Source organism: Eretmochelys imbricata, chromosome 3, assembly GCF_965152235.1.
Source record: "Eretmochelys imbricata isolate rEreImb1 chromosome 3, rEreImb1.hap1, whole genome shotgun sequence".
NCBI lineage: Eukaryota > Metazoa > Chordata > Testudines > Cheloniidae > Eretmochelys > Eretmochelys imbricata.
In genome coordinates, this window is record NC_135574.1 from 195,196,352 (window position 1) to 195,484,709 (window position 288,358).

The window sequence follows — 288,358 nt, forward strand, 5'->3', positions numbered from 1 at the left end:
AGTAATCCTCTCTCAGATTGACTAGACTCATGCTGACATGCAGAGAACTGGGGTTTGTGCCAGATAGTTGGCTAGGTGGGACTGCAAAGGGGATGTGTGGGGACGACCAGCCATATAAACTCTGGGGCCTGAATTTCCAAGATAGGTGCACCTCTGCACCCAGATGACTTAGCCCAGAGGTGTGGGCAGATCAGCTGGGGATACTACGTATCTCTAGGCACTTGGGACAAAATATGGAATTGGCAATTTACAGGCGAAATCAGACATGCGCAGACATGAGAGGCTTTCTTAGATCTCTGAAAAACTGAGCCTGAAGTTAGGAGGCAAGCAGACCCACAGCTCTTTGTCATTTTTGTTCCAATACGTACTTGGATGGATTCGCTCACTCCTTTATATATAAAAATAATTTTTTTTTAACTGCAAACAGCCCTGGTTGCTGAAAGACTCGCCCCACAGTGGAGGAGCTCCATTCAGCTGAGCAGAGAAAGCATGCATTGTAACCTTAGTTAGCCGATCTGGAAAGCGTTTCTTCTTGCCGAACGAACAGTTCAATGCATCTGAAGACATCTGGTCTGCCTTTTAAAGTAGTACGTGATCCATATTCTCTTTTTAGTTGGCCTTGTAATTTATGCCTTGTCTGCCGTTCTCTATTCATGGCTGTTCCTTATGTTGACAGCTAAGTAGCTGTCTGTGAAAATAAGTAATGCTATCATCTGCTCTTCGGTATGCAATTCTACAGGCCTGCTTTGTATGCATGTATTCCCCAACCCCCTTTTTCCTTAGCTGCCTTTCTACCCCTTTACCGTGCGGCCTGTGTTTGGGTTTCTCTGTGTTTGGAGGGGGAGGGGCAGTGATGTGTCTGTGGTTTAGATATTTGAAACTTAACAAACTTTTATGCAAGGAAAGAGGAGGAGTTTTACTCCTGTTCCCTTGGGAAATTTTATCAAGCTTAAATAGACACTCCACGTTGGACTAAAGTCTGACCTTCACGTGTTTCAAATTTGTTATTTTACATAAGAACGGCCATATTGGGTCAGATCAGTGGTACATCTCACCCAGTATCTTGTCTTCCAACAGGGGATGGTGCCATATGTTCAGAGGGGATGGACAGAACAGGGCAATTGTCAAATGATCCATCCCCTCTTGTCTAGTCCCAATTTCAGACAGTCCAAGGCTAAGAGACACACACAGCATGGGGTTGGATCTCTGACCTCTTGGCTAATAGTCATTGATGGACCTATCCTCCATGATCTTATCTAATTATTTTTGAACCCAGTTTTTACTCTTGGCCTTTACAACTTCCCCTGGCAATGAGTTCCACAGGCTGACTGTGTGTGTGAAGACATACTTTCTTGTGTTTGCTTTAAGCCTGCTGCCTATTAATTTCATTATTTTGCCACTGCTGACTCTGTTCTGCCTTTTTTCTGACTCTGACAAAGCCTCACAATATTTTTGAACAATGACACCTAGTTTATAGCTAGATAACCTGAGGCACAAATAAATGAAGCAACATGCCCAGTTGAAGGCATACCCGTCAGCCCTGCCTTCCATTTTCCTGCTCTAATGACTAGCCACTCTACTCTGTTTTCCCTACTCTTGCAGATGTCGTCAGTCCCAGCACACACTTCACAAATGGTCATCCCACGAAGTAATTTGTACCTTTTGCTAGTTCTCTGTAGAAATATTCCCAGACTGGTTGTACTCTGGGCCTCTTTTACATGCTGCGGTGCCAGCTGGAATATATCTTGTATGGTTTGGGCATAATTTGATTAATTATATACTGCTCAGGGAAAATAAAACCCCTGCCGAGTGCAAAAGAAGTGTCTTACGTTATTAAGGGCAAACTCAGCATTTTCCCCTAAGGTCTTGTACACTTAAAAGCAAAATGTGACTGCACCCTATACAAAGACCTGTGGGGGGGAAATCCTGGCCCCAGAGAAGTTGATGGCAAAACTCCCATTAGCTCTAGTAAGGCCAGGTTTTAGTAAGGCCCCTGCCTCTTGCCCTGTGCAATGCAAGCTGTGACTTATAGGAAGAAGACTGTGCTGCATAGAGCTCTAATTGACTGCAAGGCCCATTCACACCCATCAGGCCCATTCACACCCAGCAATACCAAGGTCTTGTATATGTAACCGGCCTTGTCTACACTACAGAGTTTTGTTGACAAAAGTTTTATGTCGACACTCAAAAAGCACTATAATAAAAAAGGGTATTGCATGTTCACACTCACTCCCTCTATCAGCAGAGCGCATCCTCAGTGGGGGCACTAACATTGACAGTGTGAGCAGTGCACTGTGGGTACCTATCCCACAGTCCAGCTTGACACCTTCTGCTGCTAAGTCTTGTGGGAAGGCAGAGCAGATCATGGCGCATTTTGAGATTGGGCTCAATGTCCCATGATGCATTTCTTTCTGTCCCAGCATTCCATGGGCTTCTGGCTTTCTTTTGCGGCATTTTTCAACAGCCCTTCTTTGCTGTGCACCCCGGCATCTTTGTGAGAAGGGATGGATCCCGCACTGCTCTCCTGTGCTCTGATAACTGTCATGAAGACATCACAGATGGCAGTGCAGTTAATTGTGAAGTTCCTAACTGAAGATGACTCCTGCTTGCCTGACATGCTGTAGGATATGGATAGGAGCAACTTTATAGTGCTTTTGGCATTCACAGAGCAGCTGCAGAGGGTGGACCATTGCTTTTGGGCTCAGGAAACAAGCACCGAACGGAGGGATCACATCGTCATGCAGGTCTGGGATGACGAACAGCGGCTATAGAACTTTCGGATGCAGAAAGCCACCTTCCTGGAACTGTGCGCGGAGCTCGCCCCAGCCCTGCGGCGCAAGGACACCGGAATGAGAGTTGTCCCAGGGGTAGAGAAGCGTGTGGCAATTGCTGTGTGGAAGCTGGCAACTCCACCCTGCTACCAGTCGGTCGCAAATCAGTTTGGAGTCGGGAAGTCAACCGTTGGGGCTACATTAATGCAAGTGTGCAGGGCAATTAATCGCATCCTGCTATGAAGGATCATGATTCTGGGAAATGTGCATGAAATAGTGGATGGCTTTGTAGAAATGGGTTTCCTGAACTGTGGAGGGGCGATAGATGGCACACATTTTTTCCAATTTTGACACCAGACCACCTTGCAATGGAGTACGTCAATAGGAAGTGGTACTTCTCTATGGTGTTGTAGGCACTTGTGGATCACCATGGGCATTTCACTGACGACAACACAGGGCGGTCTGGGAAGGTACATGACGCACATATCTTCAGGATCACCAGCCTGTATAGAAAGCTACAAGCGGGGATTTTCTTTCCAGACCAGAAGATTACAGTGGGGGATGTTGAACTGCCTATAGTGATCTTGGGAGACCCAGTATACCCCTTACAGCCGTGGCTCATGAAACCTTACGCGAGAAACCTGGACAGCAGTAAGGAGCAGTTCAAAAACAGGCTGAGTAGGTGGTGGATGACAGTGGAATGTGCCTTTGGCAGATGCGCTGGTGATGCCTTTATGGCAGGCTAGACCTCAATGAGGATAATATTCCCATGGTCATAGCTGCTTGTTGTACATTGCATAATCTTTGTGAAGCTAAGGGTAAAAAGCTTGCTCAGGGGTGGAATGTTGAGGCAGACTGCTTGGCTGCTGATTTTGAGCAGCCAGATACCAGGGCTGTCAGAGGGGCCCAGAGTGGGGCAAGTCGAATCTGGGAGGCTTTGAAGCAACACTTGGAAAATGAAAACCAGCAATGTATATCCCTGTGATTGGTGCTGCAATGTTACATTACATGTCACCATTGCTTCCTAGGACAACTACATTTTGGAGCCTTACATTCCAGCAAGCACAGGATTAAACCGCCTGTGTCTGTATTGGCAGTGCCTGCTATCTCCATTCGCAGGAAACAAATAAAGATGTTACCCTTCAAAAACTTTGCTTTTATTGCACGAGAACAGCTGCCACCCCCCCTTCCCCCCACACACACACGGAAAGGAGGTGCCAGGGAAGGGCAGACTTTTAGAGCTCTGTGTAGGTCCAGCTATCATTCTGAAAGTTGTCCCAGGGGGTGGAGTGAAGGAGAAGCTAAGACGTCCCAGAAAGTGGACAGGACTGTGGGGGCGGAGTTTCAGGGGAGGGGGGGCATGGAGAAGGGTTCTGAATGTGCTGCAGGGGCGGGCAGGCACGCCCGTACCTGCTCAGTCTGCAGAATTATTAAGGACTTCAGCATCTGCGTTTGCTCCTCCGTGACTTTAATCACCTGCTCAGTAGTGTCCTTAACAAACTCCTGATCTTCTTTTCTGTCCTGCCTTTCAGCTTCCCTCTATGCCTTACGTTCCCTTTTCTCTGCATTGGAGCAGTGCAGTATGGCCCAGAACATGTCCTCTTTGCTGGGTCTTGGGCACTTTCTTATCTGGTGGAGACACTCGGCTGGTGTATATGTGGGGGTGTCCCTGAAGGCCACATCTGCCAAAGCACAAGGAACAATGCACAGAAGCATGACTGTTAAATTCACTCACAGCATTGAAACATTTCAGTTAAATACACCTTTTGCAACATAACAGTCACTTTCTCACTCACCCTTGGCAAGCACACATGTCTACAAACACCAAAGCATGGTGAGTGTTGGCTGGGGGGGGAGTGTGCTCTACATGGGGGGGAAAAGAGCATTCTGCAAGCCGCCTAGGGAAAAAATAAAATTCTCCCACTCTTGTCCATAGGCGGGGTTCATTGTAGCAGACCTCTCACTGCTGAGGGTAAGCAGGGAGGCGAGGGTACATCTACCACACTTGTGGCTTCCGCCCTGCTCCCTATGCTGGTCACCTGTGTGCCACTTTGGTCCCTGCACAAGTGATTGCCGAATGGCACAGGAAAGTTTCCTACAATGGGGAAGGAACAAAGCAGCTCTGCCAAGGAACCTTCAGCAGAGGATTACTGAGTATCTCCAGGAAAGTTTCCTGGAGATCTCTCTGGAGGAGTCCTGGGAGATCTCAGCATGCATCAACACCCTGTTCTGCTATACTGATTAGCTACCCAGGGAAATGTCCAGCTCACAGAAACACAGCCAGCCTTATACATTTCTATACCCTGAACCCACCTCTGCACTACACAAACCACAGCCACTTACCAGGTGTCTCCTCTCCTGCTTCTTGCTCACTGGAGAGCAACTGCTGAGAGTTGCTAGACAGCTCCGGAGTGGTGAACAGTTCCTGGCTGCCTGCCCCACCAGGCGACCTCACCAGGAGCTCCATATGGTTGTCTAACTCCACCTCTTCGTCAATGACTACTTTCTCCAGGTTGGGTCCTCTTTCCACTGCCTCCAGACCTGCCAAAATATCTACAGTGCTCTTGGTGGTGGAGGTGGGGTCACTACCAAAGATCGCATCCAGCTCCTTATAGAACTGGCAGGTCTTAGGTGAAGCACCAGAGCAATGGTTTGCCTCATGGTACGCCTGCCTCAGCTCCTTTATCTTTGCTCTGCACTGCACTGTGTCCTGATCATAGCCCTTTTCACACAAGCCTCGAGAAATGTGCCCATAGGTATCAAAATTCCTATGGCTCAAGTACAGCTGGGACTGCACAGCGTCTTCTCCCCATATACTGAGCAGATCCAGCAGCCCCGCAGTGGTCCAAGTGGGAGAGCGTTTGCTGTGACTTTTATAGTAGATGTATATATTTTACAGAACATATATGGAAAAGAAAGCAAGGGCTCTGGTCACAAAAGAGCCTTTCTGCCTTTTCAAGTTGAGCTCTGTCATTATGCCCTTTGGGGCCTGATCCTGCATCATGTCAGTCAATGGGTGTTTTAACACTCATTTGAGTGGGAATATGATCGATCCCTCTCTGTGCATGGTCATGCAGTTTGTGTCAATTTGCAAATACGATGTTACTGGACAAATCTCTCGCCCACCCCCACAAATGCTGGTGCAGTTGTCATTTCTTTCTAAAGCCAGGTTTGTAACACAGTGCTCATGTTTGCAAAAGGATCAAATTGTCACGTGGTACACAGTAAATCCACAGTAACTTTGACTTCAGTGCAGTTATTTCTGCTGTACTCTGGTGACACTGAGAACAGAATTTGCCCCTAAAGAGGGATTTTCCTTGTTTGTTTTTTATGTAAACGCTACTGTCTGTGTAGCAAGCGAGTGGTTTTACAGGCAATTAAATCTTTCAGTTATCGGAACTGCACAGTAATAGAAAACTGTAACATCATAGCCTGGGAATCAAACACAATAAAACAAATGTGATCCATTTTTACAGTTGTAATTCAGCATGTGCAATAATGTTGCTTTCAAATCTGTGCTTAATTGCCAATAAACTGAAAATCATTGAACACACTTTTAGCTTGGATAGCCGCTTTCTTTTGTTTTTGTTTTTTAAACATTGAGTTACATTTGACAGATCTCCCTGGAGCTAATTTAAGGAGGCCCCAGATTGTCTACCCAACCTCTTTTGTTTACATGTATGAAACCTGCAACAAATTTAGACACAACACTAGCCAGTCCCCTATCCCCCTGACAAGAACAGCTGCATAAAGACGACTTAAAACTGCAACGTACCCTTTTGATTATTAGCTCTTGGCAAACTTGATGGTGGGATAACTTGATGATGGTGTAATATTTGTCCTGTAAATGTCTTCTCCCTTGAAAATTACATGTTGGGGTTTTTGGAGGGCAAATTTGCATTTGAACCAGCACCTTTTCCTTGGTGATAGAGGGAGCATATGGTGAATTGTTTCAGTACAGGGGTGAGTAGTTCCGGATTTGTGTCCTCCCCTGTAAAATAAAAGCAGAGGAATAGCTATAGAATGAGTCTGTCTGATTTCCAGTCCCACTTTTCCATTCATAGGTCCTTTTTAATCCAGTTATCATTGTAATTAGAGACCATGTGGTCTAGTAACAAGGCCACTGCACTGGCAGTCGGTAAACCTGAGTTATACTTTTGGATCTGCCACTGCATGACCTTTGGGCAAGTCCTGTCACCTCTGTTTCCTCTCCGCCCTTTGTATCTCTCATCTGTGTAGACTGTTGGTATATCTACACTGGAGCTATAAATTCCAGCTTGAGCAGACATACTTGTGTCAGCTCCAATTGAGCGAGCACGCTAAAAATAAGAACAATGGGAGCAGACAAGTACACCCCTAGGGTCTCTGAAGGGAATGTACTTGGGGCAGCTAGCCTCTCATGCTGCTGTGGACACACACTGTTTTTAGTGCGCTGACTTGATGCGAGTGAGCCCGGCTATGTCTCCTTGGGCTGGAATTTACACCTCCAGACTGAAGTGTAGATGTTCCTTTCAGAGGACGGGACTATCTCCTCTGTATCTTTATATAGTACCTACCACAGCAGGGTCCTGAGCTCAGCGGGGGCCTGTAAGTGCCACCATCAACCAAATAATTAATATTAATCATTCAACTCAAATTACAAGTGGTTTGTATTGTCACTTCTTGTTTGTTCGTTTAATTCAAATTCAGCCCTGGGAAATTAAAGTCAAATGGACACATGTGCTCTCAAACTTGCTATTTATATTTAAAACTATTAATATGTTGGCTTAGAACATAACTAAATATACAGAAACATGAACCTGCTATGTTATTAATTCAGTTTTAGCTCAAGCCTCATCTACTTAAGCTTTTTATTCCTTTTTAAAAAGGTTTAAATATTAGCTAGGACTCAAATAAGTCCCTTGAGCATTTGACTTTTTACAAAGTCTTGCCCATCTCAAATGCTTTCCTGAGGCTCTTTTTTGTTTATCCAACACAATTTCCTTCCTTCCTTCACGTCCAGTCCTCTTTGCTCCCCTGGGGCTTCTTATGATAGGCTAGCCACTAATCATGTACTTCTGCCCCAGAAGCATAGATAAAGGCTTCCTCCCAAGGCTTCCAGTCCAAGGAGGATGTAAGCCGTAATGGTAATCTTAAACAACACTGCTATTCATTGTTTTAGAGATCTGGGAAATATCTTTAAATTCAGCTTGCTGAATTAGCTGCTCCTCGAGTAACCCACAGCTGCTGCCTATCTGTCCCATTACGTTTTACAAAAAATGCAGCAATTCTCATTACATACAATATTTTTTCAACAGATGGGCCTTCCATTAGGTTATGTCTCTGTGTGGCTCTGTTGCCATGAATGCATACACAGAAACATTTTCGTTTGTACTTCATTTACCACCACCCGCCTCCCCCACTGCCCCAAATAAATAACCCAACAACTCTGGAAAAAGCATTAGAAGACAGGGATTTTCAGTTGTTCAGATGGAGCAAAGATGCTGGAGTGCTCCAGAAGGCAGCCTCGGGCAGGAGCGGACACTTTTTAGGTTAAAATAGCATGACTGATCCCTGAAAAATGGAACTGTGAGCTGCTTTAGGACCTGAGCCTGCAACCAGTTAACATATGTGAGCATCTCCATTGGCTTTGGGGGGACACCTCTCATGAGTAACTTTACTCGCCTGTATAACTGCGGGCAGGATGCCCCTCACCCTTTGGTTTCCCATCCTTCCAGTTTTAGGGGCATACTTTGAAAGTAAGTAATAAATGCCATGGACAAAACCCTGTTCCCCTCCCACTTTGAGTGGTGGCAGAAAGTACTGGGTGTACTGGGAGAGGGAAGGTAACTCAAGCTCCTGCAAGTACTCAGCACCCTGTGATGAAGCCTTGTGAACAGGATCTCAAAGAAGGAGGTTGCTTTTTGGGGCACAGCTCATACATCTACACTATCTTTTTGGGGCAGAGCTGTAGATCCTCTGACCAACCTCACCAGCAAGTCTGGAGGCTCTTGAGGCTGAATTAGTGTCTGCGCAGCTGGAAGAAGAGATTCTCTCTTCGCAGCCTCCTGAACACAGACACCATTTATCCAGGCTTTGCACAGGGGAGAGGGCTTACCCCTTGGTATGGAGACATTGCCTTAAAGGATGCCCAGAATCTATGCATTTGCCCTGAAGATCCTATCGTGTAGCCACACTCATTGCATTAAACTGGCCTTAGGGGATGACTTTTATCTATAACGTATGTTTAAAAAAAAAAACCCACCACCACCAGCAAAAAAAACCCACCCCAAACTGACAGTTTTATACTGCTAGCTCCATGCACCCAACCATCCATAAGGGTCTGTCCAGCTCTCATTGATTCCAAGAGTTGGATCAGACCCAAGCAATTAGTTAATTCTCACAACTATTTGGTGGGGCAGAGAAGGACCACTATCTCCCTTTTAAACTGAGTGCAGATGCATTAAGTGACATGGCCATGGGCACACAATGAGTCAGCAGCAGAACTGCCAGTGGGACTCAGGCATCCTGAATCCTGGGTCTCTGTTCTAATCATCAGACCACAGTGGCAGCATCTTGTTTTTCCCTGTCACGAGCTGTGTACATCTTATCCCACCCTCTCAGCTCAGGCTGATACCAACTTCTGCTGGAGAGAGAGACAAGCTTTCCAGCTCCACAGAGCTCTTTTTCAGGTCTGAGAAAGGTAATCAGACCTGAAGAGCTCGGTGAAACTCAAAAGCTTCTCTTTTTCACCAACAGAAGCTGGTCCAATAAACAATATTACCTCGCCCACCTTGTCTCTGTCATATTCTGGAACCAACATGGCAACAATGCTGCAAATAAAAAAATACTCAACTAACTGCCCATGAACAAGCTACGGACCAACGATTCTCAGAAGTTATTTAGCAAATAGTTTTGGATTAACACATTTGGAAAAAAAACCCAACAACCCTGCTCTGATTGCAGACAATACATAAATAGAGACAAAATTAGTGAAATGATGTGATCCAAAGTGCATGCCAAGTCTTCCATTGCCTTAAATTAGTCAAGGCTTATTTGCCTTGCTTGTTTTTAATCACAAGATCAAGTAACAATGGTAATGTCATCAAGGTAGAATAAGTGTTTCTACCTTCAGCTATTGCTCAGTTCTTAAAGCTGCTTTGCAAATGCACTTTTGTCATGTACTCCATAGTGTGTGTGTGTGTGTGTGTATATATATATATATATATATATCGGAGGAGAGGAGGAAGGAACATGGCTTGAAAACCTTCTTTTGGCCTAAGTGGGAATAGTCTCTGAGAGAGTTTGTCACTGGTCCAAGCTAGCTGGGGTTTAAATGCTTTCCTCAGCTTTTCTCCCTAAATCAATGTGAATATTCTTGGCAAGCTCTATTACTATGCATGGGGGGCAGCTGTGATTCAAGTAGGGATTTTTCCCCCCCTTTCTACTGTCCCAGTCTTCCTGTCTGATGCAGATGTGATCCTTTCCCTCTGCCTGTCTAACAGCTAATCATTTTATCAGACAAGCCAAGAGGCTGAAGAAAACAGACCATGCATATTCTTGACAAGCAACAACTGTACTAAAATGGGGGGAGGGTCACTCCCTTCTGACTTCACCACCTAACAAAAACTTCCAAGAATAGAATGAATTCTGTTCCCTAAGTTAGCAGCCCGCCTTCAAAAATGCAAATTTTGCAGCAAATCTCTACCTGCACATGGGAAAGCCATTTAGATACAACATAAAGGAGACGTCGCTGAAGCGCATAGCAGGATCTTTGAGGAGTCCAACTTTTTGTTCTTAATGTTTCTGCTGGAGATTGGTGGAGGTGCTTGCAGGGCTCTTGTCTCAAATCCAAAGGTGCCCGTTTGCTGTTTCCATTTGTACGATTGTTCTTATGTGACACCCGCAGAACAGCGTGGGAGGAGCGTAAAGAATGCACACTGGTGGGGAAAGGCACTGTATTTACACCTTCCATTTTCATGTCGTACAGCATTGTAATATCAGAGGAACATGAGCCCTAAAATTATTCCTTTCAAAATTAAATTCCCTCTGAGTAAACAGATGAATGGGTGAGGAATAATCCCAGTCGCTCATTTAACAATCTAACCTGTCCAGTGAACAGATTCTAAGGTAAACAGAACCATTATGATCAGCTAGTTTGACCTCCCCAACAACACAGACTATAGATTTCCCCAACGATTCCTGCATCTGTCACCATAGATTGTTCTTTCTAATTGCTGCCTTTCAAACACAAACAGAAGAAGAGACTCAAACTCATGGTTAGGTGGTGCCCCACTCTGGGCACTTCCTCTGTGCGGTTAGTCACAGTATTTTCAGTTTGCTTTATATCTTGTCACAAGGGAGACCCAAGCTTACTCACAGGCTAGGTCATCCTTATTCTAGTGTAAGCAAACAGGAATCATCTTTTACAAATCATGCTAGTGATCATGTGAATAATCAAACTAATACATCCTCAGTACTGAGACATAGAAAAATACCTGATGGGTCACCCACACCACATCCTGCCAAAGTCTAGGTATTATACCTTCCAAGTGCAGCTCAATGATGCTACACCAGATCTTAGCCAAGAATGAATAGTATGAATAGAATGTTCACTTGGTCACCCACCTGTGTTTTAAGCACTTGTGTAATTAGGTAATTATCTATTAAATTACACAATAGTTTGGTCTCGCATGCTACTTGGATTCATTTGCCATTTAGCCTCTAAGGCTGACCATGTTTTAGAAATTCTAGTTACAGTGATAACATTTAAAGTTCTAACATCCTATTTACAGCTAGTCTTTCCTACTGGGAGAAACCTACAGCATTATGAGAATTAGCAAATCCATCCAGCTTTTACTTGAGTTGCCATGTTGTTTATTGAAGATGCATGTTAAAAGACGGCTCAATGATCCAAACCAGAAGAAAACCCTAAGCTGTTACAAAGGGACACTGACTAGTGCCGAGGTGGTGCACAGCTCCCAAACAGGGGACAACTCTTTCCTTTAGCATTTTGTGGCTGGAGGTAGGTGTGACAGACACCACGAGGAGGCTGGACAGTTCTCCAGATCCTGCCTTTCAAGTCTTTAGAACCCTCCCACCTCAACTTTTCTGCTGGGGCCAAGAAAGGTGGCAGCAGGGGTGCAAGGGATGGGTGGTATGGGAAAGGGAAGTGCAGCAAAGGTGCAAATTTGGACTGGACACCCCCGCATGAGTGTCACTGCTTTTAGAAAGTCAGCGTGTGCCTGGCGCACATGAAACATGTGCTGTAAGCTCTGCTTTGATGTCAGCAAGTACCAATTAAAAAATGCCTGAAGAGATTTAAAATGCTTTGTTTCTCTCTAGGTTGGGCAGATTAGAGAAAATTGGTGCAGAAGGATCCCTGAAACATCTAAGTTTCAGGGCAAATAAAGAGATCGGCTGGGGGAAAGGGTGCATTGGGGACAGCTTTACAGGGGGGTGGACCCACCTCTCCCTGGGGGTTGGGTTCAACTCTCCTTGCTGCTGGCAATTGATAAGTTTTCAAACATTCCTGCATTTGGGGGCACAGGTAGCCTGGGCAAAAGGCCAGGGCTCCATTTCCCTTCCCAGTTTTGTAGCTGGGATGCACCAGTGGGGTTGGCAAGATGAGTCAGAGCCAAGTTCCATTAAAAGGTTCCTAGCTCTGTCTCCTCCTAAGGAAGCTTAGTTCCTATTCTAGCTTAACCTTCTCATGTTTATATCTAATTTCTCTGAAGGGAGGAAAAAATAGACCGGCTGAGCCAAAAGTTTCCTCTTTCCCTAAAATTCCCTTCCTGCCCAACCTAGTCAAAGGCTCAGGATAGAGACAGCTAAGTTCAGGGAGCATTTCTACAACTGTCAAAGACCCGTTTTAAAACATGTATCCTTTGCCTACGATTAGTAGTCTTGGCAGTCCTGCTTTGGAGAAGAGATGTAAACACAGGTATTGGGAAGGTGGGTTATGCCCGCGGATGGTATTTTGGTAGAAATGTTTTGAGAATGTAACTCATAACATGCAGAGCTACCTACTACTGTCTGCATCACAGTTTTGTCCTGCCTTCTTTGCTTGTGCATGGTCTTCTGAAGACCAGCAAAATTCCTGGCATAAGGGAGAAGTACAAGTTGGGAGTCGCATCTGTTTTCCTCAGGCCTGCTGGGCCTCGAATGCTGACATTTCCCCACTACAGGATGACTTTGCTCCAGAAACCAGCACAAGGTGAGCTGCCAGTGAAAACATTCTTAGTCACCTATTTCACTCTCAATAGGTGGACTTGGACAAAACAATTCCTCAGTATACATTTTTTAACGGTGGCTACAGAGTAACATCAAAGACAATTTGAAAAATTTTCATGCAATTTTCATGTTTGCCAGAACTCAGGCAAATGAGCGTAATTTAAGGTTGATTCTCTGTAGTGTTCAAACTGCTTGGCATACGTTGCCACAACAGAGCAGTATGGAAAGGGCTGTAAACACAAGGAAGACGTGCTTTTATCACAATCCAGTGTCATGGGCAGAAACAGTCACGTTAAAGAAAAGAAACCTGGAAAATGGTTACTGAGAGCATTCTGTATGGTGATGGGAGATTAGAATTTTTTTCCCTTCCTCCATTAAGGTCCTAGCTACAAGCATTTGCACACAGCACAAAACTCACCTGACCCAACTACAAAGACAGTTGTAAGAAGAAAAGGAGGACTTGTGGCACCTTAGAGACTAACAAATTTATTTGAGCATAAGCTTTCGTGAGCTACAGCTGAAAGCTTATGCTCAAATAAATTTGTTAGTCTCTAAGGTGCCACAAGTCCTCCTTTTCTTTTTGCGGATACAGACTAACACGGCTGCTACTCTGAAAAAAGACAGTTGTGTTCACAGCAGCATTTGTCACAATACAACCACATGTATCTACATCTACCATGGTGCCTAATGGTGTTTCAGTTCATCCCTAGGTAAACCTGGGCAATTACCCCAAGTTGCTCAGCAGGGGGCAGAGTGCCCAGCAGATATACAGACATGGCAGTGCCCTGCGAAACTGGCCAAACTTGGTTCAATCAGGGGTAGTATTCTATATGCCAAAAGGGGTACAAGAAAAAAATTGTGTGCTCCACCCAATGCTGATGGCCAGTGTGAAACAATTAGCTGACACACTTTATCTAGTATTTGTTTTAGTGTGCGTGGACCAAGCCATGGTTAAAACCAATCGTGTCACTAACCAGTTACCAAACCCACTGAAATTTGTGGGGTAGACAGGGCCCAATGCTAAAAAGACACGAACACTGTGCTATACAAAGCTGCTTCATATTAAGTGCAGCTTTTAAAACATATCTACCTATCCCCTTACAACTAGGGCAATTCTTCACTTTATCGATTAAGACAGGAAGAGTATTTAGCACCCTGCCACTTAATGCCAAGTGTTGTTTTCATATTGAAAAAAGTACTACTTTTGAAGGCTTTTCTCGGTCACTGGGCCAGTACTGTCCAGTGTATTCTAAAGTCAATGGAGCTGAGAGCTCTTAGCACTTCACAGGATCGGAGACCCAATCATAGTACCTAGCCCGGAAAATCATAGCACTTGCCAGCCTGAATTCTGAACTGAGATTAAGAGTCTTGACAAGATTTTCTCTCATTGATGTATTTCTCCTCTACATAGGTATTTAATCCTAGATCCAGCAAGGGGTGCTGGTGCATTTCTAAACGCGCCAGTGATCAATAGGGAGCTTGTTATGTTGATTTCTCAGATTCTCTAGTTAGCCGTCCATAACATTCCAATTTAAGTGGCTGATTAAAGGAGAAAATATAATAAACAACAGAATTGTGACTTCCCAAAGGAGACACAGCAAACATGAGCTACTTTGAAAAATCTGATTTTATTTTTTAAATTGAAAAGACCTGTCAATTTGTTTCAGTGGATGTTTCTCTTTCCAGTCATAGTCTCAAACGTCACCGTGTTTTAACATTGCTCAGAACAGTATAAAAAAAGCCATTCATGTTAATAGCTACACAGATTAACATCCTAAAACACATTGTGTTTTCAAAGCAGGTACGTTTAAAAATAGGTTGTTCACGAGAACTCTTACAATTGCTGAGGCATCCTGTGTTTATGCTTAGACTCCCGTTAACGTTAAATTGTAAATTTAACTTGGTATTTGGTTTTTAAAAAGTTAAAACCAGATTGCTTTCACAGCAACACAAGTTCTGAAGTGGGAAATCACACACACGAGAGGGAACCGCACTGAGCACAAGAACACCCATTCAACACACAAACATGCCATTTTGATCATGTCTAAATGCGCTCTCTCTAACCCAGGATAGCAATAATTTTAAATGCTCGGGTTTAATATAAATACAGAGTCTCCATAGAAACTCCAGTTACTGCAAAACTGAGCGACATCTGTTGCTCATGGTGCTGTGAAGTACTCAAGCCTAAGGGTCTGATCTTGCAATCCTTACTTACACAGACACACCTACCTGAGGCCAGTATGAGAACTTGAGCAAAGGGTTGTGCAGGGTCAGTCCCTAAATTTGAATGTTCAAATGGCACACTGTTATTCTAAAAATGTCATTCTTTGGTTTACTTCCATGGCTTTTGGACACACTGAGAACGAAGAGACATGCACCATGTGAGAAGCCACAATGGCTATTTGTTCTAAAAGCAAGTCTTCTACTGTTGACGGCTGAACGGCATTTCTAAAGCATATCCGGTATTAAACTTACAGAAAACTACAGGAGTTCAGAGTACCCCTTACAACCATATCCCCAAAATCTAGTAACCATTGTAAGTGCATGCATTGAGGCATGACCGGCATGCCTATAAATTCATATTGTTCAAGTTAAGGGTAATCACAGCTGCAAAAAACTACTCTTCTGTAATTAAATGGTCACTATTAACAGTCCTTCAGTGACTGTTTTAGTATTAAAGACACGTAGACATGGTTATGCTTTCAGCCAAAAGGAAGGTCTCTCTCTATCAATTTAGGAACGAAAAAAAGTTTCTGGAATCAAAGCAAGTTTTACATATTGCAGTGTTCGATGAGGACTAAATGTTCAAAGAGAGATGTGTGTAATTGTCAGGTCTTAGCATATACACGAATGAATGCAATGTCATGCACACCAAACTTGGAAAGTCTGTCCCTACTCCCACAACAGATCCTGGCTCTGTTGTTGTTAAATGTAGTAGTAAGGTTTTGGAAAAATTAGGTCAGACATGATATAATTGGATATTTTCAATGAATGGTGAAGTGACACCATGAACAGTTGGATGGAAATGCATACGTGAGCAATTTTTGCTACACTTTGCAGCCAGGCAGCAGATTTTACTCAGAGGATAGTACCTGTATTTCCTGTCAACAAGAAAATCATGCTGGCAACTAGATTAAAAAAAATTATCAGACATCTTATTACCAGTAACATCTATTTTTCAATGAATCTCAGCTTTTAATGTGGTTTTTGGAAACAACATTCCCAACGCTGGTTTTACTTCCTTCCCCATAAGTATCAAAAATCAAGACTAGACAGAGTGAATTGTGGATATTTACCAACTAGCAACAAGTCTCACATGTCAATGTTATATTTAACTGCAACAAATATAGGTCATTCTTCATAACCTACTGCCAGTGGTTGTTATAAATATCTGCTTGCTTTATTTAAACAAACACTGGTCAGTTAAGATGAAAGATTCATTTACAATAACTACTTGGCACAGGATTCAGTACTTGCAAATTTTAATAGAAGCGCTTCTGATGTACACAAAAGCGCTTACAACAAGCTTTTACAACTCAGTTTGTTGGGGTATTTTACTGTATCTAATTAGAATTATTACAAGTATTTTTAAAAATGTTATTTTTCAATAGATTAAGATTTAGACTCCAGACCCAGCTGCTCTAAAACTTCTTAGCCAAAGCCTCAAACCCAATGAAATGGAATTGATAATATACCAGCTCTTGCTCTCTATTACATAGACACATCATGGTACCAAAATTTAACTATAAAAAGAAGAGTATTTCTAAATAGAATTTAACCCCATTGCCCCTTAGCAGTGAAGCTATATAACACCAAGAAAGTATAAGGCTAAGAATTTAAATTTGTCAGCATACTGGAGGTTTCTGATATGTATTGGTTTGTGGCAATAACTGCTTAAATAGCCATTCTGAAGAAACGCACCATGAAAAGCCCCACTGACTGTGTCATTTTGTTTAGGAATTCTGTCAAATAGTTGCAGATAAACTGTGTTAGAAGGCAGTTTAAGTGTCCAGTACATTTGGAGTCAACCTATGTTGGAACCGTGTGGAAAGCCATTTGGGCTGGTTAAACCAGTTCCTAACTGTGGTTTTAATCAGAATTCCTAACTGTGGTAAAAAATGCCAATGGAGATGGCGGCCAAAGATGCAAAGGTAAACACCACAATAACGTGAGGGTAAAAGCTGCTGCCGACAGGTTTTCTTATGCTAAGAAAGGCACACCACCCGCAGTGAGCTAGAGAAAAAAAAGCCAGCAGAACTACAGTAATAAACCCAGGAGAAAAAAGCCTACCAGAATTGCCTTCCTGAGAAGGAACAATGCAGTAGACAGGCTGCTCTTGCTCTGTTTTGTTTGCAGGGAAGTGGTCAAATTTAGCCATATTAACAAACATTTAACAAAAGCTACCCCAAGAAGCCAGAACAAAACCTGACCTTTGGGTCAAAGGGCACAGACAGGCCTTTCCATGTCATGTAGCTGAATGAGTTCAAAGATTGGCAATGAAGGAATAAAAGCTTTAGACATGTGATGGGAACAAGGTCGGGAGTTTATCGAACAGTCACACCAAGCTTCTCCAGCACACGCACTCCCTTTTCTTGGTATTCTTGTCGGGTCATCCAGAAGTTGTCTTTGTCTTTCATGATGTCTGCTAGAACTGCACCACCCAGAAACACCATGTGCTTTCGACGAGGTGGATCTTCAATACGGATCTTAAATTTCTAAGAAGAAAAAGGGACACGGTATTGTTTGGATTCCTGGGACCCAAAAAAAAAAAAAATCACCCTTTTCTACCATAACAGTGAAACTGAAATTGTGTTTAGTGGGAAAAAAGTGAATGAAATGCTAGGAGAGGGCACGCTGCATGCGAGCTTTCTGTTTGTGCAATCTAAAATAAAATTAATTCATCAATAAAATAGCTACTTTGCATTGGAAATCAGAAACAATTAACTTGTTCTCCAAAACTGCATCTTGAGTGTACTTATCGAGAAGTCCAGGGGTCAGAATCACATTCTAAATTATATGTTCAGCTTTGATAGCTAAGATTATCAGGGAAGTTACCAGTTCATCAATTCACAAAATATTGTACAGTTTATATGACTAGAGTTATACTAAGTCTCAGGTGGGTGGAGGAATGGAAAGGATTCCACACCTGGGTTTCTACTTTAACTATTCCATATTCCCTTACAGAGCAGACAATTGAACCCCACAGACTGCACTATTTTGCATTTTAAATGTGTGATTATTAAATATATAAGCCACCAAACTAGGAATATTTAAAAATGATAAAAGAATGTTGTGCTTTCGTGACTAATTAGTATAGTTTAAATATTCTGGCTACCTATATGATTAGCTCAGTCCAATTATGATCCAGAAAACATTCTTCAAATAAGTCCTCTTTGGGGATTTAGAGAGCAAATGTTTTATTAAAATGTATTTTGTTAAAAGGTATTTTGAAAAAAATTTGGATGTAATTCAAGACTTAAAAAAAAAAAAAACACCTCAAACCCCCTTCATTCCAAAAAGCATTTCCTCTCTAAAGACAGACCTTCCTTCTACAAGGCAGACAGCAACACAATGCAATCTTAGTTCTGCAATTCTCGTGAGTGGTACGTCTGCCTACTACAATTACCTATGAATTAAAGGGAAGGAAAAGACTGAGCCACACAGAGTAATTGTGGAATGTGGTATTAAATATAAAAATTCAAGGATAAAGAGGCAGGTAAGCATCCAAACTCTAAGAGCTGAAATTCAAAACTGACATGAAGCAGGCACTGCTGCTGTTTAGAAAAGGCAACTAATGTTCTTGCTAATAGTAGCTGGATTTCTTAAGGTGCCAAGTTAGGTCTGAGTGCAGGACTGCTCACCAAAGTTTAACAGCACATATTTACATTGAAACTCTGCTTAACCTTCTGAAGTAACCTAGTACTGTGGCCTCGTTTCAAGTGTATCGAAACAGGTCACCAGGATGGCTATACAAAGTCTGTATTGGTCATTCTGAAACACTGATGTTTCAGTTAGAGAGGATGGGATGTGAATACTTCACATACTGCTTTTTCCATCCTATTGCTGACCATCTCACTCCCTCTAGTGGTAGTTCAGGATATCTGATCTATCTACAAATTAAGCAATTAATCAATCACTACTTACAGAGAGTTTTTCTACATCTCCTTTCAGGACCCCTTCCAGATACAGCTGTTTAAGTTCACGTTCCAGTCGTGAGGGCAGCCCAGGGTACATAGTGGAACCTCCAGACAATACAATGTGCTTATAGAATTCAGACCTAATAGAGGAGAAAAAGAACATTCTTTCTAGTGGCAACAGTTTCTCCTCTGTACAACGAATACAGAAACCCCAATGTGCAGGTAAGTGAAAGTCCAAGAAATGCAGACAGCTGTCACTGAACAGACATGACACCTTTACAACGAACTCTGAAATAGCTACATATTCTCTTGTTCAGGATAAACTCTCCATGCAATATGCCTTGGAGAGCAGAGATTTTTAGGAGTGGAATAACACTGCATGTCCTACATGTATGTTTGTTATTGTTTAGTTCTAAGCACTACAAACTCCATTTCAAAGAGAGGTTATGTTAACTCATGAATACTAACCTCACAAGGAAACACCTTGCTCACATTCATCATTACACCTGTATTTAGAAAATTTCTTTTGCCATAAAAAAGAAAAGGTTTTGTGGATGAATTGATTTTTCCTTGTCCACACTTGTGCCCTGATAGAAGTTTTAGGGAAGAAGATCCAAAGCCTTCTAGATGTCCTGCTCTTACCTGGTGTCAATGTCAGCAGCCTGGATGGTATTAAACAGCAGTTCAGCAACACCAACCCCCTCCACGTTGATTAAGTGAGGCTGAAACAGAGCTTCTGGTGCCTCAAACCGCTCTCCACCAACTTTGATAATCCTGCCATCAGGGAGCTACAGAATAGAAAGCACAAATTAAAGCTTATTCTGATATTACTTAGATACTAATACATAGTAGACCAAAAAAGCAGGATCTTTCACTGTGAAACAGTACATAATAGGAAAAAAATATTTTTCCAAAAACTTACTACAGTTTCAAGCCATTACAAAAAACATTGTTTAGTATTGTTGAAAGAAAGTTCCAAGTCTTGCAGTCATTTTATAACGTAATTTGCAGCTATTTACAAAGGCAAGGAATCTGTTACTTGAAATGGTGTTAACTTATACTGGAAGGGAGTCTTCATCATACAGGTTTTCAACTTCAAAATTGATATACATCTCTCGTATACACTCACCGTATAGGACTCAACTAGTACTGTGGTCTCTAAGGCCAGTTTCTGCTCCTGTACAATGTTGTATCCCACATAACATAACTTCTCCTTGATCATACGAACAGTTTCAAAGTCAGCAGAATGGTTGAAGGCATATCCTCGCAGCAAGAGCAGCTGATGGGAAAAGAATGTTGGGTTAGCAATAAACTTGGAGTGGCTCAGTTCTCATGATCTGTGATTACGTGTATAATGTACATTTAATTGATTGCTACCCTTCTTTTGTATTTCTCAGGAGAAACAGAGACTTCTCCAAAGACAAATTAAATGAAAAATGTGACAAGAATCAAGTTTAAGAAAATAAGGGGAGGAGTCAAATTGCATTTATTTCGATCAGCGTGAAAATGACAGTATAACTCTGAAAAGCGGAAGATACGTTCCACACTACAGTTTTCACTATGATCTTTACAAAGGAAATAGTGAAAGAAAGATCTAACAAATTGTTCTTTTTCTTGGGATTTCATTTCAAAATTTGGAGATTCATTGTGATTTCTCAATCCGGCTGATTTCGTTTAGGTCTTTATAGGTTGTAGCAACAATACAATTGATTTTAATTTGACCACTCTATTGACTGGAACAGAGTCACTTTTACTGAAGAAAATGCATACGTTCCTCATTGCCATATGAATATTGGGAAAGATTTTCCCACATACTTGAAAATCTTTAAAAGAATTACTCTAGCTCTGAAAAAACAACGAGGAGTCCGTGTGGCACCTTAGAGACTAAAATTTATTTGGGCATATGCCAAAATAAATGAGTTAGTCTCTAAGGTGCCAAATGTGCCCAAATAAATTTGTTAGTCTCTAAGATGCCACGTTGTTTTTGCTGATACAGACTAACATGGCTACCACTCTGAAATCTAGCTCTGAAGATTCACAAGCCCAGAACGTATTCTCCATCAATTTGAGTGGCTAAATCCCAGGCTACGTTAGTTTTTGATTGCCAGTCAAAGAGGTCATGAACTTGAGTAACAGTTTTACCAAACAGAATATGTGAAATCCTTTCAGGTATGCAGTCAATGGAACCATTAACTGAAACTCACTATGGGAACCTCTCCAAATGGAATTCCCCCACATCAGGTGGGACCAAATTCAGAAATAATGTATTAGGGAGTGTAAGTTACTTACCAACTTAGACTCTCGTGCAGGTATCTACTTATACCTTCTGGTTCATCGCTACGCAAGTCACACTTACTGATAGCTCCCTTTTGAAGTCTGACTCTTAGAGTATAACTCAGTCTAGTATGAATGTTTTTGGAGGGAGATGAGGCAGAATTTGGTGCAGCACATCTCAAGCCCAGTATTTTGGAAATGGAAGCAATGACCAGGAGGACCTTGTCAGAGGGGGTCCTCCAAATCTTTGGTTTCTCATTGATCCTTCCCTGCCTGACCAATGCCAGAGGACAGGAAGCACCATCCACTATCCACACAGCGAAGCAAGGTCCAAGAATGCAAAATATCTGAACTGCTGAGGCCCCTCCATCCACTCTTTCCAGAACACCATTGGGCAAAGTTCTGGGCTCAGTTTTAAAGGGAAATTCCCTGCATGCTGCAAGCAGCTGAATTTAAATTTTAAAAAGGGAGATTTAACAAATGAAATATGAACATTTATGTAAGAGTACAGTAGCTCTGGTGGTGTATGTTGATATTAAATTCAACTCATCCCCACATTTGCCATTTTTAATATATACCAGATAATCACAGGAGCTTGTGTTTAGGGGTGGGCTGGTGGCTGGGGCTTTTGGAATGCGGTTTGTAATTGTGAAATAACCACTTCAGCTGGAAATTTCAGCCTAAATAATGAGCAGTGAAATAGTCAGACAATTTAAATATTACTGCTCTTAGGTTTCATAGGTAACACGGCACTGAGATAAATGGGCCACTTCACACACTGCAGAGCAGCTGTTTAAGGCTGTTTGGAAAGACTAGTACCATCAGTGACCTGATGTACACTGTTTGTAGTTGGAAGGTTCTTCTTGCAACCCATAAGGACTAGAAATGTGTTTTTACAATGGATTCTGAAGCACCATTCTGCAGTAAGGAAATGATCCCACAGCAAATTCCATACCACGTACAGAACCCTGCTTTAAAGCATCCCGAAAAAAGCATACAAGAACAATTTCCCCCCGCAACTGAGAGGAAAGAGGACAGATTTCTCCACTAATAGCAAGCTTTCAACTTTCTAAGCTTCAACTGATTTGAACTTGGATAGTGGCCACATAGCGGCCTGATAGGGACTGTAGCTCCAAGAAATTTTTTTTCAGCTTACCTTGATGAGGTATCTGGTAATATCCCTCCCAGCAATGTCTAGTCGTCTGGTAAGATGAGGAAGAGAGAAACCTTCATAGACTGGGCAAATGTGAGTTACACCATCTCCAGAGTCCACAACAACACCAGTTAATAAGCCTAAGTAAGAACAGTAATATTACATCTGAAAGCAGATACGTAGAACGATACATCACAGTACATTAGGACCCTCCTAACTGGACCAACCGGGTGGCCAGCCTACTGTCCTGATGAAGTAACTGTCCTAATTAAGAGAAACCTTTCCCCTTGTGAGAGAAGTCTGATCACATTTGAAAATAAAATATTGTACTAAAATTAAGATCTCCACTTCATTTCAACTATTTGTTTTAAGCTTTACTTGGAAAATTCTGTATGAACAGAGACGAACTCCTCCACCCCAATCTTTTAAAAAAAAATGCTAGTAACCCTTCTTAAGTGACTGCAGCCCCAGCATATAGAATTTTTTCTCATGTCCTGACATCCCCATAAATCATGTTCCAATTAAATGGACAATATTTAAACTGGTTAAATGCTGGTTGGGGGCATAAACTCCAGTTTTCTGCATTAATGTGCAAATAGATTAGCCTCATTTTCAAAGATGCTGGACACCTGGAGATCTCATTCATGCCACACATACTTTACCTTATTTGAATAACGGAGCAGAATTGTGTGATTTTGGGTGGGGTGGCGCTGGAGTGCATGATTTGAGGCTTCTGTAATTTCATATTTTGTAGGACGTAAACAAAAGCCACTTAAAATTACAGCAGAGCCGACAAACTGGCCATTCTAAATTTGTTTTTCAAAGGACAGTCTCAGCTTAATTTGGGTTTTGTAAAGGGATTTTCCAAACACTTCGGAAGTCTGATTCCAATGAGAAGTTGGGGTTTTTTTTGGTTTAGTCAAGTTACAAGAAACACATCCAGAAAGTGAAACGGCCTCGAATTGGTCATATAAGCAAAATGCAGAAAGCAACTAGTTAGAGTTGATGATGAAAAGTAAGGCTCGGTCTACACTTAAAACCTATATCGACATAGCTAAGTAGGTCAGGGGTGTGAAAAAACCTACACCCTGACTGATATAGTATGCTGACAAACTCCCCAGTGTAGACACTGCTAACTCAACAGAGGAGCGCTTCTGTCAACCCAGCTAATGTCATTTGGGGAGATGGTGTTCCTACACTGTCAGAAAAACACTGTCAGTGTAGACTGCACCTACACTAGGGGGATATGCTAGCATAGGCTATGTCTGTGCTACAGAGCTCAAACAGAATCTTTAGTTTTAGTTTCTGATGTGTTATCACAAGCAGACAAACACCTTTAAATATAAGATTCTTAATCTGACAATATCCAATTTACATAGGAATTGTCTCAAAATCACATGCCATGAAATGCAGGCACATACAGAATTATAGGCTAAATTTCCAAACCCTTTGACATCAGTGAGCATTGCAACTGCTCAGCACCATTGACATGGGAGTGTGACTTTAGGCAGTGTTAATAGAGAATCTCAGGCAGTCCCTGAAGTTGAGAGTGGGAAGGAAGTCTGCAGTCCATCCTGCCCTCTGGAGTCCTGTCTCAGAGCCTGAAGTTAGGACAACAGTTTGGGATGCAGGCCCTTGCTTGGGAATAGATATGTTTATCACCTAGCCTGCAGTGGGAATGATGACACTTCCCTCATGCCTAGAAGGAATATAAATTACCAGAAGAAAAATCCCTCCCAGTGAGAATATGTGTGCGCCAAATTTCAGCCTGGAAAGAATATTTATTGTTCAGCTATGAACCCAATAAACGAGGGGATTGAAGAGAAAAGTTTGGGCATTATCTTAACTGAAGGGTCATAAATGTGTCAGCTGAATTTTAGTGTCATCTTTTACAATCCTTCTATAAGTTCTGAATTGTTGCAGATGTTTTTCCCTTTTTTTAAGGGGAAAAAAAACCCCACAGCTGGTACTGAATAACATTGTTTCAACTGTTTTTCGGCTAGCACTTAAATTTGTAAATATAACCATGTTCAGTTGTTAATATCTTGCTCTTAACATGTAGTGTGGCAGAGCAAATTTATACCATTCTTGACATAAAAGCTGTGATAACAAATGTTATTGCCAAAAGGCTGTGCACATTCTACCATTTAAAGGTAATTTCACCATGCTACTAATAAAAGGTGTAAGGAGTCATGTTATCATACACATATGCTTGGAATTAACTCTCTTTCAAGTCCAAGGGTGAAATCCAAGCCCCACTGAAGCCAATAGCAAACACCCAGGGGTTTCAACAGGGGCAGGATTTCACCTCCAGTCTCTTAACTCTCAAACTCAAATTATGATTTATTCCAACTTGTCCATAGCAGAGAAGTCTACTTCCTTCTCTTGCCCCAGAAATAAAACACAGTCATCTTAATGGTTTCACAACTTTTAGGCATCGACTTAAGGCAATGTAATTTTGCTTTCATAAAATGAAATCAAATTTAAAGGACTTGTTGAAACCTTTTCTTGAAAACTGAAAATATGCTAAAGACTTTCTGAAAATGACACTTTAAACATCTGAGATACAAGGACAGTCACTTTATATATTACCAGGTTTTAGCATTTACAAACAAGAATCCAGTGTTATTTTTATGGGGAAAAGAGGAATAAGCTACGGACCATGAGAAGAACTACTCATGCGGATGCTCATCAACCCAAAACTCTTGATGAAGATCCAGTCAGCTAGCCTCAGTTATGCTAGTGGTGAATTGGGACCAAGATCTTTTCTTTATTAATAGCTAGGGCTGTCAATTTTTTTGAGTTTATTGCGCGAGTTAACTGTGATTAATGGGCAGCCCTATTAACACCATATTAAGACTTCAGCGAAGTAATGCATTTAGATATTAAACGTGCTAAGTTATAACCTTCACCTACCTTGGGCATACAAAGTAAGAACAGCTTGAATGGCTACATATACCCCAGAAAACTGGTATGTCTCAAACATTACCTGAAAAACAAAAAACAACAAAAATAAAACAAAAAACAACAAAAATTAGTGTCCAAATAAGGAGGAAATTCTTTAAAGTTTTATAGCAGCTTAAAAGAAAAGTTTACATCTACTGTAATTATTAGGTGATCGAAATAATACATGTTTGCTACCTTTATTGGACAAATATTTTGTAGCATTATGTTGCATGTTGGGGCAACAACTACATGCTTTGATTCTTTGTACCCATCAGTAGCTTCTTGTAATTGCATTTTACACAACCATTCCGTTTTTTAATAAACTTCAGAAAGTGATTTATTTCACTCCAATAAGCAACACCTAAATTCTTACATAGCACTTGCGCATTCATACAATGAGAAGAAATATCAGTACGCAGAGTTGCTGTAGCCGTATCAGTCCCAGGACATTAGAGAGAAAAGGTGGGTGAGATAATATCTTTTATTGGACCAACTTCTGTTGGGGAGAGAATTTTTCGAGCTAAGACAGAGCTCTTCTTCAGGTCTGGGAAACGTACTCAACTGTCACAGCTAAATACAAGATGGAAGAGATTATTTAGCATAAGTAATTAACATATTTCAAGGGACCAATCAAGGTAAGGCGGCCTGTTAACACATCTCCAGTCAGAGGGGAAAAGGGAAGGGGAGAGAGGCTGCTGGGCAGGGAGTTGTTAGTGGGTTATGGATTGTAATAAGCCAGAAATCCAGTGTCTCTGCTCAGTCCATGATTTTTAGTGTCTAGCAAAGTTATGAATTTAAGCTCCCAGGCTGATCTCTTGACAGTGTTGTGCAGGTTTCCTTTGAGGATGAGCACTGATGGGTCAGACAGAGTGATCGCTTTGTGAAAAGTGTTTCATTCACAGGTGACAGGATATTTTTGTCTTTTATCATTTTTCTGTGAGAGATCATTCAAGAGAGTAGTGATTGTCTGGTTTCACCCACATACACCTCTACCCCAATATAACACAGTCCTCTGGAGAAAAAATCTTACCGCGTTATAGGTGGAACCGCGTTATATTGAACATGCTATGGAGGGCCGGGTAGGGAAGGCTGTGCCTTCCCAAACAGCCAGCCCCACCCCCTATCCGACCCCCACCTACTTCCTGCCCCGACTGACCCCTCAGAACCCCTGACCCATCCAACCCCCCAGCTCCTCGTCCCCTAACTGCCCCCCCCGGACCCTCTGCCCCTTATCCAACCCCCCAGCCCGGCCCCCTCAACACACCACTCGGAGCAGCATAATATCGTTATATTTGCGTTCTATCGGATCGCATTATGTCGGGGTAGAGGTGTAGTTGCTATTGTGGTGTGTAGTGCACTGGATGAGGTATACCTCACGTAGTGATAGGCATGTGTCGGTCCCACAGATCTTGAAAAAATGGTTACTAATCTTTCTGTAACTGTTGTTTGAGATGTGTTGCTCATGTCCATTCAACAGGTGCGCGCGCACTGCATGTGCTGTTGCCGGAGATTTTTCCCCCTCGGTGGTATCCATCTGGCCAGCTCTAGCGCCTTCTGGTGTCGTGCACTTATGCGCTAGCGTAAAGGTGCTGCCGGCCCCACACCATCTCAGTTCTTTCTTGCCAACCAACCAGGAGAGAGTGTTGTGGAATGGACATGAGCAACACATTTTGAAGAACAACAGTTATGGAAAGGTTAGTAAACATTTTTTCTTCTTCGAGTGCTTGCTTGTGTCCATTCCACGTTAGATGACTCTCAAGCAGTACCCAAGGAGGTGGGCTCAGAATTCATGGACATGCAGACTACAACACAGCTCTCCTGAACCTGGCATTGTCTTGAACCTGTTGAGTGATGGCATAGTGGGATGAGAAGCTATGCACCAATGACCAGGTTGCAGCAGATGCCTTGGATTGGAACCTGCACAGGAATGCTGCTGAAGAGGCCTGAGCTCTCACGGAGTGAGCGATCATGATGGCCGGAGGTGGGACATCTACCTGCTCATAGCATGCCAAAATAGAGGAGGTTGTCCAGGATGAGAATTCCTAGGCTGAGGCTAGTAGGCCTTTCATCCTTTTTTCTACTGCCACAAAAAATTGCATGGATCTGTGAAAGGGTTTAGTCCTCTTGATGTAGAAGGCCAGGGCATGCCTAACATCCAATGAGTGATGCTGCTGCTCTTCTGAATTCTTGAGAGGCTTCAGAAAGACAAATGGCAGGAAAATGGCCTCATTGCTTTGGAACTGCAAAACAACCTTTGGCAGGAAGACCGGGTGGGGGCACAGTTGGACCTTATCCTTGAGAAACACAGTGTATGGTAGCTCTGATGTAAGGGCTTTGATTTTAGAGGGCACGATGCCAGCGGTTCAAAGGGAGGACCTGTGAGCCTCAACGGAACCAGGATTAAATCCCACGGGGGTGGGATTGGCTTGCGGACCGGAGGATAAAGGAAAGGCCTTTAAGAAAGTGGACTGTCATTTCATGAGAGAACACTAACCTGCAGTTCACCTCTGTGTGGGAAGGCCAAAATGCACCTTGATAGACACAAGGGCTAGACCCTATTGCTTAAGATGGAACAAATAATCCAGGATAGACTGAAGGGAAGACTGAGTCAGAAAGTGGTCTCGTTGAGACACCCATATTGAGAAACACTTCAATTTGGCGAGGCAGGTAGCCCTAGTGGATGGCTTCCTACTACCCAGCAAGACCTATCAAACTTGTTCCAAACAGGCCTGCTCCTCTGGGTTCAGCCATGTAACATCCATGCAGTTAGGTGAAGGGAGCTGAGGTTCAGGTGGTGTAACTGACTTATCTTGAGAGATCAGGTCCGGGCAGAATGGGAGCAGAAGTGAGGTTGCTACTGATAGATCTAGCAGTATGCTGAATCAGTGTTGGCGTAGCCACACAGAGCCTATAAGAATAACTCTTGCCTTGTCCAGTTTGATTTTCAGAAGGATTTAGTGAACCAGATGAACCAGGGGGAATGCATAGAATAGGAGTTCTGTTCAAGGAAGCAGGATGGCATCTGAGAGGGAGCCTGGGCTGTGCCTGCTCAGTGAGCAAAACTGCTGGCATTTCCTGTTCTGCTTGTTCGCGAAGGAGGTCCACCTGGGGAGACATCCACCTTTGGAAGATAAACCTGGTGACCTCTGGGTGAAGGGACCACTCGTGGTGAGAGGAGAAGGATCTGCTGAGGAGATCCGCCAGTGCATTCCAGGGTTCCGGAAGATGGGAAGCCTCAAGGTGGATGGAGTGCTTCGTGCAGAAGTCCCATAGACAGATGGCCTCCTGACACAGGGCAGAGGAATGAGCTCCTCCCTGCTTGTTGATATAGAACATGGCCACAGTGTTGTCCGTCAGAACTTGCACGACCTTGCCTGTGATCCAGGAAAAGAACACTTAGAAGCTAAGTGGGTCGCTCTGAGCTCCCTGATGTTTATGTGCAGGGAGAGTTCTTTCTGGAACCACAGGCCTTGAGTCCTGAGGCTATCAAGGTGGGCTCCCCAACCTAGGTCTGATGTGTTCAAGACTAGGGACGCTGATGGCTGGGGTACAACAAAAGGGACTCCCATCATCACAAACCGTGAGTCCTTCCACATGTTGATGGAGATGAGGACCAGGGATTGAACAGTAAGCACCTAGTAGCCCAAGTAGTATCTGTTTGGGGAATAAACTAAAGCTTGCCATGTCTGCAGGGGCCTGCAGCGTAGCGTTGCATTGCGGACCATGTATTTGCACACAGCCATGTGTCCCAGTAGCTTGTGGCAAACCCAGCCTATCCTGATTGGGTGGACCATGACCTTGCATATCAGGTCCAACATAGTCTGGAACTGGGCCTCTGGAAGGCTCTGCCTTGGGTCGAGTCGAGCACTGCCTCAACAAACTCTATTCTCTGAACTGGAATAAGAGTTCATTTTCACTCGTTTACAAACAGGCCCAGCACTCAAAAGGTGGCTTGGACTGGGCTGACGCTGTTCTTTACTTGAGCCTCTGTATGACCTTGGATTACTCCGTCTTCGAGGTACAGGTAGACCTGAATGCCTTGCTGTCTGAGGAAGGCAGCTACCACCGCCATGCACTTCATGAAAACCTGAGGGACAGTGAACAGGCAGAAGGGAAGAGAGGTGAATTGATAATGAGTCTGGTTTACAATAAACCTGAGAATTCTTCTGTGGCCACGGAAAACAGAAATGAGAAAGTAAGTGTTCTTCAAGTCGAGGGCGGTGTACAATTCCCTGGATCCAGAGAGGGAATGATGGAGGCCAGAGAGAGACCATGCATAACCTCAGTTTCTTGAGACATCTGTTGAGACAACGCAGGTCCAGGATCAGACAAAGGCCCCCTTTGGGATTAGGAAATAACAGGAGTAAAACCCCTTCCCTCTCAAGTTTCAAGGTATCTCCTCCATGGCCCCCATCCGTAGGAGGGTCTGCATCTTCTGGCCAAGGAGTTGCTAGTGAGAAGGCCTGCTTGGGCCCACCAAAGTACGTATCAGACCTCAGCAGGAAGGTTGAGGTGAATGGAATCAGTTGACAGTGCTTGTAACCTTTCCTTTTTCTCTTATAGGGGTCCTGTCTCGGAGGCGGAGCCAAGAAGCATAGCAGCTGTTGAGGCCTTAAGTGCTTTCTTGAAGCAGACAAAGCATAGAGGCCTAGGATCCTGAGGGTAGACCTTGAATCCTTCAGACTACATAGTCTTGTGTCCCTCTGCTCTGAAAATAATGAGGTGCCTTTGAAATGGAGGTCCATTGGATAGACTGGAGCTCCTGAGGGATTCCTGAGGACTGAAGCCAAGAGCATCATCTCACGGTGACAGAGGAGGCCTTTGTCCTAGCCACTGCATCTGCTGCGTCCAGTGCCGCTTGAAGAGAGGCTCTGGCAACATTCTCTCTTTTTTAAGAGGCCTGAGAATTCCTGCCTTCAGTCTTGGGGCCTGGAGTCCTTAAATTTGGACAGGGAATCCCACAAATTGTAGTTGTATTTCCCCAGTAAGACTTGCTGGTTTGAGATATGTAGTTGTAGACCACCTATTGAATAATTTTCCTCCCAAACAGATCAAGTTTCTTTGTGTCCTTCTGTTTCGGGGTAGCACTCAACTGCCCTGTCCGTCCCTTTCGTTAGCCGTCCATACAACAAGGCGCCTAGAGTGGGGTCAGAGTACAGATACTCATACCCGCTGGCTAGCACATAATATTTCTTCTCTGCCCTCTTCGAAGTGAGGGAGAGGGGAAAGAGAAGATGAAGTCTGCCAGAGGTTTGATCGGATCCATTACTGCTACATCTTGTAAATTGGTACTTGGGTTGGTACTGGAGTTGGGGTCCGATGCTGGTTGTGGAGGAGTGGGAGTCCGCCTCTCAGAAGTAACTGAGTAGAAACGTTGGGAAGGTGGATCTGGTATGGGGGGAAAAACACCAAGAGTTCCAGAAGGGCCAATGCATAGGCCACTGTTCTTCTCGCCAGGTACCAGCAGGAGGACCCGTACTGAGGTGTGGCGGCATGTATCACGGGGGGGCCTTAGGTTGAACACAGGGCTCCGCATCAGACTCAGATTAAGAATCCTCTTTAGGTGTCCACAGGAAACGGTACCTCTCGCTGCCTCCAATCAGTACCGAGGGTCTGGTGACTGGTGGTGGGCTTGGGATGACATCTCAGAGGACAGAAGAGTGGGCTTGCCTCTAGAAGGAGATGGTGGGCCTGGAGCCAGGGAAGAAGCTTGGAGCACCATACTCTCTCCTGCTAGAGGACAACGAAGCTAGCGGCTGACCTAATGGTGTCAGCAGGACTGGGAGCATCTAACGTGGAATGGACATGAGCAAGCACTCAAAGAAGAAAGGTGTATTGTAGGAGGGTGTTGATCACTGTAACAGTGGAGATATGTCTGCAGGTTTTGTATCTATTGTTCTAGCTGGGTCTAGTGCCGCTTTGAGCTGGTGTGTCCTGGTCTGTGGGGAGCTTGCAGCTGATGAGCTTTGAGAGGTTGAGAATTCAGGAAAGATTTCTGACACTCCACCATAAAAAGAAATGGAGTACTTGTGGCACCTTAGAGACTAACCAATTTATTTGAGCATGAGCTTTCGTGAGCTATAGCTCACTTCATCAGATGCATACTGTGGAAACTGCAGCAGACTTTATATATACACAGAGAATATGAAACAATACCTCCTCCCACCCCACTGTCCTGCTGGTAATAGCTTATCTAAAGTAATCGTCAGGTTAGGCCATTTCCAGCACAAATCCAGGTTTTCTCACCCTCCACCCCCCCACACAAATTCACTCTCCTGCTGGTGATAGCCCATCCAAAGTGACAACTCTTTACACAATGTGCATGATAATCAAGTTAGGCCATTTCCTGCACAAATCCAGGTTCTCTCACTCCCTCACCCCCCTCCAAAAACCCACCCCCATACACACACAGACTCACTCTCCTGCTGGTAATAGCTCGTCCAAACTGACCACTCTCCAAGTTTAAATCCAAGTTAAACCAGAACATCTGGGGGGGGGGGGGTAGGAAAAAACAAGAGGAAATAGGCTACCTTGCATAATGACTTAGCCACTCCCAGTCTCTATTTAAGCCTAAATTAATAGTATCCAATTTGCAAATGAATTCCAATTCAGCAGTTTCTCGCTGGAGTCTGGATTTGAAGTTTTTTTGTTTTAAGATAGCGACCTTCATGTCTGTGATTGCATGACCAGAGAGATTGAAGTGTTCTCCGACTGGTTTATGAATGTTATAATTCTTGACATCTGATTTGTGTCCATTTATTCTTTTACGTAGAGACTGTCCAGTTTGACCAATGTACATGGCAGAGGGGCATTGCTGGCACATGATGGCATAAATCACATTGGTGGATGTGCAGGTGAACGAGCCTCTGATAGTGTGGCTGATGTTATTAGGCCCTGTGATGGTGTCCCCTGAATAGATATGTGGGCACAATTGGCAACGGGCTTTGTTGCAAGGATAAGTTCCTGGGTTAGTGGTTCTGTTGTGTGGTATGTGGTTGTTGGTGAGTATTTGCTTCAGGTTGCGGGGCTGTCTGTAGGCAAGGACTGGCCTGTCTCCCAAGATTTGTGAGAGTGTTGGGTCATCCTTTAGGATAGGTTGTAGATCCTTAATAATGCGTTGGAGGGGTTTTAGTTGGGGGCTGAAGGTGACGGCTAGTGGCGTTCTGTTATTTTCTTTGTTAGGCCTGTCCTGTAGTAGGTAACTTCTGGGAACTCTTCTGGCTCTATCAATCTGTTTCTTTACTTCCGCAGGTGGGTACTGTAGTTGTAAGAAAGCTTGACAGAGATCTTGTAGGTGTTTGTCTCTGTCTGAGGGGTTGGAGCAAATGCGGTTGTATCGCAGAGCTTGGCTGTAGACGATGGATCGTGTGGTGTGGTCAGGGTGAAAGCTGGAGGCATGCAGGTAGGAATAGCGGTCAGTAGGTTTCCGGTATAGGGTGGTGTTTATGTGACCATTGTTTATTAGCACTGTAGCGTCCAGGAAGTGGATCTCTTGTGTGGACTGGACCAGGCTGAGGTTGATGGTGGGATGGAAATTGTTGAAATCATGGTGGAATTCCTCAAGGGCTTCTTTTCCATGGGTCCAGATGATGAAGATGTCATCAATATAGCGCAAGTAGAGTAGGGGCTTTAGGGGACGAGAGCTGAGGAAGCGTTGTTCTAAATCAGCCATAAAGATGTTGGCATACTGTGGGGCCATGCGGGTACCCATAGCAGTGCCGCTGATCTGAAGGTATACATTGTCCCCAAATGTGAAATAGTTATGGGTAAGGACAAAGTCACAAAGTTCAGCCACCAGGTTAGCCGTGACATTATCGGGGATAGTGTTCCTGACGGCTTGTAGTCCATCTTTGTGTGGAATGTTGGTGTAGAGGGCTTCTACATCCATAGTGGCCAGGATGGTGTTATCAGGAAGATCACCGATGGATTGAAGTTTCCTCAGGAAGTCAGTGGTGTCTCGAAGGTAGCTGGGAGTGCTGGTAGCGTAGGGCCTGAGGAGGGAGTCTACATAGCCAGACAATCCTGCTGTCAGGGTGCCAATGCCTGAAATGATGGGGTGCCCAGGAGTTCCAGGTTTATGGTTTTTTGTGGAAAAGCAGCATCACTTGCCCCATAACCTCAGCCATGCGGAACGCAATGCCATCCACAGCCTCAGAAACAACTCTGACATCATAATCAAAAAGGCTGACAAAGGAGGTGCTGTTGTCATCATGAATAGGTCGGAATATGAACAAGAGGCTGCTCGGCAGCTCTCCAACACGAGTTTCTACAAGCCATTACCCTATGATCCCACTGAGAGTTACCAAAAGCAACTACAGCATATGCTCAAGAAACTTCCTGAAAAAGCACAAGATCAAATCCGCACAGACACACCCCTAGAACCCCGACCTGGGATATTCTATCTACTACCCAAGATCCATAAACCTGGAACTCCTGGGCGCCCCATCATTTCAGGCATTGGCACCCTGACAGCAGGATTGTCTGGCTATGTAGACTCCCTCCTCAGGCCCTACGCTACCAGCACTCCCAGCTACCTTCGAGACACCACTGACTTCCTGAGGAAACTTCATTCCATCGGTGATCTTCCTGATAACACCATCCTGGCCACTATGGATGTAGAAGCCCTCTACACCAACATTCCACACAAAGATGGACTACAAGCCGTCAGGAACACTATCCCCGATAATGTCACGGCTAACCTGGTGGCTGAACTTTGTGACTTTGTCCTTACCCATAACTATTTCACATTTGGGGACAATGTATACCTTCAGATCAGCGGCACTGCTATGGGTACCCGCATGGCCCCACAGTATGCCAACATCTTTATGGCTGATTTAGAACAACGCTTCCTCAGCTCTCGTCCCCTAAAGCCCCTACTCTACTTGCGCTATATTGATGACATCTTCATCATCTGGACCCATGGAAAAGAAGCCCTTGAGGAATTCCACCATGATTTCAACAATTTCCATCCCACCATCAACCTCAGCCTGGTCCAGTCCACACAAGAGATCCACTTCCTGGACACTACAGTGCTAATAAACAATGGTCACATAAACACCACCCTATACCGGAAACCTACTGACCGCTATTCCTACCTGCATGCCTCCAGCTTTCACCCTGACCACACCACACGATCCATCGTCTACAGCCAAGCTCTGCGATACAACCGCATTTGCTCCAACCCCTCAGACAGAGACAAACACCTACAAGATCTCTGTCAAGCTTTCTTACAACTACAGTACCCACCTGCGGAAGTAAAGAAACAGATTGATAGAGCCAGAAGAGTTCCCAGAAGTTACCTACTACAGGACAGGCCTAACAAAGAAAATAACAGAACGCCACTAGCCGTCACCTTCAGCCCCCAACTAAAACCCCTCCAACGCATTATTAAGGATCTACAACCTATCCTAAAGGATGACCCAACACTCTCACAAATCTTGGGAGACAGGCCAGTCCTTGCCTACAGACAGCCCCGCAACCTGAAGCAAATACTCACCAACAACCACATACCACACAACAGAACCACTAACCCAGGAACTTATCCTTGCAACAAAGCCCGTTGCCAATTGTGCCCACATATCTATTCAGGGGACACCATCACAGGGCCTAATAACATCAGCCACACTATCAGAGGCTCGTTCACCTGCACATCCACCAATGTGATTTATGCCATCATGTGCCAGCAATGCCCCTCTGCCATGTACATTGGTCAAACTGGACAGTCTCTACGTAAAAGAATAAATGGACACAAATCAGATGTCAAGAATTATAACATTCATAAACCAGTCGGAGAACACTTCAATCTCTCTGGTCATGCAATCACAGACATGAAGGTCGCTATCTTAAAACAAAAAAACTTCAAATCCAGACTCCAGCGAGAAACTGCTGAATTGGAATTCATTTGCAAATTGGATACTATTAATTTAGGCTTAAATAGAGACTGGGAGTGGCTAAGTCATTATGCAAGGTAGCCTATTTCCTCTTGTTTTTTCCTACCCCCCCCCCCCCCGATGTTCTGGTTTAACTTGGATTTAAACTTGGAGAGTGGTCAGTTTGGACGAGCTATTACCAGCAGGAGAGTGAGTCTGTGTGTGTATGGGGGTGGGTTTTTGGAGGGGGGTGAGGGAGTGAGAGAACCTGGATTTGTGCAGGAAATGGCCTAACTTGATTATCATGCACATTGTGTAAAGAGTTGTCACTTTGGATGGGCTATCACCAGCAGGAGAGTGAATTTGTGTGGGGGGGTGGAGGGTGAGAAAACCTGGATTTGTGCTGGAAATGGCCTAACCTGACGATTACTTTAGATAAGCTATTACCAGCAGGACAGTGGGGTGGGAGGAGGTATTGTTTCATATTCTCTGTGTATATATAAAGTCTGCTGCAGTTTCCACAGTATGCATCTGATGAAGTGAGCTATAGCTCACGAAAGCTCATGCTCAAATAAATTGGTTAGTCTCTAAGGTGCCACAAGTACTCCATTTCTTTTTGCGAATACAGACTAACACGGCTGTTACTCTGAAATCCACCATAAAAGTAGATCACATCATGGAACAGGCCACCCAAAAACCTCAAGAGAACCTGCTTTAATACGCAAATAAAATCCCCTCTACTTGTCAACTACCACACTGGAATCCATACAGGGTATCATCAAACAATTACATGGCTTATTACAACCATCTATAATCAACTAACGACCCCCTTCAACTGCCCTCTCCCCTCCCTACTTGAGGGGTGTTAATGGGTCACTTCACCTTGAATGGTTCCTTGTGTTTGCTAAACAATCTGTTCAACCTTGTACTTATCACACTTTGAGTAGTTTCCCAAACCTGAAGAAGAGCTGTGTGTAAACTCAAAAGCTTGTCTTTCTTACCAACAGAAGTTGGTCCAACAAAAGGTATTACCTCACCCACCTTGTTTCTCTAGGACCTATCCGTGTAAGTTAATAAACATATTCCACATTAATTTAAGCGGGGGAGGGGGGAAGGGGAGGGTTTAATGCTTGTAAATAAAACCCACACACCACTTTTTTCATAGCTTTAGTGAACTGAACTGTTTTTCAAAAAACAAAGAAAAAAACAAGCACAACTAATTGACGAGTGGGAGGCAGCCATGTACTTCATTACTGCAATTTGACTTTGGAATGAAGTTAGACAAGGTGGGTGAGGTAATTTCTTTAATTAGACCCACTTCTGTTGGTGAAAGAGAGGGGCTTTTGCGCTTCCACAGGGCATGGAACCTACTGTTTGTTAAAGGTGTGCATTCCTGTCACTTTCTGAAGATCATCTAACTTTTCTTCCTGTTGCCAACGTCTATTTGACTCATTCCTTCAACTGTCTTTTGTGCGATATACAGAAGACAGACCCTATAGCTGCAATGTAAGAAATAGGGCCAGCCCCTTACAATAAATCTATTCACAGCACTAATCGTGGGCATCGGAGCCTGTACCACAAGCTATTTTATACAGCTCTGCCTTCCTGTTCCCTGTTCTTGGTGAAGATAGAATGGACTGCAGTGTGGCCAACTCATGATTTTATCATCAGTCTCTCAATATTTGGTGTTTTTCTTAAAGCACCAGCTGCTGGAATGAAGAGATTGCATGAGATTCTCAGGTTTCATTATTAAAAAAAAAAAAGCAAAGTGCATGGTTGTGAAGAAAATTTTGAAAATGTAAGCAAATGTATCCTAAAGCCTGAGAAACCAGATAGCAAATAAAAAGAACCCAAAAATTACCATTTAAAAATAATAATGTAAATTTCTGAGGCCTTGCTAAGGATTCTTAAATTATATAACATTTTAAGAAAAACGTTTACTGCATATAATACGAAGTAAAGGTAACTTGTCTTTCAAACACATTAACATCCTGCTGCTATAGGCAAGTATAAATGACACAGACTTCCTGGATTTAAAAAAGCAATATGTTAAAGTCAGGCACAGTTGAAATCGTACAGCTAAATAACCACAATATTTAATAATACCTTGCAAATGTGTATCGTTCTAAGAAAAGCACTCATCAAAACTTACACAAGTTAAATATCAAAGAGTTCTTATCCTGTGCTCTAGCTCTCCTTAACCATTAATTTGCCTTTAGCTTATAATTTTAAATACAGTTTGACTATTTAAAGAAACAGACTCCACAGACTTAGGACAGTGCTTCACGGAGTAGTTCTTTTATCCAGTTTACAGCGAAGGCAAGAAAGACTGAGTGAACAAAACACTCCGTTTATTACAGCCATGAGTCACAAGTGATTGACCACTTCCCCTTGTCTCAGTATGCTATTACCAGAGCAGAAAAAACTGATAAGAATTCAGTAGCTTTTAGCATTCAAGACTGGTTAAACCAGAAATGCTCTGACAGCTGACTATTTAAAACAAACAGCTCTAGGAAAAGATGACATTTCACTTCTCTTAAAATATCTAAATGAATCAAGCACTGACTTTTCCCAACTTCTCCTTGGCACTGTTTCAAAAAGTCTGCTGTTAACAGGGCTCGATTTAAAAGATTGCCCAGTTTCACAAATTTGTTCCTTGGCTGGTTAAGATCTACAGTCATATTTCATAGCTTTTTTGCTCAAGTTTTAGTGATCTGCAAAGTATGTCTCAATATTTTAAAACAAGCTTGAAATTAAGGGGGCATTCTTTTTTAAAGTATTTTCTTTCCCCTGCCCCCCATCACTCTCTGGCGTACAGTAGAACCTCAGAGTTATGAATGGCAGAGTTACGAACTGACCAATCAACCGCACATCTTGTCGGTAACCGGAACTGCACGATCAGGCAGCAGCAGAGACAAAGGGGGGAAAAAAGCAGGTACGGTACAGTACTGTATTAAACATAAACTACTAAAAAAATAAAGAGAAAGCAGCATTTTTCTTCTGAATAGTAGAATGTTTCAAAGCTGTATTAAGTCAATGTTCAGTTGCAAACTTTTGAAAGAACAACTGTAACATTTTGTTCAGAGTTACGAACAACTTCCACTCCCAAGGTTGTTTGTAACTCTGAGGTTCTACTGTATAAGCCTTCAGATTTCTCCCATATAAAGTATTGTACCATGTCTTCTCCTCCTTCTATTAAGTCTCTAACATTAAGGACCCCTCTACAGACTCTACTGAACTCCCACTTGACCTCTCCTCCCAGATTTTACTTTCTCGATTTTCAAAAGGCACAAATGACAGCTAGATGCTTAACTGCCATTTGTGCTTTTAAAAATCTCCCCCCAGACCATACTACAGCTGTTCTATTGTATATGAGAGCAAAACACTCCATGAGTTACAGACCCCATTTAACCAAAAAAAAAAAAAAAACCCCAAACAACTCAACACATATCCCTCACAGGGTCAACACTACGAAGAAAGGAAATGAGCAAAATTTACTTTTACTGACCTCATTTTTTAACAGTAACTAGGCTAATTCTGCAATGAGATAATGCTGTGACACTTAGTTGGAGTTTAAAAATAAAGTAATGCCAGCATATTTAGGAATTGCTGCAGAGATCTTGACAGAAAAAGTGCGATCTTGTATGGTTAAAAATTGACTATCCAAAGCCTGCTAACCCAAGTACACTGTAAACAAAACTGGAAAGACCAGCATACATTTTTCCAAAACGTTTGCGTGAGCGTGATACTTAGGAAGACGGAAGTCAAGGAGTACGAAATGTACAAAGATCAGGCTGTGGAGCACCTTGCTGTAGGGTTCTTAAAAAACTGACTCCGTGATGTGGAAGACAGTTTGGTAGAATACCTACTCACCTTGCGGCACATTCAGGTATGTGCAAGATACCACAAGTTAGGGATAGGGTTCTGCAGTGGCCATGATCTAATGTGCACAAACACAGCAGTTCAGTAAGTTACAAGGCAGAAATAGTATTCTACCTCAAAAGGGAGCGTGGGAAAGAACAGCAAGCAAAACAAGAAACTGTCTGAGCTTCTAGACCTCAACTGACACAGAATTACTGCTGTTCCCAATCTGTATGAATTCTACTGCTCATAAAATGAACCAAAATTGTAATGGGAGAAAGGTATGTAACAATTTCTATCTGCCCATAACCAGAATATGCATACAGGATTAGTTACTGCGTTCGCATGTTCCACTATATTCCTGGAAAGATATACTTTTTGCAGTAAACACATAAGACTTCTGTTTTTAGCTATGCTTATTTCAGACATTTTAGACTTATTTTGTTTGACATCTATAATTGCAGTCTCGCCACATGCATGGCACACACCACATTTGACAAATCTGATATCCAAATAGCGTCAAGAATATTCTCCTCAAAATAAATCTTTGCTTCTATTAAAGTTATTGTTTTGTTGCCAGTCCAATGCCTTTCTCCAAAAATGGCAGGAGCCCAACAATAAAGCACTGGAAGCTAGAAAAAGAGAATGCTCTAGAATACTAAACAATGGAGTTGTAAGGGGTGACAATGCCAAAGAATGCGTCCACCACACCACAGAATACACCACAGAAAGGTACACAACTGGGCTGTTCCTCAGAGGGGATGTTACAGGTGTGAGAATTTAACGGCTATGCAGAGGTTGAGACAAAAGTTACACAAAGACACTTATAAAGCTAATTACACTGAAGAGCAAAGCGGAAATTGTCTCTCTTTAAGTATGTTCTGAAACAAACCACAGCAGTGCTTTAGCATTGTTAGTGCAGACTAGCCCTAACAAAAGCCAGGCAGACTAAAATAACGGTTAGGATTTCTCAGGATATGTTAAGTGCACACAGTCAAAATGACTTTTCATAAAAACTCATTTCAATTAATCATTTCTTTAAGAAGCAATTGTGTTGCATTGCACCAAGGATTTCATGATAAATATACCAGAATTATTATAGCTTCATTACATATTATGAAACTCTTAACTCAGTCTTTCATCTGATCTCGGATTGGCCTCTCATTCTAGCTTCAAAAATAGAAAAAAATTGGATAAAGTTTTGATTCTTTTCCTACAACATTACCTTTTAAAACTAGGAAGATTTGATTTCATCATGCTGTGATCAATACAAAAGGTGAGGCATTAAAAGAACTAAAGTTTTTACTTCACTCAAAAAACTATAAAAGTGTTTATATAAAAAGGCTAAATGCTCCACACACACAAAAAAAATTCTTAATTCCCTTGCTCATATTTCAGGTTTACATTCTCTGAATTGGTGTAATAAAGTACGGTAATTTCCCCCCAGTGAAGATTATGAAACAACAGAATATAGAAAACACATTTCAGAAGTTATAGTGAGCTCAAACAAGATCATTTTGTACTAGAATAATCATAACAGAGTCTTTGGATAAGCCATGTTAGGATATAGATATTCAGGCCTTTCTGTAAAGGCCTATACTCTAAGAATTTAGGTGTATTCTCATCACTTAGCTAGTTATAGAGGTAGAAAAGAAAGGATCAAAATCACTGTCTGCTGGTGTAAGGGCCTTCTCTTACTGTGACAGTCACATCCTCACATTCTGAACTAGTCACATTGAAAGAAGGTGCTATTGGGCTGTTAGGAATACAATCCTGTCCTGATAATGCCGATCAGCCCCAGAGAAAGGGAAGAGCCTGGAAGATGTAAAAGGAAACTTAGTTTGATAACATCCTGTCTGGCAAGAACTCACCTATCAATAGCTGGGATGTGAAATCCTCATTTCTTTGTTATTCTATCACTGTAGCACCTTCTTTCAATGTGACTAGTTTGGAATGTGAGGATGTGACCATTCACTTCCCAGCTTATGGCTGCCTCTGCTGTTTAGCCAGAGATCTTAGCCTAAGAACAGGGCCTCAGACTGTCACAGTAAGAGAAGGCCCTTACACCAGCAGACAGTGATTCTGATTCTTTCTTTTCTACCTCTATAACTAGCTAAGTGATAAGAATACACCTAAATTCTTAGAGTATAGGCCTTTACAGAAAGGCCTGAATATCTATATCCTAACAAGCCAGAAAAACAAAAAACAACCACATCCTGATAGATTTCTGAATGGCCGAGAAACCTGATAAGGAAATTCAATCATTCATGCCACGAAGGCAGCCATACATTTGTTAGAACTGTTCAGTCTGTCTATTGCACCACATTAGTCAGTCAGTCATGAATGTACCTGATAAAGCAGACATGACTAGTTAACGTTGCTTTACATAGCATTATGAGATGACATCATCTAACGTTCATGAGCTCACTCCCCCCAAAACCTCAAGTTTCATATCCGTTAACACTAATGTTCTACAGAGTCTTTGAAAGTTTTCAGTTAAAATATCACCTTTTTAATAATCAATTTATTCCTGCAGCAAAGTCTCTGAAAGAAGAGGTTATTACCGAGGTATTCTCTGCCACATTTGAAACTATACTGAATATTTACATTAACAGAGGTCTATTTGCTAGAGTAATAACGTGACAGAAAGTCAACAAATTTTATGCTATTCTCACATTACTACCTTTCCAAAACTGTGAGACTTTGTGACAGATAATTATTAAAAATAGGAATTGTATAAGGAGCTTTTTCTTTTATATGAGGCACTTGACCATCTAAGTCAATGCTGGATTGGGGATGCAGCCTAAGGGTATGTCTAAACTGAAATTAAAAACCCACAGCTGGCCTGTGCCAGCTGACTTCGGCTGAGGGGCTGTTTAAACTGTAGTGCAGACATCTGGCTTCAGGCTGGAGGCCAGGCTCTAGGACCCTGCGAGGTGGGAGAGTCCCAGACCTCAGGCTGCAGCCAGAGCTGGAACGTCTACACCATCTACACCACAATTAAATGGCCGCCCACCTCAAGCCCGAGACAGCTGGCACAGACCAACTATGGTGTTTAATTGCAGTGTAGACATACCCTCTACGACCTCACCCACTCCAGACTGCACTGTGGCACCCGACAACTAGTTGCAGGACCTCCTTTCTAGAAAGGCTGTTATTAGATAGTCCCCAGAACCTATTACAGATTTGGAGGGCGGGGGAGGGGGGAAGAAGATGTGCTGGCAAAAATTGACTCTTTCTTAACATGTCCCAGGTGCCTACAGCAACACTATACACTCTGCCTGGTAAACCACTCCTTACTTCCAAGCCACCACCTTAATTTCCCTTGTAAACTCTGCTAATCTCCCAGCTGGAGTCAAATTCATTTAGGGCCTGATCCTGAGAAATGCTGAGAACTCTGGCACTAATCCAATGTACAGTAGTCAATGGGACTGCTCACATGCTTAAAGATAAGCATGAACTTTAGTGCTTTGCTTGATTTGGTCTACTCAGAATACTGCAGGATTAAGTCATTGAGAAAGGGAGGTGAAGGAAGATTAACTGGGTTTTGGAAGACCTTTCCTATGTATTAGGCATCAGCTCACCTTATTGGGTCAATGGGGATGGGATGTGCAGGCATACCTGAACTTCAGTGCCTGAATCAGTGATTTCCTGGTCCAGAAGCTTGCACAGGACTGCTAGTCTGTTTAGACTTTAGGACTAAGTAGGATTGTTTGCCCTTGGATAAACTAGGAAGGTGACTATTCTGGGCTGTAACCAATTCTCCCATTTTCTGCAAGGAAGAATGTTGCCTTGAGGGGTTATCTTACATTTTAAAAAAGCAGTGACCTCTTAGACAAAATTTAGTGCCTGCCATCATCAATTCCTGCTCTCCACAAATAGGTTTTCCTTATTCAAGTCAAGAAACATACCTCTACAATCTTCTCCCTGTTTTTCGTTGGGTTCATGGGAGGCTCCGTGAGTAGTATTTTACAGTTTTTCGTATCGATGTTAAGTTTTTCTGGTCCAAATGTGTAGTCCCAGAGGTGCTTCATATCATCCCAGTTCCGGACTATGCCATTCTCCATTGGGTAGTTCACTTCCAGCATTGAGCGTAATTCACTTGCTTCATCACCAACCATAAGATCCTATAAAGTCACAGTATTGAAGTTTTTATGTCAGTTTGCAAGAATTTTCATTATTCTTTAGCAGTTTTTGATTATTAAGAATAAAAGATATTCCAACTTGCATCTGATTATATGTACTGAATGGCCCATGACCTGAAATTAGTTTTTATGTATAAAAAGTAGGCTTTACTGCACAAAATATTTAATGTGGCTGAGACCCATACTAGATCTTTTCAGAGAACCCGTATTTGGAAGACTTCAAAACCTTAAATCAAACTTACCGTAGTAAGAAGCTACCCTGCATTTTGTAACCATGGAACAGTAAAGAAACCTTAATATGTACAGACGTTTACTCATTGAGATCTCCAAAATTACTTCATCAAATACTCACTTGAATAGGTTGAGATGTGAAAAAGCACATAAAAGATAGTAGGGGGGGCTAGCAGAAAATTTTTCCACGCATGCTGCAAGTTTCTGTGCACATTCCCAAAACAGGGATAATGAGAGCTGCATAAGCATACAGAACAAGTAGCAAAAGCAAATAAGGGACTGGAAGTACCACACTAAACATTAAAATAAAAAGTGGTTTAACTAAGCCTTTGCCAGTAAAGTTTTAACAGGGTAGACCGATAACTGATATGTATCCCTTTTATTCCGCATCAAAAAACAAAACAAAAAACCCCCAACCCCAGTATGATATTTTATACAAAATACACATATTACCCAGTTGTGATTCATATAGGCAATTTCTAAATTGATTATATAAGAAAACCCTTTCCTTTTCCACAGGTATTTCCTGAGGCAAGTGGGTACAACGAAATGTTACCTTTGCTTCCCACTATAGACCATCTTCTTCCAGAGGAGCCTTAATGCCTGACTTACCACCATATTTAAAGAAATGAATTAAAATATATCTTCTTTTTAAGGATCACATTTCTACAATCTAGCAAAATAATAAGTGTTTCCTTTATTAAAGTACAACGAAATGGTTGCTTTTGACCAAATTGTCTACTGCAGAGTTTACAACCCAATCACTGTGCCACTGAGAGGTAAAGGTGACTCAGATTCTCTGTTTAAGCTAAGAAAGAAAAAGACATAATGAAAAGCAAACTGGAACTTTTAAATTATTTTTAGTTTTAATAATCTAAGAAGTTACTAGTAACTGGTAAAGAAATAATTTTATTACATGATTTTTAATTTGAGTCCCCTAATCAGTTTTCTTAATTTTATAAAACAGTTTTCATAGAATGGACTATTAATGTAAAAATTAGAAACCTAAACCCCTAAACTTTAAGAAGATCATAATTTGCTAAACTTACTCCAACAAACATACCACTAAGTAACCATGTGACTACATCAGTTCTATCGGAACAAATTCATAAAATTCTGACTTTATTTAACAATCGCTAGTTAAAGAACAACCATTTGAAATCTGTTCTGTGCATGACGTATACCTCAGACCAGGACAAGGTCAAGGAAAAGCCATGATCTTTTCCTATCTTCATTATTTTGTTATGTTAGATAAAGCATTTTCTAACGTTAACATTAAATTCATGTTGCTCTTATAGAAAAATGAATTATTCTTGCATCTGCACATAACTCAGGTCATGTCACAATCAGAAGCAATATACAAGATTCTTATAGTATTAGTTGCTACTAAATCAAAACAATGAACAAAGTTTAAAATAAGTAATCAAATGTAAAATGTGGGACAAGACAAGACATTAAAAAGCATCAAAATAATGCAACGGCTACTGCATCCCATAAAGCAAAAAATGGGAAACAAACAATACAGGGGCACCTCACTTACCATCTTTTTGTTATTCTACTTCAACAGGTCAAGAAAGGTGAAGAAAGAAGATAGAAGCAAGAGAGTCAGAAAAGGCCTAAAGGAAATCCTCAAATTATTTTAAGTACACAGTAGATATACAGCAGAAAAGAGATGCACGTATTGCTGCAAGTGTTCTGAGTTAGCGTAGTTAGGGCCAAGCTACCACTGTCAACGACATTGCTGTTCTTCTCAGAAGCCATTTCTGTCTGTGATTAATTTGTTTCCATTAGTTTAGTGGTGGGCTTCTCATTTTTATTCACAATATGCTATTGACAATAACTAGTGTCTTTGCATCTTTTCTAAGAAGCAAGATCTTTTATATGCCGATATCCCATTAAAAATCGAATTTTATCCAACGTGAGTGGTAGATCTGGAGTAGACTAATTGCGTGGTGGATTTGGAAGCAACTAACGCCAGCACATTGCCACCAGGATCCCTGCTTTCCTCCACCTCTTTTTTTCCATAAAAATATTCATCCTTCCAGCTCTTCGAGTTGAATTTTTACTATAACAGTTATAAAAATATTAAGCTAAAATACAAACTTGTGAGTACATGAAGTTCATAAACTTAAATGCTGTTTATGTATTCATTCTAACTGAATTAAGCGCTCATGAAGTGACACAGCAACAGCAATGACCTGAAAAGGGTACAGTGCAGGCAGATTTGTGCACATTTCCCTACACAGCTCCGCATCTCAGTTCTGCCATGCAGTACCCTGCTGTGCTAGAGGGGGGCTAGGAGAATTAACAGCCATTGTACTACACAGCAAGATACGTACTTTTGTGGACAAGCAGGGACTAGGATGCCATTTTCACTTATGACCCAATCCAAGATCAAAACCTAGGCCTCCTCAGTCACCAACCCTTCCAATAGCATTTTAATAAGAAAAATATCAGCTCCAGTAGGCATGTTTACTTGCTCTACTTACACATGACAATAACATCAGGGCAAGTACTCTGCAAAGGCAGCTGCCAGAAAATCCACATCCAGTCGCAGGAGGAACACAGGGTGAATGCTGACTATATTCTCCACTCACTCAAAGCCTACAGACACCCCAGTCTATGGATTTCTGAGATAGGAACTGAGGAAGATAATTGTGGGGCATGGACTAGGAATAAAAATGAGGTAAAGTGCATACTCGGGTCTGTTCTACTACAAGGAAGTATCCCTAAAGATTCTAATTAGTTTTAAAATTGATCCATCAAAATCTATTTTAAAACCAGTTGGAAGTGCAGCATAGTTTAGGCTCCCTAAGCCAACCATTTTTACCAAACCAGTTTCAAAAACTGCTGAAGGTAGTTTAGAAGCTGGTTCAGTAAAACTAGTTCAAGCTGCCAGGAGCCTGATCTGCACTACAACTTCAAGCAGTTTTAAAATCAATTTAGCTCAACAGGTTTTAAAACTGGTTGGAATTTTGGGGGAAACTGTTCCAGTGAAAACCACACCTTTGATGTAGCGGTGTCTCCTTATGTCCTCATTTGCTCTCCTGACAGGAATAATAGGCAAGGGAGGGTTAGGCTGCTTTTATAAAACCCTATTTTAGGGCTCATTTCACTCAGTTCCTGAATTTGGCTAGTTTTTCTGAATATTTTTAAAGAGCTAAACTGACGATGTTCTTGTCAATTTCCTTTGCTCAAGAGTCTTCTGAATGAGCCACAATGCTCTTTAATGTGTAGCTAGAATTAATCCATTCAAATTTTAGTATAATTTATCTGCCAAAAATATCTTTTTAGGAAAGCAGCAAAAATGGAATGACATCCAGAGGGGAAAAAAATGATCCTCAGACAGTTTCACTGTGCTGTCTTTCTGAATTTATCCTACATATGCACCAGGAAGGAAGATCTGAGACAGATCTGTAGGATGGTTGTTTGCTTCTCCTGACCTGGTTTATTTTGGCCTTGTCTTACAGCAACTACAATAAAGTAGACAGGTCCTGTAAAGTAGTTACAAAATAAATCAGGAGTCCAAGTCCCATTCTTCATTAAAATATCCTTGAGTGATTCTATCTTTAGAATGGGAGACATGATACAAGAAGTTAGATGCAAAAAAGCATCAATACATCATATATGACACTCCCCTCAACCCCATTCCAGAGCCTCAACTCAGACTAAATCAAATACTCAGGTGATCAAAGGCCATCCTAAACTGGGCTAGCAGCATTGACCATGTCAGGGCTTGAAAAATGTATCAGACCCATTACCCATAACACTAAAGCTTCTAGCCTAAGGTAGAAACAAAGCAGAAAGAAGATGGGTCCACATCAGTAATCTCCAGGAGAAATTCCTTGGTGAGACATTTCTAACCACTGTGTAGGGTGAGGGGATTTCTGCCAGGATTGTACTTTGACTCTGCTTGCGGAATCTAGCTTTCACTTCAGCTACTGGCAAGTAGATGTCTGAAAAACGTGGACCTTCAATTGCCCCCACCAAGCTTCTAGAAACGAGGAGAAGCACTCTCTCTTTCTCCCTCCATGTCCTCCCAGCTACTGTGAAGGTGAAAAGTCCTCTACTACCCAACCTCCTGGCTGCTGAGGGATGCAGGGAAGGAAATGAAAGATCTCCGCTACTTTACCCCTTTCCGGTCTAGACCTTTACTTTGCATTTTTTGTCATTCTTCCTCTCAAATAATTCTAATGCCACCTTCTACTAATGCTCATACTTTCCCCTAACCACCAGCAAGAAACTGTTTCAGTGCTACCTCTAGGATTCCAAATATCAGGAGTGAAACTGACCAGAGTTCTGTTGATTTCACTCTGCCACTCATAGCTTTGTGAAGCAGGAGCAGCAAAGACACAAACTTTATCTGCACAGTCAGGAAGTCAGCCCTGCATGTACTTAAATCTGAAATAGTATCTCTGCAATCAGAAGGGTTAGAAACATAAGCCCCCACATGCCTCAAGGAAGGTTTTCAACTCAATGCTAGTGATTAGAATTTTTTTCAAACCTGCAATATTACAATATTTTTAGACTGTAAGTTCCTCAGAGCAGGGATTGTTTCTCTATTCAGTGGAAAGCATTATGTCTACCATCACTACTTAAAACATAATGAAAAATAAATACAAGCAAAGTTAGGCAACTAATACTAGTTCACAGATGGTTTTGCTTACAACTAATTGTATACTGAACAGTAAAAATTACAGGTTATAGCCAACACTCACCATTGTCTCAGAATCTTGCACTAAGACTGAACAGCAAGGATCAGTCATCTGATCAATTTCTGCCTCATTTCCCCAAATCCCTTATCAAGATCTAAGAGCCCCAGCCCCCCTATGCACACTGGCCCCCTGACGGTCAGCTTCCGGTAACGTTAATCTACCCTTCTGCTCACCACATGCCCTGAAGGGGTGCAGCTGCTAAAGCTCATTACTTAAGCAGTGAATCACAGGACAGACTGCTGGGGGGCATGATAAAAGAAGGAGAAAGTACTTTCATGTGTTACAGTAGAACCTCAGAGTTACGAACACCTTGTTAATGGAGGTTGTTCATAACTCTGAAATGTTCATAACTCTGAACAAAACGTTACGGTTGTTCTTTCAAAAGTTTACAACTGAACATTGACATAATACAGCTTTGAAAGTCTAATATGCACACAAAAAAATGCTGCTTTTACCCATCTTAATTTAAATGAAACAAGCACAGAAACTGTTTCCTTACCCCCACCCCCCTTTTTTTTTTTTTAGTAGTTTACATTTGCAGGGGTTCTCAAACTTCATTGCACCGTGACCCCCTTCTGACAATAAAAATTACTACATGACCCCAGGAGAGGGGACCAAAGCCTGAGCCCTGCCACCCTGGGTGGGGGAGGGCCAAAGCCCAAACCCCACTGCCCCAGGTGGGGGGGACCAAAGCTGAAGCCCAAGGGCTTCAGTCCCACGCAGGAGACCTGTAACCTGAGCACCACTGCCCAGGGCTGAAGTCCTCAGGCTGCAGCTTTGGCTTGAGGAGGTGGGGCTTGGGCTTCTGCCTCAGACCCCAGCAAATCTAGGCCAGCCCCGACAACACCATTAAAATGGGGTTGCGACCTACTTTGGGGTCCCAGCCCCGGCAACACCATTAAAATGGGGTTGCGATCTACTTTGGGGTCCCACCCCACAGTTTGAGAACTGCTGGTGTACCGTGTTTGCTTTTTCTTTCTTTCTTTCTTTTTGTCTCTGCTGCCTGATTGCATCCTTCCAGTTCCAAATGAGGTGTGAGGCTGACTGATCAGTTTGTAACTCCGAGGTTCTACTGTATACAACTGAAAGACTACCGTGAATGCTTTAAACTGTTATAGAAAAAAACATTACCTTGATTTCAATGTTTCCCACTTTGGCAGTTGATCTTATAATTGGTCTTCCAACCAAAGCTGGAAAGATGTGTTCCGGAAAATTTGAGCCTGCATACCCACATTTCACAAACTGAAAAGAAAAAAGTTAAATAATTTGATTAGTTAATATATGCATCACATTTGTTTATTACTATTAAAAATATTTTAGTCTTTATGGGGAAATTTTCAAATGCAGATAAGGAATTTTAGAAAATAAGTCATGTTGTGTTAATTTAGATGTAATAAAGGGGCCCAAAGGTGTTAACGTGATCCTGACTGTCCAACATTAAACAGTTTTAAACGAAGTTCGGGGTTTGGAAGACAGTGACCTCAGCCTGCTTTGTTCCATGGCAAACACATCATTACAAATCCTTTTATTAAAGATACAGAGAAGAAGGAAAAACAGTAAAAGCATTTGAAACGTAAAGTATTAAATAGGGCTCTCATTTTAACAACATCACTTGTTCCCTTTCCCTGTATCTGGAGAGCTTTTAGAAGGAAAAAAAACTAGCCTCTTCGGTAGTATTAAAGAAGGTAATGACTGTCCTTTTGGGGAAAAACAAAGAAATTAGTTGAGATGGTCTGGAGCTATTATTGCTGGTGTTGTTAAAGCCCGATCCCATTTCCTAAGATGAAGGTAATGACTGTCCTTTTGGGGAAAAACAAAGAAATTAGTTGAGATGGTCTGGAGCTATTATTGCTGGTGTTGTTAAAGCCCGATCCCATTTCCTAAGATGACAAGACAAAACAAAACAAACACACACAAGGGGGGAAAGAAAAGAATAGCAAAGACAGAAAATGCAGCTTCTGTCTCTGGTGTTGACTCTCCCATGCACTTTCACTGCTGAAAAAAACAGACACAGCACATAGACTTATTACCCATTCCAAGACCTGGCAAACTTATACCTGAAGAGGCCTATTTAGGGCATTGTGTTTAGCTACCTCTTTCTGGGCACAGGCTCACAGCAATGCTGAAAAATATGCAGTCTTGGCCAGCTAAGCCAGACTCTCTTTAGACAGAAGGGAAAAGGAGTGAGAGATATGAAAGAGAAGAAATAAGGTAAGGAAGGAAAAAGACATATTGGAGGAGGTGGGAGAAAAGAGTCTCACATCCCAGGTGGTGTTTGGGATGCGAGACTAGTGGGGGTAGTGATGTCATCTGGCCCAGTTTGGTCAGGACATCTTTCATGATAAAAAAGATCTGAGCTCCGAGGAGACAGTGGGGATGGTAGCCATGATGGTGAAGCTCACTCCCACTGGCCAATTGTTCTCCCCAAAGTCTCTTTAAGGACCCCAAAAGGCAATGATGGCTGGAATAGACCACCCTCTCATTATTCTGTCCAACAATTAGACCTAGTTTCCAATACACCAATTGTAGTTTACTGATTTCTGCTTCCACACTTTTCTTGTTTACCAAGAATGATCTTAACGTAGTCCTTGAGTAATATCAGTAGACATTTTTGCTTGAACTATTTCAGTCTGTCCCACTTTTGCACCTTTTCCCACCAATATTTGTTGTTGTAAGTTATTGCAACATCTAATGAACATATACTCAATGTTTACAGTTGAGCTCACAATTAGGGTAAATTTGTAGGCCCAAATGTACATTTACAAGTCTCTGCCTAGAACGTCAATACTCATTTTAAATAGTTTTAGAAACTTTTTTTAAGCACATATCTGAAATTTTTAAGAGATACTAATACTGCCTGTTTCATTTGGTAAAGATATGCGCGAAACCTCTGAGCTTAACTATACTGTATTTGGCTCACCTCCCCCACCATTTTTCAACTCTACATTGATCATCTTTCAGGGTGGTCCTCTGGCAGCAAGCAGCTTACTTCTCAAACCCTTAGGGCCTGTCTCTACTACCCCATAGTTTGGGCTAATGGGGTGTGAATAGCAGTGCACAAATGCTGTGCTGTAACTCCCCAGTAAGGATACTGCAGGCACGAACTGAAAAGTTGGGCTGCAAACTTGGGGCTCTTCAGTTTGCGCCCATAGTGTCCACATCAGGGACAGCACAGCACTTTAGCGTGCATTGCTATTCACATCTTCTTAGTCCAAACTGCAGGGTAATAAGGCATTATTAAAATTATACTTAAAAAGCCATGTAACACTTGAAAGAACTTAATGTAAGTCTACATTTTCTAAAATGTGGGACATGCTACCCTGGGATAACGTGTTTTTTGTTTCATTTTGGGAGCGGGGAGTGGCTTGCTGTGGGAGCGGCTTGCTGTGAGAGCAGACAGATTTCAAATTTTGTCTAGCATTTCTGCTGTGTCTATAAAAACAAAAAGTCTCTAGCTGTTACAGTTGTGGAAAAACACTCGGATCACTTTTTGAAGGCTAACTGATGCAGTAATTTCTGCCTGAATTCTAAAGTGTGAACTGTCCTATTAATTTCAACTGATATTAACTCAAATGCCAGTTAGAATACTTTAAATATCAACACTGCTCAAAGTATGTAAGAAAGGATGGGAAGTTATACACCAGTACTTCCCTGAGAGAAGAGGAGAAGTGGTGGTGCATGAAGATATGTACATTAAAAGGAACAGTAGGCCTTTAACATTCTTTGGGGCGTTTTGGGGCGGGAGGCACATTTGGGGTTTTTTTCCCCAAAGGGAGGCTCAACTTTCAAAAGTTTGGGAAATGTGGATATAAGTTAAGAACCTTAAATACAATGGCAAGAATTACGAATCATTTAATATGGCTCCTTACCTAGTAGCTGCTATACTTTTAATTAGCAAAATCAATTTGCATTCAGCATCAATGGAAAAACATGATGCAGGGCAAAACTTTTGTCGCCCTCACTTTTCTTCTTGTACACCACCTCCGTTTTTAAATGTGTTCTGTCTGCCGTTGGAGCCAACTTGACATGTTTGAGGGTTAGGAAGCGTGTTCTTGAGCTTATCAACTCCCTTCCACAAGTCCCGACTCCTTTCCAAAGATGAAAGGTCTTCTTCAGCAATATGGTATGAAATGGCAAGGCAAGGGCTTGTCAGCCCTTCTGCTTATTCTGAGGCTATCAATATCTAGGATTTATTCAGATCTTGTCTACACATGCAAGAGAGTGCTGCTCCTATTTATGACAGCAATTAATGGCCAACCATATTTGGAACATCGGAACACGCTGAACAGGCTGGAGCCCAAAATCTTTTTGCCAGTGCACTTATTTCCACACCTGAGTATCAGAGAGTCTGCAAAGCTATGAAGCCACTCTGATTAATGGGAGATAGAGCCTCACAAGCCTATTACCCCAATTTGATCAAACATGCTCTTTAATACAAAAGTGCATGTGACTTCATATGCTTTTATATCAATTACATGAACAGATGAGTACAACTGTCATATTTAAAGCATTGGTGAAGTTAATTTGCCTTAACACAGCTGAGGTCACTCAAGTTTGATCAAGTAGGGGTATATATTACTTTGGGAATCTGTTGGAGATGGAAACCTTATGGAGCAATGAAGCACATTATCAAAAGTGCTGTCTGCAATGTGCAGGTAGAAAGAAGTGCTTTCCCCATAACTTATTTCCATGCTTCTAAGGTTTTGGGTGGCTGGGATGTGCCCTGTTGCAATGTTAAATGCCACTAAATGTAATTTTTGTTCACTAATTTCTTAGTTTTTTTTAATACAGGTGAAGCTGCTTCTGAAGACTGTGCAAGGCTGATATGCCTTAGCAAACTGTGTGCCTGCAACCCCTTATTCTACGAAGAAGTCCACGTAAATACTCCCCAAAACACTCCATCAGAGCCTCTCATGGACTCCAGAAACTACATACAGCCACAAGCAGCTGCAGCAGCACTATACCAGTAAATCTGCCTATTGCTCCTCCCACGCCCTTTCACGCAAGTATTAAGTGTACTTCTCAACCTTCAAACACACCAACACGAGAGACCTGCAAGTGTCATGGACGCCATGTTGGCCAACACTATGAATTGAAACAATGATCTCCAAAATCGAAAGCATGAGTCTTTACAGCTTGTGCGGGGTACAGGGCCAAGTTCTCAAGCTGAGAGCTGTCACAAATACTCATTCTCTTCAGACTGGGCAAAGGATGACATACAACACAGATACACCTACCAGGAGGGTGACAAAAGTGAAATGTGCAATAAACGAGTGAAAGGTGAAGTGTGTGTTTTGGTGATTCACACATTTACAATCTACAAATCATCATAGTTTAAGTTCTACAATACTGTTTTAAAGCGGTCTTTTCACAGAGCAAATCATACACAACCCTACCTCCACATAGATCAGCAGCAGGGTTTGAACTGCTTCACCTTGAGAGCTCCAGCTTAGGCTCTTACTATTTGAACTACAGGAGTAACTGCCAGTCCCTTTCTATACCAGCCTGGAGAAGGACTAACATACACTATCCCAGGGATTATACACAACTATTTACTAGTCAGCAGCAGAATACTGGTGATCAGGCATCCTGGGTTCTATCCCTGGCTCTGGAGAAAGAATGGGGTTTATAGTGGCAGGAAACAGTACAGCTAAACTGGCTTAGTCACTCTGAAAGGCAGTGTAGTATAGTGGATAAGAGCAGGGTCTGTTACATAAGAAATTTGGGTTCACAGTGCCTTTGTATGAGCTTTCTGCTAACCTATTTAAAAACGGGGGAGTGGGAGGATTTTCAGCAGCTTGTCCCCCATCTTCTGGTTTGGGGTTCATGGCCCCTTGGTCAATAATAAGTTTAGCAAGTCTGATAGGAATTTAAATAGCATTTAGAAGATGAGACCTGAACTCCTGGTCTCCTTTCCCAGCTCAGGGAACCTTTCCCCAGGCTACAGGAGGATCCGGTGAATGAGGGAGGTCAGCCTTTTTTTTTTAAAAAGGATTCCTAGAAGTTAATGATGAGATTCATATTGCAGCAGTTTTCATCGTCAACTTAAAATTCAGTGGCTTCAGATGGCTGAACGTATTTGACACTATGGCTACAAAGTTATAACACTTTATGTACGCTACTGATCTATAACGGATATTCTAAGAGTCAGCACAAAGAGTAACAACGCTGCCGAAGAAAAGGCCCCAGAGTGTTTTTGATTTCTTGCTAAAGGAGTAAAAACGAAAAGTGACACTTGCCAACTAAAAAATAAAATCAAATCACAAATGCCTATTTTTCAGCAGCTTATTAAAAAAACTTTCCAGAACTTCAAACTATACAATCAATACACTCAAAAATCTGTAATTAGTCAAGGATAATCCATTTTTCATTTTACTAAAAATCTCCTTTTACTAAAAAGACCGCAGATATTCCCCATTCTTTCCACTGGCAAACAAATTCCCTAATGCAACCAAAATTGAAGTGTTCCTTGGGGCAGTTATCGAATTCCAAGTTCAGCACAACTAAGCATATTGTAAATGTTTAACAGCAGCAACATTTAAATGCAACATTGCATCTTACAAAGTAGTGAAGAACTACTCATTGAAAAACATCCTTGCAAGATGTACATGTCGTACATTATAATGCACAGAACAAATGTCTATTGTACATATACTTACAAGTGTGTTTTAAGAATAGTTACTTAGTTTGCCTGGTGCGTGCAAGAATCCGGTGTATAAGAAATTATTTTACCATATATAGTTTCCTCTTCTTAGCATTGTGGTTTAAATTGGTGCTCTGACTTCCCACTGAGTCATCAAGTGGTAAGAACATGCAGTGTATAAATATTCTTTCAAATAAAAATAAATACACAAGCTACATCTGCTCACAAACCTGTCTTGAGACCAATTTTATACTGAATAATCTTATATCTCATCAAGTCTCAATGTTAACGTAGTTTAAAGTAGTATAAATCTCTCGAACAAAAGAATTTTAAATATAATTAGGACAACACTCCAGGCCTAAAGTAACTTACTATTTGTTCTAAAAAAAAAAAAAAATCATAAAATCTAGAATGTTTGAGGTGGACATTAAGATCCTGCTGCTGACCTTATTAAAGGTTGTCCTACATTACACGTGTTGTGAAAACTCATTTTTAAAATTACTTTTTCTTAAAGACAGATTGGAATAAGATCCACAATAATCACATACTACAGTAAGCATTACAGGAACTGCAGGTTTCCAATCAATTTATTCAAGATTTTTAAAGAAGAAAATTAAAGCATTTTGGCTACAACCGCTAAGGTAGTTCATATTTAACATTTTCTGTTATATTTCTGAGTAACTGAAGGGTTTTTTAATGCTAATCATGGTGTATTCATTCACTTTATCATGAAAATATTTTATTAAAAAATAATTCTAAAATAAGACAGCTTTGTCTATCATAGTATAACATTTTCTATTACAATATTGACTTGATAATGAAAATGTATGGCTTTAACTCAATTTATGGATCAATTTATTCTTCTCAAAAACTGGGTTTTGCCTATGTTGAAAAATCATTTTTCTGACATAACTGTGGCTACAGACCTAAATGACATCAAGTATTATGCCCCAACCCAATAAAATTAAGCACGTTTCTAGGACTATTTATGTGTTAAAATTAAGCATTTGTCCAAGGGACTGTCTACACACAAAAATTATACCAGTATAATCAGTACAAAGCTGTTTTCCACTGGTACATCTGTTCCCATACAGAAAGGGGAATAAGCAGCACTTGTATAACTGTGTCCACACTAGGGATCTACAGGTAGTTAGTTGAGTTTACCAAAATCAATCAATCACACCCTAACCAAAATAGTTACACTGGTACAAAAAGTGTGTGTAGATTAGGCCTAAGTGACTGAAGTTTGGACCAAAGACAAAAGCAGTTCTTATACTGCATACTTGAGATGAACTATAGTAAAAGTAAGTCATGGTCTTGGTCTCCATAATTAACATATTTGCAAATAAACATACTTACACCACAATAAAGAGACAGATCCTGAGAGCACTTAAAACTACCACTGAGATCAACCTCTCGGGATCAGGCCCTCAAGAGCTTTAAGGTCTTATAAAGATAACCTGCAAAGAATTCTTTTGCCATTTTTATATGATGTATAGAGATGACCTAAAGGTTTCAGGCCCTGCCAGTCCAAAAAACAATGGAGTTTTTAACCTTTGAAATATTAGAATTGTCAAATCTAAATCTAGGTAGGCTATAATATCATTAGGGCCCTACCAATTTCATGATCATGGGATTTTAAAAAAACAAGTTTCAAGATTTCAGCTATTTAAATTTGAAATTTCACAGTGTTGTAACTTTAGGGGTCCTGACCCATAAAAGAGTTGTGGGGGGGGGAGGGGATCAAAAGGTCATTGTAGGGGAGGCTGTGATACTGTTACCCTTACTCTGTGCTCCTGTTGGCAGCAGCACTGCCTTCAGAGCTGGGAAGCTGGAGAGCGGCGGCTGCTGGCCAGGAGCTCAGCTCTGAAGGCAGAACCGTCACCAGCAGCAGCGCAAAAGTAAGGATAGTATTTGCCCTACTATCCTTACTTCTGCGCTGCTGCTGGCAGGACACTGCCTTCAGAGCTGGGTGCCCAGCTAACAGCTGCTGCTCTGCAGCCATCCAGATCTGAAGGCAGCTCAGAAGGGTGGCAACACTGCGACCCCCCCCCCCCCAAATAACTCTGTAACCCTCCTGCAACTCCCTTTTGAGTCAGGACCCCCAATTTGAGAACCGTCTCCCCTGTGAAACCTGTGTAGTATAGAGTAAAAGCACACAAAAGATTTCACAGGGGGAAGACCAGATTTCACGGTCTGTGATGCGTTTTTCATGGCCGTGAATTTGGTAGGGCCCTAAATATCAACAAACGTAGCAGTAAAGGTGCTAAACAGTATTTACATGAGGTGTTAAAGACAGTTTCAAGTTATGTTAGCTCACTTGAGTTACCTTATCTGTTTTTAAAGAGCACCTCGTTTCCTAGGGCTTGTCTACACTTACAGCGCTGCAGTGGGACAGCTGCACTGCTCTAGTGCTTAGTGACGACACTACCTACACCAATGGGACAGCTTCTCTTGTCAGCACAGGTACTCCACTTCCCTGAGAGGCGGTAGCTCTGTCGAAAGGAGAAGCCCTCCAGTCAACACAGTGCCGTCTACACTGGGAGTTGGGTCAATATAACTGTGTTGCTCAGGGGTGTGAGTTTTCCATATGTTTGTAGTGCAGACCAGGGCCTCATCTTGACAGGTTCATAAAGTCTTCCCAGGTAGACAAAAACTGAATTTCTAATAAGAGGGGAAAAACCAAAGCCCCCGCAACCTTTCAGGCCTTCTTTACCAAAAGAGGGAAAAGAGGAGAGACAAAAACAATTTTTGGCATTCTGTAGGTCACAGCGCTAAGTCTGTAACTAAAAGTTTTAAAGAGTTACTCTCTGTTTTAGTGATCTAGAGAGACAAGGTGCATTAGGTAATATCTTTGATTGGACCAACTTCTGCTGCTGACAGACAAGTTTTCAAGCTCCACATAGCTCTTCTGGTCTGCAAAACTTACTAAGGGTTGCCTACACTTAGAGTGCTGCAGCTTCACCGTTGCCGCTGTAGCACTTAGCAAAGACGCTATCAACGCCAAGGGGAGAGGTTCTCCGTGGGCGTAGCAGGTACTTCACTTCCTACAAAGGCGGTAGCTATGTTCAGGGGAGAAGCCCTAGGATTGACCTAGCACTGTCTACACCGGGAGTTAAGTCAGTACAACTACGTTGCTCCACACCCCTGAGTGACAATTATATCGACATAACTTTGCAGTGTAGACCAAGGCTCAGAGAATCACAGCTAAATACAAGATGGAACAGACTGTTTAGCGTACATAGTTGATACATATTTCAAGGGACCATTCGAGGTGAAATGGCCCATTTCCTCTCTATGACTAGAGGGGTGTTAAGGAAGGGGAGGCGTTATTAGTGGGTTATAGATTGTTATAAGCAGCCATAAATCCAGTGGTCTGATCTACACTATAGAATCAGGTTGCCGTAAGGCAGCTTATGGCAACCTAAGTATGTATCTACATTAAAATTTTGTTCCTACTAACATAACTCACCAGCTACATCAACGTAGGGCTTGCCTACACATAAAGCCACTGCGGTGCATCTGGTGAAGACGCTCTATGTCAAGAGAAGAGAGCTCTCCTATCAGCATAATAAAACCACCTCCATAAAAGGTGGTAGCTATGTTGGCTGGAGAAGATCTCCTGCCAACATAGTGGGGTCTACACTAGCACTTACGTAGGTGTAATTTATGTCGCTCGGAGGGATTATTCACACACCTGTGCGACATAAATTATACTGACAAAAGTAGTCATGTAGGCATAGCGCCTTGTCTAAACCATACAGTTTTGTCGTCAAAAGTCAGGTTTCATCGACAAAGCGGTGAAAGTGTACACACAACAATGCTCCTCCCACCGATTTAACTCTCCTGCTTCACTGACGTAATAAAATCACCTTGACAAGTGGCATAGAACTTTTTGAGACAAAGTTGGAGGGATGACATGGAGTGATAGACAGTGCACTTGCTCCTGTCGCCCTAAGTGGCCTCCAGGTGTTGTCCCACAATGCCCATCATGACGGCTCTGGTAAGCAGTTTCTCCTCTGCTGCCCTGCAGCCAGGTACACAGGCATGCACCCCCCTCCCCGCTTTAAAGCCCCAGGAATTTTTGAAATTCCGCTTCCTGTTTGCTCTGCGGGGACAACTCACATCATATCTTCCCAGCTGACCATGCTGGCTTTCACGCTCCCGCCTGGAGTACAGAGTTGCTGGATTTGTTGGGTGTATGGGGAGAGGAGGCTTTGCGGCTGCAGCGCCGATCCTGCCATACTAACTTTGATTGCTCGTCGTATAGGTGAGATGGGGCACAAAAGGGACATACAGCAGTGCCGTGACACACACATACAATCGATGTAATTACTGCAGCAGCTGTATGCCAATGTAAATTAGGTTGACTTAATTTTGTAGCATAGACATGACCAGTATCTCTATTCAGTCCATGACTTTTAGTGTCTAGCAAAGTTATGAACTTAAACTCCCAGGTTCATCTTTTGAAAGTGTTGTGCAGGTTTCCTTTGAGGATAAGGACCGATAGAGTGATCACTTTGTGAAAAGTGTTTAGTCATAATGATATGCTGTTTCTGTCTGTTATTTTCTTGTAAGAGTTCATTAGAGAGCGTAGTGATTGTCTGGTTCTACCCATACCTATAGTTTAGTGAGCTAGAGTCATTTAATATAAACCAACGTCTGTTTTCTGCACTCATCACTGAACAGAATTTTTTGAAGACACTCCAAGAAGATATTTTAACATGCAGGCTAGCCTAAACAATGCAGGATTATTAGCAGAATTATCAAAATTAGAGGCTACTTTAGTATAAAGCCAAAAAAAAATTTGTATTAGTTTAGTTTCCAATACCTCATTCTGCCTGTAAAAGCACAACTCGCAGTAAGAAAATCTTTCAACTATAAATATTCTCATTCTCTTTATCCTCTTTTTATACACAGTATATTTAATATTATACACACATAGACACACCAAGAAATGCCAACAATAGTCAATTTTAGCCTATGAGAGATATGAGCTACTGGGCTTAGTGGACAAGCATCCACTTTATCCCAAAGCAGCACAATGAGCACTGATGTGCCCCCAAGGGTGGAAAGGCCCAGAGCACTGAGTTACCCTGTTGTTCTTAGGCTGCATCTATATTGTAAAAAATAATCAGACAGGTAGTTTGCCCCCAGCAAAACCCTGCTTATGGTGGCAGCAGAAGAAGCTACAGCACAGACAGGGGCAGAAGCCTTTTCACCATCTAACCACTCATCCTGCTGAGAACTGCCAAACTCCGGCTGAGCTGGTGGTGTCCTTGGGAGCTGCTCCAGCTCCACGTTACAGGCCTCTTTGTGCTTTGGTATGGGATGCCAGGGAGGGTGGTGGGTTCATGCTGGGAGGGGAAAGGGATCCCATCTAGGGGAGCTCTCAGGCAGTGGGGAGAGGTCCATGGGGGTGAGACGCTGTGGAGCTCTGGGGCAGTGGGGGATTTCCATGGGGATGGGTTGTGGTCTTTTAGGGCAGTGGAATGGGAGGAAATCCACATGGGCAGGATGCAGAACTCTAGGGGCAGTATGAAGGTTTATTTATGGGGCGGGTTGTGGGGTTCAGAAGGAAGCAGGTTAGTGCCGGGGAGGGGGGAGGAGATCCTGTCCGGTGGAGCGGGGGCAGGCCGGTGCCGGGAGGGGGGGGAGGAGATCCTGCCCATGGGGGAGGGGGGCTAGGCCGGTGCCGGGAAGGGGGGAGGAGATCCTGCCCATGGGGGAGGGGGGGAAGGCCGGTGCCGGGAAGGGGGGAGGAGATACTGCCCTTGGGGGAGGGGGGCGGGGGGAAGAGGTGGGCAGGCCGGCGCCGGGATGAAGATGCCGTAGGGCGAAGCAGGCAGGAGCAGGCCGGGAGGGGAGAGGGATCCCAGCAGGGGGAGGAGGGGCGGGCGGCAGGCCAGGAGGGAAGGAAATCCCAGTGGGGGGGGGGGGGCGGGCTGGGAGGAAGATGGGGGGCCTGGGAGGGAGAAGGGGATCCTGCCCCGAGATCCTATGGAAAATCCCAGGGGAAGTGGGAGGGCGGCAGGCCGGGAGGAGAGGAAGATCCCAGCGGCTAGACAGTGCTGGGAAGAGGGGAAGGAGATCCCGGCCAGGTGAGGCGGGCAGCGAGCCTGTGCCAGGAAGGGGAGCGGATCTCGCCCGGCGGGGCGGCGGATCTCTCGAGCGGCCCCTTTCCCCGCTCCGCCCGCAGCGAGCTGTGCCGAGTGACAGACGCTGTGGGCGGCCGGGCCCCGCGAGCGGCCCCGCTGCCGGCGCCCCGCGGGGCTGGCTGGCTGGCCGGTCGCTGCCCCGGGAGCCCGCGGGGGGCCGCAGCCCCAGTCCCCTGCCCGCTGCCCGGCCGCTCACCCCGGTGCCGTTGTCGCACACCACCACCTTCCTGCCCAGCGCGTCCATGCTCCGCACCGCCCGAGCCCCCGCCGCCTGCGCTCCGCGCTGCCTGACGCGCCGCCGCCGCCTCCAATCAGCGGCCGGCTCGGCGCTGCCGCCTGCCGTTCCCGCTGCGGTCCGACCCCTCGCGGCGCCCAGTCTTCTGTCGGGTCCGCTCCGGCCTGGCCTTTGGGGTTGTCATAGCGGCGGCTCCTCCGGCAGGGCGCGGCGCCAGTGACTACGGCCAGGGGGCCGTGACAGGTGAACGGGGCCGGGCACGGCGGGATTGCTCCGGGGAGTCAGCGCGCCCCCCCGACAGACAGACAGACAGAGAGCCGCACCCCCCGCCCCAAGCCCCCCGAGACAGCGCCACCCCTACCCCAGGGGCACCTACCCCGCCCCCAGGCACTCCTCTGCCCCAACCCTCGCAAACACCCAGCCCCACCACGCCCCTCACCCACACCTCCCACCCCCAATAGGTGCACACACAGCTCCAATACTGCCCCACCCCCGCCACCCCTCTACCCCCATAGATACCCCCACGGCCCCAGCCTGACACAACCCCCATCCCTATGGACATCCCCTCCTTGGCCCACCGCTCCATAATTCCCCCACATACACTGGCCCGCCGCCCACAGCTCCACAACCTCTCCCCGCAACTGCCCCCCGTAGATACATCCTCCTACTGCCCTGGAGTTTGGCATCCCGCCCTCGTGGGTTTCCTCCCATCCCACGGCCCTAGAGGGCCACAACCCATCCCCATGGAAATCCCCCACCGCCCCAGAGCTCCACAATGTTTCACCTTTGTGGACCTCCCCCTCACCCCCTGCCTGAGAGCTCCTCAGCCCCATGGACACCCCTGCTCCAGAGATCCATAACACACCCATGTCCAAATATTCCCTCTACAACACCCCTCCCTCATCAACCAAATACCTAGGAGAAATTACTAGGCCCTCTGAGTTATTTAGGTGTCTGCAAACCTAAAAGATTGACTTCCTCTACTCATTTGAAAAATATGGAATGAAGTCATCAGGCATGTTCTAACAAGGAACTACCTGAGGCAAGGCACCTTATGTATAATCAGAAATAGTTGGTGTTATCAGTGTATTAAATCCAGTCATTAGTTGAGCTCAATACAGGCAAGGGGAGGGATAAATGATCATTTTACAGTACATGTTTGCATCTAGTTTCATTTTCTGATGCTTTACATATAATGAACTTATTAGATTATTCATTTTTGTTGTTTATAAATATAAAATGACACAGTGGCCAGTTTTAAACTACCTTTATATAGTTAAAAGGACTTTAGTACTCTTACCCTTTTGGTACAATTTTTACCATCTCATATTTACAATATCCTCTTCGAAATCTCTAAATAGAATGTCCTTCCCTAACAGTTTTGGGCTTTTCTGCTTGGCAAACATTTTGCATTTCTCAGTGGGTTCCAAATAAAGAATGAAATAAACATGTTTTCTTACTTTGCTTCTTAACAGCTGCTTTTCTTGCACACCCCAAATTCCCCTTGACTTCAATGACATTATTAAGATGGACAAGAAATGTGGTATCAGATTCTCATTTTTTCTCTTGTATCACTGGAGATGTCAGGCCAATGTTGGAAGTAGTGTTTTCTAATTAAACATAGTGAAAGGCACATAAGCACAATGTTGGGGGGTCCTAAATAAATAGTGGCCATTGTGTTGTTCTTTGATGCCTTTAAAATATTAAATTTTTAAGTGCAATCTTGGGGAACATTCAGATTTTTAAAAAAATCAGAATTTGGGTCTAATAGCCAAACAGGTTTTTAAACTAATTATGTCCAGTTTTTGAGAATGATGAAAAAGACAGGGTGCTATGTAGTAGGACAAGGAGGCTACCCAAGCAAAGATGGAATAATTCAATGTGATACAGCTATAATGGAAGGGCTGCATCCTGGTCATTTTGGAGTGGCAGCAGCTTTGACTGGGCATGACTGTACATTTATATGTAAAATTATATACATACATACATACACACACACACTTTTTAAAAATGTGTGAAGTTTTGGGATAAAAGTGAGGGCCTTAAAATTAGAACTCTGCAAATAACTAATTTTTTGCTTTGCTAGCTAGCTGAACCGAAATTTGTTTAAAAAAAAAAAGTTTCAGGTTGACTTGAAATGAAAGCTTTAGTACTTTTTGGTGAACTGACAGTTAAAAAAATTGTTTTTGATCCGAAATGAAATGTTTGATTTATTAACCTTTTTAAAATGTAATTGAGGTAAACTTAGTTTTCAAACAAACTTGAAACACTTCTTTTACAAAATGTCAAAAAGTGCAATTTTGGAGGATTTTTTTTTGAGGGTTTGGCGGAGAAGGATCGACCAAAACAGTTGGGGGAATTAGACATGAAGTTGCAAATTGTTTTGGCTGACCCAAATGTGCGTTTTATGGTGAAAAAGGTTTTGTCTGAAAAATTTCACCCAGCTCTACTGGCGGAACTGGTTTAGAGCAGTTTTTTATGGAAACCTAATGCCCATCAATCCTGAAATATTAACTAATGACTGAGGCTGACACCACTCAACTCATTTACCCATAAGGTTGTATGGTTCAAAATACAACACCAAAACCAAACTCATGATTTATCAGAGCTGTGTATTTTCAACATTACTTTATAGTGTAGAATATTGTTTTTGAAGTCAAAGGGTCTAGGGCAGAAAAATCTTGCAGGAGAAAACCTAGCAATATATAAACTTAGCACAAAATATTAAGAGTGCAGTGTAAATGTGTTCTGTATCTAGTCTGTGTTTGTTATGTTTAGGCCAAGATAGAAGCTCTAGTTGAAAGTCATAAAAAAAAAAAACAATCAAGATTTTTAATAAAAAAAAATCTTTCCTATTCTTTGCATAATGACAGGTTTCAGAGTAACAGCCGTGTTAGTCTGTATTCGCAAAAAGAAAAGGAGTACTTGTGGCACCTTAGAGACTAACCAGTTTATTTGAGCATGAGCTTTCGTGAGCTACAGCTCACTTCATCAGATACATACCGTGGAAACTGCAGCAGACTTTATATATACACAGAGAATATGAAACAATACCTCCTCCCACCCCACTGTCCTGCTGGTAATAGCTTATCTAAAGTAATCGTCAGGTTAGGCCATTTCCAGCACAAATCCAGGTTTTCTCACCCTCCACCCCCTCACACAAATTCACTCTCCTGCTGGTGATAGCCCATCCAAAGTGACAACTCTTTACACAATGTGCATGATAATGAAGTTAGGCCATTTCCTGCACAAATCCAGGTTCTCTCACTCCCTCACTCCCCTCCAAAAACCCACCCCCATACACACACAGACTCACTCTCCTGCTGGTAATAGCTCATCCAAACTGACCACTCTCCAAGTTTAAATCCAAGTTAAACCCCCCAGATGTTCTGGTTTAACTTGGATTTAAACTTGGAGAGTGGTCAGTTTGGACGAGCTATTACTAGCAGGAGAGTGAGTCTGTGTGTGTATGGGGGTGGGTTTTTGGAGGGGAGTGAGGGAGTGAGAGAACCTGGATTTGTGCAGGAAATGGCCTAACTTCATTATCATGCACATTGTGTAAAGAGTTGTCACTTTGGATGGGCTATCACCAGCAGGAGAGTGAATTTGTGTGAGGGGGTGGAGGGTGAGAAAACCTGGATTTGTGCTGGAAATGGCCTAACCTGACGATTACTTTAGATAAGCTATTACCAGCAGGACAGTGGGGTGGGAGGAGGTATTGTTTCATATTCTCTGTGTATATATAAAGTCTGCTGCAGTTTCCACGGTATGTATCTGATGAAGTGAGCTGTAGCTCACGAAAGCTCATGCTCAAATAAACTGGTTAGTCTCTAAGGTGCCACAAGTACTCCTTTTCTTTTTCCTATTCTTGGAACCTAATATTTGTATATGTCTTGGTTTTAGTTTTAGGTATTTTTAGCCCTTGTTTTTGTTGTTGTACTGATTTAGAAAAAATAACCATTGCATAAAAATTGTGTAAAAATGTAATTTTCATTCTGAAAAAGAATTGGAACACCACTTGCTGTAACTCAAAGTCATGGAGAAAACTACTCACTGTATGCTGGTTAGAAAGGGTGCTGTGGCATTTGCAAGAAAGCAGGACTTCACAATAGAAGAGCATAAAAATCTGATGACTAAGCAGAGTGCTGAAGCGTATCAGGTAATGTACTGTACCTGTCCTGTATTGATATGAACGGATTTTCATGGGCTTTCATATTAAGAGGTCTCTCTGAGCTATCTTGATGTGCATACACACAGAAACCACACTAATGTGAATGGAAGTTACCCGCACACATAAAGAGAAAAATAAACTCTAAAGGCCAGATTCTGTCCCAGAGTTCTTTGCTGTACTAAATGAAAAGGGGGTGCAGTCAGCTCCCTTAATATTTTGGTCAGCCCCAACCTAGTTCAGAGCAGTGTGAGTTGTTCTAAATGCTGCCATTTGGTAATGGTTACAAAGAGACTGTTTGCAAGCTGGGAATTAATGGCACACAGTGTCCTGCAGCTGCACCACTACCATACCTGTTCCAACCCTTGCTCCCACTCCTCACCATGTCCTTTACACGTGAGGGTGCGGGGGTGCACTTACTCTTTGCCTGCTGTGGAGCTGAGGCCAGTTTCTACCCACATTGAGCAGAGTCAGGGGAGAGAAATTGCACCTGAAGTGTTACCAGGAAGTGTTTCCTTATTATCAAACTAGTCTTCATTGTTTTGATCTATTTTTTTTTTTTACTGTGCTGTATTATTCTGCTGCCAAGATTATCATATTAATACAAAAGAACCTCATTAATCTAAACTTCACTAAACAATACATTTTGTAGTCCACACAAAACTAGCCCTAAAATTGACTAAACATTACATAGGATTTGGTGGACTGTAAAATAGTATATAAAACAAGTCAGAAATGTTTAGCAAGTGCAACTACTTACAATTTTTATAAGCCATTTGACAGATGGGCTGGCTCCTCCTGCTGTGGCAGATTATGACCACCTCATTACAATAAAGTATCTCTGAGTTTCCCAAATGTCAAAAATCCAAATCACCACATTAACAACCACTTTTTCGTGGCCCAAAAATTGTATTGAAACCAAAAGTTATGAAATCCTGATTTTGCTAAAGTTCTGAATATCTTGTGAGACTATTGTAAAATTGGGGTATATCTCTATTGTATTTTGCCAATTTGGTTTCATGTTTGATTGCAGAATGCCATTTTTATTGTAGATGAATGTGTTTTCTTTGTAAAGAAATTACTTATGACTATTATGAGAAAAATAAAGGGAAGGACTTTGATCAGAATTCTAAAGCTAACTCGTTTTTCTTTCTCAGTTACACTAATTCTGGTTGGATGATGCTGGAAGGAGCTTAACTACACAAAACCTTTCTGTGGAAATTGCAATGTTCTTTTGTAGATCCAGCCCTATGATTCTAGAGATAGAGACTTTGACATCTAATAAAATATATATTTTTATGTGGAGGGGGGAACATCTTTAACATTTATTTGTGGGGTGGTGTAACAGGGTGCTGGACACGAACTGCTGAGTCCAGCTCAGCCCTCTGTCAGGCCAGCTCCCATTAAGGGAGAGAAATTGGAGCTGGCTAGAGAAACTTGTGCCTGATTGGCAAAGGGGAAATAGCTGCCAGGTGGTTAGCCTGGGGCTGCATAAAAGCCTCAAAGGAAGGAAAGGTGGAAGCCAGAGAGTGGAAGCTTGTCTCTCATAGCTGTAGAGGCTGGGAAGTCCTTCAGATGGAACCCCCCCCTGTTGTATATGGTGAGAGGGTGGTGGGATTTTATGCTGTAAATAAACTGCACCAGTGATTGCAGAGCCAGAAGGTCTCTTAGTGGTTTTTGGAGTAGAGGCAGGAGCAAAGGGGGTCCTGCTATGCCCTGTTACAGGTGGGGAAAACTTTCTTTTCTAGCCCTCAGGCATTCTGGAGTGGACTCTCCACTGCCTTGAACACTGTGTAGTTATTTAGACCTGTGCAAAGTGGGTGGGAAATGCTACAAAATTAGATTTCTCCATTCACTTTTGCCATTGGTAGCATTTTACACTCACATTTTACAGGGGTAAACTACATGAGTTCGCAGGAGTGGAGAATGAAGCATCCTAAGGTCTGATTTGAAGGGGGATTGAGCACCCATAACGCCAGCTGAAGTCAGTGGGACATCTGGGTATTCATAACCTCTGAAAATGAGGTCCTAGATGTCTAAAGTTTGGCAATGAAAAATTGAGGTACCCAAAATAAGATACCACTTTTGAAAATGTAGTCCTAAGTGACTACAGTCATAGGGGAAGTCTGCAGCAGAGCCAGGAATAGAATCTGAATAATCTGACTCCCAGTTCTGTGGCTTAACCATAAGACCAACCTTCATCTCCAGATAACAGCAGCAGATTCTTTCAAATATGAATGGAGGTTTCAAATTCATCCACACCATATAAAGAACAACACTTTAACATGATTCACTGATAATTGAGTCCTCGTAAGAGAACTACATTCTCTCCTCAAATCAAAAAGAGGGGTTTTGGTTTTTGAAATCAATTTACACTTTGCTACTGTGAAGTCCACTGAGAGGAGTAAACATTGCATTTAACATCTTCATTCCTTCTGCTTCCCTGCTTCACTTTTCAGCATGTAAGAATGACTTTAAAATTAATTTTTTTGTAAACACTTTACCTCACTAAAAATATAACTGTGAAATACTCTGATTCAGGAGAAAACACATTGTTATAAGATCTCTGATTTTGAGAATATCCCTTATTTTCTTCAAAAAAAATTTGTTGGAACATTTAGAAAAAATTTCAGAGGACACAATACCTTAAATAATAATTTTAATGATTTGATTATTCTGTATGAAAAATGTGGTAAGTACTGGAGTTAGAGGTCATTAAGAATTGAACTGGCTTGCATACATACATAAATGGATGTGATGTTAGAGGATAAAAGTTTCTATCAGCAGCAGCAAGGATATTGTGGTGAAGTGATAATTGTATGCTGACTAGCATCCCAAAACGCTTCACAGAGAGAAGTGATATAAGAACTGGTATAAATTTTAGTGAAGACAATCAAGGAAAAATTCTGCCATTGTAGGTGCAGAGGGCCCCTGACAGTAGAATTGGTATGGTTCTACTGGTTGAGGACATGCTGCATGTACCACATGGAGTCCACACCATGCACAGAGAAGGGTTGGGGATAGTGGAACTATTGGAAGGTTTTAAGGCTGAGATAAGTTATGTATTTGTGTACATGGGAGAAGACAGACGTGCATATTGGAGTTTGGAAAGTGGGAGTGACAAGAATCAGAACAAGAGAAGATGAAGATATGGACAGGGAGTTCAGAACAGGTTGATTCAAGAAAGTAGAGCTGATAGGCTGTGTGGAGGAGTTTGGGAAGGATAGAATCCTGTCTCCTCCCTCAACCTGGGAGTAGGTTGCAGAAGGGTTATAAGCACCTACACATGAGTTTTTGCTGGTGGATCCCTCTATATGTGGGGTCTGCCTCCTTTTTGAGGGGCTACACGGCAGGCTGTCCTGCAGGTCCCTAATTTCTTTGCACAGTAGAACTCTTTTGGTTCTGTTGTCTTTGGGAGGCTTCATGTGACCTTTCCAAGCCTGGGCAGGTTGTGCCCCTTGTAACTAAAATGAGAACTGTTATATAATGAAACATGAAATCTTATCAATCATAGTTCATCTTTTATTGACGATTAAACTATCTTTTCCAGAAAACTGCAGTAAGATATTTTTATTTATTTATTTTGTTCAGACTGCCAAGGCACAACAGAAATAATGCATTCACTCTTCAAGAGAGAATTAGCGTATGCTGCTCTTGGAGTTCCCCCTACTAACCTTTGGATGATACTATGACTCAGTAAAGCCGAAAGCATACCGAAGTTGAGAGTTATAAGAGGGAAATGGTGGCCCACCAAAAAGGGATGTGTCACTTACTTGAAGTAACGAGAGCCTCTTGGCATGTGTTCTTATCTTGGAAAGAGTGTTAAACAATTCCAGGAACCTCACATTACAAGCTGATATAGATATGTGTTTGTATTTCCAAGGAAATATAAGACGACAAAAATTTTACAGGGAATCTTGTTTAAGGAGAATTACTGTCTATAGACACACATTAGACCTTTCATAGGCTGCATATTGTATGCCACAAATTAAACACCAGCATTTTGATGACACTTGAAGTGCTTAAAAACAGATTCCTGAACATGTTATGCTTGCTATTGACATGGAATATAGGAACCACTTATTTTAAGAGATTGTTGGTTTGAGTTTGGAGTAATATACGCCAAAAATAAAATGAACTGGTACCAGTTGTAGTAGTTTCAAACAGAGCTTACATGTGTTTAAACATAAGTATTACCTAGAAGGCAAAATGAGCATGGAAGTTATGTGTATATCCTGAAGGGAAAGCATTCTTTCCACCCAGCCCTTTTCTATCCGCTAACAGTTATGCCAGGTATAAAGTAAAAGAATTTTATTATTTAAAAATTATAAATGTCTACATTAGTAGAAAATTCAGACACTTTGCATGTTTGAATTTGATTTGAATTAATGTGTAATGTCTTTGCCAGCTAGCAGATGTATTCCTCTAAACACACTTTTCTCTAATATTTAGAATATTCACTTTTTAGGTGGTTAATGATTCACTTATTCATAAATGTTTTAAATACAAAATTCTGTTAAGCAGAAATTCCAGCAATTACTTTCTGCCCATTAGGGTAACAACTGATTAATAATGTCTGTTCTAGAAGGCCTTTCTCAGGCAAATCTCCTGTTGAAATTGGGAACCATTAGATATTACCATATTGAATCAGACTCCTCATCCACCTAGTCCAGTGGGAGTTTTGTTTAAGCATTTGTCTACGTGCAGTTTTTACACTGATTTAATTATATTAAAACCCAATGTAATTAAATTGGTGCAATCCTCTAGGGTGAACACAGTTATACCAGCATAGTTTATTTCTGACCAGTACTGTAAAAACAAATACACACACTGTGTGTAGGCCAGCCCTAAGTAAGGTCTGTAGGATTTTGTCCAAAAGTTTTAACCAAGACCGATTTGTCTCTTGAATCTTGCCTAGCTCTAGTAAATATTGTCATAAAAATAAAGGGAAGGGTTACCACCTTTCTGTATACAGTGCTATAAAATCCCTCCTGATCAGAGGTAAAACCCTTTCACCTGTAAAGGGTTAAGAAGCTAAGATAACCTCGCTGGCACCTGACCAAAATGACCAATGAGGAGACAAGATACTTTCAAAGCTGGAGCGGGGGAAAGAAAGGGTTTGTCTGTCTGTGTGATGCTTCTGCTGGGAACAGATCAGGAATGCAGTCTCAGAACTTCTGTTAACAAGTAATTGAGCTAGAAATGCGTTAGATTTCCTTTTGTTTAATGGCTGGTAAAATAAGCTGCGCTGGGTGGAATGTGTATTCCTGTTTTTGTGTCTTTTTGTAACTTAAGGTTTTTTCCTAGAGGGATTCTCTATGTTTTGAATCTGATTACCCTATAAGGTATTTACCATCCTGAGTTTACAGAGGTGATTCGTTTACCTTTTCTTTAATTAAAATTCTTCTTTTAAGAAACGATTGATTTTTCATTGTTCTTAAGATCCAAGGGTTTATGTCTGTGTTCACCTGTACAAATTGGTGAGGATTTTTATCAAGCCTTAACCAGGAAAGGGGGTGTAGGGCTTGGGGGGATATTTTGGGGGAAGACATCTCCAAGGGGGCTCTTTCCCTGTTCTTTGTTTAACACGTTTGGTGGTGGCAGCATACAGTTCAAGGACAAGGCAAAGTTTGTACCTTGTGGAAGTTTTTAACCTAAGCTGGTAAGAATAAGCTTAGGGGGGTTTTTCATGCAGGTCCCCACATCTGTACCCTAGAGTTCAGAGAAATGAAATACTAATTACATTAGGACTTTATCCTACTTCTTTTGAAGTCAATGACAAAATTTCCATTGACTTCATTGGAGCGAGATCAAGCCCTTAGTGACAGAAGTCTTCTGCTTACAAATCATGTATACATGCTACCCTGTATTTTGGCTTCCATGGTTTAATCTAAAGGGATTGATCTTCTTTAATTAAAATGGTAATTCACTGTGGCAGTTTAATGTTTGAACTTTATGAATCAGTATACTGACTATTTGTGCTACCATCTGCCGAGTAATCATGGAACACCAAATTAATGTCTTTGGGTCTCTTGGTGAAATTCTAACCATTTAGCTACTTGTTATTTACAGTGCAAATCCAGATGTGGCTAAAATGTATTTTTCTGCAAAAGACATTTGTTTACATATGTGAAGTCTTTTGAGAAGTTCCTATAAAATGATCATATCTAAAAGGACATTGACAGCTTGCATTTTTTTTATTTGAATATATTTTTTTTTTTTTACAAAATCCAGTTTAGAGTAGATCATCCTTTACATTATGTCCTGATTTTTTAAAAACATTTTTATAAGGGTTTTTCAGTTTCCTCCTTGCAAGGAGGAAATTAAGGCTCTTATTCTGCAAACACACACACATGCATAACTTCACTCTGACTTGAGTAGGACTACTCATGAGAGTAAATTTACACACATGAACAAATGTATATAGCATCTTGGTCTAACTGACTATATGCAGGGGAATGGCTGTGCACAAGGGGCTGTGAAAAGCAGAGGGTGGTCAAATACACAAAGTGGAAAAAATAGCAAAAGCCATTTCTCTAACTTTTCAGTTATAGTAATATTAGGTGCTACTTATAACAAAAGTTGGTAAAAATCTCCAGAGAAATTTTTCTTCAGGTTTTCCTTTTAATTAATATTTTATAAATTCTGCACTGTGCTTCGATATCTGAAATGTATAATTATTTTGGGACTAACTAATCTGCATAATAAAAATGATCTTTCTTTTGACACAAAATCCACAGTGTTTCTTGAGAAGTAAATCTGCTCTTTCTGTATATTAATTGGATCTAATTTCCTGGGATATTCATGGAAATATAACTGTTGGTAAGAGAAATATATTGTAAACTGTTTAACTTCACATCTTTCTTATTTCATCCTTATTGTTGCCATCTGAATATTTGTGTCTGATTATTTTTGTGGGAATATGCTTCCTGTGTGCAGTTAATTCTGGAGATGGAGCGGGACAGGGAACATTTTGGCTGGTGCTGACTAGAAATTGGCCAGGATATGTGAGTAGGGAATATGGACAGGAGGTGGCAGTTCTGAGCAACAGCTTATTGTTTCCTTTAGTTTTTGTATTATGGCATTTAAACACCAGAGTGACAGGCATCTTAGATACTAGAGATGGGCCCACCTTGCTGTAACTTTTTTCACTGTTAGATAACACTCTGATTTGAAAAATCCATGAATACAGCAAAATTAACAGTGAAGATGAAGTGGTCTGTTAATTTTCTTATTTTGTATGTGATGTGGGGGGTGAAATGGCTACAATTACACTGTATGCTATGTCAGTCCCAGGATATTAGACAGACAAGTTGGGTGAAGTAATCTCTTTTATTGGGCCAACTTCTGTTGGTGTTAGCACATATTGTAAGGGACCATTCAAGGTAGAATGGCCTGCTAACTACTTATGCTAAACAATCTGTTCCACCTTGTGTTTCAATGTGACACTGGGGGAGTAACTTTCCCAGACCTGAAGAAGAGCTCTGTGTGGCTCAAAAGCTTGTCTCTATCACCAATAGAAGTTGATCCAATAAAAGATATTACCTCACCCACCTTGTCTCTCTTAGGAAAAAAAATTGTAACTCAGATAACAAGCAGAACTATACCAGTTACAGCATCTGTTCTCTTTCCATTGTTAGAGAGTCTATATTTTTTTTCCTCAGAAGAAAACAAATAGGGAAAAGGAACAACTTCTAATAAAATTATGTTTGTTACTACTATTAATAGGTGTATATATCTCTGGAGTTCCCTTTAAATATCCTGGAAGGGTGGGTGACTCTGCATACAGATAATCAGGTACTTAAAAATTCTCCACAAACTATATCATAAAAAAATAATCGTAAATACACCAAGTTTTACTAAAAATGTCACTCACTGAAATTGTCTAACCAACATCACAATGCAAAACATGTGATACTACTGCACTGACAGAGAGGTGGGCTAGAATCTGGTTCTTAACCTTCCCAGACTACTGTACCCTTTTCAGGAGTCTGATTTGTCTTGTGTACCCCAAGTTTCACCTCACTTAAAAATACTTGCTTACAAAATCAGACATAAAAATACAAAAGTGTCACAGCACACTATTACTGAAAAATTGCTTACTTTTTCATTTTTACCATAGAATTATAAATCAATTAGATATAAATATTGTACTTAGTGTGATACTTGAGCCTGTTTTTCACTTGTGAGCCTTGTCTGAAGCCCAAGCTCTGCTCCCTGGAGCTGAAGTACATAATTTAGCTTTACAGGGCCCCTTGTAGCATGGGGCCCATGGAGAATTGCCCTGCTTCCCACCCCCTAACACTGGCCCTGCACAACCCCCCTAAACCTATCCTGTGACCCCCCTGGGAGGGGTCACATCCCCGAGGTTGAGAAACACCAATCTAGATGAGTTGAGTACCCCCTGGAAGACCTCTGCGTACCCCCAGGGTACACATACCCCAGGTTGAGAACCACTGGGCTACATGATAACATTGTCGTGTCCCCCCCATCTCCGATTTCTATCATAAAGCCTAACTGGGGGGGCGGGAATGAAAAAATAGGACATTGCAATTAGGTCCATGCAAAAATCTTGCTCTTAATCCTTCTGAAGAATTTTGGCATTACTATTCATTGGGGTAACCAAAGTGTAGCTGACTCATTTCTATAGTGTGTCTTATTTCCATCTCATCTTTATAGCGTTGCCCTCCCTCATGATTTTTTTATCCTGAATATTGTGATATTTGTTGTTTGTGTTAAAGCCCCAGGTCTTGAATACATGTGATTAGGAGAGAATCTCTGCTTTAAAAAAAAAGTTTCTAGTCCTCGTGGTTGTGGAGAAAAGCTTGAAAATGTAATACAAGCGGGTATGTCTATACAGCTCATGGCAGCTATTCTTACACAGCTATTTTAGTGCGCTAGCCCCACTGATGCAAGTCTGTTGACACAGGCTGTGTAGACATACCCAATGTGACCGAAAGGTGCAAAACAAAAACCCCAAAATTTAACTTTTTAAAAAAAAAACTCATTAATTTTTAAGTCATTTGTAGTTTTGGGTGGGCTTCACTCATGATATTTGGAGTTGACAATTACTGTCTTAATACAAATTTGTGCCCTGCAGAAACTACAGATCCCAGCATACTTTGTTCCATCTTATCTGATCAGGCAGGCCAGTTGAAAAGGATTACTTTTTCAGGCAAAGTGTAAGCAGTATTGATCCACTGTAAAAGAACTCCTCTACTTCTGGAGGCTGATCAGAGTACATTAACAGGCCTCACCACTATTAGTTGTGTAAGTTAGTTGTGACTGAAGTTGTGTAAGCCCTTTTGGGTCCATACATTTAACCTTCAACAATGCAACTTCAACTCTGATGAAGCTTGGAAAGCCAAATGGCGTTTACCAGTCTCAAATAAGCATCCTGTGAAAGACCCAACGCAGAAGATCCCTGGCTTTGATCTCCCATGAAGCTATGGGCAACCCTAAACTGCATCCGCGCAAATCATGGCAGATGCGGATTCTTGCTGCACAAATGGAAAATTAAAGACTCTCCATGTGCGACTGTGGTCACCCAGAACAGACCCTGGAACAACTCAATGCTTGATTCACAAATACGAAGGAGGCATCACAGCAACACACTCTACTACTCCAGACGGTATTGGCTCAACTATCTAAACGTAAAATTATAGTTGTTGCTCTACAGTCTAAGTAGAGAAATTTGACAGAGCCTTGATATGAGAGGGATGTTGTTAAGGTCCTGATGGATGGGAAGATGTTCATTTTCCACGATCTTCTGGAATTCCCAAAGGGTTGCAACATCGTGGTGAATGGATGGGGGAGCAACGTGCCACAGCACTGGCAAGCAAGGTGTTATAGTCGACTTGAGGGTTGCAGCAATGCATTGCAGCTTTTAGTTGGACATCAACCAGTCCAGTATGGCTACTTTTGGTCCATACTGATGCACAGTACTCAGCTACAGAGTACAGAAGGGCCACCACTGATGTCTGTAACACTGGTGCTCCCCAGCTTGTGCTTGTCAATTTCTGGACCAGGTTAACCCTTGTCTTCATCTTGGCAGCTACTTTCTTCAGATGGTCACGGAAGGTTAACGTGTGATCCAGCTTCACTCCGAGATGTGTCATAGTGGGGTCATGTTGTACACTGTTGCCGCAGAAGGTTACTTTCAAGATGCGCTTAGCATTCCTGTTATCAAGATGGAATGCAGTGACTTGTTTTGTGAGGATTTGGCTTAAGCCTCCATTTCTGGAAATATTGCTCCATGGTGTTTAGGTCCCTGTTCAAGTTGGACTCAGTGTCGCTAATGGTGGCTGCTTGTTGCAAGGGCAAGGTCAGCTGCATATGCAAATTCCTGTGACTTCGTTGGAGGCATGTCATTTGAGTAAACATTGAAAAGCATCAGCACAAGTACCGAGCCTTGTGGCAGTCCATTGTTGAGGAACCAGAGAGAACTGTCTTTGCTGTCAAAGTGGACATGTAGCCGCCTATTGCTCAGCATCATCCATAGCAGGCATAGTGTTTTGCAGCAGGGGATAATCCTTGCAAGTTTCAGCATCAGGCCTGTCATAAACATACAGCTAAGGGTAGCATAAAATCCCTCCTTTACCTGTAAAGGGTTAAGCAGCTCAGATAACCTGGTTGGCACCTGACCAAAAGGACCAATAACGGGAGAAGATACTTTCAAATCTGTGGAGAGAGGTTTTAGTTTTGGGGTTTTTGTGTCCTCTCCGAGTCAGTGAGGAACCAGGGCAGGGAAAATACATTTCCTAAAGCCATACCTGAACTAAGCATCTAAGATTACAAATTGTAAGTAATAGGAAGGAAAGGCGTTAGATTAGCTTTTGTTTTAGCTTGTGAATTTTCCCTGTGCTAAGAGGGAGGTTTATCCCTGTTTTTTGTAACTTTGAAGTTTTGCCTAGAGCAGAATCCTCTATGTTTTAAATCTTATTACCCTGTAAAATTACCTTCCATCCTGATTTTACAGAGGTGTTTCTTTTACTTTTTTTCCTCTTTATTATAAAGTTCTGTTTAAGAATCTGATTCGGTTTTTAGAGTCCTAAAAACCCAAGGGTCTTGTCTGTGCTCACTTTGTTTACCTATCTGGTTGGTAGATTATTCTCAAGCCTCCCCAGGGAAGGGGATGAAGGGACTTGGGGGAATATTTTGGGGAAAACAGGAATTCCAAGTTGTCCTTTTCCTGCATCTTTGTCTAACTCACTTGGTGGTGACAGCAGTACTCATCCAAGAACAGGGAAGGATTTGTGCCTTGGGGAAGTGTTTAACCTAAGCTGCTAGAAATAAGCTTAGGGGGTCTTTCATGCGGGTCCCCACATCTGTACCCCAGAGTTCAGAGTGGGGAGGGAATCCTGATAAGGCCTTTAATCCAGATTGTATTGTAGGTCAATGACAAGTCTACAGAGGCTGCGCCGGTCTTAAATTTCCTCTGCACTTGATCCACTGCTGGCATCTGGCTGAGTCTAGAGACTCTAACAGGGCCTTCACCTGTGGGCTGCCCAACTGGTTGTACTGCTAGTGCAGGTCCTGGGTCTCTTTTGTCCAGCAGTGTATTCTTCCCATAACCCCCAAGGGATACTGTTCTTGGTGGCAGCTGTAAGGAGGCCAACAACTGGTGATGACATTCTGGTGTGGGAATTCGGATCACTTTTTCTACAGCTTCCCTTTAGCAATCCCAATCAGCTCTGGTCAGGTTCCACCAGGGGATTTGTTTAAACAGAATCATGGGGATTTCTGTAACGATGTGGGTGGTGATAGACTTGTGTTAATCATAGAATCCTAGACTTTAAAGTCAGAAGGGACCATTATGATAGTCTAGTCTGACTTCCTGCACAACGCAGGCCACAGAATCTCACCCACCCACTCCTGTAACAAACCCCTGACCTATGTCTAAGTTATTGAAGTCCTCAAATCATTGTTTAAAGACTTCAAGGTGCAGAGAATCCTCCAGCAAGTGACCCGTGCCCCATGCTGCAGAGGAAGGCGAAAACTCCCCAGGGCCTCTGCCAATCTGCCCTGGAGGAAAATTCCTTCCCGACCCCAAATATGGCGATCGGCTAAACCCTGAGCATGTGGGCAAGACTCACCAACCAGACACCCAGGAAAGAATTCTCTATAGTAACTCGGATCCCACCCTATCTAGTGTCCCATCACAGGCCATTGGGCATATTTACTGCTAATAGTCAAAGATCAATTAATTGCTAAAATTAGGCTATCCCATCATACCATCCCCTCCATAAACTTATCAAGCTTAGTCTTGAAGCCAGATATGTCTTTTGCCTCCACTGCTCGCCTTGGAAGGCTATTCCAGAACTTCACTCCTCTGATGGTTAGAAACCTTCATCAAATTTCAAGTCTAAACTTCCTGATGGCCAGTTAAAAACAAATGGATATAATGTCCACATTGGTACTGAGCTTAGAAGTTGGGAAGTAATTTGCAGGATGTAAATGCAAGTTGTAACTGAATTGCGTTGCCAGCAAGAAGTATGGAAAGTTGATTGCCGTTTGGGATCAAAGACCAGTTGCAGATCTTCCGCAGACATCCAGTTTGTGAGGTCTTCACAGTCTGCTTCATTAACTTCATAGCCCCACATAGTGTGGTACTGTTAAAGTCACCAACATATCGGGCTGGGATTGGTGCTCTTGGGAGTGCTGGCTTCAGCCATTTTGAATTACAGGCTTTATACACATTGGTGATGTGCACTTCCCCTATTCTGATGGCAGGAGTGTAGGTGGCTTCCTTTTCAGTGTGGGGAGGGGACATCAAAATCTGTGATGGTGGTGTTCTTCACATATATGGCCAGGCCATATTTTGGATGGTAGCATCTGTTCCAGTTTCATCCCACAGGATCTCTTCTTGGATCATGTCCTGGATCTGGGCATGTTATGACTTAGCAAAGATACCTACCCCCGCGCTGATGGCACACTCCACAAGGGCACAGGTATCCTCAGCGGCGTTCCTGGCACAAATCCTTATTGAAGAAATCTGCAGGGCAGCGACCTGGTCGTTGATCCACACCTTTACATCGCACTACGCCATTACACAGCAGGCCAGAGATGATGCCGCATTTGGTAGAGCGGTGCTGCAGTCGGCGACCCGCTGAGCTCTGACCCCTCCTCCTAGGAGGTGTTTGGGAGTCACTGTGATGCTCTGTACCTTGGGGGAACACCCAGCATCCCCATGTTCATCCTTGTAAAATGATTGGGTGGTATCCTACGCAAAGTTTGTCCTGTTCGGTGTCTCCTGAAGGCTCATGATGCACTGAGCATTGTTATAGTGATGTTATAGTAATCGTTACAGTAGTGTTATAGGTTATAATTTCATGTATATAGTTATGAGGCTGAAAATGTATCCTCATGGCTTAAAATAAGCCCAGGCAAAAACTCTCCAAGAGCAGAGAGGCAGTTCACACCTCATCAGGGCAAGTATGAGACAAACCCAGCCCAGCTTCACAGCAACAAAAGGATCTGCTCGAGTGAGTCATCCCCCTTCCTTTGGTCAGTATGGGACTGCGATGAGGTAATACTCATCTGACTCTGAAGGGGGTGGGGGCAAAGCCAAGAGAGAAGAAAGGACATGATAAAAGGGAGAGACGTTTACCATGCTCTTCCTCTGTCTTCCACCTACTCCTACGGACACCACACCAAGCAACTGAAGCGCTGATCAAAGGGGAGAGCCTGGCTGGAGGACAACCAGTCAGCCTGTGGTGAGAAGCATCTAAGTTTGTAAGGGCATTGAAAGTGTTAAGATCAGCTTAGAATACAATTTGATTTTATTTCATTTGACCAAATCTGACTTGTTATGGGTGGACTTACAATCACTTAAAATCTGTCTGTTTGTTCTACCTGAAGCAGTGTGTTTGGTTTGAAGTGTGTTAGAGGCTCCCCTTGAGCTAACAAGCCTTGTACATATCAGTTTCTTTGTTAAATTGGTGAATTCATATTAGCTTGCAGCGTCCAGCGGGCTTAACTTGGCACTGGAAGACAGAGGCTGCTAGGGTTGTGTCTGGGACTGGAGATATTGGCTAGTGTCATTTGGTTGCACAATCCAAGGAGCAGCTTACATGCCAGAGGCTGTGCATGAACAGCCCAGGAGTGGGGGGTTCTTATAGCAGAGCAGGGTAAGGCTGGCTCCCAGAGTCAAGGATTGGAGTGACCTAGCAGATCACCAGTCCAGATAACACCAGAGGGGAACATCACAGTCACCTACTTGGAATCAACATGAGCAAGCACTCTAAGAAGAAAAAACGGTTACCTACCTTCTCGTAATTGTTGTTCTTAGAGATGTGTTGCTCATGTCCATTCCGAGACCCACCCTCCTTCCCCTCTGTCAGGGTATTCGGCAAGAAGGAACTGAAGAGGCAGCAGTCGCCAGGGACCTATATAGACAACCATGAAGGTGCGACTCCAGGCGTCTCCACAGCCCATCCAACGGGTACTGCTTAGATGCTAGGGGGAAAACCTTCCAACGACTGTGCATGTGGCGTGCACACACACCTACTTGCAATGGACATGAACACATCTCGAAGAACAACAATTACGAGAAGGTAGGTAACAGTTTTTTCCCTCACACACTGCCACTTTCATATGAGTCCTGAAGGGGGTGGTACTAGAAGTTCTTTGTTCTTTATTGTAGTAAAAAAGAGGAAAAACCTTGATTGTGATACTGAGAGAAAAATAAGAGACCGGTCATTTCCTGTGTCTCTTGTAGCAGACGTGCACACATGTATGCTAGGCTGAAGGGGGAGAAAGCATTTGTGGAATGTGGTTGCAATAGTCATTTTGTGCAGGTCTAATGTGTTGAAATAGACCTCAGATGCCCTACTGCTGTGAGGGAAGGGAATGCACAAGAGATTTTAATCATAGCAATAGGAATAAAGTCTGCAGAAAAATCAATTTATTATTCCAAAAATATTAAAGGACAATGTGATCTTAATAATCACATTTTCTCTAAAAGGTTTTTCCTACTGTTTTACATACAGTGACAAAGCTCTGTCCTTGCCTCCATGGGTCCTACGTTTCCTTGCCAATTTTGCTAGCCTCAGAGGCTCACTGTGACCCTCCATGTAACCGTTCTCTCTCTAGAGACAAGGGTCACAGTCTACTGAGCCATTTTCATCATAAGCCAGCAAGGGAGGTGAGGAGAAGTTATCCTTCCTTGCACAGTCTCTGTTGTCTCCCAGTCTCAGTGATTAATCAGGGGGCAAAGGGGAAGGGGAAGCCCTGGCCCACCCTCTACTGCGGGCTTCAGCCCAGGGACCCTAATAGTATCAGCTATGATAGCTGACCTTTTAGAAACATGACAGGTACAATTCCCTGGGCTACTTCCCCCATAGCAGCCCTCACTTCCTCATGCTCCACTTCATCCTTACCTCAGGGCCTCCTTCCTTGTGCCTGATATGGTGTGTACTACTCAGTCTCTCCAACAGCACAACTTCCTCCCACAGCTCTTGACATGCACACCCACCTGACTAATTGGGAGGCTTTTGACTAGTTTCAGCCAGCCCCTGATTGGCTTCAGGTGTCCCAATCAGCCTAGCATTCTCCCTGCCTTCTGGAAAGTCCTTAATTGCCCGCAGGTGTCTTAATTGACCTGGAGCAGCTGCCATTTCACTTATCCTGGTACCAGGGATTTGTTTAGCCTGGAGCTAATATATCTATCTCCCACTACTTTTCTATAGCCATCTGGCCTTGCCCCATCACAACACACATATCTAAGATGAATAAAACTGAAAGATTATTGGAGGATGATTTTTCTTTTTCTCCCCACCCTGTTTGTTAGTTTTCTGTTTTTGTATTTGATAGTACTCTGTGTATAGTGAGTTTATTTCCTTGTCTCATGCCTGAGCATGATGTCCTGACTGTTGTAGAAGGCCACTGTGCATGTCCTTCCCCAGCCACTCCAGCAGGGGGTTCGTAGAGCACAGTAGAAAAGCACATACCTTGACTTTCAGAACATAGAATGAAAATAAGGGCTGATAGATAGAAAGCCCGTATATTTATTTTTAAAACGAATAAATTGGGTATGAAAATGATTGGGACAATAATCATGGAACTGCATGATGCCATTTTACAGAGCTGCTTTCCTCATCAAAGAGATTTCAGAAATAGCTGACAAGCATGTCTAAAGTATTGTCTTTATGGAAGCTCTTAAAATAATTTCAACACTTGCAAACAAAATTCTGCAGAGAAAGAAGTAATTCTGCCACTCTTCATCTGGGGATAGAGATTATTTAAGGGAGGGGCAGAGAAAACAAATTTAATTTGATCTTAACTCTTCTTTTTTTAATCCACCCTCACATAGAGAAGCCCTAGCTGGACTCTCCTGTTGTACCTGCCACTCCTAGAAATGTTTCAGAGTAACAGCTGTGTTAGTCTGTATTCTCAAAAAGAAAAGGAGTACTTGTGGCACCTTAGAGACTAACCAATTTATTTGAGCATAAGCTTTCGTGAGCTACAGCTCACTTCATCGGATGCATACTGTGGAAAGTGTAGAAGATCTTTTTATACACACAAAGCATAAAAAATACCTCCTCTCACCCCACTCTCCTGCTGGTAATAGCTTATCTAAAGTGATCACTCTCCCTACAATGTGTATGATAATCAAGGTGTGCCATTTCCAGCACAAATCCAGGGTTTAACAAGAACGTCTGGGGGGGGAGGGGTAGGAAAAAACAAGGGGAAATAGGTTACCTTGCATAATGACTTAGCCACTCCCAGTCTCTATTCAAGCCTAAGTTAATTGTATCCAATTTGCAAATGAATTCCAATTCAGCAGTCTCTCGCTGGAGTCTGGATTTGAAGGTTTTTTTGTTGTAATATCGCAACTTTCATGTCTGTAATCACGTGACCAGAGAGATTGAAGTGTTCTCTGACTGGTTTATGAATGTTATAATTCTTGACATCTGATTTGGGTCCATTTATTCTTTTACGTAGAGACTGTCCAGTTTGACCAGTGTACATAGCAGAGGGGCATTGCTGGCACATGATGGCATCTATCACATTGGTGGATGTGCAGGTGAACGAGCCTCTGATAGTGTGGCTGATGTGATTAGGCCCTATGATGGTGTCCCCTGAACAGATATGTGGGCACAGTTGGCAACGGGCTTTGTCGCAAGGACAGGTTCCTGGGTTAGTGGTTCTGTTGTGTGGTGTGTGGCTGTAGGGGAAACAGGCACTTTTATCTGGAAGCCCTGACCGTATAAAAAGATTGTTTTCAAATAGATCAATGTATCTCACCATTTTTGAATTCTCCTGATACTTCACCATATGCCATATACTTGTACATATATACATGTATACTGTACTGCATGTCTGATATATGTGTGTGTGTATGTCATATATGTATATATGACACCTCACCTAAATGAAGAGACATTGTTCAAAACATTGTGGATGCCAAAGTGGAATTAAATCCTTCCATGATCTGTATATGAGCTGGCAGGACCTGAGGGGTTCTTTAAAAACACTATACTTTCTATATTGTGACCTTTGGTGAACTGATACTGCTCAGTCCCTCCTGTTCTCTGTCTGTGGCGTGCAGTAGTCTCCTGACAACTGTAATACTGTGGTTTAATTCTGGTCCTTAGACTTGGTGTGAAGGTGGCTGGGTAGAGTTTAGTGGCCTTTGAGATACAGGAGGTCAGACTAAATTATCTGTAGACCCTTCCAGCCTTAAGCTGTATGACTTTCTGACCTTGGCAGGGCAGTCATTGAAAAATGTGTTCTGATACCATCTGCCCTGATAGTTAGGCCATTCTGCAATAGATCAATTCTTTTCCATTCTGATACCAGTGGTGGAATGACAAATACCACCCTGGCCACTATGGATGTAGAAGCCCTCTATACCAACATTCCACTCAAAGATGGACTACAGGCCGTCAGGAACACTATCCCCGATAATGTCACGGCTAACCTGGTGGCTGAACTTTGTGACTTTATCCTCACCCATAACTATTTCACATTTGGGAACAATGTATAACTTCAAGTCAGCAGCACTCCTATGGGTACCCGCATGGCCCCACAGTATGCCAACATTTTTATGGCTGACTTAGAACAACGCTTCCTCAGCTCTCGCCCCCTAACGCCCTACTCTACTTGCGCTACATTGATGACATCTTCATCATCTGGACCCATGGAAAAGAAGCCCTTGAGGAATTCCACCATTATGTCAACAATTTCCATCCCACCATCAACCTCAGCCTGGACCAGTCCACACAAGAGATCCACTTCCTGGACACTACAGTGCTAATAAGCAATGGTCACATAAACACCACCCTATACTGGAAACCTACTGACTGCTATACTTACCTACATGCCTCCAGCTTTCATCCAGACCACATCACAGGATCCATTGTCTACAGCCAAGCTCTGATACAACCGTATTTGCTCCATCCCCTCAGACAGAGACAAACACCTACAAGATCTCTATCAAGTATTCTTACAACTACACTACCCACCTGCTGAAGTGAAGAAACAGATTGACAGAGCCAGAAGAGTTCCCAGAAATTACCTACTACAGGACAGGCCCAACAAAGAAAATAACAGAACGCCACTAGCTATCACCTTCAGCCCCCAACTAAAACCTCTCCAGCGCATCATCAAGGATCTACAACCTATCCTGAAGGACAATCCCTCACTCTCACAGATCTTTGGAGACAGGCCAGTCCTTACCTACAGATTAGCCCCCCAACCTGAAGCAAATACTCACCTACAACCACACAGCAAAAAAAAAACTTAGGAGCCTATCCTTGCAACAAAGCCTGTTGCCAATTCTGTCCACATATCTATTCGGGGACACTATCATAGGACCTAATCACATCAACCACACTATCAGAGGCTTGTTCACCTGCACGTCTACCAATGTGATATATGCCATCATGTACATTGGCCAAACCAGACAGTCTCTACTTAAAAGAATAAATGGACACAAATCAGACATCAAGAATTATAACATTCAAAAACCAGTCGGAGAACATTTCAATCTCCCTGGTCACTTGATTACAGACCTAAAAGTCGCAATATTACAACAGAAAAACTTCAGAAACAGACTCCAACGAGAGACTGTTGAATTGGAATTAATTTGCAAACTGGACACCATTAACCCATTAACTTAGGCTTGAATAGAGACTGGGAGTGGATGTGTCATTACACAAAGTAAAACTATTTCCCCATGTTTATTCCTCCCCTTCCCCAACTCCCTTCTCCCCCCTCCCCCCGCTCTCCTTAGATGTTCTTGTCAACTGCTGGAAATGGCCCACCTTGATTATCACTACAAAAGGTCCCCCCACCCCCACTCTCCTGCTGGTAATAGCTCGCCTTACCTGAGCACTCTCATTACAGTGTGTATGGTAACACCCATTGTTTCATGTTCTCTGTGTATAGAAATCTCCCCACTATATTTTCCACTGAATGCATCCGATGAAGTGAGCTATAGCTCATGAAAGCTTATGCTCAAATAAATTTGTTAGTCTCTAAGGTGCCACAAGTCTTCCTTTTCTTTTTGGGGATAGAGACTAACACGGCTGCTACTCTGAAATCTGTCCATTACTGAATTTTATAGAAAAGTTGCTCAAATAAAATAATGCAAAGAAGGGAAAAAAGCAAGACTCCGGGCTACTCCCTGAGCAAGTGTAAGTGTGGTGTGTGAGGTGGTGGGTGCCCACATGCAGAGCCAGCCAGTTCCTACTCCTCATTAGCATTCTGTGGGAGCTAATTGCCTGCGCAGTGCTGGAGTGAAGATGGGGCCATATCACTTCTCCCACCACAAGCCAACAGAACAAAAACCACTTGGCACGCTTTTCAAGCCAACGGGGGTGAAGCTACAGCTCTGGAGTGTGCACACAAACTCCCAGTCAGCCAGAATTCCTACAGGGGCTCCAGTCCCATGTTACCACTCTACTCATGCCCACAAGCATTACAAGACAGGATTTCACCCTATATAAATAAATGCAGACCAGCTCCAGTTAAAGTTTGAGATAAGCAGCTGACTAATAAAGAGCTATTGTATAGATCATTCTTCTTTGCTGAAAGGCGGGGGACTTTGACATTGTAGTTTAGTTGGATACAGTGGGTGCCAAAAGTTGTCTAGGGAATGTTGATCTGAGATGAATCAGCCTGGTTGTTAGTTACTATACGTGAGGAGATTTTTGGTTTATATCAGCAAGATGTGCCAATGTTATGCCATGTGTGTGGAGTAATATACACAAGTTCATGTTACTTATTTTTACACAGTATATTATTACCCAACTACAGACAGAGCTAAGCCTGTTTACACCAACTGAGAGTCTGGCCCACAGTGTTTTGATTTATATTATCTTGCAGTCTCTGCCAAAATTAGTTTTATGCGTCAAGAAATAATATTAAAATTGACAACTGCTGATTATTGTTTGTGCACTAGAATGTTCAGATACCATGGTGATGAGCATGTTGTAGGCACCTGAATAGATGGACAAACAGACAGAACACAGGAAATATTCACCTTGTTTTCAAGACTAATGAGATTACCCGTTTCTTTAGCAGAACTACATGAAAGCATAGACAGAATCACATGATCTTATCTTCATCTCCTGTAGCTGGGAGTGAGGGGGGCGGATGATATACATCTGTGAATGACACACTTTGTATCCAGCTGAACAATATACACATGCACTGTTTTCGGGTGGATGACTTCCATCCTTGAATTGCATATAAAGTCAGCATAATGGAGGTTTTTTGTAGTTGTGCTGTGGACAGTGGGTACAAAATCCCCAACCCAGGGCCAGGTAGCTCAGACAATAAGAGAAGGACCTATCTTCACTATAGATTAGATAAGCTTCATTTAGAATTAAGTCCAACGGACTAGAAAAAATATTTCAGGGTAAAGAAAGCAAAACCCTCTGCCATGTACATTGGCCAAACTGGACAGTCTCTACGTAAAAGAATAAATGGACACAAATCAGACGTCAAGAATTATAACATTCAAAAACCAGTCGCAGAACACTTCAGTCTCTTTGGTCACTCGATTACAGACCTAGAAGTGGCAATTCCTCAACAAAAAAACTTCAAAAACAGACTCCAATGAGAGACTGCTGAATTGAAGTTAATTTGCAAACTGGATACAATTAATTTAGGCTTGAATAAAGACTGGGAGTGGATGGGTCATTACACAAAGTAAAACTGTTTCCCCATGTTTGTTCCCCTCCTTCCCCACCCCCACCCCCCACTTGTCAACTGCTGGAAATGGCCCACCTTGATTATCACTACAAAAGTTCCGCCCCCCCCCCCCCCTTGCTGGTAATAGCTCACCTTACCTGATCACTCTGGTTACAGTGTGTATGGTAACACCCATTGTTTCATGTTCTCTGTGTATATAAATCTCCCCACTGTATTTTCCACTGAATGCATCCGATGAGGTGAGCTGTAGCTCAAAAAAGCTTATGCTCAAATAAATTGGTTAGTCTCTAAGGTGCCACAAGTACTCCTTTTCTTTTTGAGTAATGGACAGAGTTTGTTTTGAAACCAGACCTCCATAGTTCAGAGATAATCTCTGCTGAATTAAAATGGTTATGTTAATTCTCATGGTTGGGGATAGACCCTAATATTTATGCAACTCTAGTTAAAACAGACTCATGCTGTGTACTGGGAGAAAACACCCCTCCCTTTGGAATCCATGTTATTTTCGTTAGAGACTTGGGTCCCTAGCCTGCAAGTCCATCTGCTCCACTGGCACATGTGCATAAAGAGCTCTTGGCAGGATTGAGCCTGTCTAAACTGCAATGTCTAGGCGTCAGTATTAATTACTCTTCCTATGTGATAAAAGTGAAATGGAACCATTATAATTCCTAGTTTTGATACATGACAATTTCTGCTTTGTTTTACACTGGAAATTCCTCATGTGCTAACATTCCTCCAAGCTGTTACGCTGTCAGTACAGGTGCTGTTATAATGTAAAGGAAAGTCGAGCAGGCTGTCACTGTGTCAGCAGAAGTGCCCATTGCCACTTCCAGTGTACATGGTGGTGCAATGGCTGTTCCGTTATCAATCGGAGAATTCAGTTTCATACTTTTACGAATTAAAAAAGTTAACATTATTTTAACACCTTAGTTCTAGCTATCTAATAAACTGGTTAAAAACAAAGACATTCAGAGCGAAACACCTGACCCTTCAATGAACTCTGGGTGGGCAGAACCCCACTGAAACCAGTGAGGGTAGGCCTGGGCCCAGAGGCTGTCTGCATGGAACTCCTGGCAGGCTCAGATCCTAAGGCTGCATTCTATCTGCATATTCAGAATTATGCCCAGTTGTAAGAGGGAGTCTAAAGTACTGGGTGACTTTTCATGTGTGCCTAGTTACAATAAAGGCCAAAGTGCAACTATTCTTATTCTCCAGTGGTGTGTCTTCTAAGTTATTATCTCTGTAACATTTTTTTTGTGGGGGTGGGAGATAATTAAAATCTTTTTTTTTTTTAATTTTAATAGAAATTTGTTAGACAAACTGCCTAAATCCAATGTCGTGTGTGTGTCGTTCCCTCCCCCCTCCGCCCCCTGTCCCCCGGGTTTGTCTCCTATGGAAAATATGTTTGAGGTTGGCATAATGGCAATGAATAATGAAGGTACAGACAAGTATATTCTCACATTTCCTGGAACTCTTCCCTTTAGTGAGCTACCCACAACAATGCCGTGACTTACTGCTTGCCACATCCTCTGGAATATGGGTCATATAGCAGACAAAATGGGTCAGTTCTGCCCTGACTTACTTTATTGGGGTTGCAAAGGCTGAAAGGTAGGACTGGATTAGGCACAATATGTTTGCAGTTGAAATAGTGTTTTTAATCATGCGTAGTTGTCATTACCATACAAATATCACCTGCCAAGAGAAAGAAAAGGAAGTAAAGAAGCATCGCTTATGGTTTTTACAATACAAGTCTACAGTGTTTTCCTGTTCACAAGTGTGAAAAATATTATAATAGTTTTCAAGATGCAGTGAATTAGAAGAAAACATGTTTCCCTGTAAAATGTACTTTAAGAAAGCTTATTTGTTTTAAGACATGTAATGCAATAAACAGGTGTAATGATAATATATGAGGTTAGTCAGACAAGGGAGGTTTGGGAGAAGGCTCAAAGATCTGGTTCGCCATTGCCTTGCACCTTGTGTACTCATTTAGACCTGTGCAGAGTGAATGTAAAACATTATCATTCTGATCAGGTAGTGTATTACACCCACTTTGCACAGGCATAAATGTTGACATTAGGTGCAAGGCAGTGGAGAAACAAGGCCTCACATTTTGTAAAGTTAGGGGTTGGTTTTTTTTTTGTTTTTTTTTTAAAAGCTTGATCCATTTAGAAAGTCTAAATGTGATTTATTCAATAGTGCTCAAAGGGAACTAGTGCACAATGATAAGACTAGGTGGAATATTTTGAGTTATTGAAGTGATCTGCTGATAATGCTGGTTAGCTCTTGATGGATGGCACAGTTCTTCACTAGTCTTGCAGAACTTACAAGCTCGTCTGTCACAGTCGTCAGAGCTTCTAATCTGTGCAAGATCTAGCTTGTCTTCAAGGAACATAGGAACTCTGCAGACCCACTTGTGGGGTATTTGTAAGCCAAATAGCTCTGGTTTAGGGGGCTTTCAATAGCTCATGAATTTTAAAAGCAAACTGACTCCACATCAGAAAGCCTTTCCATGAGCCTTTCTTAGCAGAAATGGTGACCATCAAGAACAAAAGGTAAGGATAGTAATGCATAAAAACTTTCCACTGCAGCTTCCTATATTCAGATACATTCATGGATTCCATGAGATTTTCATCAGGTATATGCAAAAAAAAAAAGGAGTACTTGTGGCACCTTAGAGACTAACAAATTTATTTGAGCATAAGCTTTCGTGAGCTACAGCTCACTTCATCGGATGCAACCGTAGGCATATGGTTTCTAATTGAGAAGGCATTTCAATTAGAAAATTTGAAATGAGAAGGCATTTCTGGGTCAGAGTTTGAAAAGGTGACAAGTCAGCTCCTCAGATTTGCCAAGTTTCTCAGGCGTTATCTATTCCAGAAAATCTAGGATAAAGGGGAATGGGGTGGATGAGGGCTCTTCCAGTCATCATGTCCTCCCAAAAAACAGTCTACAAGCTTTAGTGATCAGCGGTTAGCCAACTACAAGTAGTAAGTGACTTTTTTCAAAGGCAAAGCACGTAGCAGACGAGGCAGGAGACAAGATTCTACTCCTCAGTCCCCTGTTGCTGGCTCCAGAACACCCTTGAGTCTGTAGTCTTTCAGATCTTCCAATTTTCTCAAGCACAAAGTCATACATGAGAAGATCACACACCTTTCTGTGAATGGAGTGAAGGAACCAGTGCCTCCTGAAGAGAATATTGTTTTATTGAAGAGAAGCAACCAGTGGAGGGCAGTCTTGATCTGAAATTGGTCAACAGATGTATGAGAGTTCAAATTCTGGATTAAGGGCCAAATTCAGAACTGGGTGTAAAAAGATGCAACTTTATTGATTTTGATGGAATTCCATCAGTTTACACTAGGGTTAATTTGGCCTGGACTCTCTAGCATCTATGGTGAGATCAGTCCTGTAAGAAAACCACAGGAAGACCTAGTCCTTGTTCCCAAGGAGCGTATTATCTAAGTAATAGTTTCAAATTACATCTCTTCCCTAAAGTACTCCTGGGGGAATTCTGTGCCAAAAAAAATTCTGTGCACAATATTTTAAAATTCTGCATATTTTGTCAAAATAACATAATATAGTCACGCCAGTTTTAATTATTTTTGTAATTAATTTCAAAATTCCTTTCAACAAGTATGTCTGTAACAATACAGACAACTAAAAAGATTCAGGAAATGTTTTTTGACAAATAGATTCCTTATTAGGCATACAGAACTTTGAGGAATAATTAATTTAAACTACAATACAGAAATGTATTTCCCGCGCCCCTCAGAAGCTGTTCAAAGGCTTGGGGGAGTCAGGGGTAATGGTGGAGCTGAAGGAGAGGGAAGTAGTTGCTGGGAAGGAGCCTGGGAGTGAACCTGGAGGGTTGTTGGGTGTGGGTGGAGAAGTATGGAACTTTTTTGGGCGGGGGAGGGGGAGTGAAGTGAAGAGGGATTGTTGGGAAGTTGGGGAGCCTTCCCCGTGCAGACTCTGGCCGACCCCTAGCCCCTTCCAATCAGTCAGGTACATCTACCTACCCCGTCCCCATGTGTCCCTGCACCCCCACTCAGCCACCCTTCCTCTTGTCCCCATGTGTCCCTGCACACGCCTCACCTGTCCCCCATGTACCCTTCTTCCCCTGTCCTCATATGTCCCTGCACCCCCACTCAGCCACCCCCTGCTCCCTGTCCCCATCTGTCCCTGCACCTGCCTTGCCCATCTCCATGCACGCCCTCCCCCATCCCATGTGTCCCTGCTCCCCTGCCCCTGTTCCCATGTGTCCATGCACCCCCACTCAGCAACCCCTCCCGCATCCCTATGTGTCCCTAAAACCCCTGTCCCCATGTGTCCCTGCCCCTCCTAGCCCCCGGAGTTTCTACACTCCCACTCAGCTCTCCCCATCCTCCTCTGGCCCTGCACTCCAACTGAGCCACCCTGCACCCCCACTCCCATTCAGCTCCAGTCCTGTCTGTTCCCCCAACTAGTCCTTCTGAACCAGCCTATGTGATCCCCCCCAGTAGCCCTGTGTACCCCGCTCTGTCTGTTCTCCCCCATATCTCATGCTTCCTCACCTGGCCCCACAGGCAGGGAGCTGTGAGGAATGCAGCCTCTGCTCTCTCCCTATCAGCTGCTGACTGCTATGGCAGGTGAGCAGTGAGCCAGCTGTCTCTGTTCTGATGCCACAGCAGCCCCTGGTGGGCAAAAGGTGTAACTGCAGAGCCTCTCCAGCAGAATATATTTTCTGCAGAGAAAAGGACACATGAATTCTGCATGTGTGAAGTGGCACAGAATTCCCCTAGGAGTAATAAAGGCATATAGATGACCAAATAAATCTTGTCATGCTGTCCTCATTATGTTCCCTCTCAAGTGAAATCTCATGTAACCAGTATCAAGTTTAAGTGTTTTTTGTCCCATTGCCATTTAGCTGTTTTAGACTTATATTAGTATATGTTTTAAATTTTAATTTAAAAAGTACTTAAAATGTGGCATAACACAATTCCTGGAACAAATTTTACATTGTGGAATGTACTACTACCAAATGGCTGGATTATATTTTAAACTAATCTCATGTTTTCAAAATATGACCTTTTTGTGTGGTATAAAAATAATCTCATTAGTTAATGAACATAGGCAATGCGTAAATTATATAGTGATGGTGTCCTATTAAACTGAATTGTGTATTACTTGATCTTTAAATAGATTTTTTTTAAAGCTAAGAGGATAAATAAATTTAGTAAATTATCTACCTAATTTTTCACCACAATAGCCAGTGAAAACTGCATAGTTAGTCTTTAATTAGTGATGAATTTATAACTGCTGAAATTAGGTATCTATTTTTATTCCTTTTGTTTTCTGCCCTAGGGAGAAGCCGGAGCTGCTTCATCAGTTCCATTTCGATACTGCATGTGGTCTCAGAGAAAGGACTCCATAGAAGAATTAGTGCAACAACCCTACTAGAGATGAAGAAATACAGTAAAAGATAATTCTTCTGTCATACAGGCCAAATTATGAACTCCTTACTCACAATGGTGAGCAGTACAATTAGTCCCTTTGACTTTTTGATTTAACCGAGATGCATACTAAATACTGTATAACCCTTTCTCTGAATTAATTGCTCAAGGATTTAAAATATAGTTACCAACGACAGGTCTATAGGTTATAACTGACTAGTATCAACAAATCAAGGGTAGAATAAAGATGATAGCATTTCACTCTTCTAACAGATTATCCAAAGACTGAGTTGTTTTGGTTTTTTTCTGTAGATACAACAAATCTCATGCTTAACAAAAAATCATAATTTAAAAACAAACGCATCTAGTTTTCTGTTGTTAGTTTAATGTAGTATATGACTTTGGCCAAGGTTTAGTCTATCAGCTAAGGAAACTATCCAATTATAATTATTGATAAGATAAACCAGTTATACAACCTTCTTTCCAGATCTCACCAAATCTTACAAAAGTTCCAAATCCTACAATACTCAAGCAAAACTTTTGAGATGAAGGTCATCCATGTGCAAAGGTCCAGTAGAAAGCCTATGCACCGCTTAGGCCCTACATTTAGGGCTTAAGTGGGTCATGATAAACAGGCCTTGTGCTGGTTTTCAACACAGGGTTAATTTCATCCCTGAGTCAGAAACTGGCCTGGGGAGCTCAGGGAGAGAGAGTGAGCAAGAAACACAGGGTTGAGAGAGAAATTTTAGGGGCAGAGATCTGGGGAGGATCAAGGAGTAACAATATAATATAGGGAGAAGCATAAAGGAGACTGAAAGATCAGAATGGGGGAAGTAAAGGAGATAGGAACTAGCTGTATCTTTGAACTAGAGCAGTGTTTCTCATTCTAGAGGTGGGTGCCTTGCCAGGGGCTCAGACTAATCCGGTGTAGGGCCAGGAAGGCAATAACGAGGTGGTAAAAGTTACATGACCTCAAATGTGTCCTTTCTCAATACAGATGCACTTCAGTAACTGAGTAAAGCAATAAGTGACTCCTTGAAAGCCACCCACCTTCCACCTCACTCCTATAGAACTGAATGTACACCTGTTACAGAAGAAGGTGATATATACAGAATTTCAGGCACAGGTGTATCCCCAAGATGCAAGATTCTCTCATTTACTCACCTGACACTAACTTAGCTGTATGGGGATGTGAGAGCTTCATGAAGTGATCAGTGGATGCTTCATGAAGTAATCAGTGGATGCTCCACTCCAAGCAGGTTCTAGCCTTCTGCTTCATGGGGCTGACTGACAGGGGGAGCCATGAAACAAAGTAGATGGGGGAGGAGGGGGAGAAGGCAACCATTTTGCCAGGCTATAGCAGAAAGGGATGCCCATCTGCCATTCCATCACATGGTGGAGCTTCACCAGAACAAGAATTAGGTCCAAGGAGCTAGGCATATCACTCCTGGCAAAGAAGACAGATATTAGCAGAGAAAAGAAACCAAGGGGACAGGAGACTGGCAAAGAGGAGGAAAACAAAGAATGTGAATATAAAAGGGAGAAAATGAGAGGAAAGGGTACTGCTTTTAAAAGTAAAAAAGCAGGAGGTAAGAAAATGTCAAAAAGGGAAAAGTGGCATGGAGATGGAAAACGAAAAATAAAGGGATGAAGAAATAGAAGGGACAACACAAGAAAACAACTACATGTTAGTTTGGTGAATTTCATTTGTGCTCCTCCTGGCAGGAGTCCTGTGTTTTGTTTATTTATAAATGTATTTTGGTGCCCTTTGGCAAATACTTTACATTTATAAAAACCATTAGAAAATACCAGCCTCTGATCTTAAGGACTAACCATGCAAACCCCCATTCCAGAGCAACAACATAAAAAAACCCAATTCATAGTATTATGTGAAAGCAAACTAATTTCAGTGGGTTGACCAAACTAAGTAAAACCCTGTGCCCTGTAGAGAGAAGCAGTCCTCTGGGATAACTATGCTAGAGCATTTAGGGCTTTGTAGGTGACAACCAACCTAATAAAATTGCACTCTGATGCAAATAGATAGCTGGAGAGTAGTGTGTTGGGACCAAATTCTGCCCTCACTCACGTTTTCTGCAACCCCACTAAAGTGCACAGGGTTGCACACGGTATGAGTCAGGGCAGAATTTGGCCTTGGTGTTATGCATCAATATGGTACCTTGACCCCCACCTAAGAGACATTTTTCAAAGGTAGCTCCAAGTGCACTGTGTTACAGTAATCCACGTTACAGTTTACAAAGGACTGAGTCACTATGCCAGGGTCCGCATCATAAAGAAAGAGGCACAACCTCTAGACCTATGTTAGATAGAAACAGGCACTGTGTCCAGGACCCTGTATTCACCATGATTCTGCATCCATATAATCCAATCTTTGCTGCAAGATCATGCTTCAGAATTTAAGCTTTCGTTTTAAAAAACAAAGAAGCTAGATCCTCAGCTGACATGAATTGGCATAGGTGCACTGAAACTCGGGCACTATGACAACGTATGCCAGCTGAGCATCCAGCTCAATATCCTCTTTGTCCTCATGGCTGTGAAAATAACATTGAAAACGTGACCCAAGTGTAACCAATGCAGTGATATCTGCCTGGATCTGCAGATGATCGTCCGAAAGAAAAGCTCATAGAAGTGTGAACTCATCTGTAGGGGGTGGTATCTCTGAAAACCTAAAGATAGTTTAAAAATCAGCATTGTTAACTGAATTGAATATTAAACCAAATAACACACTAAGTACTGTACTGGTTGTATTGTTTGCTTTCATACTTATTTCAAGAAAATCCTCCATTTTCAAATTTAAACTGAAGCTGCCACAGAATTTCCAGTCTGCTGTTCTACAAAGCCATAGAATCCAAGGACCTTGCTCCAGAATTAGGGTTCAAGTTGCTACAGAATACATGGAGCCTTGTCTGTGTCCTAGAGCTGCTACCTCAGAATTTAAGAACTGAGATGGCCCCAATCTCTTGGCAAAAATGAGACCTACAGTCCCAAAGGAAAATGCACTGAGCACCCTTGCTCGTTCCCCAAGATGATTCATACCACCTATCATCATTAGTTCTGCTTAAAATCAGGATTGAGTCAAAGCCAGTTCGGAGTCTGTCCACTTCCCCTTCCCATACACCCCAGCGTGCACTCGGAAAGCCCAGAATTTGCTGTATCAGGACTGGACAAAAAGGAAATGTAGATCTGAGTGTCATCCACACATTGGTGGCACTGCAGGTCAGAATGTTTCACTATCTTTCAGTGGCCACAAGTGCATATTGAACAGGAGGGGTGACATGATAGAACCCTACAAGTCCAGGTCCTTGGAAAGGAATATATATTTGTTATGAATGCATGACCACAGTTCTCCAGAGATTAAAAACAGCCGATCACCCTCCCATATAGAATTACCTATAGTTCCTGGCCCACAATGATACATAAAGTTAATATAAAGAAAAGGAGTACTTGTGGCACCTTAGAGACTAACAAATTTATCTGAGCATAAGCTGTAGCTCACGAAAGCTTATGCTCAAATAAATTTGTTAGTCTCTAAGATGCCACAAGTCCTCCTTTTCTTTTTGCAAATACAGACTAACACGGCTGCTACTCTGAAACCTGTCATAAAGTTAATATAGTAAGGTTTCCCAAACATATTGCAAGAAACTGCAATTACTATCTCAAAGCCCTTGAAAGATTAAAAGCCCTATATTTGTACTAAGTAGCATGGGAGAATTGTGAGTACTTCAATAGTGGCACCATATTAGTAATATGCAAAAATCAACATTTTTTTTCTGTTATCAATCAAATTTATTGCAGTATTTCAACTAGTTTTTATGTATCCAGAAGTAAATCTGTGACCTTCCCCATGGGTGGATTATATGCAGAAAAAAAATAACTATTTTCAGCTACTCTGTTTTTATCTAAAGTGCAGGGAGGAGAGAACATGTTGACATTTTGGGGTATAATCACATCTTCCCATTGCAGCATTAATGTGGGCTGTTTATAATTATGCACTGCTTTTGTCATATGCATGCTGGTTTGGTTACTGTTTTGTTTTGAGGAACAATTGTGATTCTTCTTCCTTTTTAGTCAAAAAACGCTACTCAGCATAGAAAAAAATACTTCAAGTAATAATTTGGAATGTGTTAACAGAGAAGAACATTAAGAGAGCATCGGTGCGTGCAAGCCTTCCAGTCACTACATCCATGACAGCACGAGTCCTTTTGTATTGCGAAGAAAATATCTATGCTGATTTAAGAAAAGAGGAGGGTAACTCCAGTGCAGATTACTGTTTTTGTCAGGCTAAATTCTGCTCTGATTTATTCCCTGGCAACCACACTGAGTGCAATGGGGTTGCATGGAGTGTAAGCACTGGAGTCTATACCCCTCATATCAATGGGAACTTTACAATATGGGTAGACTCAAACCCAAAGTCAGAGCAGAATTCAGCCTTCAAAAGTTTACAAATAATATTTGCTAAATAGCATAACTGAATCCAAAATAATGAATGGCTCCTTCTTTTGTGACAGAGTCATATGAATAAGAGATAGACACGGCCTCTCAAACCATCCAGTGCTGCTTAGTGTCAGACACAAGCTATGAACTGACAGCTCCAGGGGTCATAGCAGGGTATACTGCACATCAATCACCTCTCAGTTCCAGTTTAGGACACAGACAGGTGTCATGAGTTGGTTCACCTGGTTGAATTTATACACAGCTAGGGGACACACTAGCAATAAGCTGACTGTTGAATTTATTAGTTTCACCAGCCAGGAGAGAGATATTACTATTCAAATTATTATTATTATTTATTAATAAATTATTGTTATTAATTTTTATCATTTTTGTTTGGTCAGACAGTTCAAATACAAACTTCTCAAATTCTAAAGACGTAATTAGTCTGAGATGAAACACCCTCCCTCTTTCCCCCAGCCTATCTCCTACTTCAGATGTAAATTTAATTTGTGTCTTGCGTTTAGTAACTTCTATATAATCACTCTCTGTTATTGTTGGTTTGTCTGTGTGCCTACTCTAAGCTATCAGGGGCAGAATGTATTATATGTTTGTACCACACCTAGCACAATAGGGCCCAAGATGATTGTGGTCTGTAGCCCATAGAGCTAGCTTACGTTCGAAAATAGGCTTTTCCTACCACTAATAGGTCTTTAAGCACTACTGCAATATAAACATTAAAAGATAATAATTATAACAACAACAATCAGGATACGAGATGGAGCCTTTAATTTCAGTGGAGCAATGCAAAAAATGGGAGCACAACCTTGTGTTCTAAATGTTAAAAAGTCCACCTCCAAAATCGCTCTCAGTCCAGCAAAGATGAATTTAGCATAAAAACACTACATCTTTTTCTGACTGACAACACAACACTGTCTGCTAAACAAGAATTGCGCTATGGGACACTCCTGCACATCTCATCACCTACTATACAGTGTATGTCTCAAACGCAATATATGTACATAATATATCGACATTTGTTCCAAGAGGTTATGTGGCTATTACAGGAGTGGGTGGGTGAGGTTCTGTGGCCTGCAATGTGCATGAGGTCAGACTAAATTATTGTGATGGTCCTTTCTCTCCTTAAAGTCTATGAGTCTATGAGAATTCAAGGATTTACAGGGTTTTATAATAACCATTAAACAAAAGGACTCTACTTCCCTTTTATTATTTCATATATATAGATAAAATTCCCTGACCAGTAATACAGGGGGGGAAATCTTGTAAAAAATGTAAACAAATCCAAACCCTTTTAAACTAATGTTCAATATTTTTAATTATTAGTAGTACTTTTTACACTTCTTTTTTTATTGATTTTCTAAAAACCCACCCCAAAATGGCATATAAAAACAAAAGTAAACAGAGAGGTGTCAGATATATGACCTTCACTAACTTACTGAAATAAAAAGCTACAGAGCAGGGCGCAATTGCAGTTCTCACTTGAGACTCAGTCCAGTTTTTATTGCTGTCAATAGAAAAACTTCCTTTGACATCAACAGTAGGCCTTGGGTAGTCTCACAGAAGTCAGTGTGTCTACTTACATAAATAATAGCTTGCAGGGTTGTGAAATTGACTGTATCACTTGTTAACAGCTATGTTATAACTGTTGTGGTCACACAGTTAGTTTGTGGTCTGAAGATGGAAACATTACTGCTTATGTTTTTCCACATGGCAAGTTTCAGTGATCTTGCAATCAACCTGTGAATTATTCTCCCCCTTTTTAGGGCAAGTAGGAAGATAAACTTTGGTCAGCGCATTATACTGTGCCCTTTCTAATGAAATAACATAAGATAATATGTGTTTGGTGGGGATTTAAATTCCTGAGCTGATTAAAAGGAGCTGTTAAGACTTGTAAAGCTTAAAAATGTCCTAGTAACGATACTTATGGCACTTTTTAAATGGTTTGTTCCGATGGACAATTTTATACAAACTAATGCCTCATTAAAAAAAAAAAAAAGGATAAATATCTACAGGGTCAGACATGTAATTTGATATTGACTTGGGATTTGTTTTAAGGGTGAGAGTAGGGGACTGGGATTCAGGAATCCTGAGTTCTTCCAGTTGTACCACTGACTTACTCTGCAACCTGAACCATATTACTTAACTTCTCCAGGTCTCCATTTTCCCAAATGTAAAATGAGTGTAATGAAATATTCCCTACCACAAAGGAGATTGTGAGGCTTAACTAACTAATACTTTTAAAGTGTTTTGAGGTCCTTTGATAAAAGGTGCTATGACAGTGCAAATTATTATTAATATTATAAAAAAGAGGTCCCGACTTCTACAACTATGCTGTGCTATCAAACATACTTTAGAAACTGTAACATAGCCAACCATCCACATCATCTCTATTTTGTAGCAAAATATTTTTCCATTTTGAGTTCCAGTACATTTCAATCAGTGGAGTTAAATGGGATGTCTTATTTTTTCCCCCAAATGCTACTTATTAACAACTTTTAAATGTTTGCAGGCATGTCTTTGCTTTTAAAGATGAAATGTAACAACTCTCAGTGCACCATAGCCTGAGCATGGGCACTCATCAAACATTTATGGCCAATTTTTTAATAAGTGACTGATTTGGGGTGCTTCAACTTTTTTGGTGCTCAGTTGAGTCATCTTAAAGGTGGATGTTCAGCACTGTTTGAAAACAGGATCCCCTTAAAGCAGTGGTCCCAAACATTGGTGCGTCCCCCTAGGGGGTGCAGAGGAACTTCAGGGTGGGGGTGTGTGGTGGGGTCTGGGCCAGCCCCCATGGAAGCGGGGATGGAGCACCATCCAACCCCTCTCTGCCCCCAGGCCAGCTCTGCCTATAGCCCCAGCTCTTCCCCCCTCCTCAGTTCTGCCCCTGCTCCACCTGCAGCCCAAGCTCCTCTGCTGAGCCAACTGTGCAGGAATGGGGGGGGGAGGGGGTGCAGACAGATTCCATTACTGGTAATAGGGGGTGCAACAGAAAAAGTTTGGGCACCACTGCTTTAAAATGTCTCAAGTTGGGCATCCACAAAACAGAACTGCCAGAAAAGCACTGATATTAGAACCAGCAATGCAGTGTATTCACACTTGCCATGTACTTTTGGGTGGAGTTTTGCCCCTCATCCACATTTGTACTATACCATCACACTGTTCACTGCTTCCTGGATACCTACTTCCCATTTCCCAGCACAGCTTCCTGAAGCAGTGATTTGTGGGAGACTTTCAAAGGCCCTTCTGAGAGCCCAGAGGAAGTGTCAGAGTAGTGGTCAAACTCTCATCAATCTCTGGGAATCTCCCATAAATTCCCAGGAACTGGTGATATTTTCAAGTCCTGTTCTCAAAATGGAGGCCAGGCTGAGCACTGAGGCCTTGCTTCTTGCTCAGAAAGAAAGGGTTCAACTGGAACTTTTGAAAAGCAGTTGTGAGGCAGCTGAGATGGCTGTAGTGTTGCATGTTCTAGTCTGAGTACCTGTGGAGAGTCAGAAACCAAGGGCCACAATTCACAGAGTTATTTTTGAAACGGTCTCATAATTCACATCGCTTTGGGAATACGTAGATCTGTGTGGAACTTGAGCAGGATGTTCCCTGTGGGTAGAGCACTGAGTCTGAATCAGACTGAAAAGACCGTTGTTCTCAAGATCTAGGAAAAACACCAGTGGCTGCATATCATCAGAAGGAATAAAATTAAGAGACTTCCCTGTACATTGAGTTAGACTCAACATTGATGAGGAGGAGAGCTCTATTCTCCACAGAAAAGAGAACGGAGATTGATTCTTGGGAGCTAGCTACTCCAGAGAGTTCATGGATAGTTGAGTACCAGTTTCGGGTTGGGAAGACCATGGTGAGTGCTGTTGTCATGGAGATCTTAATGGTGCTACATTGACAGGTTGCCAATGTGGTAGCAATCACTGAGGGATTTAAACAATTGCAGTTCCAAAACTTTGCTACAGATATTGATGTCACTCTTCTGTGCCGCCGACAGGCTCAGGAGTACGTAGACGGGAAGGGGGACTACTCAGTGGTGATGCAAGCCTCAGTGGATCATCACAATAGCCTCCTCACTGTCAACAAAGCGAAGCACATCACACTAGAATTTTCAAAAATTCTAAATTTTTCTAGAGTGTTCAAAGAACTGTTTTCCCGCAGATCAACACTGGTCTTAATGGTGTGGTCTTAAAGCCTCTCACAGATTCCACAAACCCAAAAAGATGCTGCTTTTGGGAGATTGAAAACAAGGTGGAGATGAAAGTTTAGTGACTAATGTAGCAGTTACAATACCTGTATGTTGCATTTTTTTATAATAAATCTGAAAGTAAAGGTGATGTCTTCAATATACAGTGGAACGAGGAAGCAGTGGGGTGTGTGGCAACTTATGCACAGACACACAGAAAACGTTTTCCTCATTACACTAATTACTATAATTATCTCCATTCTACTGTACTGGATCGCAAGTCTCTTTACTATTTCATGGCACTTCTTGTCAGTCTGAGTGTTGCTTATCTCAGCTAAACACATGGACCCCCATTCATAGGCCAATATTTTCAAAATGGTTCAGTTCCACTTGTTTTGGATTTCGTCACTACCCTAGGCAGTGAGCAAGTGCTCCCACACGGCTTCTGACCACCTCGCAGCATGCTCATTGATAGCATCGTCTGAGACAAGCTAGCAATCGGAATAGAACCAAGGAGACCCATGTTGAAGATGCTGATGCTGGTAAAATAAGTACCATGGTGTGTTCAATATTATGCGTACAGGTAAGTGGCTCTGGCATCTCGACGTTTGTGAGAACCCAAAGCAGACAGGGTGACCTAATCAGTGACCAGTGCATTATGGGACACTAGTGGGCAGACTATTTCCACAGTAGGGACTATTGCCCCAGTGGTTCCTATCCCACATAACCATGTGCTGGTGGAGTTTGGCACAGAGAAGGACCGTGTGGTAGTTGGCCTTGCTCACAACCACAGCAGTCCAAATGGGTGTGTAATTGCCTGGGCACTGCTGGGTGCATTGCTGCATGCAGGTGTGTTCCAGGCTGCCGCTTGCCCGCTCTGTTCCCAACTGCTAACCCTATTCCTACCCTTCCCTTGCTGCCCCAATCCCACACTCCCTCCCCTGCTCCTCTCTCCTCCCCTCCTCCTGCTGCCCCCTCACTCAGCCACTCCATTCCAATAGTGCCCACTGCAGGCCCTCCTGCCCCTGCTTCCCTCACCCTCCCTCTGATGCCCTGCTCCCTCCTGCCCCTGCCCCCTCTACCCACTGCTGCCCTGCCCTCCTACCCCAGCTCCATCCATCCTACTGCAGCCCTGCCCTCCTGCCCCTCCCCACCCCAACCCGCGGCCACGCCCTCTTCTTTCCCTCCGGTTAGTGAGTCGCCCGAGCTGCCACGTCTCACGGCTGACGTTACCCGGCCGGCTCGCTCTCAGCCAATCCACTGCCTGGACAGCAAAGCAGAGTCAACCGAGGAGAGAAAAGAAAGGCTCGAGACTGCGCATGCGCCGGATAGACGCGGGGGGTGCCGGGAAGGCGAGTTCCTACTCGTCAAAGGCTCCAGCAGGATGCAGGGGTAGCTCCCGTGGCTGAGAACTCGCTTTCCCAGCGTCCCCCGCCGCTGCCCTCCCACCATGTAAACCCTCCTTGGGGAGAGGTTTCCCTGTTTCCTGGTTCGGGGCTGGCAGCCATTTTGGGTTGAGGAGCTCAGAGCGGAGGCCGCCGCCTGCGAGGGGACGGGGGAGAAGCTGCTGCCTCCGCTGCCCCGTCGGACGCCTGCATCTGCGGAGCTCCCGCTGGGGGGGTCTGGCCGGCGCTGCTCCTCAGAGCGAGCTCGTTCTCCAGAGGCCGCGGGGTCCCCACTGACATGTCCAGCATGAATCCCGAATAGTGAGTCCGGGGGGGTGGCACTGCGCGGGGGCGCCCGCCCGGTATGAGGGGGGGGAGGAGGACCCGCTGTGAGGGAGGCGGGGGGGCTCATTGCCTCCACCTCCTGACGGGGGGTGGTGCTTGCCGGGGCAGGGATGTGGTGGGGCTGGGAGAGGTGGGGGGCTGGGCGGCGGGTGGGGTGGGCTGTCTGAGGGCGACGGGGGACTGTGGGGAGGAGAGGAGGGTGTAGGAGCTGCCGTGGGAAGCGCAGGGTAAGAGCCAGGTGGCGGCATCCTCCAGCCAGGATGGGTGGCCGCGAGCACCTCATTGGCCCGCGGGCTTGGCTACAGCGCTTTGCTTTTTTTTTTTTTTTTGGGTGTGGGGGGGTAGTAAACATGACCTGTCTGCCTGCGAGGGGCAGGGCAGCGTCTCCTGGGCCTTAACAGAGAGTGTAGGTCACTGGGGTTTAGGGAAGGGGGATGGAAGGGGGACCTGAGGTCACCGGCTAGGCTCTGGGTCCCCCCCAAGTTGCCAGATACCAGGAGCGATTTGTGTACAGCCCTGGCAAACTTGGGTCCGTTTTCATTGGTTATTAACAGGCTGTAAAGCAAGTGATCCCCTCTTCCCGTCAAGCTTTCAAATAGCTTTTGCTCCGTACAAAATGTCACGGAAAAACACACAATTAAGATGAATGAAAAGAGAAACCAATATGGCCTTTTATGCTCTCTGGAGAGTTTGGGTTACACCTGGCAATCCTCACAGATGGGGAGTGAGGAGGTTTCATGATTTGTCATGAAAACTTAATGGTATTTTCTCCTCTAACATGAGAAACGGGAGACCAGACGTTCATAGTAAACTTTGTTTTTAACTTTCATCCAGGTAACCATTGCAGGAGAAGGAAGAACTTAATTTGATTTTTCAAGTAAATCTCACTGCCATTGTATGCTTAAGACTCTACTAAGGCTTGTTCGGTCCCTAAAATATTCAGTTTCTCCTTGGAGAGGAAGGGGACCAAGGATTTAAAAACCTGGAAAAATTAGTTCTTGTGAAAGTGGATCTTTCTGACCACTTGCTGTTGGCAGCTTAACATTCAGAAGTCCACCCTTCATTTTAGCTGCAAGTCATGTGTGTGTCACATGGCACTTGCAAAACACATTCTTGCTTATGTAGATTTTGCAATACTGTGGCTTGATAGTGAAATATTCCTATAGGTTAGTGGTTCTCAACCTTTTCTTGCTGAGGGCGCCCCACTCTCCCCCCCCGCCCCCAATATGCTGTAAAAATTTCACAGCCCACCTGTGCCACAATAACTGGTTTTCGGCATATAAAAGCCAGGATGAACATCAGGCCCCCACAAAGCTACACTGCTCAAGCTTCGGCTTCAGCCCGGACTCAGGCCCCTGGGCTTCAGCCTCATGTGGTGGGGCTTCAACTTCCTACTCTGGGCCTCAGTGAGTCTAATGCTGGCCCTGCTTAGTGGCCCCCTTGAAACCTGCTCGCAGCCCCCCAAGGGGCCTGGACCTCTGGTTGAGAACCACTGCTAGAGGTGATGCTTTGAACTGGAGATAGAGGCATTTATGGATGAAAAATAGTAGTGCTATTATTAATAAGTATATACAACTTAAGTGACAGTTTTTGATCAACTTAAGTGTTTTGGTTTTTTATTTATTTTAACAGTCACTACTTTGGGAGTAGAGCTGACTGAGGTCCCTAGTTACTGTTGCCAGGAGGCTGCTAAGAGTCGTGTGACTTTGCCACCTCTAAAAAGTTGGACAATCTTTTTTTGCTCTCTCAATTTGCCAGCGTACAAGAGAACAGAATCCGTGCTTATAATTAAAGAAAATGTGAAAACAAGCTCTATTTGTATCTAATACTGTAGATACTGAAGTGAATTTTAAAAATCCTTTATTTTCTTCTGGCATTCTTTGCATTTCAGCTTGGGATAATGAAGCTAGATTTACCTTTCTGTCCACTATCACAAAATTACAGTGTTTTGAATATTGGAAAGCAAGGGTGATTCAGTTGTGGACTTAGTTTATTGGCTATGTCTAGATATTTCTTGATAAAATTAAATATCTGTAAATCCAGAAACAAATCTTTTATGATTCTAAAGGTTTGCTTTTACATAGTGGGACTACTTCTCTGTGACAGTGGCTTTTGAATTCCTTAGTTGACATATGATCACAGCCTTGTGTGTTTTTTGTGCTGGCTAATTAGAAGCAGCCTTGAAATGAGAAGCACTTCAGAAGTCTCTTGATAAATGGTAAAAATCCTTTGAAGGGTAAATCATTGTTGAAAGAATTAATTTAACCCCCGAATTCAAGATTAGAATGGTTCTGGGTCAAGTTTAATCTTGGACTTCAAGACAAACCAGGATGTTTGGTTTGTTTCTGTAAAGCTGGCTAGCTTTGCTTCTTGATAGGATTATGTAACAAGTTTGTGTGATTTCAGCAAAAACACTTCTCAGACAAGGTACTGGTTACATATGATCAGTGAATGTAAAGACTTGCAGATTATCAAAGCATTTTCACAATCATTTGACTTTTTGAAATATTCAGTAATCTGGACAACTCCCTACAAGATCTAATAATAAATAGGCTAGAGCAAATGCTATAATGAAAGCTTCTTAGTGATTCCAACTATTGGAGAAGTTCAGAAACACTTTACTAAAATGTTGTAACATTTAACGGGAGGGGGGGAGGGGAGAAGAGACAAGGTGTGGTTTTTTTTTACTATGTTCATGATATGTCTGGAAGGATGGGAAGTACAATTGGCTTTCAAATAAAACAATTTACATACAAATATTTCATTTTAATAGAACTAGTTTTCCAGTGACTAAGGGACTCACTGAAAATTACTAAATTTTACAAGTTGGCAAGTAAAACAGAACAAGGAGAAAAATACATAAGGTAACGTTACAACTTTAGTCCTAATTTTAATTATAAGGTGAGACCAGTGGGCAGAAACTCTACATCATGCAAAATCTCTGACTGTTGTTAAATGTTTGAGTAGTGTTTTTTTTTTTTTCAGGGAATTATGAGGTGTGTAGGTGTACTAATTTTCTTTCTGGTTTTGTTCCGCTTGTGGGAGCAGTTGTTGACATACCTGTATGTATCAGTGTGAATGTACACACCCTTTCAGAAGAATAGCATCTCTAAAGAAGAGACCCAAAATGAGCTGTTGCATACTCGGTTTGAAAAACTGGCATTTAATGTTAGAAAAGCTAGCTTCAATATGGAAAAAACTTGTACAAATGCACACTTTAGATTGGATAATTCTGGCTTTTTTTGTACTATTCAAAGCTTGAAATCTAAAATGAAGAGGGATGCAAGAGTTCATTAATATCAATCCTTAGTTTTATTTTTATCACAGAAATTAGTTAACCAGATATAGCACTCTTCACCCTGCCATAGGGTTGGAGGCTGCTGTACACTATTCTTTGGAGAATAAAGGATTTCCATTGACTTCCAAAGTGACCAAACCATGCCACTCTTAAATTATAAAGTAACTAGTCTGAGTGGAAAAGATTAAAGGGGAAGATTAAAGCACATCCCTTACAGAAAATACAACTTACATCATGAGGGTTAAATTCCTTTCAGGACTTCTAGAAAGTGTATATTCTGGAGACTTCACTAATCCATGGCTTAGAAATTCCTTACTCATTACTTTTCTCCTATGAAACTTTTGATACTTTTCAAACTTGGAGAGTGGTCAGTTTGGATGAGCTATTACCAGCAGGAGAGTGAGTTTGTGTGTGTATGGGGGTGGGTTTTTGGAGGGGGGTGAGGGAGTGAGAGAACCTGGATTTGTGCAGGAAATGGCCTAACTTGATTATCATGCACATTGTGTAAAGAGTTGTCACTTTGGATGGGCTATCACCAGCAGGAGAGTGAATTTGTGTGGGGGGGTGGAGGGTGAGAAAACCTGGATTTGTGCTGGAAATGGCCTAACCTGACGATTACTTTAGATAAGCTATTACCAGCAGGACAGTGGGGTGGGAGGAGGTATTGTTTCATATTCTCTGTGTATATATAAAGTCTGCTGCAGTTTCCACGGTATGCATCTGATGAAGTGAGCTGTGGCTCACGAAAGCTCATGCTCAAATAAATTGGTTAGTCTCTAAGGTGCCACAAGTACTCCTTTTCTTTTTTCAAACTTAGACTGTCTTTACTTTCTTTTATACTCTTATTGGAATGGTCCATTCTAATTCTTAGAACTTGCTTAAGGACTTTCTATTACTGAATTGCAGATATTCTTGCAAATAAGAAAAATGCTGCTTTCTCCAGTGTGGGGCAAGTTCGCGTTTAAAGTGTAAATATTGTGGGTTTTTCCACTTACTGTTGGAGTGCAATAAATAACTTTAATCAATCATAAGTTGACTTAACTCTGCTTTTTATCTTCCTTTAAATGAGATTTTCTTCTTTTCACCTTTATTGCACTTCTAAACAGTGCAACTCTTCTCTTGCTGCCATGGTAGAACTAATGGTACCTCATCTTTCAGAGTAACTATCACATTGTTTAAGTAAAATCTGAGCTTAATGAGACTATAAAAGAGAACCAACCAATCTCCCCTCCTAGTCAGTTTTTGGTAGCAGACATCTACTGCAATCCCAAAAACTCTTAAATTCTTTATTCTATCACCAAGAACACATCTATTCTTTTTATAACACTGGGTACAAAATCCTAAAGAACACTTCAAATCAGGACACAAATTTCCACTACATTATCAATTTTGGCCTTACATAAGGGATCACCTAGTCCCATGTTCTTTCTGCATTAGGATTAAAACCATGCTAGTAACTGTTATATAACCAGTGTGGACAGGAACACTCCTGTTGTGTTGCAAAACTGATCTAGACAAACCATGTAACCCCAAGCCCTCCTTCCCAACTGCCTTGGTCTGTCAGTTTAAGCCTGGAAGGACCAAAGCACCCTACTTCCACACATTTTTGATGTGCATGTGCTGGGTGAAAACAGATGTTGGCTGATCAGAAGTCCATGGTCCACTCTTTGTTGTAGCGCATAAAACTCTTGAATAAGCTCCTGAAGGGCATCTGAGTGGGGTGCTGTGTTCCTCCATGTCACCACTTTGGTTTCCCAAGCTCCCTGTCAGCCAATCCCCAAGAATTCCTTATGGCTGGCTAGACCCTCTGATTTCTACAACACTGTGGCAAATGAGAAATCTGGAGGCAGGCTTTTAATGAATCAAATGAAAAAGTATAACCTCAACATAGTAGTATATTTTAGATGCAGTTATGTACCCAAACTTTGTGTGTTGGTTTTTTTGTAATGTAAATGTATAATGGCATTGAAAGTACTGTCAGAAGTTGGATAGGGACACTTTTTTTAAGAGGCAGCCTTGATACCTTAACTGAGGGTTTTGGACACTGGGAGGGTAAGCATCTCCTTCCCCTCACCTTTTTGGCGAGGAGAGATTGGCCATAAACTTACCTTAAAGTAAAGAGGATTCAAAAGCCTTTGTTCCCTTCAGCCTAGTAATTCTTTATTGCAGTGATTCTCAACAGGGGTACATGTACTGTTGCGGGTATGCAGAGGTCTTCCAGGGGTATATCAACTCAGGAAAATGTTTGCTTAGTTTTACAACAGGCTACATAGAAAGCACAAGCAAAGTAAGTACAAACCAAAATTTCATATAGCCAGTGACTTGTTTATACTGCTATGTATTTTTCAGTGTATAGTATATTTATATTCCAACTGATTAATTGTATAATTACATGGTAAAAATGAGGAGAATGCAATTTTTCAATAATAGTGTGTTGTGACACTCTTTTTTTTTTTTTTTAAATGTTTAATTCCTGATTTTGTGAGCGTGTAGTTTTTAAGTCTGGTGTAACCTGGGGGTATACAAAACAAATCAAACTCCTCAAAGGAGTACAGTAGTCTGGAAAGGTTAAGAACCACTGCTTTATGGCTTGGAGCTGCCCTGCTACACCTCCCCCTAGAACTTGCTATATCCCACAATGGACCGTTACACTAGCTTGTTTATCTAAGGTCCAGCATTGAAATAGTTGATGCTGAATCAAAGTTCACTGTTAAATCCCCATCATAATGCTGGGAAGTGTGAACTTCTCCCAGTCTGCTTGAGAATGTCTGCTGACATAATTTCATCCACTTACATTCAGTACACTTCATGAAGGTTCTTTTCAACCATAAGGGCTAGACTTAACTTTTGAAAAAGCTTAAATTACAGGACACAATTATGCAGCAATTACATATGGGGCAATCATATGGCTATCTGCAGCTACATGAATGCATTATGCACAGGTTAAGCTACAGAGTCCCACATAACCTGTCTAAATAAAGAGATTCACCTGTAGTGATGTTAAACGAAGATACTCCAGCCAGATGCTTTAGCCAAAAATCAAACAAGATCTGGCAACCAAACATTTTATTCTAGCTTGCTAGGATTTAGTTGCTGATCTTTTTGTGAATTCTGGAGAAAGTGGATTGAAAATGATAAACTGCAGCTGTTCTCCCATGGCTGTATTTTTCCACCCAGGTGCTCTAAGTGTTAATGGAAACTCTCCCTTGTTAGGATTGTTATGACAAATGTGGCTATTAGGTCCTTACTATAATCCATACTCATTCATATAGAGAAACAGTCTTCAATTATTCTGTTTATGGCTTTGGGTCCACCATAGCTATGGATACTGAAGTCACTTGAGGATATCTGTGCACTTCCTTGCATGCATAAAGTGCTACTTTAGAGCACAGGGGCAGACCTCATGTTTACATCACACATCAAATTCCTTCCATATGGGTCGCATCATGATATATCCACCAATGCCATCTTTCTTTTGACAAAGTTTGATATAAGTTTTCCAGGTTTGGAAACTTATTCATAAGGAAACTCTTGGTGCTAGTAACATTGTCACTCTTTCACAGTGACGCTAATTCCTTCAAAGTATAGTGGGGGGACACCCTTTTTTTTTTTAAATAATTGAAGTAATGCTTTGAGGCCTCAATCTGCATCCCTTAGGACTTCTTCTCTACTAGGCAAAAACCAACACCAGCCCTGACTCAAAGTTAATATAAACTAAAGAGAGCAAACACATTATAAAATAGAAGCTAGCCTGACAAAAGAGAGGTCAGATTCCCGGCACTATAAAACAAGGAAATGCACAGCAGAAGTTGCCCAAAGAACCTTAGATCTTTCCCATTCCTGATGACTACAGCCCCATGTTTTTCCCAAATACAAAATAAAACACAACTTATAAAACAAGATAAACTCACCCTGCAGCTGCAGTCCTGTCCCACAGGGCTGGGCCTGGCTCCCTACCCTGGAAGTTGAGATGTCACATGCAGGGTCACAGCACCACTCGGGTTTGGCCTGGCCCACTCCATTATGGGGGAGGGATTGTTGCCATGCCAAATATGAGTCGCATTGTGACCTGCAAAAAGCTATTACAAATAAATTATAGGGCTCTGTGGCTGATCATGAATGCCAGCATATAAGATGGAGGCACTTTTAAAGGAGTTTTTGATACTGTGTGCAGCCTGTCTTGGCCATCTTAGTGTGTGGTGACTGACATGAGGAAAGATCCTAGTGATGACCAGGCAGGTTGAGGTATACACTAGTGCAGGGGTTCTCAAACTGGGGGTTGGGACCCCTCAGGGGGTCATGAGGTTATTACATGGGGGGGTCACGAGCTGTCAACCTCCACTCTAAATCCTGCTTTGCCTCCAGCATTTATAATGGTGTTAAATATATAAAAAGTGGTTTTTAATTTATAAGGGGGGTTGCACTCGGAGGCTTGTTATGTGAAAGGGGTCACCAGTAAAAAAGTTTGAGCCACTGCACTAGAGCTTAGTTTACCTATGCCTGCTAACACATTAATTTTACAGCTGCCTTGTCTTTTGGCTTTTAACTTAGCTAACAAGTGCTAAGAACATACGTGTGTCTTCCCAGTGAAGACAAGACCGTAGTGGATCTTTCAGAATCTTCACTAAGCTATTCTGTGCTCTAAAATGAGGAATAAGTGTCCCTTCTAAATCTTAGAATTGTTCACAACAGTAATATCAAAGCACTAGCTTGTCTTGCTAGAAGCATCTTGGCTTTGTAGATGAGAGAACTACTGCATGGCTCACTTTACTCTACTGTTCAGTCTAAATTAGAAATGAGCAGAACTACTCCAAAGTTTCTCAATTGAGCTGTTGAGTCAGTCTCAAATTTCACTTATAGTTGCTGTGTCTCTTCTTGGCTTACAGCAAGGCTCTTTGCCCTTAGGGGCCTGAAGGCCTGGCCCTTATGGCCAGAGGACAAATAGTGGGCCACTTGTCATGTACTATGTACTTTGTCCTCCACTCCTTACTAAAACTGCCTGCCTTTCTGCTGCTCCAAACCTATTGCTAGTAGCAGCACTTCTCTCAGAACAGCTGCCTTCAGGTGGCTGCCTGCCTAATCTTTCTGCATGCTCCTTTTGTTTTGGTAGAGCATGAGGCAGAATTATCGAGAAGGCTGGAGGGAAAGGCAGAGGCTCAGAACAACAGGATTGATATAAGTAAACACTGAAACTCATGGGACCAGTATGGTTTTCTCTTTAAAATATCTAAGTCTGTAGTTCTCAAACTTTTGTACTGGTGATGCCTTTCACATACCAAGCCTCTGATTGCGGACTCCCCCTTAAATGTATTAAAGCGTTTTTAATTTATAACACCATTTATAAATGCTAGATGCAAAGCAGGATTTGGGGTGGAGGCTGACCGCTTGTGACAACCTCCTGAGGAGTCCCAACTCCCAGTTTGAGAACCCCTGATCTAAGTCCTTGTCTAGAACAGAATTTAAAGCTGTCGTGACCATTTTGTTTTCTGCGTGCTAGCCCTAAGTAGGATATTGTTGCTAATAGTCACACTTCCAGTAATCCAATCTTTAGAGAAGTCAGATTTAGAAGTTGTAACAAGTTTCAGTCTGTAAAACCTTAATTATGGAGTATGCTTGGCTTACTTGTCTCCACTTCCAAATTGCTAGGGATTTTTATTAAAAAATTTTGGGGCAACACTTCTGTAAGCAGGTAAACTTTATTTCTAGCTCTTATGAACACATGACTTGGTGGATGACATACAAAATGCTGAGAACCCTTGAACTGTAATCTCCTGCTTCTCTTTCCTGATCTAGAAACTTTTTTATTAAAAATCTTAAACTTACATATTTGTACTTCTGGTTAAAAACAAATCCTAGATTCTCCCAAATCTATATATGTGCTTGGTAAATGTGATAGGTTATAGAAGCTAAACCTTAAAAGGGAAAACACCACCTTGTACTTCTAACTTGGCTTTAGAATGAGTAGCCTTTTTATATTTAATAATAAAAAAGAGAGAGAAAGCTGGGTGAAGGCTTCACCCAGGTATCATACACTTGCTAATCCCAGGCTAGTGCCAAAGTGCTGTCCCTTAGGACAACAAAAGTGGTGGGGATCTTAGTATTTGGATTTTGCCTACAGCTCTTTCCAGTGTTACGGAGATGGAGGAAATGTTTAAACTTCCTCCAGCTAGTTGGTGTCCAGCTGATGGGCAGTGCTAGGGGAATTCATATAGGTAGTACCAGTCAAGCTAATGGAAAGTTAAGACTATCCTTGACTTGTCCACTTGAGAAGATTCCAGATATCATTTCTATATTGTGAAACTCCTGTGGCTAAGTAATGAGTGGTCAGCTTCAAATCTGTCTTCCTGTCTCTGGCAGCTTACCTTAAACTTAGCATAGCCTCTTGTACATAGCTAGAGTAATACGTTTCTCCTCAAGTTGATGGCTCTAAAGGTAAGAAAGCTCTTGTCTACCCTTACTAGGGTATAGGGAGCATAACTCAATACTCACCCTGTTTTTTGTCTAGAACAGACTAACTCTATGCTGCAGGACCATTCTAGAGTAGTTGCAGTCTTCAGTCATTTGTAGGTAATCATCTAATAGGCAGTTTTAGTTAAAGGGCTGTTTATTCTCTTGTAAATACTGAAGGACTCCATATCATGTGATTCTTTGCTTGTTGCTCAGCCCTGAGATTAGGGTCCTATTGTTTTAGAGGCGTTACAGAAATGTAAGCTTTTGGGGAAGAGAGATGATTACTATCTAATCCAACAAGACAGTCGGTGTGAGGTCAAGTGTCTGATCCTGAAATAGAACCCAGGCCTTCTGAGTATCTGTCCCTATCCACTAAACCGTGGTGGAGGTGGTAAGAGAATACCATTGTTTCACAACGGGGTCTGATAATTTTTTTGGTCTCCCATTGCTCAGGCTGGAATACTAACTTCAAAGCATAATGACATTTAAAATGTCAAGAACTTTCTTACTGCTTATCCATTCAGCAGATGAAATGGAGGTGGGATGGCAATACAACCCATAAAGGTGGGGGATCTGGGGATACTGCAAGGAAAGATGCAGAGGGAAGGTAGACAGAGGAGGAGAGTGGGCAGAAATAGTGGTGCATCTGTTTAAACATGATGTTTGGAAGACTGTAATCTTTAAATGAATGCTTGGGTTCTACTGAAGTTGATGGCATTTTCCCCTCAGTGGTCCAGAATATCTTCTGGGCAAGTGCATTGTTCAAACAGTGGTGTGAAGAGTATGACTCAGCTAAATGTCCATTCAACTTAAAATATTGCAGTATAAATACTGTCTGGTTCTTTGCAAGTTATTAACTGTAGTTTAGGCCAGTGGTTCTCAATCAGGTTACCTCTGGCAGCACAGAGAGGTCTTCCATGGGGTACATCAACTCAGGAAGACTTGCCTACTTTTACAACAGGCTACATAAAAACCACTAGTGACGTCAGTACAAACTAAAATTTCATACACAAATGACCTGTTAATACTGCTCTATATACTGTACACTGAAATGTAAGTACAATATTTATATTCTAAACGATTAATTTTATAATTACATGGTAAAAAATGAGAGAGTAAGCAATTTTCAGTAATAGTATGCTGTTGTACTTCTGCATTTTTTGTCTGACTTTGTAAAGCAAGTAGTTCTTAAGTGAGTCATAACTTGGGGGTCCACAAGAGAAATCAATTTCCTGAAAGGGGTACAGTAGTCTGGAAAGGTTGAGAGCCACTGGTTTAGGCTGCTATAATACATCATGGGAATATGAAGCAAACTGTATGGGATCACTTAAGTTTGGTTTGATGATGAACAATTTTCTCATAAGTAGGTGTTCCAGATTTTAACTTCAAGTTATGCTGTTTGCTGTAGTGATCAACTTTAGTACAACTTTCCTTACACCAGCATCAGATCTGTATAGCTGAGAAATGTTAATGTTTTAAACAGTTGATAAAGATGTTTGTTAATGAGTATAATTGTCATAAGGTCTCTCAGTTCTATTTCCCTACACTGTTACATAGTCTCATGAAAAGTAGTCAAATGACTTACAAAAACAGTCTCAAATGGCACCTCCATGTGTCTGGAAAAGAGTATTTTAATGTATCTCCCTGCCAGAGTATAGGAATGACCAATGTACAGCTCCAGATGTACCAGAGATGAGCAGGATGTCTTTCCATGTCTTTCTATGCTATCAAACATTTAATCACATAAATAGATATTTGAAAATCCCTGACAAATGTGGCCCAAACTATAGTTCAGGGGTGGCTTAATGCCACTGCCCTATAACCTTCATGATTGTAGGTTTTAAAATAGGGAGTTGTCAATGTAGACTGATTTTTCAGGAGAACAAAATGCTACTCTTCAGTACAGTGCATGTCTCCTACAGAAGCTTTGATCTCTCCTAGTGTTATACTGCCCTATTTGTCTTGAATTATGACTGACTTATGTTTGGATCAATAGACTTAGGCTGCTGGTATTAATGAAATAGAATCTTCATTTCTCTTGAAGTTGAAGCTTGTTTAAACCAATAGAATGGTATCTTAGATTTTTTGCCAAAGGGAGGAATCTCAGAACTCAAGGCTTTAACTTTCTTGGTTGGTTGTAAGTGGTAGCTGTCTGGTCTTCAAACTTCAGTATAGTAATATTGGCATTATCAATACTGAAGTATTAAATCATACCTTTTTTTAAAATGTACAAGGTGTAGTTAACGTAGTTTCTCAGGTTTGAATCCTTAATATTGCTGGTTTCAAAAGTACAAATCCTTAGCAGTATTGGTTCCACATTCCATATTTGTCATTCTGGTGGCTGGGATCTTTAGCTAATAAATGGTCAGTTCTGACCTGATACACTTAGCTAACAAGAGTCAGAGTAAAGAGTTAATTGATTAGTTCTAGGTAGCTCCACAGAGAAATGTCACATTGGACACCTTTTGGAGTATGAAAATCTCTGTTCTGGTTTGCCAGTAGCAAACTTTCTTTGCCTAAACTAAAGGCAATGTGAGTGGAATGGAATAGATAACGATTTGCTGTCATCTTTAGCTCTTACTCAGCCAAGACTATCAAATACTCTTGTCTTCATTAAGACACTGATAATACAATCACTTACATTTCAGTGATGGCTGTTAGCAAATCCATTGAGTTGCACTCTACACTGTTAGCCTTCCTTCTGAGGCTTAAAGACAAATTAAAAGCCAGTTTAAAAAAAAAAATCCATTAAGATTTGACTGACAATGTTCAATTTTTTAGCAACAAGGGTATAATTGAGCAAACTTTAGAAGGCACAAATTCTGTTTTGGTACTGAGCAGACATATTGTACTGATCCAAAAAAGGAGGTGGAATCAAACTTTTTACTCTTTTTAATTTAGAGAAGACAGTCAGTCCCCAGCTTTTCATTCTTCTGCTGTGACCAGGTATTTTGGTATACATGCTTGCTTGAGTTGGCTCTCAGATCTTAGCGGCAACTGTTAATAATAATCTTTACTGACTTTTTGCTAGTTGACTCAGCCTTAGTACAGTTGGTACTAGGATAATAAATCCTTACTCGTGAGAATTTATGCTATTTAGAAACATGAATATACTGACTGACAATTGTGGCAGTAACGTATTTGACTTGAGTGCACAAAGGAGAATAAGGTCTAGTTAAAACCAATCCTGTTTGTTACATGACAAAACATGAGTACTGCAAATGTAAAGAACATACTTCAAACACTGAATCTTCCATTCCAACATGTGAGTGTTTACTATTCAGTCTTTACTGTTTTGTAAAGTATACTTTTATTTAAATAAAGTAATCTTATTTCCTGACAGTAACAGTAGCAAATTGCTATTTCTTGTAAATGTATTACACCAAAGTATATGGACTGAGTAACTCAAGTTCTTCAAATATCCAATTTAAATTTGTGGTATATAAATACTAACATAATATCTTTTGTCTTTGCAGTGACTATTTATTCAAGCTACTTCTGATTGGAGACTCTGGTGTTGGGAAGTCTTGCCTTCTACTTAGGTTTGCAGTAAGTTCAGTTATGCTTTCGAAGCTATTTTGTCAATGATATAAAGTTTTATTCAAGCAGTTGTAAGTAAGGTGTTTCCATTTGAGGGGACTGATACTTGACTTTCCGGGAGTTGGTATGCCAAGGGAAGATGGGTGGGTACAAAAGGGTACTTTGCTTATTCTCTTCCCATATTTTACTGATACAGCTAATTGGATTGTTCTGTCACAGTGACTTATGAATGGGTAAGAACTGGTGATTCCCCATTTCTTAATTAATGAGACCAGGAAAAACTTTCAAAAGTGACTTGGGTACCTAAGTCCCATTGACTTTTAATGAAATCTAGGCTCCCAAATCTGTCAGTGGGACTTAGTTCCATTTTTGAAAGTGACTTGAGTACCTGTGAGGAAAATTTTCAAAAGCTCCTATTTATATGCTGGTAGTGTTGAAGGGGCCTTGTTCAAGGCCCCATTGTGTTAGGCACTGTTCAAACAGACCCCACCCCAATTAACATAATGTAGAAGTAGAATGTAGGCATTTTATGAATGTTTCTTCACCATAGGTATCTGATATTCCTACAGAGATTTAAGATTTCATTGGTTTGTAATCACTAATTTATTCTTTTCTCTGGTTCTAGGATGACACATACACAGAAAGCTATATCAGCACAATTGGTGTGGATTTTAAAATCAGGACTATAGAGTTAGATGGGAAAACAATCAAACTTCAAATAGTAAGTGTCTTAACTCAGATAATATTCAGAGGCTATTAATAGTAATCTTGTAAATTCTGACTAATCCATAACTTTGTAGATCTGGCACAGGGCACATTTTTCTGTATGCCCAGTAAAATATTGGACAGATTTGCTTGTCAAATGTTTCAATAAGCAAGTACAAACTATTGTTTTTGAAAACCAAGTTGCATAGTTATTAACATGTTGTAAGCAAGCATTTGTCAAAAGTAGTACCTCAATCTTAAGATTTCTCATGTGAATATCTCACTTAGCTCTTGACAGGATTGTCTACCTGCACTTATTACAATGCTTGTAGATGGTTTTATAGGCTGCACAGAGGTGTCTTCGTCTAAGCTGAAAGGTTAAACAGCATCTGAGTTGCAAGTTGCTTAGATTATGAACAAAAATGAAGCATAAGGAAAACACTTGGGCTAAATCCAATATCAAGATGGTTAAAGAATAGTGGAGGACACCTGTCATTTAACAAATGCAGGTTCAGATAACCTGAAAATCTACCTTGCGTTGTAAGGAACTGCTTTATAGTAACTCTCTTTTTGCTCTTTGTGCAAATGGCTGTAACTTTAAACTACTGAATATAAATTGCCCAATACATACACATTCTTTGCTGGTACTCTTAAATGCAGGAACCTCAACTTGGTTAGTGTTTGGGTAACTGATCCTTAGTCTTTAGTGTACAGCTAGGCCTCATAGTGAAAGATGTGAACTGGAAAGGTCAACCTGAACACTTGAGGAAGGTAAACACTCTTAACCTGCATTGCTAAAATTCTTAATACTAAATTATTTCTGCAAGCAAGAATGTTCAGATTAACCTTACACCTTGAGTTAGCTGAAACACCAACTTGGGGATGTAGTATTAACACTTAGCCTTTACAGGATTTATCTTTAGATGTCAAAGCCCTTTAAAACTGGGAAACTAACAGTTACCCACATCTGTATAGTGGAGTTAATGTTTAATTTACCAAAGTCAAGTAGTAAGTAGGTAGACCTCAGTACCTTCTATTGCCAATGGATGTCTACCAAAATAGAACTATCACAAGTTGCTATATAGTAGTAGCAGACTAAATATGCTTTTGTGTAAAAAGCATTCTTTACTTGGCACTAAGAGCAGAAATGGCCTCTTTGAAGTGTTAGGTCTTTTTAGGGGGGAAAAAAAAGCTTGCCTAGGAAGAGTGGAAACTGCAGAGTAGATTGAGGGAACTGCTATCCACCCCTTCTTGGTGGGAAAGACAAGGAGAATGGCTCAGATATTATTGATTGTTCAGGAGAAGAGGGGAAGGAAAGCAGTGGCCCATGAACTGTATCTCTGTAGAGAGACAGGTGCAGAGGGAGGAGTTGGGAGCTCAAGAATCAGTATTTGCTGGGTGCCTGAGGGTGTCCTTTATGCAGCTCACATACTGAGAAGGGGTGGGAATTTTTGGCAGGGTGTAGAAGTGAAGGTGTAACAGTGAATTAACTATACCCCTGGTATATACATCTTTCACATGGCCTAATAGGCTTGGTCTTTGTGTGAGGCAGTATTAAACACTCTTAGACCCTGCCTTATATCAAGCAATGTGTGTAAATTACACTTCTTGATTCTGCCAAACTGCAGCTTCTCCACTCTGACTTAGACTTTGCCATAGTTACTTAATCTAGCTCAGGTGAAACCGTATTACGCTCTGCTTAGAACTGAAGGTTCTGGATGTTCTTCAAGGACAGTTGGGGGCAGATGTAGCAGCCTGTCTCAATTGCATTTTGCCCCATTGGCATATAGAACATGCTTTGTACTAGCCACTTATTTGAGTAAAATGTGAAGAATTTTATCTTTAAATCCCTGAATGATCTTTAGCTGCCTACCAGGAAACATGACTTTTTCTCCTGTGTTTTTGCAACACTTACAAGCTGCTTTGGTTTTTGGTTCCTAGAATAGACCCAGTTTTCAATAGAAAGCTTTTGCCTACAAAACTTGTCCAGTTTAGGACAGGTCAAGGATGACCTGTCTAGCAAGGTATTTAATGGCTACCATAACATGGAGTGCATGGGTAGGGCTAATAAATGGTGGTAACTAATTATTTTGGGTGACTTAAGTATTCCATGTAATGGAAAGTGCCCAGATTCTATAGGGATAGGAGCCAAAAATACCTAAACTAATATAGTTGGGTTTGGAATAAGCCTAAAGCAAGCATTAGCAATAGTCCAGGGTTTGAAATGCATGGAATACCTACAGCATACTTTCCTTGCACTACACTCTTGGCTCTCAAGAATGCCAATAGATAGGGGACAGTGACTTCACAATCTGAATTAATGTAATTGCACTGAGCTATAGTACTCTGCAATAAAGGAGATATTATACTATGACATGGGCACTCTTAATATTGTTGATCTTAAACTTTGAACCAAGTATTGCTTTAGTACTGAAAATATTATGGGGAAAAAGCTTAAATCTAGAAGCAGCTCTTCTAGTGAGTAGGAGCATGCTGGAAACTCATTCTAGCCACTTAAGGTCAGAAGTTGTCTGTAACACTTCACGCATTCTTTAAAATAAAACTACTATTGTAGGTGGTGGTTTCATAATTTAACTTTTCCCATGCTAAATATACAAAGTTATTGTAGATGGCTTGCTAAAATTAGTGACTAATACACTTAGACAAATAGATTTGCTTCTATGAAAACCCTTCTGAGAAAACCAAAAGCTACAATTGTTAAGCTCATCTATATTAGTAAAACTGTTGCTGGAAAGGGACCAATCTTATCCCTGCACTGAGGGGTGCAAGGGCTTACACTTCCCTTTCTTGGGGGCTGGTGCATCCTTCTGTGCAGTTTAGGTCCAGTCTTGCTTTATTGGGGTGCAGGATTGTCTTGGTCCTGTCCCCTCCTTCTCCTGGCCTGAGTCTCTTCTCTCCTGCCCCTTCCCAGCAGCAGTTGTGGAGCTGGGGCTGCCCTAGGTGGGTGTGCCTCCTAAATCAAGGCTGTTACCAGGGGGGTTATGGTTGTCTATGGGGGGCTGCTCTTCACCAGCCTAGGTGACACTTAAGCATTGTAGCAGAACAATAAATCTAGCCCAAGGGATGTCAGTAATAGCTGATACAGTTGAATCAGATATTTTTGACAATGGTTTCTGAAATGATGCTAAACATAGCTTATTTTTTGGGTACACCTGCAGTTCAGCTGCACTTCTGATGAAACAGTTGGCAATGGTTGTCTCTGCTAATGTCGACAAGGATTTAGTGAAGTAGTTTAACATGACTTCAGCTGCCTTCAGTAGCATGCCCTTGACCTATTATGATAGAAATTGGCTTTAAACTAGTTTCCACCTGCTTTCCAGCCTTGCCTATGCCTCAAAGGCAATCAGTTTTAACGCTTGCATATCTTACATCTGGGAAACAAAAGGCTTGACAAGCCATTTTTGAGTGGGCTGGGATAGGTGTGAGGTACTGCTGCAACTTGATCTGTGGCCCTAAAGTTGGATTCCAGTTGAAGGTGATTGCCTTAATATTCTTCACAGCATTGTGTTGGCTTTGGGTGGTGAGGTTTCTTTTGGCTAGCCTACTTTCATTCAGTTTCTTAAGAGGAAAGAGGATGCCCATTAGTATTATCAAACTGTAGGAAGATGAAAGTTTTTTCCATCTACTTGTTATGGACTTGCGAGGATTATTTTAGAGGCTTGTTCTGCTGCAGTAATCTTTCTCATATGGGGGAGGCTGCTTCATTGCACTGAAGTTCTAAAATGTGTGACAAGACTGGTGCTCAGTGAACAGTTATTGTGTAGGCTGTCTTGTAAAGCAGTGATAAGATGACTGACTTGTCTTCTCTGAGGGTGTTCATTGTTAAGGGATGTTTCTACTCCAACTTGATTGTATATAATCAGGGAACTTCAGATGTCCAGCCATTAGATAGTCTTTTAACTGGATTGTAAAAATAAAACTTTAGTCTCTCTGGTACAGTTACACCTTTTTTGTTTAGACCTCTAACAGTCTTAATTACCACACTTTGCAGTGGGACACAGCAGGCCAAGAGAGATTTCGAACGATCACCTCCAGTTACTACAGAGGAGCCCATGGCATCATAGTTGTGTATGATGTTACAGACCAGGTAAGGTCTAAATTAGACACTCATGTAGTGCTTTACACCTTGAGAAACAACTTAGGCCAACTTATACAAAGTCAGTTCTTTCAGATGTAGATTTATTTGGCTCTTGAATTATGCTCAGACACCTTTATAGGCTATGAATTGGTATTTCTGAATGCTAAAAATCTGGTCACACTTGCTGAATATTTTTAACTGATCGGTTTTCTCCAGACTTGCACCAATATTACACAAACTTAAGTTAGACACAGCTTCAAACTTCTTAGTTCTGCCAGACTTAGTTTTATGGTTGATTCCTCTGGGCTTCAAGTTGGGGGAGTGGTGTCAGGTGGGGATGAGAAACTTTCAACAAAACTTGACAGGCAGCTGGGACATGGACATGTTAAAATGTACTGGCATTGGCAGCAGGAACAACACTAGCATGAAAGGGTTAAAACGACTTCTGCTTTAAGTTAACTGAAGGAAAACTCCTACTTTCCATGGGCAAATGCTCCTGCTTTATTCCATATGTACTTAAGCTTTGTGTGGCCTAGAGTCAGAATTGCTGTAGCAGGATTTACTATCAGATACTCCCAGGGTGAGAGCTGTCATACTGTTTTATATTCCTTCTGAAATGAAAGCTAGTTGAGAATCTTCAGTGACATGGGATTTATTTCCTTCTCCTAAATGAATAGGAAACATCTTAACATAAGCAAATTTACTTCCATCACACATACATGCATTATCTTGGCAAACTATTAAAATAGGCTTTCCTGAAGGCTTCTTTTCTTGTAGATTTGATGAGGGCATCTAACACTATGAAAACAAACTTCTGTAATATGCTTGTTGCCCTCCTAGTTACTTAACTCATGAATTCAAGTTACTGCTCACTGATGCATTTTGCAGAATGAGTGGTTCCAGTGGCATGGCTTGTAGGGATTTTTGTTGGGAAGACAGCTGAAGATGGATTAGGGCGCCTGGAGCCCAGTTAACTGAACAGGATACAATTGGTTGACCACTCCTCAGTACAGAGTACAAAACTGCTTTCTCTGAAGCTTGCCCTAAAAGAACAACTCAAAACTCACTTGTCGATGTGTTTGACTTTTTAGTAGTCCAGTGTCTGCCTTTGTTTTACAAAGGTGAAAAAGGATCCTTTCCTTTAGCTTACATTTGTATGAGATGGTACTTGGCATATGGCCAGTTTCACTTATGTACTGCTTTGACAGCTCAAACATGTGATGAGATTACTGGTTCTGTGGATGAAGGGAAAGCAGTGGATGTATTGTTTCTTGACTTTAGCAAAGCTTTTGACACGGTCTCCCACAGTATTCTTGTCAGCAAGTTAAAGAAGTATGGGCTGGATGAATGCACTATAAGGTGGGTAGAAAGCTGGCTAGATTGTCGGGCTCAACGGGTAGTGATCAATGGCTCCATGTCTAGTTGGCAGCCGGTATCAAGTGGAGTGCCCCAAGGGTCGGTCCTGGGGCCGGTTTTGTTCAATATCTTCATAAATGATCTGGAGGATGGTGTGGATTGCACTCTCAGCAAATTTGCAGATGATACTAAACTGGGAGGAGTGGTAGATACGCTGGAGGGGAGGGATAGGATACAGAAGGACCTAGACAAATTGGAGGATTGGGCCAAAAGAAATCTGAGGTTCAATAAGGATAAGTGCAGGGTCCTGCACTTAGGATGGAAGAATCCAATGCACCGCTACAGACTAGGGACCGAATGGCTAGGCAGCAGTTCTGCGGAAAAGGACCTAGGGGTGACAGTGGACGAGAAGCTGGATATGAGTCAGCAGTGTGCCCTTGTTGCCAAGAAGGCCAATGGCATTTTGGGATGTATAAGTAGGGGCATAGCGAGCAGATTGAGGGACGTGATCGTTCCCCTCTATTCGACATTGGTGAGGCCTCATCTGGAGTACTGTGTCCAGTTTTGGGCCCCACACTACAAGAAGGATGTGGATAAATTGGAGAGAGTCCAGCGAAGGGCAACAAAAATGATTAGGGGTCTAGAACACATGACTTATGAGGAGAGGCTGAGGGAGCTGGGATTGTTTAGCCTGCAGAAGAGAAGAATGAGGGGGGATTTGATAGCTGCTTTCAACTACCTGAAAGGGGGTTCCAAAGAGGATGGCTCTAGACTGTTCTCAATGGTAGCAGATGACAGAACGAGGAGTAATGGTCTCAAGTTGCAGTGGGGGAGGTTTAGATTGGATATTAGGAAAAACTTTTTCACTAAGAGGGTGGTGAAACACTGGAATGCGTTACCTAGGGAGGTGGTTGAATCTCCTTCCTTAGAGGTTTTTAAGGTCAGGCTTGACAAAGCCCTGGCTGGGATGATTTAACTGGGAATTGGTCCTGCTTCGAGCAGGGGGTTGGACTAGATGACCTTCAGGGGTCCCTTCCAACCCTGATATTCTATGATTCTATGTTTCCCAGTTATTTGGAGTCCAGGCTCCTCTGCAGAGCCAGTGGAGGACCTGGGTCAGGAAGCTCTCATTGGTCCAGTACATGCCCTGGAGGAAACATTTGTGGATGGGTGTACTAGAGACTTCCATAATGCTAGGGATAGAAGATGGGAAGCCCTGGGTCTTTTTAGAGCTGAGGGAAGCAGTAGGGCCAGGTCAGAGGAACCAGCATACACTAGTGCAGGATTGGGAGAACATAGGATACTCCTGAGGAAATTTTGCACCAAATTTTATTTTTCAATAAATGAATGTGGAGGTTCCAGTGGGGAACACAGGCCACTGGTCACACAGAGGTGGGAGATCACCCTGCAGCCTCCCCCCACCCCAGGGGCACTGATTCAGCAGTGAGGCTGCACCCAGCCCTGACAGTGCAAAGGCTAGACCTGCCCCAGAAAATCCCCCCCCTCCCTGTGCTAGGCACACCAGATGTGGGTGGGCAGACTCAGCCTGGCAGGATCTGTGTGTGAGAGATCTGTGTGGGGCCGTCTAGGTGCGGGGTGGGGTGGTCCAGGTGCATTGGGGCTGGGTGCCGGGGGTGAGGCTTGGGGGAGGGCCTCAGCAAGGATCTGGATGCAGGAGGGTTGGGGCTTGACAGGGAAGACAGGTGCAAGGGGCTTGGTGGGGGTGTCTGGGTGTGGAGAGTCCAGATGCATGGGGGTTGGGCTGATGGGGGAGCAGCTCCCTGCTGTGACCCCACCCCATGGCTGGGGAGCAATGGCAGCTGGAAGTAGGGGGCAGGTGTGGAACTGGGGGTGGGTCTGACCCAGTCACTCCATGCAGAGGAAGTGTGCTCCTCACCCAGGTGGGACTTGCAGCTGAGCCTGGTGTAGGATAGGAGCCACTGGGTGAGGCTGAGGAGAGCCAGGTGCAGGGGACTCCAGATGCAATGAGTGAGGCTTCGTGGTGGGGGGGTGAGACTTGGCAGGAACATCTGGGTATAGATGCATGGGGTTGGGCAGACAAGGTGCGTCTGGCCCAGCACGAGCTGGGGTGTCCACAGTCCCATTGCTGTCTCTTCCCCCAGCAGTGATTTTCCTCTCTGGGTGATTGAAATGACATGCCATGCTGCTGGGGAGGGGCATGTGGCTGCTCTTGTGGCTTCCTGTTCCTTCCCCGTCAGGCATTTTTCTGCAGTGGATACAAGTTCTGTGCATGTGGAGTGGCACAGAATGCCCACAGGAGGAACAGCCACACTGGCTCAGACCAGTGGTCCTTCTAGATCCTATACCGTCTTCTGACCGTGGCCAGATGTTTCAGAGGGATTGGACAGAATAGGGCAACTTTGAGTGGTCCAGTCCCAGCTTCTGGCAGTTGGAGGCTCAAGGAAACTCAAAGCATGGGGTTGCATTCCCTGACCATCTTGACTAATAGCCATTGGTGGACCTGTCCTCCATGAGATTATCAAATCCTTTTTTGAACCCAGTTTTACTTTTGGCCATCACAACCTCCTATGGCAGTGAATTCCAAAAGCTGACTGTTGTGTGAAGTTCTTTTAGTTAGGTGCTAGGGGTCATCGGATGACCACTAATTGTTATGTGTAGGGATAAATAACTTCCTCCATAGCACTTATGATTTTATAAACCTGTCACAGTCCCCCTTACTTAATTATCTCTTTTCTAAGCTGAAGAGTCCCAGTCTTTAATCTCGACTCGTATGGAAGCTGTTCCATACCCCTAATAACTTCTGTTGCCTTTCTCTGCAGCTTTTCCAAGTCTAGTATCCTTGGCACAGGGTGACCAGAACTGCACACAGTATTCAAAGTGTGGGCGTACTGTGGATTTATGGCAGCATTATATTTTCTGTCTTATTTTCTATCCATTCCCTAATTGTTCCTAATATTCTGTTCACTCTTGACGTTGAGTGGATGTTTTCAGGGAATTATCCATGCTGACTGCCCAGTCCGAGTGGTAACAGCTAAATTAGACCCCTTCATTTTGTATGTGTAGTCAGCAATATTTTTTCCAATGTGCATTACTTTGCACTTATTAACATTGAATTTCATCTGTCATTTCGTCACCCCATGCAGGCTGCTTTGGACTTTACTATCAAGTAATTTTGTATTGCTTGCAAATTTTGCACCCTCACTGGTCACCCCTTTTCCAAATCACTTAAGAATATGCTGAGCAGCCTAGGTGTCAGTTCAGACCTCTGGTGGGAGGGGACTGTGCTGCTATTACCTCTGTCCCTTGTGAAAACTGACCACTTGTTCTTATCCCTTTCCTATCTTTTAACCAATTACTGATCCTTTTTAAGCAAACTTAAGTAGTCATGGATAAGACTTGCCTTTGCTGAGGGACCTCATCATAGACTTTCTGAAAGTCTAAGTACACTATATATTGGTTCCTACCATTTGGAGAGACGTGTTTCTATGCTAGCATTTTTGCTTAACATCAAGGAGATAAATACATGCAAAGCATTTGAAATACAAACTATCACTGGATATGCAGATGATGCAATTTATAATAGTGCACTTGTGAAGGCTGTCTCCAATTTCTGAATAATGAATGGTACTGTAATGGCACTGGTTTCTTGGAGAGGAATACTTAAAGTAATCTCTTATCTTCTAGGAGTCCTTCAATAATGTAAAACAGTGGCTGCAAGAAATAGACCGTTATGCCAGTGAAAATGTTAACAAGTTGTTGGTAGGGAACAAATGTGACCTGACCACAAAGAAAGTAGTAGACTATACAACAGCAAAGGTATGTCAACTGGCTTATTAATGATCCAGTCAAATAAATATTACCAAAACTGAACCTACTTGAATGCATCCTAACTAAGTAAATAACTCACTTCTGTTAGTCCTCAAATGTGCTGGTGCTAGAAAATGCAAATCCTGGTGTGTCCCTCAAGTGTTATGAAGTGCACATGATCTAATTTAGGAGTTGTGCTGGTGAGGGAGGAAGGGATGATGGTTTGAATCAATAGTCGTTCTCCTGAACATTCATAAATCCATTTTTAATTTAAAGTAACTCGGGTGAATCCTGAGCTTTCTAGTAGCAAGTATTAAGACTTACTCTTTGCTATTTCTCAATTCACAGGAATTTGCAGATTCCCTTGGAATTCCATTTTTGGAAACCAGTGCAAAGAATGCAACAAATGTAGAACAGTCTTTCATGACCATGGCTGCAGAGATTAAAAAACGAATGGGTCCTGGAGCTACAGCTGGTGGTGCAGAAAAGTCCAATGTTAAAATTCAGAGCACTCCAGTCAAGCAGTCTAGTGGAGGTTGCTGCTAAAATTTGCCTCCCCCTTTTGTCTCACAACAATGAATTTTGCAATCTGAACCCAAGTGAAAAAAATTGCCTGAATTGTACTGTATGTAGCTGCACTACAACAGATTCTTACCGTCTCCACAAAGGTCAGAGATTGTAAATGGTCAATGCTGACTTTTTTTTATTCCCTTGACTCAAGACAGCTGACTTCATTTTCAGAACTGTTTTAAACCTTTGTGTGCTGGTTTATAAATGTGTGTAATCCTTGTTGCTTTTCCTGATACCAGACTGTTTCCCGTGGTTGGTTAGAATATATTTTTTGTTTTGATGTTTATATTGGCATGTTTTGATGTTGGGTTTAGTCTTCTGAAGATGAAGTTCAGCCATTTTGTATCAAACAGCACAACAGTGTCTGTCACTTTCCATGCATAAAGTTTAGTAAGATGTTATATGTAAGATCTGATTTGCTAGTTCTTTCTTGTAGAGTTATAAATGGAAAGATTACACTATCTGATAGTTTCTTCATACTCTGCATATAATTTGTGGCTGCAGAATATTGTAATTTGTTGCACAATATGTAACTAACAACCGAAGAAATGTTTAATAAATATTGTACTTATTGGAAGTAATATCAAACTGTATGGTGATAAATATTGTCTTAATTCTTATGGCTAAGGGGGAGATTAGGCTTGCATTGTGCCCAAAATGTATCATGTGCAGTAATGGCACTTTAGACCCTCTAGTAGACCAAACACCCTTCCCAAAAAAATGTAACTAGGAAGTATGGCCTAAAAGACTAAGTTGTCCTAGTCCTTCAGGCATATATACTGTACTTGAAAGACAATTTAAGAGACTAATGTTCATGGAAGCATAATGCATTCTGAATGTACAGTATTTTTTCCCCATCTTAGTCTATGAACTTTAATTTATTTCTGAAGGACTTCCTTTAGAAATTCTTGTCTACTTTGCTCTGTAGTAGAGGTGGAAAACATTTTTCCTAACATGTGAATGACTTAAAACTAACAACTCAAGGTGATGTAACTCTGCCAGTATGTCATGTCTTTCTATATACTGTTACTTCCATATTCTTTTAATCAAATACTGTTTTGACTTTATTTAATAAACATAGTGCAACAACTTAGTAGTTATTCAGTTCTGCACAAGGCATCAGTAGGATGAAACTGAAGTGATACTAAAACAGTTGAAAGGTCAGTAAGAAGTCACCAAGAAATTGTACCTTAAAATAAAGGAACTAATTAAAAAGACTTCAAAATTAAGTAGCAGCAAAGTAGCTGAGTCAATTAAAACCAAATGCACATGTGATCTGATCTTTGTACAGAAGAACTAATCAAATCATTAGCTTCCTGTGTCAGGCACTAGCCTGGAACACTTCCTATAAAGGTAAAATTGTTCAGCTTTATCTAGAACTGCAATTTTCAATTTACTTTGTAAATATCTCATGTTTAAAATGACCATGTGGACATTCATTCCCTCCTGGGTAAAAATACACTCGTGATTGCAAAATATAACTTGGGTATGTTGTGAGATGCAAATGATAAAACAAATTGGTGCAAATCTGCTTTTGAATATGGGAAACAAATTCTGGGACAGCAGCTCTTTACAAAAATTATTATAAACTTTTTTGTGTCCATTTAACAGGAAATCCTAATACATGGTACCAAAATAAGTGAGTATTGTCATATGACTGAAATGAATTGAACTTCTTTCCACCTGAGAAACTGTCAAGGTGGTATACTTTTGTATTATAGATACATGCTTGTTGGATCAATTCAGACTAATGTAAGGTGACATGCTCTTTTATAAGCAGGAGTGGTGGTATTTGGATGTTGCTCATTGCTAATCAGGAAATGGGCAGTATATTCTGAAAGAGGGTGTTTGCTGAAGGGGGAAAACACTTTCAAATGAGACTGCCACACAAGTGAATTCCTTTATTTCTAAATGTCAAGCTGCCTGCTAAATGCAATCCGAAACCCTACTGTTCATATATAGTAATAAAAATCTTGCAAAACCAACTTGGGCTACACCATTAAGTCTTATTTGGTGTTTTGCTAAATCATGCTGCAGTGAACTTTGTCTTCATGTGGTGGTGCATCTGTGCATGCTACAGTTTTAAGGAAAGGGCTGACTATGGAGCTATCTGGGGCAGAGAGAATAGTGAGGAGTGAAGAACAGGAGAATCTCAGTTCAAATGGTAGGAGTCAGCCATTGCTTAGCAGCAGAGGTAGGAAGCAAGCTTCCTCAAAACCAAAGCTACAACTATCCCCTACATCACAGGCCCACCGTACTGATTTGTTTTCTAAAATGTGTGGTTAAACTGATTTTAACACCATATAAACTTTACATTCTCATACTGCTTACTACTCCCCTCTTGAAATGCTGGAAGGGATGGAATTCTAATCCCACCACTACCAGATGCAGCTGAATTAGTTTCCTAACTAGACAAATAGCCTTTTAAATAATACAAGAAATCTGAAAGTATTATGGGATACACTTTTGGTGGGAGAAACTGCCTAATGATAAACAGACATGCCTAGATGTTGGACTGTTGAATTTGACTATTTATTTTTGTAGGCTTTTGGCAGGAGGTACATCACATTAACAGATATTTGCTGTCTTCTGACCACCTAACTCAACTGAGAAGGTTCTGGAGGCAGGTAGCATCACTGCAATGATCCACAAGCAAGAGGGCAACTCTTGTACCATGGAGGACTGACAAGAAATGAGGGACATGGGCTAAGGCCCTCCTCACAAAAGCAGTGCAAATATGAGGTCAGTGGGATGGAGGGAGATGGAATGTTCCAAATGAGTCTAACCTCCCTCCACATTGTGGGAGGAAATGGTTAGGTCTCAAGTCTTATCAAACATTGCAATAACTGCTCCACTGACTTCCTGGAAAATGATTTTGAGATAGGAATGTAAGAGCTGAGGTTGCAGAGATGAAATTCCTTCTCATTTCCCCACCCTTAAAGTATGTGTCATAGGCAGCCCTCTCTTCTGCTTCTGTAGCAGAGATCTGAAACAGGTTCTTCCTTAAACCTTGAAGAGTTGAGTTGTCCCATAAAATGGGACTCTGTTCAAGCCTGAAGCTACTGTCTCAGCAAATCTGAGAAGGAAATAATTGATTGGCCTTGTCAGTAACCAACTGTTTTTCAAAGGGCAGGCAGTAGATTTTTAGGCTGTGGATAACTTTGTTAAGCAGGAAGTAATTCAAAGTCTTCCAAAATCATATATAGGAGGTCAGTGTAGAGACTTCTTGGTGGTCTCTACGTTTGTAGGTAGAGAGGATTTGCCGCCTTGTACTTGTCTCTTTTGCAGAGAAGTTTCCCACTTCCTACTAGAAGTGAGTCTGCCTCTTGGTGCCACACTTTCTGCACCTATTTGTAGAAATCTAGGGCCGCAAGTGACTTACAAGTTTAAATGTTCAGCAGTTGTATCTTGTTTCATTTCCGTTCTGAGCTTTGGAGCTACTTAGGTATAGCTTGTTTCTCTGGCCTTCTCTACTAGTGTTTACCCCTACACCTCAACAGCCACACTCTGTCCTCCGCATACATTAGGGTTGCTTTTTCTTCAAGTGATAAAACTGCTATTCTAGTTGTGTGGTAGCCACCTCCTTAGGCGGTCCCAGAGACCATAAGCAGTAGTGCTCTCCTTTCAGCATCCAGCTGCTCAAACAATAGCTGTGTTGGTCAACACAGTCCTCTTGCCCACTGCACTACCTCCATTTCATCTTTCTAATTATGAAATGCTTAATCTCTAGATGTTTGCTTGATGAGGAAAATCTTCATGGCTTAACTGAAGATTAAACTGAACAGAACTTGACTTTTCTTCTTCCTTCAAAGCCAAGGCAGTTAGCAGCTAACTTTATTAAAAATAAGTTCCTTTTCCTCAGGGTGCTCCAAGCAGGAGCTCTGCCCCTGTTCTGAGTTTGGAAGAACTTAGTGTAACCTCTGGAGCATAAATTTAATATACTAGCCCACTTTAATATTCACTAAATGCTGTATTTACCTGGCCCAGGGTAAGCATAGATAGTGAAAAGGTTAAGGCAGAGGATGTTTGTACAATCTATTATGTAACTTATTTAAACACAGTGCTACTGTTTAGGAAACAAATTCTTCAATGTTTTCAAGTATACACTACTTTCCCCTACTGCTAATGTATGAGCCACAAAAATGAATTTCCATTTTGCACAGTATCTTCACAAGAACAAGATGGGGAACTGATGCAGATTAGTTCTGAAGATGGTTATATAACAGCAGTCAGTTTGTTTTAAAGGCAGTTTAACATCAGTGGTTAATTTGGTGGCAGCTTGGCTAGAATCACTGACAGAAAAATTCTGTTTTTGGAATGGTATCAGTAGTTGAAATACCGTCTGGACACCGTGCTGCACCTGTTAACCAAAGGTTTGTGCAAAAGGAAAAATGGCCTTGTCACTGCTTTATGCATAAAGCAGAGTTGCTTTTTTTTTAAGCATGTTCCCATGCTCTCAATTCAGGTTGTCTGGCTTTCCTCAGAGATTATCAATAGACTAGGTTCAAAACATCTATAGTAGGAAAACATACACCTTTTTGAGAAGGGTTTTTAGTGGACTTGAAAATCTTACCCAAGCACCTGGACAGTTAGTAGAAAAGACCCTTGTGGTCCTTCTGTTACGGGCTGAGCATGTCTCCTGTTTAGCTTTCGAAGGTTTTCTCCCACAAGAAGAAAAATAAGACTTCATATTTCCAAGACTAAAATGAGGAGAAAAGCCCCCTACTTTGTGGGGGAAGAAGGGAGTACCTTTCAGGACTAATTTACTTGTTTTACACCCTCTTTCACAACATTTTGTTCTTGTGCTGGTCACCTTCGACATCTCAAAATAGGGCTCATCAATGTACTTGATCAAGCTAAGGCGATTTGTGTGCTCTTCACAAATGGTCAAGGATGCTTTGTGATACAGCTCTTTGGGTACCTTTGCTAATTTTTCAGGTCTTAAAGGCACTGAAGATGTCTCTTTTTGGGCTTCAGGGCTATAAAAGCCTTTTCTTTCTGAGCTGGAGTTACAGATCTTCAGCTTGTGTGACTAACTTTACCCTTGCCTTTACCATTCACAGCACAAAGTTTTTCCAACTGAGATGATGAAACCTTTACAAAATCATTGCATTCTTGTGGGGTGCTTCTGGGCCTACCTCTACATACTGCACTAGCTGTTTCTCCAGGGTTGTAAGGGGCCAGAGGAAAATTCTCCCAGTACAGGAGCAGTAGAGGGCAGTCAAAGGCTTTATACCATCTTCCCTTGCAGGTGGTGGCAGCAGCCATGGTCATAGAGTTCAGCATGTAGGCAGCTACAGGGAGATGGCTATAGTTTGAACAGGCCCTGAGGATGCTTTAACTTGTGCTGAAGCACCCTCACCCAGAATCCAGGCAACCCAAAAGCAACTTAAATCCACCACTATCTACCCTCCTCGCTGCTTGGGCTGTGCCTAAGGGGTACAGCTCAAATTCTACCCATCAATGTTTAGTGATCTCTGCATTACATTTCATTACTTTAAAAAGATGAAAGAAAACCCTCCTCTTTTAGGGAAACGGAGAAGATGTGTATTTCACCACATGCCATCCTCTTTACTTCATGCCACTGTCAAGAGTGGCATAAGGATTACTCAGTCTTGGTGTCTGCACCTGCTTCTTGTCAATTCCATGTTAGCTCAGTAAAGCTGCTAAAAGGGACTACTCTCTGGTACAGTGAACCTAAGCAGCCTCAGAGAAACATTGTTTTTGAATATACCTCAGCGGGTAGCTCGGTTCTCAGCAGCCAGTTACGGTGGAAGGAGCAGAAAAACATCTCTGATAGCGGAGCACTAGAAAAATGTCAGGAAGTGTCCTGCAGGGCCTGGCTTCTCCTCCTTACTAGATGAAATGCAATGAGTCAACTTCTTCTGTTTACTGCAGTTACCTACCATCACCCATTTATGCTGCTTTTCTCTCCTTTTCTGTGAAAGCTGCATAAATTACTAAAGAGAAGTAAAGGGAGATCAGCGCAATGGTTAATTAAACAGCTGTGACACTAGCCCTCTCTGTCATGGTGTTTTACAAACATCAATTTGCATTAAGAAGATTAGCAGATTTGGAAGAACTACTCAAAGCTTTTGGCATATTTAACTGTCATTTAGCTAAGGGCTTTCGACCTTTTCGCATCAGACAAACTACTTGTGAATGTGCACATAATCTGCTTCAGGGGTTGATGAGAGAAATAACTAGAGTGTTTTAGTATGATCCTGAGAAACAGAAGAGCTGAAGAGGGTCCTCCTATCGGTAAACCCCAGTGCCAAATTTTAGAGTAAAAGTAAAAAATAAATGCAACAATGCAATAAAACCACACAGCTTTACTTGAAACAAAGTTGTGTATCAGGGCGATAGAGCACAAACGCTGTGGGTACTGTGTTTAGCCTACTCGCCCGTTTTAAAAGGTGGTAATTCCTGACAATTACACACTGTTAAATGGAACAAGCAACTTCTAAAGGGAAATGCTAATGAAAATTTCAGTGAGCGCTTGCTTGAAGAGCACCTCTGTACCTGCTACAACAACAACTTAAACTGCAGGACTTTTTTAAATAAAAAACACCGTAACCACCAGCTCTTACTTCACAAACTGATGAAAAGCATCCCAGTATTGCCAAGTAGCACTGTACTTCATGATCGATTTCACTTTGACATTTCTATAAAAGTTGAAAATGTTATTGCTTAGAGTGTCTTGCTGCATCTCGCCCTTCATGCCTCCAAAGATCGGCTGACAAATTCCATCTCTGCTAGAGGTATTACCTGAAATATAAAGAGAGAGCTAGTTACCACAAGCTGGCTGCAGTCCAGGTAAAGAAAAGCCATGTTTGCATTGCTTAATAATCTCTGGGTATATCTCTGAAGAGTAAAATATTATACTTTTATTGCTTGTTCCTTGCTAAGTCACAGGTGTGGTTCTTATTCCCTAACAGCTTTCAAGGAAGCAAGTTCCTGTTTGCAACTAAACAAGTTGAAAAAGAAACAGCAAAAGTAGGTTAGGTATCTTCTTAGAGATTAAAAGCTGCGTTGTCACTAGCTAAAGAAATGCATCTCTTTGCATGACTGGCACCATACTGTGCTGCAAAGAAAACAGCTTGAAGTATGTCACTGAAGGCAAATGATTCAGAGCCATGCGTGTGAAATTCAGATATCAACTGAATACTATAGTAGTATTACGTGCATCACAGCAGCACCAAGGGTATGTCTAAAATGCATTGTAAACCAAGATCCGGGACCTTGCTTGTGGTTCCCAAGCCCGTACTTGAGTATCCATCCACACTGCATTGTAAACCTGGGTTTACAATTGCTGGACCCAGATCTTACAGTTGTGCTGCTGCCTATTACTTTATATATTCTATTAGGGGGGAAAAAATCCTCCCCACCAACAGGGGAGAAAGGCCATTTCATTTTGGGTACCTGGCCCATATCGCTCAGGGTGGGCCTCTGATGGATGGAGACAGCTGGGGGACGGGAGGAGATTCTAATCTACCTAAAGAAATCCCTGTAGCCTGCTGCAGGGCCCTTGTGCTGTGGAGTTTGGAGGGGAGGAAGGAGGAGGCCTGGTTACTCCTCACACTCATTGTTGATATCAGCTACCAGAGCGGGGTTACATGGGAATCAAGTGAGAAGTAAGGACGCTCTGTTGCCCCTCTCTCCTCTCCAATACTCACTCTTACTCAGGTATCTGGATTGCCTGGGCCCTGGTGCCTCCCACATGGAACAGGCCTCCTACCTGGGCAGAGAGGAGCCTATTGTCTGGGTGCGCAAGGTAGCAGAAGACTGGAGTTGAGCGAAGGCGGCTTGGAAGGATAGCTCTGGTGGATGCCAGAAGCCTAGCCCAGCCCAGCCAGCTGTAGGGCCAGAGCTGTATGCACCAGTGTGAATAACAGGATTCTGGTTTGGGATGTACCCTGACTTTCTGGAAACTCTCTAGCTCATGGAAAACTTGGTTCTTTAGATGGTTCCTGTAGCCAGACAGCTGATATTGCTTAGGCCAGGGGTCGGCAACCTTTCAGAAGTGGTGTGCCGAGTCTTCATTTATTCACTTTAATTTAAGGTTTCGCATGCCCATAATACATTTTAATGTTTTTTAGAAAGTCTCTCTCTATAAGTCTGTATATTATATAACTAAACTATTGTCATATGTAAACAAGGTTTTCAAAATGTTTAAGAAGCTTCATTTAAAATTAAATTAAAATGCTGATCTTACGCCGCCGGCCCGCTCAGCCCATTGCCGGCCTGGGGTTCCGTTCACCTAGGCCGGCAGCAGGCTGAGCAGGGCCTGTGGCCGGGACCCCGGCTGGCAAGGGGCAGGCAGCCAGAACCCCTGACCGTCGGTGGGCTGAGCGGGGCTGGCGGCTGGGACCCCAGACTGGCAGTGGGCTGAGAGGCTCAGCCTGCTGTCGATCTGGGGTTCCATCTGCCAGCCCTGCTCAGCCTGCTGCCAGTCTGGGATCCTGGCCTGCCCCCATACAGTGGGTACCTACCTTCTCCCTGGTTCTAGCCATTCTCTTCCTCTCTCTGCACTGAGATGAGGGTGGGAGTGTGCTGAGCACAGGGCTGGGGGTGAAGGAGCAGGCTGGGGGTTGGGGTGTAGGGTCTGGCCAGGAGCTAGAATGAGGGAGGGGGCTCAGGGTTGGGGCAGGAGGTTTGGGTGTGGAGCACTTACTTGGGCAGCTCCCATTTGGTGCAAGGGGTGCAGGTGGGAATGGGGGGGGGAGGGTGCAGGAGCTCCTGTTTGGTGCTCAGGGTGGGAGTGGGGGGTGCAAGAGTCAGGGCAGGGGGCTGGGGAGTGTGTGAGGAGGGTGCAGGAGTCAGGGCTGGGGGTGCTGGAGTCAGGGCTGGGGTTGTAAGGGGGTGCAGGGGTGAAGGCAGAGAGCTGGGTGTGTGTGGGGGGTGTAGGGGTGAGGGCAGAGGGCTGGGGGTGTGGGCTGGGGTCGTGGGGGTGCTCCCAGCCCCCTGCCCTGAGCAGCTCACGGGCATTCTTGTCATGCTATATTACAGTAACACAGAGGTGCAGCTTGTAAAAGTCAAGATCAGGGCACGTTGCGCTCGACAACGTACGAACACCTAGTAGAGCCAGTCCTTATTCCAAAGAACTAACTAAAGCGCAGTGATTTGCCCAAGGTCACACAGCAAGTTGTTGTCAGAGCTGGGAATGGAACCAAGCTTTCCTGAGTCCTGGGCCAGCCGTCTATAACCTGACCCATCCTGCCTGACTCATGAAACCAATGCATCTTCCAGAAGGAAAAACATACTTCCCAGGACAAGGAGCCACTGACCAGCATCTTTCGCAAGTTGCTAAGACCTCAACTTCCCTGCACCCTTGACAGGGTTAATTCTATAAAGATAACGATCTGTTGGACTCTATCTTGGAAGAGGCAAAGCATTTCATAACTACCAGGGAGATGACTGACAGAAGATACCATGTTCTCTAGCTGCTCCAGAGCGTTTCTGAACGCTAAAGCCTTTGCAGAGGCTCCAAGGTCACTGCCTAGGTGTCGTCTCATGCATTTTTAATGTTTTTGAGGCAAAAGTCTCATGAGTTTAAATTTCAGTGCTTTACCCGCAACTATCACGGGTAGTCCTTGTTTAAACATCAAGCCCTACAGAACAAGGCTAGTGCACAAAACCCATGGTGAAGTCAGGCTTTAAGCCTGTGGAAGTTGGGTAATTCTCAAAGACAACAAAGCTCAGAGGCCCCACTGCGCTTTCCCCACAAGGAACACAGCTTTCTACGGGCTGTGCCCCCACCACCTACCCCTATCATGCCTGAGCCTTCCCACCCCAAACTCCAAGGGGTGTCCACGTTGGGAAGGGAGAGCTAATGATCCTCTGAATAGCCTTAACTTCTGCTGCCTTTCCCAGCAGATTTTTGGGCAGGTTTGGGAAGGAGCACGTGGAACCTAGCAGCTGCTTTCCCTCACCTCCCAAAACTAAACACACCATAGCCCCCCGGAGGATGCCAGGTGGCCCCCACTCATGAAGGCCACATGTAGAAACATAGGAATTGCCCTTCCTGCTCAGACCAGCGATCTATTCTGGCAATGACCACTGTCTGGTGCTTTAGAGAAAGGTGCAAGAAACCTTGTAGCAGACAATAACAGAGCAACCTGCCCACAGGTTCCTAGCTCCAATCTGTTAGTTTTTGAATTATGCCTTAAAATGTTGGGTATCTGATCTAATGTAACTGTGGTTGTTCGCTTTACCCACACAAATGTCTAATGATTTTCTGAAGCCTATCATTAGCCTCTATGATATTCTTGTGGCAACGAGTTCCACAGGTTGGTTATGTGGAATGCTATTTGTTTTTATCACTTTGAAACCTGTCGCTTTTCAAGTTAAGAACAAGAGAACATTTAATTGTCATATGAGGAAGGGCACACAAGAGCGTCTGATTTATTTCTCTAAGCCAGTCATTATTTTTGTACATCTCTAACACGTCCACTTTTACTGGTCCCTTCTCTAAACAAAAACAATCTCTTCTCGCATAGAAGTCTCTCCATGCTTGTAATCAATATTGTCATTTGTCTCTGCTGCCAGTATGTTGTTTGAGAAACACAGTATTCTGGTTTAGGGTGGACCACTAATGTATAGAATGGCAAGACAATATTTTCTAGCCCATATGTTACACATACTGCCACTGTTTGATGTTTTGACCATCATTACACATCGAACAGAGGTTTCATTGAGATGATCTTTTTCCTAAGTTGTTACATTAGCTTAGCTGACATTACTCCTTCCAGCATGAATCACCTTTCATTTGTCAGCAGCGAACTTCATCTGCAGCATTCTGCTGCCCACTCACCTACTTGTTAAATCTTGATCTTGTGTCATTGGCAAGTTTTGCCACCTTTCCCCTCTCATTTACTACATTCCCTTCAGCAAAAGGGTACAGGACCCTTTGTGATTTCGCACTTCGGAATCCCCTTTGGGGCTGGGTCTAAGGTTTTGGAATTTCCAAAAACATGTGGTCTTTAATCACACAGATAGTTGAATTAGCCCATTCTGGAAATCAGACTGTTTATCCTGAATATCACCATGTCACAAGAACCAATGCAGGAAGGGATTCACGTTTTAGTCCTTTGCTTACCCACTTGGCTTCTTTTGCCTGGGCAACCGTTTGTTGTGTGTCACTGTCCTTTATCAGGCTGTCACCGCCAATGGTATCCGTAGCTGCCAAAACCGATTCATACAAACGTTCTGCATGGCTTTCAAGTTCTTCTGATTGTTTTGCAATCAATCCAAGGGTGTCCTTTAAAACTAACGAGTATAGGGAGATTTTTATTACCATGGAACTTCTACATAGTGAAGCCAACACAGAAAGCAGACAGGAGTGTTCCATCTACATTTTATCAGATTTATTTGTAACACAAATCTAGGCATGTGCTTCTAGAAATGATGCCTCTAGTGCAGTGGTTCACCGCCTTTTCAATACCACAATGCAATGTTATAATAGAAAAACGTTTGGGGACCCCCAAGTTGAGACCAGGTCTCAAGATACACATGCAGTGACTGTGCATGCAGTCAGATCATTTTAAAAACTTAAATCTCTTTGAACAAAGTTCCAGCTAGATTTCATTCCCCCAGGCAGTGGAGGATTTTTCAAAGATCTATTCACACACATGTCTGTGGGCACAGCTGTTAGCTCTCTACTCAATTCACTCCCCAAACATTAAATTAAGGTTTTAGAAGTGCAAAGTTTTACAAAAACAAATCAATAGAAAATAGAATCCCAAACCAAAGCTCCTGAAGGTTTACAGACCCTGACTTCCTTTGCACAGGAAAGCGGATGATGCAGCTACTACTGGTTGTAATCTAAGTAGCCCCCCCACCCCTCCCAAGCCTTTGTCTGAAGCCAAGATAGCTCCAACACAAGCTGACTTTAAAAACCAACTAGTCTCTCTCTCTGCATATCTAAGCAACATGCTATCAAAAAAACAGGGTCCTGATCTGGCCCCTGACAGCTCCAGCAGCTTAAAGAATGTGACCTCAGGTGTGTCTCCCCACCAGGGAAATCCACCTGACACAGAGGTGTTCTCTTGCCACCCCAAGCACTAGGCTGCCCTCGTGTGCAGCCCCTAGGGGTGCGCTCCAGCTATTCTGAGCTGGTGGAGTGGCCCACAGCTGTCTATTCAAACAAGTCCTTACTGAGCACAGAACGGTGCAATGGAAGCTTAAAGCCATCTCATAGAATATCAGGGGTTGGAAGGGACCTCAGGAGGTCATCTAGTCCAACCCCCTGGCTCAAAGCAGGACCAATCCCCAATTTTTGCCCCATATCCCTAAGTGGCCCCCTCAAGGATTGAACTCACAACCCTGGGTTTAGCAGGCCAAAGCTCAAACCACTAAGCTATCTCTGTCTCCTCCTGCTTATGTTAAATGGTCCCTTCCCAGCACAAGATTTACACCCCAATCTACAGGGAGTTTATCACATCAGGGTTCTCAAACCCTTAATACAAAACCCGAAGCATTGAAATGGAAACGGTGGCAGAACCAAAACGATGACGTCCCCTACTGCTGCTACCATGCATTAGGGGAAGGGCAAAGAGCGCTCCATGCCTGGAGCAGCTTGGCTGCCCTACCTGCCAATGCTATTAGAGGAGAGGAAGGCGCAGAAGCAGTCTAGAGAAGGGAAAAGAGAGCACCAACCCTGTGACCTTATTACAGAAGAAATCAAGATCTGCTACTGTCTGTTACCAGCAAACTTCACGACCATAACATCTCCAGCTGAGTGATGGCTGGAGATGAAGTTGGCAAGTAGCGTGTTCGAGAGACAACTATACAAGGTACAGGAAAGAAGCATAAATACGTGGCTCTCCCGTTAAATTTCCAAGAAGTATCTTTGACAAATGCCTTCTTATTTGAGGTGGAGTAGAGGTGGCATGGGGAGGTTATGACACTATTTTAAAAAACTGTAAGCGCTAAACTAGCCTGTGAGTGATGGCTTAAATGGAGACAAATAACTAGACTAGTCTTCCATGAATTGGGAGTCTGAACTGCAGTTGAGGGGCCAAATGCAGCTCTTGAATTGACTTGCCATGGTTTTCACCAGGACTCTCACCTTCACCTTAGACCTGCATCTTCAAGGGTAGACTTTAGTCCCCAGACTATAAGTAAAAAGCTCTCATTAACCTCCCCCTAGAGCTCACTGATAAACAGCCCAGTTTCAAGTTATCAGCCACTTCTCTTTAAAGCTCCCACTAATTTTGACACGGTTGCTGAATCTCTCCCCCACACAAAGCATAGCTCAGGACATGAATCTCAGAGTCTGGCTGCAGCTGGATGTTGACCTCTTGCAGGTTTTGTTGTCACACGCAAAGAGACACTCTCCACATCCCGTCCAAAAGAAAGTCCCCTTACCCGGTGAATTTGACGCCATACATTTCAGGAGGGTTTCACCCCTTTGTAACACACTCTCTGTCAGCGTCTGGTGATCAGCTACATCTTTCTTGAATTGCTGCGAAGATAACAAGTTTTGTTTTTACAAGCGTTTTGCGGCCCGTATACCAGGATAGAAATGTACTACTAGCTGCTTGCATCATGCTGCCTGGAGGAAGACCTATCATCAAAAGGACCTCAACATTCCTGATCTCCTGGCCTATGGGAAGCAGCCATTTTGGAGGTGTGATGTGCTTGATGTTTTGGGTAGAGATGGGCCCAAAGGTGGCCCCTGGATATGAATTTTCCCTTAGTTTTTGGGGGTGCTTGGATCCTGTGGTTTGACTCTGGATCAGATAGAGAAGCCTAAGACAGAAGGCTCTGACTTGGACCTACTCATCCCAGGAAATCTACTCACACAATTTCCATTACAGTGTACATGCAGCCTTATAGATGAGCCCTGCGCATCACTCTTGCTGAGCTATAGGGTTCCAAGCACTTTAGGCCATGCTGTAATCTTCACAGTCACCCCTGGGAGGCAAATGGGTAAGTATTATCCTCCCCATTTTACAGAGGGAAGAACAGACGGAGCTCAGGTGATGTGCCCCAAGGCCACGCAGCGACTCCTTGGCAAAGCAGAACTAGACTCGAGTTCTGCCACCACCCTGAGAGCTATGCGCTAAACCTGGGAGCACATGGCCTCCCAGAGTCCTGGGCACCTCCCCTGGGGAGGAGAAAATGAACAAGTCCCTCCATAGGTAACCAAAGGTAACTAAAAAGGATTACAACTAGTAATGGTCCATTCATTCTACCACTCTGATTTCTCATCACATGCCAACACAAGTGGAATATTGTGTGTAGCATGTGCTCACTGCCCTAAAAAGACACACACAAAAGTTATACTAACTTCTAACTTGTAGAATACCTTGAACACCTGTGCCCTACACAGGTAAGGAAAGAGACACCTGGAGACAGAGAGCATTTAGTGGGCCAGGCCAAGTGGAAGATGAAGCCCAGCTGGGGGAGGAGCTGAGCAGGGAGCACAAAGGGAGGAAGCCCCTGCTGAGAAGGCGGCTGCAGGGAGAGAATGCTGCAGTTCCTCTCTGGTTGCTGGAGAGTGGAGGGAAAGCCTTGCGAAGCAGAGGTACAATAAGCCCTGGGTGGGGCTGTGGGAAGGCCAAGGAAGGCAGTGAGCAGCCTGAGGCAGCAGCGGAACCCAGAGGAGCCTGGTTCCCTGACCAGCCACAGGGATGGGTGGTGTGGAAACACCCTGACACAAGGGGGAGGACGACTACTGAGTGTGGAACTGGGCCAACTGGGAGAAAGCCCTGGGAGGCATCACTCTGCATGTTAGGAGGGTGACAGCCCTGCAGAGCCCAGAAAGGGGTGAAGAGCCTGCAGCGGAATACGGAGAGTTATGTTTATTTGAGTTTAGTTTATTTATTTAAGGGGTGGGGAGGGAACTAAATGTGACCTGGCTGGAGGGGCATGTCCTGAGGAGAGGCAGAGCACTGCAGGGCTGGAGGGGCTCAGCTGTCATCAGGAGGCGCTAAAGAAGAAGAGCCTGAGATGCCACACCCAGCCATGGGGGAGCACGCTAGTGGCGAGTCTAATCTAACGCTTGGCTTATTTGGAACAGGTAAAATGGCCTATGCACCACTTAACACCCTCAAACGGACTCTAGGTGAGCTGTGGGGTTGGCCCCACGCCCGGGGTGGATATTCTAGGGCTCTGAGTACAGCACATCTCTGGAAGGAGAACAGAATGGTAGTGCAGATACCGTCCCCAAATGGCCAGGGCCCACCCCTTTGTTCAGTAAGATACAGCAGGTAACCAAAGAACGTATCAAGGAGAAGTAACAGAGGATGTTAATAAAATACAACAATGGAAAATAAGGTTCCTTCCCCCAATCACATAGAGAAAAATCTAAATAAAAAGCGTTAGAGCTACGTGACGCTCTCACACTGACCAAGATAACCCCCCGCCTTTGTTTCAAAACATACTCTACCGAAATATGCTGAGTGGGATTTTCAAAAAGGCTCCCAGCACTGGCCTAACTCTTCTCCCACTGAAATCAATAGAAGCAGCCATCTATCTTAGGTACTTACATGGCCTCCATTGCTTTGTACCTGAGCACCTCATAATCTTTAATATATTTATCTTCAGAACAGCCCTGTGAGGTAGGGCAGTGGTATTATCCTTATCTGAGAGATGAGGAACTGAGGTACAAAAAGGCTGAGTGACTTTCCCAAGGTCACCTAGGAAGTCTGACAGAGCAAAAATTGAACACAGGTCTCCCAGACTAACATCCAATAACTGACCCAAGGCCTACACGGAGTCTTTCTGAAGAAAAAAAAAAAAATCACAACCCTGAAGTATTTAGAAGAAAAAAAAAAAGAGTTTTATGCAACATTTCCTACTAAAATACATGTCTGGGGAGAAAATATAATTACCAGGTAACGATGTAGGGAAGTCTTCACACTTTCAACGTCTGGTTCGGGTGGAATCCAGTTGTCTGTAACGTCTGCTACTTTATACAGCCAATGAATTAGCTCTTCTAGCTGACAGCAAAATATCTACTTAGATGAATCACAATAAAAGGCATTACATCTCTCTTTTTCCGTAATAATGACATTAATACGTGGCCAAAGGATGCTTCACAGAATGTTTATTCCATGCTGGCTTAGAATCACTGCTCTTGAAGGTCCTTGTTTGAGTGCTGACTTCTTCCTTCTCCTCTTTCCCCTCCGCCCCACAAAAAACCCAAGAAAGCTATTCATTTATTTGGGTTTAACACTCTTGAAACGAAAATTAATGTCTAAAAGCACACTGAACAAAATTAATATTGCAAGTTACATCCTATGCTCTTGCAAGCCATTTTAGGGCACAGATGAGGAGGGAAGGCAGAGACAGATGAAAAATTACCAGCATACTCCAAAACGTATCCAACGTGGCTAACGAGTCACTAGTGTTATTGACTTGACTTTCAAATGGCTGCTACGAAAGGCCTTTTAGTCAACGGAATTCTGCACAGGCATGAGGGTTTGCTCGCTTGTCTCTCTCTGCAGGAGCGGGGCCCCACTTTGTAGAGCACCAGAGTTACTGAATGTTTTTGCCATGAATCTTCCTAAAGGTCTATTTTTAAATTATGTGTGTGTTTGGGGGGAGGCCGGGTGTATTCTGCAGGGTGCTGAGGACCCTCTGTACGAGCTAAGCACCCTCCGCTGCCTTGAAGATAAGAATCAGGCCCTAATTCACCTAACCCTTGTCTACACTAGAAAATTATAGCACTTTAACCACACGAATAATGTTAAAGCACAACCAACTCCTCCTCCCTACCAAAAGGATGCAGTTATATTGGTATAAAGGTGCTTTATACTGGTATAGCTAGCCTTGTACAGGAAGGGGAATAAGCTATCCTGGTAAAAGGCACCTTTGTACCAATATCTGCATCCACGCTATGGCTTGTACTGATATAACTATGTCAATTAAAAAAACAAAACAAAACCACTCCCCTGCCTGAAACAGTTATACAGTTACAACTTGCAAGTTTAGAACAGGCCTAATAAGAACTTATGTGGTGCAAAGTACAACCAAACAAACACAGAGATGAAACTGCTTGTTCGAAATGCTAAGGCTGGGATCGGTGGACCTAATTCTGATCTCACATACTGTAGTGAGTTAGTCCTGTGCCTACGTACAGCAATCCCTCCGTATCTGTCTCTATAACTGGCATTAGCAATTAGCAGCATGGTCGCTTACTCAGAATACTGACAACCATATGACCAAATAAACGCAGTGTGATACTGGGGACAAAGCCACTACTTAGGAAGCTGAAACTAAAGGGAGCAAAAGTCCAGCAGGAGGAAAATCAACCCCTGCCCCCCTTTTTGAAATGTCATCAAAATGCAGAACAATTCAACCAGCTCAACAGCGAGTCAAAAAAGTGTGTGTGGGGGGGGGGGGGGGAAAGAAATCACCAAAAATGTTTTTCCTTTCCCCTTCCCACCACCAAATTTCAAAGCTGGATAAAAATTTTGATCAGTCCTAGGAGTTACACTGAAAATTCTGATTTACAGCATATTAAGAAAAAGAGACTTAATAAACTTTCCTGACAAAAATCTACCTGGTTTCAATATGCACTTAAACAGGAGCCAACTCACGGATAGGCTCACAAACTTTCCAGCAATCTGGGGTTGAGCTTCAAGCCACGCTGTAGTTTGGGGCAGAAAAGCAGACAATTTCACAGTGTCATTCTTGCTGTGTCTACCCTAGATCGCTTCCCCAAAGATTTGCCACCAGGGCAGCTTCACGTCAACGGCAGCAAAGGCAAGAGTGCTTGTGTAGACAAGTCACCAGAATCACCAGTGTTTTCACCATCAATATCATCTAACCCTGCTCAGAGAAAGCCAAGGAAAAATGCTGTTAATAATGCCAGTGCCTTGGCTATACTAGAGCTCTTATTGGTGGAGCCGCACTAGTGGGAAATGTTGTCGGCGAAAGTCCAGCACAGACACAGCTTCTGAGCTTTTCAGTACGTTCGAACCTGAAATTTCAATGTGAAACTCAGCAGACACGAAACCACAGCGCCTCACGAAGCTGCAGGAAAAATCTCCTGTTGCCTGCTGGGATCTGCACTTTAGCCTGGGTGCCACCGGCAGCAAGAGTTGTGTGGCGTTCTGGAACCCCAAGCTGGCAAAGGCGCCCTCCCGCAATCAGAACCAGTCTGCTCCAGTGAAACTTAATGTATAAATTAGTAGCAGCTGCAGGAAATTTAAACGTCATGCAAAAGGAACTGGGAGGAAAACAAAAATACACAGACAGCTTCCATTAATTCTGGTTTCAACCCACCTTAATACATTGTGCAAGTGACTCTTTCTGTTGGTCCTTCCCTTTTGTTAGATGCTGCCCTTCACTCTCCAGTGCACACAGGTATCTCCCATCTAGCATGTCCCTGATGGAGGGCATTCCCAATCTTCTTACAGATTCCCTGTGGTCCTGGTACATGGTTTTTGTAGAGGGCTTTTGAGGGTTGCATGCGTGACACAGAACACAATCCTCACTGCCCTGAATTCCATATTTGCTCTTTACACTGCCTTGATCTTCAACAGAGTCAGAGGAAAGCTGCCCTCTGCTGCCACTGTAGCATGGAAGGTCTTGTTGCACCTGGTCATGCCCCGGTCTCCCTTTAGTCAGCGAAAGATGAGACAAATATTGAGCCAAACCTTCTAACTCCTTGATTCTGGGAGGCAGGGAAAGAAATTCTTCATCATTCTCCCATGCTTTTTTCAGTGTCAGTATTTGTGTAGTGGATACAAAATGACTGGCACCCTTTTCCTTTACTTGATACTTTGAAAAGTCTTCATCTCCTCTGTTACCCCAGCCTCTCCCAGCTATGTGAGTCGGATCACATGGACTTAGTCCAGCACACTTAGAAGTAAGCAAACTGTTTGCAAACCCTCTAACGGGATCGGCTTTGGTGAGAGTACCAACACATTCTGCAAAGGACACTTTTGTGACAGGTGAAGGCCCATAGTAAGGTACTGCTCCTAAATACCCTGGCTTCTTAGACAAGGGAGTTGAAAATCTCTCTGCTGAGATCCCACACTCCTTACTCTGGCTTACGTTGCTCCCTGAAGCATGTTGATTTTGACCGGGTGCACTGATACACTTCAAAGTGCTCTCAGGTGAAACGGAAAAGCTGTCAAGATCTATACCAGAGTCATGGAAGAAGGGATCAGGCATCACAGACTTGGGGTTCTTTGCAAGCTTGTATTTTGGCTTCAAGGGGTAAGTGTAATCAAGCAAGTCCTCATACTCTTTATTAGGGTTCCAGTGTGGAGACTGCCGGTCCGGAGACGGGGGTAAAGCATCAGGTATTGCACATGCCCAGTAATCAGCCTGAAAGGACGACCTATTTTTTTCCTGTTCCACGGCTACGCAGTCATCAAAGAGAGGATTTAACCGCCTGCGTGTGCTGAGCATGGGATCTTCTACTGGAGTACAGCCACTGTGCAGATACCGAGAGGGGAAGACTTCAGATGAAGGAAAAACCCTTCGAGCTGGTAAGCTTCTTGACCTTATCTCCTGCTGTTCAAAGTCGTCGTCTTCTGAAGGTGGCGTGGAAAGGCTCGATCTGGAAAACGTTGGGATTACTGTCTCAAAACTGGGGAGTGTTCTGTTAGGCAAAGACTTCAAAGTGGCTGAAGAAAGGGAAAGTGAGGCCTGGCTCCCATGGTCAGCATTTAGGGCAGGAAGGGGCTCAGAACTGGAGAGGTAAACTTTGGCGTCCATTGCTGAGCTCTGAAGTGTTGGCTGATGCTCAGGAGCATTCGGAAGGTGCTCCTTGCAGCCCAGACATTCCACCATTTTCATCTGCTTGAAACATTGGAGGGAGGGGGGAAAAACATATAGAATGAAGCAATGATAGTTCACACATTAAAGGCCTGTACTTCGCGTACGGCTTTGACTAGGTTATAAATGCATTTCACCAATGGGGAGAACTCCAGCAAACAGAAATGAGAAAACAAATTTCTAACTCAAAGGGAATTCTTTGAACAATACAAGTAGCAGAACTGCAGATAAAAGCCCTATTGTGTTGTCAGCAGGGCAAGAATATAGAGATTCAGAGCCTAACCCAGGCCTGGTGTAAGCAAGCACTCACATGTCAACTCCATTGCCTTCAGGGCAGTTGTACCCATTTACACCAGCTCTGAAATGGGCTGGTACTGTCGCCATATTTGCGGTGAGGCAAACCAGGTACTTGGAGGCTGTATGACACATCTGTCAGCATGAGACATCATTCACGATAAAGCATGTGTTGTGGGGAAAAGGGATGTGAAGTGTCATCACGCTACATTTATTTATTTATTCATTCAGAGTGTTTAAATACAACACACACCAATCCAGTGATCTGAGCCTCTATCCCATAAACTAACCATCACAACAAAAACAAAGGCCCGCACAGAAGCGTAGCCAATCCTCACTCGCTTTAACAAGGAGGAGAAAGGATGGGCTTTGCAGCATGCCCACAATGTTAACAAGCCTGGGTTTTCATGTACAAAAGGAGTCCACAACTGAAGGCCCCTCAGAACGCACCACCAGCTGTTCCCTCTCGTTTCTATTGAGGGAGCTCAAGCATCTCTGCCGATCTGAACGGCGGCAGTGTGTCGCAGGGAGAGATAATCTCGCAGGTAACCAGGTCTCACACTGTTTGTGGCTTTCACAGGTTAAAACCAACACTACGAATTCCACCCAGAAGCTTATTGGAAGCCAACACAGACCACCAAGCACTGGTCTGATGTGCTCCCAATGTGCAGCACACTAGGCTGCATCTGCTCGTGATAGAGTATGTGCCCCACACAGTTGACAAAGGAGTTAACTGGAAACAGAAAGCAACTAGTACACAGGGTTGCACCTGGAGGCTGGGCCAGGCCTAACTGATGATGAAGCCCAGCTGGAGGAGGTGCTGGGTGGAGAGCATAGAGGGAGGAAGCCCTTGATGAGATGATGGCTGCAGGGAGAGAAGGGAAGGACTCTGCAGTCCCTCCCCGGCTGCTAGAAAGTGGAGGAAAAGACTTGAGAGAAGCAAATGTACAGTAAGTCCCAAAAGGGGCTGTGGGAAAGGACCTGAAGGAAGGAAAACGAGTCCAGGCAGGCAGAGAGAAGTCTGAGGGAGCAGACCCTAGCTGCTTGCCACAGGGTGCCTGGACTGGAACCCAAGGAGAGGGAGGACCTGGGTTTCCTAACCAGCCACTGGAAAAGATGGTGCAGACACACTGTGACACAAGGGGGGAAAAAGGACAATGGAGTTTGGAACTGGGGAGAAAGCCCTGGGCAGGCATCCACCTGTCCAAGAGCGAGAGACCAACCTCACAAAACCTGGGAAGGGATGAAGAATCCGTGGAGGAGTGAACCTGAGTAGAGGCAATGAGTTACGTTTATCTGAGTTTAATTTATTGGACTCTGTTTACTCCACAAGAGCTGGGACTAAATGTGATCTGGCTGCAGGGCTAATTCACGAGAAGAGGCAAACCATCACAGGGCCGGAGGAGCTACCGACAGGGGGTGCTAGAGGTGGAGAACCTGATACCTCCTGCCCAGCCCCGAGAGGGCAAGTCAGTGGTGAGTCCATTCTAACATTGATCTAATTTAGTGTTTAGATGCACATCGCTGGCCAGGTCAAGCAAAAGAGACTACTTGCAATGATCTGGAGGAAGGCTCCAGATAAATGCTCCGAGTGGCTTACCAGGCACAGAAAGATTTACCAAAAAATGAATTAATCTGAAATGCTTTGGTAAAATCTTTCCAATAGCCAGGCTGAGGGAGGGGGATGTCTGCACTGAACCTCATTCCCAACATGTCTACCTCAAAGGCGAAAATTTACAAACTTGGGGAGTCCAAAGTCAGGCTCCTAAATAAGCGATATGGGGGCTTGGCACAAGTGAAAAAATCAAGCCTGGTATAACAGATCTCCAACCTCATCTGGGGGTCTTTTGCTGAAAATGTAATAGATAAAATAGTAAGTGAAATCTTCTCACCTGCCGCCCTCCAGGGTGGACAAGAGTGCTGCTAAAGCGATGGGGCAAATAGAACCATTCACGGTAGCAATCAGTTAATGGCTGCCTCTCCACATATGTTGCTTTTGCTCTGGAAAACCTGGAAGAAGGTGTTAAAGATACTTCACAAAGCCTGGGCTTTCTCTGGGAGACTCCAGTTACTCTGTGGCCTGTTCCATCCATTGCCAGATCCTCAGTTCCTTTTGGGGATGGCTTCACCTCCGCGGCTTCTGAAAGCGGACACTCACTGCTAACTAGCTCAGGGCAGTCGGTCTCTAGTTCTGGGTAGTTCCACCTCCCACAGACCTTGGCCTTCACATTCAGGGAGGCTTCAGAACCTAATTTTCCCACATCCAAGGCCATTCATGCAGAACTCCTTCCCCTCACAGACCATGCACTCGCAGCCTTGGGCTCTCTGAAAGAAACAACAAAGTGACCCTCTTTCCCCACTTCCACACAACTAAAACAATATGGATTTGCTTTACCCTGTGTCTAAGTAAGGAAAAACACTTTAGCCTGTCCTGAGCAAAAATCATAAGATCACATCATCTCTGTGCATCTTTAATCACACAAAACAGCAAGTTTGCTTTCATTCTTTTCCAGCACTTTTCTGACTTCACATTACAACTTATTATGCTAAAAACCACAGTTTCGCTCTTTGGAGAGTCACTTGTACTCTAGTGGTACATTCAGAACAAATGCAGGTTTTGTACCCTGCTCTGACAGCTCTATGGTTGCTAACTAAGGACCATGATCCTGAGAGCACTTTTGCACATGAATAAAGTTACTGTGTCCAAATGAACAGCCATTCTTTTCACTAGCAGTTGTGTATCTAGGGCTGCTAGAGAATCAAGCCCTAAAGAACTTCTGGGACAGGTAATTTCCTTACAGGGATACATGGGGATTTCTCGACAGGTCAACTTCTCTGAAACGGAGACATTAAAGAAAGGGAAATAAAGCAATCATCTCAGGACCTGATTGTGCAACTTCTACCTGGATGAGTGATTGATTACTCATGACTAATTGCTCATTGATGGGGGATCAGGGAGTGGGTGTGCCAGTCATCACAGCTTTGCTGGTATCGAAACAAAGATCAGTTGCACTGACAGGGTGGCATAGGTTACTTCCACGCTGGAGCAAGGAGCGAATGGCGATTGAAGACTGAGCTAACTTAACATTTTAGGTCAACCTAGGTACACCGCTCATGAACGTCCAAAATCCACCATCCCTGAACAATTTAGTTAAGCCAACCCAACCTCCAGTGCAGATGCCACTAGATTGATGGAAGAGTTCTTCAACTGACCCAGTTACCCCACCTTTGAGAAGTCTATTCATTACAGTGATGGAAAAAACCCTTTTGTCGCTCCGGGAAGCATCTACACTATAGCGCTACAGCGCCATGCCTGTGCCATGGTACTGCCTGGAGCGTAGACATAGCCCGAGTCGCAATTCACTCCCTGATTTGCTCCTGGGGCATTGCAGGTGCGTGCTGCCTGTTACTCAGGGCTTGTGGAAACACCATGATCGAGCCCTAAGGGAATAAGTTCCCGCAGTCCCTTAATTAGATTTCACTCACTCTGGAGGAGATGCTCCTCCTTTACACCAGTGTGATGCAGCTCAGAATCTGCCCTGCTCTACCCAAATTGCCTTTTATACATCTATAGGGTCTTGTCACAAAACCCTATGCACACACCATTAAATTCAATCAATCATTCTTAGAAAGTAAAGACTGTACCAATACAACCTGACAGTACAATTCGCAATGCCAGTTATTTTTACACTATCCCACTCAAGGGTTCAGACCCAAAAGCAGCTACGTGATTTGGGTAAGTTTCAGAAAGTTACTGAAAATGTCACTTCTTGGGATATCATAAAATCTTGTAAACAAATTACAGATCCCTGTTAGCAAGAATGTTCATATAGAGCTTTAAACCTAACTTCTGATCTCTCAGAAAAACACTGTTCAATGACCACAAGGAACCTTTTTTATTATGCACTTTGAACCATAGTCAGTACAGGTGCACCCCAACTGTGCAAACACGAATCCAGTAACGACCAGCGTGGTAAAATAATGTCAGCCCTTACTGTTGTTCAGTTTCTTTTAATATGTCGAAGAACACACCTGACAAACATTTTAGTTCAAGATCCTGTGTACTTTAAAATCCAAAAAAAAAATCACGTTATCTACCTTGTCCACAAGTATGTTACTAAATAGATCCTTGGGCATCCATGGCAGCAATTCTCTATAATCCCCCAGGTAGAAAGTCATAACAAAGGCTTGCGGATGATAAAGCTAATTTAAATTAACAAGTATGTGGAAGGCTTTAAACAGCTACTAATTAGTTTAGCTGGATCTGAGGTGATCCAGGAAGACCACCACTGTGGAGAACAAACACTCTGTAGAATTTTTCAACCAACTGAAGGATTTTATGGTTTTTTAAAAGAACACAGGGAAATTATTTTAATATACATGAGCTCAGACAATCAACAATGCTGTGCTCAGGTTATTGCACTTGATTTCTGAGAGAAGCCCATTATAATTAAAACGGGTCAAATAATATTAATCAAATACAAAATCTGGCTAATCTTGGCTTCACCAAGCATTCACAAACCAGTGCTGTTATTTGCTAAATTTATTAGGTAGCCAAAAGTATTTATAGAGTATTACAAATGGCATTTTTTTGGAGTTTTTGAAATACCGAATGTTGGTATTTGAGCTACCAAATTGATGTTGCCAATAATCTGGTGAATAGAGCACACCTTGCTGTGACAAATACATGTACTCACCAGTCTCAAAGCTTCATGAATACGAAAACACTTCAGCTAGGTCAAATTGATCTGATGCCGCAGCATTACCTAAATATTAGTGGAATAGGCTTTTTTGCTAATCAATAAGCTCAAGCTAAAATAGTAATGCATGAAAGGAGGCCATCCGAGACAAATCAATTGCAAATTCAAAAGGTGGGACACAATTAACAGCCTTTTAAAATTTTTTAAATTAACAACATCCTAGCTCAGTGGTTCTCAAACTGTGGGTTGGAACCCTGTTTTAATGGAGTCGCCAGGGCTGGCGTTCGACTTGCTGGGGTCCAGGGCTAAAGCCAAAGTCAGAGCCCCACCGCCCAGGGCTGAAGCCGAAACCCGAGGGCTTCAGCCCTGGGCGGCAGGGTTCAGGTTACAGCCACCCAGTCCAGGGCTTAAGCCCTCAAGCTTTGGCTTTGGGCCCCCCTGACCCGGGCGGTGGGGCTCAGACTTGGGATTTGGCCCCCCTGCCCTGGGCAGCGGGGCTCAGGCTTCAGTCCCCCTGCCCGGGGTTGTGTAGTAATATTTGTTGTCAGAAGGAGTCACGAGGCAATGAAGTTTGAGAAACCCTATCCTAGCTGGTTCTGCCTGCAGCAACCACAATCATGACCTGTCCCTGTGGGACAAATCGGGCATGACAGAATCAACATTCAGCCATGGAACATTGGTCAGATGAGAGAAATTCTTCGCAACATTTCATAAATTTAACAAACATCCTTAAAGAAGCAAACTGGTGTCAGACCGCTTTGCTCTGCAAGTTCCTTTTAGCTACATAAGGAGTTGCAGGGATGGAGGGAGACATTTCTGCTGATATCTCACAGACTGGGGGGAAACCTGGTTCCCCATTCTGCAAGAGGTTTTTGAGAGTTTTAAATTTGTTCCTCTCCTAAAACGGGATGAATGGTCAATCTTGAAATTTTTTACAAACTGATGATAATATTTTTTTTTTAAAGTAAGATCTGGTAAATCAAAACATTTTAATTTTGACTTTTTAAAGTTTTGTAGTATAAACTAACAAATTTCAAACCCCTGCAAAAAAAAAAAAAAATTGCGGGAGATTTGTTGAAACTGACCCTTTCCCCAGGAACAATTTTTCATTCGAAAACTCCTTACCAGCTGTGGTCACCTCTCCTGTGCCGAACATCCCAGTTTTAACTATTTGTCTTCTGACTATGCTCCTCCTGCTCAGCCTCTGTATACTTTTTTTAAAAAGGCAGATGGTGGGTCTGCCCCTGTACTAATGGCAAGTGTGTAGTGGAGGGCAAAAGTGCAGAGTTCTTCCCCAAACACACACTCCACAGTGCCGCACAGACATTCTAAGGCAGGGGTTCTCAAACTCGGGGTCGGGACCCCGCAGGGGGTTGCGAGCGGTCAGCCTCCACCCCAAATCCCGCTTTGCCACCAGCATTTACAACGGTGTTAAATAAATTTGAAAGTGTTTTTAATTTATAAGGGGGGGTCGCACTCGGAGGCTTCCTGCGTGAAAGGGGTCACCAGTACCAAAGTTTGAGAACCACTGTTCTAAGGCCTTGGCCATACTATTGTTGCAGTGACGTCACAGCAGCAATTCTCAGCCTTTTCCAGACAAAAATCCCATGTTAGTGAATACTTGTAAGTGAGATCTGGCTGTTCATGGGCAAAGCAATCCTACATTCCACATATTCTCTTCACCTGACTCAATTGTGATGTTTTTGCTTAACGGCAGACCTGATTTATTTATTTTTCCCTTTAATTCATAACTTTAACTCTGACCAAAATAAATACTATTATTGCATCAGGAGGATCACCCCAAACAAGAGAAGAGCCAACAGAGACGTCTCCTGCCACTCTTCTTCCCAGCTACTGACTATCAAAAGAAAAGAGGTGAAGCCACAGGCAGAATGACTGGGATGTCCCTATTTCATGCCATTTGCTGGTTGGCACCATTGTAAGTTACAGCAGCCTTAGGGCTGCTCTAACTCAGTACAAGGAGGAGCAGTCCTGCATGCAGATGCAGCCGGATTGGGGTGTCAAATGTGGGCTTTAAGCCATCTCTGCGCACACACCTCTCCCTGAATTGTGCAGTTCATCCATAGCAGAGTAGATGGTCTTACATAACAGATATAATTAATCCTCAAATGCAAGTTTATCTACATATTTTTACCATAAATGTATTAGACACTTTTCCTAATAAATTACATGTACCGAACTATTCTCTGGAAACAGCAGTTGGAACTACTTTAGAAAAAAAAAATCCACTGTCAATTAAACATAGCAACTATGAAAACCCATTTATCTGTAAAAATATTTAGACACCAAAATTGAATAAGCAAAAATAATACAAAAACCACCCCAAAAATCTATGGGTCAGAGTCCAGATTGTTGTGTTGCAAGGAAATCTGTCTCTTCCCACCCCCCCATACTTGATAAGAAGAATGTATTTGTTTAGCTTGTAGGCAACTTAAGATTTACGATCTCTTCAACTATTCACTTTCTTGCTTTTAATTGCAGAGGTTTTATAAATTATGTGCTAGGTAGTTGAACTTTAGTCACAAAGGATATGTCTATGTTGAAAAAAAAACGCAAACAAAACCCCAAACTCATGACAGCAAGTCTCGAAGCTCAAGTCAGCTTACTTGGACTTGTGCTGTGGGGCTAAAAATAGCAGTGTAGATCTTCCCACTCAGGCTCTGAGATCCACACCCATCGCCAGGTTTCACAGCCTGAGCAGGAAGATCTACACTGCTATTTTTAGTCCTCTAGTGTAAGCCTGAGTCAGTTGACCCCATGCTCTGAGGTGGCTGTTGGGTCTGATGTTTGTTTGTTTTGCAGTGTAGATGTACTCTCAGTGACCTTACCTGACTTCTTTAAATAGTGTTTTGGGTTTTGAATTAACTATAATATTGAACATTTACACAACTGAACATTAGTAAGCTAAATACCAGTAGTTTAAACCTTAGCTGTAGGTGATTAAACACAATCTTCAAAGAGATAGACTTGTCTGACTGGAATGCCTGAGAAATGACTTTGCCACTATGGCACCTCTAGCTAGAGTCCTTCAGTTCCAACTGGAACCATCTATTGTGCAAAACCAGCCCATGATCATAAACCTTTAAAAGATATTCCAGGCAAATCTAAGGGTACTACATATTAAATTCCAATACTGATTCTAGAGCTTACAGGTCAGCACTTCGTCTGTTACATTACATAGTCCCCTGCTCATATATTTTGTTCACTCCTTCAGCAATAAAATCCTTCAGGATTTAACTGTGGATCCCAAAATATATCAAAGATACTACACAGGCATCTACTAGACAGTTCCATTCTCCCCTTGTTGTTTTCACCCTTCCAGTACTATAGCCCGCTCCCTTCGTTGTCACTAATGCAACGGTGTATACAGAAGGTCAGATTCAGACCTGGTGTAAACAATGCAACTCCACTAGCTGCACCTGCTAATATCTGTCTAGCTCCTTAATAATTTTTATTGTGCTTTCTTGAATTCCTTCTGATTTGTCGACATCTTTCTGATACTAAGGTGTCCTCACACTGAATGTGCATTATTCTAGGTGTGTGTTATATCCCTGATCCATAACATGATCCCTCTGCGTAGGCAGCCCCGTGTCAAAGCTAAAAGGAAAAGGGGGGCTGTTAATAGCATAAGAAGTAAAGGGAAGGTATCCATTTAGCTGTAATCTACGCAAGGAACAGCTTGAATCTCCAATGTTTGAAATTTAAGCCAGCTCCTTCCTTGTGTCTTAACACATCTGAAATACACACACACACACACACACACACACACACAGAGTGTTCTTGCATTTCTTTAACCACAGGCTTTGAACTCTTCAATTTAAAATACTATCACCACTAACTTCAATATAAGCTTTTTTCGGGGGGCGGGGAGGCTGTGCAAAACCAGTCTGTGCAAGTCCTAAGAGATAATGATCCCCTCCACAGCTCCCATTGAACTCAACGGGCCTGATCCTGGTCCCATCAGGATGAAGAAAAATCAAAGATTTTAAAACAAATTTAAAATCAGAACCTTTAAATTCACTTTTCTTTTTAAAAATCAACCTGTTTATAATTAACTTTAAAATTATGATGACCTCTATAATAAAGGCCCAAACTGACTGTAATATTTTAAAAATCAATAAATAAAAATTTGGTGCATTAGTGAGCCCTCCCCAAATTGGCAAGTTAAAGGGTTCTGCTTTTTAATTATATACTGTATTGCGGGGAAAACATCTTTAACTTCTGAGGTCGCCTCATACTTATAAACATGTCACAATCAAGTATTGCACTGGGTAAATATATTATTTTCAGTCTTTACAATGGCGTGAATGCTGGTATTTGCACTTCTAATGTAAGTACTTCTCAGTTTCTGCTGTTCAGAGAAGATTTGGTCTTAATGTACATAGTTTCAGTTTAGCTAGTAGGCGAAGAGAGAAATGAAGAGAATATTCTTTGGACCACTTCATTCAAAACTGAGAAAACAACTGGAAGCTGAAAAAACAGGAAAGCTGATGAGATCAGTTTCTGAAAATGTGGAAGGTCACAGGGCCTGATTTTCAAAGGTATTTAGGCACCTAAAGATGTAGGTGCCCAGTGAGACTTTCAGAAGTCTAAATACCACTTTTGGAAGTCTAAATACCAGTCTGTCAGTTCACTACCTACATTTAATACTGCCTTTGTTTAATAAATCAGTTAGTTGTAAATTAAAAAAGTTTATGAAACATATTCTTTTGTATCCAACACATTGTAAGGTCATGTTAGTTAATGGGTAAACAATTTTCAAATGCTGTTTTGACATATTTTTTATTGAATTGCAATTTCCATCCAAATGCAGCTTGACAGAAGTCACAAGTAAAAATAATCTAGTAAGCAGAAAATGGTGAGTGATGCATTTCTTAACACAAAAAACAGAAAATGAAGAATCTGATTAAATGTATGTTTAGCTGTATAATTGTGTAAATAAGTGTGTATAAATATAGTGTATTCTCCTGGTAACAAAAAGTTACCACCAAATATAGTCTTGACATTTTGACAATCAGCATGTTTTAATGCTTCTACCAGCCAGAGAGAATGTTTCTTTAGGGAAACAACTCAAGTACAAATGCAAAACAAGATTTCTATTCCATAAAAAGTCAGTGGGCTCAGGGCCTTGTCTAAACTAGTGTTATTAAAGTTGCTCGTGACACCTGAGTTTCGTAGGGGAGGTCTACTCATCCTAGCCCCAGACGGAGCTCTTAACTGCAACAGCTTGAGTGTGATATGTGATGAGTTCGGAAGCTGGGAGCAGCACAGCCTTCGCAGCAGGGAGTTTGTTTATAAACTGCGGCAGGGTGATTAAGATAACAAAAGGCTTAACATTAAAGTAAATTAAGGGTTGTTAGATGATCCTGAAAGCACTGCCAGGAACTTCAGTTAAAAGACAGGTTTCAGAGTAGCAGTCCTGTTAGTCTATATCCGCAAAAAGAACAGGAGTACTTGTGGCACCTTAGAGACTAACAAATTTATTAGAGCATAAGCTTTCGTGAGCTACAGCTCACTTCATCGGATGCATGCAGCGGATGTATCCAATGAAGTGAGCTGTAGCTCACGAAAGATTATGCTCTAATAAATTTGTTAGTCTCCAAGGTGCCACAAGTACTCCTGTTCTTTTTGTAGTTAAAAGATAGGAAACAAAGGGTAGGAATAAGAGGTGAGAATGGGAAGAGGTAAATAGTGATGACCATCAGGGGTCTGTACTGGGACCAGTCCTATTCCACATATTCATAAATGATCTGGAAAAAAGGGGTAGGCAGTGAGGTGGTAAAATTTGCAGATGATACAAAATTACTCAAGATAGTTAAGTCCAAAACAGACTGCGAGGAGTTACAAAATGATCTCACAAAACTGGGTGACTGGGGGCAACACAATGGCGGAAGAAATTCATTGTCGATAAATGCAAAGTAATGCACTTGGCAAAATATAATCCCAACTATACATACAAAATGATGGGGTCTAAATTAGCTGAACCCGAAGAGATCTTGGAGTCATTTGTGGATAGTTCTCTGAAAACATCTGCTCAATATGCAGAGGCAATTAAAAAAGCTAACAGAATATTGGGAATCATTAGGAAAGGGATAGTAGATAATAAGAGAAAAATATCTTATTGCCTCTATTTAAATCCACGGTATGCCAACATATTGAATAGTGCGTGCAGATTTTGTCACCCTATCTCAAAAAAAAATATATCTGATTTGGAAAAGGTACAGAGAAGGGCAACAGAAATGTATGAGGAGACATTAAAAAGACTGGGACTTTTCAGCTTGGAAAAGAGATGACTAAGGGGAGATATGACAGAGGTGTATAAAATCAAGACTGGTGTGGAGAAAGTGAATAAGGAGGTGTTATTTACTCCTTCACATAACACAATAACTAGGGGTCACCAAATGAAATTAATAGGCAGCGGATTTAAAACAAAAACAAAACAAAAAAGTATTTCTTCCCAGTCAACATGTTGAACTCTGCCAGGTGATGTTGTGAAGGCCAAAACTATAACATGATTCCCATAAGAACTAGATAAGTTCATGGAGGATAGGTCTAGCAATGGCTAATAGCCAGGGATCTAACATCATGTTCTGCATATCCCTCGCCTCTGTTTGCCAGAAGCTGGGAGTGGGCAACAGGGCAACATGATGATTACCTGTTCTGTTCATTCCCCCTGGGGCACCTGGCACTGGCCACTGTTGGAAGACAGGATACTGGGCTAGATAGACCATTGGTCTTACCCAATATGGCCATTCTGATGTTCTTATATAGAACCCAGATGTATCTGCTCCCCGCTGTAACCCCCTAGACCTTGCTCTCCTCCCAGAGCTGGGATAGAACCCAGGAGTCTTGACAGTGTCTCTCTCTGTGTCCACAGAGTTAGTAATAAAGTAAGAATATACATTAAAATTTTAAACCTAATCAGTGTCCCTTAAGTGACTTGTTCACAAGATGTCAGAACATGTTGTTACGAGAGCTGAGTGGGTCTAATATTTATTTAATTTTCTTTCTTTTATAAAGAAATTAGATACTGGGCTCCTGTCAGTTAACTGCTAAGTTATCTCCCAAAAAACTAGAGTTTTCAAATGCCTAAGTAGCCCCAGGAATCACAATTGAAGTTGTCCCCCGATACCAAAATCTGAAACATGCCCCGGCATTGCTCCCAATGATAGAGCTGAAGTGGAGGTAGCAATTTCTGGCATATTTTTAGGAAAAGGCTGGCAGAAACAATGGAAATCTGCCCACCACTCAGGAGCAGGCCCAATAGAAGTTGTGGGACCTCAGTATCTCTCAGGAATTGGCCCCCAACACTCAAAATTTGCCACTGAATGGTATTAAAAAACCCTATTTGACAAGCAGTTTCTTTTTGGCTTACGTCTGGACAGAATTAGAGAAAAACAGCTTTATCTCAACAAACTGTGCCCTAACTCCAGCTAAGTGCAATTGGCTCACTGTAGACTTTAAACACCGTTACTAAGCACTGGCATTTCCTGATACCCAATATAGACTCTAAACAGCGTTAAAATCAACATTAAAAATGAGACCGTGAGCGCCACCAGGCAAGGATTTAACTTCTTGGTCAGGGAGTTGAATCCACTGTAGAGCACTATTTATAGCAACAAGGCTGCATTAATAATAATAACCAGCCAAAGTGAGACACCAAGGCACATTTGCGCTGAATAGTCTCTAAGTGCCTGGCATGCCGCGGGTGATAGAGGAGGTCAAGAATAATAGTACTGCTGAACAACACATTAGTAACAGGCAGCATTAGTAACAGGCATTTAATAAGACCACAGAAAGATGATGATTCTCCCTCCCGTAAACATCTGGTCAATCCCAAAATGCTTTTGCCATGGAGGAGAATGGATCGCTGCTCAGCCCGCAAAGGCAACAGTTCTGGTGCTTTACTCTGATCACAAAAAAAGAGCACCAAGGCTGGATACAATTTTTGCAAGCTCCTAGGGCTTGCCACTGAAAGCCCTGATTTCTGGTTTTCCCCCCCCGAGCACCAATCCTAGCCTCAGGAGAGCCTGAAGCTCAACCCCGACACACAGAGGCTGGCCCTAACTCTACGCTGCCTTGCAGCAGGCCAGTTTCAGGCTGGTGTGACTCCACGGGAGTCACTCCGGATTGACGCCTGTTGGACAGCAGAGCAGGATCCAGCCCACGCCCCAGGGCTCTCTCGGAGAGCTCCCCTTACCCCCCCACCCCAGAGACGGGCTCCTACCTGCCAGGCGGAGGGACAGCAGCAGCCGTGGGCGCCCCCGCGCTCCATCAGCCACCCCACGAGCGCCGCCGCCGCTTCCCCCGCCCCAACAAAGGAACCTCCCTTCGCCGCCGCCAATCCCGCCCCCGCCCGCCGAGGCGGCTACGCCCCGGCGCCGGGGCCCGGCCAATGGGAGCCTCCCTGCCCCGCCTTTCCCCGCGCAGCCCCTTGGAACGTGAGCCCGGCGCGGGGCGGGGGCGGGGGCGGGGGCGGGGCGGCTGACCGCCCCAGGGCCGAGGAGCCGCCCCGCCGTTGGGACGCGTCGTATTTAAGCGCCGCAGGCCGGGGCGTGGGGTTGCCGGCCGGGGGTGTCTTCGCTCTGGGCGGCCGCGCAAGGACGTGGTAACGAGAGACGGGCCTGCCCCACGAGCCGCAGCGCCAAAGCCGGCAGGCGTCGTTCAGCGGCCAGGGGCCTTTCTTCAGGGTCACCGCTGCCGCCGCTCTCCAGGGCTGGAGTTCCACGGCTGAACTTGGCGTGCGTGAGGTGGCTCCTCTTACCCGCGCCCGCCCGCCCGCCCGCGCCCAGCCGTTCCCAAGCTGCGGCGTGCCCGGAAATCTCCCAGGCGCCGCGGTTTCACAAGGGCTGTTCGTGAGCTGCGCCGGCCCGTGCAAGCGGAGGACTCCTTGCCCAGGGAAGACACGCATTTGCACACAACAAACGAACGGTTACTTGTACACATAAGATGCCTCGCTGCGTTAACTTTTTAAATTGATTTGTTTGTGAAAATGCATAGGATGTGGGAGGAAAGATGTACACGGGCCGCAGAGCTGTGAATTTAGGTAAGTCCAGGCTTGGCACATCTCACTGATTTGATTTCATTGGGAGCTCACAGAATTACGCTTAGCATAAATAAGCTTTTCTAAAGCCTCGTGGTTCAGTGTTTCTGGAACAGATGATTCACTGTGAGTGTGCATGGGAAAATGGTAATTGTGGGGCTAAATCTGGCATACAGCTAGTGGTACTGAGTGACAGATTGGAAGAATATGGGTGCCATTAAATATGGACAACTAGCCATTTATTAATATCTGAGGAAGAAAATCTTATTTCTTCCCAGGAAATTAAAATTCTAGTAGCTGTATTTTTGGCATGGGTTTTTATACCTTGGCCAGTGGCCGTACGTTTCTCTGAGGATTGAAACCTAGCCTGCCAGGTCACTTAGCGGAGGAGTGAATTTTTTTTAGACCTGTCAGTTTGAGCAGCACATACTATGTGAAATAGTCAACTGCCATATCCAAAAATTAAAAGCTTGTTTTCCTGTAATAGACCTTCATGATTGGGTGATATTTGACCTCCTCTGTGACGGGACTGGGAGTTCATCCAATCAGCAAGGTGACACATGGTAATTGTCTACAATTTGGCTACAGGGGGTCCCTGGTATTAATCTCCCCCTTATCCATTGTTTCAAATATCCGTCGCTCATCACTAGGGGAACGTGTTCTGATTTACATTGGTCCTAATCCACATAGCCGTCGTTTGCACAGATCGGGACCGACGTGAATTGGAACACGTTCCCCTGTTGTACAATATTGTACTTGCATCCGCCAGCCATGTTCAAGGCTTATTATCTATGGAGGACATTCTCCATCCTGATTAAGGCAACAACAGATGAAGGAAAGCTCAGTGTAAAGGAGTTTTGGAAGTCCTCCAACATCTTGAACGAAGTGGGAAAACAACACGTTGTGGGAAGAGGTCACTTCGCAATGTATGAACGGTATTTGGCACTGTGCATGGCCAGATGCTGTCCACAGCTTCATGGGATTTGATGCTGTTCCTGCTCTCGCGCAAGAAATTGTCAAGTTGGCGAAGGATATCGGCTTTGAGGAGGATGTACAGGAGTTGTCAGTTGCTCAGTTTGAGACTCCAACAAATGAGGAACTGATTGAGCTGGACCAACAACGGATGTCCGAAGAAAGCAAGGATGATGATGACATAGGGCAGGAAGACAGGAGTCTGACCATAAAGAATCTCCCATTTTTTTTGGATTGCTGGATGAGATGACAGAAATCATACAGAGTGGTGATCCTTTTCATGAAGGGTCTGCCAGAGTCTCCAGGGCTCTCAATGATGCAGTGGCTTGCTACGGGGAGATCTGTCATTCAAAGATTTATACAAAAGAGCAGACCTCATTAAAATCCTTTAAGACTTCTGCAACCAAAGATCTAGCCACGGAAAATCCAGCCACCACCGTTACCTAAGTCAATATAATTGACAGTGTTTTATACTGTGTTACTGTACTGTATTTACTGTATTAAAATGTTCTGTGTTTTGGAACAGTGTTAGTAGGGTTCTACATTATTTTATTAATGTTCTATGTGGAAAATGTGTAGTGTATGGCCTGTCATTGTAAAAAGGTACGCTGCTTAGGTGAAAAGAGCATTGTCGTAGGCATGTGGTGAAATTGTGAACGCATCTTCTCCCCTCCTCCCCCACCCCGTTCATTATTTCTTTATGGGGAAAAATTCCCCGGTATGTTTCAGTATCCATTGCCCTTTTCAAGAATGCAACCCCAGTGTGTACAGGAGACCCCCTGTATTTTATCTGACAAATTTTGTTGAACTAACCCCACTTCTGACATACCCCCGTCCCCTCAGCCCAGCCTCTACACAAAACTTTAGAAGCTAGAGGAATGAACCAGCAAGGAAAAATAGATTCTTAGATAGTAAGGTCAGAAGGGACTGTTAAGATCATCTAGTCTGACCTCCTGCACAACGCAGGCCACAGAATCTCACCCTCCCACTCCTGCGATAAACCTCTCACCTGTGTCTGAGCTACTGAAGTCCTCAAATCATGGTTTAAAGACTTCAAAGAGTAGAGAATCCTCCAGCAAGTGACCCATGCTACAGAGGAAGGTGAAAAACCTCCAGAGGCTACTGAAACTGAAAGCGGAGGTGTTGGGATCCCTGAGTTTTGAATTAAACCTTGTTCAGTCAGCAAAGTCGTCTTCTCAAGGCATTGTGTTTGTTACAAGGAAGTAGAATAAGTTAAACAGAATAAGTCTCCAGTCTGCGGCCTGGTCTACCCTAAAAGTTAGGTCGACTCAACTACATCACTCAGGAGTGTGCAAAATCCATACTGTGGTGAGTGATGTAGTTAAGCAAATCTAACTGGTGTAAAACAGTGTGAGGTCTGTGGGGGAGGTGGATTACCAATGTTGACAGGGGAACCCCTCCCGTCAGCGTAGGTAGTGTCTTCACTGAAGCGCTACGGCTGTGCCATTGGAGCGTTTCAAGTGTAGACAAGCCCTGAGGATCAAGCAGCCCTACGACACATGGGTGTGGCACTCCCTACCTTTCCAGGCAGCCACTCTTACCACCCTTACCCTGAGTAAGGCAAGAGACCCTTGAGAGTCCTTGGGCTCCTACTAAAGTTTGCAGCACCACAGCTCTCTAGAGTTAGGCTCAGGGTAGCCCTGTAGCCGCATGGCTGCTGGTTTTCTGGGTTGAGGCATGTTTAAGGAGTAACAAGAACCAGAATTCAGTCAAACACAGCAGGGAGCAAATTATTGGACCAAACGTTTGACAGGCATATCTTAAAGATGTGACAATCCCTCTTCCTTTGTAAGCTGCAGACACTAAACTGTCTCTCTCCTTCGGATAGTCACAGGAACAGGTCCAGAGGATCAGCAATTACATAGTCGTGTATTCCCTGCAGTAGTTCTAGCATTAAAGTATTTCTTTTCTGCTTTTTCATATTTATTTTTCCTAGTTGCCACATTCTTCCATCCTCCTCCTTAACCCACCTGTAGGCTCAACCTGCTTAGTCTCTGAGATTCTTTTCTAGGCTCTTATCCCGCACCTAATACTGTGGTATCTGAGTGCCTTCCAGATTATAACACAAAGATGAATTACACTGAAAATTTAAAGTTTCTTCTCCCACTTTCTACCTCTCCCCCGTCCATTGTGGAGAGTAAATTGCATAATAGCAAATATGTTCCAATACTCCAAATGAAATAGAGGGGTTTGCCAACAGCTTTAGCTTCGTCTAGCAGCCCCTTTGGGGTATCTTCTTAGCAGGAGCATTGCTTTGTGGATAACATGGTGTGTTTATACATTTCTGGCACGATAGTATGTCTGTCTTCTTGTGAAATAACTATTCCCAAGGGCGAGAGTTGGTTAGTATGATTCCAATGTCCTTGCAATGACATGTCTTTCTAATGTCTGGCCCTCCATGCAGTGTTACTCATGTAAGACTTTTTTTAGTTCATCCTTTTGGGTTGTCTCAGTTTCTGTTGTTTTGTGATTGCTTGCTGGAAGATACTGGCGTGCAATATGTGTCCATTTCTTCACCAGTGTTATCAGTACCTGCTACATCTCTTCTGGTATAATGTCAATGGGGATATTATATGCCAGATTCTCAGCAGGTATAAACTGGTGGTGTTCCATTGACCACAGTGGAGCCAGGTCAGTTTACACCCATTGAATATCTGACACTACATCTTTGTAACTAGACAATTACTCTCTGTAGTGTGAGCAGTTCTTCAGGACTGCTTCAAGTGGGTCAGCTGTAACACTGCAGCCAAACACACGGGAACAGTGGGGGCAAAAGACATATCTGGCTTCAAGACTAACTTGAAAAGTTTATGGAAGGGATGGTATGATGGGATAGCCTAATTTTTGGCAATTAATTGATCTTTGACTATTAGTGGTAAATATGCCCAATTGCCTGTGATGGGATGTATGTTAGATGGGGTGGGATCTGAGTTACTACAGAGAATTCTTTCCTGGGTGTCTGGCTGGTGAGTGTTGCCCACATGCTCAGGGTTTAGCTGATCACCATATTTGGGGTCGGGAAGGAATTTTCCTCCAGGGCAGATTGGCAGAGGCCCTGGGGTTTTTTTTGCCTTCCTCTGCAGCAAGGAGCACTGGTCACTTGATGGAGGATTCTCTGCACCTTGAAGTCTTTAAACCATGATTTGAGGACTTCAATAGCTCAGACATAGGTTAGGGGTTTATTACAGGAGTGGATGAGTGAGATTCTGTGGCCTACGTTGTGCAGGAGGTCAGACTAGAACAGGGATCTCAAACTCAAATGACCACAAGGGTCATATGAGGACTAGTACATTGGCCCTAGGGCCACATCACTGACATCCCCCCCATGCTGCCACCAGCCCCACCCCTTCCCCAAAGTCCCCACCCTAACTCTGTCCCTTCCCCAAATCCCTGTCCCCGGCCTGCCTCTTCTCCACCTCCTCCCCGAGAGCATGGCTCCCCGCTCCCACCTGGAAAGTGCTAAGCACTGCCAAACAGCTGTTTGGTGGTGGGAAGCGCCTGGAGGTAGGCAGAGGAGTGGGGACGTGGCACGCTGGGGGGGACGGACGGCGACGGGTAAGGGAAGCTTGGCGGCCGCAGGAAATAACTCAGGTGGGGGGGGAGGGGGTAGGAGCTTGGCAGGCCGCAGCAAATAAGTCCGGGCCGCGTGTTTGAGACCCCTGGACTAGACAATCAAAACTGTTGAAAGCTGTTCGTGGAATTGCAAGTCCTAGTTTTCTGAGCTGAGTTGTTGTGTTCCTTTGTCATGTGAGCTCTAGTAGGCTGTCATAAAGGACCGCTCTAACTCCATTAACTCTTTCGTGTCTCATCAGCCTAGTCTTGTGCTGAGAGAAACCCAATGGCAGGCAAAATAGGCCGGGCCAGGTCTTCAGCTGGTGTATTGACTCTTGACTTCTGTGGACCTATGCCAATTTATGGCAGCTGGGACCTGCCCCTCTTGGTTTGCCAAAAGTGTTGCTGAAAATTTTAAACTCATTATGACTCTTCAGAGAGTTCAGCTGCCCAAAATCTTGCCCTAACACAGAGTTTCTCAACCTTCCCAGACTACTGTACCCCTTCCAGAAGTCTGATTTGTCTTGTGTACCCCAAGTTCCACCTCACTTAAAAACTACTTGCTTACAGCATCAGACATAAAAATACAAGTGTCACAGCCACACTATTACTGAAAAATTGCTTGCTTCCTCGTTTTTACCAGAGAATTATAAAATAAATTAATTGGAATATAAATATTGTACTTACATTTCAGTGTCGAGTATATAGAGCAGTATAAGCAAGTCCATTCTCTGAAATTTTAGTTTGTACTGACTTTGCTAGTGCTTTTTTAGGTAGCCTGTTGTAAAACTAGGCAAATATCTAGATGAGTTGATGTTCCCACCCAGGGGTACATGTACTCCTGGGGGTACAACTGCCCTACCTTGTAGGATTCTGGTACAGTGAGCACAGGTACACCTTTGAGCCCTGCCTGAATGTATGGTCTCCAAGGATTGGCACAGGGTAATTGTGACAGAATGTACCATGTCCTCACCCTACATCCTGTTGTATTGTAAAGTACACCTTGTGAGAGAGCATTTAAAAACTCATCATTTGCTGATCAATAATATCATGACAAAAAGAACATATGTGAAGTTATAAACATAAGCTGAGATCATGACTAAAAGCATGTTTTCAAGAGAAGTCTGAGGAGTGGCCAAATCAGTTCCTCGCAGACAAAGGGCAAGCTGATGCCTCAGCCAGGTGTAAACAAGACTGCTGGACCATTCTTTGGCAGGAAAAGGAGCAGGGGAAAAACAATCTACATCTTAGCAAAGACAGAGCATGGAATTTGCTTCCCAGCTGGAAATGCTTCTCAAAGGGGACACAGGACTATAAAAAGAAGGGGTACACACCCCAAGGCACCCCTCCTCCTCCCTGTCTCTCGCCATTGATTCACTGTATGAGAAGGGACAAAGGAAGCAGCCATTAAACAGAAGAAGGGATCCAGGCCTAAGAAGTTGGGCCAGTAAGACTGTCGTGAGCATATGCTGAGAGAAGCTTTGCTTTGAATCTAACATAGTTTAAGTTAGGCATTAGTTGCATTTTATATTAATTTTTCTTGTAACCATTTCTGACTTTTATTCCTCATTACTTGTACAGTAAAAGCTGTGTTATCTAGTGTTGTACCAACTGGAAAGCTCTGTAAACCGGCATTTCTAATCTAATAGAAAGTCCGGTTGGTGCGAGGCCGGCAGGCTCCCTACCTGGCTCCGCGTGGCTCCCTGGAAGTGGCAACATGTCCCTGCTGCTCATAGGCAGAGGAATGGCCATGAGGGGTTTGGAGTGCGGGAGGAGGTGTGGGGTTGGGGCGCAGGGCATGGGCTCTGGGAGGGAGTTTGGGAGCGGGAGGGGGCCCAGGGCAGGGGCTTTGGGTGTGGGAGCAGTTTTGGGGCGCTGGACTCAGGCGGTGCTCACCTTGGGCAGCTCCACGGAAGAGGCGACCTGTCCCTGCGGCTCCTAGGTGAAGGTATGGCTAGGCAGCTCTGTGCGCTGCCTCTGCCCACAGGTGACACCCCTGCAGCTCCCATTGACCATGGTTCCTGGCCAATGGGAGCTGAGGAGCCAGTGCTCAGGGTGGGGACAGCATGCCTCCGCCTAGGAGCAGCAGGGACTGGTTGCGTCTTCCGGGGAGTTGCCCAAGGTGAGCACTGCCCAGATCCAGCACCCCGACCCCCCTCCCATGCTCCGAGCCCCCTCCCTCCCAAAGCCTATGCTCTGCACCCTCTCCTGCGCCCCAACCCCCAGCTCCGCACCCTCTCCCACACCCAAACTCCCTCCCTCTTAGTTAACCAGACTTTTTCACTTAACAGCACACCCCATTCCCCCAGCATGCCAGCTAAAAAAGCTTTTAATGTACTCACTTAAAATCCTTCTTTGTAGTTAGTCTGCTTGTTTTACTGTTTTATCTAATCCAGTGTGTTTAAATTAAAGTGTCATCTGGGATACTCCATTTGAGGTAACAAAGTGTGCATATTTCTGTTAAAGAAATATGGACTTTATATGAATTTGTATTGTCCAGGAGAGGGCTGGGCAGTACAGGACATATATTTCCTGGGGGAAAATCTAGGTCTTTGGATCTGATGAGGTTACCCTGCAGTATAACCAAGTCTGGTAAGAGCCATGGTGTGGCTGGCTGCAGTGCACACAGGCATAGCTGGGAGTGGCTTGCATGCTGGAGGCTGTCTGTAAGCAATCCTCCAGACTAGAGGCTACAGCAGCAAAGCAGAGTAAAGAGCACCCCAGGTTAGAGGGCAGGGGTGATGTAACTACCTATTAGTCTGCATTGTGTCCTGGCTATGTCACAGTAATATAGCTGTTTTATTGCTTGATTCAGATCCAGGGGTCCATATAGTCTGAGTTTTCCTTCTTGAGGCTTCTCTTAATGTGTTAACCCAATCTGCAGATTAGGTCACTTTAACTTCTAAGCTTCTGGATGCGCCAAGTTCCCAGCAAGGTAAGGGGTTGGTCCAAAGCCTCCCTATGTGCTTGCATAGCAACCACTATTGGCCTCATCAAAACCCTAGAAATTATCCCATGCCCTAGTTAAAACTCCCTGAGAGCTGGTCTGAGGTGTATGTAAAACACAATCACTGCATCCTGAGACTTGTTTATATGGCACTATCATGACTCATAGACTTTAAAAGTCAGAAGGGATCATCATGATCATCTTGTCTGACCTCCTGCACATTGCAGGCCAGAGTTTCGCCCATCCACTCCTGTAATAGACCCCTTACCTCTGGTGGAGTTACTGAAGTCCTCAAATCATGGTTTAAAGACTTCAAGTTACAGAGAATTCACGATTTACACTAGTTTAAACCTGCAAGTGACTCATTCCCGATGCTGCAGAGGAAGGCGAAAACCCCCTAGGGTCTCTGCCAATCTGACCCCAGGGAAAATTCTTCCCAATTTCAAATATGGCAATGAGTTAGACCCCTGAGCATGTGGGCAAGACCCACCAGCCAGAAACCTCGGAAAGAATTTTCTGTAGTGACTGAGAGCCCTCCCCATCTAGTGTCTCATCACTAGGCACTGGAGAGATTTGCCTCTAGCAATCGCAGGTTGGCTACATGCAATTGTACGCAATCTCATCATACCATTCCCTCATGAATTTATCAAGCTCAGTCTTGAAGCCAGTTAAGTTTTTTGCCACCACTACTCCCCTTGGAAGGCTGTTTCAGAACTTCACTCCTCTGGTTAGAAACCTTTGCCTAATTTCAAGCCTAAACTTTTTGCTGGCCAATTTATATTCATTTGTTCTTGTGTCAACATTGGCACTTAAACTCCTTTCCCTCTTTGGTAATTATTCCTCTGATGTATTTACAGAGAGAAATCATATCTCCCCTCAGCCTTCTTTAGCTTAAGCTAAACAAGCCAAGCTCTTTGAGTCTCTTCTCATAAGATTGGGTTTCCATTCCTCAGATAATCTTAGTAGCCCTTCTCTGCACCTGTTTCTGTTTAAATTAGTCTTTCTTAAACATGGGAGACCAGAATTGCATACAGTATTCCAGATGAGATCTTATCAGTGCCTTGTGTAATAGTATTAACACTTCCCTCTCTCTACTGGAAATACCTCTTCTGATGCATCCTAAGATTGGATTATTCTTTTTCACAGCCATATTACACTGGTGCTCATAGTCATCCTATGATCAACCAATACACCCATGTCTTTCTCCTCCTCTGTCACTTCCAACTGATGTATCCCCATCTTTATAGTAAACATTCTTGTTGTTAGTTCCTAAATGCATGACTTTGGACTATTAAATTTGATCCCATTTCTATTACTCCAGTTTACAAGGTTGTCCAGATCTTCCTGTATGATATTCCGGTCCTCCTCCATATTGACAATACCTCCCAACTTTGTGTCATCTGCAAATTTTGTTAGCATGCTCCCACTTTTTGTGCTAAGATCAGTAATAAAAATCTTAAATAAGATTGGTCCCAAGATTGATCACTGAGGAACTCCACTAGTAACCACCCTATAGCCTGTCATTCACCTTTCAGTAAGACCCATCGTTGTCTCCCCTTTAACCAGTTCCTTATCCACCTTTCAGTTCTCATCTCAGTCCCCATCTTCTTCAATTTAACTAACAATTCCACATGGGAAATTATATCAAATGTTTTATAGAAATCTAGATTAGATTTACTGCATTTCCGTTGTCTAAAAAATAACTATCTTCTCAAAGAAGATCAGGTTGGTCTGGTATGATCTACCTTTTGTAAAACCATGTTGTATCCATATTACCATTAACTTCTATGTCCTTAACTACTTTCTCTTTCAAAATTTGTTCCAAGACCTTGCATGCAATCAAGCTCAAACTAACTGGCCTGTAGATTGCTGGATCACTTCCCCCCCCTTTCTTAAAAATAAAGTCATAGGGTATGACCCACAAGTTTACAGATTCATTAAAAATCCTTCCTATTGGTCTTGCAATTTCATGTGCCAGTTCCTTTAATAGTCTTGGCTGGAGATTATCTGGGGCCCCCGATTTAGTCCCATTAAGCTGTTTGAGTTTGACTTCCACCTCCAATGTGGTAATTTCTACCTCCATATCCTTGTTCCCATTAGCCACCCTGCCACTACCCCAAAAATCTTCATTAGCCTTATTAAAAACTGAAGCAAAGTATTTGTTTAGGTGCTGGGCCATACCTAGATTATCTTTAATCTCCACCCCCTCCTCAATGTTTAGCGGTCCCACTTTTTTCCTTGGTTCTGTAGCCATATAAATGAGAAACTTTTACTATTGGTTTTCATTCCCTTTGCAAGGTCCAACGCTGCTTGGCTTTTGGCTGTTCTCATTTTCCCCCTCCAATTTCTGACCTCCGAGAAGTAGCTTTCCTTGCTGATCCCTCTCATCTTCCATTCCTTGTAGGCTTTCTGCTTTCTCTTAATCACCTGTTTTGGAGATGCTTGCTCATCCAGCATGGTCTGCAACCCTTCCCTACAAATGTTTTCCCCTTCTTGGGGTGCAGGCTTCCGATACTTTCTGCAACTTTGACTTAAGTAATTCCAAGCCTCTTCCACATTCAGATCCTTGCGGTCCAGTCCACTTCCCTAACTAATTCCCTTATTTTTTTGTAAGTTCACCCTTTTGAAATCAAGGACCCTAGTTGCAGATCTATTTTTGTTTATCCTTCTATTTCATTTAAACTGAATTAGCTCATGTTTACTTGAACCAAGGTTGTCCTCTACAGCCAGCTCTTCTATGAGGTCCTTACTATTCACCAACACTAAATCTAAAATGGAGTCACCTTTTGTTGGTTCAGCAAATATCTGGTGAAGAAAACTGTCAGCTATTACATGCAGGAAAATCTGAGTGCTGCTACTATTAGCACTCATCCTCCAATATATATCTGGGAAGTTAAAGTCTCCCATAATCACACAATTGCCAGTAGTATTTATTTCCGTAAAAACGTTAGAGGTCTCTATCCAAATCCATATTGGATCCTAGTAGTCTGTACTATCCCAGAGGAACCTCTAATAGCTTTCTTCTCCAAAGTGGTTTTGGCTCAGACAGACTTTGCCTTATCCATTCCATCACTTTTAATTTCTTTAATGATGAGGTAGACTAATATACAATGATACTCCATCACCTTTTGCCTTTATTTCTGTCTTCGCTGAACAGCACATACCCTTCAATACCTGTACTCCAATCAGGACAACTATTCCACCATATGTCAGTTATCCCTATAATATCTGGCTTCACTTCCTACACCAGTAGTTCTAGTTCCTCCATTTTGTTACCCAGGCTCCTTGCATTGGTGTACAAACATCTTAGTTGTTGCTTCTTGGCTTCACCCACTTTTCTCGCCTAATTGGGTACAGTCATTCTACTGCCAGTATCGCCTATCTGACTGGTATCAGCACTGTCTTTCCTCTTAAAGTCCATTCTCCTATCCATTACTGTTCCTTTCCCCATTGCTGTATCCTTTCTTACTTGATTTCCCTCCCTCTCAATGTTAGAATCAGGTGTGGAGATTACATGAGCATCTCCCCCGAGTTCCTAGTTTTAAAGCTCTTTTAATCAGTTGTGCCAACCTCCTTCCCAGAAGTTTATTTCCCTCCCTACTCAAGTCCATCCCATGAGAACAGTCCAATGTCCATGAATGCCTCCCAGTGGTCAAACATCCCAAAGCCCTTCTTATAACACCACTGCCTGAGCCATCTGTTGGTCATCATAACCTTGTCTCGCCTTCATTCTCCTCCTCTAGGAACAGGCAGAATCCCACTGAAGATCACCTGAGCCTCCATTTCCTTAAGCATCTTCCCCAGCCTGTCATAGTCTCCTGTGATACATTCCAGAAAGAATCTAACTGTCATTTGTTCCCACATGAAGGACAATCAGTGGATTCTATCAGGATCCTCTCCAGCCTCAGGTCTACATCCCGTATTTTAGCTCCCGGCAGACAGCACACCCTTCTGTTTTATAGATCAGCTCTGGTGACAGGCCTGTCTGTTATCCTTAGTAAGGAGTCCACAATCACGTAGACCTGCCTTTTCCTGATGATGGTGTGATTCCCTGGCCTTCCTCCTGTTCTTTCTGGCTGCAAGTCCTCCTGTCTTTCTTTCTCTCTTGCAATCTTCTGAGAGTCATCCTGTATTACCAAGAGTTCAGAACCCCAGGCTATCTCCATTGGCTCTCCTCTTCATATAGGACAAGCTGCTCTTCTCTTCTTCCTTGCCCTCCCAAATTCAGTTACTGCCAGCTGTGACCCTCCTTCATTTTCCACCTCAGCAAACTTGTTCCTGAGCTCTATTTCTCCTCCACTAGGCAGTCTTTTCCTGTACGTGGTTCTTGTAGTCACATACTTTCCTCACCCAGCAGTCTCCCCTCAGAGTTCTTCTTCTGTCCAGCTTGCAACAGCAAGTCTTGACTTTTCCCTCCAGCCTCCTCTTGCCCTCCCTCCATCATCTGCTGGAACCCCCTTCAGGGCCTCCCAGAGGATTCAGGGGGCCTGGGGCAAAGCCTGACCCCCTTTGAAACTCAACCATACTTTCCACCTGCATCTCCAAGCCTCAGATCTTCTCTTCCATCAGCCCTGTCAGGCAGCACTTCATACAAACAAAGCTCTTCTCAGGTACCTACTCCAGGATAATGTAAATCCCACAGCTTCCACATCTTCATTGTCTCTTCCACTGCTTGGATCACTTCCGCTGCTGCCTCTGTATCTGTCAGAGCCTTCCCGCCTAAAGTCCTGTCTAGGAAAAACACAAACTAACCCCCAAACAAACAGCAAAACAAACCCCACACCCTCGCTTCCCCGAACTCCTATTTACAGCTGTTAGCCAGCCCCGGTGCTGCTTGCTGACTCTGGCTGCCTTGATTGGGCAGGGCTCTGTTCCCCTCGCAGCCCATAACGCAGGGTTCTCACACTCATTTGGTGGACCGGGCTAAATTGCATTTTGTATTAACGTCTGTGGGCTGGCGCAATGAGCGTAGGAGCTGCCACTAGGCACAATGGTCCGGAGCCACTGGTTACTGCAGCTGAGCTGGGGAGGCAGCGTGCAGATGCTGTTTAGATTAATGCTCGTGTCTGCGGTTCAGCTTTGAGGCTGAACAGGAGTAAGGTTTGGATTATGGATTAATGGTAAACTGCTCTTAGTGCCCTTTCTCCCAGTTACCCCGTCTGGGCTTCACTCCCACCCACTCCCTGGTCTCACCCTTACCTCACTGCAGGCCCCAAAGGGTGATTCTCCACCAAGAGCCCCTGCTCCTGGGAAACCATAGTTACTGGAGTCAGAAGATACCAACCCTTGCTCCATGACAGGGATATAATCTTGTGCAAGCCTGAGCCGTGTCAGACAGCAGGAGATGAAGAGCAGTCTCACACAGGAGAGCACTGGTAGATCATACCTTTCTTATTCCTCCCATCCCCAGCCCTCTGAGCATCATGGGGGCGGCAGCTCCTCTCCCCACTGCTGCCTGTGCAGCATGTCTTCCTCCCGAGCCCCTCTCTGCCCTAGGCCCAGGTTCTGCCTGGAAGCAGCTGGCAGTGAGAGGGGAAGAGGCTGCTTCTGGCTGCTCTTTGGAAACCAAACCAGCTACAGAATATCAGGGTTTGAAGGGACCTCAGGGGGTCATCTAGTTCAACCCCCTGCTCAAAGCAGGACCAATCCACAATTTTTGGCCCAGATGCCTAAATGGCCCCCTCAAGGATTGAACTCACAACCCTGGGTTTAGTAGGCCAATGCTCAAACCACTGAGCTATCCCTCCCCCCTTTAATCTCCCTGCCCTTCTTCCCTGCTCCCCATCTAGGAAACCCAAAACTGTCTTATTTCTCCCTTCCTCTCCTCACTTCTCTGCTTACACCTGCTCTTAGGCACAGTTCCAGTCAGCAGGTGGGCTTAGACACTGAGGGGTCAGAGGAAAGAGCAGTTACAACAGCTTATTTTTCTAAATCGATGTGATGGGTGGTGGTCATGACCCCAAAATCTACCACCATCCATCAGTAATGGGAGCCCTAGAAATAGCTGTGAGAGAGTGCTTCTCCATCACCATATCACTAAAGCTAGCAGCCTGATACTTCTGCTGAAGTGATCAGGAATTAATTTACCATTGGAATTATCATTGATAGGCCTCAGAGTTAACAGCCCTGTGTAGACAAAAGGGAGCAGTTCACACATCCGTCAGCCGTTGTTTTAGTCAGCAGATTCAAAAAGACAGCCCTACATCAGTTCACATTCATAAGTCTATCTTTGCAACCACAGGATCTAGAAATGTAACTTTTAGAAATGAAATCTTAAATTCTGCATAATCCCAATATGTTGTATCGGCTGGATGTAAACATCAAGCAGGAGGGCATTGGCCCAGTGACAGGCTTGCCAGTTCTTGTGCTTATCATGAGTCTCAAGAAAATTTGGTGTCTTTCTTAAACCCCCAGCTCCTACAGTCAAGTGATTGGCGGGAATCTCAGCTCTTTTTGTTGGTGTTTTTTTTTTGCCTTTTAAAATAAAAAAGTTTCTAGCCTTCCTGGTGATCATGTTTTCAAGCTTTCCATCCAAAGTGCACCCTAAAAGCACAGAAACTAGAAGACCAATAAAAAGAACCAACAATTAGTGACAAGAAAATTCCAGTTTTTCCCCATTCAACTCCTCAGCTGGAGGGAGAGGACAAGAATGAGCTAAAGAAAAGGGGAATAAATAAAGAGATTTCACTTCCCCTGTTTGGCCACATGGTGTACCCCTTGCTCCAAAGGCTGCTTGGTCGCCTAGGAGATTAAACAGAGAGTTTGGATGTCTGGTTTAGAGTTTTCCTTTTGTTATTGCTAACTGCTTCCCTTTTGAATTGTTTTAAAATTCCCAGATAAACAGATCTAGACAGGGCCAGCATTGACATATGAGGACCTCTGGTAGTTACAGAGCAGGAATAGGTGATACAGTACATACCAGTATGGTTGAAATTGACACACTCTTGTGAAATGAAGGGGATCACATCAGGGGCAAGTGGCAGCTTTAATCTATGTGAATGTTAATAGACATGGGATTGGTATTTCCAATTAAAGGCTTGGATAATTGACATTTTTTAATTTTTTTGAATGGGCAAAGCCACAAGGTTTTTTTTTAGCGATACCACCTTGACAATGTGTATTAGTCGGGAAGGTTATTTGCATTAGATTTTGGACCTTACGTGCTTTTTTGGCTAGAGCTGAAGAAAAGGAAGAGGCCCTGAACAAGAAGAATTGTATTCTAAAAAACAAAGCTTCACTAACAAAATACAAGGCTAAAGAGAACAAAACCAGAGTCTGCGGGAAGCATACTCAGCTGAATTATTTTGATTAAAGATGCACTAGCAGGAAAACAATGCTGATTCACCACACATGACCTAGATCAACTAGTGTGTGATATGCAATGTACAAATTTTATAGGCCTCTCTCTGAATCTGGTTCCTCCAGTCTCCTTCATCTAATTATAGTGCATTACACCATAGCAGAGCAATGGATATAATGCTTCATGATTGTATACACTGTATTTGTGTGACCTTCTGATGATAGTAACCCAGCACTTCTGATCACCCTTCTCCAGAGAAGCATTAATCCTATTATGGCTGTGGGGCTTAATGCAACATAGATGACCCTGGATTCTGGAGCCAGCTTGTAAAATCAGCCTGGTCCCTGGCATAAATTGCAGCAGCCTCGACTGCATAATTATGACAATAACATTCAAAGAGTGAATCAAATGTAAACCAAGGCAGTGATGGCTGCCTGTGCCTGCAGCTGCCAGACTGAAACAATGGGTGTTCCAATGCATCTCAGAGTTAGGTCAAACAGTGGTGATTTAATGATAACCATTGTTAACTATTTTCCTAAAGATCAAAGCACGCAAAACAAGGGGGACAATTATATTATGAAGAGCTGCATGACTTACTATGAGTCGCATCCCATCTGCAGAATCTGGGAGTACTGTATTAGCACTTTTTAAAAAAAAAATCTGACTTCCGGTGAAAAAATACCCAAAGCCCATGTTGTTTAATAGGTTGGTGCAAATCAGAGCAGCTCTGTTGAAGTCTATGGAGTTACACTGATTTACACCTGTGTAGAATCTGGCCCTAAGAATGGGTTATGTGACTCCCACCTGCTGCCCAAGGAAAGGAATGTTAAGTAGTGGTAGAGATCCTTCTTATCTTGTCACACCCATCCTCCTTCTGCTCCAATTCTCTCCATCTCTGTGCCACACACACTGTCTTGGACATTAAGATAAAGTGCGTCCATTTATATTCTGTATTGGAGAACTAATGCTTAAAAAAAAAAAGGGGGGGGGGGGAGGGAAACTCTCAAAGGGCATCTGTCCTTTCAGGAGGATAAACTGTTGTCACATAAGCCAGACAGCATTATAAATCCACTACTACAGCTCTTTCCTAATAAAAAGACTTGAAAAATAAACACAGATGCTAGCAAAAGAAAAATACAAAGCAGGGGCGGAATTTTATTTTTAGTAGAAAAGCAACAACTTCTGTTGTCTGTAACTTTCATGATTCCATAACTAACAGCAGAATTATACCAAAACCCGTTTTAGAACCCAGCCATTCACTTGGTAGCAAAATATAGAAGAAAAAATATGGCATGTCTCTATTGCAACCATTTAACCCACCAACACGTGGAGCTTCATAGAGATCTGAGCTGAAAAAAGACTGGTCTATCATCCTACCGAACCCAGATATGGCCTTTTTAGAGCAACAACTTGAGCTGGTTAGGAAGAATAGAAAAAAAAGTTACAAATATTTTCTCCAAACTTTTTTCCTTTGTACTCACATTTAGAAAAAAAATCACAAAAATTTCATTAAAATCTTTTCGATATTTTTTGTTTTAAAATTTTTACAAAAGCACCTCTTTGATTCCACGCTGGTGAGAGTCTCTGGAAACCTGTCCTCCTCCCCACATCATCAAACAGGGGCTGTCCCAAGAAGCCCCCTTAAAGAAGGGTTCTTGCTACAGTGGGATGTGCAGAAATGTAATGCAGCTTCGGGCTGCCCAGAGATACGTGTGGCCAACGGTGGGTGGAATTATGTACAGCTATCATCACTGATGTATGTCTGAGCAATGTAGGAGCAAAGGTTTGGGACCTGAGAGCAGCTAAATCCCAAGATCCCTGCTTAGTTTTCACTCTGTCCTTAGGAATACTCTCAACGAAGTCAATAGCAATTTGCTAGAGTAGAGATTTAGGACTGGGACTTTGGGGGTTCAAACCCGCAGTCCCCTGCTCAGGCCCTCTGGGAGTTTTGTCTGATCAAGATCTCAGATTAGGAACGTAGGCCCGGTAGTGTGTTATGTTTTCTACATACAAAGGGCAAACTGTGTCGAGATTACTTTTATTTCAGATTAAGGAAACCACCAAAGAAAGAACAAATAATAATGTTCAACGAGAGAGTGAGCACAGTGTCACTGCCTCTGTCACAACTATTTTGATGTGACCTGCAGCACTACATTCCCCACTAGACAGATAGGGGGACTTTTGTACATTTAAAGGTGCAGTACACGGAAAACAGAATCATAGCTACCCAAAATTCACTGAGTTACCTATACAACAATAAGATCCTTTATGCATGTGCGCGCACTCATACAAATCTGAGCTAGATGGATAATAACTAGACTTTTATGGAGTCACAAGGGTCAAACCAGAGAATATCTTTAAAATACTATTATTTACAGACATTCACGAAGTGCACACAACAGCACTAGATAGATAGATGGATAGCTATATATATATATGTGTGTGTGTATATATATATATATATATATATATTGAATGGAGTAGTTATAAGTACAAGCAACATTAGTTTTGGTCTCAAGGCAGATACTTGTATCTGAGGGATATGAGTTCAGTCACCATTGAAAAGCTCTAGTACGGATGTTGGAGTTTTTTGTGTTTTATTTTATTAAAGGAATTAAATTAACATATAAAAATATAAGACCTGTCCCTCCTAAGGAGGGACAGTTTGTGCCTATGAAAAAAACAAAACCCACATACGCAAAGGCAGAAACATTAACGGTGAGGAGTTGAGAGGGTAAAGGAAAGACACTCACTTTTCCCATCTCCTTGAATCAGGTTCCACTTTGATGCCAGCTTGTCACATACTCCTCTTTATCTCCATTGTCAACTGAGTCACTTACCTGGGGGTGCATAGTTATAGTCAACACCCAGACAGTGAACAGGGAATCAGGCCAAAGCACCTTAAACACAATGAGGCAGGTTTCATAGCTCTTGTTTAGAATTAGACTCTTCATACTGCATAAATATGTCTGGTGCCTCTGAGTCTAGCCTGTTGGTCAACCCCCCAAAGTATGAGTGGGTCATGATCAGTTTCCCCTAAACAAGAGGGGCTCCAGAGAACCAGAAGTACCTTCCATTAACATACCACAGATGAGTATTGGGTTCCTTGTGCCAGCGACTAGTCAGGCTCTCCCTAAGACATGATTCATGTTTGTATGTACAAGCCATACAAAGGTGTTACAAAGATCATCAAGATAGATGTTAAACAGTGTAAATAAAGTGTTGGATGGAAAGTAACGTGAAATAGGTAATGAGATAGGGCCAGCTTGTGAGCCCATTTCTTCCACTCATGAGCAGTTGCGCTGGTCTGTAAGGTGCTATTGGTAACATAGGGCCTACCGGAATCACAGTGAGGAGCTGGCCAGAACTTAGCTGGCTTGATTGGGACCATTAACCATGGAACCCTGCTTAGCTCCCAAGGGTGAAAGACTATTCAGGTCTCGTCGCGTCATCTCTAGGCAGCTGTTCAGCCCAGCCCCTCCCCCAGAGTTGGAATCCATGGCTCCAGCTCCCTGCAGCAGGCCATAAGATGCTCCAGCACTGGCGAGCCAAGTCAGGGGAGACAGTGTTAACTTTACTAACAATGCACTAAAGGGCCCTGGTCCTCGCTCTGATCTGTTCCCCGTGGCAGCAACTACTGTGGCAGGAGTCGACTCTGCAGCCAGAATACAGAGTGGGAAAATGAATCCAAGGAATTAGGGCCACCTGCTTGGGGATCAGGGCTGATTCATCTCCAGAACTAGTTGTCTTTGAGTGGATCCAGTTTACATGGTTACTTGGCTAATGATGAGTGCCCCACGACAAAGATGCCTCTCAGAATGTCCCACAATCTTTGAAAATATGCGCCCCTTTCCTCTTTATTACACGATGGGCATTCTCATGAACAGTAGCTTCTTAAAATGAAAACAATATTGGGACAGATCCTCAGCTGGTGTAAATTGAGGTAGCACCACTGAAGTCAAGTCCATCAAAATTAATGGAGCTATGGTGACTTATGCCAGATGAGGATCTGTTTCTGTTAGTACTGATGTAAACTCCAGTGTGTACTAGTTAATATTTGGGGCTATTTTCATTGTTATACAATATGAATACTGTTCTCTCTGTGGGAATGTGTTTAATACCCAGGGGTTTTTGGCAATGTGTATACAATTTCCTTGGAGCAAAGCATTCTGGAAAGATCTCATATTTAATTCTGCAATTTGTACTTCAGTTAGCATAGGTTTTATGTACACATAGTTTGTCTTTGTTCATAAAGTAAATATTAGCTAAATAGTATGTTGCACTGATCAGCCTTATGGGCCCATGTGATGAAAGACCTTGTCATAATGCAGTTGCACAAAAGGACAGAGCTAACATTACCCTGAGACTCTTCATGCTGTATTTCCTGGCCTCTCTGGATTTAAAACCATAACATTCATGTTGCTTTAATACAGGGTTGTCTTTGCAGTTGTTTACTCTGTCAGGTTTCTGTAGCAGGTTGACCTTTTGTATGAGTAGGCCAGCCTGCCTTGCAGCCAACTTCCGTGGCCTTTTGGGAACTTGCCTACCTGGAAAAGCCTACTGTATGTTTTTGTTGAGTGAGGCACATGGAGTCTCATCCTCTGAAGTGCTGAGGATCATCAGTTCTCACTGAAGTCAGCGGTAAAATATGAATTACACCCGCTGTTGTTTGAGGATTCTCAGAACCTCAGAATCAGGCTTGTCAGGAGGTGTCAAATAAATGAGACCCTCATTTAATGTTTCTTAGCTTGTGAGAACTTCATCTCAAAGGAAAGATGAACCTTTACATGTTAACTCTTCACTTTTAGTTTTCCACCCAGTATAAACCAGAGTCTGTGACATCTTTCCTCAACCTCAAACAGCAATATTCCCTGCCCAGTTTATTAACCCCAGAATGATGTTCTGCATCCACTACATATTCATTATTTTTGAGAGGAAGGATAGTCTTCTAGCTAATGCACCGGACTTGGAAGTCAGGAGAGCTGAGTTCTATTCCTAGCTCTGTCTCAGACTTTCTGGGGGACTTTTGGCAAGTCAGTTCACATTGCTGTACATTCATTTCTGCACCTGTAAAATGGGACAATAGTACTTGCCCATCACAGATGTCTGTAGATATGTGTGTGTGGGCGGCACAATGGACGCGTGAAGAATTAATATCAGTATGAGCTGTATAACTTCTTTAGGTGTGAAGATGGAGTTATTGTAGCTAGACAAATTCTGAGCCGTTTTCATCACGTGGAATAGATAGAATGGAAGCTCCTTCAGTGTGCTGTCCAACGTTTGGAAAGGTCTTGGAATCATTTCCCTTGTTGCCTTCTTTCCTCCATGAAAATGAAGTGGCAACGGAACATGGTTCTCATCAATACACTCAACAAACTCCATTTTCTGTTTATATAAAAGCTGATGTGCGTCATACTGAGAAGCTTTTGCCTCAGCCATTCAGCATATAGAAAAGTGGGACAGTCAGTGATCCAGAATTGTACTGTTATTTCTCCATGTTCATGGCTAATAGCCAGTAGCGGTTTATCAGAGGCCTTGAATTAGCATACGCTGTATGCTTATTTCTCAATAATTGAACACCAGACAAATCTCTGCACTCTGCCTGGCCTCCCACAAATCTTTGCCAGAGTGGAATATGCAAATTCCTGCAATCTTTTACACTTTAGCCCATACAAGTCCCTGTCCATTTGCCCATAGCAAACATGGCCACCTTTGCTTCTCAGCCCATTCCCTTCTCTATCAACCCCCCACATTCCTCTCAATCTCTTCCCACCCCCAGCTCCTCCTCCTTCCTCACAAGCAAAGAGTGTCCCCTCCCGCATATCTCAGATGAATGGATTCCTTTATTACCTTCACAGTTGTAAAGCTTCTGCTCTAGCCTTCGTCTAACATCTTATCACCTCTTTGGCCTTAGGAGTTTGGTTAGGATACGGTGGCTATTGCCTAGTACACAGAAAGTTCCCTCAATGTTTCATCTAATGTTTCCGTCCAATGATGTCACTGCTCATCCATATGTAATTAAAATGATGAAGAGACAAATGAGAGCAGGATTAGATTTTTCCCTAGCTTCCAGAAAGTGTTTATATAACTTAAACCATCCAGCCACTGCCCTAAATCCCTATTCTCCTTCACCAGTGTTAAGGTGTGCATGGGGACCCTTATATTAGCAGATATAGAATAGACTCATAGACTATCAGGGTTGGAAGGGACCTCAGGAGGTCATCTAGTCCAACCCCCTGCTCAAAGCAGGACCCAAGATACATGTGGGGAAATACATTTTCCCAATACTTACTCTGCCTTGTGGTTCTAAATGAGCACTAGTTATTCCACTTGATTTGGCCTTCATGTAATCCAGCATCAGGATGGAGGGCTGTGATTTCACAGGGCATTGCACTCCCTTGTTTGATCAAAGCACACCGCTTTTGGCATGCAAGCAGATCTGAAATTGCTCCACAAGCATCCACTGAACTAGCACAGTGAATCTAACCTGTAAGAGGTCAATTCCTTTATCTGTCCAATAAAGAACACGCTGCACCTTGTACACTGCACCAGTGACTTGAATTGTTGCACAACAGATTGATAATGTTTAGTCTTTGGTTAATTATTATGTTTTATTAATTATTATTAATATTTAGGGCTTAGAGCACTTCACAGACATTTTAACTCCTTGCTCCTCACGCTACCCCTATCAGGTAAGTATTGTTATTCCTATTTTACAGATAAAGAAACTGAGTGATGGAGGATTTCAGTGATTTGCCCATCTCCACACAGTGAATCAGTGGCAGGATTAGAATTTAGGGGGCCGACCTTCAGCAGATGTAAAGTGGCAGGGCCCTGCTGAAGTAAATGGATCTCAGGCAATTTACACCAGCTGAGGATCTGTCCCTAAGTTTCCCGACTCCCCGTCCTGTGCTTGTTCCTCACTCCTTCAAGGGGAGTTATTTATAAGGGTGGCACCTGTCGAGACTGAGAGGCAAAGGATGGATCTCAACATCAAGAACATTGTCAGTGGGCTGTGCCATACAGAACGGGGCTGTGCTTGTGGAATGCTGTGAATAGAGATTCAGCCCCAGAGCGTTCTCAAACTTGACTCTCTCTGCAAAAGGTACCTCATGTATCTGTACCTCAGAAGTTTGGTATGTAACACAAGGAAAGGAGACAGAGCCCAGTGCTCTATAATTTTGGATTTGGTGTGTGGCCTGCCTGACAGATGAAGCTCTTTCTTCAATAGCTGCCTAATGCTTCAGCCTTTATTTTTTTACTGCGGCATACGACATACGTTTTCATAAGAAAAAGGGATTCACCAGATAAGCAACCATGCCACAGGAGCCAAATTATCCAGCAAGAAGGTGGCAGGGGTTTGGTTTTATCAGTTGATTTGGTCATGGCTAACAGCCCTGGTTTTTATTCTTGAGGGCCAACAACGTGCACAGCGTTGTACAATGCACAACTGTAAACACAGCCCCTGCTTCCTGGAGCTTTCCGTCCAAAACTATTGAGCACCGTTCATCCTCCGTCTAAGCTTGTGTCTAGCAGGCAGGCGTAGCCATTCTCACCAACCGTGAGGGACATCCCAGGAGGATCTTAAGTACTCACAATTACTGCGTTTCATGCAGCCTGACGGCACCACTACAACTCAACTACTAACAATAAACGACTTTATTCAAATGTTTCACCCCGTGAGAAGTATATTGACACTTCCTCTGCTTAAAATAGAAGCAGCTTGTTAGGCAACCCCCCCATCACACCAGCAGGGGGAAAAGTCCCCTTTCTCAGGATAACACGGGTACGACTGAGCATTTCCAAAGCACAGCACTTGCTCAAATTGCTGGTCAGACAGTAACTAACGAACCCTCACAATGCCCCTGTGAGGGAGGGAGGTATTATTAGCATATGGCTGGGAATAGACTGTCCAAAATCCCATGCTGACTGGCTGGTGGGGCTTTCTTTGTCTATACCGCACTCAACATCCACCTGTGCACAGCTGGGCACTAATCACTGATAAATACATGGGTGGGAGGCATTTGGGGGTGTAGGGGGAATGTGAGCATGAAGAGGCACAGCTGCCAAGGGAAGTGAAGGTGTCAAGCTGCCATTTTGATAGCAGTTTGGGGACTCCACCCCTTCTGTTACATTATTATTACATTCTAGGGACTAGAAGCCAGGACCACAGTGTGTTTGGTACTGTACAACCCAGACAGAAAGACTTGGAACCCCCTTTCTACTGTAAACTCTACATTGGAAACTCAACAACCTTCTACCTTTAGCATTTATACCACAGCAGCCTTGGAGCCAAACTCTTGCTCCAGGAAACATTTTTAATAAGAGCATATACACAAATTGTGCGTGTGTGTGTGGTGTTTATAACCACTTAACCACTTTGCTTCTCTTTCCTCTAGTCTTCTTCTAGGAACTACTTTTCACAGAACCAGGAAGGCTATGTGGCACACCCCATTCTAAAAAATGGCCACTGAAGATGACTGAGCCGTACGCTAACAGCGCTGAGCCTTGTCAGACTGCACGTCAGGCGGCTCCGGGAGCACTTCCTGCGTTGAGATTGCGTTTCAGGCTCACTCTTTGCAATGCTGCTGACGCACAATGCATCAATAGCGACTAACACACACAGGTGTGGCTTAGTACTGCGCTGTCTCCATCTGCAGAGGGAAATGAGGAGAGAGGGACAGATTCTCTTTTTTACCCTAAGGCCTCTTTACGCCGTGCTGGCAGTTTAAACAGACATTGAAGCCCCAGTGTCAAACTGTTGTAAAGGAGTCTTAGGGCAGGTCTACATTACCGCTTGAGTCGATGTAACTTATGTCACTCAGGGGTGTGAAAAAGACCCCCACACACACACACTGAGCGATGCAAATTAGAGCGACCTAAGCGCTGACGTTCTCCCTCCAACATAGTTTCCGCCTCTCACAGAAGTGGAGTAATTGTGCCGATGGGAGAGCGCTCTCCCACTGGCACAGAGCGTCTTCACCAGACACACTAGAGTGGAGCAGCTGCGTCAGAGAAGTTGCGCCAATGTAGCGCTTCTAGTGTCGACCTGCCCTATGTGTAAATGAGAATCTGGGTCAGAAAAGTTAAGTGACTTGAGTCAGTGGCAGAACTGGGACTAGACCTTAGGGGTTCCTGGCCACCAATCCCCTACTTATCTCTAGCCCACACTGCCTCTCATAGGCCGTGTCGCCAAACCGGAAGCATTCCCTCCCATAGTACACTCCACCGTTGAATCACAGCAAACTGACAAATTGGGAAAAGGGCCACATCATGTCATAACAAAAACAACAGCACTTTGGAACTGCAATATAAAGATTGCTCCTCATACTGACAGCCTGAGCGATGTTCAAAGTACCAGAGTGAAACCAACAGGTCCCGATATGCTGACCCCCTGCTATCCTAAGGACGAGAATACTCCTGTTTGTATAACTTCTTGGACTGTTCGAACTAGGAAACTTTAGATACCTCCCATTAGCCTCCTACCCAAAGCAAAGGCAGGTTCCTTGAAGTCTCCAAAGACCCTCTACCCGCTGAACAACAATGAGGCACTCTCTTCTCTGATGTCACACTCAGAAGTGCCAGCCACCTCTGCAATCAGTATTTGCATGAGCGTTGCTGGCTGGAATAGGCTGGTTGACTGGCATAATGAGGTGATCCCGTTGAAATATCGCTTTGTGGAATAACGTTTCCAGGAGTGATGTCAAGAAAACAATGGTCTTGTGCCAGAGAAACCCACCACTAAACCAGAGTCTGAGATATCTGTGGATAACCTGGTAGATCTTCTAATCCCACCTACGGTCCCTCTCTGCCTCCCCCTCACTGGTATAAATCAGTAGTAACCTTAATGAAATCCACACAGCTGCACCAGTGCTAAATAGGGTTAAGTGAGGGCCTTAGCACCTAAACTATGCTGTTATGATCCTGGCCCCTGGCTCCCACCCCTTAGACAGTGCAACCACAGGAAAGGGAGGGCACCACCTCAGAAGATGCCATGGCATCCTGGAGTCTGTTGGGGAGGGCTATCTTTCAACCCCTGTGGAGTACACTGGCTGCAGGGAGAAGGCACAAGAATGACCCCCTTCTGATTCAAAGGCCAAAAAATACTTATTTCATACAAGGGAACTGGTATATTAATGGAAGGAAAATCAATTGACTCAACATGTTTCCAGCCTGGAGACAAATCATGGCAGGGACCAGTGAAATTGTACGACTCAATTATACATGTTAATGCAAAGTAATTTGAATTGTTTACAGATTGTATCAATATTACAATGAAATCCTGGTGATCTGTGCTGGCAGCAGTACAGATGTGATTGGCTTTACTGGGCGGGCTGCTGAGCACACAACAGCTGCTTTGTCTGCCGGCATGCAGTCCCTTTGCCACAGATTCTGTAAAGTGCTCTGAAATATGGTGTTCTTTGTGTAATACGGTCTGGTGCATCATAAGAACTATAGCTGAATACCAGGACCTTTTATATAATATTTTTTGTAATGATGTTATTTTAAGGACCCGATTTAATGCCAAGTGAAGTAAACAGAAAGTTTCTCATCAACTTCATTAGGTTTTGGATCAGGCCCCATGTTACAACAGGGACAGATGCTAAAATGTTTAGTGTTATTTGCATAAAAGATACTATAACCTTGGATCCATTACAATTTTGCATAGTACATGCAACTCAAAGAGTACAAACAAAAGGAACACCCAAATAGAAATGACAAAGTCATCATCTAGGACTGCACAGTGTTTAAGGCAGGTAACATCATGTGTAAGAGCAGACAATGAGAAATATTACTTATGACAAGGATTATCAAAAGAAATACGTAGTTTGACTGGCACTGAGAAAGTGATTTTCCAGGGAATCTCTTGGTTGTCTCTTGCTACATTAGAATAATGAAAGGACTGGCTCAGTTGACAAGATTAAAATACAGTTTTGCTACCTGCAAGATTCCAGATTTCTTGACCATTAAGAAGAATGGTCCTGAACAATCTTGTGGTCCATACAAATCCTCTGGCACATTTTTGCACAAGCAGGAGCGTTAGCCTTGGTTAAATTCCAACTCCAGTAATTAGCCTAGCTCCCTAACTTTAACTAATGCAATGCACTTTATATGAGGCTCCATCTAAAATCTATCCAGAAACTGAAGCTGGTGCACCATTCCGCAGCTCGTTTGTTACAGGGTACACCCTTTGGGGAACACATGATACCCGTGCTTTTGGATCAGCACTGGCAACCTATCGGGTACCGTGTAGAATCTGAACTATGAGCTTTGCCTACAAGGCCCTCAGTGGCCTGGGACCTAATGAGCACGCTATGCTGCCACAGTTGGGACTGTAGGATAGGGACATCTGGGTTGGAACCCCAGAGGGAGGGGGCAGGGTATTCTGTCAGGGGCCCTCCAATCTAAGGGTCATACCCCACCTTGGTCCAAAATATCACTAGTGTATTGACCTTCAGGGCAGGTGGTAAGGCTCCTTTTGTGTTCCTGAGCTGAGAGGAACTGGGAGGAATCTTATGGGGGATTGTAAGATTGTGACATTACTGTCAGGTGCTGGGTGGTGAGCACATGTTAATTACTGGGCAAAGGGGAGTCCTGCGAGGAGCCTCTTTATACCATTGTATTTTAAAAATGAGTCAAGGAGTGTCATGTGCTCTTTTTTTATGAACATGGGTTTAAATCAAAAGAATAAATTTTACGTGCAGTTTCAGAGCTGACTGATTCATTCGCCGCTGTCTATCTTAAGCATGTGTGTAGCATTGCTGTGCACAATTAAGCATGCACTGCATATCACCTCATAGGTGGCTGCGTTTCATTGGTGCAGGCTGTGATCCCTGTGTACATCTTGTGTATCAGTTTGTAAAGGAAGACTAAGGGAGAGAAATGCTGCTTTTTCCTAGGGTAAACGTTCATTGCTGAGACAAGCCAACAATAGCCCAACGGCTCCCCGCTGTTCCACAAGCAATAATCAGGCTAAACACACGTGGGAGGCTCACACAGAGAGGAGCCGGGGTTATGCATTGCATTGATTTATGGGGAAAGGGAAGCCCCACCATTTGAACAGTGTTCATTCTGAGGCCCTGTCTCCGTGGCAGTCTGGCCACTTTTCAGAGTAACAGCCGTGTTAGTCTGTATTCGCAAAAAGAAAAGGAGTACTTGTGGCACCTTAGAGACTAATCAATTTATTTGAGCATGATTTGGCCACTGATTTCAATGAGCTGTGGCTCTGACCCTGTGGGGGCAGTGTAGAAGTCAGAGAGCAGCTGACTCAGTTTCAGGCAGAATACCCTGTAGGAATTAAAACTTGCACCATTAAGTCCTGGCCTATGGTTTCTTCCACCTCCTGTGGTAAGAACAGACATGATAAGAGTGAACTGCTGCAGACAAGGGGCCTAACCGCAGCACATCCACCAAGCTGGCTATCTTCTTGAAGGGACAGGGACACCAGGGCAGCATACAAAGAGCCGTCCCAAGAGCCAGGAGGATTATTAGGAATCACTGGACTCCACACTCCTTCCCCCTCTCATGCCATCAGTAGTCCCTACTCTGGACATCCAGGGGATAATGCTTTGGATTTTTCATCAGTTTAAACATTTTGAGTTTTTATATTCTTTTCTTGTCTGAGAAATGTTGCTTGGAAAAGGATATGTTCCAATATGTCTGACTTGAGCCATTAAAGAAACATGAAGAGTTTCTAGTGGCAGTAGATGCATGTGTGTGTTTAGGTGCATAGAGCTTAATTATTTGTCACTCAGTGTTGTTATAGACAATTCTCTTGTAGACACAGTTATACTGTAACTTGCTATAGAAGTTCTCAGCCCAAGTGTAATTACTTTGCCAAAACTGGGTTAAAATTGGTTTGTCAGTTTTAAATACAGAGCAAGGCAGATCTTTTGTCTGCATCCAATCTTTGTTATTTTAGAGTTTAAAGTTGCGGGGTTGATTTCTATCACTGAAAGCTAGGAGAACAGATAGCGAATGCTGCCACAGTGTCTGCTTCCTGGGGATGTTTGGATAAAGTTGCATGGCAATGGACTGAGGATCAGACTCCCTTGAGCTATTCATTTGGATTTTAAAATTTCTGGTCTTCAGCATTTATTTGCGGTAACGTGTGCACAAAGGACAAGGGGAGTGGTGTGTTAGAAATGCACTTCCTTTTTCCCACTAGATACTATTAAATAATAGGTGTTTCTGAGAAAGTATTGGCACCTGCATAACATTACCCTGCCATCCGGGATCCCCCAGCTCTCAGACCTGTTTGTGGTGCAAATTCCATCTACAACCAGTATGCGCTCTCTGTTTAGCCTGGCCCCCCAGACTTTTATTAATAAATATCTTTTTAACCCCAAAAAAGAATCCTTATTGGTACCATTGTCATATACATGTATGCATGTACGCACACCACACACATACTTGTGTTGTAGGAAACATCATAACATCATTATGAGTTGATTGCTCGCTCCAGGGAGAGACAGACACACACACACATGCCTAACAAGTCTGTAGCTTTAAATCATTGCCACTGAAACTCAAAAGGTGAACACACAGCCAGTCCCTAACAGCAGTGCAAATGGTCTAGCATGTTAACAAGTCAGCAGTCCACCTGTTTGCAGGCTTTCCCCAAGTTCACAGTACTGATTCTTTTGACTCTGGCTCCGCAGTACTGGCTGGGGTGGGGACTTGGTTCCTGTGTGTTACCAGAGGTGATGTTTCCCCTTCAGATTTGCAGTTGGGAATTGCTTCTACATTGACTTCATTTAGCTCCTGCTCTTTTGCCTTCATTTCTTTTTGATTCAGATAATGAAGGATACCTGCTCCCAGGGCATCTCCTTCAACGTTCACAACAGTGGTGGTTCGATCCCTGGTCAATGGCAAAAGCACAAAAGCACCCTTTTAACGTAAGCAATACAATTCCATATATGGGGCCAAATTCATCCCTGGTGTAACACCACTGAAGTCAATGGAGACAGAAGGAATTCTTGTGGATAGACAGTGGCATTAGATGTTCTTTATAGGGACCATCACAGTTTTAATATAGAAGTGTACAGTGTTTTATGGGTGGTTCCAACTATTAGTGTTGGTTGTTCTCAATCTCTATGTTTCCTCTTCAGCTGCCAGTGTAACACTTCCCCTCTAGACAGGGGAGCACACACAAGTGATCTCCCTTGAGACAGATGTGCTTTCTCCACTATCCCACTGCTTCCACTTCCCTCCCTCCACAGCTGTCTCCACCAGCACAAGGAAGAGACAGCCCTGAATCCATTCCTGAACTTGAGTCCCCTGCACAATGAGAATGAAATGGGTGGGGGTGAGGTGGGAAGGAAGAATGACTGTTGCCCTTTTCCCTTGCCTTGTGCATCCAACAATAACCTGGCCCAAGGATTTGCCTCAATAGCCTTCTCTGGCCAATGGTCTTGACTGCAGGCTAGGTCAGTGCACTGTAAACCTGTTATTTCACTAGCACTGCAGTGTCGGTGGTAAAGTACTTTAATGTTAGGCTTTCTGGGTTATTAAGATTGATAAATTTTCTGGCCATCGGGGCAGGGAGGGATTAAGAGTCAGCGGGTGAAACACTACTGTAGCTAGACATACCAATTGGTGGGAGCTCACAGGCAGACAGCAATGATTAAAGTGCATAAGGGATTGGTTGAGCGAAAAGTCTAAGAGCACCATTTTGGATAGCTCAGTTAAAGTGACAGGAGAGCTATCTACGCCTCTCAGGTATTCGCAGATGGTCCCCATGTCACTAAGCAGAGCTACACACAAGGAGTCTTTTAACCTTTCTCCCTGGGAGAGGAGTTATTTAGGGCAGTACAAGAAGGTAAATCTAGGAGTCATGAGAAGAAAGTTAGTCTGAATAGCAGGATAAGACTCTTCACACTGGGATCTGTTAGGCTGATTTCAGAAGGGAGATTTGTCTTGGTAAGAGCTGAGCAGAACTGAATAAGAATGTCAGAATTTGGGCCTTATCTGGCTCTTTCCAACAGCAAAGAAAGGTGAGGTGCAAAAATAGCTAACTAAATCCCGATGAACATTGCACCTGCCCCATAACATGTTCATGCAGCAGCATTAGCTCTGTTTTATGATCACTGGCTGTCCCCTGACTCCACACTTCTGCCAATGTAGGATTGTTCCCTACAGTATATTCCCCAGTCCTTTGTCTAACCTAGTTTTAAATGTCTGAAGCAACAGGATGTGTACTGCTTTCCCCAGGAGACCATCACACTGCCTAATGAAGCCAATGCTCAGGAAGCTTTTCCCCATTATTCAGCCTCAGTTCTCTTTTTCTTCTATCTAATTTATAGCAATACCCTCTTGTACAGCTCTAAATAATTCCTCTTCAGAGAACTATAGTCAATGGGAATTTCATCTCAACAAAGATTAAGTAAAATTTGAATAAGTACTTTAGGATCTGCCCTACAGTTCTTATTTAATTGAAACAGAATTATGTTATTCTCGGCCTTTTCTGGTGAAGATAGAGAGAAAGAGTGTGTGTGCAAACTCGATATACAACTGTGTGAGTTGAGTTTTTATTTTCAAGACTATTGCTTTTGTTCCCCCAGTGCTGTGCTTCCAATTACATATGCCGCAGCAGATAATATATATTATACAGTACTTACACAATCCAGTCCACCGCTAATATCAAGGATAGATCGTTGGTGGGAAGTCCAATGGCCTCCAGGATAATAGCAATGGTCAGAACACCTCCAGCTGGGACTCCAGCCGCTCCAACGCTGGCTGCAGTGGCAGTCACACTGAGAACGTTTTCAAACACGAGTTAGTGCAAATTCTCTAACACACTCATTCAGTGGTTACAGTGCATATTTTACTACAGGGGCAATTTTAACCAAAGCAAAAGGAGGGGGGCAAATGTAACTTCTTTGTCTACAGATTCTTCCGTATTGGGCCATGTGTTCTGCTGATGTACAGTAATGGAAATGAATACTGTTGGGTACTGAGTGCTGTTATTCTGCAAGAATCAAAACTAGCTATCCAAGGAATGACTCTGCTGCTAATACTACCAGTGTATTTTCAGATGAGCAACGTGCATCACAGTTTATCTCTGCCATGTACATGAAAAATGATAACAGCAATCAAAGTGTGCTGGATGCTTTGCAGTCAGAATTAGAGCTGTTCCTGCCCAGAGGAGTGTAAGTGATCCAAATGGACAACATGCAAGCAAAAGAGCAAGGAAAGGAAGCGGATGGCTGGGAGGAAGGGGAGTACTCAGAATATGTCCCAGGGATGTCTGCGGGATGCAGAATGTTGGTGTCTTCGGGGTGCTAAAAATTACTTGTAGGATCACTGAGGAATTTTGGAGGGTCTTGGGGAGGGATCTGAAGGATGAAAAGGACGGCTCATGGTATATAGGCTATTTCAGGTGTGGAAGGGACAGCCCAGCATGAGGGTGCTTGAGGGAGAAGGTGTTTGATTAACACAGGGATGGGTGCAGTATTGATAGACAAATAGGAGGGCAAAAAAGGGGCATGCAAAAGGATACGCGGAGTAACGGCTCTGAACAGGGCAGTCATGGAAAGCTAGGGATGGGACACAGGCCAGGGCAGAGGCACACAGCACGTGACGGTAAGGCGTATGAAACTGACACAGAAGGTGATGTGGAGCTGCCAAAGCAAGCGCGAGGGGAGCAATGTGGTCAAAGGGCTGCGTGTGGATGATGAACGCGAGGGCAGCATTCTGGATAGACAGGGCACAGGAAAGGCCAGCAGCATGGGCACAGGAAAGGCCAGAGAAAGGGAAGTTACCGTAGACAAGGTGGGAAATTATCAAGGCAGGAAGGAACACAGCTATTAGCAGTGAGGAGGGGAAGGAAAGGACAGGGTTTGGATTGGTTGTAAAGAAAGAAGTGACTTACTGGCATCCAAACATGAGAGGTAAAGGAGAATAAGGGGTTAAGGAGGATATGGCAGGCAAGGGCATAGGAAAGGCCATGGAATTACCTAGCTTGATGGCCAGGGGATGGGGAAAGGGGAGCTTGAGATGGAGAGAAGAGTTCTGCACAAATGGCGTTTTTGAGATGCTCAGTATCCATTTAAGATTCAGATCTAGCCCTTAATCTCCAAATTTATCAAACCTCCCTAAATTCCAGTACACATCAAAACGAGGTTTATAAAGCTTTAAAGACTCCTGTTGTATTGTTGGATAATACGTTCCACAGCAATGTACAACTGCAGTTCAGAGGTCTGGTTTGGGTTGTCCTGGAGTCTCCAGGAATCAAAGATTATGTCATGTGAAGAAATCTTCAGGAATACATCCAACCAAAACTGGCAACTGTAGGTCTGGAATTTGAACTGCTAGGTATTAAAAAATTATTTGTGTTTAAAAACAGAAAGACCCCAGGCTTAGCATGGTGTTTGGGGGCCAGGGAGATGTGGTTTGAATTACAAGTAACTTACAGAATAGTAAAGATCTGTCCAGCATTGAGGTCAACATTGTTCAGCTGAGCAATAAACACAGCTGCCACGCACTGGAATATAGCGGCTCCATCCATGTTCACAGTGGCCCCAATAGGAAGGATGAACCTACTGATCCTCTTGTCTACTCCATTGTTTTCTTCAATACACTTGATCATTGATGGGAGAGTAGCTGAGCTAGAAACAGACAGGAAATAAGACAACCATGGAGCAGTGCAGTCCTGTCCAACCCAGTGCATAAGCTGTCAGTTTATTATCATTCTTAGTATTTCCCTAGTACTGCTACATAGAATTCTAGACCAAGATTTTCAACACTGACTAGTGACTTTGGGTGCCTGATATGAGAGGTCTTAAAAGGGCCTGATTTTCAAAGGGCAGGTGTGGGGTCAGAACTTTTTGAAAATCTGGACCTTTATAATGCCTCAAATTGGGCACCCCAGATCACTAGTCCCTTTTGAAAAGCTTGGCCAAGAGCAATGTATAACTATTCTCAGCAAAAGCAACAGCTCCTTTGCAAAGTGGTATTGCCTTCTTCCTTGGTTATGGTTAGGAAAGAGATTTTCTTTAAATGGGAAAGCAAACAGATTCCCCCGTCCCACACACCGTGTCGCTGAAGTTGTTGAAATATGGGCTGCACATCATTGCTAATAATGGCATCAATATTGCAAAAGGTTATGCCCGGATGTAGAGTTAACCCTTCTGGTGTCTCACTGACATCAGTGGGAATCTGTAAGGGGGATACCATATGCCTAACCACAGTCCTTTGCAGAATCAGGGCCAATATTTGCATCTGAAACTTGTTCAAATTAAAACGTGGATTTAGCATACCATTATTCCATTTCAGAAACAAGCACAATAGCACACCTTGAACAAGTGGCAAAGGCCGTTGCCAATGGCGTTATAAGTCCTAAGAGAAAGCTGAAAGGATTTTTGCGTGTGAATGCAAAATACACAAGCGGCAAAATGATTCCTCCATGGATGACGTGACCCAGAATTGAGGCAAAGATGTATTTTCCCAGGCTGGTTACCAGAAGGACAATATCTTCCATTTCCACAATCTTGCTTCCAACAAGGAACGTAATGCCAATAGGCACATACCTATATAAAGAAAAAAAAGGGTTGTCTTTGATTAATATAAAGCAAGAGGAACAAGCCTTAAAAAGACACCTGCCACTTTCGTTTTTAGGGACCAAATTCTTCCTACCAGGCAACTTGTGTACAGCACTCTTCCCCTACTGAAGGGGTGAAATCTGCAGTGAATTCCATGCCTCCAGAACCACAGACTACATGGGGCCATGCGCTCTATACACTTACACTAAACAAATTTACCATGAACTGTGCTCTCTCTTGGTTGCTAAAGGGGACGTTGTCAGGCTAGATAAGCTGTCATTGGCCCTTGGCCTGAAAGTAACATCCAAGAAGGCTGTAAAGTGGCACTGCCAGGAGCGGAGATGGTACAGGAATGTTGGCAGAAGCTATCAGGGAGATTGCATGCCCACAGGAGAGAGTGCAGGAGAAGATGTGTATTGTGGAGTTTTATTCCATCAGCGAGGATGCCAGGTTAGTTCCTGAAGCTCAGAAGGCACAGGGCCAGCCCACGGAAGGCATTTAACTCTAGTATTTGTCTACAACAACTGCACGTCTGGAGTCTCACTCAGGCCTACAGCTCTATACACACACCCATCTACGGACACACCAAATCTTCAGGCATCAATAATTTGTTTGTGGTTTCCTTTGTCAGCAACAGTTTACAGTCCTCAAAGGGAGCTCCTTGGGAGCTGCATTTAGGCCCCAAACACATCTCCAGCCCAAGGAGCCCGGCTGTGTGCTGGGGAATTCCCTGGAGATGAAAAGAGAAGAAATTCTCACCACAGCACAGCAGCTGCTACTCCAGTTTCCAGGCTTACTCTAGTCCCTGGGCCCCCAAAGCAATAGGTGGTGGATCAGAATATGAGTAGATCCACTGACATGTCCCTTCCTCTTCCATCCCACAATCTGCCCCTGCCCTCAAGAGAGAGCCAATGTCACCTCTTGTACAGTACCCCAGTCCTTGCCCTGGCCTGTGTGAGCAGCAGCTCCCCCTCCTTGGCTGGTATGATGAAGGCTTCTCATCTTATTTCAATTTACTTTAACCACTGGCTGACAACAGCCCTTAAAGGTTTGATGGTTGGGTTTGGTTCACAGAAGGGGAGGAGATTCCAGACACTTATCTCGTAAGAACAGTTTTGCCCATCCCTAACTGTTACTTGAAAAGTGTGAGAGATTTTGGATAAATATCAGGAGGACACCGATAGCCTTAGAGAAGGAAAGAGAAGTGAGAATTACTGTACATTGCCACGTCAGGCTCAGAAGCATTCCAATAATCCACAAAGAAAAGGATTACATATGGCTGATTAATGTGGAGAGTTAGCTTCATTAATGAGCTGAGTACAAGAACCACCCTCTATCAGTTTTTGATAGCCTACGAATTACACTCCAGAGTGAAAGCCTTAAGCTGCTTTGAGACTTTTAAATTTAAATCCCTAATGACAGAAATGAACAGAAAGGTCTGTATTTATAAGGTCAGATATTTTGTTGAATCCATTCCACTTCTTGGGGAAAAAACAGCAGTTCAAGTGAAAAAAAACCGCACCTGTCAGGATGTATATACATGGAGTTAGAAAAGGACAGAGCATAATTTGAGAGACTTCCTGAATGGTTGTGGTTCTTCTGGGTGCAGTTTCAGCACCTAGGGTAAGATGCTATTGGCTAAGCATTGTTTGATTGGCAGAATGATATTCCCATTGACAGTTTAGCAGTTTGGGTCTCTTACATAAGGTGTAACCTCCAGCCATTCAGTATACAGTATGTAATGAATGGCAGGCATGACATCTGGGGCTCTGATTGCGATTTCACTTAAACTGGTGTAAAACGAGTTACTCTTCTAGCAGAGTGATTTTAGAAACATGCTTTGAAACTTTTCAGAGGTCTTTGCTGAGTATGACGTTGCTCACTGTGAAGAGTCATAACCAACCTATCCATATGGACATTGAGTGTTTCAGCTGGCAAATCTGATCTAAAATTAACACCTTCTCTTACCCCATCAATAATTACACCTTAGATTAGTAAACCTGGATGAGTGTTTAAAATTCCACTTTCCTCTTTCCACTGTTTCTTTACTTCTTGTTTTGCTCTCAGCTTAGACAATGAAAAACAAATCAGTGGATTCACTTTTACTTTCCTTTATAGTCTTAATGTTGCACGGGTCAAGTTGCAACTACCACACAGGAATATTTACTTTTTAAAAACTGAAATTAAAAAAAAAACACTGGATTAAAATATATATATATAATATTGGAAACATTTATGATTGACCTTAGCTTTTGTAAAATGTGGGGACAAATGAGTTTCAGCTATCTTTTACTGTAATTGTACTTATGGTTTTTCATTTCTATACTTTGGATAGTAGGATAGTTAGTTCTCCTCATACTTTAGCAGGGATCTAAAACTCTCATGGCAAATGTCACACAGAAATGTATGCATGACTGGTCTCTGAGTGTTCATTGACTGGAAATGGCTGGACTCCAGAGAAGGGGGTGAAGGGGAGGTCCCACTATTACAATTCTGCAGAAGGAGATAAAATAAACTATCATCAGAGGTTCAGCCTCCTTAGAAAATACATAGACATCCAGCAGATGTGGGAGGAGGGCTATCTCTGGGAGATTAGGAATGTTAATGAGATGTTGGTTTGTAGGTAGGGTTGCCAACCCTCCAGAATTGTCTGGGAGTCTCCAGGAATTAAAGATTAATCTTTAGTTAAAGATTATGTCATGTGTTGAAACCTCCAGGAATATGTCCAACTAAAACTGGCAATCCTATCTGTATGTTGAAAGTATTGGCTCCCATATTCCCTTCCCACCCAGGAACATGAAAGAGGTCTTTCCTATATGAATTGAGACACAAGATCTAAGGGGAAATCCTGGTTCCACTGAAGTCAATGACAAAACTCCTGTTGACTTCAATAGGGTCAAGATTTTCACCTATTTTGTCACTCTAATGGGAACTCCTAACTAGTCTTCTTATATGAAGGGACCGAGGTTTTCAGTTGTGTTTTGTCAGTTCTGTGTTCTGTACCCAAGCACTTCTTCAAAAGTAGACTTTCCTTGCAACCCGAGTAATGTTGTGTTATAGTTAAACATATTCTGTTTTCCGAGTGTTTTGCTATATCTGAGTTTGTATTCAGAGCCTGCATTTCAAATAATCATAAGATAAAGGAATGAACTAAAATATGGGATCACAACTGTGCACCTAGTTTGCACATGCAATTATTACAACTGTGCATGCAAATTGGGGTTTTGCATGTACAAATTCCCAACTTGCTTGTGCAGTCACAGTAAAGTTGCATAAAAATTGGGCATGTAATTGTGTACTCACCCAGGCTTCTGGTGCTTAATAAAAATAGGGCTTGATTTTCAAAGTAATCAAAATTGAGTCCTGCAGCTGATTCCTGGAGGACTGCCTGTCATTCTCAAGAGACAGCCTACAGTGCAAGCGACCTTCTGGATATTGCTCATGTGCAAAGAAAGAGGCTACATTCTTTATTTTCAAGAGGCATCACAGATAAACACGGGAGAAAATATAGTGGGCAAAACAGCCATAAAGTACCAGACTCATTCCACTGATGCCATGCCACTCACTCTTTACTCTGGTGATGGATGTGGCATCAAAAACCCAGCTAGGTAGGTAAAGACAGACATTCCTAAACCAGGAAGCACTGCTGTCATGGTAACGTATTTACAACCACACTTACCACATAATCCAAGACACCAAGACCATAGTTGCCTCATTGAATGAGTTAAAGAAACGAATCAGATCTTCTCCTTCTGGGCCAAGCTTTTTCAAAGCTACTCCCAAAACCAGAGCAAACAAAACCAGTCCCAGAATATTCATCCCTTCGATCTCTGTGGCAATAGGGATCTGTGGTATGAAAATAAACAGCATGTTTGTTACGCATCATACTGATATGGAATTGAATAAAAATGAACCTCTTGTTATTTTGCTGTCTGATAAGTCTGAAATCAGCATGGCAGAACCTCCCAAGGAATGGAAAGGGACATTATGCAAAGCAACCCAACAACACTGCAGAGGAAATAAAAGGGAATGTGCTTCTGTTTCAGTATTCATGGGAACTAGTTAAGGTCAGATCCTGCAGTCCTTGTGCATGCAAACTTCCCCATTGACTCCAGCAGTAGTTATCCAGGCATCAGGGCAGAAGGACTGGTACAGGTCAAAATGGTGACAAATCACTCATGGTCAGGACAGAACTGGGGCACTAGTTAAAGGTTAGAAAGTCTCTTCTCCATGGCCCTGGGAGGGAGCATGTTCTGTAAGATATTTCAGGTATCAAAGCTACTCCTATATTTTTGTAAAGCAGGTATCCGCCATAGCTAATTACCCATCGCTACTGATAATACATAGCATTATTTAGTGGGAGGAACCAAACCCTATTCAGGCTTATTCCACCTCCTATAATAACTCGTTTATGCAAACAGCCTCCTGCATTCTAGACTCATGGTTTGCTATTGGTTAGCTACAGATACATTCTACAGGTGGTATTTAGAAAAAAGGTGGGAAATAGTAAAAAGTTCTTAATCCATCTTTCTCTGTCAGCACCATCAGGCTTAGGCGGTGCAAATGAAAACATGCTTCATGTTCTCAGAAATAGTTTGGCTAATTGGTGCAAGTAAGTGGATAATAAAACTGATCTAGCTTTTCACATAAATGAGCTCACGATGTGCTGACAAGCGCTCTCTGCCAGTCCTTTTGAACTCACTTCCCTAGAAGTACTGTGGACTTGTTTGGCATAACAACAAAATAGGATCTGACTGAGTGCTCTCATGGCTTAATAAAAATATAATCGTTTTGACAAACCATTTTTTCCCATTGACAACACATGCTTCTTAATAGCCCAGGTTGTTTTATTAGCTCATCTAAGCACAATAAAAGATTAGAGGTAATAAATAACTAGACTTCTGGCTAGTTGAAGTAGACATCTGCTCAACACCAGAAAGATAAATATATTCCCAGATAAAAGTTTAAAATGTAGAATAAATGTTGACAAAAATTCAGAACACTGATGCACTTCAAATAAAACCAGCAACTTTAAGAGAGAGAATCCTTGTTTGAAGAGTGGCGGGGGTTGGGTGCAGGGGTGTCTGGGTGCACAGGGATTGGGCAGACAGGGGGAGCAGCTCCCTGTACAGTGACCCCTTCCCCAACCCGCGCACTCAAAACCCACCCCCCACTGAGCCCCCTCCACATCAGGAGCCCCCCACACCTAGAACCCCACCAACAACTCCCTAAACCCTCATTCTGCCGAGTCTCAGCCTGTGTATCAGGCGCCCCCACACTCAGACCCCACACTCCCACCCTACTGAGCCAAAACTAGCTGCACACTGACCCCCTTCACCAAGCCCCCCACTGAGCCCTAACCACCTTCACCTGGACTCCCCTGCAGAGTCCCATTCCCCCTGCACCAAGCCCTTGTGCATCCAGATTCCCCCCTGCACCCAGACCCCGCACCGAGCTGCCCGCACCCAGATTGAACCACACAGAATACTGATACTCTTGAGAGGATACTGCACCAAAAAGTTTAAAAAATTTAAATTCTGCAAAGTTCTGCATATTTTAATTGTCAAAATAACACAGAAACACAATAACAATGTAATCACACCATTTTCAATTCTTTTGGTAATTTATTTCCAAATAATTGTCAGCAAATAGTTGAAAATGGTGTGATTATATTGTGTTATTTTGACAAATAAAATATGCAGAATTTTAAAATATTGTGCACAGAATTTTTAACGTTTCGGTGTGGAATTCCCTCAGGAATAGGTGATGCACAGGTCAGAAAGAACCCAATCTGAATCAGATTCCAAGCTGCGTTTGCTTGCAGGAAGTAAGGAAAAGGAGTGTCAGTAGAGCTGCTAAAATTTTTTCTAACTGAACATTTTTTCCATCAGAAAATTCCCTTTTGTTGAACTCGAAACTTTTCATGGGAATGTGTTCATATTGATGAATTTTCATTTCGGAAAAAAATTGAAAAAAAATCATTTTAATAAGGTCAAAATGACCTTATCAGAACGTTTTGATTACTCACTTTGAAATGATTTTTTGTTTTGAAATCTTATAGTATAAAAATTTCAAACATTAAAATCAGAACAAAATGTTTCATTTTTGAAATTTTCATTTTGCAATAAATGTTTTCTCTCCTCTACATGAAAGGATTTATTTAAGTATATTTACTTATGTATGCTTATTTACACAAACAGTGGAGTTACTCCTAAATTACCCTGGTTCAACTGAAAGAAGAATTTTCATTACCAGTGCACCAGGCCAAATTTTGCCAGGAGTTGACACCCCAGTGAGCTGCATGGACTCAGGCCCACTGTACTTATCTGACTGGGCTTTAGCTGCCAAGCACGCTTTGGGATGCACTTTGAAAACCATGTTTCTGTTTCTTTTTCTTCGAAGATTTGAATGTGACTTTTGGCAGCTTAAAAGGTGGCATTCTTTTCTGTTCTCTTCTCTTTTAATTTTTACACCTTTCAGGGCTCTTTTTTGATGGAGTGCTGTGTTTCCTGGAACACCATCAAGTATTCGTAGTCTGACATTAATATCTGGCTATTATAGCCAGTGATGTTGTGTAAAGATTTTTTCCCGATCACGTATAAAAAGTTTTTTTCAAACACTGGAATTATGCCAGGGTGGAGCCTCTTTAATTCCACCGGGAGTGGTCCTAGTGCCTCTAGCGAAGGGTGGTCAGACAAAACGAAACTAAAAGCATCATTCAGCAGCTGCATTTCAACTCTGCTGTCATGTTACTTATGGATGGATGATAGTTACATTTGGACAGGGACTTTTTCATCTTTTAACAACACATAGCATTTAGTATTAAGATGGGCACCAGACTAGATCTGAATGTGCTAGGTGCCTTACAGCAGTATTCTTCATCAAGATACAAAGTATTCAATTTAACATGGGGCAATCTTTTTCCTTCTTCTCCTTTTCGTGTGTCCGATGTTAATTACATTACAGGCCTGATCCAAAGCCCACTGAAGTCACTGTAAAGCCTCTCATTGATTTGAATGGCTACTGGATCAGGCCCTGTAGTATCGGTGGATTATGCTAGAGGGGAGTTATATTTTTGCTCAGCTATGTTTATTTTATTATCTCATGCTCCCACTAAACTCCACCCCATCTATCTGTTTTGTACTGCTGTTGCATCCCCTCTGTCACTTTCTGGGGCAGGGACTGTCACCTTTATTACTTGTCTACATATTGCCTACCACAAAGGGGCCCTGGACTGAGCTTCACAGATGCTCCTGTGATATAGATAATACTAATCATCTTTTAATTGTTATATTCCTTTTTTTTATGTTAACTACAGATTGAAATTGGATGTTCTATATCTTAGCAGACCCTTTCTGGGATATAGATTTCATTCAGTGTGCTAAAAAATAAACAAACTGTAAGCTCTTCAGTGAGTTTTGAGGAACAGAACAGCGATCAGTAATGTTTCTGCTAAATACCTAAATTAAGGCAACAAGATGTGTGTCCTGTCTGACACCAGCGAACAAAGCTCTTATGAAAGCTATTTTTGTTTTGTGTCCATAATGCTGCTTTGCTTGGCAGTTTTTTAGGGGTGATACACTCTAATGTTAGAACAGAAAACGCTTTTCAGTGTCAGTTTTAGAGACTGGAATTAAAAGGATCTTCCTCAAAGAGTTTATCAGTGGGTGTTTTTCATTTCCCCATCTTTTCAAGGTGTAGTGAAAGACTCTAAATACTGCAGATTACTCAGTGGGAGCAAACTCCTGGAGTAAATTGCTAGGACTTCTTAATGACAACTGGCAAGGGGATTACAAGGATAATCCTGATCCTGGTATGTGCATTCTGGTTTACCAAAGAATGTCATGTGAGGTCTCAAATGAAAGCCAGGGTTACACTGGTCATTGATATCATTGTGAAATGTATGTACAGATATCAGGTAAGGAGTCATGTTTATATATTGAAATGTGTTCTTATATTCTGTATCACAACAGAGATGGAGAAACAGGCTTTCTGTCAAACAAAAGATGTCTATTCACCTGTCTCTGTTGAGATGTTAATTAAGCATTGTAAGCGAACACAATGGTTGTCCATTTACATAGAAGTTATCAAAGAGAGGTAAAGCCAACAGGGCAGCAGCACATAGGAAAACAATCCATGGGGGTTATGCTGTCTCTGAAACATACATGAACTTTGGGGATATAAGCAGAAGGCAAAGAAGGCACCTCCGGATCCTGGGCCTAGGAAATAAATGGGCAGCGTCTTTACAGCCATGGAAATGGGATGAAACCTTGGGTGAAATGCTGCAGAGGACTTTGGGTGAGATAAGCTTCTTTAGGCAAGATAACAACTTGTTAAGTCTAGTCTAGTCTCTAGGAAGTGTGTTATAATTTTGTTTTCCATATAACCTTTTGTTTCCAGTTTCCTTACTCACTATCACTTGACTCTTTTATAATAAACTTATTGTTATTTTCTCTATAAATATACTTCAGTGCTGTGATCTTAAGCAACGTGCTGATCCTGAGTTGAATCATAAAAGCTGGTGTGTACACTGTCCATTTGGGGACACCAGACTGGGTATTTCTGTGAGTGTTCCACGGATAAGAGGCTGAACACTACAAGGGGACACTTCAAAGGGACACGGACTGGAGTACACCTCCTGATAACCTGCAGGGCAAAGTCAGGGCTGGCATAGCTTGGAGAGAGTGCTTGGGTGACTACTAGGCTGGTGAAGACTCTCGGTCCTGGGTACCCTGAGAACTGTCACAATGAGTACCTGCAACTTCCACTGCAGGGGGGAAGGGTTTGATCTCTCAGGGGTCAGCATTGCTCAGGATTTGACCCAATGGGACAAAAGTGACTTCTGGAGGCAGCAGGATCTGGGAGGGGCCCGACAAGAAAATGGGGATGAGGGAAGCAGTTGACAAGCTTGTAGCTGCCATGCACAGATCCCACTGTGGACGAAGCACTCTTCTCCTTGCCTCCAGGAACCCAGTGAGAGACTGAGAATCCCGAATTCCAGCAGGCTGCAGACCCAAGGGGCCAGCCAGGATGAGAACCAGCAGAAGAGGGCAAGCGACAGCTGCTGCTCTGCTGGAGCATGTTAGAATCATGAATCCAGCCACAGAAGAAATGCGGTGGGGATTCCCAGTCTCATTATCCTGGTGGGTTGAGAAACAGGCTGGCCAGTGCACCTTCAAGCCAGTATAGGTTGTGAGAGAATGCTGCTGCCACAGCTACCAGTCAGGGGAGAAGGAAAGTGCTGAAAACCTGAAGGGGAAGCAGGCCGAGGCTCTGTATCTGCAGCACTGACAGGATCCAGCTCCTATCTCCTTTCCTCCACTGCCTTCCCCAGGCCCTATTGCTAGCAGGGAGCAAGAGAAAGTGTGGGCAACCCCCTGTACCCGTGGCTATGAAGTAGGCTGGAGGTGGAGGCTGTGAGAGTCTAGACCTGAACTGGAAATGCATGCAGGGGCCCGTTAAACTCCAAATTCAAGCTAAACATTAACTGAGTAAAAAATTCAGTGTGATAAACAACCCCCCCCCCCGCACCAGAATGGGCTGAAAGTCCTGTTATGCTTGGGAAAGTGACCATGAAAAATAGTATCCTGGAATCCTGTGTTGGTCTCTAAATAACTTCCAGGTCAAATATAGTAAGTTTACAAGACTAACAATAGGCGTGTTTGAAAATCTCACCCTATGGGCAAGATTCCCCTGAGTGGGAGCAGAGGTAGGCCAATGCTGACCACTTCTGGAAATGACACCGAAAGTCTCCACAGGCCATACTTTTGAAAATACAGACGGCAGCCATCCGCAGCACCTGCAAATCAGATGTCATTTTCCGGCTACTTGCAGATATGCCTCTGTTCTGCTTAATTTGTCATGTTCATCCCCTTGAACCAACTGTTGCTGCCTTGAATCAGTGATTAAATAAAATAAAGATGCAATGAAGCTGTAACTAGAAACAATCTCAACCAACCGATTGGTTTAAAGAATGCAAAGAGGAAAGGAGTCACGTCTGTGCTTCTCTTATACTTGTTTATCAAGAATAAGGACTAAGAAACTAAGGGCTACGGATTAGTCCTCCAGCGAGTAGGGCACTAACCTCCGACTCTGGAGCTGTGATTTCAATTCCCTTCTCCACAGACTTCCTGTGTGACCCTGGGCAAGTCACTTGGCTTCTCTGTGCCTCAGCTCCCCATCTATAAAATGGGAGTAATAACACTTCCCTACTTCTCAGGGATGTTGTGAGGTAAAGACATTAAAGACTATGAAACATTCAGATACTACAGTAACACGGGCCATATAAGTATGATAGATAGATAGATAGAGAGAGAGAGAGAAACTGCCTTACCTTCTCAAATGTAACATTTCCAATGGAGATGTTTCTTACTATTATCTTATAATCCGTTGCATACTGTGGATACAAAAAACAACACGTTTTCTGTGGGCATCAGATTATCACTGTGACCCTATCTGTGTTAGTACGACATTTCATCACTGTAAGGTTACCAGTATGATTTCACCAGACTGTTTTGATCTGGGCCCAGGCTATAGATCAGGATAAAAAAGGATCTCTACAAACTAAGCTAAACTTGCATAGAGAGAGAGGGGACACTAGTGAGAATCAGAAATAATTCTACTGGTAATGGATAAATGGTGTTATTCCTAATTTATACCAGTGCAATAGAAATCAGAATCAGGCCCATTAAGCCAACTTGACTTTGACCCTTCTTGCATAAGAGGAGGTAGCAATTAGGTATACAGTTCCCTCCCTGTGTCGGGATACCAGAGCACAATCATCCACTGCACAGGTTTAAAGTGACAGTGTTCCTTTAAGTTGCCCAATAGCTGTTACCTCCCCACTGCCATACATTGGTATTTCAGAAATAGATATTTATAGACAAACAGTTTTAAACTAAAAGTCATGATTTACATTTTCAAAACCAAAGAGTATTTTGGGATTGGCATGTATTTTTGGTATATAGTGTTGCTGTAGCTGTGTTGGTCCCAGGATAGTAGAGAGACGAGGTGGGTGAGGTCATAGCTTTTATTGGACCAACTTCTGTTGGTGAGAGGGACGAGCTTTTGAGCCTTGTCTCTCAAATATATTTTTGGCAGCTTTTCAGACAAATATACTGACTTCAATTAGTATTCTTTGAAAAACAAACAGCAAATGGCCCAGAGAATTAAGGTAAATGAAGTCACTATCTGAAAAGCTCTAGCCAGCTAAAATTCACCCTTATGCAGAGGACAAGCACAAGGCCTATGCAACACCTACATCTTATTTTGACGGCTTAAGTGGAATGTATATGGTGCGTATTTTGGCCACCTATACAAATGTAAGTGTCACCCTTAAAACTTACCTGTAAGTTAGATTGGGATATCAAGAATATTAATTAACACACACAAAAAACAAGGCCATAAATTTACTTTGATGCCTAAATTAAACACATCCCAGGAGCAAGGCTCTTGATTTATATTTTTCAAAATAGGGAAACAAAGAATTTGAATAATTGTGAATTGTGTCAATGACAGTGTAAAGAAATGCAGAATCTCCCCACTTAAATCTTATTACAGAATACCACTACACCAAGGAATACTGTGGCTATATTTCCCACTTTTATTTTATGTGGGACTTTGACCTGTACTATTTTATGGTTTTATATGAAACCTGATTTTGGAGTTCTGTCTTGCTTTGAAGAAAAGAGCACAATGGAGCTAACAATTGTTATTTTTCAGCTCGGCTATCTGAAAGAATTACCCTGTCTTATAGCAATAGAGTATCTTCAGCAATAAGTATCTTTTACATACATCTAAAATTAGAAATGGGCCCAAACCAACATCTTCTTCAAACTTCACAGCTCAGGCTCATCTAGTGTAAACGAGTTCATACATTCTGGTGCCAGCTAGTGTACTACCATGCTTCGCTCATAGCACTGTATGTCAGATGAGAAATGAGACTGAACTGGGGACAAGTGATGTAATGAATAATATTAGGCAGCAAAAGGTAAAGCTCTTTGCTGTATTCCAGTGGACCTTTGGTGTTTTAGCTTTGTTCATTCCAGACTTAATTCCACACCATTGTCTATAGGCCATATGAATAGCTGGTCAGTGGATGTACGTTAGCCATATTGCAGACCCATCAATACACCACCACTGTGTGGGATTTTCAAGAGAGCCTAATGTAGCAAGGCACCTAACTCATACTGACTTTCAAAGGGAGCTAGGTGCCAAGTTACCGCAGGTGCTTTTGAAAATGCCCCCAAACGGTGAATTATTGTGGTGGGTTTTTTTTGTTTGTTTGTTTTACAATTTACCACATGTGCAGTCATTTATGAAAAGCCAGCATTCCTTTGGCCTGCCTGCTCAGTGCAGCTCATTTCTGAAAGCTTACATAGGCCTTACCGTTCGAAAAGCGGCAACAACCAGGTTGGAAGGAAACAGATTTCTGTAACAACAAAACAAAATAAAATAAAATATTTCCTGTCTAAAGAATAAAAAGGGTGTATCATGGCTTTTTACTTTGGAGAAACACCAAACCTATAGCAAGGGCAAATATTTTGGCATTAAAATGCTCTATATTTAATTAACTTCCATCAGTTTTATGCTTAAGTGAAGCTATTACTTTCCTCATTACTGAATAGCATGTAATTGAATTATAGTTAAATTAATACCCATTCTTTCTCCTAATTCTCATGTGATTTTTTTCTCATAGCAAGAGCATCATTATAATCAGCGAAATCAATTTCAGGGGACCATTTAACCCTTTAATATTGCAAGGGCCATTGAGTAGATCCAGGAAATCTGCTTCCCTAAATACCCAGTATAAAACCTGACAATACCACAGACAGCTGCTGCCTGCAGCACTGAAGTGATTAAAAATCCTAGGTTTAAGACGGTGCAATCCCATGGAAATCTGTAGTCTAAATTCAACGTTGGTTTAAAATAGCAGTGTAAACTGCACATCAGGCGTAAGAGTCCTGAAAATGGGTATGAAGTGCAAAGTAATAACTCATTTAAATTTAGCATTCTCTGTGTGTGTGTGTAAAAGTGTTAAACAAGCCTAACAGGAAAAACAAATAGTTGGTGGTTATAAGATAAAGCCGTACCCCCTATTTTATTTTGCTCCCCATCAGTTATTTTTACTGCTATACTTCATTTCTGTTCTCTCAGTAGGTAAATTACACGTGTTTTGCACACCAATAGACTGTCAGATCTATGCAAGTTTCACAACATGAACCCATTTTACAATCATTTGTTCGATAGCTCTCTTTTTTTGGAATGCACTGCCTTTTAATTTCACTGAATGCCACTTTGTTCTTGTGTTATGGAAGCTCATAATCTACCTTCTTGAGACCATTCATTACTTTATATACTTTTATCTTGTCTCTTCTGATTTGTTTCCTTTTTCTCAGGTAAACAATCCCAACCTTTTCAATCTCTCTTCATGTGAAATTTTTTCATAAGAAGTAAAAAGGCCCATACTGGGTCAGACCAATGGCATCTACTCCAGCATCTTGTGTCTAACAGTGGCCAATGCCAGATGCTTCAGAAGAAATGAACAGAAGAGGGCAAAATTTATCAAGCAATCCATCCCCTGACGTCCAGTCCCAGCTTCTGGCAATTGGAGGTTTAGCGATAGCCGGAACATGGGGTTGCCTCCTTGACCATCTTGGCCAACACTTCCCTATTCACTTTCTTCAGGCCATTCATGGATTTATAGACCTCTAGCATATCCCCCCTTAGTCATCTCTTTTCTAAGATGAACAGTCCCAGTTCTTTTAACCTCAAGTCATATGGCAGCCGTTCCACCCCCCTCATCATTTTTGTTGCCCTTCTCTGCACCTTTTCCAATTCGAATACATCTTTTTTGGAATGAGGTGAACAGAACTGCACACAGCATTCAAAGTGTGGGCGTACCATGGATTTATATAGTGGCATTATGGTATTTTCTGTTTTATTATCTATCCCTTTCCTAATGGTTCCTAACATTGCTAGCTTTTTTGACTGCCGCTGTACATTGAGCAGATGCTTTCAGAGAACTATCTACATGACTCAAATATCTTTCTTGAGTGGCAACAGCTAATTTAGACCCCATCATTTTGTATATATAGTTGGGATTATGTATTCCAATGTACTTAGTTTGCACTGATCAACATTGAATTGCGTCTGCCATTTTGTTGCCCAGTCACTCAGTGTTGTGAGATCCCTTTGTAAACTCTTTGCAGTCAGATTTAGACTTAACTATCTCAAATAATTTTGTATCATCTGCAAACTTTGCCACCTCACTGTTTACTGCTTTTTCCAGATCATTTATGAATATGTTGAACAGCACTGGACTAATTACAGCTCCTTCAGGGACCCTGCTATTTACCTCTCTCCACTGTGACCATTTATTCCTACCCTATGTTTCCTCTCTTTTAACCAGTTACCATCCCAGCTAATCCTTAACAATCCTGTACTTTTAAAACTGTAACATAGGATGTTAAGGTTTCTATTACATCTCCTACCTTTGTATTAACTGATGCTTAACACCTGTACCCGCTGCCTGTGTGTAATATTCTTCTGTACGCTACGTATGTAAAAGCATATGTAGCGAGTTACCCACATTTCTAATTGTAGGCTTGATCTTTCACCTATCTGTAAATGACTTTTTTGAGAAAGAGAAAAAGCTTTAAAGAGAAGTGTCTACTCTATTTGGATATGTTAAAGACATCCTGCCAGCTGGCATGATTCTGAAGGGAGATTCCTGAGGCAGCTACCACACAGTATGCATGATATGCTGTTTATTTACCTTGGGTCTTGAGGTGAGATGGGGAATGGTCAGGCTTAACACTTAGGACATGACAGGAATCGGAGGATAAAGTTTGTGGTGAAAATACTGCCAAAAGGTATGTCTTAGGCCCAGTCTACACTTAAAAGTTTTGCTGGCATAATATGTCAGTTAGGGGTGTGACTTTTTTTTTTTTTTTTTTAACATAGCTATGTCACCAGTTATATTGCCCAAAATATTTGCCAGCACAGTTTATTTCACTCACCAAATCACTATAAGCTATACCAGCAAAAACATAGTCTTGTCAGTATAACTGTATCTATGCTAGGAGGATATGGCTATAACATCAGTAGACCTGATCAGTCTACACTATAAAGATATAGCTTTACAGCAAAACTTTTAAGTGTAGTTGAGGCCTTAGGGTAGGGAAGAAATGGAAGGTAGTAAATCCAGGGAGCGGCAAAGGGAAAGTAAGTGGAGAAGTTACGTCTTTGAAAGGAAAGAGAAGCTAGTTGAAGGTAAGGGTATGTCTACACTAGCACTTTTGTCGGTCTGCGTGTGAAAAAAACCCACACCCTTGACCAATGTAAGTTTCACCAATAGAAGCAGGGGCATGGACAGTGCTATGTCATTGGGAGATGCTCTCCCACGAACATAGTTACCACCATTCATTGGGGGTGGTTTAATTATGCCGATGGGCAAGCTCTCGCCCAGGCCGTCAGCACAGAGCAGCTACAGGGGAGAACTTACAGCGGCACAGCTGTATCTGTAGACATAACCTAACATATGCTATCAACTCAGCTGATACGTTGTTTGGTGTTCTCCTATTCATAGCTCCTTTATCCAGTCACACTGTATGGACTTTCCCACAGCCTTGATGATACTACGAAGTACACAGACTTTCACAACACAATTGGTTGTTAACACTCACAGCCTTTTTTCCTGTTGCTTTTGTCAGCAGCATTGAAAGCATGATAGGACTAATTTGGGGCTTATTGAGTCAGATCGCATTGTAGCTGAGAAATATGATTTTATTTAATAGAAATTCACAATATAAATGTTTTGCTGAGCTATTAGAAAAGAAAAAGAAGAAAAAGAAAAAGAAATTCAAGCAGGCTCCAGTACTGCAAACAGTTATGCACATGATTAACTTGATGCATGTGAGTTGTGCCATTGACCTCCATGGAACAACTCACATGCATCAAGTTAAGTGCACATGTAACGCTTTGTAGGATCAGAGCATTAGGCCTAGTACTTAAGCACATACTTAAATTTAAGCATGTGCTTAAATCCCATTGGGTTTTACTAGATGGCTTAGTGTGGCTGAAAGCCCCAATTCAGCAAAGCACGTGACATTTTTGGCTCCAACTGCTAGATAATGCTTCAAGGCCATTCTGAACATTGGCGAATGCAATGCACAGAAATGTGACTGTACTTCCCCAATTATCCGACCTGATTTTGACCTTGAAGACAGCAAAGAACATTTTAGGTTACACAAGGGTATAATTATGGGCCAAATTAATTAACACAGAAAGATCAAAAGGAACCCCATTACACTGGATGTTTTGCTCAAATAATAAAGTCACTTTAGACTATAGATTCATAGAAGTATCTAATTTAATGTGTTATTCTTATTTGTTGTGCAATCTACTATTTAGGAAAAAACATTTTAAGTCATAAAAGCCTATTATCAAATAAATGGTTTAATCAGCTATACACTAAGATGCGATTTTACACACAGTAGAGTCATAATTCATTAAGATAAGTCATCATGTGAATTAAATCAGCCTTTGATGACAGACAGGCCAGTGTGAAAGTGCACAGGCTTTCAACTTCATCAGAGGATGAATCTGTGCAAACACCCCCATATAAAGCACAATACATAGTTCAATCGAATGTGTTCCATAGGAAAATGTCACCCCACAACTGACTGGCTGTTTGGGCTGATCATGTGCTCACATCCCAGGCAGTGTTTATCATGCGCAGTGAAGCAAAACTAAGAGACCTTGGAAAGCCAGCCCCAGTTCTGTCAGTACGAGTCTGTGTTCATTATGTCCCCAATTCAAAATGGAAAATTCACACAGAGAAGCACAAACATACTTCCTGTTCATGTGTGCCACCATAAAGGAAGGATGGCATTTAGGCAAATGTGTAATTGCACATGAAAATCAGATACAGCCATTGGACAACATTTTTTCTCAATACACCATTGTACACCTGGAATTTACATGGGTTACTATGAAACAAAGTAATAAATAATTATATAGAGCACCATAGATCTTTTACACTTTACAAAGGAGATCAGTATCATTCTCCCCACTTTACAGAGGGGTAACGTGAGGCACGGTGAAAGGAAAGTGACTTGCCAAAGGTCACCTGCCCAGGCCAGTGGCGGCAACAGAACCCAGGTCTCCTAAGTCACAGACCAGTGCTCTATCCACTAGGATCCACTGCTTCCCTATAACTTTTTTTTTTGGGGGGGGGGCGGGGGGAGAGGGGGGAAGAGAGAGAGGATAGAAGTAATTCAGGTGATGAGACAAAAAAATAACTGCCAGGATCACCACAAAAACACACACACACACTCACATTTACTGGTCCCCCGTATCTAGTGCTCTTTTCCTAGCCTACTTTCTGCTATGAAGGATAGACGGCTTCCCACAGTATGCTGCTCCAATTAGAGCTTGTCTAGATAGGAAAGTTGTTCTTCAGAAGTGGATTGTGTTAAACAGGAACATGGCACTCTTATTCTGGAATATGAGTGTCCACATGGGAAGATACTCCTGAACTTTAAATTCTCACCCTTCCTTAATCTGAATTAATTTTCAAATGTTGACAACCCTCCTTTCTGGAATTAAGAGTGTCCACATAGGAAGTTTATTCTAGAATAGCAATTTCCGCAGGCAGACAAGCCCTTAGAAACCTGTGAAACAGGGCCGATCCAACCTCAGGAAGGGAACCACAGGGGAATGGTCCAGAAGGTCCACAGTAGTTGTGGATAAGGGGTGTGATGAGCTTGGGGAGTAGGGTTAGATTAATGGGTTATTTGAATGTGTAACATTAAAAGTTTAGTTTGCTCTAAAAAGACCCCAAACCCTGAAGTACCTGTTATATTTTACAAAAGCACATGACTGTTATCACTATACCAGCCACCCTTGAGCAAACACTGGGGTTGTCTGATACTGAGTATGCTGGTTATCTCGCCAGCATGTGGTCCAGTGATAGTACATTCCTTGCTACCATTACATAGGTGGTAAAACTGAATGCTGTCGGTGCTGGGAAGGAAGAGAGTTACATAACTTATACGGTGCATGTCAACATGCCTGAGTTAGAGATGTATTTCCTGTTTAACTCAGAGGATCTGCTACAGATCCTCCCCTCCCCAGGAAAGGGGACTGCCTCACACACAGGAGCAACTTTAGCCTCAGGGGTGTGGTAGCAAATGCAGACCACCTCTGTGCTCTGAAGGGGAGGAATGCTTCCCACTGTGCCTCTCCTCAGTGCCCAGGCCAGCGAGGATGGCTGCGAGCTGGGCAGAGAACTCTCCACTTGTCACAACACAGTGTACGTTTTGCAAAAAGAAAAACAGCCAGCACTCACAGGGGGCATCATTCAGCATGAACGGACAGCACTGCCTCAGGGTCTGGGGCACTGGCAGAGCAGAGTGAGGAAGCTTGCAAAATACCCGCCCTGTACCTGATGCAAGACGCACTGTCACCCAACTTAATTTAATCATTTTAAAAGGAACCTAGATAAGGAGATAACTACGGTTAGAGGAGATTAGACTGGGGTCTTCTCTGTTAAAGATATACACTCATTCGGAAGCTTTTATCCTGTTCACAAATGCACAACCTTGTAAAAACAACTACTGTTCCATTCCCTAATAATTACAAAGAATCAGTTCCACCAATAATGTAGGGGATGTTAGTTTCTGAATCAGAATACGGCAAAAAGCAAGTGCAGACTCTACAACTCCTGTTTAAGTTACAACATTCCCTTTTTCACAGTGTATGCAATAATTATGAGGTTTCAGAAATGGACATAGCCTGTTGCCAATACATGACACTCTGTGTTTAGCATTTCTTGAAAATACACAGCCCAAGCAACTGTATAATTGTAACTACTAACCCACCATTCCCTTTCCCACATCATAGTCATTACAATGCAAGACTTTTATCCCTTTTGGTCTCAGAGTAGACTGTTGCTATTTACTAATAGTCTCATTTTTATAACTCTTTCAAAAACAGATTGATTTAACAGATTCATTTAATCACAGAACAGTCCGCTGATTGTTTCTAAGGCCCATTACTCCACCACAGTTGCTTAGGGCTAGCCACTGGGATCTGTGAAACCCATGCCTATCCATCCCTCAGTTTACAGGGCTAATCCATGACTGTGAGATTTAGTGCCACTAGATTGTTGATTTAAGGCCACCTTTTAGAAATAATCCAGAGGTTATAGTCCAGTGTCCATGTTCAGGGTGACTCCAGTCAGTGACTGGGGATCTCAATCCTTACGGCTGCAGGTTCCCCCTCTTGAAACCCAAAGGCAGAGTATTCTCTGCAAGCTCAACTGAGAATGGGACTAAGTGCAAAAGTACTCCTGCATTCTGAGCCTGGCTCTGATACTGATTCCTGGGGGTCTCGATCCAGTCTGTTTCAGTTTCTCCATCTATAACATGGGGATGATAATTTTTCACTCCCTCCCAAGGGTGTTACAACTAGAGCTAGCCAAAAATTGGAATTTCCACCCTGCAGAAAACGCCGAGATTTTGAAATCTGGTTTCACCTCAACTGGGAGGAAAATATTCTCTTTTGTTTTGTCCTTCAATAAATATTTCATTTTCATATGTGTCGCCACTTCAGAGGTCTGGCCTAGTGAATGAGTGATTAGTGGCCAAGCCTGGGAACAGAGCCAAACCCCAGCCTCCCATGGAACAATGCAAAGCACTACTTCTGGCCACCAAGCAATAGACTTTTAAAAAACCAGAACTGCATGTCCTGGTAAAAGACAGCTTTTCTAATCTCCAGAGAATCTATGTTAAATATTGACTCTCCAGGCTGGGTCCCAGGTCCCATTCACTATTTCCACCTAGGGGAAGGTTTACACTAGGTTTCAAGCCTTGTTGTGCCTAAAAAGTGCACTAAGAGTGTGAGTGCCACTTATGATGTCACTAATAATCACCTCACGGTCCAATTCACAGATATATGGCTTGTCAGGCCAGAAGGAACCATTATGATCCTCTAGTCTGAACTCCTGCATAAAACAGGCTACACCATTTCACTGTTCCACTAACTCCTGCCTCAAGCCCATAACCTCGGGTTGAGCTGGAGTGTATCTTTCAGAGAGACTAGCCCGTCTTGATGTTCAGGTGTGTCATTGCCACCTGTTTTTCACAAGCTAATTATGAACTGTCTTGATACCACTGAAAACGTTTTAATTGATTTTTGACCAGTCTACATATTTTGGCATTTGCTGTTGCCCCAATTTGAACTGAACTGCGTAGCAGAATCTCAAAGGACGTTTCCAGACACCACAGATAACAGCCAAAAAAATCAAAGCCACGTGTCCTTGGGTTTAACTGAAGTGTTTCATACTAAAAAAAAAATCATAGTGCACCAGTGTTGTGTGCTTTCAGTGTGAAAGTGATTTGCACTGGCTGCCAGTTTGATTCCAGGCACAGTTCAGTCTTGATTTGAACCTGTGAAGCCCTAAATGGTTTGACGCTTTGCCAGCTTAAAGACCTCCTCTGCTGTAGCATTCTGCCACAGCTGAGATCAGCAGAAACATTTTAAAAAGCAATACTAGGGCGAGAGGGAAATAACCAGTGGGGTGTTTTCCATGCAAGTCCCTCACATAACTTGCTCTGCCCCTGGTCAGCCAGAGCCTGGATTTGTTAACCTTCTGGACACAGGGCAAAGCTCTTCAAAAACAAAAACAAAACATGGTGCTTGGGGAGGGGACAGAGCAACAGTCTAGGGATGGTGTTTCCAGGTTTCAGGGTGCGATTCTGTGTTGAGCAGGCCAGTGTGTTGGAGGTGATACATGGGGGAGGGCGGCGATGGTGTGTTGGAACAATCCATTTCATCTGATATTTTCAAATTGGATTTTGTCCCATTATCGTAGTGGCCCCCTAGTGTGTTTTAAAGGGGTGCTTATTGCTAGGGATTGATTACTTGAGAGACCGACTGCTCCTCTCCCTGTGGGACATTGCCACAACTGAAATCAATGCAGAGGGCCAGAGTTGGGGCACTGCTGCCAGAGCATGCTCCTCAAGGGATTCTTGACTTTGGAATTTGCTCCCTTCCCTCATTCACCAAAGGCTGGATCTGTCAATCATCAGGACATGCTGCATGGATCTTCTTTTCTCCAGGACATTTGAGGACAGGTTGGCTGAGGTACGAAGGGGTTTTTCTGTCTGCTGGGGAAGGTTTTTATGGTTGGTGTGTATTTCTTCATATGGATGGGAAGAGTAGTCCATTATCTTAAGATATTTCATTAGATTAAACTATGTATGGGCACCTTGAATATAAGATAGGCACTTAGTTATCTTTGTATAAACCAAAATGGGGGAAAAAATCAGTCAATGCTTTTTCTCTAGAAATGGTACCAATGTGCACATTAATGTTGTTTACTGAGCCAGCAAGTGTTGTTTTTGTTTTGTTTTTTAGCATGAAGGATTACATTCCATTGGTAACTGTGACACAGAAACCCACTGGGCAAAGGGATCACTGTTCTTTACAAGCAGCTCCTGTCTCAGACCTGACAAACTCACTACACCTAATACACTGCTTTCATGGAATTTACCCATAAAAGGTAGCACGTGAGATCTCTACTGAAAGCTTGTAACTTATCAATACTCAATCATTGTGAGATCTTTGTACACATAATATTTAAGGAATAACAGAACTATATTGAAAACTATGCCTATGGGATTGGAGTAAAAGTTAGTCACCAGAGGATAATATGGCCTGATGATGGCGGTAGAGAGTTGTTATCCCTCCTTGGTCAGCCAGTGATGTAATGTAAGGTTCAATTGTCTACCCTTACCCCATCTCAAAATAGTCAATGGAAAACCATCAAAACCACTTAGGGGTAGAAAGGAACATTCCGGGGGGTCACCCGGTCTGTGACTAAAGATAAAAGATGGATACATCACAGGGTGGAGAAAGACACTCTGCATCCATTCACTGAGGAGACATCTGATGGAGTTGGGTTGTTTCATGAAAGACTGGATCCTGGTTCCTGTGAAGCCAGCGAGCTCTAAACCTTTGGGGGGAAAACCTACTTTATGAGATAGAAAAATGTAACTATTAATAAGGGAGGGCCCTAGTTTGCGTTTTAAGATTTTGTTTTGTATTGTAACCATTTGTTTCCATCACTCTCTTGTTTCTAGTGGAACCTCTATTCTTCCTTAAAAATACATTATTTTGTTTTATTATAAGTGCTCATAAGTGCTGTGTGTGATACAGCAAGCAGTAGTTTAAGGTAAAACTGGTAAAGTGGGGTACACTGCTCCATTGGGAGCAGAGGATCTGGGATTTCCGTGAGTAGCCCATGTCAGGGGCTGGATATCACAGGGGATCACTTCAAGGGGATTGTGGTGCACCTCTTGTTTACCTGCAGAGCAAAGACAGGATACTGGCACAACCTGGAGGAGAGTGGGTGAGTGGCTAAAAGGCTGGTGGTGTTAGGAATCTAACACCCCGCTATCACAGGGAAGACTCTCTCTCGCAAGAGGCAGAGGGTAGGGAACAAGATGACTCACAATCCTGGGAACCCTGAGAACCATCACAATACACCTTATCAAACCCCTGACTCTGAGCTCTATCTACTTCATTTAAACTCAGCATTTGCATTTAGATGATGCTGGGGGAATCTGTCTACTGCTCCCAAGTTTAGGTGGAACTTCAGAAATCCTACCAAGCACACTTGGAAGTGCTCGGCCCCCATCCATCCTGTATGCATTCAGAACACTCAGAACTCCAGGATCAAGAAAATACCACACACATGCCCAGCATCCTATGAATGCGCAGCATACAGCTTGGGTCATTATCATGGTCTTCTAGACTCTCAGAGTTTACCAGTGACAGGTAAATTCTTTCTACATTTTAAAAAAATTGTTTTTCTTTTTCTTAGATTGGTTTCCCCCACCCCATCAATTCCAATTCATCTCAATGGGCATTCTATAGCCCTCAACAATAACACAATGTATATTTAAAAAAAAGAAAAAAAAAACAACTAAACCTTTGAACTAACATGTTTGTTAACATAAGAGCTCGGTCACTTTGCTTTTAAGTGAGCTGTAGCTCACGAAAGCTCATGCTCAAATAAATTGGTTAGTCTCTAAGGTGCCACAAGTACTCCTTTTCTTTTTGCGAATACAGACTAACACGGCTGTTACTCTGAAACCTGCTTTTATATTGTAACTCTTCTCCCCAGCCCAAAAATAGACAAAATATGAACAGGAGACTATCAGTTCTTATAAAAGGGAATTTATCTCCATACATTCATACCCATTATACTATAACAATTTCCCTCAGTATATTTTTATTGGAAGACACTGCACTCCAACTTGCAGGTTCTCATTCATTCTGCCACTTTTTTCAGATTATGTAGTAATTTTCTCATTGATTAACCTCCGCAATGGGACTACTCACGGAGTAAAGCATTACTCAGTGTGAGTAAGATGACACTATCAGGTCCTGAATACTACTAATATATTGTGTGTTACACTTTGAAAGAGTTGAACAAAGATTAATCATTGAATAAGAGACTGCAGTTGGATATAATTATGAAATTATTAAGAATCTCTCCCTTTGATGATGAAAACGTTGGCTCTGTGTGTTTCACTGAAATGTGTCTTTTAAAAAAAACAAATCTCTCTTATTCAGATTTTCCCAGCATCTGCACACTAAAAATAGTGAACTGTAGAAGTGTTACTGCAGACTCTGACCCCCGCCCCAGCACCTATTTAAAATTAAATAACAACACCTACTACGCAATAAGACAAAATAAGAATAACTGTTACGTAATTAGAAATGGGAGCTTTCCCTTTGAAGGAAGTTCTCATGGGGCTGTAATTTTTTCAGCTGGCTCCCTTTCTCTGCAATAGGTGGAAGGAACCTACAAAATGTCAGGATGAAAAAGGAGTGGGATGGAGGATAATACAAAACATATTAAATACAATCATGCCACTGTATAAGTCAATGGGATAGCCTTAACTGGAATACTGCGACCAGTTTTCATCACCCCATCTCAAAAAGGATACTGCAGAATTAGAGGGAGTTCAGAGATATGCAGCAAGAATGATTTGGGAGCAGGAAAAACTTTTATATGAAGAGAGATTGAAAAGACTGGGATTGTTTGCCTTCACCAGGGGATGCCTTTGACAGGGAAATCTTGAGTAGGAGTAGAGAGACTATTTTAATTCTGTGTTTGGCACTGATGCAACAGCTGCTGGAATACTGTGTCCAGTTCTGGCACCCACAATTCAAGAAGGATGTTGGTATATTGGAGATGGTTCAAAGAAGAACCACAAGAATGATTAAAGAATTAAAAAACATGCCTTATAGTGACAGACTCCAAGAGCTTAATCTAGTTAATTTAACAAAAGTTAAAGGGTCACTTAATTACAGTCTATAAGTACCTACACGGGGAACAAATATTTAATAATGGGATGTTCAATCTAGCAGAGAAAGATATAGCATGATCCAGTGGCTGGAAGTTGAAGCAGGACAAACTCAGACTGGAAATAAGGCGTACATTTTTAATGGTGAAAGTAAGTAATCATTGGAACAATTTACCTGGTAGATTCTCCCTCATTGACAATTTTTAAATCAACACTGGATGTTTTTCTAAAAGATATGCTCTAGGAATTATTTTGGGGAAGTCCCATTGTTGCCTGTGCTATGCAGGAGACCAGAGAGATGATCACAATGGCCCCTTCTGACCTTAGATCTATGAATGAGACGGGATCTGATAAAAGCATGCAGAATAATGAATGGTCTACACACCTTGTATTCACCCAAGAACCCCGGGGGCTTTCAATGAAACCAAAAGGAGCCAAATTCAGAATTGAACAAAGGAAATAACTTTCTCACACAACACATAACTAACCAATGGAACTCACTACTACAAGATATGACTGAGGCCAAGAGCTGAGCAGGATTCAAAGTGGGATCAGACACTTCTATGGGTAGAATTATAATAGTAAAAAAAAAAAGTCTAGAAACCCTCCCGCTACAGGGCATAAACCAACCTCTAACTAAGGGGCTTAGGAGAGGTTACTGCACATGACTGGGGGCAGGTTACTGCACATCCTTCCTCTGAAGCGTCTAGTGCTAGCCACGGTCAGCGCCAGGGTCTAGCTGGGGCTGATCCCCTAACAGGTGGTTCCTCGGCTCCAGCAGCAGACACCCCCCCCCCAGGTGGGGGGCCAGCTCCCTCCTTAGCACGGGTACAGGGGGCAGGCAGGTACCTGGCGAGGTCCAGGAAGGAGTCCACCGTCTCTTTGCTGGTGGGCAGGGCGTCGGCCAGCCCCAGGGCGTTGGTGTTCAGCGCCTGGGCCCCGGCCCCGGGTCGGACGATGAAGGCCAAGGCTACGGCCAGCGCGGAGGCCACCAGGGTGGTGCCCATGAAGTAGGCGACGGCGATGCCCCCCAGCTTGCCCAGGGCGCGGGTGTCCAGGCTGGCGGCGCCGGAGACCAGGCTGCAGACCACCAGCGGCAGGATGACCATCCGCAGCATGCGGAGCAGCAGCTCCCCAGGGAAGGCCAGGGCGGCCACCTGCGCCCGGCTCAGGCGGGCGCCGCGGACGGCCGCGCCCAGGGCCACCCCGAGCAGCACGCCGGCCACGGTCAGGATGACCAGGCAGTGCTTCCTCAGGCAGCGGCCGCAGCCCCCGCCCCGCCGCCGGGCCGGCTCCGCGGGCAGCGCCCGGCCCGCCGTCGCCTCCCGCCCGGCCAGGGCGCCGCTCCGCACGTGGCCGTTCCAGCTCTCGCTCGGCCTCTCCATGCCGCCGGCCGGGCCGCCCGATGCCCGCTGCTGCAGCCCCGGCTAGGCAAGGCGCCCGCGCCGCCGCTGCAGCCCGGCGGGGATGATGCAAGGCTGGCCCTGCCCCTCGCGCCGGCCGCCGCCGCCCCCCGAGCACTGAGGGCCCCCTCCCCCGGGCCCGGCCCCCCCCGGCTGCTGGGGCTGTCACAGCGGCTCGGAGCCGGCGGGGAATCGCGGCGCTCGGGGGCGGGCGAGTTGTCCGGGGGGAACTGGGCCAAAGGGGGGGGGGGTCGCAATCCCGGCTGAGGTTTATTTAGGGCCAGCGCCTTCCTCCGCCCCTTGGCCTCCCGGTTCTTCCCATAAAGGGTCAGGCAGCCGCCGGGAGAGATGCTCCCAGCAGCGCATCACGCCACAGAGCCAGCCTCCCGCTCACAGCCCATTGCACCGGGCTGGCTTCTTGCCCTGTGTGTCTAGACAGCGACAGGGCTCAGGTTTGATTGTGTTTGTACAGCACATTAGTCCAGCGAAACCCTCCTCCTGTCTGGGGATGCTAGTCTAGACTCTACCTTAACATACACAGTGACAGAAACCAATAACCATCATCATTGTGGGCCCAGGCACCAGCGAATGGGGATGACATTTCCTACTGCTGGCAGCCTGCTTGGAGTAGAACAGTACAAAGCAGGCAGATTTACAATCTCCATCCAGGCTACCAACACTAACCTCACTGTGCGGACTGAAAACGGCTCCAAAGGACCATTGAAACAGATGGAAAGAAGTGCTCCAGCCAATGGAAATTAAAACTCATGGAAATGAAGTTGAGCATGCATATCTTTTCCTGTGAATCAAGGACAATTTGTTTATTCTTCCCACCTTTTAGTTTGTTCTCCTATACTGGACTTTACAAAAATGATGGTGAACGTGTCTAGAACAATGGTTCTGCTGCAGTATTTTTATTTTTATTGCAACATCACCCAGGAAGCCTACTCAGGATCAGGGCCCCATTGTTCTAGGAGTTGTCTTACCATACAAAGACAAAGAAAGGAAGGATGGTTCAGTGGACTGGGTGCTACCTTAGGTGTTAGAAGAAAAGGAGTACTTGTGGCACCTTAGAGACTAACCAATTTATTTGAGCATGAGCTTTCCTGAGCTACAGCTCACTTCATCGGATACATACCGTGGAAACTGCAGTAGACATTATATACACACAGAGACCATGAAACAATACCTCCTCCCACCCCACTGTCCTGCTGGTAATAGCTTATCTAAAGTGATCATCAAGTTGGGCCATTTCCAGCACAAATCCAGGTTTTCTCACCCTCCGCCCCCCCCCCCCCCCCACACACACACACAAACTCACTCTGCTGCTGGTAATAGCCCATCCAAAGTGACCACTCTCTTCACAATGTGTATGATAATCAAGGTGGGTCATTTCCAGCACAAATCCAGGTTCTCTTACTCCCTCACCCCCCTCCAAAAACCACACACACAAACTCACTCTCCTGCTGGTAATAGCTTATCAAAAGTGACCACTTTCCCTACAATGTGCATGATAATCAAGGTGGGCCATTTCCAGCACAAATCCAGGTTTTCTCACCCCCCCCCCACCCCTATACACACACAAACTCACTCTCCTGCTGGTAATAGCTTATCTAAAGTGATCATTAAATTGGGCCATTTCCAGCACAAATCCAGGTTTTCTCACCCCCCCACCCCTATATACACACAAACTCACTCTCCTGCTGGTAATAGCTTATCTAAAGTGATCATTAAATTGGGCCATTTCCAGCACAAATCCAGGTTTTCTCACCCTCCGCCCCCCACAAACTCACTCTGCTGCTGGTAATAGCCCATCCAAAGTGACCACTCTTCACAATGTGTATGATAATCAAGATGGGCCATTTCCTGCACAAATCCAGGTTGTCTCACCCCCTCACCCCCCTCCAAAAACCACACACACAAACTCAATCTCCTGCTGGTAATAGCTTATCCAAAGTGACCACTCTCCCTACAATGTGCATGATAATCAAGGTGGGCCATTTCCAGCATAAATCCAGGTTTTCTCACCCGCCCCCCACCCCCATACACACACAAATTCACTCTCCTGCTGGTCATCCAAACTGACCGCTCTCCAAGTTTAAATCCAAGTTTAACCAAAACGTCGGGGGGGGAGGTGGGGGTAGAAAAAAGCAAGGGGAAATAGGCTACCTTGCATAATGACTTAGCCACTCCCAGTCTCTATTTAAGCCTAAATTAATAGTATTCAATTTGCAAATGAATTCCAATTCAGCAGTTTCTCGCTGGAGTCTGGATTTGAAGTTTTTTTGTTGTAAGATAGTGACCTTCATGTCGGTGATTGCGTGACCAGAGAGATTGAAGTGTTCTCTGACTGGTTTATGAAGGTTATAATTCTTGACATCTGATTTGTGTCCATTTATAAGTCTTTTACGTAGAGACTGTCCAGTTTGACCAATGTAAATGGCAGAGGGGCATTGCTGACACATGATGGCATATATCACATTGGTGGATGTGCAGGTGAACGAGCCTCTGATAATGTGGCTGATGTTATTAGGCCCTGTGATGGTGTCCCCTGAATAGATATGTGGGCACTGTTGGCAACGGGCTTTGTTGCAAGGATAGGTTCCTGGGCTAGTGGTTCTGTTGTGTGGTATGTGGTTGTTGGTGAGTATTTGCTTCAGGTTGCGGGACTGTCTGTAGGCAAGGACTGGCCTGTCTCCCAAGATTTGTGAGAGTGTTGGGTCATCCTTCAGGATAGGTTGTAGATCCTTAATAATGCATTGGAGGGGTTTTAGTTGGGGGCTGAAGGTGATGGCTAGTGGCGTTCTGTTATTTTCTTTGTTAGGCCTGTCCTGTAGTAGGTGACTTCTGGGAACTCTTCTGGCTCTATCAATCTGTTTCTTCACTTCCGCAGGTGGGTATTGTAGTTGTAAGAAAGCTTGATAGAGATCTTGTAGGTGTTTGTCTCTGTCTGAGGGGTTGGAGCAAATGCGGTTGTATCGCAGAGCTTGGCTGTAGACGATGGATCGTGTGGTGTGGTCAGGGTGAAAGCTGGAGGCATGTAGGTAGGAATAGCGGTCAGTAGGTTTCCGGTATAGGGTGGTGTTTATGTGACCATTGTTTATTAGCACTGTAGTGTCCAGGAAGTGGATCTCTTGTGTGGACTGGACCAGGCTGAGGTTGATGGTGGGATGGAAATTGTTGAAATCATGGTGGAATTCCTCAAGGGCTTCTTTTCCATGGGTCCAGATGATGAAGATGTCATCAATATAGCGCAAGTAGAGTAGGGACTTTAGGGGATGAGAGCTGAGGAAGCGTTGTTCTAAATCAGCCATAAAAATGTTGGCATACTGTGGGGCCATGCGGGTACCCATAGCAGTGCCGCTGATCTGAAGGTATACATTGTCCCCAAATGTGAAATAGTTATGGGTAAGGACAAAGTCACAAAGTTCAGCCACCAGGTTAGCCGTGACATTATCGGGGATAGTGTTCTTGACGGCTTGTAGTCCATCTTTGTGTGGAATGTTGGTGTAGAGGGCTTCTACATCCATAGTGGCCAGGATGGTGTTATCAGGAAGATCACCGATGGATTGAAGTTTCCTCAGGAAGTCAGTGGTGTCTCGAAGGTAGCTGGGAGTGCTGGTAGCATAGGGCCTGAGGAGGGAGTCTACATAGCCAGACAATCCTGCTGTCAGGGTGCCAATGCCTGAAATGATGGGGCGCCCAGGATTTCCAGGTTTATGGATCTTGGGTAGTAGATAGAATATCCCAGGTCGGGGTTCCAGGGGTGTGTCTGTGCGGATTTGATCTTGTGCTTTTTCAGGAAGTTTCTTGAGCAAATGCTGTAGTTGCTTTTGGTAACTCTCAGTGGGATCATAGGGTAATGGCTTGTAGAAACTCGTGTTGGAGAGCTGCCGAGCAGCCTCTTGTTCATATTCCGACCTATTCATGATGACAACAGCACCTCCTTTGTCAGCCTTTTTGATTATGATGTCAGAGTTGTTTTTGAGGCTGTGGATGGCATTGTGTTCCACACGGCTGAGGTTATGGGGCAAGTGATGCTGCTATTCCACAATTTCAGCCCGTGCACGTCGGCGGAAGCAGGAGAGTGAGTTTATGTGTGTGTGTGGGTGTGTCCCCCCGGGGGGGGGGGGCAAGGGAGTGAGAAAGCCTGGATCTGTGCTGGAAATGACCCACCTTGATTACCATGTACATTGTAGGGAGAGTGGTCACTTTGGATGAGCTATTATCAGCAGGAGAGTGAGTTTGTGTGTGTATAGGGGTGGGGGGGGGGGTGAGAAAACCTGGATTTGTGCTGGAAATGGCCCACCTTGATTATCATGCACATTGTAGGGAAAGTGGTCACTTTTGATAAGCTATTACCAGCAGGAGAGTGAGTTTGTGTGTGTGGTTTTTGGAGGGGGGTGAGGGAGTGAGAGAACCTGGATTTGTGCTGGAAATGACCCACCTTGATTATCATACACATTGTGAAGAGAGTGGTCACTTTGGATGGGCTATTACCAGCAGGAGAGTGAGTTTGGGGGGGGGGGGGGGGGCGGAGGGTGAGAAAACCTGGATTTGTGCTGGAAATGGCCCAACTTGATGATCACTTTAGATAAGCTATTACCAGCAGGACAGTGGGGTGGGAGGGGGTATTGTTTCATGGTCTCTGTGTGTATATAATGTCTACTGCAGTTTCCACGGTATGCATCCGATGAAGTGAGCTATAGCTCACGAAAGCTCATGCTCAAATAAATTGGTTAGTCTCTAAGGTGCCACAAGTACTCCTTTTCTTTTTGCAAAGACAGACTAACACGGCTGTTACTCTGAAACCTGTCCTTAGGTGTTAGGAGACCCAGCTGCAATTCCCTGCAGTGCCACAGACTTCCTGTGTGACCCTGGGCAAATCACTGTGGTTTAGCAAAAAATAGACACTTAATTTTTAGAAAGAAAGCAATTGTTGCGTTATTAAATATTATCAGTTAAAATATACTTGGAGGTCTGTGGGCAAGATATATGACAAGGCAAAAGTTGTATACATTGGCTAAAATTTGCAAAAACAACTAGACCCAAGACAGCTGATTTTTATAAAGTGCTGAACACTTGCTATGTGAATATTAGGCCCCTTTAAGATGTTTCAAGTTTGGCACCCAAGGACTGAAGCACCTAAAATAACTAGTTTCAGAGTAGCAGCCGTGTTAGTCTGTATTCGCAGAAAGGTGTCCCCCATCCCCCCCCCCACCACCCCACGCTGGTAATAGCTCACCTTAAGTGATCACTCTGGTTACAGTGTGCATGGTAACACCCATTGTTTCATGTTCTCTATGTATATAAATCTCCCCACTGTATTTTCCACTGAATGCATCCGATGAAGTGAGCTGTAGCTCACGAAAGCTTATGCTCAAATAAATTTGTTAGTCTCTAAGGTGCCACAAGTACTCCTTTTCTTTTTGCTAAAATAACTAGTCACTTTTGAAAATACTGGCCGTTATCCATTCTATGACTTACATGCTTTATATATCCTTTCTATGCCAGACAGATGTCTCATTTGAAATGGAAATCCAATGGAATGGATCCCACAGATGTGTTCTAAACAAATTACGTCAGTTCTTAGGGTGAATGTAACAGCTGGTACATCTACACAGTGATTAAAAATCCCGTGGCTGGCCTGAGTCAGCTGACTTGGGCTCCAGGCTGAAAAATTGCCGTGTAGATGTTCAGTTCTCGGGCTGGAGCCCAAGCTCTGGGGCCATGTGAAGATGGAGGGTCTCTGAGCTTGGGCTCCAGCCTGAGCCTGAATATCTACACAGCAATTTTGAGTCTCACAGCCCAGACCCCATGAGCCTGAGTCCGCTGACCCAGGCCAGCCACAGCCATGCCACAGGTCTTTTATCCCTGTGTAGACATACCCAGGGTGGCTTGCCTTGAGCTACACACACCTGAGAGGACTCGGGTGATTCTAATATTGAAGTCAGGAGGAAGCTGCAGAGAGTAGTTGAGGCTGTTAGAGACAGGAGGCCTGCCAAGAAGCTGGGGTCACTCAGGAAATGGTTGAAAGACTGCAGGGAGTGTGAAAGACTTTGGTAGGGAAGACCCTGTCATTAAGGGAGCTGTGACAGAGAGGAGCTGCAGTAAGCAGGAGGCTATTGTTAGAGACCCTGACTGAGAGGAGGGTTTGGCCCTGAAAGCCAGAACCAGAGGGCCACGCTTCAGCTGGGTAAAACCTGTGAGACACCTTGCATTGGGACTTAGCTCTGGGAAGAAGGGCTGGGGGCTGAGGGAGTGATTGAACTGGCCTTGGGCCCTTGAGGGGGCTGTTGTAATTACTTATGGACTGTGAGGTTAACGGGCCTGAAGCGAGGAGAAATTGGTAGCAGTGCCTTTGTGCTACAGTCATAGACAAGCTTCTATTGTCATTCTGACTTGCCATGTTTTAGAGAAGGAGGGTTCTGTGGTTAAGGTAAAGGAATGTGGGTATAGAGACCTGGGTTTAATTTCCAACTCATCTATGGCTGTCCTGAGTAACCTTGGGAGAATCTCCCACTCTCCCTCTACCTTTCGTCTTTAAAATGAAAGTAGTAACACTGTGCTTCCCTTCTTCACATCTTCACATGGTGAGTGTAAGGTTAAACTAATGTCTGGAATGTGCTTTGAGAGCCTCAGAGCAATGGTATCAGGGAAGAGAGTACTATCGTTATTAGTGTTGACATAGTGACGTGATGGAGTCACCGTCTTACATGTAAAACTAACACATGTATATAGCCCAAAGAGGTAATCTATTTTAAGGTTTTCTATAGAGCCTGTTAGTGTAGTATCTAAGATGTGACCAAGTAAATAAGATTCACGTTTCAAGGCCACAGAGGACTTCAAGGAGCTTTCAGTTGCTCTAAGTCCCTAGATTCTATAAAGTTCTTCTTAGGGGCTTCTTATAACCCCAGTTATGGTGGGAATGCTTTATCATGATCCTGCTCCCAGATAGTTGGTCTTCTCTATGATGATGCAGCTTACAAAACTCAGCATGAAATATTGCGTCAGATAAAATGGTCTTAGGTGAGGGAGCTTGACTGTGGAACAAACTGCCAGAGGAAACCAGACTAAGCCAACATCGGATCATTTTTAAAGCAGGCTGTAAATATGCTTCTTTTTGATGAAGCGTTCCCATCAGAACTAGAATACATATAGATAAATCAGGTATATGCTCCTTTCTTGTGTGTGTTCAGTTGTGTAAGTATATTGATATATAGTATCACTATATATGTGGAGTCCAAACATACTGAAAATCAATTCCAGAAGTCAATGCAAGTTTTGTATGTAGACAAGACTATATGCATAAGAGAAACTGGGGGGGAAATTCAACCTATAGCAATTCCCAAATGCAGCCCTAGGCATGCAGTGAGGGCAAAGGAAGATCTTGTTTATAGATCCACACCTGCAAGGTACTAAGTGGGTGTACCTTCAACTCTCAGGAGTTGGCTGTAGATCAGTAAAGTGAACAGATACATGAGTGATTTCCCCACAATCACTTAGATTTTCCCATATTTTAAGTTGTTGATACAAAAACTGGCACTTTGCTAAGCTCTGTTAGAGCATGGCTGGACAGGGGAGTCCATAAAATCCTTTCCATTCTCAAAATCCTTTCCATTCTCATCCTATTTCTGATGTGATCAATTCAGAGATTGAAAGAAAGATGCCTGAGATTCTCTGCTATGCTGAACTTCAGCGACGGGGGCGCTGTTGGGCAGCTGTTTCAGACTCCCTGATTCTCAGGGTAGATCTGTCCCGCCCTGGTATAGGTTAGAGCAGTCTTGGGTCTGCTCTGATCTATGCTGGTTGTCTAACTCCCTAAGGTACTTTATACCAGCTGTACATACTTGGGGAGAGGACTGCTACAGCCATGCCATTGTGCCATTTGGGAGTTTTCCTACACTGACAGCTGTGTGTGGATCTGGCTTCTTTCTGGCCCCTCTGCACTGCCGAGGCACAGCTACGGATCTGATCCTCTATTATGAACAAACCTGTCTGTGTCGTGAGCTTGCTGTCAGCAAGTATTCCTTTAGGAATCTGAAGTTATTGGAAGGTTGACCCCTTTCCAATTTTTTTTTTTGGGAAAGACAGTTTGAATGGTTGAGAACAGTATCCTGAAAGGGCCGTCCCACAGGGTGACACTCTTCTGAGGAGAATATCCACAGACCATGCAAAAAGGGGTTATCTCCAAATTGAACTCTCCAGCCAAGCCATAGCATAGTGACCTAGCGAGATCTGTGGAAGACACAGAGCACTTCCTTGAGGTGCAGACTATACCTGGGCAAAAAGACAGTATTATGCCTAGGGTGCCAAACTACTTGGATGGTTTCCTACCATGAATTGTTCCTACCAAGGGCATCTCCCTAGATAGAATGGGGACTGTTGCAAAAGGGACCTCTCTGCAATCATTTTTCCAGAGCCCTTGCAGTGCCGGTCCCATTGTAAACTCTATGTAGAGTATATCCTCCCCCACACAGTGATCTGGGCTCTTTGAATAAGGGTGGTTCCAAGGTATATGAAAACAAGGACCTGTAACCCCTGCTAATGTGAGGTCCCAAGAATATTGCTAATGTCCTACTACATAAAGAATTACTACTAACGATTAAAAAGACCCTCCAGTGTAATCCTGTCCACGTCGATCCACCTTCTTTTCAGTCTTTTTATGTTCTCACACGCAGTGGAAAAAATTCTGATTAAACACACGCATGCACCTGCACATTGTCAGATGGCAAAAGCACACAGTAGCTTTGCAAATATCACTTGATTGCCCAAACTCCAACTCAATATAAACTTGACAGACAGGGCTGGTTGATCTAGGGTGAATATTTAACTTTATTCCCAAAAGCCAGGCAGTTTTACCAGGGAGAAAATGACACAACAAAAACTCTAAGGGTGTGATTCTCATTTACAAGAAGGCCCCTTTCCAGTGCTTTGGCACAGTAAAGGGGACTTGAGGTGGGTGTAGATTACAGTCACAAAGCAGCTTAAATTTCCTTTTACACTGCCAGAATGGTGCAAAGGGGCCTTAGGGTAAATGAGAATCAGGCTTTAGGAGAGTACTGAAAAGCAAAGTAGACAAGACTGTTCCCCTGTGTAGAAAAGCCAGTGCAGGGAACAGAGTCCTCCTCTGTGGGGTCTTCAAGGAGTGTTCTTTGGGGGGGCAAGGAAAGGGGACAGTAGGAAGAAGGAAGAGGAAACAAGCAGAAGGTATAGTCCCCCCCGAACAGGGAAACATACCATAGTAAGAGATAGGAGATGTGAGTCTCTCAATAATGCTGGGTTTGTGGTATCCAGCATGTGGTGGGTATCGAGTGCTGGGCTTAGTCTTTTCAAAACAAGCTGGTCTTAAAGGCAATGTAGTTAGCTCTCTTAAGCTGCATGGCAGGACATCCTCAAGCTCTGGATGGAGAGGGGAGGAGAGAGAAAGATACAGAGGAACAACTTCAAATGATGCTGGAACCATTTGAGTTTTAATAGTTTGAATGAAGAGCTCGCGTGTGTGTCAAAAGTGGAGAGTGTCGATTTCTTCTTCGGTTGTATGAGTGTTTGATAATGTGCACTCCCAGTGGCGGGATGTTACAATTGCATTTAGTTTCCTAGAGGTTGTACTTTATCTGATATTCTTGTTTTTTAGTTAGACTCACTTTAGCAAATACAGAAGAGGGCCATTATCATAAAAGGAAAAACTAGCAGACCCTGAGCTGGCATATGTCAGCTACGCTCTATTACAGTCAGTAGAGTTATGTTGAATTACACTAGCTAAGGAGCTGGCTCTAAGAATCCAAATTAATACCCAAGCTAAATATAACTTGGAAAAGTGTAGTATCAGCCTGATTTGCATAAAATGAATAGAACATTCAGTAAAAAGCCACCTTATGGAGAACAATAGTATGAACTGTTTTAAAACTATTTAGTGTTGACTTAGTACAGTGGTTTTCAATTTGTGGTCAACCCAAGGGTCCGCGGACTATGTCTAAGGGGTCCGTGGAAGTTTGTTGTTACCATAGAATAGTGTTTTTTAACCTGTGATCTGTGAACACCCTGGGGGTCCACTGACTATGTCTAAGATTCCAAAGGGTCTGCACTTCTATTGGAAATTTTTTAGGAGTCCACAAATGAAAAAAGGTTGAAAACCCTTGACTTAGTAGATGTAAGTAGCAAACACAATATTTATTCTTACATATTTTATCCCTGACTCTGGTACGCGGTAAAGCAGGCGTGTGTACTGTGCATCCCTAGGAGCAACCCACACATGTAGTACCTCCAGGCTTATTCTGTAGAACAAAGCCCATCCTACATCACATGATGGCCTGTGTAGTACTCCCTTAAGTACTCCCTCTTGCACTCATGGCCAGCTCCAGGGGTGGAAGAGACAGTGGGCATGTGAGGGATTGAGAGCGGGTGGATCAAATGGCCATGCAGGCATCTTGAGAAGGTGGCCAGCTCTCAGCTGTTGGAAGCCACTAGCCAATGCAGGAGGAACAGTGGCAGGTCAGCAAATGACATATGCCAACTCCTCTTTCTCCCTTGCCAGACGTTGGTCCAGCAATGTGACCACTGGACAGAAGATCACAGAGACAGCTGGACTCTGGGGTTATGCAGGCATCCAATCATGTCCGTGTGTGTTTTGTTCCACTTCCCAGCTGCAATTATGTGCTATGATGCATTGCTATATCTATGACATGGAGCTTTGGCAGCTTGTACGTCATGTGTGTAGGGGTAAGGGTTGCCTTGGGGGCTTTTTCTGCTTATCTTAGTCAAGCTATGCATATCACTGATGATTGACCTTGTTTTGGCAGACTCACTGCCAGTATCATCAATTTGTGAAGAAGGGACTGGTAAGCAGCCTTTATTGCAGCAGGGATGGATAATTGGCTCAATGAGCAAGATCCCACATACCTCCACTTCAGATAGATCCTTGATCCCTGCCTTAGACAGAGAGGTAGGCACACACCAGCACTTAGTAGAGGTACAGAAAGTGATTCTTCCTTTATTTCCTTGCCCAGGGTTCCCTCTGTACTAAGGAGTAACTCTCTTTGTGCAAACACAGGTAACTTGGCTCCATTCGGGTATAGGCTTATAAAGTGGCTCAGCACTATAAAGACTCAACTGCTGTCCTTAGTCTCTGTCCAAACATGACAAACATTGCCCCAATGCCAGTGTGTTTTTACTGTTTATTGTCTTTTAAGGAATGAAAGTTATATGCAGGATGAATCACTTTAATGGGAGATACAAAAATCTGTGTGCATGGATGAAGAAGGGCAAACAATTGTTCATTGCCTTCCCTTGGCACAGGAACAGAGCTAAATATGGGGGAAAGTCAAAACACTGATACGAAAGTCAGGTGTAACATGAATGCAGCACAATGTCAAAGTAACCGATGAACCATTGGAAGGCAATAGATAATTACAACAAAATGTCACATGGGCGTTAATGTCACTCTGCCTCGCTTTCCACTGCAATGTTTAGGTCATAGTAAACAAACTGCCACTTTCATTTTCAAACCATGTAAACTTGCTGACAAACTCCCGGGAGTGCGACTTGGCAGGTTTGGACACACGCAGAGGATAAACCAAGGGTACCTGGTGAGGGCAGCATGGCAAGAGAGAGTGGTAGGGAAGAGACCCTAAGGAACACTGAGGAAGTGAGGGATGAATTGCAAAGAAGGTGGTAAGCAGGTGGACCTTAGTGCTGCCTTGGACAAATGAAGGTGGCAGATGCATTTGGACAAAGACCTGACCCCAGTTGATGTGATAAGGGGAAGAAGATGAACTAAACACTATTCGTTCTTCTCACAGCTATAGCAGTCAGGATTATGGGCCCAGTCCTGCTGCTGTTGAAGTCAATGGGTAATATATTCAAATAGGCCTAAGTAACTTAGAACCCAGAACCCCCCTGCAGTGCAGCCACCAGCCCCCAGGAGCGCTGGGAGGGCAGGCGGCGTGGCCCTGGCCCCGGCCCCAGCCCTAGGTGGGGTGAACACTGTGGGACTGGAGCCACATGCAGAGTGGGAAGCAGGAGGGGGGACTGGAGATGGAATGTGGGCTGGGCCATGCCTGGCTATTTGGGGAGGCACAGTGTATGGTACCCACCGCCCATGACCAGTATGTAGATCTGGATGGGGGAGGAGGGAAACAACACAGACTAGAGCACTGGTTTGCAACCTTTCCAGACTACAGAACCCCTTTCAGAAGTCTGATTTGTCTTGTGTACCCCAAGTTTCACCTTACTTAAAAACTACTTGCTTACAAAATCAGACATAAAAATACAGACATGTCACAGCACACCATTACTGAAAAATTGCTTATTTCTCATTTTTCCATATAATTATAAAATCAATCGATTGGAATATAAATATTGTACTTACATTTCAGTGTCTAGTATATCGAGCAGTATAAACAAGTCATTGTCTGTTAAATTATGGTTAGTACTGACTTTGCTAGTGCATTTTTAGATAGCCTGTTACAAAACTAGGCAAATACCTAGATGAGTTGATGTAGCCCCTGGAAGACCTCTGAGTACCCCAGGAATATGCATACCCCTGGCTGAGACCCACTGGACTAAATTACACACTATTGCATATTGTTATTTCAGGTAAATGCTATTTGGTTAAGGATTTCACTGAATGGCCTAGATTGGGGCCAAATTTTAAATTGGTACCGACATGGGTATACAAGGATAAAAGGAGCATTCCCCACTATCATACCTCTCCCACCCTCTACTGTAGCCAGGAATGGTTGCAGGCTCTGGTAAGCATAGATACTGCCCTCTGCTCGTGCGCCCTGGGATGCCAACCACCCCAAGGTGGGCATGAAGTTCTGAAGTGGAGGCAAAGCCATAGAATGTTAGGGTTAAAGGGGACCACAGGGGTCATCTAGTCTAATCCCCTGCCAAGATGCAGGATTTGTTGTATCTAAACTGTCCAAGACAGATGGCTCTCCAGCCTCCTTTTGAAAACCTGCAGTGAAGAAGTTTCCACAACCCCCCGAGGCATCTGTTCCATTGTCCTACTGTTGTTAGAGTTAGAAAGTTTGTCCTGAGATTTAATCCAAATCTGCTGTGCTGTAGTTTGAACCCATGGCTTCTTGTCCTGCCCTCTGTGGCAAGAGAGAACAACTTTTCTCCATCTTTTTTATGGCAGCCTTTCAAGTATCTGAAGACTGCTATCATTCCCCCCCCTCCCCCGCCTTAATCTCCTCTTTTTCCAAACTAAACATACCCAGTTCCTTCAGCCTTTGCTCATATGGCTTGCATTCCATCCCTTTGATCATCTTTGTCTCTGGATCCTTTCCAGTTTCTCTACATCCTTTCTATACATTGGTGACCAAAATTGGATACAGTGCTCCAGCTGAGGTCTAACCAGCACCTAGCAGAGCAGTACTATCAACTCCCATGACTTGCATGCTATGCCTCTCTTAATGCAACCTGACATTGCATTTGTCTTTTTTTGCAACAGTACTGCATTCCTGACTCATGTTGAGGGTATAATCCACCACAACTCCCAGATCCTTCTCAGCAGTGCAGCTGCCAAGCCAGTTTCCCCCCATTTTGTATTTGATTTTTCTTCTTTAAGTGTAGCACCTTACATTTGTCTTTGTTGAATTTCATTTTGTTATCTATAGCCCAGTTCTCCAATTTATCAAGATCCCTCTGAATTTTAGCTCTATCCCCCAAAGTATTGGCAGCCCCACCTAGCTCTGCGTCATCTGCAAGCTTGATCAGCGTGCTCTCTATTCCTACATCCCGGTTATTAATAAAGATGTTAAACAACACTGGACCCAAAACGGATCCCTGTGGAACCCCACTTGAGACCGCCCTCTAATCCGACATCATTCCATTAACAATTACTCTTTGTTTGCGGTTGTTTAACCGATTATGTATCCACTTAATGGTAGTTCTGTTGAGCCTGCTTTTCTCCAGATTACTTATCAGACTGTCATGACCCCATTCCCTCACTTCAACACCAAGCAACTCCTGCCAGAGCCCTGAGAGATTACAACTGGAACTGCTTGAATTCAACATGACTGAGTTCAAAGCAGTGTTCGGGGAGAAGAGACCTCCCTAAATCCTGAGGGTGAGTGGGAAAGAAACGTCGTTCTCTCCAGAGCACTTTTCTCACTTCCTGTTGAAAACAAGGGTGACTGGCTATCAGGGGACCTGACCTTTCAATCATTTTGGAAAGTTGCAATGACAGTAATTGTAACTGCATTGATTTGCTTTTTAAAACATGTAATCAGAAATGAGTTGTTCCTAAATGACCGGCAATGCTCAGTTATCATTGCCCATTGAAGGAAACTGGTCTATCGCTGCTAGAGAGCAGTGTGAAATGACACAAAAGCTGACCTCCAGCTATATATACTCCATATAGGGTCAAATTCTGCTCTGAGTTAACCAGGGTCAATCTGGAGTAACTCTACTGAAGCTAGTGGATTTACATCAGTGTTAACAAGAGCAGAATTCGACACACTGTGTATATCTGGAAGGGGAGTTTTCCCTTTATTGCTGCAAGTTACTCTTGGCTTCAGTGCTGCACAACTTGTGTGTGTGTGTAATTGCGTGTGTGTTTGGTTTTTCAAGGTTTCAGCTCCATTTCTAGAGTCTCCATCTTTCACAATTTGCAGAGTTCTTGCTCTGCTCACTCAGGCATGCTAAGGACCTTAGATTTATGCCTGAGGAACAGAGAGGGTGGAGGGGAAAGGAAGCTGGAAATCAGGCCCCACATTTTCAAACAGAGACTTGTGTGTGTGCCCATAATCAACCCCAAAAGCAATAAGGGAGAACAATCCCTTCTGAGTGCCGTTGGTAGAATTTAAATGCTGAAACAACAGTGCCATGGATGTGCTACTAACACTTATTGAATGAGTCCAGGAACATTATTCATGTCACTATGTATGGAAAGGGATGGGGAGGGAGGGAAAGAGAGTAAGGTTTGTGGGATTCTTAGATCCTGATTTAGGCAAGCTTCTTTATTCAGTAGAGGAGTGAAGCATGTGCTTAAATCAATAGGACTTCAGTACATATTTAGATGCTTCCCTGAATCAGGGTCTCAAGGAATGTGCTTCCCCTTGGGCGCCTAGATGTCTACAATGCAGCGGTTATAGGCTCGCAAATGTAGCCAGTTGACAGGCAAGGCAGAAAAGCCCATCTTGAACAACACGTTTCTTGCAAAGGAGCTTTAGGAAAGTAGGCACTTGCAAAGCCAGCCCCCCTTTTTAGGGTGAAATAGCCACTGTATTAGAGGCACAAGAAATGCAGAGCATGGCTGCTGTACTTTGTTTCTGATGGATAAAGAGAGGCAGCAGAGACAGCAGCTGGAGCAGGCTGAAAGCTTTCTGAGAGCCGCAGGAAAAGACCCCATTATTAGAGAGCACTAAAAGCCCTTTCGTTGCTAAGGAAAGCCGAACTAAAGAACGTCAGATGGATGCCTGAAGCTGCCAACCAGAGGGTTATTAAGCCCTTTGCAAAGACCCCCCCTCAACCTCTTGGCAGCGGTGATTTTGGATGGGTACTTGTGCCAGGCCCACCTATTGAAATACTTTAAAAAGGAGTCTATGGAGAGGGGGAACTTGGACTTCTGTGCGGGGCCCCATTGACAAAGCCATGCCTGGGAGCTCTAGATAAGCGCTGACATTGCAACTGGTTCTGTATGAAATGGGGGAAGTGGGGAGTGCTAAGGAAAGCTGGCTGTGCTGAAATTAGGACAGTCAGTTAATCGCAGTTAACTCACGCAATTAACTCAAAAAAATTAATTGCGATTAATCTTATTTTAATCGCACTGTTAAACAATAAAATAGCCATTGAAATTTATTACCTATTTTTGGTTGTTTTTCTACATTTTCAAATATATTGATTTAAATTACAACACAGAATATAAAGTGTATAGTACTCATTTTATATCATTTTTATTACAAATATTTGCACTGTAAAAATGGCAAACAAAAGAAATAGTATTTTTCAATTCACCTCATACAAGTACCATAATGCCATCTCTTTATCGTGAAAGTGCAATTTACAAATGTACATTTTTTTTGTTACATAAGTGCACTCTAAAACTAAAGAATAAAAACGTTAGAGCCTACAATTCCACTCAGTTCTACTTCTTATTCAGCCAATTGGTAAGAGAAACAAGTTTGTTTTCCTTTACAGGAGAGAATGCTGCCGGTGTCTTATTTACAATGTCACCTGAAAGTGAGAACAGGCATTCACATAGCACTTTTGTAGCCGGCGTTGCAAGGTATTTACGTGCCAGATATGCTAAACATTCATATACCCCTTCATGCTTCGGACACCATTCCAGAGGATACGCATCCATGTTGATGATACTCATTAAAAAATAATTTGTTAATTAAATTTTGACTGAACTCCTTGGGGAGAATAGTATGGCTCCTGCTGTTTTACCCGCATTCTGCCATATATTTCATATTATAGCAGTCTCGGATGATGACTCAGCACATGTTGCTTGTTTTAAGAACACTTTCACTGCAGATTTGACAAAACGCAAAGAAGGTACCAATGTAAAATTTCTAAAAGATAGCTACAGCACTCAACCCAAGGTTTAAGAATCTAAAGTGCCTGCCAAAATCTGAAAGGGACAAGGTGTGGTGCATGCTTTCAGAAGTCAAAAGAGCAACACTCTGATGCGGAAACTACAGAACCCATACCATCAAAAAAGAAAATCAACCTTCTGCTGGTGGCATCTGACTAGAATGATGAAAATTAACATGCATCGATCTGCACTGCTTTGGATTGTTATCGAGCAGAACCTGTCATCAGCATGGAAGCATGTCCTCTGGAATGGTGGTTGAAGCATGAAGGAACATATGAATCTTTAGCGTATCTGGCATGTAAATATCTTGCAACACCGTCTACAACAGTGCCATGTGAACGCTATTCTCACTTTCAGGTGGCATTGTAAACAAGAAGCGGGCAGCCTTATCTCCTGCCAATGTAAACAAACTTGTTTGTCTGAGCGATTGACTGAACAAGAAATAGGACTGAATGGACTTGTAGGCTCTAAAGCTTTACATTGTTTTATTTTTGAATGCAATTATTTTTTGTACATAATTCTACATTTGTAAGATCAACTTTCATGATAAAGAGATTGCACTACAGTACTTATATGAGGTGAACTGAAAAAAACTATGTTTTCTTTTTACAGTGCAAATATTTGTTATAAAAATAAATATAAAGTGAGCACTGTGCACTTTGTATTCTGTGTTGTAACTGAAATCAGTATATTTGAAAATGTAGAAAACATCCAAAAATATTTAAATAAATGGTATTCTATTATTGTTTAACAGTGCACTTAATCACGCAATTAATCACGATTTATTTTTTTAATCACTTGACAGCCCTAGCTGAAATGTGCGTGTTGGGGGAGGGACGTTGGGGTGGGAAAGACAGTAGAAAATGAGATGCAATGGGGAAGCACTTTAATGCCAAAGGGCATATGACTCCTTCTCTGCTGGCTTTTGTTTTCAGTTTTCCTACTTCAGCGTGGTCTGCACAGGAGGTGGTGGATCTCACTGCTGTGTGGGGATAAGAGTCTGTGCAGGCAGAGCTCCGATCCAGCAGAAGAAATGCTGACATCTATGCAGATCACTCGTGGAATGGGGGAGAAGGGCTACACGAGGGACACACAACAGTGCTGTGTGAAAATAAAAACTTCACCAAGCGTACCAGAAGGCAAGGGAGGCAAACAGTCGTTCTGGTGCTGAACCCCACACATGCTGGTTCTACAACAAGCTGTATGCGATTCTCGGGGGTGATGCTACCAGCACCCCCACAAGCAATGTGGACACCTCAGAGGTGGATGATATGGTGGATGAGGAAGAGGAGGGGGAGGAGAATGGGAGACAGGCAAGTGGTGGAACCATTCTCCCCTGTGGGTCACAGGGCATCATGGTGGCCGACCGTGATACCGGGGAAGGCACCTCTGGTGAGTATGCAGTTACAATGAAAGTCCAGTTAAACTTTAGTGGGCCCACACATTCGGTGGTATTGCATGTTTACTGTGAAGAAAAAGTGAGGTGCTGTGGTTCTCTGCTTACAAGAGGCCGCTCTAGCTATGCAGAGGGTGGCCCCCAGAAAAGACTGTTTACGTGGCCTGGGATAGCCCAGGAATCCTCCATGGATATCTCTAGGAACCTTTCATGGAGACACTCTGCAATCCTTTACAGAAGGTTTCTGGGCAGGGCAGTCTTATATCTTCCACCATGGTAGGACACTTTCCCATGCAACTCCTGAATTAATTCTGCTGGCATCATTGCGTACACAGCATAAGGACCAGGTCTATACCCAAATGCTTGCAGCATCTCCTTCCTTTCCGCCTCTGCTACCCTTAGGAGACTGATATCACATAGGGTTGCCTAGGGGGCATGGGGGAAGTTCTCATTAAAAGTGCTCTTACACGAAAAAGAAAAAGGGCATGTAGACCCACCCCAAGCCCCACATTCCGGATTGCCAGACCATGCAGCCATTAATGTGCCTTTACTCTGCTCAGCATGAGCCAGCAAGTAGTTTAAAGTGGCTGATAGGGGACTGGGGCCCCACATGAGAGATTCCGCAATTTGGGAGTGAAAACTTCCCCTCACCCCCACCCCGTTCCTAAACGGCTTCCTGTGGTGATATGGGGAAGGGCTATTGTTTAACTATCTACCTGTGCTTCTGACATGAGCCTGCCATAAACTTCATTAAAAGTCACCCATGACCCGGAGGGGCACGCTCACCAGAGCTGGAGCAGCAAAATGGCACAGTGAATGGTTATGGATTCCGATTATGTTATGGCTTGCACCTAGTGGAATAAGGTTTTTCTTTTTTTGTTTTTTTTTAATGAAAATGGCCTTCCTAAGGAAACATTTTATTCATGTACAATGGCTCCTTTATTTTTTCCCCCTGACTGACAGCTGGAAATGTGTCCTTCAACATGTCATCCACACCTGAAAGCAGACTTTTGCTGATTAGAAGGAGAAACAGAACACAGGAGGACAGATAATGAACACCTCCGGGACAGCTGACACAGAGCTGAGAGCATGGAGGATTTCACTGTCCGAGAAGTTAGACATGGAGAGCAGGAAAGCTTCCAATGAGCAAGAGTGTTTGGTGCAGGATGAGATGCTTTGGATTATGAGGGACCAAGCAGATATGTTGAGGTGTCTGGTTGAATTGCAGGAACATAAACAGGAGGGTAGAGTCCCTCTGCAGACCCTGGTGGACAGCCTGCCAGCATCGCCTGGCGCAGCATCACCCTCCCCTAAGTGTTCCATGAGACATGGGTGAAAAGTCCATTGTCTCTTTCACTTTACTTGGGAGGGGTGGGAGGGTATAAGGAACAGAAAGTGCCCGTTCACAGAGCTCTGATAATCTGGAATGTGGTGTTATGTTACACCGCTGAAAATGTTTCTCCTATTCCAACTTTACAATCCCTTTTCCCCAAAGGGACCTTTTCCTTCTGTTCTCCCTCTTTCCTTATGTTTGTTAAATAAAGTAAATGGATTCAAGAAATAAATGTTCTTTATTGAATAGAAGCAGTGGGCTTGGGCGGGGGGTTGGCTTTATAGGGACAGTGATACAAGCCAGGTGAAGGTTTGGGAAAGCACAATGCAGACAAGCAGCTCACATTACTGTGACTCATTACTGAAACAGCTTTTCAAAGCCTCACAGATACACAGCACCCCTTGCTGTGCTCTTCTTATTGCCCTAGTGTCTGGCTGCTCAAAAATGGCTGTCATGTGATCTGTCTCGACTGCCCACCCCTGCAGAAAATCCTTTTTCCTGCCACAGATATTATGGAGCACACAGCAGGCAGCTATAACCATGGGGATGTTCTCCTCATTAAAGGTCCAACCTTGTTAGTAAACTTCTCCAGCACCCTTTCAAACAACCAAAGGCACATTCAACCACTATTCTGCACTTGCTGAGCCTAGAGTTGAACTGTTCCTTACTGCTGTCTAGATGGCTGGTGTCTGGCTTCATGAGCCATGGGAGCAAGGGGTAGGCTGGGTCCCCCGCAATAACTATAAGCATCTCAACGTCGTCAATGTTAATTTTGTGGTCTGGAAAGAAAGTCCCGGATTGCAGCTTTGTTAGAAACAGACCTGAGTTCCTAAAGATGTGCGCGTCATGAACCTTTCCCGACCATCCTACGTTGATGTCGATGAAACACCCCCCGTGATCCACCAGTGTTTCCAACACCATTGAAAAGTATCCCTTTCAGTTTATATACTCTTTGGCAAGGTGGTCTGGTGCCAAGATGGGGATGGGCATGCCATCTATTGCCCCACCACAATTAGGGAACCCCATCATGGCAGAACCATCCACTGTGTCCTGTGCATTTCCCAGACACACTATCCTTCGTAGCAGAAGTTGATTAATGGCCCTGCACACTTGGAGCACAGCAGCTCCCACGGCTGATTCCCCACTGACTGGTAACTGTCTGGCATTGCAAGCTTCCAAATAGCGATCACCACTCACTTCTCCACTGTCAGAGAAGCTCTCATTTTTGTGTTGCTGAACTGCAGGGCAGGGGAAAGCTCTGCACATAGTTCCTGGAAGGTGGCCCTTGGCATCTGAAAGTTCTGCAGCCACTGTTAGTCACCTCATACCTGCAAAACGATGCAGTCCCACCAGTCAGTGCTTGTTTCACAGGACCAGAAGCGGTGCTCGACAGATTGCAGCTGCTCTGTGACTGCCATCAGCAACTGTGAATTGTTTTTTTTCCACTGGCTTGCAGCAGCACTGCTTGCAGGAAATCGTGTGGCAGGCCCTACTTCAGCTCTGGAAATACTGCAGGAGAAGGCGCGAGGTGTTTGAGATGCTCACTGCAAGAGTGCACAGCTGAGCAGGCTCCATGCTTCTGGGTTTATGGCGTATGTACAGCAGTTTTAAGGCACAAAAACCACTAGGTTGTTTGCTGTTGATATGAGAGAGGGATGCCGACGCAATGTTCCCATTCTCCCCTGCGACAGTGTTTTGGTCCTATGAGGCATTGCACAAACTTCCCAAAGCAAACTGCAGCAAGTTGCACTTTTGGATAGCTACCCACAATGCACTGCTTTGTTTATCGATGCAGATGCTGCTAGTGAGAACACACTCCATCGAGACAATGAGCATTCTCCCAAAGAAGCCAGGCACAATAGACTTCATTAATTTGGAGGCTCGAGGTCGAATTGGATAAAGTCTACTTAATTGTGTAGAGTAGACAATCCCTTAGTTTAGAGTCCTATCACCTGGACCACGCTACTTCCCATAAACTAATAACCTCATTTCTAGGACCCTTGAGAAGTCCATCCATGACAGGGAAGAGCAGCCCTGCCAAGGTAGTGAATATCTGCACTCAGTCAGCCAGCTCTATGTGAGTGTCGGGGCAGGGAGGGACAGAATGCATGGACTCCACCTGATTCTTGTGCTGCTCTAAATTGCACCAGGACTGTTCTTGCTCTAGGATCAGGGAAGTAGAAAAGTGGCACAGACCTGCACCAAGTGTGAACACAGAGCAGCTGAAGAAGTCTCCCATTCTTTCTGCCTTCTTTAGATTTCTTCCTGTTGAATTATTTGTTTTTCTCTCCTTCCCCCCACCCCAAAACCATACATTGTCTGTTTCTTCTACCTACTCCCTGTGACCCAGGGACCTCTGATGCCAAATGATAGAGGGCAGAATGGATGCATTAGGATTTACAGGGATCCCCTGGAACCGATGTCTACATAATAGTTAGTCAAAGGGTGGCATGTAAGAGGTCTCTATTGAGAGCCCTTGGTGGTTCCCAGCCAATGGGAGCTGCGGAGCCAGTGCTGGGGGCAGGGGCAATGCGCGGAGCTTCCCTGATTGCCCCTGCACCTAAGGGCCACAGGGACATGTTGGGTACTTCCAGGAGCTGCGTGGAGCAAGGGCAGGCAGATAGCCTACCATAGCCCCGCTGCATCTACGACCGGACTTTTAACAGTCCAGTGAGCAGTGGTGACCGAAGCCGCCAGAGTCCCTTTTTGACCAGGCATTCTGGTCGAAAACCAGATGCCTGGCAACCCTACCTCCTCCTGCCCCTGTTCCACCCCCTCCCCCGCCTCTTCCTGCCCCAGCTCCTCCCCCTCCCAGAGCCTCTTGCATGCCACTAAACAGCTGATTGTGGTGGGCAGGAGGCTCGGGGGGGTGGGTGGTGAGAGGGAGGAGCTGATCTCTGCAGAGCTGTCAGTGGGTACTGAGCACTCGCTATTTTTTCCCGGTGGGTACTCCAGCTCCTACGCAAGCGTCTTGTTAGTTAAGCCTACGGTCTAGAAGGCATTTTATGATTTTGTATTAGAAGCAACCAATTGTTTTTAATACATCTGACCACTGGCTATTAGTCAAATCTCTGTTCTTTGTTAAATAAATTCACACTTATGTTCACTAAGTGCTCTGAGTTAGGCACAGCGGCGGTCCTGAGGCGTAGCTGGGGAGCCCTGCTGCTTTGGGAACAGCGTAGGGGTAAACACTGGGAGTCTCCAGTGGAACTGGGGCTGGGCACTCCAGGGGGGATGCTCAGGGTTGGAATGTGCCTATTGTTAAGCTGGTGGAGTCAGGGAAGCTGACCCGCTGTGGGCACAGACAAGGCTCCCTCATGTGAGGGGCAGGTGACAGCAAAGGGCCTCACAACCCTGGGTATCCTTGGGAAATGGCGCGTTCCTTCCTCCTCTCCTGTCCTTCCCCATTCCTATTTCCTTCCTTCCTCCCCCCATTGTCCATCTCCCTTCTCTCCTCTGCTGCCTTAGCAGCTCCTCTGTCAGCCACGTCCCTCTTCGCTCTGATATGCTGCATGGTGAGGAAGAACTGCCACTAGATCGAATAGGACACTTCCTCCTGCCCGTGGAGCTGCTCTTGAACTGGCACACAAGGGGAGCAGGACTCAGGAGTAGAACCCCCATTAAGGTTGGCTACAGAAGGTCATCACGGCCATAGGGCCATGAGGCCATGGCTATACAGTGATCGACACTCGTATTTTCTGCCCCAAGAGTTTAAAAATTATCAGTCTGGTCTCCCTGAAACAATTAGATTAGTTTTAAAATCATGAGATTTACAAAAAGCGGGGGGAGGACAGTATCTTATCAACTTTCTGAGTTTTGAGCCTCTGAGGGTCAGTCAGTTCACATTTTCAAGTTTTTCCTCTACAACCCCGAGGGCTCAACTTGTACTTATATTTTAAATGGAAGCTGAATTTCTCACCTACTCGGAAGCCTCCTGGAGCTGAGGCTGCAAGACACACAGTAAATATCACGAGACACCCAGTAAAATTGCAAGAGCTAGCAGCACTGACAATGAGCCTAATCAACACAGTATTAAAACGAATGAAGCAGGTAACAGTAGTGCAAATCCAGAATCTAAAACTGGCCACTAAAATAGACACAGATGTAAAAAGTTATTAGAACCACTAGAAGAATCTAGAGGAAGAAAGAATAAAACTGAGTCTTTGAAAGCAGAGGAGAGGAGAGACATGGAAAAACAACGTCTTGGAAAAAGAGCCCAGGGTCCTGGGCTCTCTTTCTTGAGCAACTCCTCAAGCTGAAAGAACATTAAATAGCCATGCTGAGCTGCAGAAAACCATAGAAAACAAAGTACTTGCTCCTGGAATTTGGGGAAAGGGCCAATACTACAAAAGAGAAAGAATACAGAAAAATATTTAGTTCCAGTAAAAACAGAGAAGAACATTTGCTGAATATAACAGAGGGGTGCATGTTTCTATTGGCCAATAAAGAAGACGGAGAGAACCAAATGGCGAACAGAACATTTTAAGAGGTGGAGAGAAGTTAGAATTTCAGGCCTTCACCTCTGCATGTCTGTCAAACAGTAGGTGTTTACACATGTAGGCTTATGCAGAGAGCAATAGTAAGTTGCAATAAAACATCAATATCAACACAGCAGCTGTACCATCTAACGCTATCACTTGGGGAAAGAAGGGTTGGCACCTAGGTTACGGACTTACAGTCTCTGGATTTCTTACAGTTTTTCACACAGCTATGTGTTTGCGCATGCTCTAGGCCAGGGGTGACCAACCTGAGCCTGAGAAGGAGCCAGAATTTACCATTTACCTTGCCAAAGAGCCAGTCATACGTCAGCAGCCCCCCCATCCGCTTCCCCCACTCACTCCCAGCATTTCCCACCCACCAGCAGCCCTACCGATCAGCACCTCCCCTCCCTCTCTCCCTGCACCTCCAGATCAGCTGTTCCATGGTGTGCAGGAGGCTCTGGGGGGGAGGAGCGAGGGCACTGCAGGCTCAGGGGAGGGGGCAGGAAGGGGTGGAGTGGGGGCTATGGCAGAGCCAGGCGTTGAGCAGTGAGGACCCCCCGGCACATTGGAAAGTTGGCGCCTGTACCTCCAGCCCCGGAGTTGGTGCCTGTACAAGGAGCCGCATATTAACTTCTGAAGAGCCCACGTGGCTCTGGAGCCACAGGTTGGCCACCTCTGCTCTAGGCAGCCATGGACCCTGCCAATGAGTCCTAGTGAGGCAAGTGGGGAGAGGGGATGAAGGCAGGCAACGAATTCTAGCTAGAGGTTTGGAATTCCAAAGCTAGGTGCGTCCCTGGAAAATGGCTGAGGAGTAAATGCAGTGTGGACATACTTCTGTGGCAAATTAATGGTCGCAGTCCAACCTTTCGTTCAGTAGCCTCACTACGGGCTTGTCTACACTTAAAATGCTGCAGCTGCACTGCCGTCGTGACTCTGGGAAGACACTACCTGTGCTGATGAGAGAGCTTCGTCCATTGGTGTAAGTATTCCACCTCCCCAAGAGGTGGTAGCTCGGTCCATAGGAGACTACTACACAGCGGGGATTAAGAAGCAATGGTCTCAAGTTGCAGTGGGGGAGGTCTAGGTTGGATATTTGTAAACACTATTTCACGAGGAGGGTGGTGAAGCACTGGAATGGGTTAGCTAGGAAAGTGGTGGAATCTCCATCCTTAGGGGTTTTTAAGGCCCGGCTTGACAAAGCCCTGCCTGGGATGATTTAGCTGGTGTTGGTCCTGCTTCGAGCAGGGGATTGGACTAGATGACCTCCCGAGGTCTCTTCCAACCCTAATATTCTATGATTCTAGGTCGGTGTAACTGTGTTGTTTGGAGGTATGGATTTTTCACACCCTTGAGCGATGTAGTTACTCCAACCTAATTTCCTAAGGTAGACCAGGGCTTATGTCCTCTCACTCCAGATTTTCTTCTTTAGGTCACGTGATTTGGCCTGCCTCATTCTTATCACTTTTCCCTTTCTGAGACAGCTTTTTTAAAAAGCTGTGATTCTTGTCTGGGACTGACCAGGAGACAGCATCTCCGATGGGATGGATTTTCTCCATCTCTTGTCTTTGGTTTTGTTTTGCTTTTAAAATGAAAATAGAGGGGGGAGTTGTATTTATTCATTGGCGCTGGATTGCTTCTACAGGCAGTGGCAATGGTGAGAGGGAGAGAAACATCCATCTCCTTGCATGACCTGCACAAGGACTGATGGTAACAAGCAGTCCTGTGAGCAGGGCCTGCTTAACCCTTGTTCCCTCCATGAAGCAAATCATCCAAAAAGGGGTTGGGGGAAATTATGCAATCTTGCTCTGGGTGGTTAAGGCAAAGGTCTTGGAGTCAGCAAGTCTGTGTTCCACTGTGTGATTCTAGACAAATAACTTTCAACCGTCGAGAGTCAGTTTTCTAATCTGTATACTGGCAGCAAGGATGTCACTTAGCTTCTTCACAGGAGCCTTAACATTTTTAAAGCGCTCTGAGAGCCCTGCTTTAGAAGTGAAAATTATTACTCATGCAAATGTAGGTAGGAGCTTTTCACAAGTTGCCAAGTGCCATATACAAACCGTTACCCAGAGAAATAAGGTGAATTTAGAATGTTGGGACGTACCAAAAATAAGTTTAGATGTAAAATGAGTCAATAAAACAGACCTTGCAAGGTGGAGAATCCCACCACAGTGGGACCATAGGGGTCAAAGGCTGCACCCATGTTCAGATTTGGCAGGTGGTAAGGGTGTAGGTACTAGAGACTACCCAAAACTGAGAGCAGAACTCAAGGCAGTCTAGAGGGAAAGACCTTACATTGAATACGTAAAGGAAGAGGAAGCTGATGAAGGTATTCAGATAATAACCAAGTCAACATGAGAAATAAGAGCAGCAAGAGATCAAACTGACCTCATGATTTTAAATAGGCTATAGAAAAGTGACTTTAGAAAAGTTTGGCCAGAGTCTTATACCCCATCCAAATGCACTCTATTGGAATTTAGTTCTTTATCACTTGTGGCAGAGCTCCAAGCTTGTCCCTGTGGGTCCCACGCTCCCAGGCAGTTTATGCTAGCTTCAGAGGCTCACTGCAACCCTCCACATAGCCCTTCTCTCTCTCTCTAGGGCCAGGGATACAGTCTACTGAGACCTTTTCATCATAAGCCAGCAATGGAGGCTGGTGAGAGAATTCCCACAGTCTCTGTTACTCCTATGGCCTCATACCAAAACAGTTTAGCCTCCTGTCCTGAGAGGGGCCTATTTTCCCCTCCCAGGTGATGTTTCTGTAGTGGTGGGTTGGGGGAACCTAGGCCCCACCCTCTATTCCATGTTCTGGCCCAGGGACCCTAATGGTAGCAGCCAAACTTTTACTGCCAAAGTTGCTACATTTCCCTGGGCCACTTTCCCAGAGCTCTCCTACTTCTCCCTTACCTTAGGGCTCCCTTACCACTGGCTTGAGGATATCTTCATTAACCAGCCCTTCAGCCACACTTCCTCTCCTCTAGCTCCCTAGCTTCCCTCTGCCTGACTGGAGTGAGCCCTTTTATATTATCAGAGGGGCCTTAATTAGGGTCAGGCAGTCACATTAGCTTAATGGCCTCACCTGACTCTTTGCAGGTTAATTGGAGTCAGATGTTCTCATTAGCCTGGAGTAGCCAGTGCTCTGATCAGTCAGGCAACAGAAATCTGTTCATCCAGATACCAGTAGACCCATCTTTGGCTCCTCTAGTAAGCCCAACTGGCCTAGAGGAAGACTGCTGCTCCTGCTGCTGGGCCTTGGGCTCTTGCTGCTACTGCTATTGCCCCAACTACTCCCCTGGCTGGGCCGGACACCACCCACCCCCCTTCTCTGTGACCTGGTTGCTGGCTAGCTGCTGGACCCCCACACCCTTGGGTGCTACTGCTCCAACTACAGCCCCTGGGGGGGGGGCTGCTGGCCCGCTCCCGAGAGCGGGGGAGTGAGGGACCCCTACCCCAGCCATTGCTACTGTGGACACCACCACCTGTGAGGGGTCCTCTCTACCTACCTGGCCACCGGGCTGCTGCTGCCGCCTTTGCTGCCTGGGAGCTGCCGGACCCCGAAGGAAGAGGGGATGAGGCCATCTGCTGCTGGGGGAGCGCACAGGGACTCTGCAGACCACTGTGGAGGGGGCTTGAAGGCTGAGTAACTTTTGAACTGTGCTCTTGTGGTGGGGGTTTTGACTGTGTTTGTGGGGACACAGGGTGTGGTGTGGAGCCTGCCCCCCAGTCCATCTGTGTGTCCCCCCCCAACTCCCACAACCATCGTCGGCGCTGCCCCCTCCACCATCCCCAGTGGACACTTACCTCAAGCTCCTGCCTCTGGGACTCTGCTGCTTGCTTGGCTTGCCGCCCCCTTTCACCACCCTTTGGGCCTGAAGCAGCCCCCAACCCGAACTGACATTTTTGTGCAGGTACACGTGCCCCCCCTCCCGTGGCCTGGCTCCCTTCAGCAAGCCCCCAGCTTTGTCCCTTGCTATCTGCTCCATTTCACCCCTTGCAGCCTTTTTGCCCTCCCTTTTACCCCAGCACCTTGCTAGCTTCAGGCTGTTTGCCTGCCCCGCCCTTTTCCCTCTGCAGCCTTTGTTTGTTTGCCCTGCCCCTGCCTCTGAAGCTAGCTCCTTGGTGCCCTGTCCTACCTCCAGCCTGGTTCTCCCCCCTTCCCACGTGGTCCCCCTGTCCTGATTAGCCCCTTACTCAGTGCGCCCATGCCCCCTCCCATGCGCTTGTGCTCTTCCCCCTGTTTGAGTTTGCCCCATCTCACTGCACCCCCGTAACGTTGTCATGACTCCCCTCCCTTAGTGCAGCTAGAGGAGCCCGATTCCTATCCTGAGTCGGTGACTGTCCCCCACAAGCCCTTGATAGCCCCCCTGTCCAGCCCACCCCTTTTGGCGCCCTCCTCCCCTGCCTGCAGCCTAGCGGGGAGGAGTGGTCGACCTGCCTCCCTTTTCCCCTCCTCTCTTTAGTGTTTTCCCCTCCGTCCCTGCTCATTATGGCGGGGGACATGAGGGGTGGGGCCCCTCCAGCAACCCCAGCTGCCCCTCCATCATCCCCCCCCCAAGTCTCTACCGCCGCTGCCGAACCACCTGCCACCGCCCACACTGGGACGACGGCAGCAGCGGGCTCTGAGGTGACCTCCGCTGCTGCCACGTCCCTCGCCCCCTCAGATTCTGGGGGAACCCCCCAGCCGGCGGGAAGGGCCAGGGTAAGAAGAAGGAGAAGGGCCCCACTAAAAAGACTAGGCCCTGCATGGCAGGGGCTGCCCCAGCGTCCCTCCCCACTGCTCCCTCCACCAGCCCTGCGGGTGCCCCTCCCCCAGCCCCCAGGGCATACGCCCAGGTGGCAGCAGCCCCCCCGCCTGCTGCTATGTCATCTCCCCTGCCCACCGCGCTACCATCTATAGCAGCCGGGGCCCCTTCCCAACCTTGACCAGGAAGCACGGTGTCCGTTGCCTCCTGGTGCCCGCCTCGCCCCACGTGGAGACCTACATGCGGGCATTGGCGAGAGTGGTGGGGCCCACGGCCATTGTGGCAGCCTCCAAAATGTTCGGAAAGGTGGTCTTCCTAGCATCGGAGGCCACCACCCAGGAGGTGGTGGAGAAGGGCCTGGCGGTGGGGGGCGTGTTCGTCCCCCTGGAGCCGCTAGAGGACCTGGATGTCTGCCTGGTCCTGACCTCCGTCCCTCCCGTTCTTCCCAATGCCGCCCTGTTACCCGCCCTCTCTACCCTGGGGAAGCCCATCTCTGTCCTGAGCCCTCTCTCCTTGGGCTGCAAGGACCCCGCCCTCCGTCACGTCCTCTCATTCTGCTGGCAAGTGCAGCTTCAACTGCCGCCGGCGGCGCATGGTGAAGAGGCGCTTGCGGGGTCATTCTTGGTCCCCTACCAGGGGGCCCATTACCGGGTGCATTATTCCAGGGGGGAGGCCCGGTGCTACCTCTGCCAGGCGATGGGGCACGTCTGGAGGGACTGCCCCCTGGCCCGGCAAGGAGAGGCATCTGGGACCTCCAAGCCCCGGCAGGGCACCGGCCCCATCATCGCTGGCTGCCCGGCGCCCAGAGCCGCCCCTCCTCCTACTCAGTCCACCAGTGCTCCCACTCAGGCCCAAGGAGTGCTTCCCCCCAGTGCACCCAGATGAGCGGGAGAGCCCCCGCCTCTGCTGCCTGCAATCCCACGGGGCCTCTAGAGGAGGGTGGGGCAGGGATACTGCCGAGCATGGGAGAGGGCCTGCCCCAGGGGGAATCTTCCCTCCCTCATGCCGCCCCACTGCTGCCTCCCACAGTCCCTGAGCCATCGCCCCGGCCTGACCTGACCCGTTAGCCGGCCCCTAGATGATGCCATGGAGGGCTGGGCCATAGTCTAGGGGAAGCGGGGCAAGCGGAAGGCTCGAACTCCGCTCCTTTCCACTGATGCGGAAGCCCCCCGGAAGACCAGAAAGGGGGGCACTGATGCCGAGCCTTCTGCTTTACCCGCGGGTGCGTTCCATCCACTGTACCGGCTGGGGAAGACGTGGCAGCACGGGAGGACAGTACCGCCCCTCCATTGGAGTCCCTTCCCTCCAAGGCCCCCGATGGAGCCCCTCCTGCCCCGTTACCATCTGGAGCCCCTGTGAGCCCTGAGGCGAGCATCGCTTCAGGCACTGGCGGGGAGAACTCCAGGGTGATGGAAGGAGAGCTCCCTTCCATCTATGAGGAGATCGAAGCCCTGGGTCTGACCCCGCTCACCCAGGGGGAGGACGACCCTCTGCCAGCGGGCCTCGATCTGAGCGATCTCATCCCGCCCCCCCCCCTTCTCCATGCTCCCTCCCCCTAACCGCTGCTTCTGCTCCCGCCTCCGAGGGTTCCCTGGGCTCCTCCATCTGCCTGGCCGCGGGTGGCATCCTGCTGACGGCCATCGAGCCTGCAGAGGCAACGGCTGGTGCCACGCGGCTGGGACCCGAGCCCCATGGGATGGGATATCCCTCTCACCGTTGCACAACAATTTTGGGGTGTACAACTCAGGGGGCATGTTGAAACATTCCCTGAGAGCTGCACTCTGTGGAAAGTGCTTCGTGCTGGCACTCCTGGCGTTCCTTAACAAAATACTTAGCTTTTAGTTTACACAGGAAAAACAATTCCAAAGGGCAAAAGCTCCAACTATCTTAGGAGCGTCCGGCCTCACCGCTGCACTTCTTGGCCCCCCTGAAAGCTCCCAGGCAAACACAGCTCTGTTTCCCAATTAATTCATTAAATCCAGGTGCTGGAAAGGTTGTTAGTTGAAACAATGTATGTGACATTTACGGTTCCCATGCTTTTTTAGACAGTAGGAATACAGCAAATCACATGGACTCCAATTTAACGTTGTGCATACTCTAGGATAATTGACCTTCAGTTATCAGCCCACAATGCACAAAGTGCATGTCTGACAAGAAGGGGAAGTTTGACAGGGTTGGGAATTTTTACCTATTGGTTTGCCAGTGCTCGTTCTCCTCCCTTTCATGGAAGCACCAGCTCGCCCTGAACCTTCCAACTTCCACGGGGATTTGATTCTGTGTGCAGAGCTTGTGGGCTCAGGCGAAATGAAGACTCACTGGATAGGCTCTTGGGAGTCTCAAAAAACAGCTCAAAGATTGTGTTAAGCCATTATGGCCACCGAGCCTGCCCCTGAAAACATCAGCCTGCCGCAGAGCAGCAACCCCACTATCTCACAAGCTGAGAGCCCCAGAGGATGGGGAGTAAGAAGTCCCATGCAAATTATGGATGGTTATTCTGCACCTCAGGTCATGTTTATTCATGTTGTCCCTTTCCACCCTCTCTGCACCATACTGGGTTATTTTTGGCTCACAGTAACAGGGGCAAAATTAAATTCCACCTCTTTCTGCCAAAGGAAGTAGTTAACCAAAGAGCCCCTATGCCAAAAGCCACTAGTGTAGCTGACTGGGCTGTGAGTGGTTAGGCCTCGTGATTGAAACGAGAGTGTGGGCTCTCTGTTAGATCCGGGGCCCAGGAACAATCCAAGGGTCAGTACGGGAGGGACAGAAGCTGAATGCCAGAGCTGGAGGGTCAACAGAGTTATAAGCCAGAGGCAGAGCCGAGGATCAGAGCCAGGGGCGGTGCTGGAACAAGGGCAAGCACAGCTGCAGGCATGGTACAGCTGAGCAGCCACTGACCTGCTGTGGGGGCCAGGCTTATAAACAGGGCTGCTGAGCCAGCAACCAATCAGGGGCTCTGGCCATTCTGTCAGGTCCAAGGAAGTGCAGCTGGGCTTATTGGTTGCTTAGCAGCAAAGTTCGGCAGCTGGTCCAAGGCAGTGCAGCTGGTCTGGCTGCTGACAACTAGCCACCATCTGGGGCTTTGCTAAAGCCTGAAGTGAACAAGCTGTCTATCTGGAATGGAATCCACATCATGAGCAAATCTATCTAGCTGGATCCACTCAGGCCAATGGATCGCCAGTTGACTAATCTGATAGACAAAAGCCACTGTTTGATGTCGACATATCATGAGTGAAATCCTGGCCCTACTGGAGTCAACAGCAAACCATTCATTGGGTTCACTGGGGCCAGGATGTCACCCCAGGAGCTTTCAAGTGATGTTTGGCACATACCAAGCAGCCCAGCAGGCAAAATATTTCTCAGTGGATGACCAGATGGGTAAGTGCTCTATTAAAGGGACTCTTCCAGCAGGGACTACCTTCACCACATGTCCCACACAGCACTGAGCACAAGCTCAGCACTTGACAGACAAAGGAGGATCACTGCAGTCAATACCAAGGAAAGCCAGAGGGACGGTACCACCGGAGAACAGCCCTGGGTGTCCATTAGCATTTCGGGCTGAATGAGCACTGAGAAGACATAGGTCTAGGTTGTCCCTCAGCCTGCATGCTCAGACTTCCCCCACTCCACAGGCCTCTGAACTGAACCTTGGGCCCAGGCACATATGGGCACAGGGGGCCTGTTACTTCCTCCTGCTACTCCCATCCTATTCCCTCCTGCTGACCATCTCAAAAAATGCACTTGGTTTGAGTGTGCCCTCTGCATGGTTTTACACTGGACAGATCCAGGCTTTGGGGAAGTAAAGGTTGTCCAGCTCTGGCTAAGGATTTAGTCAGCTCCTGCCTAACGTTATAGTCCCAAATGGCCCTCAAATCAATGTATGTCGTGTTTTGTGCATTGAGAAGCTTATACAAGCCCTGAACTCTCCTCTCCCACACACCAGTTAAATACCATTGCTCTCACTGGTGCTGTTCCTGCGTGGCACTTTGTGTAAATGAGGGGAGAATCTGGCCCAGCATGTTGTGATTGAGTTATGTGCACCACTCTCCATTGAGGATCCAGGAGGGGCAATCACTCAGAGGCCTCCTTGGTTCCTTTATGTAACTCAGGGCTTGTCTTCACTACAGGCTAAATCATCGCTGCTGCAAGTGATACAGCGGCATTGATAGCAGGTCTGGTGAAGACACGATAAGTCTACGGGAGAACTTTCTCCAGTTGACTTAATTAATCCACCTTAATGATAGGCGGAAGCTATGTTGATGGGAGAATGTCTCCCGTTGACGTAGCACGGTGTGGACATCCCTTTAAGTTGATTAAGCTTCGTTGACTTAAGTTACTTATATACCTTAACTAGCGTAACTTACGTTGTTAGTATAGACAAGGCCTCAGTATCTGATCTGTCTGCAACTTTAATTCTCCTGGAGCAACTTAAATTGTCTAACACCCTAGAGAGCGTCATGGGTCAGCAGTCCTTTGTCTTTCTACTTGTTCTGGACAGAATGTGCATTTCCCTTCTTTAGAATTATATTAAATTGTAAACATACTGCACCAGGTCCTCAACTGGTGCAAACTGGCATCACTCCACCAAAGTCAATGGCGCTACATTGATTTATGGCAGCTGAGGAACTGGCCCATTAGAGGGCTAAATGTGCTGGACTGAGGCCAGTAGGGTTATTTCATTTACTCTTTGGTAAATGAGAAAAGAATTAGGTTCCACCACAACTAGGAAAGAACAGAGATGAGGATGCCACTGACAGCAGACCAGAGGACAGAGTGAACTGAGCCAGAACTAATTTAGTCTTGCAGCAGCAGTTACTCCTTGAGCTTCAGGTGATCCACAGCATTGTAGACACTAGTCACTTACTAAGCCTGGACAGTCCTGGTAGAGGATGGCTTTCAGGAGCTACTTTGGCTGCTAAGAAGATCCTCTCTCTAAGTAGAAAAGTACTGCCATACCAAATATAGTTCATTAGCGCCGTGTCCTCTTAAGCATTGCAAAATTTGTGAGGGTCTCCTTTGTTGGGCTGAATAAACTCTGAGTACAAGCAGATCTGGCAACCTTTCACTGAGCTTTATGGAAATTAGATGCCCAGTGCCTCTCAACTGATTTGAGAAGTGCAGTTCTCACTCCTTTGGAAGGTTTCTTTTCTCTAACCTGGGCCTGAGATCAAGAAGGTTACCCTTCTGTAATCTTTCTCAAGATTCTCTGCTGGTAAGACAGTACAGGATGCTTGTGTAATATTCCATTACATATATGTGTCTATGTGCCTTGTCCCTTTTGGGTCTTGTCTATGACTGTGTCTCTCTGCATGGCATGCTGATGCTGTTTCTGTGTTGTTTGTCTCTGAGAAACTTTACAAACGCACAGTGTTACTGGGAATATGGAGTGTTGGATCCGCATAGAGCATGTCATGTAGCCCAGGGTGTCTGGCTGTGAGACGGTAGAATTGCTATATCTGTTAGGGGAGGCAGGCTGTCTTGTGACTGAGTCACAGGACTGGGAATCAGGAGACCCAGCTTCAGTTCCTAGCTCTGCCACAGATTTTCTGTGTAACCTTAAGCAAGCTACATAAGAAGAGAGATTCACACACTGGTCTCTGTTTTTTCTGTCTGATTAAGGTCATTTAGATGTCTATGTACAGCTGTAAAGCCGAAGTACCATTGGCTATAATGAATCTCACACCTTTTATTTACTCATTTCAGTAACGATGCTACACCAAGAGGATGCTCTGCAGAAGTGACTTCACCAATGACATCTCCAGACAAGCTTTTAATCAAAACTAATTTGGTAACGCTGAAAGCATGGTTTTAATTAATGAATTAGGGGCCAGGTTCTATCATCCTTATCTAACTTTAAAGAGTCCCTTACTCCTCAGTTGTTATGATTTGTATGAGGGGAGGGCCTGGGAACCCCACTGAATGATCAGGGCACCATTGTGACAGGCATTGTACAGAGATGGAACAAAGAAGACAGTCCTCAACCCAGAGAGCTCACAATCTACAAGGATAGGGAGGACCCACCAGGGAGATGAAACAGACACACAAGGTCGAGGGGGGCTAGGATGATGATGTAACAATAAAACAAACAGAGTTTAGCAGAAAAGCAGAAGTCACACTTAGCCACTTGCCTAACTCCTGTAGTCCCATGGAAATTTATGGAACTACTGGAGGAAGGAAGAGCCAGGCAGAGTGTGTGAAGGTGGCAGAATCTAGTTCCAAAGAGGAGGAATAATAATAATAATAATAAAATTATTATTATTATTGGTCTCCTGGTTGCTAATCTTTACAAGTGATAATAATAGAATATTCTTTCTAGGCCTGATCCTGTTTTGTAGCTTGGCCCGAGAAAGTTTTTTTTTAAAAGTAGGGACAACTCTAAATATAATGGACCAACTTTAGCCCTCGCAAGACCTAGTGCAATTCCTATTAAAGTCATCATTACAATCATTGTTTTGGTAATAGCAGGTGCTCAGCACTCTCAGGGTCCAGGCCTATATTTCTACTGACATTCCATACATTGTGTGACAAAAATGGGGATAAGCAAAGAATCTTCAACCATTTTTAACTGAAGCTTCCTGGGCCCAGAAAAATGTTCTGGGCATCACAACACAAACCAGACGCAGTCCCGGTATTAATCATCATTTCTTATTTTTCTTTCGAAAAGGTCATCTTGTCAGCCCACTGTGTGCTGTATGAACTCCCCTACCATTAGCAGGGCTTATCAGATGTGATCAGCGATTAAAAAGAAAAACCGAACCAGAGACCATGAAAATCTTTTAGAAAAATGAGATCCTTTCATTCAGGAGTCTACTGATTGCCTTTGGAATCCAAGCTATGTTGATTGCATAGTGCCACTTAGTGGCAGAGAAAAGTACAACACTCTACATGGTGGAGATGGTATGTTTTGTCTTTCTAAATTATTCTTCCATCCGATGAAGTGAGCTGTAGCTCGTGAAAGCTTATGCTCAAATAAATTGGTTAGTCTCTAAGGTACCACAAGTACTCCTTTTCTTTTATTCTTCCACAGTTATCCAGGACAAAGGATAAAGCAGATACATACAATAGAGATCTGTAATAAGGAGAGCAGGTCTTAAGTCCTCATCCTGCAAATGTTTAAGCACATGTGTAATTTGGCTCATATGAAGAGTGAAGGGCTAGAAGATGACAGCAAGATAAGGATCCAGACAAAGGGTGCTGGAGATGGGGCAGAGAGGGGGATTAAGACAGGGCTGCACAGAGGTTTTTAGGGATCTGTGGCAAAATCTGAAACTGAGACCCCCCCTACCCTACCAAAAAAATTACCACTGAGGTGTGGTCAGTTGGGAGGGTCAGGGTGGTGGGTTTGGAGAGTACGCCCACACTGCAATCACCCTGCAGCAGCAGCTTTGGTCCCACAGGGCAGGGCCTGGCTCCCTGCTCTGGGTGCTGTGACAGGTTTGTAGAAATTTTGGTGGTGCCCAGAACCCACCCCTGCCCAAACCCCCCACCACCACCTGCCCAAGGCTCTGGGAGGGAGTTTGGGTGGGGGAGGAGGTCTGGGGTGCAGGGTGCAGGCTCTGGGATGGAGTTTGGGGATTGGAAGGGGTGTGGAGGGAGGTGGTACAGGGGTGAGGGCTGTGGCTGCAGATGAGGGGTTTGGGGTATGGGAGGGGCTCAGGGTAAGAGTAGGGGTGTAGGGGGTGAGGGCTCTGTCTGGGGCTGGGAATGAGGGGTTTGGGAGGGGGTTCAGGGCTGGGGCAGAGGGTTGGAGTGCAGGGGGATGAGGGCTCTGGCTGGGACTGGGGATAAGGTATTTGGGGTGTTGGAGGGGCTCAGGGCTAGAGTAGAGGGTTGAAGGTGTGGTGGGGGGGTGAAAGCTCTGGTTTGGGGTGTGTGCTCTGGGATAGGGCAGGGCTGGGGATGGGTTTGGTGCAGGCAGGCTGCTCCGGGATGGGGGCCAGAGAGGAGGACTGGGGAGGAGCGAGCTCTGGGGGAGGAGCCCCCCCCCCAGCAGCACCCCCACCCCCACCACAGTCACTGCATGTGCTCCTAGGGCCCATCTCAGGTCCAGGAATCTCCCTCGCCTCCCTCGTGGTGGGTGCTGGGGCGTGTTGTATGTGCCTCCTCCCCTGCTGTTGCTCCTGACTATAGCCTCACTGTGGGGTGAGGGATGGGGCTACCTCCTTGCCCAGCATGGGGCAGGAGCGGTGACTGCGGGTGGGGGGGCCCCCTGTGCTGGTGGAGGGTCACGCCGGAAAAGGGAAGGGTCTGAGGTGGAAGGGCAGGCTCAGTCAGTCTGCCCCGACATTCAAGAAGGGGGCACTAGGACCCTGCGGCAGAAGTTGCTGTAGAGAGGCAGCATGGAGCTGCATGGAAAAGGCAGAGATGCTCTGCTCCGGGGCCCAGGGAGGCGTGCGGTGGAGGCTGGGGGCAGCAAGAGGGGACAAGGGGGACACCCGGCCCCAAATATTGGTGGAGCTGGGCCCCGGGGCTCTGAATATTGGTGATGCTAAGGCACCACATGGAGATATAACTCACCACCCCTGCTGGTGCATGGGGTCGCCGTGCCACTCAGGTTTGGCCTGGCAGCTCTCCATTATGATGGAGGGCCACTTGGCCAGTCCTGAGTGGTTCTGTGACCCGGTGCACCAGGTTGCAATGCCTGTTGGTTTGGGGGCCTCTCAACCAGGGGCCTCAGGGCAAACTGCCCCCCTTTTGCCACCCCCTCAGGCATCCCTGGCCTCAGACAAGTCAGAAGCATTAGGAAAAACTTCAGAATGCCCTGGGTGGCCAAGCTTGTTTCTGCTGCAAATCAAACAAACCAGAAACATACTTCTGGGAAACCAGCCCATCGTCGTGGTATGTTCTCGGAATGCTGGTGTGTGTGTGTGTGTGTGTGTGTACACACAGATCTGGTGAGAAAATGCAGGGAGAAGCTTAACGTACATTTGTCGTTGGGATTTGAAAAAACACTTTTATTATGGGTTTCTTTTTTCTGAAAATTGTGTTTAATTTCCTTAGCCAGATCAACAAGTGAAAAAAAAATTACATTATATATAAACATACACACTCTCTTTCTCTAGAGGCAGCACATTCCAAGAGGATAGACCATTTTGGGGATGGAAATTGGGGCAGATGACAATCTAATGAAATAGGCCCCCTCCTAGAGCATCTCAGGAGAAGCGTATGCCAAAATTCCAGAACTCGTTGTTCATTATGACCCTGTTATCATTTTTATAAAAGACTCTTCTACTTGCCTGTTGGCTCTAAATAAATATGAATGCATCTTTTCTCAGGATACATGGGTTTCATGGATTCTAAGGCCAGAAGGGACTATTATGATTATTTAGTCTGACCTCCTACATAACACAGGCCACAGTACCTCACCTATGTAGGTCTGCTCTTAGGTAGCACACTGCACAACAAAAAAATTGAACTGATAGTTCTTTAGAATTTCTGAATGGAAAGAGGTTTAAATGCCAATTTTCTAGATGTGGTGGGAGACGCAGGACTGTGGTACATGCTGTGTTAGCCACTAAGTAGGTGTCTACACTGCGTTAAAATTAGCAGTGTGAATTTTGCGGCACAGCAGGCAGCAATGGTTAGCACCCCAATGTAGAGAGAATTTTTTGAAATCGCCATTTTGTTTGGTTATGTTGTGGTTTGCCCACCATTTTGATAGCCCTTCTTGTTGGGCCAGTTGGTGCTCTTTTTGGTTAAAGCGGGAAGGATGGTGTCATGTGAGCTAGGTAATCTGCTCAGTAACAAGAGGGCATAAAAGGTCTGTGTGCCCAGTGCCAAGGGCTGTTCATCCTGGTGGCAGTCCAGTGTTTAGGGTGTCCTACATGTCAACAAAAAGGAAAGAAGATCTGCCTGCCATTCCTGTTCCTGATCCTGAGTGTGTCCATTCCTGAATCCACTGTCATGTGGTCGTGTGTCTCCAGTTCCTGAGGCTGTTGGTGACCCTGCTGTGCCCCTGGATCCGTGTGTGCATGTTCCCTGTCCGTGATAGCCTCTCATCCAATGATGTACTGACTTACCTGATTTATTTGTATATCTACTTTATGTTTGCTTGGGGTCCCTGGCTTAAGGCCAAGTCATTTGAATTAACAATGGAGTGCTTTGTGTTACCCTTTTTAGTGATCTGTTGTTTAGTTGGGAGTTCTGTTTAATAAATTTGGCTTTGTTTATATTCTATATCCTGTTTGCTTTGAGTCATTCCCATGAATATCACCCCCAGTGACAGATATGGGAGAGAGTACGAGTCTGTAGGGTGGGGGCTTGTGACTAAATCCCGTAGTTCCCTGTTGAATACCCTTTCCAGGTTAACACAAATACAAGCCTGCCCAACCCGTTGGGTCTGTATTCAGGTGGCTACGCCATGCCACAATGTCCACACTGCTATTTTTAGCATGCTAGCTTGAGCAGACCTAGTGTATGTCTGTCTGGCCAGGCTGGGAAGCATGCTCCCAGCTGCAGTGTCTAAACAACTGGCTTTCCAAATTAGAATTCCTGCTTTCAAACTATGGGTAGGGTTTTACACTCTTTGCACAGGTGTAAGTGATTATTAAACAAGGTGCAAGATGCAAAAATCAAGGCTATGAGGTGTACTGCTTCAGAGCCAATGCTAAAGGACTGCCTATTCCTGTGCCTAGAACAACACAGCCGTATTTAGGTCCAAATCCATTCTTCCATCTCATAATGTAAATTAAGCTGCTTTTGAAGCCAACGCATCAGAATCAATATGAATAGATACTGATGAATAGCTGTAAATAGGTGGGAAGGCTTTAAATTCCCAAATATTGGGCCAGAATTTCTTTCCAGGGAAATGAAAACACTATCCCTGTCAGGTTTCAGAGTAGCAGCTGAGTTAGTCTGTATTTGCAAAAAGAAAAAGGAGGACTTGTGGCACCTTAGAGACACTGAATGCATCCGATGAAGTGAGCTGTAGCTCACGAAAGCTTATGCTCAAATAAATTGGTTAGTCTCTAAGGTGCCACAAGTACTCCTTTTTCTTTTTACTATCCCTGTCAGTAAGCCAGTCCCACTAGTTTGCTTATCACCTGTTTCTATACACACACAATACAGGAACAAGTCGACTATTTTAGGGCCTGACATTCTCTGTCGGCATGGTAACTTTCAATTCCCTGTCTCTGATGGATGCCACTTAAAACAGAAGATTAAGCAAATCCATACCTCTTGCCAAATGCTCAGCAAACCTGACTACAGCATCCCAGACAAAAAGCCCAGTTTTCTCACTTCCATGAGTGCATCTCCTGTAGGTGTTTGGGTAAGAAAGGGCAGATTTGGGACCCATATGCTTAGCCTATCACCACCCATAAACCACAGCAGCTTGTTACCCTACTCTTTCTTGGGCAGTCCTTACTTGGGGTCCTGTCTTGCAAAACATAAATCCATAAACCCCGTATATTCCTTGGGAGAAAAACCAAACCTTTATGATCTTTTCAAACTAAATGTACTCTCCCCTGGTCAATATAATTAATATTCTTCTCTCAGTATAATTCAGTCTAATTATTCTCAGGCTGTGTCTACACTTACAACATGTAGGGTATGTACATGGTACATCCCCCCAGCCTGGGTGTAAATAGCAGTGTAGACAGCAAGGCACTGGTTAGGTAAGTAGAGTAAGGAAACACCAGCACATTAGAGTATGTACCCTACACAGCTCTCTGCGCACCCAAGCAATGCCTCCCATGTCTACACAGCTATTATTAGCAGTGTAGTGTCCTGCGGCCAGAGCCTTTTCCCACCACAGTGGGAGAGGAGAAGGGCTCTAAAACAGTGGTTCTCAAAACCAGTCCGCTGCTTGTTCAGGGAAAGCCCCTGGCGGGCCGGACCGGTTTGTGTACCCTGCGGGAAGGGCAGCCAGCATGTCCCTTGACCCGCGCCGCTGCCTGCAGCCCCCATTGGCCTGGAGCGGCGAACCGCGGCCACTGGGAGCCTTGATCGGCTGAACCTGCGGACGCGACAGGTAAACAAACCGGTCTGGCCCGCCAGGGTCTTTCCCTGAGTGAGTGGCAGACCAGCTTTGAGAACCACTGCTCTAGAGGTGGAGGCAGTGAGGAAAGGCTGTGGCAGCTCCCCATGGTGGGGAAAGGCTACAGCCTCTGGCAGGTGGCGGCAGCAGGGAAAAGCTTCAGCAGCTCCCTGTTGCCAGGGCTTTTCCACACTGCCAGAGCCTCTCCCCTGCTGCCTCTCCCCTGCCAGAGCCTTTCACTGCCACATGTAGCTACATGCCACAGGGTGGCTGCAGCCTGCCTTTCACTGTGGGGATGCTGCCACCAGTGTAGACAAGGCCACACACGCCCACGTGCATCAAACCCATCCATTTTTCCAGGGACACTAGCTTCACTCTCTTAACTCAGCTCACACATGGTGCCCTCAGGCCTTCTGGCTCCTTAGCTCTCCAATGTACTCAATTGGCAGCTTTGAGAAAGCTGCTGCTAATGTATCCCATACTCTCCTGGATTTTTATTTTTGTTCACCTTTGAAAACCACTAAATTTTCAAGGAACATTTTAAAAACCTGTTTTCTTTAAATTAACATATAAACAATCCTGCTCCTATGGGGCAGGCCAGGCATTTGCTGTGCCTTCCCTAATCCCTGCTTAACCTCATTCATTGTCCGTTTAAGAACAAAACTCCATGAGATTCATTCAAGAAGCCTGGATTATGCCTGTGTAACCCTGTAATATGCACATAGGATTAGTGATTCAAAAACCTAGAAGTCGCTAAACTTACAACAAGCCAGACACCTAGAAAATCCTTTTCTATTCCTGGCTTTCTGTGGGGAGCCAGGATTCTCAGTGTGGTTTATCCATTGGTTTAAATCATAAGTGAAGTGCAGGTTTTTGTTTGGGGTTTGTTTGGGTTTTTTTTTGGCTCCTCACAATAGTAGAATGACTGACGGTGCAACTTTGACTGCTGCAGAAACACATATGGCCAAACTGAGTCATGCTAGTATCAATAACTTGGTGTGTAGTCTTTATTCTTGGCCTTTTTCTCCCCTCCATCACTCCAAATTTTGCTGGAAAAGTCCAGAGTGAGACTGGCCATTTTGCTGCACTGTCCTGCTGTTGACTTTGTTTAGCTCTGATTTACACATATATATTGTGATTGCACCATGGTAAAATAGGAATTCCCCTGCACTAGTCTCCTGTTTGGAGAAAAGGGCTAGTTTTCCATAAATTCAAGTGATGATGATGAATTAGTGGAGCTGGCTGAAATTTTTCAACCAATTTTTTCCCCATCAAAAATGGGGTTTTAGCTATCTTGGGGGGGATGGGGTTTGCAGGAAAGTATCTTTTGATGACATTTTTTATTTTTCAATAAGAAATTTCAGTTTTATTCCAGTTTCTGAATACTGAAAATTTTTGAAAAATTTTAAATCTTTGTGTCTCTCCCCCCATCCACAATAAAATAAATAATGTCTGACACTGGTGTTTTGCCTATTCACCCCCCCACCTCCTCTTTTTCTCCTCTAAATTTTCAAAATGTCTCTGAATGAGACTTAAACAGGAAGTGGGGGAAAGGGTCAGGGTTGGGTGAGATAGAGTCATAGAGTTGAAGGCCAGAAGGGACCATCCAGTCTGACCACCTGCATATCACAGACCACCAACACCACCTAGCACCCACACACTGAACCAAATACACACACTAAACGATCAAAATGAGACCAAAGTGTTCCAGCACACAGGAGACTAGACTGTTACGTGCCACAGGCAGAGAAGAGGAAGGACCAAGGTGCACGAGTGCTCGAGGCCCCCCACAATGGGGGGGAAAATGATTAAGTGAGATGTGCCCAGATAATCCTGGCAAGTGACCCACACCCGCTCACTACAGAGGAAGATGAAAAACCCCTAAGGTCACTGCCAATCTGACCTGGGGGGAAGTTTCTTCCCAAACCGACATATGGCGATCAGTTACACCCTAAGCTTGTGAGCAAGATCAGCCAGCCAAGCCTTTAAGAGAAAGAAAGCTCAGTGCTGCCTCCAATCCATGGCTCACCCCATCTAGTGTCCTGTTTCCAGCCATGGCAATACTTGAAGCTTCACAGGAAGGCAATAAAAAACAAAAAACAACCCAGAATACATCAGTGGGGATCCCTTCCTGACTCCTCCAGGTGGCTGGCTGAAACCCTGAAGCGTGAGCTTTTAACCCTGAAGCATGCTCTAGCAACAAACATTCCTAGTCTCTATGTCAGTGGTGGGCAACCTGCAGCTCGCAGGCCACATGTGGCTCATCAGGGTAATCTGCTGGTGGGCCGCCAGACTGTTTGTTTAAATTTGCATGGCTGTCCACAGCTCCCAATAGCTGTGGTTGCTGTTCCCAGCCAATGGGAGCTGTGGGAAGCGGCGCGGGCCTGGTCAGAGAAGCAGCACTAGCAATGCCTGGCAGTTCAGGTCGTGCAAATGGCATCTAGGATCCCAGCTCAGCAGGAGGAACAATCTCCCCAGCCCCCACAGTGTTTCCTACTGAAGGAAGCAGGATCCTCAGGGTTCCTGCTGCGTGGGTTCCTCCGGAGACTGCACTATTATTAATGGCTTGGCACGGACACATTTTTTTGTTTGACTGAGACAGCACATCTGTTCAGGGAGCCTAGAGCACCCAGACAGCATGTATATAAATCTAAATAGGTGCAGCATAGAAACTCTGCTATCCCATTCAAGCCAGAATATCACTGTGCATTGTGGGATTGAGGCTCCATCTGTGTCTGACACTGTGCTCGTCCCCAAACCTTATAATTGATGAAGTAGTATTTAGAACTGGTACTTTGCCCAAGATGGAAATGTCTTCATTAACCATTGGGGCCTCTTCAAAGTCCTAGTACATGGGAATTTTCCAGCTTGCCCCTTAGGGCTACTCTGTGCGGTGCTGGGGAGAAATAGGAAGAGAAGGGGCCGGCTGCAAATCACCTTACTCTACTATACCTTAAATATACAGTGCTGTTGTAGCCATGTTGGTCCCAGGATATTAGAGAGACAAGCTGGTTGAGCTAATATCTTTTATTGGACCAACTTCTGTTGGTGAGAGAGACAAGCTTTTGAGCTTACACAGAGCTGAAGAAGAGTTCTGTGTAAGCTGAAAAGTTTGTCTCTCACAACAGTAGCTGGTCTCAATAGAAGCTGCTCCACCCACCTTGTCTCTCTAAGACTGGCAGTATAACGTAGTCTGATGTTGCTTTTACAAACTTTGCCACCTGAGGGCAATGTGATTATGCATATGCTTAGCAAGCTAATAAGTGAGAGCCTGTGAAAGTCATTGTCTGGGTGCGTTTCACTGTAGGCATTTTGAGTATTATTTAAATGATGGGTGGAGTTTCATGCTTGGTTTTATTTCCCCTCATCTTTTATCCACAATACACAAAAGAAGTCCTACCCAGAGCCCTAATCCTCCAAACAGAACAGTGCTCGGTAGGCACTGTTTGCTCTTCAGGGAAAGCAGGGGATACACAGAAAAAAGAAAAAAAAAAAAAAAAGATAGATTCTATTCTCATTTCAGAACCCCTTGTGGCTACGGGAAGCACTGTTCAATGTTCACAAAGCCTCAACACCTACCACAGGCTCTTGACTCCAAGGGGTACTGTGTTTCTGATAGGAGGGAGAAACACTAAAAGATGGGACATGCAAGAATCAGTTTTGGTAGGGACTCAGAATTAAGCCCTATTGACACCACCTCTTTTCATGTGTGTTGACGTCCCATGGTCTAGGTACAGTAGCCGAGGGTGTACCGCTGCCCCCCTACTGGATAGAACGTCAAGTGTTTGTAGTTAGATTGACCTCTTGTGGCTCACACTGGAGTGTTAATACTGCTACAACTCACAGATGTTCTTTTTTAGCCTAGGTGATACGAACTCACATTTCTGGAGTCCGAGTTCTATTCCTGCTAACAACTTGTAAGTCTTTGCCATAAGAGAATTGTCGTAGTCCCAAAGAAAGATTGATAGAGGGGCAGGATTCCAAACAGAAGCAAGCAAACCAGACAAGATGGGTCAATATACCAGTCCAATGGCTTTGCTGATCAGCAGTTTACTTATATTGCTCAGGGTAAAAAGGAAATGCTGACAGTATATGTCCTGGACTGCCATGGTGCACTCTTTGCAGACTGTCCAAGAGTGATTTGTCAGAATATGTTGCAGTCCAAATATAAGCAATCTTAGAACTATCAAACAGTGAAGTAGCATGTTGGTGGAGGGATGGAGTTAATAGCTATATATTTAATATAGCTATCAATAAGAATTTTAAAAACCACCTTTAACAGGATAGGCTGCCCCTTTAAGGGCTAGAAGCCTGGGGCCAGCCAGCCTTGTTCATTAATTAGATGCAGCTAAGGAGGGGGTTGGGACGGGTGTTCCCTATAAAGAGCAGGGCTGTTACTAGGGCAAGGAAAAGCAGCAGGGGGTTCCTTGGGAGAGGCAGCTAGAGCTCAGCTAAAAGAGCAAGGAAGAGCTGTGCAGAGCCTGCAGAGCAAGAACAAACAGTTTGGAGGTGCCCAGGAAAGGGGCCATATTAGCTTTTAATGTTTAGCAAGGACATGGGGAGACCATGGACGCAGTCAGTGTGGAAGGGGTGCCTCGGTGGGGGCAGAAGACCCTCTGTATGTGATTTCTAGTCTCCTGGATGTTGTCAGGTTTGGACTCTGAGGACTATTTTTAGACTTGAAAGGCTTCTATTTGTCTTAATAAATGACCCAGAACAAGGGTGTTATTGAAACACTGGGTTTGTGAAGTCCTCTGCTCAAGAGCCCGATAGAAGGAAACTGAGGCAGAGTGCCCCAATGCTGGGGTCTTGCTGCAAGGGGGTGCTATGAGAGGGCATTACCTGACACTGCCTTTCCAAGGCTATAGGAACCCTGCTACATCACTTTTAATAATACCCTAAAATCCCAGGAGCATTAAGATATTAGAGCATATTGTAACGGACATCAGTGCAGAGTGTCACGGCCAGTGCTGTGGTATACCAGGACCTAGGTGTCTCTGAGAAAGCTGGATGCACTATGACTTCAGAGGCAAGTGATGTAGGTGCTCCATGTACTGGGCCCCTCAGGTAATAGGCCTTGTGGGGGGGGGGGTCCCATAACACACCCAGATAGGGTTGCCAACCCTCCAGGTTTGGCCTGGAGTCTCCTGGAATTGGCATCCATCGCCCAGCGACTTATCGAAAGCAACCTGGGAGATTTTCATAGGATACTTTCAGAAAATAGACATTAATCTCCTCGAATAGCTTCAGTCAGTGTTAGCAACCCTACACCCAGAGGCTGGAGAATGATAGAGGATCGCTGCACTCGGGCTGCTAGAAATACCCCTTTCAATTATCCAGGCACAGCTTCACGAACAGTTGCAGTAAAGAGAGAACCCACAATTCCTAACTCAGCCCCACAGGCCAGGCCAGGCCAGGCCAGGCCAGGCCAGGGGTGCCAAGTCCCTCCACAAGCTGCTGCCCCTGTATCCTTTACCACGACCCCTGCCAAACATAGTGGGTCTGTCCAGCTTGCAGGCTTTCAAACATCCCTCTCAAGGCCTCCAATTTCTAGGCCCTCGTCAGGCCCAGCTCCTACAGTGCCTGGCTTCTCCACAGCTGCTCCCAGCCTGCTGCCCCTGGCCGGCTGCTTCTGTTCACGTGCAGCCACTGGGTCCATCTCCGACTGTTGTTTCCCCTTCCTGTACTGAGGTGTTGTGGAGCCTTCTGCTGGCTGGGTGTTGTGTTGGGGCATAGCACATGGCCCAGCAATCATAAGTCCTTCTCCTACTTTGGGCTGTGTCTTTATTTGTACTGAGAGCAACTTAGCTGGCTGCCTTTGGCCTGTCATGGACACCTTTGACCCAGTCATCGAAATTGGTCACCTCATCCTTTGAAAAGGCTTCTTGATGCTTCTCTGGCAACACCCTTAAGTTAACCACCTGTGCAGGAATCAGCCCTTGGCATGCCGCTTGAACTGGAACTGGCAGTCTCCCACCACATCTTTCCTGAAGAAAGGTAACTTGTTCTCCCCCCTCCCCAAATGCTACCTTCACCTGAGGGATCACCTCCTCAGGCTGCAACTCCATAGCCTTCACACTTGAGTTTAGAAGACTCACTGGTACTTTTCCTTTGATGGCACTAGTCAGTACATTGGCTGTCTGAAGTCCATTAGGTAGGTTTACACCAGATGTAGGCTCTACAAGAGCTCAATATCTACTGGTATTTTCTGATACACAGCAGTGTTTGTCAAGGATCTTCCCTCTCCAAGGAGGAACAACAGTCTTCTGTTTTCTTCCCACTTTAACATTTCCAATCTGCCCCGCAGGGCCCAATGAATGGTTTTGTCTCTGTGCTTGAGCCAATACTCTACTCAGCACAGCATTCTTCTTGGAGTGCCCATGACGGTTCATCCTCCTGGTTCCTTCTTCTGGCAACGGTAGCTCCTTCTGCTCACTAATGATGTTCATCCCTAGAATCCCTGGGACTCCTTCTCCCATATGGCTCCCTTCAGAGTCTTTGTCTTTCAAGATGAAGATGCGTTTCCCTGACAGTGTCTGGCCCATGTAGTCTATGTCTGCTTCGAGGCATCCCACCACTGGGATTGCCAGTCCGTTAACTGATGTTAGACATACAAACTGCGTGTTGTGCATGGTCAGTTCCTTGTCTTTCAAATATTTTTGAAAATGTGACTCAGTAATGGTGGTGACTTCTGAGCCAGTATCTAACAAACATCTGGTCTTCACCCCTGCTACACATACTTCAGCAGTTAGACTGTTTCCAAATGCTCGCTTATAGAAGCCACTAGATATGCTGGCATTGCCCACATTCCTTTCAACACTGTATGCAGAGTGATTTTCCACCAAGGAGAGGCCTAGGAATCCTTCTGCCACTGCTTGCCCTTCTACTGTAGATGGACCACTCGCTCCTGGTGCCCCTTTGGTTTTCAGTGCCTGGGACTCAGTTCTCCTTCTCAGTGGACATTCCTGGCTAGTGTGCCCTGGCTTTTCACAAGTGTAACAGATGAACCTTCCCAGCTCATCCTTTAGTGAGGCTCTTCAGGATCCCAGTGCCCTTTGATACTTTGACATACTAATGGGATTTTTTTTCTTTCATTAACTCAGTCATCACTTTTATCATCTCCTTCTGTTGGACTGCCAGTTTTTGGACAGCCTCACTTAAACTTTCCAGTGTTAACTGTGTTCGGGGCAGGGCCTTTTCCCCAGAAGCTGCATTCACTAGGCCCCTACTTCGTGTATGGGGGTTAGGCTTGGCTGTCTCTGCCACAGGAACTTCCTCTTCTTCTGAGCACATAATGGCAGCCTGCATGAGTTCATGAAACTTTTTACAGGGCTCTTCCTTAAACCCCCTTTTCATTTTGCAGCGGAGGGAATCATCCTGGAGCCCCAGCACTAACTGCTCTTTCAGAACCGTATCTGGGTCTGGAACTCATTGAGGGTCTCGCCACTCCACTTTTCTCATTCTCTCCTGGAGGTCATACGCATATGCCCGGATAGTTTCACCGGGCTCCTGCTTTTGCTCAAAGAACTCCTTTAGTCAGGTTCCAATAGGTACCTTATCTCCATACACTTCCAGGAGGAGTTCAAACACCTTTTCCACATCTTTTTTGTCTGCCACTGCCATGAACTTTACTGTGGCCTTGGCCTGACCCTTGAGGTACTTCTTCAGGTATTTTTAGCACATGCAGAGCCACCTTTACAGACTTGACCCACTGCTCTACTGTAATGTCTCCTGATCTTGCCGGGAAGCCACCAAACTCTGTGACCTTCTGCTCCCGTGGGACATAAATAGTAAGGGGTTTCTTAGCTTCTGCTGCCTGTTGGTCTATTACTGCCTTAGCCAGTGATAAGGCTTCTCTCTGTTCTGTTCTAGCTTGTTGTAATGCCTCAGCTCGGCCTGACAATCTGCACTGAAGTTCAGCAAACTGGGCCCGTAGTTCCTCAATTCCAGCCATGGCAGGGTTCTTGACCAGGCCTGGACAGTGCTACCAGAACTCAAACCAGTAAACCAATGGGGTGGACGCTGTGGATAGGATCCTCTTGTGATGCCAATTATGTAAGCAGGGGAATAGTCCCGCCATTGTGGGGAACTTTCCTGGCTTCTGCACTACCCCGGTGAAATGGGCTAGCGAAAGGATCCGAGTCCTCGCTCCCACTTCCTTTACCCAGTGGCCTCCCTGCCCTTGACGACTACCCTTCCACTCTCCTGTCTGGCAGAGTCCCCGTAACACCAACAAGGCTGGGCTCAGGATTCCTGGGGGGCTCAACCCCCAACCCTGCTGTGGTCACCTAGGACAGGGGCTAGGGTGTCCCCACTCTGGAGTACTCTCTCCGCACTTCTCTGACCCACTGACCATTACATACAATTTAAAGCAAATGCAAGTTATTTAATCAACAATTAATGTTAAAAAGAATAAGGAAAAATGGGAAAGGTTAAAGGAAACACATCAACCCACTCTGTGGCGGGGAACATCACAAACAGTGTCTCTGGAATGTCAGGGCAGTTCACAGTCTGTTCCTTGTAAGTCCCAGGCTTTCTTCTCAGGCCCTGGCTGTGCTACAGGGATGTTGTGGGTTGGACACTTGCTCTGGTGGTGGCCACACGCTCTCAGGCTCTAAGTGGTAGGACCCTTCTTCCCAGTGTCACCCCCACCCTGTCAGGGTTACGATCGAAGCCTGGCCTGCAGAGCCTCTTGGCTGAAGCGTCTCCCTCTGCTGGGCCCGCTGCCCAGGGTCCCCCTCGCTCTCCCCAGCTGCTCACCGCACCCAGCTCCAGACTGCTCCAGCCCCAGCTCCACCACTCTGTCTCAGCACTGCTGCTGCTGCTCTGCCTCCAGCTCCCTGGGCTGCTTTTCTGGCCCCTCTGGCTCGGGTTGCTACAGCTCTGCTCCCAGGACAGGTCTGCTCTGCAGGCTGCTTCTCTGACTCTGCTCCCAGCACTGACCTGCTTCCTGGGCTGCTTTTCTGGCCCCTCTGGCTCTGGTTGCTGCAGCTCTCCTCCCAGGGGAAGTCTGCTCTCTCTGGGCTGTGCCTCTAGCTTTGGGGCTGCAGCTTTGCTCCCAGGACAGGGTCTGCTCTCTCTGGGCTGCTTTTCTGGTCCCTCTGGATCTGGCCCAGCTCTGCTCCTCAGCTTAGCTTGTGCCCCTGCTTTCTCCTTAGCTTGGCCCCACTCTGTCTGACCCAGGCAATTCCAGCTCACCTCCCTAGCCTCCTGACTCCCTGATTAGCCTGCCCGCCCTGTCATTCAGGCTGACCTGGATCATTAGCCTCTCCCCTTTGTTCCCGGGGACTACCAATCTCAGGGTCATGATTTCCCATAGACCCTTCCCCTTTTAGTACTGGGAGCTAGCCAACCAAAACACCCCAACTGAATGTTAGTATGGGGGCAACAGTCCCCTTACATATGGCTAGCGTAACATAACAAGGGGATAGGTTTTGTAATTCATTTCTTTAATTGTTCAGAGTAACAGGAAGCAAGAGGACAAAGCGAATGAGGCAGCTGTCACCTAAACCCCCAAATAAGGGAGCAGACCTTAGGGAGACATTAGTATCTAATGAAGGGCTGGTTTCAAACAGAGGTGCGTTTTTCAGTAATTGGGTTTCTCTGAAGATATTCTACTTTATAGAGCCACATTTCTTCAGACTCCTTTCCTCAAAATCACAACCTGGGGCGCTGACTAGCCAGTTTGTATGAATCAAGTTCAGTCTGGGATGGGTTAATATGCTGACCTTTAACCTCTGGTGGCTGGGCTTCAAATACTGTTTACAAATGGGAGTGGGTCTGGCAGAACCAGCCTTAGTATTTCAGTGTGAGTTTGCAAAACACATTTCACTCTCCTCACATCTCACACTTATCTGATTTATGGACTCACATTTAACCTAACCACACCTCTCTGCATAGGCCCTAAACAGCCAGGGAGAGCCAGTAAACAAACATCCTCTGGAACAATGAAGCGGTCATCCATGAGGGAGAAGCTTGTGAGCCCGGATACAGAATGAACGTGGAAGCTGGACCTAGAGTGTGGGGCTTGCCCCTACCTCAGGTAAGAATGACCGTACTCCTCCGCACTTTCAGAACTAACTGCAAAAGTCATTTCTTTGACTGAGCTTTTCCTCAGTGATTTACACCTGCACTCATGCAGACCTATATCCTAATCAAGCTATTTCTCCTCCAGGCTGGGAAGGGATAAAGAGAGAGGTGGTGTTATTTCTATGTTTAAATATTTGGATGGTGCTCAGCTACTACAGAGGTAAATAAATAGACGGATGTTTGGGGTGTTCCCAATTTACTTAGACCCATGCTTTAAAAGACTGGATTAGTAGGTTGTCATCAGCCTTGTCTTCTGACCAGAGCCCAGGCTTATGCTGGGGTCCTTGCGCTGGGTCCTTGCACAGTTGCCACTATTTAAAGAATTATTTTTCGAGGGACAATTCCCCAGATAGACCAGAAACCCGTGAGCTACTAAGTCCAGGGGAGAAGAGGGCTATATTCTTTTGTATTTTACTCTTAATATTCAGAATAGCCACCATCATAATGTAACAAATGCTCCTATTCCTTTCCCTCCAATCGACAGGGTTACAAATTGAGCTAACTGAAGATTTTTCACTCAAAACTGTTTTTCAATGGAAAATTGAGTTTTTGGCTAAATGAAATGTCTCCTGCAAGGTGTCCTTCTGTTTTAAAAAAAATCAATTCTTCATTAAAAGAACTGAACACTGGAAAATTAATATTTTGATTCAGATATGCTACCGTGGCACCTCATGGGAATTGTAGATCGGTTTTCTCATGTCCCCATTCTCCATGGGCAAGAGTTCCCAGCCGGACTATCTGCCATGATGTACCATGGCCTAGAACTCTGTGACGCACCACCTCCCCTCATCAGCAGGGATGATCAGAGCACATCATGGGAAATGTAATCTGACCAACGAGCCTGTCCTATAGAGAAGATGGGAGCATGGGGCACCATGGCAGCATTTCTGACTCAAATGGTTGTCAGATGAAGTATTTTGGCTACTGATTTTTGGTTTTGGTTTCGTCAAAAAGTCCAAAATCCTCCCCCTACCCCTAAATTCCGACCAGCTCTAGTTACAGGATTTTTGTCAGAAAAGGACAGTCCTAGAAGGCAGCAGACCTAAATCACATTCACTAACTGCAAAGTTGTGAGCATCTGTCCTTCTTTATTCCCTACTGTCTATTTTCTCTCAGTCCATGTTCTCCCCATTCTAGCCATCTCCACATCATTACTGGTCTTTTCTTTTTCTCATTCCTGTCTCCTGTTCTCACTCTTATTTTAGTGCTCTCCCTTCTTTTTGCTTTTCCTTCCGTAATCAACCCAAGTTCTGCTCTCTCTCCCCTTGTCACACTGTCACTTGCACATTGCTCCTCTTCTTCTGTTCACCGTCACCTTTGCACCATGTATTCTTTTCTCTCTATCCCCTTTCTCCTACCTGTGTTCTACTGTCTCTCTTCTGTCCTCTCCATATTTCTATCGCTATATCTTTAAATAGACAAACACACACAATTCTTAGCAGTTGTAGTGCATTGCAAATATAAACCATTATATTATCACTCATTTTTCAGGTGTGAATACTAAGGCCCCAGCTGTGCAAAGCCATATGCACGTTTGCGCACTGTGAGGAGTCCCATTGACTTCAGTGGGACTACTGAAAACGTGTCTGGTTCAATGTGTGTCAGTCTTTGACGGATCAGAGTCTGAGGTCAAAAGTTTAAATCACTTCTTCAAGGCCACAGAGTGAACCACGATAAAAAACACAGGAATCCCTTGCTCTTAGTCCAAGGCTTAGCCCACTGCACTAGCCTTCCTCATGTAACCCTTCTGCCCGTCAGAGTTGGCAGCAACAAGGGCCGGGTTCAATATCTAGGGGTTCCATTCCAATAACACAATGCAAACCGGCTCGAGCCCCCACCCAGTGACCTGGGACAAATATATACCACCCACGCTGGGCGCCTCCAAGAGGCAATACTTCCCCTCTCGCAAGCACATAGTCTGAGTGTAGCAAAAGCCTTTTAATAACAGAGAGAAACAATGTGGCATTATGTTGGGGAAACACCACCAACAGGATTCATAACACAACCTATGAGCATAAAAGCCCACCCCAGGCAAATTGGGGCATGCCCCTTTCCCTTTGGTTCTTGAGTCCAGCAACCCCAAATCACCCAAAGTCCCAAAAGTCCAATGCCCCAAAAGTCTCTGTCCCTGGTCAGGGCAGCCCCAGAGTTCGAAAGTTTATCTGCGGAGCTTTACCTCCCAACCTGGGTGGAAATGGGACGGGGGTAAGAGGCACCTTACATGATCTGAAGCTGACCGCCCCATAGCGGCACTCCGCTCCGCCAGCCGCCCCACGAACTCCTTCGCTCCGCGGCGCTCCGCTCCGCCAGCCGCCCCACAAACTCCTTCGCTCCGCTGCGCTCCGCTCCGCCAGCCGCCCCACGAACTCCTTCGCTCCGCTGCGCTCCGCTCCGCCAGCCGCCCCACGAACTCCTTCGCTCCGCTGCGCTCCGCTCCGCCAGCCGCCCCACGAACTCCTTCGCTCCGCTGCGCTCCGCTCCGCCAGCCGCCCCACGAACACCTTCGCTCAGCTCCACGACCCACAAGCAGCTCCTGCCATCCACACACTGCTCCGCGTCAAACTGCTTCACCAGCCGTCCCGCAAACTGCTCCACAATATATCTTCAGGCTCCCCCACTACTTAACACAACACTCAGTGATTTCAGCTCTTAGGTGAATTCAGCTTGTAGTAGGGGAGCCCTAGTGCTTGTGCACTGTCAGCCCAAAGTGAGCTCAGCAGCCTATAATTAGACTTCTAATGAAATCAAAATTAGTTCTGATATTCCACAGTGGAGAAAGTGCAATTAGCATGTAAGGCCCTCACCAAGGGGCCCATGCCACCAAGTATTAATACTTGTCCCCAGCCTCTCTTCATTCACACAGTTTTGGAACCCATGACCTTTGCCTAGCGAGTGCTACTTAGTTGATGGTGAATCCCTCCATCATAACAAAAGGCCACGTACAGTTCCAAGCACAGTTCCCATAATCAGGGTAATAACAATTTATTCTTCCTGCCCCAATAACAGAGACACTGGGGATCCCACAGCAGCCAAAGTGACCATTTGGGCAGCTATGGTCTCATTCTAGGCGGGGTGGGTGTGCCTATGCAAATGAGATCGGCTCCTGAAGTTCTTTTCCACAACTTGCCACACCTCACCACCAGATGTCAGGGTGGAGCTCATCCTGACTCTGCTTACATCCTCCCCCCAGCCGAGACTTTGTCGTCCCGACAAATCACACTCCCTTTATACCAACTCATTGGTTTCCTCCAAAGGGCCTCAGGAAGCCCACTTTAGCTTCCACAAGCCTGTGTGCTAAATGTATTGGCTCCTCACTAGTCACCCCAGGTGCATCATAAGTTAACCGTTTCACTGGTCTTATCACCCTGTCTCGTCTATTGAGAATCTCTGTTGCCGAGGTAGGGGGAACATCCTCTTGAGTGACGGATGGAGAGGCTTCCCTGGAGGGTCCCTCGGCTACTTGCGTAGGCCCCTGCACTCCTAGTTCTAACGCTGGAGGGTCCAAGGTGCCCAGGACATCCTCTACCTGTCTGTCCCCTTTGTCCAATAACCTGTGTGTGTCATCACAGGGGGGTCTCATCAGCAGCACCGGGGTATCAGAAAGGGGCCTAAATAGTTCCGCCATTGGGTTTAGGGCGGAAGAGGGAAAACTCTCGTTTGGTTCAGCTGATCGAGACTGAAATCTTGTCTCCATCCCAGGATACACCAGGGTTGTGTCTTCCTCCTCAGACTCACTCTCAGATGTGCAGAATAGGGGTAAGTTAGCTGCAGGGGGCCCACTGTCTGTGTTGGATGGCGGCTTTGGTCTTGCACCTCTGTTCTGCCCGGCGGCCCTGCCGTGGCCCATCTCATAAGGGGTGCTTACCAATTCCCCCACAGGGAGCAAAAGGTTTCTATGCACCGTCTTTGCAGGCACTACTAAGGGGGTTGTGCCCGCGTACTTCAGTGCCCCAAGCGGTACCTCAGATGTGTCCCTTTTAGCGCTCTCAATTTTCCTATAGGCTTCAGCACAAAGCGTATGGATCGTCAGGGTATTCAGGTATTGGTCCCCAGCCCGCCTTCTGCAGTAATCCGCGAGTACCTTGAAGAGACTGGAGTTGGTCCCTATCAGCACAGACACATCAGAAGTCCCTTTAGGGTCAGGGCATATTAAGGCAGCTGTGTCTACCTCTTCTCTTACCCCAGCAACCTCCTCTGGGAATTCCAGGTGCACTATGACATACCCTTGATAGGGGTATTCATCCATGCTGAGGCCACACAGGCCAAGGCCAGTCAGTGGCTGTATAGGCAGGTGCCTAAGCATCTGTTGGTAGAATGACTGAAATATAATAGTCACTTGAGATCCAGTGTCAAGCACTGCTTTACACTCCACCCCTTCGATCCTCACCATGACCTCTGCTCGAGGCCCTATCAGTCCTGCAGGGATCCCAGCTGGACAGTCTTTTCTGGGGGAATCTTCAAATCCTGCAGACCTGGGGGGTCCCCGTCCCCAGACCCTCTGGCAGCTACCGGATCTCTCCCAACTGATCCTCAGCTTTCCATACACTAAGGAGGGGTTTTCTTCATTACGGCACTTGGCAGCACTGTGTCCATCCTGACCACATCGGTAGCAGAAGAATTGACCTTTCCCCCTTCGCCTGGGGGGGATGGTGGCTCTAAGTGCGGGCTTCTCAATCGCCACAGTTTGAGGCTTCTTATTCCTGGAAGTCTTAACTCGGTCAACGGTACTTTGCAGCTCAGCTATCCGTTCCGTCAGGACCTGCATTTGTTGGACAAGTTCCTCTCTGGTGCTCACCATCAGTACACTGGCCGTTTGCAGTGGTGTTGTGCTGCCTGGCTCCGATGTTTGGGCTTCCCAAAACTCACTGGCAGCCTGCCTTTCTTCCTCCTCTCGGACCTCTTTTATCAGCTGGGAGTAACTTGGGGGATGTTCCCGTCGTTCTCTTAGCTGGAGATGAAGTAGAATCGGGTTCTGATACTGAGTTCCTCTTACAATTTGAGCCAGTCTGGTCTGATCCATCTGCTCAGCAGTCACTGCTCCCCTCATGACAGCTCTCTGAAGCAGTCTCTCCAGTCTCCGTATGTAGGCTGAAGCCTTCTCGCCCTTTTGTTGTCGGGAATTAAGGAACTTACAGTAGCTGTCTTCAGGGCCCTCTACGCTCCCAAAGTTGTGTTCAAGGGCCTCTAGGCAGTCCTTCACACTGACCCCAGGGTCAGTGAGCTTCAGGGTGTGAATCACATCTAATGCTGGGCCGCCAAGGCTCTCTATAAGGCATCTTCGCTTTTCTGCATCTGGTACGGCCCACTCTTGCAGCATTTCAGTGGTATGCTCTAACCAGGGTTCAAACTCTTCCTCCCCAGCAAATAATCTTAACTTACGACAAGAGTCTGACTCAGCATGGGGCAGAACAACCTTTTCCAGTATTTGCCCCAAAGCTTTTGTCCAATCATCAGCCGAGGCTGCAGCCTCTGAGCTAGAAGCTGCTGAGCCAGGGCCCAACAAACCTGACATATTAGCCATTATACAAACAGTAATTTCCTCAAAATATAAGCACAAACAAAAAAATATATATATAAATTGTTTCCCAATGTAGTGGATCACTCAACAGGTGCTTGCGAGGGGTACTGACCCAGGCGCATCCCGGACGAGCCCCCAAAAATGTAACCCTTCTGCCCGTCAGAGTTGGCAGCAACAAGGGCCGGGTTCAATATCTAGGGGTTCCATTCCAATAACACAATGCAAACCGGCTCGAGCCCCCACCCAGTGACCTGGGACAAATATATACCACCCACGCTGGGCGCCTCCAAGAGGCAATACTTCCCCTCTCGCAAGCACATAGTCTGAGTGTAGCAAAAGCCTTTTAATAACAGAGAGAAACAATGTGGCATTATGTTGGGGAAACACCACCAACAGGATTCATAACACAACCTATGAGCATAAAAGCCCACCCCAGGCAAATTGGGGCATGCCCCTTTCCCTTTGGTTCTTGAGTCCAGCAACCCCAAATCACCCAAAGTCCCAAAAGTCCAATGCCCCAAAAGTCTCTGTCCCTGGTCAGGGCAGCCCCAGAGTTCGAAAGTTTATCTGCGGAGCTTTACCTCCCAACCTGGGTGGAAATGGGACGGGGGTAAGAGGCACCTTACATGATCTGAAGCTGACCGCCCCACGAACTCCTTCGCTCCGCTGCGCTCCGCTCCGCCAGCCGCCCCACGAACACCTTCGCTCCGCTGCGCTCCGCTCCGCCAGCCGCCCCACGAACTCCTTCGCTCCGCTGCGCTCCGCTCCGCCAGCCGCCCCACGAACACCTTCGCTCCGCTGCGCTCCGCTCCGCCAGCCGCCCCACGAACACCTTCGCTCCGCTGCGCTCCGCTCCGCCAGCCGCCCCACGAACTCCTTCGCTCCGCTGCGCTCCGCTCCGCCAGCCGCCCCACGAACTCCTTCGCTCCGCTGCGCTCCGCTCCGCCAGCCGCCCCACGAACTCCTTCGCTCCGCTGCGCTCCGCTCCGCCAGCCGCCCCACGAACTCCTTCGCTCAGCTCCACGACCCACAAGCAGCTCCTGCCATCCACACACTGCTCCGCGTCAAACTGCTTCACCAGCCATCCCGCAAACTGCTCCACAATATATCTTCAGGCTCCCCCACTACTTAACACAACACTCAGTGATTTCAGCTCTTAGGTGAATTCAGCTTGTAGTAGGGGAGCCCTAGTGCTTGTGCACTGTCAGCCCAAAGTGAGCTCAGCAGCCTATAATTAGACTTCTAATGAAATCAAAATTAGCTCTGATATTCCACAGTGGAGAGAGGAGGAAGTGCAATTAGCATGTAAGGCCCTCACCAAGGGGCCCATGCCACCAAGTATTAATACTTGTCCCCAGCCTCTCTTCATTCACACAGTTTTGGAACCCATGACCTTTGCCTAGCGAGTGCTACTTAGTTGATGGTGAATCCCTCCATCATAACAAAAGGCCACGTACAGTTCCAAGCACAGTTCCCATAATCAGGGTAATAACAATTTATTCTTCCTGCCCCAATAACAGAGACACTGGGGATCCCACAGCAGCCAAAGTGACCATTTGGGCAGCTATGGTCTCATTCTAGGCGGGGTGGGTGTGCCTATGCAAATGAGATCGGCCCCTGAAGTTCTTTTCCACAACTTGCCACACCTCACCACCAGATGTCAGGGTGGAGCTCATCCTGACTCTGCTTACACTCATGCTATAGAGATGCTTCTCCTTGTAGATAGGGGCTACTTTGGCTGCTCAACAGAAAACCAGCTCGGCTGAAGGCTGATACCAAGCGGTGAGCTAGTGGCAGACCTAGCAGTATTGGTTCCAGTTCCCCATTCCCACAGGTGTTAAGCAGTCTGAGGTCTCCCCAGAAATCAAGGAACCCATGGCTGTGGGTTTCACAGGCCCTGAAGGTAAGAAAGGTGGTTGGGGGACAATGAATGACACACATTTGTTTAGGAGACATCAGTATAGACAAGAATTGAGACAGCTCGTGAAAAGTGTGGAAAAAACAGTGTTGCCCTTAGGGATGGGAGGAGACAAATTCCTAGGCATTATGGAAACACATTGTCTTCTATGACTTGAGTGACTGGGAAAGTGATGCATGATGTGTACTGTGAATGATTCCTTTGCCCTGAATTATGGCTTCATAGCAGATCTGCTCAACAATTTAAAAACGAAAAAGTTAGTCAAAATTTCAGTCAAAAGTTAATTTTTTTTCCTTTCAACATTTTTGCAATTGTTTTCCTGGGTTTTGGTCAACTACGCAGACAGTAGAAATTTTTTTGTATTTCAAAAATGTGATGAAATTTCAGAGTTGGGAATTAAAAATTGTAATGAAAAGTAGGGGTAAAATTGATTTTTTCCCCCCTCAGAAAGTTCCTGTTTTTCAACCATCTCTAATTAATACCACCCTCCACACAATGCCTCCATGTAAGAGAGCTTCCAGAGGTGTTTACAGTATTGTTTACCATATATTTGTTTTCTCCATGATTTAAAAAAGTAATCCCAATGTGTGCCAACATAAAGAATATTTCAGACAACTTAGTCCATTTTGTCTTCAATGTCCTTTCAAAGACAGAAAGCTGTGAAGGAATTTTTTCATTACAGAAATGACTAAAAGCCTTCTGATTATTTTGTTCCTTTGTAATGGAAAGATATGTAACGGTTTTGTTTTGATTTGGCTGGGCTACAATGCTTTCTATGGAGGCCAAGTATCATTCTGTGACACTCTGTACCTCAGGGGAACGCCCTGCACCCCCATGTTCATTCTTATAATATGATTGTGTTGTATCCAATGCAAAGTTTGTCATGTCTGGTATCTTTGGAAGGCTCATGATGCAGTGAGCATTGTTGTTATAGTAATATGATAGGTTGTAATTTCATGTATATAGTTATGAGGCTGAAACTGTGTCCTCATGGCTTAAACAAGCCCAGGAACAACTCTCTAGGAGCAGAGGGGCAGTTCACACTGTGACAAGCCTATATTGGTGGGTGCCGCGCTTCCAGGCAGATCCAGTGGCCTCAGAAGCTTGCCAAGGCCCTCAATATGGCCTCTCTTTTCAGGATAGCAGCACAGGTCTCAGCTTATTGAGCTACTTTCATCACAGGCCAGCATGGGAGGTGGGAAGGTTGGAATACCTACAGTCTCTGTTGCTCCTTAGAACTCAGTAGGTGCAGTTTGGTCTCCTGCCTGGACCAAAGTCTGCTTCCCCTCTCAAGGGGATCTCTGTAAAGCATGGCGGGTAAGGGGGAACCTAGGCCCACCCTCCACTCTAGGTTCCAGCCCAGGGACCCTAATGGTAGCAGCTGTTGGTGGTTTTCCCTTTACCACTGCTTTGATTCCATGGGCCACTTCCCCACGGTCCCCATTTCCTAGCTTCACCCTTACCTCAGGATTCAGCAGTGCTTCCTCTCCTCCAGTTCCTTTCACCTGGACTTCCCCCAAGGGGGCTGGGAAGAAGAGCTTTTAAGCAGTATGAGTGAGACCTTGATTGGTTCCAGCTGTCTCCATTAGCCTAACAGCCCTAATGATCCTTTGCCAGTTAATTGGGGTCAGGTGCCAGCATTAGCCTAACGACTTTAACTGGTTAATTGGCGTCAGGTGTCTTGATTAGCCTGGAGTAGCCTTTGTTTGGCTCTCCACGGAACAGGGATCTGTTCATTCTGAAGCTGATATACCTGTCTTCTACTATGCTCTTATATCCTTCTGGTCTGATTCTGTAACAACGCCTCATCAGGGCATGTATGGGACAAACCCAGCCCAGCCTCACAGGAACAAAGGACACTGGCTAGGCAACAAAGGATCTGTTGGACTCTCCAGTGAGTCACCCTGCTTCCCTTGGTCAGTTTGGGACTACGATGAGGTGATGCTCACCTGGCTCTGAAGGGGGGGCAAAGCCAAGAGGGAAAAAAGAACATGATAAAAGGGAGAGACATTTGCCATGCTCTCTCTCTTCCACCTCCATAGACAGACTCCACAACCAAGCGATTGAAGTGCTGATCAAAGGGGAGAGCCTGGCTGAAGGGCAACCAGCCTAAGTGTCTAAGTTTGTAAGGGCACTGAAAGTGTTAAGATCAGCTTAGAAAGTGCTTTGCTTTTATTTCATTTGACCAAATCTGGCTTGTTGTGCTTTGACTTATAATTAGTTAAAATCTATCTTTTGTAGTTAATAAGTTTGTTTGTTTATTCTACCTGGAACACTGTGTTTGGTTTGGGGCATGTCAGAGACTCCCCTTGGGATAACAAGCCTGTTACATATCAATTTCTTTGATATCATATCAATTGACGAACTCATGTAAGCTTGCAGCATCCAGTGGGCATAACTGGACACTGCAAGATGGAGGTTCCTAGGGTTGTGTCTGGGACCGGAGATATTGGCTAGTGTCATTCGGTTGCACAATCCAAGCAGTGGCTGGCCAAAAGTGCTCACTCACGTAGCTGGGAGCAGCTTACATGCTAGAGGCTGTGCATGAACAGCCCAGGAGTGGGGGTTCTCACAGCACAGCAGGCTAAGGCTGGCTCCTAGAGTCGAAGACTGGAGTGACCTAGCAGAACACCGGTCCAGATAACACCAGGGGAACGTCACACTGGTGAACTTCAGGATTGTAGGATCTCAGTGTTAGCAAACCTTGTTAACAGACCACTCACGTGTTCATGTCAAACATCAGATTAATAGGCTACATGTCTTATTGATTAAATGACAGCTATCACTGCTAAGAATTGATGCTTTCATTAGGCAAATCAGGTTAACAACAGGCTCATTGAGGTTTGGCGAACTCTACAGCTGGGGGCAGGGGGTCTTGGGATTGTTTTCCATACTGAAATACAACTGACAGGAGATGTCTAGAAGAGGTGAAGCCCCTCTTAGTACCAGATGTAATATGACAAAAACTTACCCAGATGGCTAGAAAACTACATCATTAATGATTGATGAAACAGGGAAATGGTTACTGTACCTTCTGTTTGGAGAACAGCTGCGGAATAGCTGTCTGATGGCGAGGTATGCTCTGCCTGATACTTGTCCCCACATTCCTCTGAATAAGAAATCATTCTGGTTTGGTCCACCAGGCAAATCACCGTGAATATAGTGGAGTCTTCTAAGAGGACAGTGATCCTATAGAGACAGTGGCCCTCAATGGCAGCCTGGTGTGAGGGTGCAAATGGGTGCAAATGGGTAGTTCTAGGCTGGCTGGGCACTGGGCTAGTTCAGGGCTGGTTTAAAGCAACTGGGGGCCCTAGGCCAGGGGTTCTCGCAACAAATTTTTTGGTGGCCTCAGAGTGCAGCCACCAACTCTTGCTGGTGGCCTCACTGACACTTTTCCCTAAAATTATTTATTTTTCCTAAAGTTAATAAAGTAATATGCACATCCAAATCATTGTAATTTATTTATGTAAGGTTCTGGGTTGTTTTTTTTGCAGACTCAATAATAAAAACCATGCACAGTTATCTCTATTCTTACTAGACCTAACAGAATAGAAACACAAATAAGGTGCTTTTCACATTCTTGTCTTTTTTTATTATTGTTTCTTTTGCTCTTTTGGTAAAAATGGTTGTCCGTATAACAATTCTGAAGTAAATTTAAAAATGCTTTGACATAATAGGAGTCCACATAATGAAAAACATATCTGGGTGGCTTGGGTCTGGGGAGGGGAGGCAAGGCTTCAGCCAGCCCGGGGCTCCTCAGGGCAGGTGCGTGTGGGGCGGGTCTTGGGGCTTCGGCCAGCCTGGGGCTCCTCCAGCCGCAGCGGAGGTGCTTGGGGCTTCTCCGAGCGGGAGGTTGTAGCTCCAGCTGCAGGGAGTCTCGGGGCTCCAGCTGACGGGGGTGGGGGGGAGCACAGGCAGAAGGGGTGGAATTGGGGGCTAGCCACCCCAAAGGGGGGTTCACCCGCTGCTCACCACCTCATCCCCTGCTCGCCTCCTGCGTCCCTCCTCAATCCGCCGCTCGCCTCCTCACTCCCCTGCCACAGACACCCCCCAGCCCATCATGAGAACTCCTGCTCACTGGTGGCTCACTGCTCACCTCCTCACTTCCCCGCTCTCAGCCAGACCCCCCTGCCCACCTCCTCACCCTGCTGCTGGCTTGCCGCTCGCCTCCTTACTCCCCCGCCAGGGCCCCGCCTCTCATCTCATCATCCGCTCTGCTTGTAGCCCCCACTTGTAGCCAGACTCCCCTGCCCACCTCTTCACCCTGCTGCTGGCTCGCCGCTCGCCTCCTTACTCCCCCGCCAGGCCCACTGCTGCTTGCCTCCTCACACCCCCCCACCCTGCCTCTTGCCTCCTCACACCCCCCCCCCCCGCCCCGTTCGCCTTCTCACCCTGCTCCTTAAGTGTGGTGTGTCCCACCTGTGTCTCCAGAGAGGTGGGGCATGCAAGAGCAACAGGGAGGAAGGGGAGGGGCTGATGCTCTCCCCCTACTGCCCAGGAAACTGCCGTGGCCTCAGGGAAACCCCCTGGTGGTCACATTTCAGAAATGGTGCCCGAGGCATACCTTCACGTGCCCCCCCATACCACAGCCCTGTCTACCCATGTGTCACTGCCCTGCACGCATGTTGTCTGGGACCCCCCCAGCCCCCTCCAATCTGCACAGCAGTCCCAGCTCTGTTTGGGGTGGTAAGTGGCAGAGCCCACCCACACAAACACAGCTTGCCGGGCTGGCAGGGATGCTGTCACCACTCCTTTTTGCACAGGCCAGAGCCTTTCTCCCTCTTTGAGTGCTGCTCCATGGCGTCAGTGGAGGGTGCTCCATCCAGGAGGAGTGAAGACTCGCTCCCCACCCACCCGAACAGAGCACCCAGCTCCCCAGTGGAGGGAACTGTGTGTGGAGGCTGCTCATACCGCTCCAGCAGAAGACTTTGAGGGGGCACCCACTGCCACCACCCTACCAGAGCCATAATGGGGTGTCCCTCTTTCTGTAGAGTCCTCTGCTGGGGTAGAGTCTGCAGACCTCCCTCCCCTGCCCTCATAGTTATTTGAATGTTTACTACTGTTCACTGAAAGAGCTCCCACCTGACACACTAGGCTGCCCTAATGCTGTTATAAATGCAGGGTCCCCTGCTCTGAGACGGGGAAGTGACAGTGAGTGTTTCCTTTGTGTGGGTGAGCTCAAGTTTCCAGCCTACCAGGAGTGTTGTGCCGGGCCCAGGAATTCCCTTTCGTGGAGGATTTCAAGACTTTGATATTTATCTTGCTCCAATTAGAAACAAAACCCGTCAACTTCAAAAATTCTCTGCAAAAAGCAATTCAGAAAATTCTTTGTTTGGGGTTGATGTAAACGTTTAGTTTAGACAACCTCAGAAAGTTTTGCCTTGCTATTTTCCTTTTTTACTTTAAATGTTTTTATTTCGTATTGTAATATAGAAACAAAGTGGCCTTAAAATGAAAAACCGAAACATTTTGCTCCAAAAACTTCAAAACAGGATGTTTCAACATTGTGGAACTTTTTTTCCCCAGTTTTTCTCCAACACAAAATTTCAGCGAAATCAACACAATTTTACAGAGTTTTGACTTTGACAGAATTTCATTCTCTGAGGGAAAATGGTCCCCTTGTAGCTTTTCCAACCAGCTCTACCTATGAGTGCAAGCAGTCCCACTTCAATTCCTTCTGCTCCATGTCCCTTCGCAGACTTCATCTCCCTTTCTTTCACTCCCTCCCTGTCCCTTCTGCATTCATCACCACTTCCTCTCCTCCACTCACCTGCTCCCTCCCTCTCACACTTTAAAACGTCAGCTCTCACGCTCACTTGTTCTGCACAGAGAGAAAGGGGAGATGAGGAGACAGAGGGAGGGAGGGCAGCCCACCCACACTCTCACAGCCAGCTTGGGAGCAGCAACAGTAGCCAGGTCCTCCCTAGCTTACCAAGCTCCAGAGGCTGAGCTTCTCCTCATCTGTCTGTGGAAGATGCCGCAGTGGTTGTGACCCCTTCCTACCCTGGTAACTGGAGTGCACCAGAGCCAGCAGCAGTTTCCCTGGCCTCCCTTCCCAGTGTAAGCAGGGGAATAGTCCCGCTACTTTGGGGAACTTTCCTGGCTTCTGCACTGCCCCAGTGAAGTGGACTAGCGAAAGGATCTGAGTCCTCGCTCCCACTTCCTTTACCCAGATGCCTCCCTGCCCTTGAGGGCTCCCCTTCTGCTCTCCTGTCTGGCAGAGTCCTCATAACTCCAACAAGGCTGGGCTCAGGATTCCTGGGGGGCTCGACCCCCAACCCTGCTGTAGTCACCTAGGACAGGGGCTAGGGTGTCCCCACTCCGGGGTACTCTCTCTGCACCATGCACTTCTCTGACCCACTGACCATTACATACAATTTAAAGCAAATGCAAGTTATTTAATCAACAATTAATGTTAAAAAGAATAAGGAAAAATGGGAAAGGTTAAAGGAAACACATCAACCCGCTCTGTGGCAGGGAACATCACAAACAGTGTCTCTGGAATGTCAGGGCAGTTCACAGTCTGTTCCTTGTAAGTCCCAGGCTTTCTTCTCAGGCCCTGGCTGTGCTGTAGGGATGCTGTGGGTTGGATACTTGCTCTGGTGGTGGCCACACACTCTCAGGCTCTAAGTGGTAGGACCCTTCTTCCCAGTGTCGCCCCAGCCATGTTGGGGTTACGATCCAAGCCTGGCCCACAGAGCCTCTTGGCTGAGGCGTCTCCCTGTGCTGGGTCTGCTGCCCAGGGTCCCCCTCGCTCTCCCCAGCTGCTCACCGCACCCAGCTCCAGACTGCTCCAGCCCCAGCTCCACCACTCTGTCTCAACAGGGCTGCTGCTGCTGCTCTGCCTCCAGCTCCTTGGGCTGCTTCTTTGGCCCCTCTGGCTCTGGTTGCTGCAGCTCTGCTCCCCGGGCAAGTCTGCTCTCTCTGGGCTGTGCCTCTGGCTTTGGGGCTGCAGCTCTGCTCCCAGGACAGGGTCTGCTCTCTCTGGGCTGCTTTTCTGGTCCCTCGGGATCTGGCACAGCTCTGCTCCTCAGCTTAGCTTGGACCCCTGCTTTGTCCTTAGCTCGGCCCCACTCTGTCTGACTCAGGCAAATCCAGCTCACACAGAGGACAGGACCTCCCTGGCCTCCTGACTCTCTGATTAGTCTGCCCACGCTGTCATTCAGGCTGACCAGGAGCATTGGCCTCTCCGCATTGTTCCTGGGGACTATCAGTCTCAGGGTCCTAGTTTCCCATAGACCCTTCCTGTCATAGATATAAAGGGAAGGGTAAACCCCTTTAAAATCCCTCCTGGCCAGAGGAAAAATCCTCTCACCTGTAAAGGGTTAAGAAGCTAAAGGTAACTTCGCTGGCACCTGACCAAAATGACCAATGAGGAGACAAGATACTTTCAAAAGCTGGGAGGAGGGAGAGAAACAAAGGGTCTATGTCTGTCTGTATGCTATTTTTGCTGGGGATAGAACAGGAATGGAGTCTTAGAACTTTTAGTAAGTAATCTAGCTAGGTATGTGTTAGATTATGATTTCTTTAAATGGCTGAGAAAAGAACTGTGCTAAATAGAATGACTATTCCTGTCTGTGTGTCTTTTTTGTAACTTAAGGTTTTGCCTAGAGGGATTCTCTATGTTTTGAATCTAATTATCCTGTAAGGTATATACCATCCTGATTTTACAGAGGTTCTTCCTTTACTTCTATTAAAAGTCTTCTAGTAAGAAAACTGAATGCCATTTCATTGCCCTAAGATCCAAGGGTTTGGATCTGTGGTCACCTATGCAAATTGGTGAGAATTTTTACCAAACCTTCCCCAGGAAGTGGGGTGCAAGGGTTGGGAGGATTTTGGGGGGGAAAGACGTGTCCAAACTATGTTTCCCAATAAACCCAGTTAAAGTTTGGTGGTGGCAGTGAATCCAGGGGCAAAGGAAAAAATTAATTTGTACCTTGGGGAAGTTTTAACCTAAGCTAGTGAAAGTAAGCTTAGGAGGTTTTCATGCAGGTCCCCACATCTGTACCCTAGAGTTCAGAGTAGGGAAGGAAGCTTGACACTTCACCTTTTAGTACTGGGAGCTAGCCAACCTAAACACCCCCACTGAATGTCAGTAAGGGGGCAACAGTCCCCTTACACCAGGATAAAACTGGCATTTAATGTGTGGGTTGACTGAAGTAGATTCTAAACAAACAGGGTCCCAGTCTCCTCTCCCTTGGTTCGGTTGTACATGAATGTCCATTAACTTTGATGGAGTTAGGCCTGCTCTACACTGTTGTGAGAGGAGAATTAAAACCACAGGAAGGCGACAGATAGTCGAGCAGGGAGACTGGGCTTCTTTTTGCGAATACAGACTAACACGGCTGTTACTCTGAAACCTGTCATTATGCAAGGCACTGCATTTAGCCGTATGGAGTGGAAATCTATCAACTGCATGAAAAAACTTGCACAGATACAGACAGACATCATCTTCCTTTCATATTCTCTGTGTATATATAAAGTCTGCTGCAGTTTCCACGGTATGCATCTGATGAAGTGAGCTGTAGCTCACGAAAGCTCATGCTCAAATAAATTGGTTAGTCTCTAAGGTGCCACAAGTACTCCTTTTCTTTTTGCGAATACAGACTAACACGGCTGTTACTGAGAACCACAACAGGCACTTGAGACTGGACCCAGTCCTGTGAGTGGCCCATTTCCATTGGAGACACCTGCATGAAAGTAAATCATAGGCAGAAGGATGGCAGGCTCGGGCCCATTGATTATGAGACTGCTTTATGCTTTCTCAGGACTATTGCACAGTCCAATTCCAACTGCAGCAATCTGGATCACTTGGTAAACTAGGCACAAGCAAATGATGTGTGTTTTAGTACAGCTAATTGTAAAATATATATCTCTAGGAACAAAGACTGTAGGCCATATGTACATGATAGAGGACTGTACCCTGGGAAGCCGTGACTCTGGAAAAGATTTGGGATTGTGGTGGCTAATCAGCTGAACATGAGCTCCTGGTGTGATGTGGTGGCCAAAAGAGCTTATGCAATACTGGGATGTATAAACCAGGGAATCTTGAGTAGGAGTAGAGAGGTATAACACAATCCAATGGCTGGAAATTGAGGCAGGACAAACTCAGTCTGGAAATAAGGTGTAAATTTTTGATGGTGAGAATAATTAATCATTGTAACAATTTACCAAATGTTGTGGTGGATTCTCCATCACTAGAGGCTTTTAAATCAAGATTGGATGCTTTTCTAAAAGATCTATGGTCTGGGAATTATTTTGGGGAAGTAATATGTCCTGTGTTATACAGGAGGTCAGACTAGATGAGCACAATGGTCCCTTCTGGCCTTGGAATCTACGAGTCTATGCTTGGCATGATTTCTCATGACTTACTGTGCCACATTCCCATAGCTCTATAATAACTCTGCAGATTAAAAATAGACTAAAATCTCATTAATTACATTTACATGTGAAAAGTCCCTTGCTACATGAGCATCTGAAATGTCCTGATGTTAGGCTGTTTAAGGGTGTTTGTGCTACTCAACTATGATGAGAGATTCATAATGCTTAAGGACAGACCCAGGATTTTCAAAGGGACTAAGTGGCTTTGGATGCCTCCGGTTTTAATTGGCCCAGTTGAGACCCCGTAACAGAGCATGACTTTCAGAAAGTGCTGAGTGCCTGCCCTCTGAAAATCAGGCTCCTTTAAGGTGTCTTAAGTTGGGCACAGAAAATCACTAGTTACTTTTGAAAATCTTGGCTGTCATATGGATTGAAATGGGGGAATAAGCTAAATGTGTCCATCATTGAGTATTGAGGACAGTCCAGTTCAATCAGTTAAAAAAAAGCTAGAACCTAAGTGCTGAAATAATAGCAGAACACAAGTCATAACTTCTAAGGAAGCAAATAGGCTAAGAGAGAGGCACTAGCTGGGTGGTGTTCGTGGTGTTTCTGACTAAGATGAATTGTGGTATCAGTTTACTATCTGATTGGAAGCATATAGGTTGCACTTCAGGGAATGATGTGCAGGGCTTAATGATATAATAGGGCTTTTCCATCTCTTGCAGCCATGATCCAATAGCACAAATAGATACACGAAACTCAAGCAGAGAAAATTGCACAGATTTAAATAAATAATGAGGCTGAGTCTTCTAACGGCAGTGTAAGGAGACCCTGTTGAGAGTCCAAATCCTGCAGGCTTTACTCAGGAGAAACTCCCATAGGAATTCACCTAGGGGTTTCAGTGTATACCAGGAACAGTATAAAGGGGCAATACTGCTAGACCCTTTCCATCTCTGCTACCACATTTAAAGCTGGAGTGGTTTTTTTTCATACTGTAGCACTAGACCTCCATGTTTATGGGGATGTCATTAGGACTGAGCTCATCGCTTCCCCTGCCAGCAGGCTGTCATGAGGTGAGTGGAACCTTGACCCAGCCTTCTTCCAATACTCCTAGGGGAATTCTGTGCACAATATTTTAAATTTTTGCAAAATTCTGCATATTTTTTGTGTCAAAATAACACAGTATAATCATATTGATTTCAATTATTTTGGTAATTTATTTCAAAATACCTGTCAGCAAGTATGTCTGTAACAATACAGACAACAAAAAAGATTCAGGAAATGTTTTTTGACAAATAGATTCTTTACTAGGCATATTAATACAGAACTCTGAGGAATAATTCATTTGAACTTTACAATACAGAAACTTATCTCCCGCACCCCTCAGAAGCAGTGCAAAGGCTTGGGGGACTCAGGAGAACAGAGGAGCTGAAGGAGAGGGCAGTAATTACTGGGACTGGGAATGAACTTAGTGGGTTGCTGGGTGTGGGTGGAAGAAGTATGGAACAGTTTTTTGGGGGGAGGCGAGGAAGGATTGTTAGGCAGTTGGGGAGCCTTCCCCATGCAGACCCTGGCTGATCCCTAGCCTCTCCCAATCAGACAGGCACATCTGCCCTGTCCCCATGTGTCCCTGTACCCCTCTCAGTCACTCCTCTTCACCCCATTTCTATGTGTTCCTGCACACCCATTCAGCCACCCCATCCCATATGTTCCTGCACCCCTTCACCTGCCCCATGTGTCCCTGCACCCCCACTCAGCCACTGCCCCATCCCCATGTGGGCCAGCACCCCCACTTCCATTCAGCCCCACCCCAGTCAGTCCCCCTC

The 288,358-nt window shown here is 44.2% G+C and overlaps 4 protein-coding genes and 2 long non-coding RNA genes across 10 annotated transcripts; 3 read left to right on the forward strand and 3 right to left on the reverse strand.

Annotated features, from left to right (window-relative positions):
* Positions 1-14,592: 14,592 nt before the first annotated feature.
* On the reverse strand, positions 14,593-61,394 carry ACTR2 (actin related protein 2). Its single transcript, XM_077814024.1, has 9 exons — positions 61,312-61,394; positions 49,446-49,556; positions 43,135-43,350; positions 25,464-25,536; positions 22,551-22,687; positions 20,250-20,399; positions 19,763-19,908; positions 19,128-19,260; positions 14,593-17,698 (listed from the first exon to the last, which is right to left on the reverse strand). Exons 1-9 carry the CDS (start codon positions 61,357-61,359, stop codon positions 17,528-17,530), a joined length of 1,185 nt encoding a protein of 394 aa, XP_077670150.1. The 5' UTR covers positions 61,360-61,394; the 3' UTR covers positions 14,593-17,527.
* Positions 61,395-61,472: 78 nt separating this feature from the next.
* Positions 61,473-69,801, forward strand: LOC144263219 (uncharacterized). Its single transcript, XR_013345770.1, has 3 exons — positions 61,473-61,593; positions 65,355-65,509; positions 66,676-69,801. It is a non-coding gene; the product is annotated as an uncharacterized LOC144263219 (long non-coding RNA).
* Positions 69,802-102,234: 32,433 nt separating this feature from the next.
* Positions 102,235-127,385, forward strand: RAB1A (RAB1A, member RAS oncogene family). Its single transcript, XM_077814026.1, has 6 exons — positions 102,235-102,465; positions 115,714-115,786; positions 116,403-116,498; positions 120,495-120,590; positions 125,604-125,735; positions 126,075-127,385. The coding sequence occupies exons 1-6, from the start codon at positions 102,443-102,445 to the stop codon at positions 126,270-126,272; spliced, it is 618 nt and encodes a 205-aa protein (XP_077670152.1). The 5' UTR covers positions 102,235-102,442; the 3' UTR covers positions 126,273-127,385.
* A 5,223-nt stretch (positions 127,386-132,608) lies between these two features.
* CEP68 (centrosomal protein 68) lies at positions 132,609-159,391 on the reverse strand. Of its 4 annotated transcripts, none has more exons than XM_077814028.1 (7): positions 159,279-159,391; positions 148,223-148,655; positions 144,534-146,057; positions 142,136-142,258; positions 139,665-139,761; positions 137,395-137,564; positions 132,609-133,064 (listed from the first exon to the last, which is right to left on the reverse strand). In XM_077814028.1, the coding sequence occupies exons 2-7, from the start codon at positions 148,601-148,603 to the stop codon at positions 133,014-133,016; spliced, it is 2,346 nt and encodes a 781-aa protein (XP_077670154.1). In that variant the 5' UTR covers positions 148,604-148,655; positions 159,279-159,391; the 3' UTR covers positions 132,609-133,013. The 4 variants fall into 4 exon arrangements, with proteins under 4 accessions (XP_077670154.1, XP_077670155.1, XP_077670153.1 ...); XM_077814029.1 differs by having other exon boundaries at positions 142,136-142,243; positions 144,534-146,060; XM_077814027.1 differs by having other exon boundaries at positions 144,534-146,060.
* Positions 159,392-159,586: 195 nt separating this feature from the next.
* On the forward strand, positions 159,587-186,596 carry LOC144263223 (uncharacterized). The gene is made up of 2 exons (XR_013345771.1): positions 159,587-160,097; positions 183,286-186,596. It is a non-coding gene; the product is annotated as an uncharacterized LOC144263223 (long non-coding RNA).
* A 452-nt stretch (positions 186,597-187,048) lies between these two features.
* Positions 187,049-219,252, reverse strand: SLC1A4 (solute carrier family 1 member 4). Of its 2 annotated transcripts, XM_077814031.1 has the most exons (8): positions 218,661-219,252; positions 205,816-205,858; positions 203,762-203,824; positions 197,108-197,274; positions 193,183-193,416; positions 192,301-192,495; positions 190,507-190,641; positions 187,049-188,747 (listed from the first exon to the last, which is right to left on the reverse strand). In XM_077814031.1, the coding sequence occupies exons 1-8, from the start codon at positions 219,194-219,196 to the stop codon at positions 188,513-188,515; spliced, it is 1,608 nt and encodes a 535-aa protein (XP_077670157.1). In that variant the 5' UTR covers positions 219,197-219,252; the 3' UTR covers positions 187,049-188,512. The 2 variants fall into 2 exon arrangements, with proteins under 2 accessions (XP_077670157.1, XP_077670158.1); XM_077814032.1 differs by lacking the exons at positions 203,762-203,824; positions 205,816-205,858; positions 218,661-219,252 and adding an exon at positions 203,513-203,528.
* Between the last annotated feature and the right edge of the window lie 69,106 nt (positions 219,253-288,358).

What these genes read in the sequence shown, in the direction of transcription:
- RAB1A (XM_077814026.1), top strand. Translation starts at nt 102,443, where the DNA reads ATGTCCAGCATGAATCCCGAATA. An exon ending in GCCTTCTACTTAGGTTTGCA is followed by an intron (nt 115,787 to 116,402) that starts GTAAGTTCAGTT and finishes CTCTGGTTCTAG; the next exon opens with GATGACACATACACAGAAAG. An exon ending in TGTATGATGTTACAGACCAG is followed by an intron (nt 120,591 to 125,603) that starts GTAAGGTCTAAA and finishes CTTATCTTCTAG; the next exon opens with GAGTCCTTCAATAATGTAAA.
- SLC1A4 (XM_077814031.1), bottom strand. Translation starts at nt 219,196, where the DNA reads ATGGAGAGGCCGAGCGAGAGCTGGAACGGCCACGTGCGGAGCGGCGCC. An exon ending in TCCTTCCTGGACCTCGCCAG is followed by an intron (nt 205,859 to 218,660) that starts GTACCTGCCTGC and finishes TTGTTGTTACAG; the next exon opens with AAATCTGTTTCCTTCCAACC. An exon ending in GCCTTTGCCACTTGTTCAAG is followed by an intron (nt 192,496 to 193,182) that starts GTGTGCTATTGT and finishes GTCTGTTTCTAG; the next exon opens with CTCAGCTACTCTCCCATCAA.
- CEP68 (XM_077814027.1), bottom strand. Translation starts at nt 148,603, where the DNA reads ATGGCCTTGGATGTGGGAAAATTAGGTTCTGAAGCCTCCCTGAATGTG. An exon ending in TCCACCCTGGAGGGCGGCAG is followed by an intron (nt 146,061 to 148,222) that starts GTGAGAAGATTT and finishes CAATGTTTCAAG; the next exon opens with CAGATGAAAATGGTGGAATG. An exon ending in CTTCCCTACATCGTTACCTG is followed by an intron (nt 139,762 to 142,135) that starts GTAATTATATTT and finishes TTATCTTCGCAG; the next exon opens with CAATTCAAGAAAGATGTAGC.
- ACTR2 (XM_077814024.1), bottom strand. Translation starts at nt 61,359, where the DNA reads ATGGACGCGCTGGGCAGGAAGGTGGTGGTGTGCGACAACGGCACCGGG. An exon ending in TCTTACTTTGTATGCCCAAG is followed by an intron (nt 22,688 to 25,463) that starts GTAGGTGAAGGT and finishes GTTCTTACTTAG; the next exon opens with GCTTATTAACTGGTGTTGTT. An exon ending in GCTGCTGACATTGACACCAG is followed by an intron (nt 19,261 to 19,762) that starts GTAAGAGCAGGA and finishes CTCCTCTATTAG; the next exon opens with GTCTGAATTCTATAAGCACA.